At 39.7% G+C, this 288358-nt stretch overlaps 1 protein-coding gene and 2 non-coding genes across 4 annotated transcripts; all 3 read left to right on the top strand.

Moving 5' to 3' along the window:
- The first annotated feature begins 40894 nt into the window (after positions 1-40894).
- Positions 40895-41001, top strand: LOC138387908 (U6 spliceosomal RNA). The gene has a single exon (XR_011234010.1). It is a non-coding gene; the product is annotated as a U6 spliceosomal RNA (small nuclear RNA).
- A 74495-nt stretch (positions 41002-115496) lies between these two features.
- On the top strand, positions 115497-241293 carry ACVR1 (activin A receptor type 1). Of its 2 annotated transcripts, XM_069456654.1 has the most exons (11): positions 115497-115647; positions 140309-140421; positions 181857-181930; positions 200190-200453; positions 202517-202728; positions 206163-206262; positions 209783-209929; positions 213764-214039; positions 221066-221263; positions 239496-239626; positions 240399-241293. In XM_069456654.1, exons 3-11 carry the CDS (start codon positions 181864-181866, stop codon positions 240531-240533), a joined length of 1530 nt encoding a protein of 509 aa, XP_069312755.1. In that variant the 5' UTR covers positions 115497-115647; positions 140309-140421; positions 181857-181863; the 3' UTR covers positions 240534-241293. The 2 variants fall into 2 exon arrangements, with proteins under 2 accessions (XP_069312755.1, XP_069312844.1); XM_069456743.1 differs by lacking the exon at positions 140309-140421.
- LOC138388221 (U4 spliceosomal RNA) lies at positions 125577-125710 on the top strand. Its single transcript, XR_011234103.1, has one exon. It is a non-coding gene; the product is annotated as a U4 spliceosomal RNA (small nuclear RNA).
- Positions 241294-288358: the final 47065 nt, after the last annotated feature.

The following is a 288358-nucleotide window of genomic DNA, read 5'->3' on the forward strand; positions in this document are numbered from 1 at the left end:
TCATATTCATTATCTCTCAACCCGGCGTCAGCTGGGCTCAAGTTAAGGAAGACTCAGCTCACAGGCTCAACGCCCTGCTCTGTTACCTGGAGTTCTGATGAATTTCTGCCCAGATAGGAAGTTGGGGGGACCCTTTATTCTCCCAGCCTTGACCCCAGGAGCCTGCCGTTATAAACCCACACAGAAGAGAATCTATATGGTGATACAACATATACCCAGATAGAAGATGACCCCACATCCCTCCCTGGGAGAGCATCCAAAGGAAAAAGGTTTTGGCCAATTTGAATACATAAACTTTTAGGGATATGAATGAAATATTCAAGTGTCTACTCATAATATTTAATTTTTTAGTTAAATTATATATTGATATTGAAAATCATGTATTACATAAAATAATATTTAACTTAAAATTTTTTTCTACTCTCATATTTCAGAATTATTTTATTTATTCTCCAAATATATTTTCCATCTTCATTGTCTCTTTCATTACAATGGCCAATTTTTTTGATCTTTTATCAAGTTGCCCAGAGCATCTTCACTCTTCAGTTAACACACAGCACTTTTTGCAATCGTAAACTTTCATAGCGGCAGAGTTCCCGTTCATCCTACAAGATGACAATACAACCGCTTTCCTGAAGTTTGAGAGAATACCCTAAGGAATAATTGCTAAATCTGTGTCAAATTTCTATGTCTCCTTTTTAAAGCTCATCTTCATTGGCTGCTCTATATAAAAATGTAAAACTAGCAGTGATGGAATCATTTCAGGGAATATATCTTTTCTAAAGAGTGTCTTATTGTTGTTATTGGTTGTTTTTTTTTTTTTTTTTAAAAAGGACCTGGAATGACCTAGAATATGAGAAACTCCATGAGGACTTGAATAATATTGCTATTTATATCTGTATCCATTTTTATATCTATGTCTCCCTTTTGTGAAAGGTTTTTGAAGAAAAAGCTTGCCATACAGATAAGGAGGGCCCAGTTTACATGTTTTCTGGAGTAATCATTAATATTAATTGTGCCTCTTTTTAGTCTCAAAAACGTTCCCATTTGGACAATAAATTATACGGTCACTGTACTTGCAGCAAGGAGCATACTACACACTGTGATTCTGTGGCCTTGTCGAGGCATTCGCCATATTGGCTGTTCAGCAAGTTTCCTGCGAGGCCGGTATCTCCATGGCAGCCACATGGAACTCAAAGCCACAGTAGCTGGAAATCATAGCAATGCAGCTAATTACCTAAAGTGATATTATAATAAAATGTCTAAGATTCTGGAACTGTGACTACCAGTCAACATAGCATCTGCTTCAAAGGAAACATTATTTTCTTAAGCAATCATTATTTTTTAAAAAATCTAATTACAAGTAACTCAGGTAAAAAGTGCTCCTTTGATCTGAGAGCAGTGCATTTAGTTTATTGTTCATTTAAACTAAATATTTAGTTTAATATCCCTAAATATTTGGAGAGGAATTGTCTTTATTACTTACTCTATGGTTGAACCATTTAGACTTACAGTGATGTCTCGTTTAAGGTAAAATTTATTTCCTACTGAGTCTCTTGCAAGCGAGTGTGTATGTAGGAGGAGGGTGGGTGAGCGGGTATGGGCAGCTGAGAGTGCTGGGCTGTCCCAGCCCCTGGGCGAACCTTCCTCGCGCTCCTCGGGTGGCCTGACTCGTCCCCACACTCACCGCTATGCAGGGACCAACCCGGAGAGTGGACACATCCATGCACACCCACCCCCACGCTGCACCCCCACTCTGAGCACCAATGCGCCTCTGGTGGGTCAGAAACCTCATCTCCAAACATGAAACCTACCATGCAATGTAAAAATGAGCAAAAACATCCAAAAGTTGCTTCTTAAAGCTAACCCCCTCTACATTTCTCCTTTCCTGGCGCTGAGAGTTGACTGTGTGAGCATAACTCCATCAGCCCCGTCAGTGAGACACATACCCTAAAGATAAGGCATTTGTCACACTCGTTGTGGAATATGGTTTTAATTTAGAGGCTCATTAAATAGACAGCTTGCCTGCGTGTGTCCTGCTATATTTCACGTCTCACATGACCCAGCAGTCTCATGGCAGTCGGAGGGTCTGAGCTCTCTCTGTGTGTCCAGCTCTGGGCGGCCCGTCTGCCTGGAGCCACAGGTAATGCCATGAAGAAAAAAAGGGTCTGGCCAAGGGGACGACCTATGAAATATCCCTTCTCCTCAGCCATATAAGCGTCTCCTCCAACCCAGCGGCACAGAGACGGTCCCCATGGATTACGGTCCTAGAGAGACCCTTATTCTTGCCGAGGAAACATCAGTCCTGCGCTCCGCCCAAGCTCTTGTCTGATTTTCCCTGCAGTGAGCTGGCCCGAACAGAGAACAACCAAAGGGCAGCTGTCCCTCAAAACAACCAGGACCTTGAGGCCTTTGTCAAGGCCCCACGCTGTCCTACTTTCTCCTTGAGAGCTGAAGGCGTGTTTCTAGAAACAAGGGCAATGCCCCTGGAATTTACAATCCCAGATGCTGTTCTGTGAAGATAAGAGGAAAGAAGAGAAATGTCTCAGGAATCTCTCCCACACTCCCCAAATCTCTAAGAAAACAGGCCCCCTCAGCTCTCCTGTCACTCTTCTTGACAAGAGCCTTCCCCCTCCTGCCACTCCCTATCCTGACAGACAGCACGAGGAGGGGCAGAGAGGAAGGCCTCAGCTGTGGCGCTGTCGTACTTCCTTGTCACCTTCCATGTCCCGGCGGCCCCCTGCCTCCTTCAGTGATGTCCTCTTGCCTTGCAGCGTCCCTTCTTCCAGATGAAGCTGAAACGAGCGGGTAGGATGTGAGGCCAAGTTCCCAAATGCCCTTGGAAAACGGGGATGGATTTTTACCCCTCCACACCCCCTTCTACTGACCCCTGTAGGCACATTTGTCCTTGCATTCAAGCGAATCAGGGGATGCCTATAGTGTGAGGGAGGCTCTGGCCAGGGCTTGCTCCCTGCACTAAGTGTGCACAGATGCATGTACATATGGCCCCAAGCCCACTAAGTGACCAGCAACTCTGTCCCCAGCACTCTCTGCTGGTCAGAGGCTTTTGCTATATTTTGCAGCCTATCCCTATGGAATGGTGCCCTTGGCCTCACTGTAAACCCCAACCACTGGCTGCTCTGTCCTTGAGGTCACAGCCTGCAGTGACCTTGCCAATGGCTTGGTCTCCCGGAAGTTCAAGGCTGTACTGCTTGGCTTGAAGTTGCGTTGTGGTCAGTCCTCGAGGCCTGCTGCACCCTGCTCTCAGCCCACTTGGCTTCCCTCACCTGCAGGCCTGCAGGGCAATTAGGGTCACGTCTGCGCGGCACATGCATTTGCCGGGAATAAAGGCTCAGGTCTGCGCCAGCCAAGCCGCAGCTCTGCTATCGTTTTTGCTCTACAACTGCCCTGGTGTTATTACATTTATCCAGAGCTTTTTTTCCCCCCTCTCTGTTTCTTTTTCATTTTCTGATCCCGACTGTATACCAAGAAAAAGGAAATTTTACCAGATGATGATTTTTCTATTTTTTAATGCCCAAATTTACCTGCTAGTTCTCCAAAAACCCAACTTCTCAAAACAATTTTAAAACACTTTTTTTGAGTGACATTTTTCATTTTGCAAAGACTACATACGGCCTTTGCTCAAACAGATTCCTCCCCCCTCCCCACCCCGGGTCTGATGAGGAAGTCTCACTAAATTCCTCCATCTATTGCATGTCAGTATTTGATTGAAATGCGAATTTGAAGGCTGTCCTGTGAAAACTATCATCTTCTTGCATCTTTTTAAGATTAATGCTCACTTTTAAAACTAATGACGTAGTTAATATTGAAAATAAGATAAAGATGGTAACGGGCTGAGCTCTTCAAATTGATGCAGAAGGTTGCCACCTAGTGGCCACCGTGGAAACTGCCACGTAGAACTGGTTTTTCCTAGAGATTGGGACCCAACTGCTAATGAAATTAAATGATTTCCAATATTGTCTTTTCCTGTGCAGCTCATATCCCAATCCTGCTCCTCCGCAGATCAATTTGTGAAGATATCCTGGCAGGTGGAGGAAAAGGAAGCTATTCTAAGTGGTCTCAGTGCTTTAGTTCGGAGAAGACTCTGGTCCTTAAGCTAAGTTTCAGTCTGGAGAAGAAACAACCTTCCAGGGAGCCCAGGTCTTTGTCTTATTCCAACGCTGTATGTTCTAATCCCTATGTTTTAAAAATGTGGAACCAGCTGCAGTGGCTCACAGAGCTGTAATCCCAGCTACTCATGAGACTGAGATAGGAAGATCACTTGAGCCCATGAGTCCGAGACCAGCCTGGGCAACATAGCAAGACCCCCATCTCTTTAAAAATAAAAAGTAAAAACTGTTTTTAAATGCACTCCAAAGGATACCTATATCAGAATTCTTGAAGAAGATATAAAAAATGTAGATTTCTGAGGTTCCCCCCACCAAGACCTAAGAATTGGGATGTATAGGCATAGGTCCTGTGATTTGCACTTTTAACACGTTTCTCAAGTGACTTTTTTTTGGACAGGGTCTCATTCTGTCACCCAAGCTGGAATGCAGTGGTGCAATCATAGATCACTTCAGCCTCAAACTCCTGGGCTCAAGCAATCCTCCTGCCCCAACCTCCTGAGTAGCTGGAACTACAGGCATCCACTACCACATGTGGCTATTTTTAAAATTTTTGTAGAGATGGGATCTCACTATGTTGCCCAGGCTCGTCTCCAACTTCCAGCCTCAGGTGATCCTCCCACCTTAGCCTTCCAAAGTGCTGGAATTACAGGTGTGAGCCACCACACCCAGCCCCTCAGGTGATTTTTTAATGCACATTAAAGTTGTAACAATGCTGCATTTTAGGCTACAAAGGGAAGAAATTAGAGCTCTAGTACATTAGATACCTTTGACCCTCAGCAATCTCCCCCAGGCTCTGTGAAGGCAGGCATCTGGAGCTGAAGAGAGCTCAAGAGACCAATGCAGCAATTCTCAAAAGCCCTTGCCAAAGCACATGTTTGCTGCTTGAACAAGGGAGACTCCATGGAAGACCCCAGTGACCTGTCAACTTTGACCAAACCCTCCAAACAAGAAGCCTACATTTACCAACAGTGGCCTGCTTGTGCACAGCGCCTCCCTCTGACCTCCACAGCAAGCAGCAAAAGGCAATTAGAGACAGAAGGAGAGACTCCCTGGCAGGCGACCCAGTCCTCCCCGCCCTGTCCACCCCATCCCAGAAGCTCCACATCCCAGGCCACTGTGAAAGGCAGGAGAGCAGCTTCCAGGCCTGGCCCTCCCACTAGCCACACGTGCGGACTTGGGCAGGTCAGCGGCTTCAGGTGTCTTCACTGCAGAGGGAATTGGTGAGATCACTATCACTTAGCTTCTTCTCCACTCTGACATTCTGTGATATCATTTTGAGCTTTCCGAGGGAGAAGAGGCTCTTCATGAGAGGTGATTTTTTAGAGTTCTATATTCCACGTTTACGATTAAGCCTTTGCTGTTTGCAGTAAGCAATTCTTAGGGAGTGCCACAGTGAGAGGTGAGATCCTCTGTCAACATGGAAACAACAAACTTTGGCAATGTCAACTCTCTGTGTTGGGGGTGAAAGAGCACTGGGCTGAGAGTCCTCCAAATCCCCACCCTAACAACAACCCCATGACATCATCACACCCTCCCCACCCAGCCCCACTGTTCTCCAAAGACTTCAGCACACCCCGTCATCACAAACCTCTCCCCGCAACCAGACCTCTGCTCTCTGACCCACTGCTGCTGGAGCACTAATTTTGGAGGGTGCTGAGATGCCTGCAGGAGATTGTCTAGCTGGAGAATTCTCCCAGATCACCCTTTTTATCCTTTCAAAGTCACTGTCCACTGTCACCAGGTGCCACTCGTTTGCAACTCCATCACTCCTTGTGCACACCCAGATGAGTTCTTCCGTGTAACATTATAATCATCTGTTTTTATGCCTGTAGCCCTAGATGTAAGACTTGTGGCTGCCACATATTGAATATTCAATAAATGTTTCCTTGAATGAATGACTCTAGGAATGAAAAAGATGAGTGAATGAATAGATTAAGGAATTCAGGGAATGGAGGCTGACTATTGTACAGAGCCGCCACACCTCTTCTTTGCACAAGCCTGGATGAGGAAATAAGGACCTAGGCCAGTCTCTGGATGCTGGGGCATTTTGGGGAGCACCTAGAAACAGAGGCCATGTCTAGGGAGAAGAAGCATGGTGGCTGATCATGACATTGTTCACTGAAGTGCAGGTTAGTGAAATCAATTATTGGGTTGTGAATCAATTTAGTGGATTCAGACCAATATTTTTAAATGAAGTGGAACACAACTGAATACATTAGAAAACATGTCTCTTAGTAAGAGCAAGTACAGTTTCATGGAACTTTTGTCATATATAGTTGGGGTGTAAAAATAGACTTCTTTACTATCCATAGTGGTCAAAAAATTTAGAAGCCAGTCATCAGGAAAAGTCATCCCTAAACACTTCATGGACTTTATTAAAAAAAACAAACAAACAATTTACTGACCTCATGGTATGACTTCCACTTATTGGAATGTGGGGACCCATTTGTCAGTAAATGTATATAGATTCCATGACATTTTTGAGATCAATATATTTTCTAATTACTTGAAATGATGATTATCTGACTTTACCTAATTCCAGTTATGCTCAGAACAGGTAAAAACCCTTCATAGAGATGAAGAATTGAAGAAATTTTCACCGAAATAGGGACTTTCTCTCTGTTTTTTCTTCGATGTATTCCCACATAGTAACTGTCTATGTTGATAGCATAACACTAGTTCTCTCCTCTTTCCACCAAGGTGAATAGGTCATTTTCTAAAAGTTATTGGAAAAGAAGTGGCCATGCACGGTGGCTCACACCGGTAATCCTAGCACTCTGGGAGGTTGAGGTGGGAGGATGGCTTGAGTTCAGGAGTTTGAGCCTGAGCAAGAGTGAGACCTCATCTCTACTAAAAATAGAAAAATTAGCTGGGCATGGTAGTATAGTCCCAGCTATTCTGGAGGCTGAGGCAGGAGGATCGCTTAACCCCAGGATTTTGAGGTTGCAGTGAGCTACGATGAAGCCACTGAAACTCTACCCAGACAGAGTGAGATTCTGTCCCCACCCCCCCAAAAAAAAGGAAAGAAAAGAAGTGATGAAAGCAAATTAAAAATCTTAAATTCCAAAGCCAAACTGTAATAAACCTATCTAAATATCTTCATAGGAAATCATAGGGGAGGGTGGGATCCTAAAATTAAAATCCTGAAGGAAGGAAAATAATGAGTAGCCTTGTAATGAACTTGAGCCCAAGCACATAAGATACTTGTTTCTTCTCTGCCATGTTTTTGTCCTCTTCCACTGGACAAATAGCCATGATAGCCATGTGTTAGGCTTTCCCTGATTTGGCCATGACACTGTCCCTAGTCTTATGTGTTGAAACCATCTAGCATTGTCACATTTCCTTGTTTACTAAGAGTCCCCTGGTATCTTAATATGGAGTTTCAATATTAGACCAGCAGCCAAAACCAACAGATATGTGCTTAGTAAAAAAAAACTTTATGTTAACACTTAAAAATAAGGCCAGGCATGGTGGCTCATGCCTATAATCCTAGTAGTCTGGGAGGCCGAGGTGGGAGGATCACTTGAACTCTGGAGTTCCAGACCAGCCTAAGCAAGAGCGAGACCCTGTTTCTGCAAAAAATTTAAAAATTACCTGGGCATGGTGGTGCGCACCTGTAGTCCCAGCAACTCAGGATGCTGGGGCAAGAGATCGCTTGAGCCCAGGAGTTTGAGGTTGCAGTGAGCTATGATGCCATTACTGCACTATAGCAGGAGTGACAGAGTGAGACCCTGTCTCAAAAAAAAAAAAAAAAAAAAAATCAGAAAACTTCCTTTAAAAATTAGGATTTTTAGCTTTTCTTGGAAAATAAAAGTATTTAGCAGCACAAGACCCCTAATACTGCACAGAGACAACAGTTTTTAACCTAGGTCTATGGGACCCCTGTATTTTGATATAAACAGTTTCCTTTGTAATCCTATGTATTTTATTTTATTTAAAAGCATTATCTTGAGAAAAGATCCACAGGCGTCACCAGACTGCCAGAGTGGTCCACAGCCCACAGAGGTTAAGAACCCCTCGTCTGTAGCCAAGTGGCAGCTGCCCCCTCTATCCCATATTCTCATCTTTCTTTACTTTCTCTGAGGCCGAGCATCCGCTTCCATTTTCCATTGCACTTACGCTTTCCCTACGGTTGAGAAACATTTTTCTGTGATCATGTCTTTAGTAAAAATTGAAAAAAGAAAAATGGACCAAGAGGGCCTTGGAATTTTTACCTTAAGCTGCTGCACTTATTTATGCTATCTCACCGGTCTCTGGTCCACAGGGGTCGCGTTGGGCATCCTTGAGCACCGATCAGACGGTTGCCAGCTGTAAACAAACAACTCGAGTGTGGCGTGTCCACTCCAGCCCCGCGCCTGGAGGCTTTTCATCTCTGCTTCTGTAGGTTTCTCCAGCTCTCCAGTGTCATCCGTGTGGCATCGGTCCTTCGTCATGGGAAACCAGGGAGTGTGAGCAGTGGGCTATTTAGAGTGTGCTTGGGAGCATCCTGGGGAACTAACAGAAAACCAATTTCTCCTTTTCTGTTTCTCCTTTCAGCAAAGGGGCAGAGATGCCAGCTCCACCCTGACATCCAGTCTGTCATATCCCCGTATTTGGTTTGCACGGTGCAGTTTACAGAACTCTTTTCCTTGGACCTCAGCTGAGGGATCCTCATACCAGCCCTTCTGAAGAAAGAACAGGAACAAAACCCCACTTTGCAAAAGAGGACCACTGATGCTCAAAGACAGCCAGACAGCAAAGTCCTAAGGAGAGGAACACAGACCCGAATTTTAGTTCATTCAAACACTCTGAAAACACTGGCTCCTCAAGGGAAGTGACTTTTGGGGAAGTCCACAGCAAGTGTTTTAACAAGCCCTGTTTAACAACCGTGGTTTAATGCATTAATGTTTTAATAGAGCAAGTCTGGGCCATTCAAGTAAATCTACTCTCTGCTCAACAATCGCCTTAGCCTTTGTGCTGTTAATAATTAAAGAGAGAGAGAGCGAGCTTGGATCTATAAGGAAGCTGGGGTTTTTTTTGTTTGTTTGTTTTTTTGTTTTGTTTTGTGGCAGTATAATGTTTTGTTTTATTTTATTTTAAAAAATTATAATACAGTGAAATTGGCTTTTTCCTCTTAGTGTATATTTGTATGAATTGTAACACTTTACATGGATTTATGTAGCCACCTTCAGGATACAGATCCATCACTCCAAAACGCTCTTTCATGCTAGCCCTTTGAAATAGTCTTTCAAAAAATTATAGTGGTGTACACATAAATGGAAAGCTACAAGGATATTTGTAAAATAAATTATGCATTTGATTCATATGACATTAAGATAGAATTTCCGTGTATGTATGTGTGTGTGTCGGAGGATGTATTTCCTCCCACTTTGGAAGATAAAAATTGTTGAGAAATTACCAATATAGGCCCTCACTGCAGAGCCTGTTCGATAATTTTTTAAAGCAATGTGACGGCATGACTGTTCTCAGACTGTGACGGCAGGCAGCAAAGGACGGGCGTGAACAGCGGGGCGGTGCCCACTGAGAGTGGCCGTCTGAGCATTCTCGTCCCCCCCAACCGAGGGGCCTCCCGGCCTGCCCAGCCCACCCTACTCCCCAGCTCCCTCCCCCAATGCTGGAGCCTGCCGTCTCCCCAGCTTCCTCCCCTCTTCTCTCTCCTGCCTCGTTTCATATCCCACTGGCTTGTCCCCTCTTTGCCTTCTCTTTCCCTCTCTTCTCGGATCCTTCTATCTCCTTCTCCTTGGGCAAGTATGACGGGAATGGAAGGGTCTACTGGCAAAAGGGAAAGGACACCCTTTCTCCCTCCCCTGAAACTTGACCCTCCTACAGACACCTACTGGTCACCTAACATCACCTGAAGCAAAGGGTGTCCGTCCTCACTCCCCACCCGCTTTCCCAGCAGAGAAGTGGAGCAGCACCCACCCCCCAACACACGCACACAGACCCCCGGGCAGCAGCCGCACCCCTGCCCTCCGGCTGCAGCCTGCTCTTTACGCCTGTCCTGGTCCGGACTCCCCTGGGCCTCTTCCCTTAGAAACTGAGGCCGGAGGCCGAGAGAAAAGAAAGGAGGAGAAAGAGACGAGAATTGAGTACAGATAAAAAGAAAGCTCATGCTTACTCAGTGGATTCCTAGTGAGAAAAAAAGACACAAGTGCCACTTTCACTGCTCTCTGTAAATGTTGGAACCGAAAATATTAGCACAATCCAAACAGTCTTAACAAGATCTCTGAATTCTATAAACAAGTGCATTCTTACTAAATATTTTTGGAAGTGTAGCCATTTCATGGGACTTCACAGGAAACAGAACTTTTATTTAGTGACTAAAACTAGTATCCCTTGGATAGCACTTAATATGGTACCACATATGACGGGCTGCTTAATGAATGCTTTTCACTGGCTATGATACAATCTTGCTATTCTAAGTATCTTCAGGGGGAAAGTGAAGAAATCAATAGATGAATCAGTCGTTGTCTCATTTTATGAACACTATTAATTATCATTAGGTTTAAAATGAGGTTCCACATAGTGTCTTAAGCTGAAGGCCAAACTGTGTATTTATATATATAAATATGTATTTAAAACATATATACTTAATAGACTACAACTATTTTCAAAATACATAAGCCCAAAAAGAATAAATAAGAAAGGTAGAAAATAAATTGCGCTTCATTGAGAAATGTATAAGAGCTTGATATGATCAGAGAATTGTAACTCAGTGGTGAAATTTGGCAATAAATAAAAAGCACTTGAGTATCTTAATTAGTTTTTGGACTTAAATTTAGTTTCCACATGTGGGAATGAATTCATCCCACAGGCCTAAATCAGCTTACAGAGTTGGGTGTCCAAAAAGTAATAATTGCATAAACCAGGTATTGGGGATATGAACTTTTCACAATTTCAACACTCAAGTGTACAACGATTTGACTTTATGTTTCTGTAACAGCTAGATTTAGCTTTTGAATCCTTATTGCAACTTGGTAGCAGAAATTTTGTGTGCCCATTTGAGTTAAAACTCTTCTACTTCTAGAGTTAAAATCAGTTAAGTTTTGGGTAAATAGCCAATTCAAGATTCTTCCCCGTTCCTACTCCCATCCAGGAGAGAGATAAGTACCAGGAAGGCTTCTGTATTGTCCAGAGAGGTGAATTTAATAGCTTAAATATGTTATTCTTTTATTCACAAGGTACTTCTGGGTCACCTTTGCTATAAAAGTGGAGAATATTTTTTAAATAAAGTTAGGGCACACTCCATAAAAGTTTTACAACTCACTTAAAATCATAGAAGAGCTGTATATTTCAAGATAAAGATTTAAGCGCTGGTTATTTAGCGGGATCTTGGGAGGCAGGAATTGCTGTGTCAACCAATGTTGTGCTCTATATTTCATTACGGCCTTTATGTTTTTTTAAATACCTCAAGACTAAAGTTTATTTAAAATGTCACACTTTGCAAGCAGCACATTACATACATAGACTATACTAGGACCACTGCCATTACTCTTATTTATTACGGTAGATTAGTTACAGACCCTCTGCCATCATATCTGGCTTATTAACATACTGCATACTAAAAAGCATAATAGATGGCCCCATAATGAGCAGTTGCAAAGTCTAGTCACTCATTCTTCCTGGGCCCTCCTTTTTGTTCAGAGGAGAAAATTGAAGAGGATTGGGCCTGTGCCTAAAACATTCACCACCTGATTCAGCTGGTGGGGTGAGGGGAGAAGGGAGTCATCTCAACACATAATTATTGAGAAATCCTCTGTCTGTCTCCGGGATTAGAGACAAAGCTTAGCAATCGTCAAGGTTGACTGAACTAATCTCAATCAAATGCCACAGAAAGCAGGGATGGGCCAGAGTAATCAAGACCTAGACCCACAGCATTGGTTTTCCGAACTCAGTTTTTGAAAATAAAATGGCAGAAACTCACCAACAGTATTAGGCTGTGTTTCTAGTTCACAAGAATATTTTATCTATTCTATCACAAGAATATTTTTGCTAACATAAATCACCCATAAACTTCTGCACAAGGTGGACCCTTTATGAAATAACTTGAATCCTGCAAAGTACTCGATAAATACCAAAGACACTAAAAGAGAGTCTTAATGGAAAGGACTGATTAAGTAACCTTTTCTCAACTGACATCAAGGAAAAAAAGGTATTTGTTGGTTTTTTAAGACCTGTTAGTTTTTCAGAAAATAACAAATGTTAGTGAGGATGCAGAGAAATTGGAACTCCCGTGCACTGTTGGTGGGATTGTAAATGGTGCAACTGCTATAAAAAACAGAACGCTGGTTCCTTAAAAGATTAAAAATTGAATTACCATATGATCTAGCAATCTCACCTCTGGTTATATATCCAAAAGGGTTGAAAGCAGGGCCTTGAAGAGATATTTGCATGTCCATGCTCATAACAACATTCTTCACAATAGCTGAGAGATGGAATCAATCTAAATATCCATCAACAGATGAATGAGTAAACACAGTGTGGCATATACATACAGTGGAATATTATTCGGCCTTTAAAAAGGAAAGAAATCCTATCACATCCCACAACATGGATAAACATTGAGGGTATTATGTTCAGTGAAATAAGCCAGTCATAAAAAAGACAAATACTGTATGATTTCACTTATATGAGGCATCTAACGTAGTTAAATTCATGGAACCATAAAGTAGAATAGTGGTTGACAAGAGTTGGGGGAGGGGGAAATGGACAGTTGTTTAATGGGTAGGAAGTTTGAGTTCTGCAAGATAAAAAAGTTCTGGGTATCTGTTTAACTCCAATTATACACACACACACACACACAAATACATATATATCCTCCTATATGTATGAATATACTTACTATTAAACTGTACATTTAAAAATGGTTAGGGTGGTAAATTTATGTATTTTTCTTTAATTATGAATTTTTAAAAGTGTGTTAGTTTTTTTAATGACCATAATCAATATTAATTAAGTTATGCTCAGAAGACTTCTTACGGGATAGGAATGCAAGTAATTTTATTCTCCATACTGTTGCTGGATCCAGGTTTCTGCCTCCTGCACATCAGCGTGGTTGAGCACTCCAGATAATCTATCACCATACAACCTAAAGGTTCTTTGGGAATATAAGCATCATTTTCAAAGGAAATTTGTGATCCAAGAGTTACTTGGAAGCAAATTTCTCCAGGAAACTTAACGGTTTTGGTGCTGTATTGGGGCGGGGGGGGGGGGGGGGGGATGTGGTAGAAGTTGGTGTGATCTCTATTGGAGGAGCTGTTTTCGTGTTTTTTGATGGTAGATAATAATTGTATCAATTAGTAGCAAATTATAGAAGGCACATGTCTCAGGTTTCATTGCTCAGTTTTATGTTTTGTGCAGTAGCAATTTCCTAACCACAGTCTTGACGAAATATAGCTGCACAGCAAAAGGAGCATTTATTATCAGAAACACATTTCTTTTTTGACATTATGGGGGGGGAAGGGTAGAGATTAACTGTACTTTTTAATAAGAGATGCAGTGCTATTGGAAAACTATTAAGGAAACTGTGGCTTTAGCTTGGATTCTAAGAAGCCCGTAACAAAAATCGACTACTTTCCAGCTGAATACTGCAGCAGGGCCCATTCTCCAGACCCACTGTGGCTTGAATAACTCGGGAGTACGTGAGATGGGGCTGCTGTAGGCGAGGCAATCATCCACTGATGGGCTCCCCCACTTCACTCTCCTAATGGATTCCACCAGACCTCCTAGTAGACTAGCTTCCAACCCTACCCCAACCCAACTCTGGTCTGCCTCCTAACAGCAGCAAAGTCTTTGGAGACCTCTTGCCAGTTTGGAGCTGGGCCTTGGAGCTGCAGTACAGGCTTGTAAAGCAGATGCTTAGTAAATGCGGCCGCCAAGTGCACAGCACATTTTCCTGAGTGGAAATACTGTGCTGGAGACAGAACATTACTTAACAGTAGGTGGGCAGTTCAACCCTAAACAGCTCAGTTCTTCCCCATCAGAGACCCTGCAGAAGCAGGCTCTGCCGCAGCTGTGGGAGGAAGAGCATGTCTTGTAGCTATTAGGGGCAGACAGTGGCTAACAGAACACAGTCTCTTGGGAAGCCGCTGTCTGTGATTTTCCTATGTAAACAAGAGAAAACAAAACCCCTGGGCTTGTCTTTCACACAAAAAAACTGCATAAAACTTTCCTTCATACGCATGTGCTGGTGTGCTTCTTTCCTTTAGGTTTTACTGCTGCTTAAAGGTGTTTTTGCCCGGATATGTAAACGTGCCTAGCCCTTCGCCTTCTCAGGAAAGACAACTATCTACTGAGTGCCTGTCGCCACGCAAGAACTCTGCATCTACAGTATGATCTCACCTTTTCTTCCTTGAACACATCTATTCCTAGTGAGTTGCCAGATTGTACCGCTGGCTACCCAACCTGAGATTTTTGCTGCTGTTTGCATTCTACCAGAATGAGAGAAAAGAAAAAGTCACAAATGATGTAGCATCTTCTCATTTTTCTAATTGCCTTTTCCCCAGGCTTTTCCACATCTGGAATTAAATATCTGAGGCTTGTCAGCAGACCAGCCCCTATCATCAGCAGTGTCCAGGCAAGAGCACAAATGGATGCCCATGTGTCCAAATAGTTAAGTTATCCCTTTAAAAATGCCCCTGTAAACATGGGCACCTCACATCTGCATCAGATATATACACTGAGATTTATGTATAAGAGTTAATTATAATAGCATTAAGTTGGAAACCATCTAAATGTCTGACAATGGGGCACTAATGAATTATAGTGTCCCTCCATATAATAATACCATCATTTAACATTTTTAATAATATTATTAAGTTATGTTGAGAAGTATTTTAAAGTGAATAATGATTAAAGTGTCTTTGTAATTACTATGTTAAAGTATATGTATATGTAAAAAGAAAAATACTCAACAACATGGTAAGTTAATACTATCTCTGTGTAGTGACTTCATAAATTATATTTATTCTCTTCTAGTATTTTCTGCATTTTCCAAAAAATGTTATAATAATGAGGAAAAAGAAATAAATTTGTAATAAAAAATATTTGTATGCTTTAATAATCTTATTTCCAGGAATCTCATTTAAGGAAAAAATCAAAGATGTGGTTAAATATCACAAGGGAATTCATCATGATGTTATTTATAATAAAAATTATAGATAACCAAAATTGTAACACCAGGGTAATAGTTAGATAAGTTATGGGAAAACTAAAATGAAATATTGGAAAGACTCAAAAGCATATTCTCAAAATCTAAGAAAGCAAAATGCTCAAAACAAAATGTTACAGAGTTAAGCAAAAAGTGAATTTAAATTATTTTAGCACCCTAAGTTGCTTCAGTATTTAAATAAAATTAAAGCAAGGTCTTTGGGGAAAAATGTTTCTTTTGATTGTGTGTGTCTTTCAAATACCTTAATAGGGGAAACAATTCGGCAAGATTATTGAATCTTTGAAACTTCCTCCTGTTTGTTATTTTTTTAAATTATTCTCTTTATTTCCCCTCAGAGTGATTAGCAATTAAGCTCTTTTTTTAGAAAAGGCCTACATGGGCTGCTCTATGCAGGCAGAATACAGGGGAGTTCGGAGAATGGGCAGGATGGCTCAGAAGCAGAACTGAGGAGAAGATACACAAAGGATCAAGAAGGTAATTACTGAGCCACGTAGAGGAAAGGCAGCATTCTTGGTGTAAGCTCCAAGGAAGAGGGGAAAACATACTTGGCCACAGCCAGGGAAGAGAAAAAAACCAAAAGTTTAAGAAGGGAAGGAAGCTTGTGGTTTCTCCAGCTCCGGAAAATAGCAAACACAATCCCATCCCTGCCCCACTAACACTGACACCTACCCTGGGAACTTCTAGTCTGTTAGAAAATCTTTCATTTATCAACCAAGCGTTTGTCCGGTGGTGTGCCAGACAGAGGCAGGAGAAGAAAGGTGGGAGGCTGTTTGTTTCAGTTAGGGGTGTCCGCCTAGTCACCTCTTCCTTCTTTAAAGAAACTGTTCCTCATTCCCTCCTTCCAGACGAGTGTTCTGTGTGAACACTCTTGTCTTTTCCCATGGCCTTACATCCTTGTCCACAGTGACGGGTTCTCTACAGTGTGGACAACTTACCTAAGCCGAGTCAGTGTAGCGCCCTCCCTTGGCCATTGCAGTTGGTCAAAGGGCGACCACGTGGCCCAATGCAAGCCCATCAGACTTCTTCCCTGGCTGTTTCCAAAACTTTGTTGGGAAAGAGCGCTCCTTCCTTCCGCTAGAGAGCACGAGTCTAGACGTGAGCCCAGAAACCGCTAAGGGCCCGATGAGACGCAGAGGAGAAAATGAGATAACCAGCAAGAATGCTCAGAGACACAGGATGGGGAAAGGGTCCTGCTGACGTTCCAATCCCTGTTCCGGGTCTCCCTGAGTCAGCCACTTCCTCTGTCCTTCTGGCTGTTTGGTTACACGAGCCATTATCTTTCTGTTCTTCTGACTCTAGTTGCCACTGTATTTCTGCCAGGTGAAAACCAAAAAGTGCTCCCCAGTATGGGGGTTTGGCATTGCAAAGCTCTGGTTAGGGGTAGGCCTCCCGGGTACAGGGACTCATACAGGGGCGAGGTCCAGCGCTTTAGCATGGTAATGGAGGTGCCCTCACTGGACGCACCTCATTGTACCCACGTAACACCCTCTTACCTGCCTTCACTTAGCATTAATGTAAATATTTACTGAATACCTACCCTCACCAGTCTGTGGCCTTTTCGACTGAATTGATGCACATCCGTTCTTCTTTCCTGTTTAATTTCATTGAGCCTACTGCGGAAATTTTAAAAGAGAGAATTCCACTTATGCCCACAACTGTGAAAATGCAACATATTTTTAGTGGGAGATTTACAAATAACCACAAGATGGGGCTGTTATGCAAGGGAAGTAAAAGTTAATGGCGGGTAGGAAGAAGATGCAACATTTCTCAACACCCAGGATAGAACATTTAAATCTTTCCTCACTAAAAGATAAGGAAACAAAAATTCTAAGAACACATATGCTTCTAAACTTTTCAGGAAAATCAAAACACTACTTATAACAAATTCAGGGATTGCTTTTTTTTTTTTTTTTTTTTTTAACAATCTAGTGTTCCTTTTTGGGGAAACCATACATAATTCTTCTATGTTTTATATTAATTATATATTATTATTTATTGTTAATAATTCCCTCTCAGAGATTGTGCCCACATCAAGGTTGTTTATTTATCTCTTTTCCTGTTTTTTTTATCTTCATTCTTTCATCCCTTTCAATGAAAAACTATGCTATAAAACTGAAAATTATTTATTTATTTATTTATTTACAGACTTCTATGTCCTCTGTATTCAATTTCAAGAACAAATGAATAACATTTGATATTTGTGATCAATGTGCTCTTGTTTCCTGGTCTCTTCCACCACAATCTAAATTAGATCACTTTGATCTCACTATTTTTCCCTTCAGGTTTAGTTTGAAAATCTGGATAACTTTTGATTAGTAATGGTAACATAAAGTGGCCACACTCTTAGACCATCCAAGAGAGGCAAGAGGAATGTGAGCCCTAAGTATGCCTTTGCCTTCTCAGAGACCACGCTGTTAGCTGGGTCAAGGTGACCACAGAAGGCAGCCGGCTGGAGCGTGCCAGCCCACCCTTGAGCTGCACAAAGCAGGGAGTCTGCAAACAGACGCAGGGGAGGCGGCAGAGAGGAACATTCCTGCTTTTTCTAGGGAATGGTGCAGTCTGCGTTGCACTAACTCAAAACCGGGAGCGTCCTGTTGAGAAATGGAAAACCTAAAAATAGACCTGCACAAAGTACTTTGACCTTGGCTTGAAAGTCAGCCCAGTTCTATGACAAGAAAGGCCTTTTCCATGAAGATTATGTTCTTAAAAGCCATATTTCATCTGCACACAGACTCCCAGTAAAACCACACTCAGAAAATGTGCATCTTGGCTATCCTTCAACTGTAAAATCATTATGTTTGGCTCTGGTTTTTCTGGACATTAGATATCTGTGTAAGGGTTTCTTTCTGAAATTCCTTGTACAAAACGTTAGAGGTTATAAACTGGATTAATAGTGACATTTAAGCAAATCTGCTCTTGCTATATGTATCCAATACTTAACGATTTTTGGAAAGAATTCAAGGATAAAGCAGAAAAAGTATTGCACTCTAGTAATACAGAATGTACACGCTTTAGAATTACCTACAATAAGCTAATAATTTTTCTTGAAGAAATCTATCCAGAGAGCCCAGAGAATATATTTTTTAAAGTTGTAGTAATTAAATGCAAAATTAAAGGGGACTATCCTATAATTTTTTGGCATTTGTTAGAGTTATAATATTTAAAATTTTCAATATCAAAGAATTGCAGTGCACCTTCATATGTATTTTGTATATGTTTCAAGGATAACTCAAACTGTGATAAAAAGCTATTAAAGAGGAAAAAAAACCACTTTTATATACTTAGGTAACTTTCTAAGGAACAGCTGCTACCAATTAAACAACAAATACTTTTTAAAGCCTCTTGGGGGTTCAATGTTCCTTCAGTGGTCTGAAAAATCTGGAAAAATGGACTTCATTAGCAGCTACAAAATTATTGAAAGGATATTTGAAATGGCATTTAATACCTGCAAAGACAGAAACAATCTGTGGTTTAAAATTTCACCATAAAGATTGGTAAATAACACTGATTACAGGTCTTATTCAAACAGAAAATAATGAATATGTAATGAAAGGAGAATAATGATCCAAATTGCTCTTAATCTGTGAGTTGTGCCTATTGATTGGCTTGGAAATAATAGTGCTAATCTTACGGTAAGAAAGCCAAGTGCCTTAGAAAGTCATTAGCTTTGGGGGAACAGGATACCTATTTCATTGTAGTAATACAGTATTTTATTGAATAAAGCCTTCAAATAACTGTGTGTTTAGGAAAAATTCCAGGGTTAACTCAAGTCTAATAACATTCCTTTCCACTCTGCTCTGTAACTTGTAAAAGCAATTTAGGTACTCTTTATAATTCATCAAACATTTAATGTACACCTTCAGTATTCCTGGCACACAAGAGAATCAAATGCAGTAAATAATTCAGCATTCTGAAAGATAATTATTGATCTCACATTGGTTTATTTCTCTTTTTTTTTTTTTTTTTTTTTGAGACAGAGTCTCGCTCTGTTGCCCCAGGTAGAGTGCAGTGGCATCATCATAGCTCACTGCAACCTCACACTCCTAGGCTCAAGCGATCCTCCTGCCTCAGCCTCCCGAGTAGTTCACCACACCCAGCTAATTTTTTTTCTATTTTTAGTAGAGACAGGGTATCACTCTTGCTCAGGCTGGCCTCGAACTCCTGAGGTCAAGCAACCCTCCCAACTCAGCCTCCCAGAGTGCTAGGATTACAGGTATGAGCCACCTGTAAGAAAAATAAATTTCTTATTCTTATTTATTTATTTTTTTACGATACATCATGACATTTAATTTTTTATTTTTATTAATTTTTCTTTTACAGTACAACATTGGTTTATTTCTAATGAGGTGAAGAAATAATAACCTTCTCAAAATAGTAAATTTACATTTTATGTTCCTGAAACACAATGGAAAATTTTCATGAACAAACATATTTATAAGCAAGAAATACATTAAAAAGATACAAAGCCTTTTTAAAAATCATAATTTCTCATCTCGAGGAAAAGCCTCAAAGAATTTTGAATTTGAAATATCTTTACTTCCCAATAACTTTTTGAGGAATTGTGTACACAATTACAAGTTAAATTTACATTTTTTCAATCAATTTTTGAAGTCTTAAACGTATGCTTGGATCCTGAGATTGAAAATGTATTACTCTTATTTTAATTTAAATGGTGACACATAAGCATCTGACTAATGAAGATAGAGTTATGTGACAAACTCAGGCTTCTCTTAGCATACACGTGTTGCCTAAGAAGCTAGTCAGTGCTAAAGTTTGCCAGGTGGGGGCAGCAGAGAGCACTTTGCAGTGACAGGGTGCGATGAGGCCCTCAATACCAGCTGGTTGCCAGGGAACCCTCAGGGCACCTGAGAACTGGGCAAGATCAGTCTGTTGTGGGGAAGTTAGCTGAATGGGGAGGCTGGCGACAGGAAGCACAAGCCAGGAAAAACAAGAAAAGGAAGGAGAAAAGACTGAATGCAAAGTAGAAAGGACTTGGGCTTTCATGTCACAAAAATCTGACTTCTGACACTTAGCAAATGAGTCACCTCAGGCAAGGGACTTAATCTCTCAGACTTGGTGTTTCTCATGTGTAAAGTGAGTCTAATGGTATGACCACGTCGCGGCATTGTTACAGGGTCATAGGATGATGTATGTAAAGTACTTAGCACATTGCCTACCGGTACACGGAAAGGCTTAGCAAAGGTTCTGAGCTATCATCATGACACACTGCAGCTGCCCGAGAGGCTGGCGAGGTGAAGCCGAGTGCCAGCCGCAGAGAGGGAAACCAGTGGCAACCTCAGAGAAGTCAAAGGCAGGCAGGTGAAGGAAGCAAGGCAAAGGAGGCCAGGATGGGGAGGAATCTCCTCACTACACTTTGAGTTGAACTGAGGGCTTTTTTGTGCCCTAAAATCGAATGCTTCAATGTGCTCTGGGAATGGCCACCTAGCCCCACCCTGTCTTAAAGACACTTTGCTCTAAATCAGGTCATTTGTAGGAAATGCACCAGAAAGCAAATCTAGTGTCATTTCAGATCTGACAAGTGTATTTGTGTAAAAGTGGGAACGAGAAGCTCATTCTATAGAAAGGCTTCTTGGGGTCTGCATAGCAGCGCATCCTCTGGGGACTGTTTGTTAGCGTGTTTGCAAAAACAATTGATTCTTGGAAGTTTCAAAAAAATTTTTTTTTACTCACGTGAATGGCCCCTTTATTTGTTGAAACATGAAGTAAGCACCTCTCGCTTGTCCCTGGAGAGACGGGGAGGCTTCCATACAGCTGAGTGCAGAGGCTGCCGTCTGCAAGATGTTGAGTGTTCTGCTTCACAATGGGAGTTATAGACATTTTTAACTGCATTGTGCTCTTGAAGAATTCAGGAAATCTTTTGACCATAAAATGGTGTTTGTAAACTAAACTCTCCCCCACTTGCTACTCTTCAAAACTGAAGAGCCCCGATTTGGGGAAATGTCCTTTGGGGCACTTTGCTGATGGCTTTGGCTGAGCAGTGTAACGGGGGGCCATTTCCTGGGCATGAGTGGAGCGGGGGGTGATTTTTCCCATTCTCAATCATACTGAGGTGGAAGATGAGCATGCCTCAGAACAGGGAAGGAGAGAAACTGCTTTGCTCAAAAGGGACTAATGGGTTGGGCATGGGATTAAGGCTTGCAGATGCCTAGAATGCCTGTGTGTGCACTGTGAGCTGGGTCTGGCCATGCAAAGGCCTTCAGGGGCTAGGCTGAGAGGCTGAAGTTTGTTTAGGCCACCTGTAAGCCCCAAGAGTACTCTCTGGTCCCTGTGGTTTCAAGCACTCAACTTGATTCCTTTAGCTCTTAGTAGAGTTTTCATTAAACATCATGGTTTCCCCCATTTTTAGTAAGTGGCACAGCCATCTAAAGTCACCCAAATGTTCAAACTGAAAGCCTCCCTATTCCTTCAATTCTGCCTCCAAATCGATTAAAGCTCAAGCCAGTGCTCTGTGTGCCCCTCCTCTCTCCCACCCTGATCCAGCTTCCCCTGTTTGCCACCTGGACCCTCTCCTCTCCCAGCTTTTCTCTCCTGACTCTTGCAACCTGCAGATCTCTTTTAAAATATAAATAAAGTCAAGTCCTTTTCCTGCTTAAAACCTTTCAGTTTCCTAGGACTCTCGGGATAAAGACAAATAGTTAGCATGGCCTGCAAGGCCGAGTCTGGACTCAGTGAGCTTTGGAGAGCTGTGTGAGAGCCCTGGAAAACTCAAGTATAGACAGTGCAAAGTGACCATTGCAGGGTAGGGACAAGAGACTTTGACAGAGTCCTTGGGATTCCTTCTGGAAGGGAACCAGTAGGAGAGCAGACTTCCTGTTCCTACTGGCATAGGTTGCAATAGGGCAGTGAAGGAAATGTGACTCACGGTGTCGGCCCAGGTGGATAAGATCTGGGGATGTATCAGTGACACACCCAGCCCAGGGAAGGAAAAGGCTTCACTGTAAATCAAAACAACCTTCTTTATCTTAGTCTTAAAAACAAGAACCAAAAATCGTACAACTTACATATAATAATGGCTTCTATTTATCAAGCACCTGCTAAGGGGCTGGCTTCATGCCAGGCTTTTTACATAGTTGATTACAACAACCTTATAAGATAATTATTATTATTATCTCTATTTTTGATATATGGAAACCGAGGCTCAAAAGGTTACTAAAAGTCAAATGATTAATAAGGCACAAACTTTTAAAAATTACCAAATTACCTTTCTCCATAAGGGAAAGGGTCAGATCTAATGTTTAATCTGTCATTAACTGATGTAGCATATAAAGTTAGGTGCTTACTTGTTTATTACTTCTCTCTCCACTACTAGGATAAAAGAGCTCTAGGAGGGGAGAGACTGGCTCATGGCTGCCTCCCTGGCACATGGAATAGTGTCTGGTCACAGCACATCCTAAGGGGGGATTTGTTCATGGATTGAAGAAAGGAAGTTTGGCAGGTGCTTTCATTGCTCAGTCGTTTTGATTCAGAGATTTACAAAAATAGGAAAAATTAGTGCGAATATCCGTGTGTCTATAGATTTGGTTTTAGATAGTTTTTTCTTATTCTCTCCACTAAAGTACTGCTATTAAAATACAACTATGCCTTATTCAACCAGAGGTTTCCATTAGCAACAGGAATTAATTAAATTATGAGTCATCAGCAGATGACATACTAAGGCAGATTATCTCCCCACGATTATTGGGTTTTTTTTTTTTTGTTTTTCTAATTAAAAAAGTAATATAGTAAAGAACACAAGTGAGATTTATTAATTTTAAAAAGTGAGTATGTATTGTTATGAAAAGATTTCCAAGATATATATTTTTAATGGAAAACAACAACAACAAGGTGCAGAATAGTGTTCACGGTATGCTTTCTCCCAGGGGGTAGTAATAATAGTTATCGAGAGCTTACTATGTGCCAGACACTATGTTATACCTGCTGCATGAATTATCTCATTTAGGTCGGATGCGGTGGCTCACGCCTGTAATCCTAGCACTCTGGCAGGCTGAGGTGGGAGGATTGCTTGAGCTCAGGAGTTCCAGACCAGCCTGAGCAAGAGTGAGACCTTGTCTCTACTAAAAATAGAAAAATTAGCTGGGCGTGGTGGCGCATGCCTGTAGTCCCAGCTACTTGGGAGGCTGAGGCAGAGGGATCGCTTAAGCCCAGGGGTTTGAGTTTACAGTGAGCTATGATGATGCCACTGCACTCTAGCTGGGGTGACAGAGAGAGACCTGTCTCAAAAAAAGAAAAAAAAAAAGAATTATCTTATTTAATTCTTTTAACACCACCATGTTGTTAGTACTACACCTTCACTTTAAATAGCACTATTACCTCCATATTAAGTTATTTTTTCATTTTTATTTTGAAACAAACCAGAACTTAGAGAAATGTTGCAACATGTAAAATACACACACACACACACACACACACACACACACGTATATATTTTTTACATCTGTGTATACTGTTATATCTCCATATATTGAAAGCCATAAGATTGCACCAATATCTACAATTCTTTTCCTATACCACAGAATTTCAGTTTTCTCTGTTTTTATATGTGGGTTTCTGCTCTCCAATAATAAGAAGCCCAGCTCCAATTGTCCTCAATATATTAATATTTACTTAGTAAACCAATCTTTCTGTGTACAAACACTTTCCTGTTGCCTCCACTGTCCCCCTCCCTGGCAGGGTGTCTCTCCTCCCACTAGTCTCCAGGTCTCCACATCAGACCCTCTCACCCCTCCTCCCCAAGACCTCATCCCCCTGTTTGGCCTCTGACACCCCACACCACCATGGAGGCCCTCCTTCCTCTGTGCCAAGACCTCCCTACCTGCTGACACTGCACGTCCCCACCAAACCTGGCAAAGACAGCTCCCTTCCGCACTCAGAGACGGCCAGAAGAAAGTGGGTCTAGGGGCTCCAGACTTGTGAAACTGCATCAGACTTAACATGTTAGCATCTTTGGTAGCTCACTCTTAAATGGACCAGCAGTTAGACTGAAAGCGTGGATGGCCATTTAGCCAGTCGTTTGCATGAGAATGAAACAGGAGAGGTGAAAGGAAAAAGGAAAAAAAAAAAATTGTACCAGGGAGGAAGATATTTCATGAGCTGAATCCCAAGCAGCAAAGTCACCACTAATGTCACAACAGTGTTGCCGGCTAATAATGGGCTGCTTCTTAACTGTCGGGAAATGCAAACTGCACAACATTAAAAGGGTTCTATTTTTTCCATCCTTACAATAGCAACACAGCAATAAAGTGCTGATCTCTGAAAGACAAAGGCTGTGAAAATAAACATGAACTTAAGCCAGGGGGCACTTTGGTTGTGATTTTTCTTTGGAGATATTTGGTAACATATTCAAAATCCTCAAACCACCACTGGGATCATCCCTCGAGGGGCAGTCTGAAGTCACCCACCCATCTCAAATGGCTGGGCAAAGCTCCTGCCCCATGCAGGGCTGCCAGACAGCCGGCTTCCTTTGCTCCTCACTTGCCTAGGCTAAGTGGCTTCCAGGGTGTTTCAGAAAGCAAAATGTAGGGTTCAAACTAAAGAGCAAGTAACTGGGCCAGGTCTGCATTTTCCTCTATGGCAACTGGGCAGCTGCCTGGCCCCTGGTTCACTGGCCACAGCAAAGACTGCACTAAGACCTCTCTAATGGCAGGACTGCCCGTGGCTCTCAGCTGACAGTTTATCTTTAGTACCCTTCACTTTTCACTTTGTTATTACTTCCCCTGTCCCCTTGTCTTCACTTTCTATTTTCCCAGTGACCTGTTTTTTACTTCATCTCCCTCTTTTATTATTACTATTAAGTTTCACTCCCCCTGCCCTACATCCTTGGCTTCCTCCCTAAGCACTTTGAAAAACGAGGTGAATTTTATATCTGGAGAAGATGCTGAAAGGTGAGTCTTGAAAGCCTGCCCCAGCTGCCTCCTCCCACGGGGTTCCACAGCCCGTAACAGCTCTCTTTTCTTGGTGCTAATCCTCACCAAACAGTATAGCTGTCCCCTTGAAGGAACGGTTTGATCTAAGGTCCACACAAGGAACACAGCTGAAGAACAAAACCTGTAATCAGGTTGCAAAGTTCTAGGCACCTGCAACCAGCGTTTTCTTAAATACCACACTGGGGGGCTAGCAACCTTTTCCCCCTTTCCAGGTTATAGAAATTCAGGGTTCCTTACCCCAAGACCAGGGAAATCCTGAACAGATGCAGGTTCTGTGGATATGACCAGGAATAAGTTGTTTCACCCTGGGAAAAGCATCCAAACTAAGTCCAAGATCTAGGACATGCCAGATGTGTTCCATTTGTTCTTCTAGTCCACTCTATTCCCTTTGTCACCCTTCTCTGTGCCCCAAAGATGAGGCTGACCCAACAACAGGCTCCTTTACCCTACAGCTTCCTGCTGGATTCAGACCCCGGGGAGCACTGGAGATCAGAGAGAGAGGAGGGTGGTGAGGTCAGGAGGCCAGGGTATTTATTCGCTGGTCCCCTCCAACCCCCGTGGGGTCACTCAAGGCTGGCTGAACATCCTAGCTCCTGTCAGGTGCCCTCTGTCTCGTGTCCTTTGTCTCCAGCTCCAGTCACCTTTCTGTCCTTGGTCCCATCAGGCCCGTGGAATGACAGTACCCAGGTACTGCACTACCCCTTGTGATTTCCCTATAACCTGCCAACACCTTTATAAATAATCCCTTTATTAAACTCTACTCAAATTACCCAACCAGAATAGACCATCTGTTTCCTGCTGCTAATTTGATGCTTACACAAGATCTCTGCTTAGGCAAGGCAAAAACAGGTATATTTGAGAAATTGCAGTCAGGAACCCAGAAACTGAAGCCCACAGGAAGAATTCAAGCAACTCTTGGCACAGAAGGACAAAGGAGAAACTTTTTTACTAAGGATTAGTGACACAGAGAAGTGGATGAATTTACTGACAACTGGAGGTTCTAAGCTCAGATTTTCAATAATAACATAATATTTACTGTGCCCTTATTAAAGGCCAGGCACCTAATAAATACATTATCACATTTTATATACTTTTTTACCCACTTTACAGCTGAGGAAACTGGGTGTATTGATCATTGCTATTTGTCTACCCAACATTCCTCCCTCAACATCTTCCAGTAATAAAGCTGTTCTCCTGCAAGGAACTCATTTTACATGTTCTAAGTAGGGCTAAGCCTGTTCTTGCCAGTCAGAACATTCCTCCCATGCACAAGGTTTGGCTCAGGAGTGGACATGTGGCCCAAAATGGCCAATACATCTTCCTGGGGACTTGATATATGGACCTAGGGAAAGACCTAGAAGGATGATAACATCAGCTGCCACTGCTTGAGGCTACCTTTCCCTCTGCTTGGAGGAAGCCATCTTCAGTAAGAAATCATACAGCATCAAGCAAAGAGAACCCGAGACAAGAAATACATGAAGAAAGAGCAAGAGTGAGCACAAGAGAGGTGACCTCATTTGCTCCTGCACCCGCTGCCTCTCAAGTCAGTTCTGTCTCTAGGTTTCAATGTTACGAGCTAACAGATACTTTTTACTTAATCTAAGTAGGATTTCTGTCATTTATAATTTTGAAAAATCCTGCAAATATAATGAGAGTTACTCACAGAGATTCTTTAGCTGGGCAGTGATCAGCACACACAGGTGAGAAAACTACCCAAGGTTGGAAAAGGAATCGCTCAGAAGGAGCAGGTGGAACAATCTTCAGAGCTCACAGAGATCCAGAAATAGTCGGTGATCCCATCGGCTAAGAATGGAAAACTTTGTAATACACAGGACACCAGGTAGAGTACTCAGGAGAATGTTACATCCTAGGGAAAAACATCAGTCCTAGACTTTGTTAGCCTGCATAACAAAGCTTAAAAGTAAGCCTTGATGGAATCAAACTGTTTTCAAGTAAATTAACTATATCGTAGAACAAAGCCCAAGTATACGTATAACAATATAACAATATGCAACACCTAAAAATGTAAAGTTCACTATTGCTGGCACCCCTTCAAAAATTACCAAGCATACAAAAAAGTAGAAAAATAGGGCCTATAATGATGAAGAAAAATCAATTAAAACTGACCCAGAATGATACAGATAATAGAACTACAGCCATGGTTTGCTTAACGACAGAGGTACATTCTGAGAAATTCTTTGTCATGGGGCAAAATTCTTTGTCATGGGGCAAAATTCTTTGCCCCAACCTGCAACCTTGGGGCCACATGTGGCCTTCTGACTTTTGACTGAATCCAAATTTTACAGAACCGATCTTTATAATAAAGGGTTTTGTTCTGCAAAGTTTGGATTCAGTTGAGGGGCAGCACTTGGGGATCTGGAGGGCCACGTGTGGCCTTGAGGCCACAGTACCAAAGGCAATTGTAAGACAATGGTCAAGGATTTGTGTATCTAAACATATCCAAACATAGGAAAGGTACAGTAAAGATATAGTATAAAAGATTTTTTTAAAATGGTAAAGCTGTATAGGCACTTACCATGAATGGAGGTTGCAGGACCGGAAGTTGCTCTGGGTGAGTCAGTAAGTGCTGAGTGACTGTGAAGGCCTAGGACATTATCGCATGCTACCATAGACTTTATAAACACTGAACACTTACACTACACTCAATTTGTGAAAAATATTTTTCTTTCTTCAATAATAAATTAGTGGCCGGGCGCGGTGGCTCACGCCTGTAATCCTAACACTCTGGGAGGCCGAGGCAGGAAGATCCTTTAAGCTCAGGAATTTGAGACCAGCTCTGAGCAAAAGTGAGAACATGTCTCTACTAAAAATAGAAAAATTAGCCAGGCATCACGGCACTCGCCTCTACTAGGGAGGCTGAGGCAGGAGGATCACTTGAGCCCAAGAGTTTGAAGTTGCTGTGAGCTAGGCTGATGCCACGGCACTCTAGCCAGGGCAACAAGGCGAGACTCTGTCTCAAAAAATAATAATAGTAATAATAATAAATTAGCCTTAGATTACTATAATATTTTTACTTTATAAACTTTTTGATTTTTTATCTTTTTTGACTATTTTATAATAGCACTTAGCCTAAAACGCACATTGTACAGCTGTACAAAAATATTTTTTCTTTATATCCTTATTCTACGAGCTTTTTTGTATTTTTAAAATTTTTAATTTTCTTTACTTTTTAAACATTTTTGTTTAAATTAAGACATAAACATGCACATTAGCCTAGGCCTACAGAGCGTCAGGATCATCAAGATGTCACTAGGCAATAGGAATTTTTCAGCTTCATTATAATCTTATGGGATCACCATCACATACGCCGTCCATCGCTGACAAAAACATCCTTACTTGGCAAATAACTGTAGTTGTAGTCACAGTCATTACAACAGGTTTATAACTGTAATTCACATGTTTAAGAAAGTAGAGAAAACTATAAGCATGTTAGGGAAAGACAGAGATGATGATATAAAAGAGAACCAAATCAAATTTCTAGAGTTGAAAAATAAAAAATAAAATATGTGAGATGAAAAATAAACTGAGAGGGATTAAAAATAGATTAGACACTGCAAGTGAAAGCATTAGTGAATTTGAAGACCTGCCAATAGAAACTATTCAAAATGAAACACAGAGAGAAAAATGACTGAAAAAAAAATCAACAGAGCATCAGCGAACTGTGGGACAACCTCAAAGAGCTTACTCTTCATATATTAATAAATGTAGTCCCCAAGGAGAAGAGGGAGAATAGGAAACAGAAAAATGGTTGAAGAAATAACAGCTGAAATTTTTCCAAATGTGTTGAAGAACATAAACATACTAATCCATGAAACTCAATGAACCCTAACAAAAAGTGAGACGGGCCAGGTGTGGTGGCTCACACCTGTAATCTCAGCACTTTGGGAGGCTGAGGTGGGATGATGGCTTAAGGCCAGGAGTTTGAGACCAGCTTGGGCAACATAGCGAGGCCCCATGTCTACAAACAAAAAAGAGAGAGAGAGAGAGATGAAGAAACCACACCAAGGCATATCATAATTTAATCAGAGAGCCCATCTCAATGGGCAGCATCCCTCACAGTCATCCCTGACCTTCAAAGGACAGCGGTCACAGAGAATTTCAATGATGCAGCTGCACCCTTTGCTAATGTATTTCTCATTATCTTAGGGAAGGGAATGTTTTCTGGGTCTTCTGGTGGAGCATTAGGTGGGGAGATGGGCATGAGGTTGCACATGAAAAATCCAGCCCTACATTCTTGTCTCCCCAGGCTGTGGATTCTCTTCTCCACTTCATGCCAGGAAAGCTCTGGCATGTCATCTTCATTAAATGTAGGCCAAGTTTTAGTCTATCAACCAAGAAAAGATATTAAAGTCACCTCCAGCTGCAAAAGCTAACACATTAATCCAGAATCTCTATAAACTCAGACGTATCAATGAATTCAACCCAATCTAATATTATATCTTCCTAGGGAAAATACTCTTAGAATGCACACCCTTGTGTGTTCCCCATTTCTGTTGCTAGATATGATTAGCAATATCTTGAAATTCTTGTAGCATGTAAGCTATTTTCTTCCAGGTCATAGTGTGTACTTATCCACCTGGAACATGCTGAGATTTGGCCCTATGCAAGGGTCTCATGGTAAGAGGAGGTGATTGTGGTGAGTCTTAAAGAGAATGGACATCCCCTTTCAAGGCATCTTCCCCAAGTGAGGGTTTTCCCAGCAACGGGCTAAGTGCTCATGGTTTACATGTCTTATCACACACCCCACCTCTCAGAAATGGCTGGGCTATTTGAAAGCTGGAATGGCTTGCCGAAGACTCAGTTATGGTGCCAACTGGGAGACAACAGCTTGGAAGGATGGAGCTCTGTCTTATAGGGTGCATTATATGCTTTGAATCAGAGAACACTATATAGTGGCATCTTTCCCATAATTAAAATACATGCATCTGGAAATGAAGGTGGGGAAGTAAAGGAGCATTCTATCCTCAAAAGTAAATTAAAAAATTTACCTCTAGGGAAAGAAAAATTTGCTAACAATTCAAAAATAGCTATTTCCAGTCCCTAGTTCCACTTTCTCCCTATTACTTCCAGGCAACAGGGTTCTAAAAATTCATGAAATCCAATTTTAGCTGCCTAAAAATGTGGGGACCTTTACCATGTTCAATAGCATATTATAAAATGATAACCTTATAATCAAAGAAATGAGCAAAGATTCCCAATATGAGCAGCAGAGCAGCTGACAGTAAAACAAAAAACAGGAGAGCCAAACACCAAATATTATGTGGTGTCCCAGATATGCTTTCCTGATTCCTTGATAATCTCTCTAGTTTATCTTCTTATATGATCTAATAATCAGACAAGCAGTTCCCTGATGTTACAGGCAGATGAATTACCCCTGGAGTTTAGGCCACTATTCTAGAGAAATGTTATGAGAACACAATAGGAAAGATTCCTGCGTGCCCCCCTTCCTTCAGCCACAGCACTCTGCCACTGCAGTGATGTGAGGACAAACTATTGAGGTTAAGAGTGAACGGTCAAGTTGATGTTATTCTCTTTGTCCTCCTATAGCCAACTAAATAATATTAATATGGAGATGGAAGCAATTAATGAAAAGCCTTATTGTTACTTTATTAGCATGACTGAATAAATGTCTTTTCAGCATCCAGTTTATCACTCGAAAGCATCTCATCTTGTTCCAAAATTACTTGCTCAATTTCTGGCCAGAAAGGATTTTTTAAATAATAATTCCTTATTTAACTTCTCATTGAAACTTAATCAATATGCTTTATCAACATGCCTCTCCTAAAGCAAACCTAGGAGTTGGAAAAGCATCTGAGCTCCTAAGAGTAATATCTGAGCTTATTCATATGGCTGGTTTTCAGGGTGTTTCTTCTCTGTTGAATTGTAGAAAGCTCTAGAAGAAATTGTTAGCCATAGCAAATCCTCACAAAATACAACTAACACATAAAAATGACTACCAAAGGATTAGAATTAATTGGAAGAATTTTCTTTAGGATCTATTAATAATTTTTATTTACTAGTCATTTTTAAGGACTCAAAATTAGGCAACAGCATGCAATGTGACTAACACTGACTTCAGATTGGAAACAATCCATCCATTTATTTGATAAGGGATAAACAAGTTCTAGGGCAATATGTGAGAGAATAAATTAATAATATTTCTCAAAAAAAAGGAGAGCTCAGAAAATAATCAGAACCTAGTTTTTTTTTTTAAAGTATGTTTAGGCAATAATCATATCTTCTAATCAGAGTTCTGGTAAACTATGGTTTAGCCAAAGCTATAGTAAATCAAGAACAGTTCTTCTCTCCAAATGAGAGAGACTGTGCCGTCTCTACAGTCATGTGGGCACAGGGTGTGGTCTAGGGGAAGGGCACCTTCTGCTCCCTTAAGGTCTACAATATACACCCTGGTTTGATGAGCAGCTAGAAAGAAAAAATCAAATAGATTTAGATCCAAAATTTTAAAAAGAGGTTTATGCAAACAGACATTCCCAACTGAGCTGGGGCTACATATTGGTAAAATCAATCTGGAGGACAACTTAGCAATATATGTCAAGGACCTGAAAAATTTATATGTCCTTTGAATAGGATATTTTACTTCAGGTTAAGCCAATAATCAGTTTTTTTTTTTTTGTTTTGTTTTTTTACAACCATAGACTTCATAGGAAAAAAAGGAAATAATTAAAATGACCAGAGAACTATTAACGTTTTTTTCAAAACTATTGATGCTCAATATGTTAAGTAGGAAAAGAAATCCAGATTATGAAACAGTAACCACATCATTTTCTATTTGGTAACTCTGTGTGTGTGTGTGTGTGTGTGTGCATATGAAAAAAATATGTTTAAAAAGTATGGAAAGACTTAGAATAATTTTTCTAGGGACTTTCTTTTTGTATTTTCAAATTTTGTCTAAGTTTTTTTTTTTGAAGTTTTTTTCTTAAAAAGATATTTAAAATAGCCAACTACCTCAAAGAGTATTATGAATTCCTGGTTAAATAAGGAGACCGAAAATGAAGCACAAGTGCAGGGCTTTTCACACAGAATGTTCTTTTAAAATCCCCTCCTCCATCATTTGTAATAGCTACCTACCTTTCAGTGTGTCTAGCTGCAAAAATGTTGGGAAATTGTGCCAATATGTGTTCCATCATCCCTTAATTATTTGTGTCAATTGATGGAAGCTGAAATATGGAAAACATCAACAAGATAATCCTAAATGAATTTGTACTTGGACTTGGAATATGACCAGACACGTGCTTAGAAATGAATGTATTCCCCCTCCTCCCCCACTAACCCTCAGGCCTTGTCCTCACCACTTCCTGGCCTGGGTCACTTGCAGCCTGGGGCTAGCATGGTAGCGCTGAAGTCCCTAGACTCCAAAGAAAATCTGAGAAAAGATGTGTGAAGAAGATTGGGCTCTGAATTGTGCATATTTATATGTGTAAATGCGGAAACACCCATATATAATCATCCACCTATTAATATGCCACCTAGAACAATTTCCCATAGCTATTTGGTTAAAAGGGGAGTTTTATTTGTGTAGAATCTTTCAGATTTGGTAAAAGTGGTGACGGGGATGATAGTAAAAAAAGATATCTTGGCAGGATTGGCTACATAATTTAAGGGAACCAGTGCAAAACGAAAACACAGGCCCCTTGTTCTATTATAAAATGATTAAGAATTTTAAGACTGCAACAGCAGAACATTAAACCAAGAACAGGGCTCTTCTAAGTGTGGGTGGGGCTCTGTGTGACTGCCCAGGTCCTGGGCCCACGAAGCCAGTCCTGAGTCTTGGAGTCAGGTAGAGGTAGGATCATATTCTAGGTTTTTCATTTATAAGGTAGGTATCTTGAGTAAATTATTTAAACTTTCAAAACTTCAGTTCTGTCCTCAAAAATGGGAGTAATGTGAATATGGTATCATTCTCACGATTGTTGTAAAGATGAAAAGAGAGCACTGTATTAAGTGCACTGCAGAGTACCTGGGCCATAGAGACTCGGCTCATCTTCTCTATTCTGTACACTGCTGTTCAAGTTCATATTCTAAAACACAAGCTTGATGGTCTCTCCCTGACTTAAAATTATTTTTGGTGACCCGTTGTCTACAGAACAAAATGAAAATGCATATTATGACATACAAGGACCTTCAGTATTCAGATTTTATCCGCCACTCTAAAACTTGTCCCCTAACATTCTCCCATATGTATCAAGGTCCAAAGTATAATCTGTGATTATTGTCACTTTTTCTTAAGGGTCAGTCACTATAATAGGCATTGATGACATATGATAAATGCTTTTTTTCTTTTTCGTACCAGGAACTGTGCTAACCTTTCTGTTGGAAGGAATTCTCATTTCCACTCCTGGTGTTTCCTCCTATGAGAGGAAGCTGCCTGGGCTGTAACACTCCCGGATAATTCTGCCCTCTCTTAGCCTCCCCTGGGGAGGGGTGACTTATCCCATTGGTTAGTTTGGTAGAAACTGGGTATTTGTAATCCAGCCTCTTTCTCTTTCGATAGCAAATCTCACAATGTGCTATCATTGATTTTAGGTGTGCTGTAAGCTTAGTGTGGCAAAGACCCTTGCCCAGTTGGAAGACCCATGGTCTAGGACTGCCTGTTACTAGGTGGTAAGCCAGTCTATTTCTGGTCTTCAGCATCAGGAAGTCTAAGCTCTCCAATGTCAGCTTTATCAATGCTAATGGTCTCCTGTCTGCCTTACTCTATTTCTTAATTACTTCAGAATTTGGGTGGGAAGAATGGGTATTATTCTTGAGGCTACACAAGTATCTCAACACAGTCTTCATTCATTGTTTCCTTTAAACATCGTAGCTACCATATAAGATAAGCATTTTTATCATCCAATTTTTACAGATAAGGAAAGTGAGGAATAGCAATCAAGTAAGTGACGTTGTTAAGATTTGAACAGAGCTGGGCATGGTGGCTCATGCCTGTAATCCCAGCACTTTAGGAGGCCAAGGTGGGAGGACTGCTTGAGGACAGGAGTTTGAGACTAGGTTGGGCAACAACAGAACCCCATCTCTACAGAAAAATTTAAAAATTAGCCAGTCGTGGTAGCACATGCCTGTTGTCCCAGCTGCTCTGGACTGGGCAGGGGGATTGCTTGAGCCCAGGAATTTGAGGTTGCAGTGAACTATGATGATCCCCCTGCACTCTACCCTGGCTGGCAGAAGTGAGACTTGTCTAAAAAAAAAAAAAAAAAAAAAAAAAAAGATTTGAACTGGTCTACCTGATGCCAAAGATTATGCCCTTAAATCTTCCCATTTTGTTTTTGCATGAGAGTTTAATAATAAACTGATAAGAACATTCAAAATTTGGGTTGATCTTGAAAAAAAAAAAAAGCTAACACAGTATTATATCCAGTATACTTATATTCTGTTTGGCAGAAAAGTTAGCCAAGCTAAACTTAAATTCAGCACATGCTGAATTTTATTTTAGGGAGAACAAGCTGCAACCATAATAATGAACTGTATTTACAGCTAACAGCAATACCCACGTTACTCTGTAGGTTTTACACTACAATCTGAAACTACATTCCATGATTTACAGGGTCTGAGACATAAACAGTAAAAGGTACGTTTCTTGAGATTTCTCATTAACAATCACAAAGCTAGCAATTTTGTGTGGAATGGTTTTGTCCATCTTTTCTCAAAACATGTGCCAGACATCTCTTTGATGAGAATCCATTCCGGTTTGAACATCTGAATATTTCCAATATTCCGTGAACTCTTTCACACCCCACCTATCTCTGGGGAGTTTTGACCTCTCTGCCCACGTGGTGAAAAGAAGGAAATTTAGAATATTTGAAATAGCAAACTGCCTACTTATGACCCTCTAAAGAATGAGTTCTGCTTACCTCTGTTTCTTCATGTAGGTACATGAATGAGTCATCAAAAATTCACAAATACTTGATAGTTCATGCTGGTGGCAGTTGTGCTAGTAAGAAAAACAAAAGGGTGCAGTACCCAAGAAGTTCTTGATCTTGCAGATTTAATGCATCTACTTATATCCACAACTCAACCTCTTCTTCACATGATCCTAGTTATTTTTGTTATTGCCTTCCCTAAAAATTCCTACCGAGACTCCATCCCAGTACGCCCCTCCTTCTTCTGGTCACAAGAATGTCAACACTGTGCAGTATTTTTTTCTTTATCATATCTGCATCCCTCCATACTTTGCTCACCAAGATGTGTTTCTCCATCTGTCATATTTGTCTAATCCTGTTGATTTAATGCACTATATTTCTACCAAAAAAAGTACATAAAAATACTCCCAAGCATATAATTACTTTTAAATGTAGATCTTCCTACATTTCCCATATGTATTGCCTGACCTGACTTTTCTATCTTAATACAATGCTGAGCACTCCCGATTAATTGTCTCTTTAATATCTTACCCAAAATTGCAACTGAAAAACAAAGGAGACAGAGGATAAAGGAATATAATTTGTACTTTTTGAAACTTCATTATTTATCAAATATACTTTTCATATAATCATGTTTGTAGCACATCAAGACATACCTAATAGCAACTGTTAGCTCCTTTACAGGCCAGTGAATAATGAAAACATGGAGAATCCTGGCTTGGAAAGGGCAATCAATAAGGTAATGTTGACACTACTATCTATTGGAGGAATTATATTTTCTCTGAGAGAAGAAGGCTGACTAATGGCAACCACAAGAGGTTCTAGAGAACAGTTCTAGATTCAAAACATGCATTTTAGTTTACATGGGTGTAGCACACTTTTATTGCCTCACTGATATTTATACAACCTGGTGACATAGGGCCGTGGTCTGAATGTATGTGCTTCCCCAGAATTAATATATTGGAACTTAATTTCCAAGGTAATGCTATTAAGAGGTGGGGCTTTTAGGAGGTGACTAAATCATGAGGACTCTGCCCTCATGCATGCGATCAGGTGCTTTTATATAATAAGAAGGCCTGAGGGAGTGAGCATGGCTCTCTTGCTCTTCTGCCTCCTACCATGTGAGGACACGACAAGGTGCCATCTTGGAAGCAGAGAGCAGCCCTGCCTAGACACCGATGCCAGAACCTTGATCTTGGCGCTCCCAGCCTCCAGACCGGTAAGAAATCAGTTTCTCTTCTTTATAAATTACCCAGTCTAAGGTATTTTGTTATGGCAGCACAAACTAACACACACAGAGACAATTTTACCCATCTTTTTTTAATCCACAAAGAATTTGAGGCACAGAGAGGTAAACGACTGACTCAAGAACATTTAACGTGTGATCAGGTAAGTTTTGAGGTACAAATTTTGAATCCAAACTCCCCTTGGTAACCTGACAGTGAAAAGGACTTCCAGTTTTCAAATTTCCTAGACTACGCGATGTAGAGAGTTCAGGAGCTCGGCACCAACTTGCTTCGTCTCACTGCATAGAAGGATATCTGACTTGAGGTTGAGAATTCCACATCTGAATCTACAGGCCTTTTCCCCTGCCCAGTAGTCTTCGGCTGCCGACTTTCCGTCTTCTGCCAACAGCAATCCTTTCCCCCTCTGGTTTAAGCAGGCTGCTCTAAATAGTTGATGGTGGTTACCGTGGCAACAGACGCTTAGGTTTCAGCTTCAAATGCCCCTTTTAATGAGGCAATTTCAAGAATATTTGTGATAAATTACCAGACCACAGACTTAACTGCAGGGAGTTTTGCTTTGGAAAATCTAATAAAAAGAAAGCAGAAAGAATGAGCAGCAAATGCAATAGAGAAAATAGGGCCAGATTTGAAGGGGCAAATGGAAGGGATGCCAGGTCTGACTACCAAAAGCCAAATCAGAATCGATTCCAACCAGAGCTTTAAATTATAAATGGTCCCTGAAGGGCTACTCGACAGGCTGAGCCAAGATTCCTCGGGAGGAGGAATGATAAAGAGAGAAGTGGCTAGGGCAAGAGTGGAGTATGTCCTGCAGAAGGCTGCGTATTTTAAGGGGCTTCCATTTTCTATTTTGTTATTGACCGTGGTGGCTAAATGTCAGCAACAATCTCCCTTTTGTCTTTCCATTTTCCCATGCATGAAACCAAGAGACACTGTCACCTGAAGAGGACACAATTCACTGAAATGTAGAATTTGGCATAAGTGAACTTGATAGCAACCTAAGTTGTCCACATGTCCCAAGGACATAGCTGCCTTCATAATGGTCCAGGATTCTGTGGTTAGTCCCTTATCTGTTGTAGCCATTAAAAATTTCACAGAAGGATAAATGGGCTTAAATACATTGCTACACATTTACATGGAAAGAAATATATTACCCAAAGGAAGACATGTCAATCATCCTTCCTATGTTTTAATATAAAAAACATGCCTCCTCTATATGGGACAGCTTAAGTTTATACCTGGTTGAAAGCAAGAGAGGAGCCTGAAAGGGCCTTCACGTACACTTTAAGTGTCTTGCCAGGCTCTGTAGGTCCCTACAGGAAAGTCTTACTCTTGCTGCTCACGGAAAGCACCAGGGAACAGATGCATTACAGTTTGTGACAGGAGAACAGCCTGTGGATTCCGCCTACTCCCTCCAGTCCATCTGGGAGGTGGGTGAGTGAGATAGGGAGCCCACAGAGAGGGGGGCTCTCCTGGGAATCCCTCAGGGTACCGTGGCTATTGGTGTGTTATTCTCAATAGATGGCACTGTGTCTATTGAGATAAGCAAAGGGAGCATTTAGATGGAAAATCTAATCATTTCTAGAGAAAATACCCTGCATGGGAGAATGCATGGTATTTTTTGACTTAGTTGCATGATAAAGCAAATACTATTCAGTATTCATGTTATATTCTCTTTGGAGCTCAAGGCACTTTATGATTTATTATTCTGGCTCAAACTCGAGGATGTGTTGGAGCCCAGGGCTATCCTATGAGGGACATCCTTGAGATAAGAATAAATCACTCTGAATGTTCACTTACTTTTGTCACCCAACACATACATCAGCACATGTACTCCATCTGTGCCCTGGATCCCCTCCCTGTGCACTGGATCTCCCCTTTTACCCCAGACAGGAGACTCTGACATCTCAGTTCCTGCCTGGCACCCAGAAATCCTCACACCGCAAGAGTCAAGGCAGCCAGACCAGTGTCTTGCACACTGGTGTTCCCATGTAGAAGACGCTGTCAGTTGACCATCCATCTTTTTTCTTTTCTAATAGACATCCAATTATTTTTTTCTCTCTTCTGAATGTTTCCGGGAAAGTCAACTTTAGCACCAGAAAATGAATCAATTTTATTTTGAGCCAACTGTGGAGGCTTAAATGGGAGAAGAGAACCTCAAGTTTGCTTCATAGGAAATGAACTGTAAACACAGTATGGAGGATGGCGTAGGTGTGGACCAGCACTGTGCTGTGCATTTAATATAATACTCTCTCTTTTATTCCTTGCAATCATCTTGAGACAGGTACTATGCTACCCATTTTACAGATGAGAAAACAGAAGCTCAGAAAGTTTAAATAACCTGCCTAAAATCACCCTTGTTATTGACTGGGCATATGATAAGATTCCAACCATTTGAGAAGTCTGCTGTAAGACCTCTGGGAAAGGGACCTGCATAGAGAAACTTCTCATTTCTGTCCCTTGACAATATCTTCTGAATATGAACTGTAGCAGTCACCTTGAGACAATCATGGAAGCCAACCCAAGAGAACAAGATAAAATTCTGAGGACAGCAGAGCAGAATGGTAAAAAGGAACCTGGGACTTTAATGATGATATTGAGCTGCTGAGTTAATCAACCCTCAAACTTCAGATTTATGTTTTAGCTACTTTGAGATATGTCTTCTGCCACTTGTAGCCCAAATATCCTAAGTAACACCACCTAAATACCCTAGCCATAGGTGGCTAGAGAAAGGATTAGTGCCTGAGCCGTGGGTAGCCATCCCTAGGGTAACTGCCGCGGAGGTAGGATGCGAGTGTGCACCCATCAAACATCTGTATTAGATCACGTCTAATGAAGCCATTCAGATCCTTCTGGAGGAGTCTGCATAAGATAACATTTTCTCCCATCTCCTCGGGAGCCTCACTTCATCAGTTAACTCGTTACTCTTCTGTATCTGCAATGTTTTCTGCCTATATTAGCACATTCTTAAATACCTTTAAATTTTTCGTATTAAAAACTAACAAAACATCTTTTGTCAAATACTTCTTCCAATACTACTGTAAATATCTTCCCTGTTTCACAATCCACTTCTTAACCTAGGTGTCTCCAGTTTATATCTTTCAAGTCACTCTTCGACTCACGGCAATTTACACCTGCAATTCCCCAACAAGACAACTGCTCTTATAGACATTACAAAATAGTAATAAAATGGGTCGTCAATTGCTAAGTAACAAACTGCCCCAGAACTTCATCATTTAAAATAACAGCCACCATTTACAATCTGTTGTGATTCCATGACTTGACTAGGCTCAGTTGGACAATCCTTCTGCGTGCAGCTGCCATCCTCTGGAGGCTTGACTGAGCTGGAACATTCGCTGTGGCTCATTCACTTGGTAGGCAGATGGTATTAGCTCCTGTTTGGGAACTCAGCTAGAAGCCAGTCTTTCTCCTCCTGGCCTTTCTACATGTGGGCTTCCCCCAGCATGGCCACTGGGTTTTAATCTTGTGAAAATAGAAGCTGCCCAGCCTCAGACGTTAAAGAACCTCACTTCCACTACATTTTATTGGTCAATGCAAATCCAATCCAGTCCAGATTCAAGGGAGGGGAAATAGATTTCACTTCCTGATAGGGAGAGCAGCAGAGAATTTGCAGCTATTTTTAATGTACCACGGTTATTAATGACCTTCTTTATTGTTAAATCCAAGGAAAACATTATAGTCCTTATTTTATGTGGCATCTCAATTCTTAAAATACCTCTTTCTTTCACTTCCATGACAACACACTCTTCTGGTTTTCCAAGTACTTCTAGGGCTACTCTTTCTCACTTGCTTGGGAGCAATCTTCTTCTTTTCCTCAAACTCGAATATTACTACTTTTCCTCAGGATTCTATCCTTCTTCTTCTTTTATTATCACTTTATACACTCCTACTGAACGTTCTAATAAACTCTCTATGCTTCCATTACTATCTATGTACTACTCACTCAAATCTTTACTCACAGCCCCTATTGTTCATTTTAGTTCTAAACTTAGATATCCCACTCTTTGCTGAACATTTCCTATCTCCATTTGAATATCCTATAAGTACAACTAATTCGAAAGGTCTAAAATTGAGCTCATTGCATTTCTCCCCAAAGCTCTTATTTCAATGTTATCCATCTCTGTGAATAGCACTATAATTCTCTCAACTACATGATACAGAAAACTGATCATTTTTTACTTTTCTTTTTTCCTCAAACATACATCTGACGTCACTAGCTACGGTGACATCATAGCTAGTTAATATTATCTAGCTAGTTAATAATATTTCTTTAATATCTTTCAAATTTGTTAAGTTGTCTGCATCTTTTCTCCAGAACCCCACTACTGAACTCTAGTTTAGACCACTATCATCTTTTGCCTAATTTATTCCAGCATGTTCTATCTAGTCTTCTCACCTCCAGATTGGCCTCCTTTTTAACCCATTTTTCACATTGAAGCCAGAGTAGAGTAGTTTTTAATAGTAAAATGTAAAATCAGATCACATTGTGCTCAATTCAGCAACACACATCCCAAAATTAGAACAATTCAGAGAAGACTAGCATAGCCTCTGTGCAAGGATGACTTAAAAATTTGCAAAGCATTCCATATTTTTTGTGTTCATGGGCACACAGTGTATAAAGGTATAATTTTCGTGACAATAATAACACAGATGAGAGGAGGGGGCATGGGGCCATATGGGAGCAAAGTTTTTGTATGTTATTGTAATTAAGTTTGTACCAATTTGAACTAGCTTGTTATAAATTAAGATGCAATTATAATCTTCACAGCAACCTGTGATGGTTAATTGTATATGTCAATTTGACTGGCCCAAGGAATGATCAGATAGCTGATAAAGTATTATATCTGGGTATGTCTGTGAAGGTGTTTCCTGAAGAGGTTAGCATTTGAATGAGTAGACTGACCAAAGAAGATTTCACCCTCATTGATGTGGGTAGACATCATCCAATCTGTTGAGGGCATGAATAGAATAAAACATCAGAGGAAGTGTTAATTCACTCTCTTCTTGAATTAGGACATTGGTCTTCTCCTCCCCCAGATTTTGAAGCTTCTGGTTCTGGGGCCTTCAGACTCTAAGACTTATACCCCTTCCCCTACCCAAGTTCTCAGGAATGGATGTTACACCAGTGCTGCACCCCCCCAACTACTTTTTTGAAGACTGGGAGTTATTTCATCAGTTCCCCTTGTTCTCAGGCCTTCAAATTGGGACAACTGGCTTTCCTGGTTCTCCAGTTTGTAGACAACAGATCATGGAACTTCTCAGACTTCATAATTTCATGAATCAATTCCCATAATAAATCTCCTCTTATATATCTATATAAATCCTATTGGTTCTGTTTCTCTGGAAAACAGTGGCAAATATACAACCACTAAGAAAATAACTCAAAGTAAATATGGTAAAAGAAACAATGAAGAAATTAAAATAATGCTCTAGACACTATTAGTTCTAAAATAGTGTACTATTTTTAACATAAAAGTAAACAGTAATGGAAGAAGGATCAAAAAAGACATGACATATAGAAAACAAATAGAAAATGACAAGTGTAAACCCTACCTTATCAGTAATTTCATTAAATGTGAGTGAATTGAACACTTCAATTAAAAGACAGAGATTAACAGATTGAAAAAACAAGATCCAACTATATGCTGTCTATAAGAGACACAATTTAGATTTAAAAACACAAAGAAGTTGAAAGTAAAAGTATGGAAAAAGATATACCAGTCAAACAGTAACCCAAAACAGACCTAGAGTGACTATACTAGTATCAGACAAAGTAGACTTTAAGACAAAAAAATTGTTGCTAAGGGCTAAGAAGGACATTTTATAATGACAAGAATTAACCCATTAGGCCGGGTGTGGTAGCTCATGCCTGTAATCCTAGCACTCTGGGAGGCCAAGGTGGGAGGATCCGTTGAGGTCAGGAGTTTGAGAACAGCCTGAGCAAGAGCTAGACCCCGTCTCTACTAAAAATAGAAAAATTAGCTGGGTGTGGTGGCATGCTCCTGTAGTCCCAGCTACTCAGGAGGCTGAGGCAGGAGAATTGCTTGAGCCCAGGAGTTTGAGGTTGCTGTGAGCTAGGCTGATGCCACGGCACTCTAGCCCAGGCAACAGAGCAAGACTCCGTCTCAAAAAAAAAAAAAAAAAAAGTTAATCCGTCAGAAACATATAAGAATTATAAACATATGTACACTTAACAACCCAAAATTAAAAAGCAAAAACTAACAGAATTGAAAGACAAAAGAGGCAGTTCAACAATAATAGTTGGAGATTCATTACCCCATTTTCAATAATAGATAGAACAACTAGACAGAAAAGCATCAAGGAAATAGAAGATCTGAACAATGCTATAATCAAATTAGCAGATATTTAGAGAACACTCCATTCAACAACAATAGAATACACATTCTTCTCAAGTATACATGAAACATTTATCAGGATAAAACATATGTTAGGCCATAAAATAAGTCTCAATAAATTTTAAAAGATTACAATCTTGCAGTCATACAAATTATATTCTCTGACCACAGGAGAATAAAATTAGAAATTAATAACAGATGGAAATTTGGAAAATTTACAAAACATGGAAATTGAGCACAATCATAAATAATCAAAGGGTCAAAAAGGAAAGCACAATAGAAATTAGAAAATACTTTGAGATTTTTTTTTTAAATAAACAAAGATCTCAAATCAATAACCTACAAGAAAAGAAAGCTATAGACCAATATCCTTATAAGTATAGAAACAACATTCCTCAGTCAAATGCTGGCAAACTGAATAAGCAAAACATATAAAAGGATTTTATACCATGACCAAGTAAGATTTACCACAGGAGTGCAAGGTTGGCTCAACATATGAAAATCAATGTAATATACCTATTAATATTAATAGACTAAAAGGGGAAAACCCACATGATCATCTCAATAGCTGCAGAAATTGCATTTGGCAATATCTAACAATGTTTCATGATAAAAAAAAAAAAAAAAAACACTTGGCAAATGAGAATAGAAGGGAACTTCCTCATCCTGATAAAGGGCATCTACAAAACCCCAGAACTAATAGTACATAATACATTATGATGAAAGACTGAAAGTTTTTCCCCTAAGATCAGAAAAAAGACAATGACCTTCCAGTCTAATACACCTTTATGATTATATAGTTATATGTGTTGTAATTAAAAATACTTTTTAAGTGGTATGCACAGTATGATCTAATTTTTATTTTTTAAACAAGTATATGAGGGCTGTCTGGAAAGTATCCAGCCATTGTTAATATAACAAGAATGGTTACATGGCTGCATATGTTCCGGACAGCCCTCATATATGATGCACAGAAATGAGTTTGGAAGGCTATGTACCAAGGTTCTGGCAGTGGTAATCTCGAGGTGGTGGCAATGCTAGTGATATATATAGATTGTATTTGTTTTTTATAACAATTTTATTGAGATACAACTAACATGCCATATAATTTACCCATTTAAAGTATACAATTAAAGGGTTTTTATTATAGTTATGTAAGCATCACCACTATTTAATTCTAGAATATTTTTATCACTCCAAAAAGAAATCTACCCATTAGAAGCCACTTCCCACTACGTTCTCTTCTAGCCCCTGACAACCACTAACTGACTTTCTGTTTGTATGGATTTGCCTATTTTGGATGCATACCATACAAATGGTATTATTATAATATGTGGCTTTTGTGTCTGGCTTCTTTCATGTAGGGTAATGTTTCAAGGTCTATCCATATTGTAGCTTATTTCTTTTTATAGTAGTTTATTTCTTTTTATAGATAAATAATATTCCATTATCATTATATGGATATACTACATTCTGTATATGCATTCATCAGTTGATGAACATTTGGCTTGTTTCTACATCTTGGCTATTATTATTAATGCTGCTGTGAATCTTCATGTACAATCTGTAGACATAGGTTTTCATTTCTCTTGGATATATAGTGTATGTGTTTAAAATGGAAAGAAATTGATGAATAGTTTCCAAAGTGATTGTACATTGTATATTCCTATCAGCAATGTATGAACGTTCTAGTTACTCTGTAGCCTCTCAAACATTTGGTTTGATTATTTTTCCCCCACCTTGACCACCTCCCTGATTTAATTAGCTTTTTAATTTTAACCCTTCTAATGGATGTATAACAGTATCTCATTGTGGTTTTAATTTGTACTTTGCTGATGACTAATGTTGAGTATCTTTTCGTGGATTTATTGGCTATTAGTATGTCTTCTCTTTTCAAGTGTCTTTTCAAGAATTTTGTCCCTTTTTAAAAATTGGATTGTTTTTCTTTTTGATACCAATTTGTAGGAGTGTTTATATATTCTGAATACAAGTCTTTGTGAATATTTTCTACAGTCTGTGGATTGACATTTTGTTTTCCAACTTTGAGTCAAGATCTCCTATTAGACTCCACACACTTGGCAGGCCTCAAGCGTTATCTTCTGTGTCCCATCCTCACTTCTCATGAAACTATTATAAATGACATATGGAGAGCACCAGAGTGATCACATGTATTCCTAAGGCAAAGGCCTTAGTGCTTTCCTCACCTCTTAGGAGTTCCATGTTCACTTTACTTTTAGCTACTTGGAATCTTTACTTTCTTAGCAGCTCAGTAGCTCAGTAATGTGTTTGAAAGTTTCGTTTGTTTTCTTTTTCTTTTCTTTTTTTTTTTTAACATTCTATATGGCAGTATTATTGCCTTGAAGGAAACGGTTATAGCTGCCCTTGCAGCCAGCACTCACCGTGTGACACAGTTCTGGCCAATAAGATAGAAGAGGAAGTCTGCTGGCATGATCCTTTCCTCCTCCTTCTCCTTTTCTGCTTTGAACCCGAATGTGAGACCCAGAGAAGGAGCAGCCATCTCTATTTCATGAGGTGTTGAAATAACAAATTTGCTAAAACGGCAAAATGGAAAGGAAATAGGAATTATAGACATTGACAACATCATGACCTGCATAGCCTAACTCCCTGGATGGCCTAACTCCAAACTTCTTAGAGAAAAAACTTTATATACCATAATTTGTCTAAACTACTGTTAATTGGATTTCCTATTATTTACAGTCAAAAGTTAAAGTTATTTTTAGGAATTTACTACTTATATTAATACATTCATTCATTCATTCATCTATCCAATCAATAAGCATGTATTAAACACATACCAAGTGCCAGGCACTGTTTAGAGGAGAGTTTCTCAACAGGGGTGGTATTACCATTAGTTAGCACTTTAAACATTTGTGGGAAGGTTTTTTCTAATGAAAACATACTACATGGCTGGATACTTTCTGGACAGCCCTTGTCTAGCATCACAATAACTAGGGGCTACAGGCCTCTAGTGGGTTGGTACTGGGAATAGAATATTTCTTAAAATACATGGGACTGTCCCATGCAGTAAGAATTGCCCAACATCTGCATACTTTTCAATGTCTACCAAAGACATATATTTAGCTGGAAAAGGCATTTTTAATGATCTGAACTTAGAACTTAATTTCATTTTGCTAATAAATACCAAGTATTTTCTGCACATAATAGATCCAAATTTTATGGGAATATTTTGTAAGAAATTTATCATAAGCTATTCAACATTTAGGAAAATCATATCACCAGTAGCAATGCTACATATGGCTCTAGAGTTTGTAATATAATATACCTGTATCAGGCTACATTTATAGCTGTCTCATTTATACTGATTCTACATAAAGTTGTAAGCATCTGACAATGTTATTATGTCTACTGGCCACATCTAGACATTTACCTATTGAAGTATATACTACTTCATTATAAACAACTTTGTTTTTTATTACTTCTTTATATTAAAATTGAGCATTATGCTGCTTTTTTGAAATCATGTTCATTTGTAAGTTATCTATTAATATAATGTCAGAATTAAAGCAGGTCTTATAGAATATCTATTATAGAAAGGGGAATTGGGCTTTGATAGAGTTAGAAATAACTGGTTTTAATGGTAATCTCATTTAAAGAAATGAGATTTTTAGATAGTATTTAGTATTTTTTATTCAAGATTATAAGAAAATGTGCAAAGGCAAAGAAAATCCCTGGTTGTTTGGAAAGCTTGACCCTGAACAAGTAATCCTCAGATTTTGAATATCTGAATTTATACTTTTTGGCTGTTGACTCAGATCACATTTAGCTTCACTGGGTAGCAGAAGTTCCTGCCACTCATCCAGCTCTTTGCTGCCTGCTGGGAAGGGTTCTGAAGAACCTGCGTTTCCAAGAACTTGGACGTCATTCCTCTGAAAGAGAGAAAACAAGTGAGGAGGACCTACTGACTTATACATGGAGAAGGAATGGCAGAAGAAATATAACTTATCTAAGATAATGCAAAAAGCAGCAAGTGTCAAGAGCTGGAATTCCAATGCAAATTTTCTGAATCCTGGGACTAAATAAGGTTTAACCCATTAGTGTGTGTTTTCTGTTTGGAAAATAAGAAAAAAATTAAAAAATGACAATATCTGTGTGTGGTCAGAAAAGTCTCTCCCCTCTTGAAGCTTAATGACTTTAAAAAGGTGGCTCACCACAGGCAGCAAAAGCAAAAATAGACAAAAGGGATTGCATCACACTAAAAAGCTTCTGCACAACAAAGGAAACAATCAATGGAGTAAAGAGACAACCTACAGAATAAGAGAAAATATGTGCAATTCATACATCTGATATGGGGTTAATTTCCAAAATATATAAGGAACTCCTATAACTCAATAGTAAGAAAACAAATAATCCAATTTAAAAATGGGCAAAGAACCTGAATAGACATTTTTCCAAAGAAGACATACAAATGGTCAACAGGTATATGAAAAAAATGCTCAATATCACTAATAATCAGGGAAATGAAAATTCAAACCACAGTGAGTACCTCATGCCTGTTAGAATGGCTACTATCAAGAAGTCAAAAGATAACAAGTGTTGATGAAGATATGGAGAAAAGGGAACTCTTGTACACTGTTGATGGGAATGTAAATTAGTACAGTCACATGGAAAACGGTATGGAGGTTCCTCAAAAAATTAAAAATAGGCTGGGTGTGGTGGCTCACACCTGTAATCCCAGCACTCTGGGAGCCTGAGGTGGGAAGATCACTTAAGGCCAAAAGGTTGAGACCAGCCTGAGCAACATAGTGAGACCCTATCTTTACAAAAAATTTAAAAATTAGCCAGCTATGGTAGTGTGTGCCTGTAGTGACAGCTACTCAGGAGGCTGTGGAGTATATAACCAAAGGATATGAAGTCAGTATATGAAAGATATATCTGGACTCCCATGTTAATTGCAGCACTATTCACGATAGCCAAGATATGGGGCTGGGAGCAAAGGCTCATGCCTATAATCCTAGCACTCTGGGAGGCCAAGGCAGGAGGATTGCTCCAGGTCAGAAGTTTGAGACCATCCTGAGCAAGAGTGAGACCTCCATCTCTACAAAAAATAGAAAAATTAGCCAGGTGTTGGTGGTATCTGCGCCTGTAGTCCCAGCTATTAATATTTGGGAGGCTGAAGCAGGAGGATAGCTTGAGCCCAGGAGTTTGAGGTTGCAGTGAGCTATGACAACACCACTAGACAGGATGACAGGGCAAGAGTATGTCTCAAAAAAAAAAAAAAGCCAAGATATGGCGTCAACCTAAGTGCCCATCAACAGATGAATGGATAAAGAAAATGTGGTATGTACATAATGAGATACTATTCTGCCATAAAAAAGAATTAAACCCTGTCATTTATGACAACATGGATAAACTTGGAGGACATTATGTTACATGAAATAAGCCAGGCACAGAAAGACAAATATCCACATGATCTCACTTACATGTAGAATCTAAAAAAGTTGAATTCCTAGAAGCAGAGAGTAGAATGGTGATTACTGGGGGCTGGGAGAGAAGGGAGATTAGGGAGGTAGATGTTGATCAAAGGAAACAAAATGTTAATTAAACAGGAGGAATACATTCAAGAGATCTGTTGTACATTGTGGCGATTATAGTTAATAACAATATATTGTATACTGGAAAATTAAGTGTTCTCACCACTCACTAAAAAAATGATAAGTGACATAATGTGTATGTTAATTATCTTGATTTAGCCATCTCACAATATACACATATACCAAAACATAATGTTGCATATCATAAATATATATAATTTCTGTCAATTAAAAAAGAAAAGGAAATAAAGGTTGGCTCACACTTCTCCTATTGAATCTTCTTTTTCTTCTAAGTACAGTTGTCCCTCAGTATCTTCAGGGACTGATTCCAGGACACCAAAATCCGTGGGTGCTCAATCCTACACAATCCTCCCCTATGCTTTAAATCGTCTCTAGATTATTTATAATAATAAAATATAAATGTTATGTAAATCATTGCTATACTCTATTCTTTTTATTTGTATTATTTTTTCTTGTTGTATTTTTATTTTTTCTTGTTTTTTCCCCCAAATATTTTTGACTGAGGTTGATGGAATCCTTGGATACGGTATGCATGGATCCAGAAAGTGTGGATCCAGAAAACGTAGATATGGAGGACTGAGCATAATTTCACTTGCATAAATTCCTTTGAGTCTCACAACAATCCAGTTCTCCCATTTTACAAATAAAGAGGGTGAAAGAAAGAAAATTGCAAAGTTCACAGAATTATTAATTGACAAGGTGGAGGTGCAGCTTCCTGAAGTTCTAGCCAAGCTTCTTGTATATAGTAAAATATTTATAAAGGGAGTCAATGTCCACCTCTTATTATGGGTTTAAAGTGTCCTCATTACCTAATTATCTCGGTCCCCTCTGCTTTTGTCACCACTTCACACTCTTGCACTCTCATCTCTCTTCCTGGGTGACAGTTTCTCACCTCTCATACTGAGATCTTTCCATTTGACTCTACCAGACAAATTTCATTTAAGTGAATTACCAGAATCAGATGAGAAATGTCAAAGGCAATATGGCACTGGGACCAGTCTAAGACTTGGGTACATGTCTGAAACTCCCCATACCCCGGTTAATTATTGCTTCCTATCTCTATAAACACCCACCACAGGAATATAATATCCTAGATATTAAATGAGGCTGTTAAACTGCCTGCAATTTCAAGTGGAGGGAAAAGGGAAAGAGACAGATCTGATTCTACTGGGAATCCAACAGGGCTTTGGTGATGTGGACTTGTCCCTATTTTGCCTGCGGAGGTAGTCCAAAGCTAAAGTAAGAAAGCTTGTGGAGGGTGTGGAGGTGAAACGCAAGGCAAAAAGGTAGGGAATCGATAAAAGAACGATAATATTTGTATTACATATTTTGTAATTCAGAATTTAAAGGGAATTGGGCGGGTGGTGGGCACCTACAGTCCTAGCTACGCTGGAGGCTGAGGCAGGACAATCCCTTGAGCCCGGGAGTTTGAGGCCAGCCTGGGCAACATAGCAAATACACACGCACAAACACAGAATCAACAAACTCAGAATTAATAAGGAATTTAGGCAAGATTGATAGACGTAAGTCTGTACTGAAAATTGGTTGCCTTTAATCTCAATAACCAAATACAAATATTTTTTAAATGATGCCATTCATTTTTGTTTTTTCTTTCTTTTTTTTTTTTTTTGAGACAGAGTCTCACTCTGTTGCCCAGGCTAGAGTGAGTGCTGTGGCGTCAGCCTAGCTCACAGCAACCTCAAACTCCTGAGCTCAAGCGATCCTCCTGTCTCAGCCTCCTGAGTAGCTGGGACTACAGGCATGCACCACCATGCCCGGCTAATTTTTTCTATATATATTTTTAGCTGTCCATATAATTTCTTTCTATTTTTAGTAGAGATGGGGTCTCGCTCTTGCTCAGGCTGGTCTCGAACTCCTGAGCTCAAACGATCCGCCCACCTCGGCCTCCCAGAGTGCTAGGATTACAGGCGTGAGCCACCGCGCCCGGCCAATGCCATTCATTTTTGAAACAGAAAACAAAGTGTCTTAAGTTAACCAAGATACTTTGTTAACATTAACCAATTGACCAAGAGGACACAGAACATCTGTGGAGGAAATTTTAAAATATTAATTAAGGGCATAGATATTATTTTAATACATAAAAAGACTTCATGCTCTCAAACTTCATATTTTAAACATCTAATTTCTCCTCAAATTCATCAATAGATGTAATGTAATTCATTAAAATTCCAGCTGGATTTGTGAGGAAATTTATACTCTAAAATTTATATGGCAAGTAATGTTCTCAGATAACTAAGTTGACTTTAAAAAATAGAATGATACTTTGAATACTAAAACATGCTATAAACAGTAGTAATAAGGAGCAGGATGGCATTTATATGGAGGAGGAATTGAAAAGAGAAGCAGGACCTCTATTAGAGGTATAGAATAATGGATTTATCATGGTGTTAGACCTTATTCTCTTCTGGGAGCTGGAAGAAGAGTCTATACAAGCTGTTGCATCTGTATCTAGTATTGAAGTGTTTACAGGTCAGACAGACCAGCGGACAGGAAGGAAAGCTAGATATGGATGAGAGGATGGGCAAACTGGGACCAGTGAAGTCAAACTAGGTCCCACAGGACAAAGTAGAGCCAATGTGTGTCTCTCACCATTTCCAACCTCACTGCTAGGAGTGATCAGTAGAAGGTGGGACCTTTCACTGTGGACCTGCTCACACACTTGGGGCAGAATGTGGAGAAGCTGGAGGAGATTTGACAGGGGCTGAAGGAACTGAACATCTGGGTTGACCCAACAATATAAGTTGGTAGATCAGTGACATTGTGTGCAAGATACCATTGTACCTGGCACCTTCCACTGACCTTCAGAGCATTTAGAGAAATACATGCTTGTCTATGGCCAAATCACCCTGAACATAATCGATCTCATCTGATCTCGGAAGCTAAGCAGGGTCGGGCCTGGTTAGTACTTAGATGGGAGAAATTATATACATATATGCATAAATAAATAAATAAATAAATGGCTGGCCCTTCACTTTACCACATTTCAAATATCACACAAAATGTCTCCGTGGACAACACTAACTGAGAACCATCCAGAAAAGATAGGAAATATAATTCCAGCATAGCTAATCTGACACAGTTCAAAGCCACCACAATATTATATTGTTGGTTATGTTCAAGAACAATCAGAAACAAAAAGGAACAGAAGGAATGTTTACATGGGAACTTAATAGACATTAAAGGAAAACTTGCTATATGCACACAAATAAAACTGGATCTTTATATAATGCAACAACAATAGATGGACTCCAGATTTAAGAATAAACATGAAAGTTACAATTAAAAATTCATAAAATAAAATATAGAAAAACATCTTTGTGACTTAGGAGTAGGGAAAAATGACTTACACAGAACTTCAGAAATACAAGTTTAACCAAAGGGAAAAAAGTGAATTAATTTGATTATATCTAAATTGAGGCTTTCTGTTGAGCAGAGGATACTTTGGACAAGTTAGAAGATAGATGACCAAGTAGGAAGTCTGAAACTGATAAGGGATTAATATCGAGTGTAGATAAAGAACAATTATGAATCAAAATGTAAAAGTAGCAAGCTCAGTGGAAAATTGGACAATGAATATCATCATAGCGTGGCTTCCTCCAAAAGTAGAGCCTGAGGCCAAGGATTATGTGCAGCAGTACATGTGCATTATTAAGGAGTTTGAACCCACAGGCCAGGAAAGAGGTAAAGTGAACAAAGAAAAAAGTATAAGGAGAGACAAATATCTTGTTTATACATGTATAGACTCACAGCTTCCTATTTTATTCAATGGGTTATAATCTTTTAAACTAAGTATTTTCATGCTCAAGCTTTCCCTAACTTGGCCAGTGAGCACCTCTTTAAGCTGATTTCTGTGTCCTTTTGATATATCTTTTAACATTCTATGAGCACCCTTGGAAGATTATCTTCCACAGATATCTCATATTTCTGCACATCTTGCAAGCGGAAACACTAACTGCTCTTTTGTTCTGGGTCATATTTTCAAGGATATTTGTATAGCAAAGAGCTTTGCAAGATAGAGACAGTAACGCCCTCCAGAGTGAAGGTCAGGCAAGTCGCTTACTGCCTATTATAAAAGCTCAGCTTCGCTATGCTCAGGGTTCCTCGGCTGTGATGCAACCTCAACGCATGTGCAGCTTCCCTTCTGTGGCACGCCCAAGGCAGGTGGAGGGAGGTTAGGGGGACAGATACAAACACGAAGCTCCTGCTGTGTGCTGTGCCCTGACTAATAAAAGTTCTGTACATCTGTCCCAGGAGTTTCACGTCTTCTGTGTGCATCAGTGAAATCATGGCAGGCTGGCTTGTTAGCTTGTAAGTAGAGTAAACTCTCTGACCCTCCACAATTCTTAAACACTTGCTTTCTAGAACAAGATGTTTTATGAGTGTATTGTACTTTTGCTGCCCCAGTCCTGGAATCAGCCATTTTTTCCATGAGCCTTAGGTCCTTTCAGTGGAAAATGATATTTAAAAGCCTTATCTGAGTGTTAGATGTGCTCGTTACTATTGGTATGTCACTGCTCCCAGTCCCCTTCAGTGGACACAGCTAGATACACACACACACACACACACACACACACATGCACACACACACATGCTCTACAGAGTGTTACATATTTTTATTTCTATCTGTGTGTATTAAAAACCAAGAGTTCATACCAATGTCCCCAATACTAATCCAAGACCACAAGATTTATTCTGATTTTCTCCTTTGCTGTGTTTATACCGACCTGCTCCAACAGTGAGAAAACTGGCTTCCATTGTCTTTCAAATATTTACTTGTTTGATTAATTCTGTTGGTGACTCTCCCAACTCTGCTGCCACTCTCTCTTCCACAGCTGTGCTTTCCTCCCCTGATCAGCTCTCACTCTCCGTTCCACGCTGGTGCCAGCCGGAGGACACCCTCCTCACGTCCACATGGCAGGGTCGAGGCTTAGCATTGGTGTTATGGTTGGGTTCTCCAGAACAGACCCTGAGACACACTGTGATGTGAAGGACATTTTGTAGGCATCAGCACTCAAATGGAAAGAAGGGCAGGAAGTATAATTGGGCAGAAGCTCTACTACAATGCAGTCCTGGCAAAGTCTTGACTAATCCCACTGGGAGCTCTGGGATGTATATGGACAATTGTTTTGAACTGAAGGTTTGTGTCCACCCAAAATTCCTTTGTTGAAATCTAATTCCCAATGTGATGTTGTTTGGAGGGGGAGGGCCTTTGGGAGGTAATTAGGCCATTAAGGTGAATCCTTCTGCAAGGGAGTAATGCCCTTACAGGAAGAAGCCAGAGAGCTAGCTCCCTCTCTTTCCTGCCATGTGAGGATTCGATGGGAGCTCAGCTGTCTGCAACCCAAACAGGGCCCTCACCAGAACCCACCATGCTGGTACTCTGGTCTTGGACTTCCAGCCTCCATAACTATAAGAAATAAATATTGGTTATTTATAAACCACTCAGCCTATGATACTTTGTTATAGTAGCCTGAACTAACTAAGACGACAATCAAAGTTGTTCTACAATAAGCCCAATTGGCTGGGCTTTTATTTCCCCACATTACTAGTCGCTGCATACAGGCTACACGGGACAGGGTGTGTTCCTGGGCAAGGCAACTGTCTGCAGCTGAGGCCAACCCTGAAGGAGACAACAGACAGGGCAAGTCCTCCCTTGAAAGGGGAGCTGTGTAACTCATGTACATATCCATTACAGTCCACCCTTTGTGTCCCTCTTTCATGGAGTCCTGCCCACAGTCTGGATTTATCGTAATACCAGGCCACTTCTCCTTTCACACAAAGTGGATAAACAGTTTGAATCACCCCAAACTGCCCATGAGGAAGATTTTCTCTCACTACTACCTTTTAAAGCCATTTCAGAATGAGACTGCAGTTGAGGTGCTTCCATTTTTGAGTATGGCCCACATACTAAGCCATTGTAAACCAAGCCTGGAACTTTTGTTCTTCTATTAGCTGGTGAGGAGAGATCCCCAATATGTTCATAGCGAGGCTTGGGAGAGACCCTGGTGCGTGGTGGTGAAAGTCATAGGAGTCTGGGCTACATGCTTATGCTGCTAGTGTTCGCTCTCTAGCCCTTCTCATGCTCGCAGCTCATGCTTATCTTATGATAAACTGCCCCAGGCCTCAAGCAACCTTATGACTTGGGGCCTCTGTGTGAACCCAGCTGAAGATGGGCAGTTCTGGAGACATGGTCATTTTGTGTCTCACAGTCAGGCATAACAGGAGATGTTTTGTTTGTTTCTTTCTTTGTTTTTCAACTATGTAATTCTCCTTGCTCCAGAATCTCAGGGCCTGCACTGTTATTCTCCCACTGGGGCTTTCCATAGCCCCATTGCCACATTGTGTCTTTTCCTGCCATTGATATCTCTAATACCTTAGGATCTGCAGGGTCTTACAGACCAAGAGGTAGGGCTGCTTGCACTACAGCTTGGATTTGGTGCAGAACTCTTTCCTGCACTTCTCAAAGCTGGCAACATTTCTTTTTACCTGGTATACGGGCTGGAGAAGTATTCCCTGGTGTGGAATATGCCATCTCCACAACTGAGGGCAGCCTATAAAGGACACGGATTCCTTCTTTGTAGGGGGAGGTTACAAGATTTGTTACAAGATTTGTCTTTGACTTTGACAGACATGCCCTGGACACTCCTCACTACAGGACCCCTAAAATTTTACTAACATGTCAAGCCCTTGGTTCTTTACAGGGTTTATCTCATATCCTATGGAGCATGTGCATCTTACTAAGTCCTCTAGTGTGCTAGCCACTTTTTATTCATTATCCCCAATTAGCAGAATATCACTGATGTAGTAGGTCATTGTGAAGTACTATGGAATGTCCAGATGGTCCAGATCCCTTGTACTATATTATTACAGGAAGCGGGAGAATTAACATAGCTTTGGGACTAAACCATAGTGTGTATTATTACCCATTCCATGTGAATGCAAACTCTTTCTGATCTTATTTTCTGGTCAGAATATAAAAGAATATTTTTTCTAAGTCAATGGCCACATACCAAGTACACGAAATCATGTTAATCTCCTCTAACAAAGATATTATTCATACCTAGTACTGTGGCTGCAATTAGGGGATAATTTTTCAGTAAACTGCCATTTTCCAGGATCAATCTGGTTCCTTCTGGGGCCAAATCGGCAAATTAAATGGAGATATAATAAAGTCCATCATCCCTGTACTCTTTAAATCCTTAAAGGTGCCACTAGTTTCTGCCATAGCCACCACTCTGGGGTTGTATTGTTTTTGGTCCTTGGATGATGTCTTAGGCCATTTGTGCTGCACTAACAAAATACCACAGACTGAGTAATTTACAAAGAACAGAAATTTATTTTCTAACAGCTCTGTAGGCTGGGAAGTCCAAGGTCAACGCACCAGCAGGTACAGTATTTGGGGAGGGCCTAGTCTCTGCTTCCAAGAGGGCATCTTGTTGCTACATCCTCATATGGCAGAAGGTGGAAGGACAAACGGGACAAACACTGTGTCTGCACATGGCAGAAGAGATGGAAGGGAATAAATCCACTCCTTACGCCTTTTTACCCTTTTAGAAGGGCCTAATCCCATCCATCTGCCTTCATAATGTAATAACATCCCTCAAAACCACTTCTTAGTACTATACATTGACCATTAAATTTCAATAGGTGAATTTGGGGGGACAAACTTAGACCATATCAGATGGGATTGAGGGGATGGTGGAGCATTTTAGAGACCTCCACTTGGCTTTTCCCACTGTGAGAGCCCTTACTCCATAGGCCAAAGACCCAAAGTTAGGCTTGTGCCAGCTATTACATAGGGCAATCCCAACTGCACATTTGGAGACCAGGGAAAAAACTACTGGTTGGGTAAACAAATCCAATAGGTCCACTGTAAGCAGGACTTCGATCATAACTTCACAAGCCCTCATCTTAACAGGGAGACCATGATGTTACTTTGGGTCTCTGGATATCAAGGTCAACTCAGACGTTTGTGTCCCACAGTCTCCAAAATGTTTGGGACACCTAAGTAAGTGGGTATTGGGCCCTTTAGTCATGAGGTAAGGGTCCTTCCTTCTGAAAACCTGGCTCCCTCTTCAGTCAGTGGGTTCTGTCCCTGAAAACTAATTTAGATCCAGGAGCTAAGCAAGGAATCATAACCTTTAATTAGGGTAATTGCCCTCAATCTAGTTGTCACCCACTTCGATCTCTTCTGATAGTGCAAGGTGAGTTGTACCCTTGTTTTTGCCCATATATTTTGCCTCTAGGGATACTGTGTTCCATTAATCATCTCTACTATTCTCTGCAGGTCAGTCCCCCTCGTTAAACCTATACCTTTCACACTTATTAAGATAATTATGTCTGCCTGGCTTCTGGCAGTGCCATACCGCCACCCACCCTCCATTGTTTTAGATTCCTAATATCCCCATTGCTGTCATTGAGCTTAATTCTGTAATGGCCTCTCCTACTAGTAACCCTGAGGAGATCCACCACTAAACATTTTAGTGATGCTGGTACCTGTCTCACCAGTGCATTACTTTATCTTTATTTTTTATTTTTATATTTTTTAGATACAGGGTCTTACTCTGTTGCCCAGGCTGAAGTACGGTGGTGCAATCAGTGCTCAATGTAGCCCCAAACTCCAGGGCTCAAGCAATCCTCCTGCCTCAGCCTCCCTAGTAGCTGGGACTGCAGGAACCCACCACCATGCCTTGCTAATTTTTAAAATCTATTTTGTAGAGATAGGGTCTTTCGATGTCACTGGGGCTGGTCTCAAACTCCCTAGGGCTTTACTTATGGCCTTGGTAATGATGTATCCGATAGTCCTTCCTATGGTACATACTGATCTGGTGAGTCTTCCAGCATCACATAGATATCCACTTCAGCATGTCCATTTCCCTAAGCCTATCAATCCTTTCCTCTACTGGCTACCATAGCACTTCTGACGTTTCAACTTTATTTAGTATGAGCTGTTATTTTTTTTCACGCTTTTAGGACCCATCCTCGTAGTCAGTTCCTATCCCCTTGGATCCTTGATGGGATGTCAAATCTTATATTTGGGGGGAGTGCCTCAAATCAATAAACTCTCCCTTGTCTAATATGTTGTTCTTGTCTGCTTAATGGAGCACCCTCAGAATCCAGCCCCAACAGTGTTCCCCCAGCCCCTACCAACACAGTCTGTTTGGGCCTTGCAGCTCCTTTGGATAGAGCTCCTTTCCTTCCTTAGGAGGCCCAGCATGTCCACAACTGTGTCATGTTGGAACTAACCCTAGTAATAGATCTAGTGTCCAGGAAGGGAAATGGGAGAAGAACATGAGGTAGGCACAGGTGGCCCTATAGGGGAACATTGTCTTCAAGCAAGGAGGGTATGCTGGCTCTTGGAGAGGGATGGTACCTGCTGCAGACCAGGAGAATTTAGAGAAGCCTAGAGGTTCAAAATCTTAAATGACATTCACCCAAACATTCCCAGCTCAAGGGAATGTTTCCTAACCTTGGCCCTAATCTTGGCATAACAGAGTTGATTTAATTCAGCATTTAATCTTTTCCAATTATTATCATTAAGACAAAAAAGCCCATGTGTCTGTATGTGTACAAGTGCACACGCATGCATATATATACAATGACATCCACATGAATTTAAAGAAATTTCTAGGAGGAAATATCAAATTTTTAACACTGGTCAAATACATGAAGGGGAATGAAGTGGAAAGATATGGAGAGAGGAACTGGCATTATTTACTATACACTTTTCTATGTCTAAATATTTCTTACAAATATTTGTATAATATTTTAAAGTATTAGGAAAAGTAAAAAGGTTATTGCTTTAGGGGTAGAGACCTGGAGAAGGAAGAAGACTTGAGCAATGTCTTTTACTCTCTCCTAAGAGGTTTGACCTCACTTGGCCCATGCCAACGGGAGAGAAGGAATGGGGGAAGGCCATTGAGAGCCTGCGCAAAGAGCCATTCCCTGCCCCTGGAGAAGGTGAGAGTGAAGGGAAGGGGGCTTTACTACCTGCAGTCAGCCTTATTCTTTCATTCCTCCTGCAGAGGGGGCCTCAGGGTTTTGGGATTGCAGCTCTGGTCCAGGGGCAATGGAACCGCATCAGAACCATGTGACCCTGGGTGCCTGTTACAGAAGGCTCATTTAGCCAGGGGTGATCTGTGAATTACACCACAAGAGGAGGTCAATCTGTACAGAAATGACTCCTCACAGTTTTTTTGGAACATTAGCAGAGTAAGAAAGGGCCACATAATCTATATAAATAAAATTTTCTGTCTGTTAAAATTGTTAGACAGATTTTCAATATATTTGACAAAGATATTTAGAATAATGTATTTATTTCCTATAGCTGCTGTAGTAACAAATTGCCACAAACATGATGGCTTCATTCTCTTACAGTTCTGGAGGCCAGAAATCCACGATCAGTTTCACTAGGCAGAAATCAAGGTGTTGGCAGGATCATGCTTCTTCTGGAGGCTCTAGGGGGAGAATCTATTCCTTGACTCTTTCAGTTTCTGGTGGCTGCCAGTATTTCTTGACTCATGGCCATGTCACCCCAATTCTATCTCTGTCTTCACATCATCTTCTTCTCTGTGTGTGAATGAAATTTCCCTCTTTCTCCCTCCCACCTGTAAAGGCACTTGTGATTACATTTAGAGCCCACCCAGATAATGCCAGATCATCTCATCTCCAGATCCTTAATCTCATCTTCAAAAACCCTTTCTCCTTATAAGTGAACCTCTACAGGTTCCAAAGATTAGGACTTGACATACTTGGGGGCCATTATTCAGCCTACTGCAGATGGACTGATTTAAAACATGTAACACACATGAAATTAACTAAAGAGCAGTTTTGGGCTTCTAAAGAGCCCAAAATTGAGGAACAATAGGAGTTTCACTTATCTGCCAATCAGAAGAAAGCTGCCATATATATTAGGACACCATAACTAGAGAAAATAATTGGTGGTTTCAAACTTGAGCTCTGTCTCCCCACCCCAACCTATGAATCAGAATTTCTACATCTGATTCTCACCTTCACTGAGGCATAAGAGTGGACACTGATGTGTAGCCTGCAGTTTGCCATCAAGCTGCTTCTCACAAAGGCAACTCCATATGGCTGACTTCTTGGTAATCAACAGGGACGTATTCGTTTAACCGTGTAAAATTTATCAAGAAAGAAGTCAAATTGTAGTAATACTAGCTAACATTTATTGAGCATTTATTTTGTCCCCAGTAATGTGCTAATTGCCTCAAATGTATTATCTTATTTAATTCTCAAAGCATGGCTTGATTCATTAAGGCTCTCTCAAGATATCCTACACAGACACACAAAAAAGATTTATTGGAAGGTCTCTCTGGGCTGGCTCACAAATCAGAAGAGCTGCACAGACAGGGTTACGAAGGACAGAAACAACAGCAGTTCTATTCTGGGAACTCCATCACAGCTCTTGTTGCTTTTGTCAGTCTGTGCACCATCACTGGATAACTGTCTAAACAGCCTTCCACCTCTGTGGGTTTTCACTCATAGTCTGAATTCCAAGCAGAGTTAATCCAACCCTGTTGGGACGAGGGTGCTATCATTGGCTTTGTCTGAGACAAATGCCCACCCTGGGCCAGGACAGCAGGTTCAGTTACGAAAAAAAGAGTGAGAATGAGAAATGGAGGAGGTAAAAGTGATAATTGCTTCATAAATAATGTTATTATCCTCATTTTATAAGTGGGAATAATTGAGCCTCAGAGAGTTTGCAATTTAGTAGCAGGTTGCAAAGACACCAATTGAACCCAATTCTACCCAACCCAGAGCCCCTATTCTTAACTGCTATTCTATTTTCAGTGTCTGCTACAACCAAAAAGGACAAAATGTGAAGCAGTTTCCACATGAAGTTACAAGAGCCGAGGTATTCCGGAGCATGTTGAGACCCAGAAAAGTATTTGTAGAGTGAGAATCCTCTCTGTTCATTCTGAACAGGTATGAGTGCCAACACCGAGGATGCTGTGTTGAATAAGATAGACACATCTCATTGCTAAAGTGTGGTTGTGAGGAGCAGAAACTCAACTCAAATGAGCTTAAACCAAAGAGTCATTATTGACCAAGGCAATGGGCACTCTAAGGAAAGATGAGCTTCAGCAACATTGAATACAGTGTCGTCAGAAACTCTCTCTCTCTCTTGCTCACTCCCTCCTTCCCTCCTTCCCTTCCTCCCTCTCTTTATCTTTAGGTTCTATTTTTCTCTGTGTTAGCTTCATTCCCAGGAAGGCGCCCTCCATATGAAGGAAAAGGTGGCCATCTCTTTTCTCCCAGCATTCCTGGCAATTCTCTAAGAGGATTCTGAATGGCCCTTCATGGGTCCTGCACGGAGTCAACAAGACAGACCAGTCAGTGTGTCCAGGGAAAGGCTGTGCACATTCTGACCGGCTCTCCTGGCTCCTGCGTCCACGCCTGTAGTGGAGTAAGGGGGGAATAGGTCAGTACGATTGGCAGACCCATTATCATCACACTTCCCTCCAAAATAAAAAAGCAGTGCTATTCCAGAAAAAGGAGGAAAGGATAGTAAGCAGGGAAAAAATTCAGATTATATACAAATCACAGATGTCTGCTCCCGTGACCTACAGAGTTTATCTTCTCAAAGCGTTTTCTGTATCCGCCAGTCATTATCGTACGTACTAGAAGTGCCAGCTGATCTTTCCTCTAGAAGAGAAAGTGAAAAGGCACAAACACTTTGTACAGGTCAGCTTGTTAGGAAGTCTGAGGAGCTTGTCTACACAGCACTAGCATATTACAGGTGTGATCTACCAACCAGCCACATCACCACCTGAAATGCAAGATCTTGGGCCCCTCCTCACCTAGTGAATCAGAATCTGCCTGTGTGATTCTTACACATACTAACGTTTGGTCTGTACTAGAGTCTATAGAATGACAGCAATTTCAGGAAAAACACTGAGGCAAAATAAGATTATAGAGTGACAGAAATAAATCAAAGCTAGGGTGAAAAGCAGAAGGTAAAAGAATGAAATAAAGGAGAGAAAGGGACAGAAAGAAAGCAAAACACAAGCAGTAGCAGAAGCGGCATTTGGGTGGACAAGGCATGTTCTCAGGAGGGAGAGCTGGGAATCAACCTCACCCTCATCAATCTGGCGAGTTTTGTGTAGAAGACGTGATTTCCCCAGCATGATGGTGGGAACAACATGGGCTTGGGAGGCAGAAAGGCCTGGGTTTGAATTCTCATTTTGCCACTTACCAGCCTTATGAATTTAGGCAAATTACTCATCCTCTCTGGCATCAGTCTTCTGATCTGTAAATTGGGGAGAGTGATACCTCCTTCACAGTATTCTCCCGAGGCTTGAGAAAGATAATATATGGAAGGTACCCAGCAAAATACTTGTTAGTTGTGTTAGTCGCCTCCCACTTCTCTTAACATTTTCTACAGAAGACAAAGAAATGGAATGTAGGAAGACACAAGTTTGGGCTTAATATGAAGAAGAGCTTTCTAACAATTTGAGGCTCTCCATAGTCCAATGAGCTGTGACTTCCCTGCTTTGGACTGAATGTTGTGTCCCCCCAAATTTATGTGTTGAAGCCCTAACCCCCAAAGTGACCATATTTGGAGACAGGGCCTTTATGAAGGTAACTAAGGTTACATGAGATCATAGATTGGAGCTCTGGTCTAATAGGATTAGTGTCCATATAGGAAGAGGTACCAGAGAACTCTCTCTCTCCTTCTTTCCCCCTCTCTCCCCTATATGACACAGAGAAAAGCCAGCTGTCTGCAAGCCAGGAAAAGAACCTTCACCAGGAAACAAACCCTGCAGGAACATTGACCTTGGACTTTCCAGCCTTCAGAAGTGTGAGAAAATAAATTTTTGTTATTTGAGCCACTCAGTCTATTATATTTTGTTATGGTAGCCGGAGCAGACTAAGCTACTCCCCTCCCTGGAATCATTAAAACAGAAGCTGACAGCCACCACTCATAGATACAAAAGGACTTTCTGCAGGAGGAAAGTGGAGTGAGAGCCAACTATCCCTAAACCACAGCATTTCAACATTCGCTGCTCATTAGAGTCACCAGAGGAACATTTTAAAAACACTGATGCCCAAGCTCTCCCCTCCAGACCAATTAAATCAGAATCTCTGGGTGTGTGCATTTTTAAATATTGTCCCAGGTGATTTTAATGTGCAGCCAAGGCAAGGTTGAAAATCACTCCCTTAAGAGACCTGAGACCCTTTTTAGCTCTGAGTTACTGTTAATTTACTGAAACTTACATTTGGTGACATAATAAGGGAGTATGTTTCACAAACCCTGTTTTGCTAGAACGAGAATTGTGAAGTTAAGTTTCCCAAGTTACTAAACAAGCTGGTAGTGAAGCTATTACATATTTCAGTCTGTGATCTTTGGAACTCTTAAATAAGATGCAAACTACGTTTGGCTGTGTAGTAGACATCTGATGTTTTTGCTAGGCCAGTGCTATGGACTAAATTGTGTTTCTCCCCACCCTCCAAATTCACATGTTGAACCCCTAAGCCCCAGTGTGATGGTATTTGGAGATAAGGCCTTTGGGAGATAGTAGGTTTAGATGAAGTCATCAATGTGGAGCACATGCTTTCTCTCTCTCTCTCCTGCGTGAGGACATGGTGACATGATGGCTGTCTGCAAACCAAGAAGAGAGCCCTTACCAGAACCCATCCACGCTGGCACACTGATCTTGGACTTCCAACCTCCAGAATTGTGGAAAAAATCTTTTGTTTAAACCACCCAGTCTATGATATTTTGTTATGGCAGCTCAAGCCCAGTAAAACAGCCAGTATCCTTTTTCCTTATTTTAGAAATAGCTCTTTTCTTTTGGGAAACTACCCCTGCCCAATTCTATTTAGTCTTAATGGGACTGTCAATCAACAGGGTCCCCCATGTGACCCAAATTAAGCCAATCAGACTCTCCGGGAAGAATGACAAAAGAACTATGTGGGTGGAATGGGGCTATTCCCGTGGTATGACCTAAAGAAAGAAGGTATTTATATTTCTGAAAAAGATCCTGTAGCTTTCTGCTTCCCTTTTTCCCCAAGACCTGGCTCTTCAGCATTTCCTTTAATTCTGTGAGCTGTATAGTATCCTTCCAAGAAATTCCTTTTCCATCTAGGTGAGTCAGAGCTTCTTTCAATTGCTTGCGGAACAGATTCAGAAATTGGTACCTGGAAATGAGCACTGCAAACAACAGAACTTTGCTGTGGAAATAGGAGAATTAGGTAAATGCAAGTCCGTTGAGAAAGTTGAAGCCAGTTATTTTTCTTGAACTTCCCAAGTTCTACATTCACCAATAAATTTCCCTTTTTGCTCAACCTAGTCCTGATTAATATAGGCTATTTATGCAAAATGCAAGGACTTATGCTAGCAAGGTGTCTCTTTCCTTGTGGTTATTTGGTGAATTGAAGCGGGTTGACGTTGGGTACCTGCCTGGTAGCACTTTTTTTAACCCATTAGAGTAGCCTCCTTGCACATCAATACCTGGCCCCAAACCAAGCCTTTTGCTTTTACAGCCCTCAAGCCAATCAATGAGAACCGGAAATTTAGGTGCAGAGAGAAGTACCCAACCAAACTCCCCCTCTTTCTAAAATTAGCGTCCTAGAAAGAGCAGATGGAAAACAAAAAGGCAGAGCACAGCAGGTGAACACAATAGCAATGACGATGACCACCATTTGTTAAACTCTTACTATGTGTCAGACATTGAGCTATTGTCATTTAATCCTAGAAGAGCAATACTATTTTGTTTTGTTTTATTTTGTTTTTAAGGTTGAGCTACAGAGGCACAGAACTGAATTGATTCAATCAGTCACTCATTTCCGTTGCTGGCATGATATAATCATCTGTCTAGACATGACCCCAACTTTTTCTTATCGTTTTCATCCTTCATCCCCAAGTGTATCTAATGTGTGTCCTTCCAATCTACTTTCCATAGACTTACAGATCCGTAAAAATATGTAGTATAGTGTCTGCTTTTAAAATGTATATAAATGAATCATACTGTATGTCTCACTCTGCAATTTGCTTTTTTTACTCAGCATTATGTTTCTGAGATTCCTCCACGTTGATATATATAGAGAGAGCTAGTTCATCTGTTTAAACGGCTCCATTGTATACTATCATATCAATATACTATACCTTACTTATGTATTTTCTCCTGATGGATATTTACACTGTTTCTAATTCTTTCCTATTGCAAAATAAAATATTTCAATGAATACTTTTGTGCATGTCACTCAATGCATTGTGCAAAAGTCTCTCTAAGATTTACCTAGAAGTAGAATTGCCTTACGCTATCTGCATTTTCAGTTGTAGTAAATCCTGCCAAACTACTTTTCAAAGTAGCTTTGCTAGTTTACACTCCCACCAACAGTATATGAGAGTTCTTAAGATAGATACTATTACTACCTCCATTTTGCAGATGAGGAAACTGAGGAAACACATAAAATGTCCAAGGCTAAACACCGTATCTATCTGAACCATGTCCATGTAACTCCAGAACTACAGTATACAATGTCACCATGCGACATACACTAATTAACAGTTAGAAATATATTCAGCTGCGAGTGAAAGAACCACCTACCAGTAGCTTAAGCAGTTTAGGCATTTCCCATCTGACCAACAAAGACTAGAGAGAGGTAATTGCAGAGCAGGTGAGTAGGTCAGCAGCTCAGCTGTGTCAACTTGGGCACTTTGAGTTTTTCATTTCACCACTCTTAGCTCTTGAGTTTTCTCCCTTATCTCCTCTCGGTCCTAGGATGGCTCACATTGCTCTGTCATCGTGTCAGAGTTCCAAGCTGGAAAAAGGGGGACACAGTGGCACCATGAAGCTCCTCTTCTGCCCTTATCCTCATCCCAGAAAATGTCTTCTGGGCCTGGCGCAGTGGCTCACACCTGTAATCCTAGTGTTCTGGGAGGCTAAGATGAGAGGATTGCTTGAAGTCAGAAGGTCAAGACCCCCATCTCTACTAAAAAAAAGAAAAAATAACCCGGGCACAGTGGTGAGTACCTGTAGTCCCAGCTACTCAGGAGGCTGAGGCAGGAGGATCATTTGAGCACAGGAGTTTGAGGTTGCTGTGAGCTAAGCTGACACCATGGCACTCTAGCCAGGGCAACAGAGTGAGACTTTGTCTCAAAAAAAAAAAAAAAAAAAAAAGGAAAAAAGAAAAACGTCTTCTGGAATCCCCACTCATCCCAGTTTGCTTCCTTTTTTTTGTCTGATGGGTCAGAGCCCGCTGGACCAATCTTCAGGCAAAGTGGGATGAGACACTCATGTCTGGTTTAGATCAACCATGACTCAGCCACTGGGGCTACAGGAAGGATCTACTTCCCTGGAACTCAGGCTATCCCCAAGTCTAAAATCTGTTCTGTTAGCAAGAAAGAAAGGGAACGACTCCTGGATACTAAAGTGGTTTTTCTGCCAACTTGGTCTCTTCCTAGATCTCTTTGCTGACTTCTCTTCCCCACTCAGTTATTTAATTCTTGCTTGGTCCTGGGCCTCTTCTCTAAGGTACTTAAAAGAAGGCCAACAGATCACCAACAGGCCAAATTTGAGTTTTTAACCTCTGCTGTGTATTCCCTGGGCTGATAGTATCCATTTTCATAGCTTTAATTACCATCTACATATTGATGACTCCTAAATTTGTATCTCCAGCTTCCTCCTCTGTCTTGAGGCTTCAGATCCATATGTACCATTGCCTACTTGGATATTCCTAAGACACATCAACGTCAATGTGTCCAAAACTGAGCTTTTCACCTCCCACCCAAACTTACTCTTTCTTTTCTGGTGCATACTGTCTCCGTGAACGCCACCCCCTTCCACCCAGTTGCCCAAGTTAGAGCCCGGCAAGATATCTTCATACTTTCACTCACTTCCCACATAATAGCTCTCAGATTTGCTTTTCTTCATATCCAATGCAACCCTGATCTAAAAGTTAGTTACTAAAGTGTTTGTAGCAGGGACAGCAGCGTAGGCACCTGGGAGCTCATTAAAAATGCAGAATCTCAGGCCCCACCCCAGACCTACTGAGTCAGAATCTGCATTTTAACAAGACCCCCCCGGGGAATTCATTAAAATTTGAGAACCCCTCTTGACTTTTGACAAATCTCACTAAGTGGTCTCCCTGCATCAGCCTTACCCCTCAAAACTCTTCCTTTTTACGTTGCAGACCTCTTAAGTCATTTCCCCCATTAAAGCCCATAACTAGCCCCCCAGTGCTTTAGAGACAGACTACAAAGACCTCTGAGTACAAAGCCCTGCGGAAGCTCCTCTCCTGCCTCATCTCCAGCCCCATTCTGCCTTGCCCCATGGACTCCAGCCACATTAGTCTCCTTCCAATTCCTGTGCCAGGCCATATTTTTCTCAAGTCAGGGCCTTTTTGCCTGCTCCCCCACCACCCCAGACTCAGCATGATCTCAATTGCCCTGGCACTTAGAGAGCTAACTCCTACCCTTCCACTTCCTCAAAAAAGCCCCCTCTCTCACAGCCCAACTGAGATCAGCCACTCTCTTATTAAGCTCTCTTTGCACACTATGCTTCTTTAAACATTTATCACAGTTGTATTTAAATAATGAAGTGTGCGTTTCATTGCTCAATGTCAGTCTTCTCAATTGAATTGAAGCTGTAAGACAACTGCGCCAGCTCTGTGCATTGTTCCATCCTTTCAGCGCCTAGCACGGTGCTAGATCCACATTAGGCGCTCGATCAGTGTCAGTTGATTTAATAAATATGAATGAATAATCGTCCCCTAGGAGCCGTGCTCACTCAGGGTGGTCCTGCTTTCTCAGTGCAATTGGGATCAAGAATTGGAAAGAGTGCAGAGGGCCAAGGAAGTAGAACTTGCCCACCAGCAAGCTAATCAGGGATGAAAATGTCCGATTCTGATAGATGTACCCCGTGCACGTGCTAAAAGGAAAACAGAAGCAGCCCGCCTGAGGGTGATGGTAAACATTTCGTTCCCGGGCCAGTGCCCTCCTCCTCAATACACTCCCAAACTGACCTTTAGAAGGACATTTGTATAGTGGGAGGTCTCTTTTAACCTCCAGTGAATAGGGGTATGAAGTGGTGTTTGCTTTTTGCCCTTTGTTCTCTGGCTGAGAAAAGTCTGGAGGCGGCGGAGTGAGGCTGAGTAATACAATTGCCTTCCCTTTCAAATGCTAAAGAGGGTTTTTGCTCCTGGTTTAGTATAATCTGAGAGTTGTGAAGGTCTGGAAGGGATCCACTCCCCTTCATTTTTGGCATCTCATTTCCTGCAGGCTAGGGGTAACCGCAATTAATTTAAAAACTGGAGCTGTAGAAATGTAGTCAACATTGCCCTTCAAGCATCTCTGCGAGGTGAGGCAATGTAAGAGAGTTCAATGCTCAGTTTACAGGAAGGACATCCAGGTGAAACATGGGATATATAAAATCCTGTGGTCCTGAAGCTGGCCACAGGTCCTGGTGTTCCTGGGATTCTCTGCACCCAGGAGAGAGCAGAAGTCCAGAGGATGACTTACTCCAGGTGGCGTCTTGTCACAGGCTTTGACGCCTACACAGGCATGGATATCAGTTTTAAGGCATGACATTTGTGCAATTTGGAGGGCTTTCCAAATTAAGAAAGAGAGCATCATGGATAAAAATCAGGTACAGGACTTTGGAAAGATCTAGTGTAACTGAAATCCTTCCTTGGCTTCATGATACATTCACATCTTAGCCCTCCAGCCTCCCACTGAGGACACTGGAAAAGCTAAAGCTTGGGAGCCCTTGGACAAGTGACTCACTGCCTAAAGGCTTTATTGAGTAATCTGTAAAATGGGACCCTCAATTCCTTTCCACAGAGATAATGTCAAGATGCATGAGATGGCAGTAGAGAAAGTACCTAGTGTTTTAGGAGGGGCTCACTACAAATGTCCTCATGGAGACCTTCTTCCTGTGAGTTTATATAGATCCCTCTGGGCTACCTTCTTCCCTTTAGAATCTCCTTTGTCTTTACTGAAGTTTTTGCAGATACTGTTGTACTCCACCCGGAATATGTATTATTACCCGGAGACTGAAGCAAAGTTCTCCAACAAGGGCAGCTGAAGTCAACACATTTTTGTGTGTCAGGTTTTAGTCTGGAATGTCGATTCTTAGTGCGCTCATGGCTGAAGAATGACCAGACGCACCAGAGTAAGGCAAGCATGAGGTGAAGTGTATCAAGGGGGAGGAAGACAGGATTATGGAGCAAGAGCAAGGCATAGCTTTACAAAGCATGATACAAATCATGATACAGAAGATGACCAGACTCCTTGTCGCTGCAGAAAAAGAGAGAACTTGGTTATGGTCTGGGTCTTGTTTTGTGGTGTCTGGGTAGGGAACTCCCCGTGGTTCAAACATCACCATAGAACCACTTTGATTGGACAGTTGGGAGCTGCATGACCTGAGTCATACTGCGCATGTGGGTTCTAGGTCACTTCCCGGACTTTATGGTATGTATGCTGCTTGGCCCCTGGGCTAGAGAGTCCTCTGCATTCTTTTGCAGCTGGCGTACCAAGTTCTTATTGGTATTCCCTCCTCTCCCAGGTATGGAGAATTAGGGTGGGGCAGGACCAAGATGGGGGCAACAGCACCCACTTTCGTCCCTAGGAAACCCAGAATCCCTCCCTATGTACCTAACATTTAGGCATTACAAAATTTTGTAATAAATTCAATTTGCTTCAATTTTTTTCATATTTTTCTTTGCTTTACTTTTTAAATAGCCAGTCCAAGGTATGTGTGTGTGTGTGTGGTTTTTTTTTTTTTTTCCTTTGGTTTGTTTAATTTGATTTGTTGTTTAATTTTTTGCCACTGTGCAAAATGCAATTCAAAGGTCAGTCTGGGGGTGGTCTGTGTGTGTGTTTTCCGTACAGGATGAGGACCATATTGTTTACTATCCCTCACCAACTCCACATTTATAATTCTGAGGGCATCTGAGTTTATAATAAATCAAAATCAGCTAGTACACCTATAGAGGAGTGGGAAAGGAAGAAGGAACATGATGATGACGTGAAGCAATATGTAGCAAGCAGGTCAATGGTATTGGAGTTAGGTGGGGAGCCTCTGGCCTTATACCAGCTGGTTCAACTCCCAGATTTGTCACTTACCAGTAAAAACTCTTACAGTAACCTCTTGCTGTATTCATTTGGGCTTTCTGGATCTCACTTTGCTCATCTATAAAACTGGGATATTTATAGAATTTTTCTAAGAGTTTCACTGTGAGGATTAAATGAGAAAATCCTCTTGAAGTGCTAAGAACAGTCACTGAGACAGGGTAAACCCTCAATAAATGTTAGTTATCATCAAGAGCACCTCCTGCGTAGCCTGTAGTGAGCTTTATAGATGTCACCTCAAGTTCACAGCACTGGGAGTTTAAACGACCTGCCCAAGATGGGAAAATGTAAGAGTTTAGAAAAGAAGGTAGTTTTAGCCAGGCGTGGTGGCTCATGCCTATAATCCTAGCACTTTGGGAGGCCAAGGTGGGAGGATTGCTTGAGACCAGGAGTTCAAGACGAGTCTGGGCAACATAGTGAGACTCCATCTCTTTAAAAAAAAATTAGCCAGGTGTGGTGTCCCACACCTGTAGTTCCAGGTACTCAGGAGGCTGAGGCAGGAGGATTACTTGAGCCCAGAAATTTGAGGCTGCGGTGAGCTATGATCGCACCACAACACTCCAACCTGGGATTACACAGTGATACAATAAGACCCTGTCTCTAAAAAAAAAAAAAAGTTTTAATGAGTTTTCATATACTGCTTTTTACCAAATTAAAGACTCATGGATTTGTAAGATGAATGCCTATTTCCAAGTACAAAAGTATGGAAAAAACTGTGTGTCTCAGAAATGAAGGATAATGGTGCTCTTTCTACCACACCATGTCTTACATTTCTTCCCTAAATTTCTCTTCATTAGCATCTTGTCCAATAGTAGATGTGCCTTTTGCCAGCATTATTTATTAGCTGGATTATATAGAGAGACATCAGTGTGGGGACCTGCAGAGTTTTTATTATACCTCCCCTTGTCATCACTTTAAAATGTGATCCAGATATTTGGCAGATCAAGTTGAGAAGGTGACCTTTTTCCCAACTAAAGAAAGGCACTAGGCAACTGCATGGCAATGTTCAATTGTATCCTACTCCAAGTTTTCAGCTGACCCACTCTGTAGACCACCTTAGCAGAGGCTGGGGAGACCTGGTTGTGGAAATCCCCCTGTGGGAAACAAAGTAATATAGGAAATGAACTCAGCATTTGGTGTGGAGGACTTGAGTCCAGTGGCAACTTCTTCTGCACAAGTAGCTATGAGACTTTGGGCAAATGACATCCTCTATAAAATGAAACCAATAATCCCATCCTATCTACTCCTGAACATCAGAGTGAGAACTCAAGATATACAGATTGAGCATCCCTAATTCAAAAATCTGAAATTTGAAATACTACAGAATTTGAAATTTTTGAGCACTGACATGATGCCTCAAATGGAAAATTCCACACCTGATCTCATGTGACAGTTCACAGTCAAAATACAGGCACACAACACAGAGTTATTCAGGTTTCCCAAAGGAAAAAAGACCCTCCTGGCCCACTTTAGCTAAGAAATCTTTTCTGTGCACACCCAGGTTCTGCCAGGAAGGCACGCCCACAAAGGATAGAAAAATGGCAAGGTGCAGGCCAGAGGCACCAATGCCAGGCTCCCCAAATGCCCCAGTGGTGCCAAGACCCATGTGCAATGCTCACTGTGGGTTTTTGCTTGTTCTCTGCTCTGTGTTGTAAGGCTATTGTTGACAATATCAAAAGGGCCTGCATATACCCTTACAGGCAACAGTGATAAGCAAAAGGGGAAGCAGTTATGTTTATCTATAGCACAGAAAGTCAAGCTGTTGGAGAAACTGGTCAGCGGTGTAAGTGTGAAACATCTTATAGAAGAATACGGTGTTGGAATAACCACCATATATGACCTGGAGAAACAAAAGGATGAACTGTTGAAGTTCTATGCTGAAAGTGACGAACAGAAGTGAATGAAAAATAGGAAAACACCATCATAAAGCCAAAAATGAAGATTTTGATTGTGTATTGAAAGAGTGGATCTGTCAGCATTGCAGTGAACGCAGGTCACTTGATGAAACGCTGGTTATGAAACAAGCAAAGATGTATCATGATAACTGAAAATTGAAGGGAACTGTGAATATTCAACAGACTGCAAAAATTTGAGAAAAGATGTGGCATTCAATTTTTAAAGATTTGTGGAGGTAAAGTGATTGCTGGTCACAAAGCAGTGGAGAAATTCATTGATGAGTTTGACAAGGCCATTGCTGATGAAAATCTGATGCCAGAACAAACTATAATGCTGATGAAATATCACCGTTTTGTTGTTGTTGCCCTAGAAAGACACTGACTGCAGCTGATGAGATGGTCCCTATAGGAATTAAGGCTGCCAAGGACAGAATAACTGTGCTAGGATGCACTAATGCAGCAGGCACACATAAGTGTAAATTTGCTGTGAGAGGCAAAAGCTTGCATCCTTGTCCTTCTCCTCGTTATCACTGTTTTCAAGGAATGAATTTCTTACCAGTTCATCATTATATTAAAGAAAAGTCATGGATCACCAAGGACATCTTTTCTGATTGGTTTCACAAACATTTTGTACCAGTGGCTCATGCTCACTACAGGGAAGCCGGATTGGATGATGACTGCAGGATTTTGTTATTCCTTGACAACTGTTCTGCTCCAGCTGTTTCCTCCAGCTGAAATTCTCACCAAAAATAATGCTTATGCCATGTACTTTCTCCGAAATGTGACTTGCCATGTGACCAGGTTATCCTTAGATCAATGAAGAATAAATATAAAAACACTTTCTTGAACAACATGCTGGCAGCAGTGAACAGAGGGATGGGAGTGGAATGTTTGCAGAAGTGTAGCATGAAGGATGCCATATATGCTGTTGCCAATGCTTGGAACGCAGTGACTAAAGACACAGCTGTGCCACCTGACACAACCTCTGGCCTGGGATTATGTTCTGTGATGATTATGAACAAGATGGTGACTTTAAAGGATTCCATATATCAAGTGAGAAAAAATGATGTCTGATCTCCTTACATATGCAAAAAAATTGACCTTCAGAGGCTGTCCTCAGCAAGCTGGAAGAAGTGGATATTGAAGTTTTTAACATTGATAATGAGACTTCAGTTGTTCATTCATATGCCAATGGTGAAATAGCTGAGACGGTTTTGAATCAAAGTGATCGTGATAATAGTGACAATGAAGATGACATTGTTAGCACTGTAAAAAAAGTGCCCATAGGCGACATGGTGAAAACGTGTGATGGGCTTTTTGAGGAACTAGAGCAGTGTGCATTCGTAAGAGAACAAGATATCATGTCAGTTTATAAAATCAAAGAGAGACAGACTTTGAAGCCAAAACCCGTGGTTAGTGAGGCAGATGACTCTGGAGGGAACATTTAAAAAAGCCATCCAGCAGCATGCCTCCCCATCCCTAGAGGACCCACTTCCTGGTCTCTCAACTGCTTCTGATGTTTCTTCTCACCTAAAAAACAATACGGTGTGCAGCAGTAACTTTTTAATCAAAATACGGCACTGTAGGTGGAGACTGAAAGCCCAGCACTGCTTGTTGCTATTGTTGAACAGCTGATACAGGCACTCCGTTGATGCTATCGTGCTGTGTAGTTAACCTGAACACAAATTTTATCACTGTATTAATGGTATGTCAAGTACTTGAGTGTGAATAAGTGTAAGAAAGTGATTGCCTCCTGCTAGCATATAAATTCAGAGTCAGGAATGATGGTGACACCGAACTACTATGGATTGTCCACATGAGTGTCTAAGATAGGGACAGCTTTGCTTTCTGATGGTTCAATGTACACAAACTTTGTGTCATACACAAAATTATTAAACATAGTATATAAAATTACCTTCAGACTATGTGTATAAGGTATATTTTAAAACACAAATGAATTTTGTGTTTAGACTTGGGTCCCAGCCCCAAGATACCTTATTATGTACATGCAAATATTCCAAAATCTGAAAAACATCCCAAATCTGAAACATTTCTGGTCTCAAGCGTTTCAGATAAGGTATACTCAACCTATGATGCATGTGAAGTGTAATGTGTGTGGATATGCTATACACATGTAACCTTTATTAATGGCATTGTTAATTGCTATAGCTTGTTATTTTTAGGGGAAATAGGGGAAGTTGGGCAAGTCATTTTTGGAAAGATATATGCACATATAATTATGTATGTGCTCCAAAGTCTGAAAGAGTATATTCCAAATTGTATATGGTAGCGGGGCTTTTGTATTTGCTTCTGTATTTGTAAATTATTTAGGTTATTTTTACAACAAATGTTATTTTTTAAAACTTTTATTTCAATAAATTCCTGTAAAAACAACAAAGAATCCCCGTGCTAAACAGAAGTTCTTTCAGAAGCTGTGGTTTGATCAAATTGAATCCATTTTTAAACAGATCATGTGAAAAAATAACCCCTACTAACCAACTCCTCTCTAAACTCTGTGACCTAATTTTTGGTGGTGGCTGGTTTTAGTGTGTTTTTTCCTTACAGAACTTTAGTTACAAACTCTCATATAAGAAGAGGATGCCCCTTTTGAAGAAAAAACAATGAATTTGCACACCACTAATTATTAAAATTTATAATCAAAAGGAACCCAATTTGAGCAAGAAATCTGCAGTTTTCTCAAATCAGAAGCACAACATCTCAGAAATTGGAATTTTCTTATAAAAGGTTAAAGACCAAAAAAAAAAATTACCTTTTAGGAAAACTAAACATATATAATTTCACTGCAGTGAATATGGCTCCTTTGCCGGTGGGACTCCCTCCTCTCACCCGTGAGATTGACAAGATGTTTATACCTCTGCCCTCAGACCCAGCCTGCTCCCTTACATGCTCCTCTTTGGAAACAGATCTTCTTCTAGTTCCCCCACATCTGGTATCACCTCTTTACATAGAATTTTCAAATATTTTTCCCTGGCCTTAACCACCCTTTTCATTTCTGTAAAACTTTTCGATTATCAGTTAGCTCAATTTACGTTCATTGCTGATATCTCAACCCAAACATACTCAAAACCAAATTAATTTTTTTCTTTTTTTTTTTTTTTTTTGGTACACTGTAATTCTTCCAAGTGAACCAAGGCAAGCCAAGACTGTTATTTTTTTCCTTGACTTCTTCCTTCTCTGTGCCCCACAATCCTTCACTTAGATTTTTATTATTACATCCATTGCTTCTTCCTGTTATCTACTACTCCTACCTCCCTGGTTCAGGCTCTTGCTTTCAAAAAAAAAAAAAAGCAACACAAGTGAAGAGTGACAAGCAACAGGAGGTCAGACAGCACTCACAATGGGTGTAGCATGTGACCCAGAACTTGAAAGATACTCTCCTTCAGTAGAAAACGATATTCTAAAATAATAGAACAGCATCAATAGAGGCACCCCGGGCACAGATAAGCCTGGCATCATGAAAGAAAGGCAAGGAGCTGGTGGGGTTTTGTTGGTGTTGGGTAAGTATAAAGATTCTCAGGGATTAGGTTGGACAGTTATGTTCATTCCATGAAGACTTTGAATTCCATTCTCTAAGCGGTGGAAAAATACACTTATGTGGCAAGAAAATATGTTGTAAAACTGTTGTGACAGCCAAGGGGACAAATCATGGAAGCATGAATTACGGCAATAGGAATTGATACACAGCCTATTTTGCTGTTACAATCCATTGTTTTGGTGACTAGTTACTTGTGGGAGGGGGGCAGGTGGGAGATAGAGATGTCAGAGATGACTCTGAGTTTGGGAGCCTGGGTGCTTAAAAGCATGACTAACCCTGAAGAGAAATGCAAATTAAGCTTTGTGCTTCTGAATGACAGTAAAGTTCAGTCTTAGGCACGTAGAATGTGTGTGTCAGTGGGATATACAGGTGGAGAAGTCCAAAACACACTATTACCTCTGTGAGGATGATCTCCTGGGAAGTCTATTCCTAGCTCCCTGTTGGATATATGGCTTTTATTTATATGTTCCATCAACCCAAAGACAACCTGTCTGTCCCTGAATCTATCATGGTTCCTTTGCCACAAACCACCCTCACCTTCCCACTGACCCATTTTGTCCAACAATATTTTCATTTTCCAAACTCCTTGTCTAGAACTTTTGGGTTTTCAGCCTCTTCCTCCTTTAATGCTCATCTTCACGTAGGCAGCAAATCTCCTTGATTTTTCCTTCACACTGTCTCTCACTTTCACCTCTTCTGCCTCTTCTAACTGCTACTGCCTAACTCTGGCCCTTTATATTTTTATAGTCACCCCCTAATAGGACCCTTGCCTTCAGTCTGTCCCCTAACAATCTACTCTGTCCACCACAATAGTGTTGCTCTTCCTAAAATCCTAAATTGATCTTGTTACTCCCTTTCTCACAAACCTTCATTGACTTTCTGTCATCTATAAGATAAATTTCAAATTCCTTAATATTATACAATTCATAATATATATACTCTAGCATTCTCTCTGGCTGGACTAATCTATTTAGCATCCTGGGAACCTACACTTCTCTCTCAGCCTTGCTTCATTGCCTGCAGTTTTATTGGAGTATATGAAGGGTGAAAGATAATTTTATAGAAATACCTTGAAATGCAAGAAGAGAGGTGCTTGGTATCCTGGCAAAGTCTCAGGTGGAACTCCGTTGAACACAGCTGGCTAACTTGCCATGCTGGGTGGGCTACAGTCACAGATCTAAAGACTAGCTAGGGGAAAGGAAAGAGAAAAGAAGAGAAAGTAGGAAAAAGGATGGAAGAAGAGCTGAAAGAAAGAGATGCAAAGGAGTTGGTCACAAATGACACAAATATCAGCATTCTCAGGCCTGTTTTAAATAATGAGTCTTTATAAACTTAAAAGTGGTTATCTTCTTGTCTCTGAGCTGTTCAAGGGCAGAAACCAGGTCTTGGTTCTACCTGTCCCCCGGCACAAAGGGTGGCACATAGATGGGGCTCCAGAAATGATTCTTGAACAAAACAACAGCATTCGACTCACCTTCAATTAAAGGATGTCGGTCCCTTCACCTGTTCTCAGGTTACATTTTGCAACTGTAAAGATTTCCTTTGCTTTCTATGGGCCTTTTCCAAGATGTCAGAACAACATTGAGGGGGAAAAAACAGCACCCAGAAAGGATTTCAAAAATACAGTATATAACGAGTAAATTGATTTACCCCAACATACTCATATTTGTCAGTACATTTTCAGCATCAAGCTTGACTTTCTGTCTCATTTCCAGTTAGGAGCAACTTTTACCATTAACTCTTTCCAGCAGCAATAATTCGCTGTTACTCACTGCCCTTGCTATGTTGGTATAATCTGTTTTCCCTCTTAATAAGCGTATTACTCTGTGATCGGTGCTAATGAAGTTCATTCTTTTTGCCTCCACCTCTTCTCCATCTTGCCAGACCATTTGGATTCTAATCCTGTCCTGGATGCTCGCCTTCCTCACTGACGATGGGTGTCATCTGCTAACAGCATGCTCTCATCTGTCAGCTCTAGGAGCTTATTTTCTGTTCTATCCATGTAAATCATTGATGAAATATTAAAGGATCAGTCCCAGAAGGGAGTCCTGGGGGACATGATTTCTAATGTCCCCGAGTTTGACATGAGTACTATTGATAATGAACTTGTTGCAAAACTACCCACTGCGGAGCCACGTTTCTCCAGTGTGTTGATTGAATACAGTCTTGGGGAGGGGAATCAAAAGTCTTTCTGGGGCCAAAGAGCTATGGCAAACTTTAGGGAGAAGACTGACATGCTGACGGCCCACATTTCTGCTGAGTACTTTTTGCATGTTTATTTAATCCCTCTGCGACTCTATGAGGCAGTATAGTATAGTGGTTAACACCATCGATCCTTAAACTGTCTGAGGTTGAATTTATACTCCATCGCGTTCTAGCTGTATGCATTTGGCACAATATTGAAATTCTCTGTGCTTAGTTTCATCACCTGGAAAATAAAAATAATAGAATTCACCTCAGAGGATTGTTTTGAGGATTCCACTGCATGGAAAGCACTTACACAGAGCCTGACACATACTGAATCTTCTACAAATATCAGGTATCTCATTATTATCTCATATTAAAGTCGAGGAAATTAAGGTTGATATGTTGTGGAGCCAAAATCTGAGACCCAGGGGTGTCTGATTCCAATTCTCAAGCCCTCCCCATTCTATTTTGCAGACTTTTAAATTCATATTCTACGTATTTCCAAAAGTGACTTCAGATGAAAATGGCTCTAGCAATCAGAAATGCATTAAATTGTACCTAAATCTCATAATTTAAGCCACTATTTCTTTGTTGGAGAGGTATTTATATTTGGTTATAATCTTTTTAAAAAACACATTATTTTATAAGAGAAAAAACCCAAGTTTAAAATAAAAATCATAAAATATTAGGTTTGAAAAAAACTTCAGGGATATCTAGTTAAAACTAGAGCATAATGAAGTCTCTTTGGGTTTTTTTTTTCTTTTTACCTTCTTTTTTAATTACGTATGGAAGTACTAAGTGCTCAAAGTAGAAAATTTGGTTTCCCTGAAAAGTCCAGAGGAGAAAAATCACCCATAATTCAAACACCGCTGGTAATCACTATTAATTCTTTTATGTATTTATTCTTTAGTATTACCTTTCTTTGCAAAATGAAAAAAATTATTTATCTTTCTTTACAAAAACTTTCTTTACAAAATGATATCACAATATATATACTAGGTTAGGAGACTTTTTTGACTTATTAATAGATCATCAGCTTTTTCTCATGTCATTATTTTACTGATTTTTAATATTTGTAAAATCTACAAAAAATAAATCATATAAAATACCATAAATAACCTACCTAATCCCCTTTTGTTGGACATTTAGGTTGATTCTATTTTTTCCCCCTACTATTATAAATAAAACTGTCATGAAGAGCCTTGTATTATGTTGTTGCATAATTCCCTCATTATGCACAAATCCTTCTTATCCTTAACAGATGGTTAGCCAGCCTCTGTTTGATCACTTCCAGTAACAGGGAGCTCACTTCTTTGCCAGACAGCTCATTCCATTTATGGACAACTCTAATTGTTAGAAAGTTCTTTATTTTTAACCAAAATCTGTTCCCCTTAACTTACACTCATTGATTCTAGTTTTGTGGTCTGGAATTACCCAAAGCAATCTTTCTTTTTTGTACTTGGAAGTCCATCAAATACTTGAAGAAGGCCATAATGAAACTTCCTAAGTATTCTCTTCTTGAAGATAAATATCCACACTTATGAGTCTTATGACAAAAAAGGATGAGAAATTGGTAGTGGTGGGGGTTTCCTCAAGAAAGATGTAAATTTGGTGACAGATCATATTTCCCTTTTTGCTTTGGCCTCCTGGAAGCTCAGAGCCTAATGGGCTGCTCCATTTTTATAACAGTAGAACCCTGTCACCTGCATATATGTGTATTATCTTTTCCCTTGGATCTAATCATCCTATTTTTGCCTATAGTTTTCCCGGCTACAATTTTTCCTTTTAAAAGATTTACTGGTTGATCTCATGAAGATAGAGTGTAGAGTGGTAGTTACTAGAGGTCAGGAAGGGTAGGGGAAGGGGGGTGAAGAGAAGTTGATTAATGGGTTCAAATATACTATTAGATAGAAGAAGAGCTGGTGTTCAGTAGATCAGTGGAGTGATAACAGTTAACATTAATCTATTATGCATTTCAAAATAGCTAGAAGAGAATAATTCAAATGTTCCTAGCATAAAGGAAAGATAAATATTTAAGCTGATGGATATCCCAATTACCCTGATTTGATGACTTGATTATATGAATGTATCAAATTATCACATGCACCCCTGAAATATGTACATTTATACATATTTTGTACAGTAAAATACAAAATAAAAATTAAAAACTTGCTGCATTGTATCTCTATAAATTCTCATAAATCCTCTCTGTGGTGCAAGATATATTCTTATCAAATAAGTCTGTCTATTTCCTTTAGCCACTCTTTGTATGAGATTAGCCGGTCATTCTGGTTCCCTCTCACCATTTTAGTACACGTGCGTGCCTTCTACCTCCAAAAGCTATCAGAACAATAGAATAGTTTTCATGCCCTGCCCCTTTTCTCTGGTGGAGAAGCTGAATGGAATGGGAGGATAGAAAACATAATCTAAGTTTTCCTGAATCCTTAGTAGTTTCTATCAGATTTTCAGTATTTCCTCTGTCATCCAGCAACACCATTTTCTATCTTAAAGGACATTAGAGCACACAGCTCACCCACTCTCAGAGCAACCATCACCGCGTATGACCCTACAGGGTCGATGGCCTTTCCATACCACGTGGGGTGGGGGGGGGTGATCCTCTCCACGGCACCCCTGAGAGTAAAATGGTATTATCCTCATTCTACCTAAGGAAACAGAGGCTCAGAGAGAGAGACTCTAACCCAGGCCCCCTACCTCTCAATCTAAGCGCCCATCCCTGCCCCTCAAACACACAGAGCTCGGAAGAGCTCTGGGCAGACCCAGGCCAAGAGGATTTCACTAGTGTTGGACAGGAGGCAGCAGCTCTGCGTGCTCCTCCTTTCATTCGGGAATCCAGCTCTGATTATCCTCTTCCCACAGAGAGAAGCGTGGTGGCTGCCAGTTGCATATGGCTTGACGAAGATAGGAGAGGACATAAAGACACCCCCCTCCTCCCTGTGCCCCCGGATGAGAATCAAGCAGATTGTTTCCTACGTGGAAGAAGGAGACGTGAGAAACCTAAGGCAGCAGGCAAACCTCAAACGGGTAAGAATAAAAACCACTCCCCCGACCCCCTTGCAAGTTCCGTCTACAGGAGCCAGGTACGAAGCCACCAGGGCTGTCTGTGGGCCAAAGAGCTAGAACATTTCCGCCGCAGGAGCTTCCTTCCTGAGATCCCCTCCTGAAGAGAAGCCTCGCTTGCCTTCGGCCTCCCTGGAAGACCTCCGCTGCTGGCAGGCTGGCCGATGTAACAGCTCAGAGTTGAAACCCTCTTAAAAATAGCTCTGTTCCCTTCTGGGTTTAGCAACTCACACTTGAAAAGCTCTTTATTCTTTATAATGAATAGAGAGCAGGGACTTTTCATTGACAAAGAAGAGCTATAATACGAAATACAGGCAGACCGATGGTAGTTATTCTTTTTGAAGCGGTGGACAGAGAGGGCTTCAGCACTCAGCTTTCATAGATATCAACCCTTTCCTTGGGTTATTCCTGGAATAGAGGCGTGGAGAGGCTTTGAGTGGCTCTTGCTGTCAAAAGCTCATGTGTGGTGGGCAGTATTTCAGGTGACAGCATTAGCTAGAGACCAGCAGAGCAGCTTGAAGTTGAAATTTCAATCTAATTAATTGACTAAAGGAGCAAAGGACCTGAACGAAGGGCTTAACTCTTTGCTATCCAGACCTCTAAGGCTCGTGGTCACACTGAGCAAGGACTGGGCAGGCTGGAGAGTAAAAGGATGGGAGGAAAGTGGTCAGGAAGCCGCTACTTACCTTGGTGGGAGGAACCGCTGTTGGGTATGTGCTCGGGGATCCTGTGTGCCAGAGAGGCCAGAATTCCTTGATTTATGTCTTTTCCATAAAGAAAAAGGAATTCAGATGGAGAGATAAGGTGAAACTCTTTGTCTATTATAATGTCGAGTCTTGTTTCAAAGTAACTTATTTTCTTTAAATCAAATGGAATGCATCTCTCTGAGTCCCCTTGAGCCAGGGAGAAATTCAACCTCAGCTATTAGTTGGGTCTCCCCCTCTCCTTCCAAATATAAGCATCTGGGAGGCATATGTGTCGCATGGGAAAGAGGGGTAAGACGTCTAAATTAGGCAGGGTAATTGAAGCTGATCATATGCTAAAAACTCCAGATCCCATTGTCAGAAGATAAGAATTTTATTCCTTGCTCACACAAAATCCAATGTGGATATTCACAGTCAGGAAGCCACCCCAGGTAGGAGGCAGTATCTCAGGATCCAAGCCCCTTCTATCATGGGGCTCTGTCATCATCTGGGCTTTGGAATCCTTTGATTCCTGCTACTCAGACTGGAGAGGAATTGGAGGTACAGATAAGAGAGGTCATGAGGACATCTTAAGAGTCAGGCCCCAAAGTGGCATACATTACTGTAGCCCACATTCAGTCAGTCAGACTCAGTCACTTGGCTCCATGTAGATACAAGGGGCCTGGCAGAGAAGCAGAATTGAACTGTGTACCCAGTAAAGAGAAATACCTATTGGTGAAATTTAGAAATCTCTACCAAAATGTCTAATCTTCAGACTATATATTTTTTTTTTCGATAATTCTCCCTGTGTGGGTAACCACCTAGAAGCCTGATGCTGTGTTTCTCAGTGAGATTCAGTGAGCCTAGAAACCATACCTGCGGTGGTCTTGCTACTTCTCCTAGAGAGGGGCATCATGGACCCACCAAGCCCTAACCCTGTTCTGCCTGGGGAAAACCTTTTTCTCTCTCCTCTAAAGCCCACTTCTCTCTTCCTCTAAGACTCCTAGTATAACTTTTCCAACAAGTTTAGCCTTTCTGAGAAGATGAGCAGTAAGGCTACCAAAACTCCACTTCAGCTTCAACCAAGCAATGGCCCAACCATTTACTTGGAATGAAGGGAGGAGAAAAATATAGACAGCACAACACAAATCAGTACTTCAATAAATCATCATGCTACCAAAGTACATGAACCCCCTGAAGGTCCTGAAGCATTTGACTCAAGGCCACCACAAACCTCCAAATTCAGGAATATCATCTTTTTTAGACCTTTTTTTACTTTAACACAATAGGAGATAGCTTTCTTTTCAGCATCATTTTCATAAAGACAGAAAATTTATAATTACTGTAATGAGATAAAGAGTAAGACCACAAGTGGGGTGCAGTGGCTCAGGCCTGTAATCCCAGCTACTTGGGAGGCTGACGTGGGAGGATCACTTGAGGATCACTTGAGCCCAAGAGTTTGAGACCAGCCTGGGAAATATAGTGACACCCAGTCTCTAAAAATAATGAAAAAGAAATTAGCCAAGGATGATGGTGCACACCTGTAGTCCCAGCTACTCTGGAGGCAGGAAGAACACTTGACCCAAAGAGGTTGAGGCTGCAGTGAGCTATGATTGCGCCACTGTACTCTCTCCTGGGAGACAGAGTGAGACACCATCTCTTAAAAGAAACATAAAGAGTAAGAACACAAAGTACACAGTTGAGTTGGGCATGCTGGGCAGTTGGCTAGGCTCAGATGGTAGCTGGCAAGCTGATGCCAATGGGCCAGAGTCTAATGCTTCAGCAAAATAACGAATTTCTACCTACCAGGTATCTCTGAATCTCCTGTAGATAGTTGAAAACTTTGATTGACACTTGCCTAGTTTGTTTTAGTTTACCCAAAAGAGGCAAGATTTGGTAAGAGTTCACCTGGTGGTTTTTATGAATTCAAGTCTCTAGACCTTGGGAATTACACTCCATGGGGCTGAAGGAAATTCAAGCACCATTTAACCACCACAGTGGGCAATTTCAGAGGAAATGTGGCCCATGGGAGTGGTCTCAAAAGACAACAAACACAGCGGTGAGGTGGGAGGATCATGTGTTCCAGGTGGGAGCCCATGAGTTCGAGGTTGCAGTGAGCTATGATGACACCACTGCACTCTAGCCTGGGCAACAGAGTGAGACCCTGTCTCAAAAAAAAAAAAAAACCAAAAAACAACAACAACAACAACAACAAAAAACCCCACAAACAAAAGAACAGAAATGGAAAGGTAATCTGATTTTTAAAAGGAAAGAAGTGAGAATCACAGAAGCTAGAAATGTATAAGTTCAAGGCCAACTCTTTTTAATACTCATCTAGATTTTACTAGTCAATGGATAACTTTAACTTTTAAAAGAAATATAATAACCTCTTCATAGTACGATGAATTTGCTCAAAGTAAGTCATACTTTTGAGCCAAAATGAGTCAAACTCGTTTCCTTTCCTTATTTAGTTGGATTATTAAGTTGTCAGGTTAGGGGAATATGATAGACCCGCTTTATCTGGAATATGTGGAAGGCCTCAATAATAATATGTTTTGATGGATTTGAAGCTGTTGAACAATTAAATTTATGGTGTTGATTAACATTGAGGTTTGGGAATAGTCAATTAATAACAAATTGCTCTTACCTGTCTAAGTTTGAAGCGATGGATAAATAAACACAGGTGTCAACCAGATGGAGGAAAAAAAAAACAAAAAACCCTCACCCTTGTTTTTGGTAAAACTGATGGGAAATATGGCTTGTTATGTGTCCACAATCCAGTCCCTAATACTTGCTGATGTTCCATCTCGCAAACTTCCTCTCCAGTCATAGGCACAGCTGGACCACCCTCCACCTCCCCCAGGTGGCAGCTCAGTGATTGGTGCAGGAAGAGATGAATGTGTCCTGCACAGAGGCAGCTTCAAGGACAGACTTGTTCAGGCGTTTTCAGTTCCTTCTCCAAAATTCACCAACCACCTAGCACGGTTGGAGGTGGAGAGAATGAACTAGAAGTGATAGAAGTTGTGATCCTGACATTTCTGGAAGGGCAGAAGTTCTTGTTTTATAGGCCAAGTTAGGACTGCATAGGGAGGGATAGAGTGATTCCTTCTGGCAAACAAGTAGGGTAATCTACAGTCCTCTCTTCTGGCTGCTGTTACAGTCAATATTTTGCTATTTGACGCATAGGAAGGTATAGAAGGAATGTATATCTTTTTTGAAGTTGGTACAAAAATAGGAAGAATGACATGACAAATGATGGGACCACAATTAAAAATTATCTCAACTGAGTGCAACCTAGGCTGAAATTTCCTACCTGGATGCAATTCAACAGCAATAAATATGGAGGCCTTTCTTTAGATTAAAAAAACTCCATACACCATGCCATTGCTCATATACAGGGTAACGAACAAGAGCTTTGGCATCAATTTATATAAAAATGTTCTAGCAGCTTTAGGTCACCTGAACTGACTATAAGACAACTATTATGCGTCTGCTAAAAATGTTAGTGCAGTCTCCAGCTGCATTTGTTCAACAAGTGATTGTTCGGCATGTATTCCATGGCAGGCACTGCGCTGGGCCCTGGGAATTAGTGATACCGTAGTGTCTGGAATAATCTGCCCACTTAGTAGAATATTCTTTAAGAGCGGCATTAATGAATTAAATTGGAACTTTAGTGGGTAGAGACTTAGTCTTATTTCTTCAGGCTTTCATCAGGCAATACTACTAACCCAGAGGAACAATATTTCAGTACTTCATTGGTAAGAATTATTTTAGCTGGAAATGACAGAGACACTGGCATAATTAGCTCAAACAAGAGGAAAATTAGTATGTTTTATAACAACAAAAACTTTAAAGGTACAGTAAACGTGTTATAATTGGGGCCAGGGATCTATTTCTCAGCCCTTCTTTGAGCTCTTCCACCTTCTAGGAGGACGCTTTTTCCTCCGACTGGTTCTTTTTGGTGACTGCCATCAGCCCCTGGAATAACATGCCTCCTCATTAGAAAATCTTTCTTCCAACCTTTGAACAAACACCTTCAGCCTGGTTAGGCTAGTTTGTATCACATGCCCAACCCTGGTCCAACAGCAGTCTCTAGAGTAATGTCACGCACCAACTGGCTGAAGCCTAAATTCTGGAACCAACCATTTGCAAGGGGATTAGAGCTACTATGATTGGCTTGAGTTGAGGATAAGCTCAGCTTCCTGAGATATTTGGGCAGCATAAAAGAGGGAGGGCTTCTGTAAATAACATGGAGATTCTATTTGGAAGGAGGAAAACAGTGGGGATGGATGCTGAATAGCAATCCTAGGAGAAGGAAGGTCTCCTTGGATGCATGGGTTTGAGGGAAAAGGAGCTAGGCATCTTTCCTGCTTCTCTTCCAGGAAAACCTGACCTTTCCTAGTGCAGTTGCCTTCCATTATGTGGTAATAGCTGTAACTCATACCCTCAAAACCTTGCACTGTGGTGTAGATTCAGTTGTCCTGCTTCTCTGTATGACTGTGTCAGGTAAATTCAGTTAGGGTAGAGATTAGTAGGAAGGCTGGTTGTGATCAAGGTCCAAATTCTACTCTCAAATCTATGTTTACTGGAAATAAATTTGACCTTTTGACCTTCATCTTTTGGATTCCTGTGTATGTTTCTAATTAATTCATAACCAGCGGGTGCAGGGTGTGATGAACACCCCTAAAATCTTCTGGTGTGACCTCAGGAGCAAACTGGAACCTAAAGGATTCTGACAACTCTGGCCCATGGAAGAAATGCAGAATTCAGTGCTGAGACTTTCTGCTGCCATCAGACATCTAGACACGTCAGATATTCAGAAAGTCCAGAGGGCATGAGATTTCCAGGGCACAGCTATAGAGAGAAGAGGGCTCTGCGTGTAGTGGAAACCTTGTCTTTGGAAGTATTCACACACAGACTGAATGACCATCTCTCCAGGATGCTTTAAAATGGAATCCTGCACTTTTGGGGGGATGGACACAGTTATTTCTGATATAATCCAAGATGAGGGCCTCAGATGCATTCTCAGAAGCAAAAGTTTTTCTCGGCCCTTCTGTCTTCCTGCCTCTTAGTCCCATTCTCCCCTGAGGTAGCCATAGAAACCAGAATCCCTCTTCCCCAAGGCAGATCATAAAACCTGAACCCCTTTTCCTGAAAACCCACCATAAAACCTAAAATTATTCTGTGTAAAAACCGGCCATAAAGAAATTATCTGCCCCACCTTATTTGACTGTAGGTCATAAGACCCCCATTCCAGTGAGGGTCCTGCCCCACTCCAGAAGGAAGGAATGCATGCTCAGAGAGGCCAAGAAGATTCTAGACAGACAGGCCTTGCTGGGTTTCCCCACTCAGTCTGTTAGCATTAGATCATACCCTTTGTGTCCAATCATATTTCTACACGGCTGTCCATAGTTTGTTGAACCTAAGCATAAAATGGACAATTTCTCCTGTATCTTCAGGTCTTCATTCTGAAGGTTCCTGTGTATGCACATTAAATAAAGTTGCATGCCTTTTCTCCTATTAATCAATCTGCCTCATGTCAGTGATTTTTCAGTGGACCTTTAGGGGGCCAAGGGTCTTGGTCCCTACATACTCCTGTTATATTGATCGTTTGACCTGTGGTTTTCAAAGTGTGGTCCTTGGAGCAGCATCGGCACCTGCTGGGAATTTGCCAGAAATGCAGATTCTCAGGTCCCATCCAACCCCTCCTGTTACGGGTTGAATTGTATCCCCCAAAAGATATGTTGAACTCCTCACACCAACTACCTCAGAATGTGACCTTATTTGGAAATAAGGTCATTGCAGATGTAATCAGTTAAGCTAAGCTGAGGTCATACTGGAGTAGGGTGGGCCTTTAATCCAATATGCCTGGTGTCCTTATAAGAAGAGGAGACAGAGACACAGATGCACAAGAGAAGACCTCTATAAGATGATGGAGGCAGAGAGTGGAGTTATATACCCGTACATCAAGGAACATAAAGGATTGCCAGCAAACTACCAAAAGCTAAGAAGAGGCAAGGAAGGATCTTCCCCACGGGTTTCAGAGGGAGCATAGCCCTGCCGACACTTTGACTTCAAACTTTTAGCTTCCGGAAATGGGAGAGAGTAAATTTCTCTTGTTTTAAACTATCACCCACTTTGGAATAATTTGTTATGGCAGCCCTAGAAACTAATACATCTACTAAATTGGAAGCTCACATATGGGGGCCCAGCAATCTGTGTCTAATAAGTACTCTAAATCTGTGGTCCACAACCCCCCGGGCTGAGGACCGGTCCTGGTCTGTGGCCTATTAGGACCTGGGCTGCACAGCAGGAGGTGAGTGGTGTGCCGGTGACGCTTCATCTGTATTTACACCTGCTCCCCGTGCTCACCAACCTCCCTCCACGCCCTCCCCAACGCTGGTCTGAGGAAAAATTGTCTTCCGTGAAACCAATCCCTGGTGCCAAAAATGCTGGGGACTGCTGCTCTAGATGATTCTGATGCATGCTAAAATTTGAGAACCATTGATTTCTATTCTAGATCTAGAGAGCAATGCCTCTCTCACATTTATATGCATGTGACTGAAATGGGGGTTTTGCTGAAATGCAGATTCTGATTCAGTGGATCTGGAGTAGGGCCTGAGACTCTGCATGTCCAATAAGCTCTTATGTGATGGCATACTGCTGGTCCAAGGACCAGACTTTGAGGAGCAAGTGTCTAAATCAGTGATACCTGGTAGAATTTCCCATGATAATGAAAATGTTCTATACCTGTGCTGCCCAGTAAAAAAGTCACGAGCCACAGCTAGCTATTAGATGCTTGAAATGTGGCTAGTCTAAGAATTGAATTTTTAAATTTAATTTAATTTACATTAATAAATAGCCACATGTAACATATAGTGTAGGTCAACCTTTTCCTGTTTCTAATCTTAAATGTCATGTTTTGCAAAGCTTTCAAGGCTCTCAACATTTGTTCATCTGAAATATCCATAATTTAGTAGTCAGGACTGGCAGTGTACACTACACAAGACTGTGTGTGCTCAGTAGTATATTAGGAGCCACTGGAGAACGTAAAATAAATAGATTACAGGGTCTTTGCCCCTGAGGAACTTCCTGTTTATTAACTAGCTCTCATTGTGTTTCTTCCAGTTTCTGCCAAGCCTGAAAGTGTTAGTTCAATGTTAAAGGAGGGGGTGGGGGGAATTAAGCAATAATTAGGAGAGATGATGCTTGGCAGGGGCTTTTTTATCTCAAGGCTACCAGATTTTGTTCATGGAATTTGAGAACATGAGTGATTTGCATATGTTGCATAAATTTGCATCTTGTATTCAAGAGACCTGACTCCAAGTCTATGAAGTACAATTTAATTAATTAGTGGAACCTACTATAGTTGCATTCGGAACAGAATTCAGGGCACAACACACATGAAATAGCTAGCTGTTGACAACAATTCAGGAGATTTCAGACCAGGTCAGGAGACACACAAAAAAGGAGCCAAAGAGGTTGACAATGTAAGGGGAAGGAGAAGAATGGGGGCTTCAGTATTATGCTTGACCCCTGCCGTCTGTGCCCCTCAAGGCTTTGTCTGTTGGGTGGCTGATTTCCCACAAACTGCACTAGGCACAATGAAGTTCCACAAAAGTATAAAATTATGCCTTTTGTGCCCACTAGTATCTGTTTCCTTATCTTTGGCATACCCCACGCTTCTTGCCTTGCTTCTTTGCCTACAACTGAATTCTGCAGGGGATGTTAGCAGATAGTTTTAAAGAGGAAAGACAGTAAAAGAGAGGATGTCTAAAGAAGTGAAGTGTCAGGCCCTTTTTTTCTGCCCTCTCTTCTTCATTCTTTCCTCTCTCCTCTGCTAACTAACCACTTGCTCATCGTCTGTGCCAGGTCTATGGTAGGCCCTGGGATACGAAGTTAACTAACGCAGGCTCCTGTTGCAAAGGAGCTCGGCACTGCACCAGGGGAGGTGGCCACATAAGCAGAAACCACCATGCTGTGTGTACAGAGAAATGATGAAGGCATGTCCTGGGAAGGGGGCCCCAGAGGAGACAGAGATACACTCCACTCGCGTGGAGGGGTGGGAGGAAAGTTGTCACACAGGAAGAGCTTAAAGAAAGAGAAGGACTGAGGTGGGCATTCCAGGCAGAGAGAACTGCATGTGCAGAAACAGGATGATGAGTTTAGCACACTGTTAAGTATCTCTAATGTGAAGGGGAGGAGGGAGGTCGGGAGAGGAACAAAATCCAGACCAGCCTATAAATGCCTTATTAACTAACTTGCTTTCAAGAGCCAGGGGAATGTAATTCAAATAGGCTACATTAGACCACCTTTCCCAGGAATGAAAACATGGCACCAACCCCCATAGAAGGGCTAAAATATCTTCCCCCCACGAAACAAGTCCTAGCACGTTAGCTGTGGCTCTGCCCTTAACATTTCTTACTTGCACTGCTTTCTAGGAGAACCTGAGTTTTTTCATGACCCAAGTGAACTAGAGATAGGTACGTGTATAATATATATATCTATATGCTCTGTTTGCTGCCTGTAACCAAATATACCCCCACCTGCTGGGCAGGCTGTAGAGGTCAGTTAGAGCTGAAGGATCATCCCGAAATGATCCTGCTAATCACCTGAAGGACTCCCCTCGGATTCTCTTGCCTCCCCATTGTGTTGGTATTTACTCCCTTTATTTTGGGAACCTCACAACCAAATGTGGCATCTGCATGCAGCCCCGGAGGTACTGAAAATTCATCTGGTCCTCCCGGTGGCCAAATCTGGGAGCCACAGAGCTACCTCTCCCTGCAGAGCCGGCAGGATGGCACAAGGTTGGAGACTGTGTCTAGTGCCTGCCTCGCCGTGTAACTCTGCACGGTATGGGAGGACTGGCTTCCATATTTCACTGATTTACTAAATATTTTAGAAAAACAAAAAGTACAGAGTAAACAATAACTAATAGGTACTTGATCTTCAGCTTAAGAATTGTAATAAAACATTTAAAATTCAACTGAAGCTCTTTTCTTTTCTTTTCTTTTTTTTTTTTGAGACAGAGTCTCAACTCTGTTGCCCGGGCTAGAGTGCTGTGGCATCAGCCTAGCTCACAGCAACCTCAAACTCCTGGGGTCAAGCAATCCTCCTGCATCAGCCTCCTGAGTAGCTGGGACTACAGGCATGCGCCACCATGCCCGGCTAATTTTTTCTATATATGTTTTTAGATGTCCAGCTAATTTCTTTCTACTTTTTTTAGTATAGACGGGGGTCTCTCTCTTGTTCAGGCTGGTCTCAAACTCCTGAGCTCAAACGATCCGCCCACCTCAGCCTCCTAGAGTGCTAGGATTACAGGCGTGAGCCACCGCGCCTGGCCTCAAGCTCTTTTCAATCCCTCCCTAATTACATTCCTTTCCTTTCTCTCAAGAAGTAATCACTATTCTGAATGTGGTGTTTGTTATACCAAATGCTTATCTTTGTATAGATACTATAGTATATTGTGTTATTTAAAATATTTTAATATTTATAAAAATGTTATTCAGTGGTATCCTGGTAAATGTTTAACAACTGGCTCTCCAGGGAGGAGAAAAAAATTTTGATTTAATACATTGACTGCCACACAAAAATACCAGAAACTTTTGCTTGGGGACACAGTGTTTTATTAATATTACAAAAATAGAATAGAAACTTTGAGTGTAATTTAAAGGTAAAAATAAATAGAAAAATGAAATTTATTGACTTCTATTCATTTAATCCATGTTTTTAGAATTAAATTGTCAATATTAATTGTAACCAGAACATCGACAAGTAAGGTTTTATATAAGCTTCACGCATCTCCAGGGTCAAAAGTAGAGTGAGTTAAATACAACTCTCATGGCAATTAATGTGTTAAAGTGTCTGCCAATTTCCATGGTGTAAATTCCCATGATGGCCAGTTTCCCATGATGGCCAGTTTCAAGCTACCACATAATGTCAGTGAACAAAGAGTTAGGAGAGAAGACCCCAATACATGTGAGCGCACTCCAGCCCACTACTGATTTGATATGCTCTATGTCGTTCATTAACTTGATTTTTTTGCTCAACATTATTATATTTGCGATTTACTCACATTGATACGTGTATTTCTAGGTTTTTTTCACTTCTACTGATATATAGGGCTGATTGTATGAATGCACCAAAATTTATTTTTCCTTTTTCTTTTTTGATGGATATTTAGGTTGCTCCCAATTTTTGGCTTTTAAAAATAATGCTGTAAAAATAATGTTTGAATGTACTTCATAATGCACAGGGGCAAAAGACTTTCCAAACAGAGTGGAATTGATGGGTCTTGGATATACATGTTTCCACATAACTAGATTTTGCCAGATTTTTCTCCTAAGTAGCTATGGTTATTTACCCTCCCATTAGTTGTGCATGCGTTCCCATTACTTTCATTTTCTACTGTTCTTAGTTTCAACAGATGTTATAAATGGAATTACATCTGCCCCAAATTTGTATGTTAAGCCCTAACCCCCAATGTGACTGTATTTGGAGAAAGGGCCTTTATGGAGGTTAATTAAAGTTAAATAAGGTCATTAGGGTGGGGCTTTAATCCAATAGAATTGATGTCTGTATAAAAAGAGGTTGAGACAACAGAAGTTCCCCAGCATGTGCACAAAGAAAAGGGCATAGTGAGAAGGCAGCCATCTACAAGCCAGGAAGGGAGCCCTCACCAGAACCTGAATTTGCCAGTGCCTTGATCTTGGACTTCTAGCCCTCAGAATTGTGAGAAAATAAATGTCTCTTGTTTAAGCTACCCCGTCTATGAGATTTTGTCTTGGCAGCCTGAGTAGACTAATACAATAGGCTTTTTAAAATTTTGCCTTTAAACAGATGTAGTTTTCCTTTATTTATTTTTATTTTATTTTTATATTTTGGAGACAAAGTCTCTTTCTGTTGACTTGGCTAGAGTGGAGTGGCGGGCATCATGATAGCTCACTGCAACCTCAAACCTTGGGCTCAAGTGATCCTCCTGCCTCAGCTTCCTGGGTAGCTGGGACTACAAGTGTGTACCACAATGCTCAGCTAAGTTTTCTATTTTTTGTAGAGATGGGGTATTGTTCTTGCTCTGGCTGGTCTTGAACTCCTGAGCTCAAGTGATCCTCCTACCTCAGCCTCCTAGAGTGCTAGGATTACAGGTATGAGTGACCACACCTGGCCCTCCTTTATTTTATTTTTAAAAATTCTTTGTTTCCTCCTAATCAAACCTTGACTCTTACCTAGTTTGGAGAAACTCTCAAACTGGCCTCTCCCTTAATAATCCATCTAACTTATTTATTCCCAACTTACCTGTTTCAGAATTGCTCCATTCAGGCTGATTTTCTCAGATTCCCCAAATATATTATGGTCATTCTTATCCCCACATGTTCATTAAAGTAGCTCTACTTGCCCAGAAAACTCTGCCTTTTCCCCTGAGCATGTTAAAATCCCAATCACCTCTCCACTTCTGAGTTGCTGCTGTAGCTAGGGCATCTCTTGCTTAATTATCAACTATCTTGTGTTTTGTGCTAAATCATAATCTTAAAATTAGGGAATCATCCCAACTACTCAGGAGGCTGAGGCAGGAGGATCACTGGAGTCCAGAAGTTGGAGGTCAGCCTGGGCAACATAGCAAGACCCCATCTCAGAAGAAAAAATAGGGATCATATCTCCATTTACTGTGTATCTTTCACAGTCCCTAACAGAGAACTGAGCATATATCAGACAGCTAATAAATACTTACTGATTCTCAACCTGTGACCTGCAGATCTTTTAAATCCATTCCTATTGACTTCAACTGCAGTTTTAACTCAAATTACAATTTCGAAGTTATAATGAGATTCTGGAGGTAACATGGCCAAAATTGTGCATAGTGCATTGCAATTTAGAAAATACTCTTATAGTCTATGATCTTTATAAGTGGATAGAAGGCATGTGCTGTCCCTACTTTATAGTTGAGGAAACTGAGACTCAGTGTGGGTAGTCATCTTGCCCAAAGTAGACCTGCTGGTAAGTGGCAGAAATAGATTAGCCACAGTCTGACTGGGCCATGGGAGCAGTTGGCTTTCTGTCACAGCCCTAGAGAGAGCTGAGTATTAAGGGAGGTGTGGTGAGGGACTCTTCTAGCAGCACAGCTCTGCGGGCAGCCTTCAGGAAGCTCTGATCGCCGCTCCATCGTGTGAGGGCTCCGTGAATGGATCGGCCTGTGGAAACTCTACCTACATTTGGGCACCCGCTGTCTGGAGCGTGTGTTGGAAGCCCGGAACCAAAGCATCTCTGTGGCCCTGAATGTTACTGAGGAGAGATGCAGCCACATTTAAATGCCAGATGATAGAAGCAAGTGGCCAAGCAGTGTAGGCATTTTTGCCAAGTTGGAAGGGGAGCAAGTGTGACTAAGCCAATGGGACTAGAGGTGGCAAACAATTCGTGTCTGGTTGGAATCAAGCTCTGTGTTGGCGATAACACTTCCAGAACAAGCAAGGGTGACCATAAACTCGTGTTCCAAGGAGCCCTGTAAAGGAATGAGCCGCACACACTCATGCTATTTAACAGAAATCCACTAATGGGGCCCATCTTCTAACCTCAGAAAGAACAGCGACGTCGACAATGTCATTGCCAGGCTTCCCCTGCCTGCTGCTAGCCCAGCAGAAGCTTGTAAAGGCAGAACCTCGGGGCCCAGACGTCTTGTTTCTGCTGCTTTTGCCAAAGAGTTGCTCCAGAGGAGGTTTGCATTGTGTTATAATCACATGGTTTGCAAAATGATAGTTAAGAGTCTGTTAGCATTTCCACCCCAAACCTCATATTTTCAGCTGCTCACAGTGACTCAAATATAAGAATTCTCTTTAGGCTGAAATTTGGCACACAGGGTCTCAGGCCCAGCTGGGGAGCAATTTCAACCTTTTTTGGGACCGGATTTCAATAACATCCATTTGGCTGTTTTTGAATAACAGCAGAAGTACAACAGAAGAGAAGTTAGCATTTTTATAGCAAAATGTTGCCATTATGTGACTCAAGAATTGGTACGGAGGGGCGGGGGGAACCCACCCTGGCAACTCCCAGTGAACCCTGGCAGGTGATTTGAGTGGACTAAGCATGTATACTCTTTTCTTAAATATGTATTAAAAAAAAAAAAACCCAACTGCTAGTCTGTTGTTCAGAACAGAGGAGAGATTGTGTTTAATAACATATTGTGTTTTTGAAAAGCAAAGTTGACTCAGGAACAATGACACATACCAGTGGATATTGAATTTCTACTACACCCACTCCTTGGTGCAACTGGGGCAGTGGCAAATTATAGGATGCAACTGAGTTCCCAAATGTACAGGGAAAAAATTGTGAGGGGGTAGGGGATAGGGAGGGGAGGGCAGCGCTGTGACCACAAAGAAGACATGAGGAATATTCCCGATGATCTAAGATCAGGGACCTGAGATCGGGTCCTTCTTTCTGGAAGGAAGAAGACATCGGAACTCAGATCCTTTCCTGCTCTTCCCCACTCACTAATGACAGCACATCAAATTACAAACGACAGAGTCCAAAAAAGCAAAATGATTCCAAACTTGTTTTGTTTTTAATGAAATATTTCAGGGGAAAAAAGGCATAGAGAATAACAAAACACATACACAAGTATCCACCACTTGGTATATGAAATAAAACATTGCAAATACAGAGCCTTCTCTGTGTATTTATTTATCAGCCGTCTTGATGATTTCCTTATTTCTTAATGTGAAGATTTATTGTTCTCTTGATACACAATGTTACATCTCCAATTTGTATTTCATGGAAGTAATTGTCTAGGATTCTTCCTCCTCTTCCTTCTACCTTATTCAAGTTTATCTAAATTCTGTTTAAATTTATGCCTTTTCTTTCTAGAAGTTCCTACGTTCCAGCACTGAACAGTAGTCACCTGTACCAAGGTTGGCAACCTGAGATTCAAAAGCATCTCTCCTGGTTAAAGTCACATGAAGACCATTTTCCTCAACCTCTGCCAAAATGATACCCCAGCATACCTTAGGCATTTTCTGGTAGTTACACTATAGGGATTGATCCCCAGCACCTTCAAATTCCAGTCTTTGTATACATTCTGCCACATTGAACTGCCTCTTCTGCAGTCTAGGAAATGTCCCCTGATGTGGCCATCAGCCCCATCCCTTCTGTGCTGACCAACACCTTTGCAGACAGAAACCTTGGTTTACAGGCACCTTGATTCTGTGTGAGCTGCACCCAATGCTGTCCTGATTGGCTAACCATGATCTCAGAGAGAGCTTCTAACACCAGACTATAAAGAAACTCAGTCAATCATCAGATCTGGAGATACATTTAGCACATGAAGTCCCAGTGCAGCTGTCTGTGCAAATAATGGTAGTTCCCTCTTCAGAAGCCACCCCCAACCATTCCTGACTCATAGACCCCTGATTTTGTTCATGTGCCTCTGGAAGGCTGGACCCCTCTCCAGCCCCAGAGCAAAAAGCAGCACAGCATAGTGATTAAGAATCTTCCTAAACGATTCCTTCATTCAGTACTTGTGTGACCTTAGATAAATTACTAAGACTCTGTGTGTCTCAGTTTGATTCCTCTTGTCAGAGATTGTTATAGCCAATATACTAGGGTTGGCAGAGTTAAAAACAAAAAACAAAAAACCCTGGGAACTTGTTAACGCTGTTGAGTCACTGAATTAAAGCAACCATAGAATGTAAACTCCCTGAAGGCAGAGATTATTGTCTGCGTTATTCACTCATAAATCTCTGGCACCTAGAACAATGCCTGGCACATAGAAGTTGCTCAATAAATGTTAGCCTAATTGAATTGATGTGAACCTCAGATTCAACAAATTTCAGGCAAGACTGTTTGTTGTGTGAGATAATACATAACCTGTTACCTATAGCCAAAAAATCTTGATAAACAAATATCATTTGTCTAGACAGTATCTTCCTTTTCCAGCAACTGTCCCCTCCACACATACACAAACATGGTTATGATGAGAGCTGAGTTAATACGTTGTGACGCTGTGGCTGCTGTTAATTCATTCAGGGGTAGGTACTTGACCCAAACTGGACCAATCTTAGTCCTTTCCCAGGAATTTGGAATTAGACTAAGATTCACACTCAGTCTTGTGCTGCTGATTGAAATGGAGGAAACATGAACTTGTGGCCTATTGGCTGTTGTGTTTCCCAGGTGCACCAGAGCAGGTTAGCTGTCAGCAAGGAAAGAATGAAGCAGACTGACCGGCGAGACAAAGACAATAGAGAGACAGACAGACAGTGCCTGTGGTATTCGAGTGTGGTTCCAGTTGTTTTTGAAACCCACCTACATTCCAGTTCTTGGAGACTAGGAAACACATGGATTTTCTTATAATAAAGTCTCGTTTCTCCTTAGGCTATTCTGAGTTGGGCTCCTGTTAATTGCAGAGAAGAGATCCTATGAGTTATTTTGTTTTTAATTATAACTATGAATTCTGAGCAAACCACACCTCACTTCCATTATGTACACCCACGAAAAGTAAACACTTTAAATAAAATAGAAACACTGAGGGACAAATATAACCCAAAACATAACCCTAAAACTTTTGCAAACTTACATGAGGAACAAACTATAGAAGCCCAGTTCTCAAGTCTGCCTTTAAGCCGCCTTTGCGACCCTTCCCAATCTAATCCTCTTTGTCCATACGAACATGTTGACCAAGAGCTTCTCCAAGGTTTCTAATGCTGTGCTCCAGTACCAGCCCTGGTTTTTCCATGGGGAAAACTCAGTACCTGGAAAACCTTTCTCTTCCAGCTGTTCAGTACGTAATTCCGGAAGTTCTCTCTTTTTCTAATCAGCTTCAAATGACTTCATAGTTTTGCTTTTATTTTTCTTTGAGGTGTCAAGGTACAATTCCAAGTACTGGCTCTCTCTATTAACCCAAAACTTGCTGGGTTCCATGTTGATAATTTTTCACCAGACCATAGGGACAATCTGAGGCCACAACTCTGTTTGCCATTTGTGCAGCTGCCTGCACATCTGTAGATTCTGATGCATTCTTTTATTATTGTCTGCTTCCCATTGCTTGTTGTCAAAGACCTGGGGACTGCATCTGCTTGAATTTTGTCTGTAGAGCTCTGAACATAGAACAGTGTGTGGTTAAGAACACAGAAAACATTACTCTCAGCAAACTGGATTTATAAAAGAGTCATGATGAATGGAAATGATGAGATAAATTTGAGCCCAGGAATAGGGACCGAATTCCATATTTGCCTCCTACCTAAGAATGATTATTTTAAATGTTCCTATGTTGAACTACCTTATTAATGCTTTGAGCTGAGACCTGCTCACACAATGATTATTTTCTTATACATACTTGTTATTTAGTTGAGTTAGCTGTTTAAATATTAATAGTTTTTATACTGGTTTTTTAGAATTGTCATCATATATTCTTACTCTTTAATATGTATTCCCCTATCCTCTCTCTCCCCCCCCCACAACACACACACACACACACACACACACACACACTCACATGCGCGCGCACACACGTTCATTTGGAAAATCAGGCCTTAAGGCTGGGTCTATACTTGGCCAACATCTTCAAGGTCACTAATGTTACTTCTTGTGTCTCCTGTGTGGGAGCCAGAGAGTGAGTCATCAGGGTGAATAATGACTCTGTAATACTACCAGATTGTGTTTGTCTCCACTTCAAAGCTCTTAGTTTGGACAGAATAGTATTTCTCCATCCCGCCCACCCAAACAGCAGTCTAGAGGGCTGAGAGCTAACAGTTAGATGAACAGTAGTATCATTTCCATAGGGTGGACTCTCATCCCACCTACACCCCTCAAAATACTAGCAGGACCCCTTGGGGAAGTTCTCAGGTCACATTCTAGGCAGGTTTTGTTGACTAGAGATCACAGCTCATCACCTGTTTTGCTTTCCTTTCCTTTCCTCTTTCTTTTTTTTTTTCCTCATTGAGGATTATGCCTTTCCTGATCAGCGTTCAGTTACTTCTTGTCCCTTTAGCTCTTCACTTTCTTTTCCATTCTTTTCCATAAACTCACCAGTATATATGACTTTGAGTTGGGGATTAGAGGGCTGGGGAGGGAGAGAGAACTCTTCAGACCCAAGAATCTATTCCCATTTCACAGCATCCTCATGTCTCCTCTTGTAATAGCTCTTTGTTTTAAAAGTCACGTGACTTTGGTGACACTATAGCACAGAGTGGCCAAGATGGAAAGAACAATGGTGGGACTGCCATTACTGAGCATCTACCCATGGTGTCATGTGGTTCATACACACATTTCATTGACTCCCCACAACTGAAAGAAGCCTTATTATCTTTTTTACACATGAACAAAGTGAGATTTAGAGATATTGAATAACTTGCCCAAGATTATAGCCAGTAAGCAGAAATGGGGAAAATACCTAACTCTGTGTGGTGCCAAGATCCATGCTTTACTTTTTGCTCAGCTACTTGGTGAGAGAGGAGACATTAACCAGTCTAGATTTCCTAGTTTTTCCATGCCCTATTTTTCTTGATGCCAATGTATGGGATAATATGAAAGAGGATAGCTTTCTCTAATTGTTCCTACATCACTTCCCAAAGCACCTTCTTCTTGTTGCCAATGGTATTTAGGTATAGCTTCCCTACACTAGTGAATATCATATCTTAGAAATTTTACCAGTCCGTATTCATGTCCTATGTGTGCTAAGCAAATTTCCTCTAGGCCTAGGGTAATGATATACTCTATCATCTGAACAGGGACATTTTTGAGATAAAACAATGCTATTAATAATTATACAGGATATATTGGGATCTATGGCAACCCTCTTAGAACAAGCTATAGCCAACCTAGTGTCTCCAGTGGACAAGGAGGGTGTGACTAGTCCAGCCTTAACTAAACACTATGTACAACAAGAGAACAGAGGTTGTGGGGGAGAGAAGCTAGATCTACCAGATTCCAATAGCTTTGTCTTGCTAGCAATTGCTGCATTTCTGGGTCTGAGTGTGTGTGGGAAAAAAGGGAAGGTAGCTGAAATCACTCAGAATTATCAGTATCCCCACTTCTTAAGGAAGTGGTGCTTGCATGTCAGTGTGCTTAAGAATCACCAGTCATTTTTAAATAAAATGCAGATCCTTGAACTCTATACCTTAGAGATGCTGAAAATACAGTACGAGGTGGGCCCAGGAAACTGCATCTTAACATGCTCCTCTAAATATTTTGATCTAGGTAATTTGCCAACTACCCTGGGAAGAAAAGCAGTATTCTAGGATATAAAATCTCTGCATACTCACTGTACCAAGACAGGCACAATTTCAGAGGAAGTTCCTGCAGGACTCCAACACAACAGTTTACAGCATTAAGATTCGTTCAGATATCATCTGTACGGCCTGAATAACTACTGGAATCAAATAATTTAAACCACATTAACCTTATAATTACTTTCAACATAGATGCTCAGGGATTCTTAGCCAAATATATGTGTGTGTGTGTGTGTGTGTGTGTGTGTGTTTGTATTTATTTATATGCTATTATATTTATTCTTAATATCTTTATCTTGTATTCAAAGAAAAAAGAGAACATTTTCTGTGCTTTCTGATGATCACAGTAATAATATTTGCCATATATGAAATAACGTACTTGTGTCAGGCATTTGTGTGTATCACCTTGAAGACAAAGACCATCAAAGGTAAGTTATATGAACTTTGTTTTATACACGAGGGATCACAGGCTCAGAGAAGTTAGGTGACTTGCCCAAAGCCTCACAGTAGTCACTGGCAGAGTCAGAGTTGCAATTTGAAACCAGGTCGGTTGCCTCACACTTGAAATATTTAGTGAACTCACAAGCACCCTGTGAATACTGAAAAATACTTGTTGGAAGGCTACATCATGCATGTCAGCTAGTATGATCTTTCAAGAATACTAATTCCTAGACAGAGAGAAGACCTGAATGGTGACTTTGAGACATGCTAAAGCATTTTTTTAAATATAAAAAGGCTGAATAAAACTGATATTGGTTAAAATTTGGGGAACTTCGAGTCAACAGCTAATCATTTTTCAGGCTAGCCTTTGGATTTATTTCTCTTTTGTTGCCTGTGCTGCTGCTACACTCTTTATTCATATTTGCAAGGAAACACAAGTAAAGCAAATGTTTTCTAATTGCACTCCCTTCCTGCAGTCAGCCTGCTCCCTCTGAGCACCACGGGCTGGTGCCACACGCAGCTCATCGTGTGGAAGGGCTGGTGGCAGCTGCAAGTTGGTGTGTGACACATTGAGTAGTCATATTTCTCTTCTCTGTGGCCCTCCAAAGCCCTTTCCAACATAACTTTTCCCCATCTGTTCTCGTTTGCACTGCATAATAGGGGACAGGTTTTGGAACTTGGGATTCAAAAAAACATTAAGAGAAAATAAAAATGAGATGGAATTTGAGTAGAAAGAAACTCACTGGCTTCCGCCCCTCCCCCCTTCCTCAGTTGCTGAGATCACTACCAGAGTATTAAATCGATTAAGTTTTTACTCTGGTCTATTTGGTTCTCTTTATGAGGTAGTGGGGAGATGTGAGAGCATTAAAAAAATCTCTTTAAACTGTCTGCATAGCAATAAGATAGGTGGCAGGGCTGAGTCATTAGCAGGGATGGCGTTGCCCAATACCTGACTTAAAGTTTTTCCACATTTGCTTAGAATCTCTAATAAGTTTCGTTAATTGTCTCAGGCTTAAGGTTCTTCTCTATAAAATGGATACCTGATGTGAATTTGAGGATATTTAGAGACAGTGTTTTCCGAAGTGCCATAAACCCACCTCTGTACACATACTGACTGATTTTGGAAATGATACAAATTATCTTTAAATTTTAATAGTAATAAATTTCTTCTGATATGCATTGGGGGAAAAAAACTGCCAGTAGCACAGCGTACCCTTGATTTCACAATATATTTCTTTTTGCTTAGGATGTGGCTAAACTAGGCATTTCAGATTAAAAAGTGAACAAATTTAAAGATGAATATTTGGTAAATAATAAAAGTGAATATGGTAAAACAAAAACAGAGTACAAGAATGGTGGCTTAAAAAGCACCTATATCAGAGCAGTGGTTCTTTTATTTTTTCATTATGTTTTTTGAAAACCTTTATTGTATGGGCTTCAGGTTCCCAGTGTTAGATTAGTCATAATCCTTGGGTCATGCCTACTGTCATCATTGGTCCAGTAGGGGCTTATAATCCTTTTTACGTAGCACCTGTCTTTGAAAATCTGATGAAATTTATAGATTTTCCTAGAAAAAGTATATTCCCATATACAAACAAACTTATATAGGATTTCTGGATTTTCAGGACCACTTGGGGTGCATCTGTGGACTCCTGGAGGTTTCAGGTGTGTCCAAATTTGTGTCTACTTGCTTCTCCGTTTTCTTGAGTTCACAGGTCAGCAGTTGAGCCTTTATACCACACGTTGTTTTTTTTTTTTTTTTTTTTAGAGACAGCGTTTAGCTCTGTTGCCCAGGCTAGAGTGCAGTGGCATGATCATAGCTCACTGCAGCCTGAGCTCAAGAGATCCTCCTGCCTCAGCTGCCCAAGTAGCTGGGACTGTAAGCTCGCATCACTGTGCCCAGCTAATTTTTTAAAAAAATTTTTGCAGAGATGGGGTCTTGCTACGTTGCCCAAGATGGTCTTGAACTTCTGGCCTCCCAAAGTACTAGTATTACAGGCATGAGCCACTGCACCTGGCCAAGCCACACCTTCTATATTTCTGCAAGAGACACCATCTTCCCTCACTGTAAGCCCAGGGAAAAGCTACCCAGCCTGCTGCCTGTGATCATATAGATAGTACAGAAAATATCCACTCCCTTGCCTAGCTCCCCACTCACATCTTTTTTTAAACAGAAATACTACAAAAATGTCTACAGTTGGAACTTGTTGTGTTTGCCCAGCTCACCTCCTCATCCCTTGGGATCTGCTCCTTCCCACTCCAACAGCCTGTGAGAGCCGCCATCTCTGCTGGCTGGTCCAGAGACAGGCACCTGCCCCAAGCCAGACCAACCAGCATCTTTCCACATCAGAACTTGGAAAGTACATGCTATGAAAGTCGGGGGCGAGGGGGTCCTTGTTTGTTAATTATGTGGAGAAGAGTGCCAGGTGTGGACAGGGGTTCTATAAATGGCTATGATGCTATTGATTCCTTCAGCAGAGCCCTTTGGAGCTGAAAATGTTTTCGGTAATCACTTCCATAACTCCCACCATCAATCTCCACTCTGTTCTCCAAATACCCAGTTAATTATGAGAAGGATGATGATAATATTAATCGGAAGAGTCATAACCGCTGGCATCTATTGAACACATCCCAGGCACTGGACTAGCCCCACTGCATGTATATCCATGTCCTCATGAACATCCTCGGCTCCCTCAGGAGGGAGTTAGCACTATCTACTCTACTTTACAGAAAAGGACACTGAAATTATAGGGTCAGAAAGTGTTAGAACCAGTATGTAGAACCAGGACTGCCTCACTCAGGACCCAGAAAGTTTTTCTTCTTTTCAATTTTTGAATAGGTAATTTATTCAAATAGTCTTTTTTTGTTTGTTTGTTCTGTTCAAATTAGAGAAACATTTGCCCTGTCCTTTACTTCCTCCCTGTTGTTCCAAGCCCCACCCTGTCTCCGAGAATTTGTGTCCAGTTATACTAGCCAACATAGATGTATGTCCCTCCTCCTTTTCTTTAAATGGTAGTATATGGTAGCAAGTGATCCATTTTCCTGAACCTGGCAGAGTTTTTTTTCTTCACTTACCACTATATTGAGGAGCTCAGTTTATATCAATAGATCAAGACCTTCCTCGTTATTATTCTTTTTAAAAAGCTTCATAGTGTTCCATTGTAAGGATGTATCATAATTTACTGATTTAATATCCTGTTGATAGACATTTAGGTTGTTTTCAGTCTTTTGACATATATATATACATATATATATATATGGTGCTGCAATGAAAACCTTCTACATCCATCTTTTCACAATTGGGTGAGGAGATCTGTAGGAACTATTTTTAGAAGGGAATTGCAAGGCCAAAGCGTATGCACATTTATAATTTTGCAAGGGAATGCTAAATTGCCCTCCACAGACCTTGTACCAACTTTCCACTTTGACCATAATGTATGCAAGTAACTAGCATCATTCTTCATGATTTCAAGTTCTTCTACTCCCACAGTTTAAAGTTTCATCTTCTCCAAAATGTCTCAAGTTGTTTTACTAAAAAGAAAAACAACACTCTTACACTCAGTTTCTGCCCTCTACCCACCTTCCATGCACAACACATTTCATTTTTTCTGTTGTGCAGTTTCACCTAATTTGCTTAGAGCGCCCCCTGTCTTCCAAAGGAAGCTCAGAGGATAAATGGTGGGAGGGCTCAGGACACTCAGCAAGTCACTTCTGCTTAACCACTCACCCAGCTGACCGTGGATCAGGCATCCCCACCGCAAAGCCCCTGCCTCCAGCCGCCCTAATAGTTCGCCCCAATTATGAATACATCTTTGGAATCCCGCTACTTTATTTATTCTTCACATTCTTTGGAAGGTTAACGACTTTTTGAAAATCTAAAACAGTCCCTCCTCAGGAAGTGGTAAAAGTCTCTTGAAATAACAGAAACAAGTCTTGCAAGAGCCGTTTAGTTCATCTGCATTTTAGGCCAATTTAAAATCACAAAAGAAACAATGATATGCATAAAAATTCAAGATGATATAATGGGCAGTGACTAAAATCTGATAAATTTATATGGATACTGTCCTTTATGAACAATCAAAAACATCCCCCACTTTCTTTTCTTCACAAATTCATGTCCCTTCCCCCCACTTTAAGTCATTTTAGATAGCAGTTATTTAGCTAAGAAGAACCAGAAGCAGTATCCTCTTTGTAATAACAAGGCTTTGTTTTCACAGGAACTCAAGTTCAGTTCAGAAACTTTCAAACATGGTTTTAAAGGCTTTCGTGAGTCAACTGTTAGTGAATCACACAAAAGGGGCCTTTATTAATAAGCATATTCTGTTCATTATAGATAAATGAAAGCCTCAGAATAATTCACCAAATGTTTAAAGAGAAAACAAAAACAATATGGTAAACATATCAGGCCTTGATGAGCTGTCTAGGTAATTGGTTGTTTCTGCACACCTGGTTCAAAAGACAATATTTAATGTGTAATCTGTTTCATTTGCTTGGGGAAGTTAAGTGTAACTCTACCCCCTGGATCACATCTGCATTAAAATGAGGGGAGGCAGAGTCTCGTTTCAGTGAGTGGAAATTTATGCACATGAGTTGTCTTTTACATGGAGACAGCAATTATACCCCTAGAAATGCAGTCTGTGGGAGAAAATGACATATTCAACGCTGAGGAACAAAAGCCTAACGCTAAGGGGACATTAACAAGGTTGGGAACCCCCTCCCAACAATTAACATGATCATTTACAAAATCTGCAATCTATAAAATTATTTTAAAAACATGTTTCTCAAAACAATGTGGTTTTTCTTTTTCCAAAAAAAAAAAAAAAAAAAAAAGATTCAGCAGCAACCGTCTAGAATCTATTAGCTACTCCACAGTAGCAAATAATATTTTAAAATCTCTTACCATATATCTGAGTATTGAAATAAATAAACATCAGGGAGTGGTACGTGATCCCTGGTTTAACAGCCTTATAGGGAGCAGGGGGAAAGTATGGCCAAGAATTTTTCATTTTTATGTGGGGAAGTTATGGTGTTTAAAAGCAACAATTCTTAATCAGAATTCTAAAATAGAGAAGGCCTTTTAAAAAACGATTTGTTGGTTGATTTTATTAATGTCAAAAAGGCAAAGCCGGAGCCATTGAAGTGAATTTAAGTTTTTGCTTCTCCCATCTTCTTTGGTGACTTTAAGAAATGGATGAGGAAGGATATGTTCGCTGTTCTCAATGCCCCTGTGTCCTCTCCACCTTTGTACTTCCTGGACACATGGACAGGATTTATTTCTCACATTGTGCCTCATTTCATGTGCTCATTGGATGACCAACAGGAAACTATAGGCCCTGCTTAACTAAGATAGAACATAGTAAGTCAATGAAACCTGTCATTTGTTTTTGAAGTTCTCTAAGTTTTTAATGCTTAATTTTAATTTTTGGTACATGTGTATGTGCATAATTGTTGCTAGAGTAGTTTTGCTTCAAAATCTGAGTGAAAGCACTAGTACTTCTACTGATTTACTCTGAGGTTGATTTATTTATTTGGGTTTTTGGAAAATGAGTTTTTCAATTAATTCTGGTATATTTTCAGAAAGTAACATTGATAGAGTAACTTCAATGGGCAAGCTGCAAATTCTAAATGCTGACTGACTTTTGAAAAATACTAGGAATTTTAGATGTAAACAAACATGGAAGAAGGAGAGTTTTAAATGTTTCTAATATTTTCAGAACCACCATGATGGCAAAATCATAGATATTGTAAAATTATAGCACGGCAACATGATATATAGGAAAGGGCACAATAGAATAGGTTTAGAAGACCCGAATTCTACTCTGTATTGATTAACTACCTCTTTTGGAGGAATTCACACAAGCTCTTTAAGCCTGTATTTCTTCAACAGTTGGAAAAAAAGTAAAATGGAGGAGCCCATTGACCTGGTTTCACCAACAAGTCAATGTCATTGTCACCATCATCGTCATCATCAAGAACAATAGTAACAAAAACGGGTAGGGGAAACAAAAAAGAGGAGTGGAGAGGACTGATGTCAAAGTTAAAAGAAACTTACAAGGCTGAACAGTCAAATGCAATAAGTGGTCATTGTCTGGCCCCTGATTTGACAAAAGGCCTTTCTGAGAAAATTCAGGCAATTAGAATCTGAACTGGGGATTGGAGGATACCAAAAAATCATTAATTTTGTTAGGAACCATTACTTTTCTTAGATGAGAAAATGTCATTATGGTTATGTAAGAAAATGTCCATATGTTTTAGCAATGCTTATTGAAGTATGTAGGGATGGGATGACATGATGGCTGAAGTTTACTTTAAAATACTTTCCAAAAAAAAAAAAAAAGAAGAAGTGGAAAATAGATGAATCAAGTCTGGCCTGATCTTGATCATTGCTCAACCTGCCAATAGATAAATAGGATTCATTATACTATTTTTTCTCTTTTTGCTTTTGTTTCAAACTTCATTAAACACAAAGCCTAACATTATCAAATTCTCAAAAAGAAAAACTGGAGGCTGTATTAAATTAGTTCTAAATTCTCTTCAAAATTGAAAATTTTATCATTCTGTTTCAAAAGCTGAATAGTGATGACTGTAAAAATATAAATTTTTGTTTTATTTTGAAATTCAAATAATATCTAATTAAGACTGTGTTCTCATTATTAAATTTCACTGCTGCCTAATATGTAACTAAGCATCAAGTGGAAGCAGACGATTCACCGTGGAAAAACTTCTGATGAACACTTGATTTGTCAACAAATCTACATTTGCTTTGCCAACAGGGAAGCTCTGGATCTTTAGCAGTGATAGAGTAAGCTCATCTCAGCTCCATGGGACATCGTGTAGAAGGCCTTTGCTGTGCGTTAACCCAGATCAATACATTGCCCTTTCCTTTTCTCTTTTCACCACATAGATTATGTGGCTATTCTCTATCCAAAAATAATCACCGTCACCAACAATTTTTTCCTTGTTGGATGCGTATTTCTTTTCCATTCTAAGGTCCTTTCCATCATGGAGAAATTCAAATGCTTCCACATTTCACATTTCACATTTTGAAACTACAATTTCTTAGATGTGATCAGTGACATCTTTAGCTGTTAAAGAGTGGGACGTTTATTTCCTTCATTCCAAATTGGATTTCTGTGTTAGAAACTGAAGGATTTGGTAACCTTTCGTACTCTGTGCTAGAGCACTAGGAGGAACTGAGTCATAGTCAAACTTCAGACTGTTCATTGGTTTAAAAACTCATGTTTGTCAAAGAGAAAAGTAAAATGAGATTTGGTGCATTTTATATTCTAGTATACCCTAGTTTATTTGGCTCACTATTGATATTAACTTTTACAGGGATGGATGGATTTGGTTGAACACAGCATATCTGACTACATAGGAAAATCAAACCTTACATAATGCAGTTTTTATACTATTAGAAGTATCTACAATATTATTTGGGGAGCTTTAGAATGAAATTGGCAAACAACTGTTTTCTTCCCAGACCATTCCCTCCCTCATCTCTAGTGATTACTTTGGTACAACAGAAATAAAAAGAATCCCCACAAGAAAGGCAGCCAAATCCCACTGCAAAGATGTGGAAAATAATAAGTGAAAATCAGGTTAATCTTTAAAAGTTGTTTATAGATTAGCATTTTTACATGGTCAGTCCTCAGCAGGAAAGAAAAACCCCCCACTTCTTTATACTCTTATCAATAAAAATAACACTAACATTCCAATGGAACAATAGGCAAAGGGGATTAACTGAAAAGAAAATTAGAAATATACAAAAAACAGTTAATATGTTTATGGGCAAGGTGTAGACTCATTAACAAGCAAATACACGCAAATTTATTTAATTTATTTAAATGAAAACAGATAACTTTATAAATTTCCAAATTGGCAAAGATAATAGAGGGAGGGTGACAAAGATAATAAAGGGTGTGGTGAGATGGACAAGCCATTGGAAAGAGTTTGAATTACTTAGCAATTGGAAATACATGATCTGGATTCCTACTTTTAGGAATCTATCCTAAAAAAATAATGAGATTCCATCAAAAGTTGTGGTACATCCCTAGGTCAAAAAAAATCATATTCTCATAGAACATCTAATGAACTGGGAAAATGCTCATAACTAAAAAGAGTAAGAGAAAACTATGGGTACTTGTATATAATATGTGAATATGAATAGAAAAGGCCAAGAGAAATTTATCTGACATATTAAATCTATTTACATTGGACACTAAAATTAGTTTTACCTTCTTTGAAATACTTTATTTTCTCTGTATGTTTTTTATAGTGTGTGTCGTATTATTTTAACTTTATTTCTAACAAATTTGTTTATTTTTATCATAAAACTAACAACTATTGCAAAATTTTTAGGAAATACAACATAAGAATAAAAAGTGTAAGTATGGTGAGAAACTGCTAATGGGTGCAGGGTTTCTTTAGGGGGTAATGAGAATGTTTCAAAACTGATTTCAGTGACAGCTGCACACCTCTACGATACACTAAAAATCACTGCATTGTACACTGATTTAAAAAATCACTTTTAAATGGAGGAGTTGTATGGTATGTGAATTATATCTCAATAAAGTTGCTATCAAAAGTAAAAAGAAACAGTATAATGGTCACCAGCACTGCCACCATCCCAAGATTACCTTGGCGGATTACCTGTCGGGACCTTGGTGCATAGCCTTCCAAACTCATTTCCATGCATCACACATGTTTGTTTAAAGAACAAAAATTGGATCATACCATGCATACCATTTAAAAAGTATTTTTAATTACAAAATGTATAACTTCATAATCGAAAGTAAAATCAAACTGGAGGTGGTTAGAAGAACCAAGTTCTAGTTCCAGCCTTGCCTTAACTAGCTAGAGACCTTGAAGAGTCACATGGCTTTTCAGGGACAAACTTTTTCTAGTATAAAAGGCAGGCTGGGAATACATGAGATCTTTGGTCTCTTCCAAGTCTAGAGTTCTGTGCTTCCCTGAGGGGGCGGCACAATAGGATACTAAAAACTTGGATGTAACAACTTTGTTGTAATAAGGAAGACTGTTTATCAATAGGAGATTAGTAATCTGCAAGATCCACTATTACGTTAATTTAAAAAAAGCAAAGGATAGAACAGTGTACACACTCTTGTTACTCATGTTATCATCTCTGTTAAGGCAAAAGAGAATACATGTATAATTTCATATACTTAGAACATTTCTTTAAGGATATTAAAGAATTATTGAAAGGGACCTGGGTGGCTGGCAAAAAAATGGTGATTCTGGAATTTACTTTTCACCATACAATATATTTTTGTATTTGTGTATTTTGTATCTTTTAAAAAATAATAAAATAATAATTAGGAAAAAAATCTGGTTAACAACGGAATATAGATGTCTTGGGTATAGTGATAAATGGCGTATAAAGCAAACTTGTCACTCACTTCCTTGCTTAAACCCTTTTAATCACGTCCCCCGACCCCCAGTGACTTGTGAGACCTGTGTAATTGGGTCAGGCCACCCCAGTCCTCCTCCATGGCCACCTGGCCACTTCACTTCAGTGACACTGGCCTTCCGTAAGTTCCTAGAAATCTTAGGCTCTCTGTCCCCAGCAATGTCAAATGCCCATCAGAGACTTCAGATAAATTAGCTTCCTATGAATTCCAACCCAAGTTGAGGAATTTCAAAACTCAGAGACCTCTAAGGTGCAACCAACTCACTCTACACCTGAGGAAAAACTAGGTTCTGAAATCTGAAGTTACTTGCCTAAGGTCACACAGCTAGTTCTCCACTACATATATGTAATTAACCTTAGCAGCTGCTCTCTGGAGTTTCATTAAACAAAAGTAGGTTAATAAAAAGGAAGCCTTTGGATTTTAGATACTGGTAGAATGGGGCTACGTTAGGACTTAGAAAATTAATTTGATTTCTTATCCATGAAATTGTCTTCATGATGCCAACACTCAGAGGGACCAATCAGGAAAAAGAATGTTTCCTAAAAATGAAAAGCTACTATAAAGCTGGATTCTACCAAGAACCACACAATTATATTTGAAATGTATTTGTTTAATTCGAGGAAGAAATTAATTTGATCTTCCTGAGGGCATTCATCCAAGGAACTAGCTTTTAAAATCCACATGTAAACAATGTAGCTAAATTAACCATAGTTAAGTAAATTAGAAACTCAAGGAACTTCATAATGTGAGCAAGACCAATGGCAAGTCTTGATGGCCATCTATCCCTCCAGGCTGCAAGGAAGTGGGTCACAAAGAGCCCAAGATGCTGGCAAAGGTTGCAGATCAAAGCTGAGTCCTCTGGGAAGTTTTCCTCTGAAAGAAATGGACCTACCAGCAGAACACAAAAATGTAAAATTTGAATTCCATTCTCAACACCCCACTTCCCACTTCTCAAATATAAGTCCATATGCATCCCTCACTAGTAAGATTTTGTTCCGTGACTGTCAGACCCTTTAAAAATATTCTACTTATATGTTTATTATTTCTGCTTATAAAAGGTATATGTTATAGAAAAATTGGAACACAGACATGTAAAGAAGAAAGTAAAAGCCATTATCCATGATAAGTACTGAACATCCTGGAATATTTCCGTTTAGTCTTTTTTCTTTGTGTATATGTGACTATCAGGGATGAATGTGCTCATAAGGGATACAGAATTGGATTATTATTAATACCTTTGTGTTCTATTTTTTTTCAATTTGTTTAATTGTCAGTTCCAAAGTTATTAGATGATTATTTTACACAAATTTTTGTGTAACTGATGATTATTTTCATAGCATAAATTTCTGAAATGGGATTAAAGTGTCAAATGTAATAAATATTTTTAAGATGTTTGATACATATCACCTAATTATTTTCTAGAAATTGCTTTCCAGTTTACATTCTCCACGGCAACTGTGTCCTTTATAAAGTCAATCTTACCAATAGACAGTATTCGCAATTGGTGACAAATTGTGTGAGACATTTTATCTCTGTTTTGTTTGCATTACTTTTTCTTCAATTTTTACAGTGAGTATATTTTTTCTAATTCTCATATATAATAGATTTTTGCTTATCTATTCGTGATATTTGTCCAACTTTCTATAGAGGATGCACTTTGTTGATTTGTAAGACTTTTTTCATATATTAAAGATTTTAACCCTTTGAGCATATGTTGTAAATAGTTTTGCTTCTTCCTTTATTTCTTCTTTTGTCTCCTACTTGTTTGATTTTTCACTTAAAAAAATTTAGGGAAAATTTCGGGAAAATAGAGAAATTTTTTTTATAGTTAAGCCAACCAATCTTTATTTCTTCTGTAGCTTTCTTTCTTCCATGGTCCTTTTCCAATCTAAAGATAAGTATTTACCTATATTTGCTTTGAGTTAATTTATGATTTTCTAAAAAAATATATGTAACACTTTATTCCTTTTGGAAATATTTTCAGAAATGGTATGAGGGGAGGCACTAACAGAATTTTTGCCAAGTGCTTCAACATCACTTAATGAATAATTTGCACAATTTTGTGATGCCTCTTTTATCACATGGTTGGCCCACAGTCACACACTGTTTTGCATGTCACCTGCTGTGCCAGGAGTGACTGCACCAACTTCCTTAAACTGTAGGCAGCTTGAGGACTCCCTGAATAGCTCCCACAGTTCCCTGAATATGGTAGATGGCCAATAAACTCTTGTATGAAATGCACAATTAATGAGTCATTGATACATTTGGGAAAGTTTAACTTGAAGATAAACAAATGTCTGCCCTGACTGGTTTAAACGTTTACCTTTTGGGAAAAAGGGTGCCAAACCCGACAGAATCTTTAGTGAAACTTTCAGCTTTTGATCTTCTCTTCTTCTCTCCACTATTCTGATTTAGTCACTTAGATTTTTAGAATATAATATCGGTTTCTTAGGGCCTCAGGACTAGAACTAAATTTCAGATTTCAAGGCCTTTTAATTCATCATTCTCCAAGAATAGTTATGATGCATGCAGCTGGGGTAGTATTTCTCACACTTAAGTAATGTACATATCTTTAAAAAATTACCATGGAACTTCAGTGATACCTTAAGTTATTTTTATCAAAGTATCGCTCAAATAAACTGCATGTCCTTATAGGTACATAGCAAAAAAGGCAGTAGGATTGTAGTTGCATGGTAGACACTCCTATGATCCAGAATATGCACGATTTTGATTTCTTTAGTATGACACTAATTCTTTTAAAAATATTATAATTGAAGTAAAAACACAGATTTTATGGATTCATAGAGAACTTGGAGACCCCTAAGAGTATATGTCCTGGTTCTAGTCTAACAAAACAGAAATTGGAGTATCATTTTACCATAAACCACATTCAATTCTCAAACTTTGCCATTTTTCTAAGCCGTTTGGATGCCTACCCAGTTTTCAATGCTCAATTTTAAAGTGAACAATCACTGAACTAGATATAAACTAATCTGCATATGCTTGTAACCATTACACAACTATGAAACCAAAACTAAATATGAACAAAACTATAAAACCAATGCTTCAAATAACCTTAATTAATGAGACAGATGCCATTGTGTCGCTGAACAAAAATGTCTGCTTAGATCATAAACTTGGTACTATTGTCTACTCGGAAAACAGGGTTTTTTTCAGTTTTACATGCCCATTGCTTACTTAGCAAACAGGCTTATCTGAATTTGTTCATTCCTTCAAAAATTACTCTATTTTACTTCAAGAAACCTTTAGAAATTGAACGGCAGCACATCAATCCATCAGGATTTTCATCAACACCCCCAGCTCTTGAACATCCCAGCAATATTCTGAAGAATTTGCTTCTGGAAGTTGATAACTGAGCTGATTTTTGCTTTATAGGTTTTAATAAAACATATTCTTATCCCATTATGAAATGAAAACTCTCTCTGAAACCAAAAAGAAATGGCTTCAAGATGAAAGAAAATTACTCAATGTAGTTACTTAAATATTTTAAGTGAAATAATTTTTTAAAATTATGATTTATATCCTGTGTCACTTACAATCTGAGTGCAGAGAGGATGTGGTTATTGTTTGTAAGTCTAAGAGCTTAACTGTAACTGAGAAGCTGTCTGCAAAATTTCATAAAATGAATTCTCCAAATTTTATAGGAAAATATCATGCAGGTCTCTTAGGTTGCTCAAGACCCTGTTTCCTAATAGTTTTTGAAAGCTGTTGACTTTTAGAAATGAACATGTTGATCTGGGCATAAAGGAGGAGGATATGCAGAAAACAGAAGAGATGCCAATTCACAATGCAGCAGGCAATTAATTAACAAGAGTTGTGCTCCTTGAAACATACGATCGAGGAGATCTGAGAATCTCAGAATAACAGAAGATGTATTAATATTTCCTCCAAGTAACTATGGTGGTATGATTTTCCACCAGAGTTAAATCAATGGATTAGATCTTGGGGTATGGTGGTGACGGTTTCAACAGGGGGCTGATTCCCCCCCCCCCCGACATTTGGCAATGTCTGGAACATTTTTGGTTGTCACAACTGTGGGGGGAGGGTGTCCTACTGGCATCTAGTGGGTAGAGGCTGCTAAATATCTTACAGTGTATAGGATAGCACCCACAACAATTATCCAGCCATAAATGTCAATAGTGCCAAGGCTGAAAAACTCTGGATTAAGATGTCCAAGCTATACCTTTGAGTGCACGGGCTTGTGTAGAGAGCTGAATCCTAGAGTATCCTCTTGCTTTATACACACACACACACACACACACAGAGACACATACACATACAATTTATGCTGCAAGGCTGCAAGTACCACTCAGAATCCTACCAGACAGTTTCCTGGAACACAAGTGAGTTCCAGGAGGGTTGTGTTAGAGGGTTTTGCATTGAGCCAGCCACACAAGACCACCACCAAAGGAACTACTTAAAGAACAGATAACAGGAAAGGCTCAAAACATAACAGAATTCATTAGTTCATTTAATCACTTATTCAGCAAACCTTTATTAAGTAAGCACCCTCATGTACCATTCTGCTAGGATGGGTGATGCATGGTGAACACAACCAGACCTGGTCCCTGCCCTCATGGAGCTTACAGCCTAGGGGGGTGCTTCTAAGGAAGTTTACCAAGAGGCCAGTTTGGACAATGGGGACTCTGTAAATGTCCATGATTGAGCTTGACAAGCTTTCACATATGTGTAATCTCATTTGAACTGCTGCACAACCACCTCATGAGACAGTCTTTATTCCCTTCTTAGGTTAATAACGTGCCCAAGGTCAAAACAGTTTGTGAGTGGCAGGGCTGACAGCTCAGCCCAGTGACACTGAGTCCCTATTATATTGTTCCATAGAGCAGGGATACATATAGGCACTCTTACCTTGACTGGTCCGGGAATTTTCTCTCCTGATCCCCAGCAATCATATAGTTATAAAACTTATCTTTGTGAAAAAATGTCCCCACCTACTCCATCCTCTTGCTTATATAACACCTGGGGATTATTTTCTAGTTGTTTCATATACATATGCCTTGTGTTGCTAATTAAATTGTAAACTCCCAACCTGCAGGGGACAGATCTTCCATTTCCTTTGCAACCTTTTGCAGTACTGCAGTCACCCAATAATGCCCTCTGCATGAATGAACCTGTAGAGATAAAAATACTTTATGGTATTCCCATTTATTGGTTTCATGCTTTTATTTTGCTTTGTGATAGAACTGTACATTATAAGCTTCTACAGGGCAGAGAAAATGGCTTGGTGCTTTTCTTTACACTCAGCAGGCACCATGCAAAATTTGATCCTTGCATGCCTTTTTGATGCTCTGGCACACTGGGGTGTTTTTGTGTATCTAAGGACCAAGGTTGTCAGCCTCTCTGCAGCAAAGAATGTCCCTTCCCTTCCAGTGTAAGCTCCCATGGCGCCTAGGACAGGGCTAGATTACTGCGGAAGCCCCTCCGTGCTCATTTTTATTGCTAAGGGAGACGACTGCGAAAATGGCAAGCTCTTGCATAACCCAAGACCTTGCGAGGAAATGAGCAAAGTGGAAGGGAATCGGAAGGCAGGTCAGAGATGGCCTGGATGAGAATGCCGAGGCGTCTCTCTGAGAATGCAGCCCAAGTCTGGCAAGCCGCACTCGAGTTGCGCGCCGCCCGCAGTCCCGGGGCCCGGGATGCAGCCAGCCAGCCAGCCCGCCCGCCCCGCGCGCCCCCGGGAGCTGTCCAGACGGCCCCGCCCGCGCCTACCTGGGCAATCACCCGCGCCGCGCGGCCTCTCCTCCTCCCACCCAGGCCGCGGGAGCCCGGCTCGGGCCTGCCCCGCCGCCTCCCCGCCTCCGAGGAGCCCCGCGGGCCGCGCGCTCGCAGCTTCCACCCGGCCGACCGACCGGCCAGACAGCGCCAGGCGCCCGGGGGCGGCGCGGTCAGGCTCGGCGGGGTTCGGCGGGCTCGCCCTCGGCCGGGCGCCTGCAGGGGGCGCGGGGACGGCCCCGCCCCGCCGCCTTCCCTCTCCCTCCCGGATCCCTGGATCCGCGCCGGGAGGAAATGATGTGTTGCTGCCTGGTTAATCACAGCTCCAGACACTCATTGGCCGAGCGCTCCGCAGCCACTTCCTCCTCCTCCTCCTCCCGCTCCTCCCGCTCCGGCTCCTGCTCTTTGCAGCCGCCGCCGCCGCCGCAGCCTCCCCCTCGGCGCTGGGGGAACTTTTCTACTCTCTGTGACCGTCTCCCGCACCGCCCCCGGGGGCCAGCCCCCAGCCTGCCCGCCCGCCCCGCCCGGCGGCCGTCCTCCCAGCCCGAGCCTCTGCGCCTCGGGAAGTTTATTCCGCCCGCCCTCCTCCCCTTCCTCCTCCTCTTCACCCCGCCTCCCCTCCCTCCCCCGGCTCTTTCCCCCGGGTGGCTGCCGCCGCTGCCGCTGCCGCTGCCAGCCTGCTCCTCGGCCAGCCGCGCCGGCCCGAGGGCTGGGAAGCCCCTGGCTCCACGCACCGCTCCGCTGCAGTCGCCGCCGCCGCCGCTCGGGGCCGACCCTCGGCCCCCGGCCCCGGCTCCGCAGAGTTCCGGGCTCCCTCGCCGGCTGCACCGCCCCGCCCCGCCCCGCGCCGCCCCGCGCCGCGCCGACCTGCAGCGCCCGGCTGCCTAGCACTCCGCCTCCCCCGGCTCAGCCCCCGGCCGCGGCGGGACCAGAGGTGAGGGCAGGTCGCCGGTCGTGCCTGCTGGAGCCGGGAGGACCGAGGGAGGAGGGAGCCTAGCGGGAGAAGAGACAGGGGTTGGCGGTGGGAGGGTGGGCGTCTGCGGTGCCTCCCCCTCGCTTTCATTCCTTTCTCCCCCAAGCCCGATCCCCTCTCGGTGGGGGAAGCAGCCGCGGAACAAAACTGTCTTGCTCTGGCCCTGAACTGCTGGTGGGATATGGGGGAGGGCAGAGGCATGGAGCGGGGGTCGCGGGTTTGCACTGGTGTGTGTGTGTGTGTGTGTGTGTGTGTGTAGTGAACTCCTTCAGGGTGTGCACCTCTGACTTGTAAATCGATCTGGCCGCCGGGCCACGGGGCTTACCTTCCTAGCTGAGCTTGGTAGAGTAAAGAGATGGGCGAATCACCCCCACCCTCAAAATATCCGTCTCTTCCAAGAGGAATTTTCTGCTGGAGAGACAGCCAATAAACTCTGCTCAACTCCCGCCCTCCCTCCGTTCTTCCTAGCTGCAGTTTCAAAAAGCTTCAAAGCCAGGAATGTGGGATTCATCTTCCGATCCCCAGAAGGCAAATGTGGTTACAGATGTTGCACGGTACTTTGCCAAGTTTAAAACCCTTCCTTCAACACTGTAACCAAAACAGTGAGGCTAGAACCTTGGGCGCGCTGGGGAGAGATGTGGGCCTCTGGGGCCGCTGGATTCGGTAACTTCCGTCGGGTTCTAGACTGGCTCAGCTCTGTCCAGTTTGTGCCAGATATGTCTCCCACCCTCTCCTCACCTCCTCTTTCCCCTGGAGGTTTGAATGCTCCTTGCATGAGAGAGAAGCTACTTAGGGAAGAAAACATTCCACTTAGTAGTAGCAGAAAAGTCTTGGTTGAAAAGTTGTCATTAATTTGCCGTTTGGAGAGAGGTAGCAAGGTGATACAATGGATTGGTTAATTTTATTGGGCTTTTCTTTCTTGTTTGAGGGGTGTATGATAGGCGTTAGATGATGGGAAAAGGAACTGGTTCTGTACACGTATTATGTATTTTTGAAAAGAGACCCTTGAATTGAGACATAACCCAGTGGTTTTAAAGAATCCTGTCCCAGAGATGCAGATTGCTCTGACAGCCCAAGGGAAGGCGGTGGCAAAAAATAGACACCACCTCCCTTTTCCCCAAAAAAATTCTTCCTGGAAAGGTGGTGTTAAGAAATTTCAGAGATGGGCTGATCCAAGTGGCGGGCCTTAAATGGAAACACTATAGTATGTCCTGGCACTTGTCTCTGGAGGTGGGTTGCTGGCCAGGGGCCCGGGCTTGGGCAGCCAGCAGACACTAGTCTTGTGCTGACCTTAGACACTGCCTTGCCATGCGGCTTTGCTGTGTGCAGACTGCTTAAGTATGAAATAGGGGCCTCATCCATTTCACTGGTGGGGACACGGGTCAGGAGGTTTTCTTAGGCTTGGATGGGACCTGGATCACTGTCTTCTAAGATCAAATCACTTATTTTGTGATTGATTTGTTTTTGTTTTCTGTCTTGGAATGAAAAAACAGAAGTCTTTTGAAACCGAAATGTAGACCTTAAGTTGATGTAATTGGGAGTTGGATAATAATATCTCTACTGTCACCCCTCATACAGATACTCAAAGGTGGTGAATGGTGTTGAGATAAATTCTAGATAGATCACAAAGACTAAGGATTGAGTTCATTCTCTCCTTTTCCAGCTGTATTAGTGAGTTTTACTTGAGGGTAGTTTTAAATAAAACTTGATGTAGGCAGTAGTCTTGCAACTTTCGTACCTTGGAAGAGAGTGATCATTTGAGTCCAAATAGGTTTCTTGCTATCTCTGAGTAATTTAAAAGAATATTAAGGATGTGGAGTAAAGATGCCATATTCAGGATTGTAATGAATTAATTTCAGAAGTGAGGAACTTAATTTGATTAATAGCATTGTAATGATTTTTTTTTTTTCAATGTAGTGATTTACCAAATTTTCTTCATGCATCCATGAAAGAGATAACAGTGATTGAGTCAGCAAATAGAGGTTATGCCTCTGGTCTTACCCTAGATCAGACTGAACTAGTCTTGTGATGATCATGACAGGCTTCTAGGTAATTCTCAGGGCTGGACTGAGTAGTCCAGCTTTCTGAGGGAGGGAGGGGAACAGGACAGAAATGGATTTGAAAAATGATCCTGCTCTTCAAGGTCATGAGGTGAAGATGGAATCAATGCTGGGACCGGGAGCTGTCGTCGGTGGCTTGTTTGGCTGTTGGATCCCTGCATCTTGATTTATTTTTATGTGAAGAGATCTCATGCCCAACTGGTTAGGAATTCTGCAGAAGTAAACCGTTGATGGTGGCAAGACCCTTTGATATGTTTGGGTGATTTTAATGATGGGGTAATTGGGGGGTACTGGATATGTGCCAGGCACTGTGCTCAGCTCTTTACATGCCCTTTTTCATTCCATTTTCACAACCACCATATGTTTTATTATCATTTTACCTTCTACCATAAGAAATCGAGGCTTGGCAAATTTAAGTGGTGGAGTGAAGATTTGAACCAGGGGGCTTCGGGACTCCAGAACTCATGTCCTTAGCCGCTTTTGCCAGTAATTGCTCAACTGGCATTCGTTCACATATGGTCTTCGTGAGTTTACCATGGCTAAGTCTCACTTAGCCTATTAATTACTTAATATTTTTCTTTAAAGCAATGATTCACATGAAAAAAAAGACATCATCTTTTAAGAGGAAACAATATATCACTGCCACATTTGGAAAGCCAACTCACTTGTTAGGAATAGGAGGTAGTCATAAAGATGCATTCATACTTGTACTGAAACCCCCAAATTCAGGATAATGGTTATTTGGGTGTGTGTGTGTGTGTGTGTGTGTGTGCGCGCACGCGTCTGTGTATGTTGTAGGAACCCGGAATAAGGATGGAGGAGGGAGGTAGATGATACAGTATTGGTGATGTTCTGGTTTTTGGATTGGGTGATGGGTTCATGGGTGCTGATTTTATTTTTAGACTTTATAACCTACATACATGATACATACATTTTTTGTAAAACGATAAAGAAAATTAAACACATAACCATTAACAATGATTACTTGGGGAATATTTTACTGTGCTATGCTGACTATATAGACTTAGCTTGGTGCCTTGTAAAAAGTAGGTACACAAGAACTATTGGCTGATTGACAGGACCCCAGGTAATAATTTTAAAGCAAGCTTATTGTTTGTTATACTTGAGTAAGGTTGAGGTATGTCCCCCCTGCTCCTGCCCCCACTATTTTCTCCTGCTTCCACTCTGATTTCCAGTATTGTGACTAAAATAATAGCATGGGCTATGGTGAGGTTTTGCCTGACTCCAATTATGGGAGACATGGTCTGGGCTGAAGCTGGTACTTTTCAACATCACCTTGTCTTATATATCTGGTACTTGGGATGGGGCAAAGAATGCTGTGGTGAAGTGTTAAAATGCTTTCATATTTTTTTCCCAGTGGTAATGTGTGACCATTCAGAGCCGGAAGTGGTGTTTAAGTTAAAGCGGTGCCTAGGTAAAATGTTAACAACATTAAACTGGTGAGGCCGGGAAATAAAGCCATCAGAGATTTTAATTGGAATCCATAGAGTCTCTTGTTTTATTTTCCCAAGCAAGTACTGGGCACTGTGGCTTTATTCCTGGAAATGAGGATTTGGAATTGAGTTTCCTGGTACAAAATGCCCTCTTTGATCTTTTGGAGTGAAAACTTTGTGTTTCTTTCTGTGGCCAATTCCAGCTCTCAGAAGAACCAGATGGAAGATTTACCTCTTCTTTTTTAGTGGTTGGCCAGGGACGGCTCCTGCTTGCCATGCTAGTTTAAGAAACAGAAATTCCAAACCAGGATTTGTGTGTTGGAAAGGACATTCAAATGAAAGACTCCTTTTGAAAGAGCTTCATCAAGTTGGTGTGGTCAGCCTTCGTTTCAGATGGGAGGTAGTTTTGCCTGAACCAAAATTAACTAATAAGAGATCCAGGAGCTTTCTTCTCAGAGTTTAAAAAGAAAAATCCACCCCCTGCTCCCAGTATTCAAACTGACTGCATAGTTGAATAATATTCCTATGCTCTTATAGGCAAGTTTGGGAAATCTGAGCTTGTTTATATGTCCAACAACTCTTATGTGATCTGTGAGAGCTTTGTTTTTCAGAGCTGCCACTACTCACTTGTTTGATTTTTGGGTTTCACTCTCTGACCAACATTCCACTCTGCCCATTAGGGTTGCTTCATTGTTGACTCTGGGTATTTGGCCTTTGTTTCTGTGACTGGGAAGGTAACTTTAAATTTCAGTCTTTCCAAATTTTGTGGAGGTCGTTTTTTGGGGAACAGGGTGAGGTGAAGGGGCCACATTTAGCACAGGTGTCCTGGTGATGTCCAGGACGTCAGCTCTCCTTCATTCTAAGGCCAAACCTTGGCTGCTCTTGCTCTCTGCATCACCCGTTCCCCTCTCTTGTGGGCAGCCAGATCCTCCAGGGCTCAGAGTGATCTCATTGCAAGCAAGAATGCTTCCCAGATTTTGCCATTTTGCCTCCTAGCATTTTATCATCCTCACTCCTCATTTTGGGACTTGATTGATCTCTTTGAGGGCAAGGACTTAAAGTTATTCATTTCTTCATTTATTCTTTTGACACAATTCATTCCCCTTCACCAATTTAAAACCTTCCAAATTTTCTTACTGGGCTCCTTGAAGGCAGGGACTGTGTCTTTTATTCATCATTTGTGTACCTTTTGCACCTAACACAATGCCTGGCCCAGACCACACACAGTCCATGAATGTTTTTTTAATTGCTGAGAGAATGAGTGGATAATTGCATATGAGGGGAGCAAAGGGACCCAGTCCTCTAGGGAATCAGGGAAATCTCAGAGAAGATGAGGCCAGTCACTGGGGTCCTTAAGGAGGAGTTTGGGAAGCAGAGAGGAAAGACACTCTAGGTAGAAGGAACTTTTTGATACTCCTCTATGCTTGATTTTGTAACTTGTCCTAAGTCAATTCAACAAGCATTTATTGTGTTCTTTTCAGTGTATGTTCCCTTTTTTGTTTGTTTTTGTATTTAAAGGTGATCCTTCCATTTTTGGGAAGAATTATTTCAACTAATTTTTTATATTCCACAGAGCAAGGAATCCTGCATTAATGTATATATGGCTGGGACCCAAACACTCAGTGAATCGACCCCTTTACTCTGACTTCTTCCTGTTACATATGTTCCCACACAGTTGACCTGTGAAAACACAGGGTGGTAGGCAGTGCTTATGTGCGAGGTGGAAGAATGTGCATGACCTCTTTGGAAAATGGGTGGAATCCAAAGTAAACTCTTCTTTTGATAGGCTTTAAGGGCTGATTTGAGCGGACACACCACATAGAACTGTTCAGCTTGCATACTTGATGGCTGGCTGTTTTGCTCATTTGTGAAAGCCAAGATTGGCCATTGATGGTCACTATGCAGCATAGATGCCATTGAGAAATAAGATGGCTCTAGTTTTGGGGATTTTTCTTTAGCCAATTATGGAAGAATTGTTGATTGAACCTTGAGTTTGATGAGAAATATACAGAGGGGATAAGGAAGGTAGGGGTTATATTGGATAAAACTGAATGTTAGAAGTGGGATGATAATTGGAGTTTAGAGAGTGGTGCTGAGAAGAATGTGCAACAAAAAGAATTTAAGAAAAAGCATTCTGGAATAAAGGGATGAATTGAAGTGGTATTTTAAACCAAGTTCTGAATCTTCCACTGTTGCAGCTGTTGATGAGGAATGCTACACTGTGGGTGAAAATAAAATGTGTTTGACTACTCTCCTTAAGTGGTGGGTTAATGCTTGTAAGCAAACATGACCATGAAAGCTGGAGCTTTTGGACCAGTTTCTCTTGTCTTGATGTCACGGACTTACAGAAGATAGAAATATACCTAGGAACAAAAAGCGTAGGTGGTTATTCTAGAGTGACCCTTATCTTCCTTTTCAGGAGTAAGAAAAATGGTAAGGGACAAGTGTGCCGAATGATATTTTTCATATGCTTTTTTGAACTTGAAGAACCTGTACTGTTGTGAACAACAGGTGGCAAGAACAAATATCTTACGTGTATGGCCTAGTAAAAAAATGGAAAAGCTCAGTCAGTCAGCAGAGATTACTTTATATAAACAAATGTTCTATTTCAGTGTTTTAAAAACATTTTTGACTCCCAGCAATACATTTTACATCATGACCTAGTACACACACACACACACACACACACGCGCATATTTAAAAACAAAGCTGAATTACCAGTTTTACAAAACAATATTGTAAATGTTTTGTAGTTTCTATTTAATTTTTATTAAAATTCTGGTCTCTGTCTATTAAATTGATTTCACAATTTGCTGATGAGTCCTAATAAGCAGTTAGAAAAAACTGTTCTAGGTATTGTGGAAATTAGCCTTAATTTGTTTATTGACTAGTTGCTGGTCTGGATGATAATTTTCTTGGGGGGGAGGTATGGATTTCAATCATTCTATAGAAAGGCCACACTCCTATTCTATGCTCTCTTCCCCCGCCAAATTATTTTCTCTGTGTAAGGGTCTTTGCTTGTTTCTCCAAATCAGATTAAAGTGAGTAATCTGTGGTTTGGACCAGCTCCAAGAGTGCATCATCATCATCTTGATCCCCATCAGCATCAAAGGTGGGGCGGCTTCGTCTAAACTGGTGGCAGGAGCCACTTAGCTCCCTGTTTATTTAGATTCTATTTGAATAGGACGGCAACTTCCAGTAATAAGGGGAAAACAGGAGTACCTGCTGAAGTCACACGCACCCAAAGGGTGAGAGGGAAGTGGAAGAGATGACCCCATATATTGTTAGTATGGACAGCTCTTTGCAATTAAAGACATAAGAGCTTAACTGGTGGCAGCAGTCATCATTATTGTCATTGTCCTCATCATTAAAATCTCCCTGTTTTCCTGCTCCTTCATCTTGCCCCCTTTTGTTTGTCCTTCATTTATTGAGCATTTATCGAGTCTTCCTGTGCTTTGGGCTGGACATGAAAAGCTCAGTAAAGCCAAGTTGATCTTAATGGGCACTTGAGTAGGACAGTGAAGAACTACATATCCAACTATAAATGGCAGAATGCTGAGTATCTTGCTCACAAGATACAGAGGGATAAGGATCAACCAACACCTTTGAGGAAGTGGCCTTTGAAAGAGGTCCCAGTTTGATGTTATCATGTTGAGAGGTATCTATATAGCTTGTGGAATAGGCAACATTCCAAAAAGAGGGAATAGGGCAAGGAAATATGAGGTGGTGGTTTTTGCTTAGGAGCCGTGTTGTATAAAACATAATTGCACATATTTTTAATCACTAGAATCAGACTCTGTCCCAAGACCTAGCTTCTTAGGGAGGTATGTATGCAAGACCTGAGACAACCGGAAAGAACAGCAGGTTCATTGTTAAAAGTGCTTTGTGATTCGACTTGACTATACAGAGTCAGTAAGGTGAACATCATAGAAGCAAGCCTAGAAAGGGAGATTGGGAGCCACACTATGGTTTATTTTGAATGCCAGGCTGAAGGTTAAGATAATACATGTACAGCCGGCCTTGATCAGGCCCCCTTGTAGTATCTCATGTAATGCTCACACTACTTTGTGAAGTACCTACTCTTATTATCCCCATTTTACAGAAAGAGGAACTGAGACTGGGAGAGGTGACGTGACATGTTTGAGGTCACACATCTGGACTTTAACCCCTCTCTACAGCAGAGGTTGAAAACTGGTGGCCCCTGAGCTGAATACACCTCACATTTGTGCCCTGCGTGATACTGTATTTAGAACATTTTTTGTTTTGGCAATGGTCACCATCATTTAAAAGTGGGGAGATTTCATTAAAACATTTCAAATTTCCAGCTGCTCCTGCAACATTGAAAACTCTGGCAGCACCAGGATGGTGTTCCTGCAGGAACCTGCCAGAGCTTCTTGTGATTGTGTCAGTCTGAGGGGACGTGGGCACTGTGTTCACCACAGTCCCAGCTCATCCTGTTTTCTCCCAGACACTGAGGCCCAGCATTAGTTGCTATTTATTGTTTATTCTTGTGTTGGTGGGTTTCTTTCTTTTTTTTTTCTTCTTGTTTAACTCTCAGCCTGCATCATTTCTGTGTGCTAACTGCATTGCGCCTATAGGTGTATGGGTTTGAGCCCCTCTCACATGGCCTTCTGTTGGCCAAGATTGATTGGGCTAGTGGCAGAGGGTGGGATGCCCAGATGCTGGGAGGAAATGAGAATGGATGGAGCTAAGGTTTTGCCCTTGGGCTGGAGAAGCCACAGGGCTTGGCAAATAAATTACTTTTGTGATGAGAAGGAGGGTAAGGGCTGGACAAATATACTTGACTTCTGGAACCTGGATGACTGGGAGAATGGCATGGATCTTTAAAGAAAATGAGAAGTTGGCAAGAGGAGCGGGTTTGAGGTGGAATGTGGTGTTGCGGTGGAGGTTCTGGTGGAACAAGAACATAGAAGGCTTGCTGGAGTTCTGTGAGAAGCTGGGAAGTTGGTTCTGAACCCTGGGGAGAAGGGTTTGAGGCTTTGGCTTTGTATTGGTTATTGGATCTGTTTTGGCACTGGTAAGAGGATCGGAATGCTCTGGAGGAAAGCGTCCTTTTGGAAATGGGAAGAAGCTTTTTATTATTGACCAGAAATAGCCAGCTACAAACAGTTCAAAGTCTCTTATTGACTTTTTTGGGTCAAGTGCCTTATCTTGCAAATAAATCAAATGTTTATCCTAATTAAGGAGTAAAATCACAGTCTTCAACTTCTGAACATGGGAACTGATAAACATCTGCTCATAGAATCAAAGGCAGAGATGCTGTTTGATGGGTGACACCTGTAACTCATGTTTACATCTATTTTGCTAAACCTTATTTAGGTGAAGCTGATTCTAACTATGGCTTTTTCTTTTTTTTTTTGTATCACAGGTGATACAAAAGGGGAAAAAGAGGTTGCTGGAGCCCTGAGATGGGTAAAAAGTGACAGAGAAGAATGACTCTGCTAGAGATTTACCCTTGCTTTTAGCCAGTTTAGAATGGAATGTCCTTTTCAAATTCAGATGAGTTTTTTCCCCCTTGGCTTGTTTGCTTAGGATCCCCTCCAACTCATTGTTTCTTAATCAGCTAGGTCCACCTCAGCTCCTCTCCCTTCTCCCACTTGGTTCCCCTTTGATCCCTTAAAGTCATATGGTTTTAGGGCCTTCTGAGCACTGGTGGGGTGAATCAACCTCAGATGTCGGTGTTGTGCATGGAAATCTTCCTGGAGGGCATTTCTTTTGTTCTCAGAGATTTGTCTCCTTTTGGGGCCATATAATTCTGACTTTTTAAAAAAAAAATTCGAATTGGTGTTTTTATTTTAACCCCTGATAGCAATGTGGGTTCCTATACATTTTTTGTTAGAAATTACATAATTTCATTAAGATGTTTTATGTTTTGATATGTTTATGTTATGAAAGGAATACGTGTACACAATGCAAGATATGAAGTAAAGGAAAGGTGTACAGTGAGACCATTGTCAGTAATGGACTGTCTAAACATATAGAATTCAGTACTGTCTGAGTTTTCAGGCATCCACTGGGGGTCTTGGAAGGGATCCTCCCACCCACAGCTAAATCATTCTATCTGTCTATCTGTCTATCTGTCTCCTATGTATCTGGGGGTAAATACCAAGGATTGAAATTGCTGAATCTAAGGGTATTTGCATTTTAAATTTCAGTATAGGTTGTATCATGAATTTGGTTTTTGTTCTGTATTTGTGAAGCAATGTGGCACGGTGAAAAATGCGAGAACAACCCATAGACTCAAGCACCAGTCTGTTCTCTGGTGTAAATCAATTTTGTGGCCCAGGAAAGTCCTTTTCTTAACCTTTGCCTTCGTGGTGTTTTCCTTTTCTCATCTGTCAGGAAGGGCACAGACAGCTTTGCACGGCAGCAGTATCGTAGCCAACGAGGTTTGTCTGAGGCACGATTATTTGCTAATTGAAAACTTTTTCCAATACCCCACTGTGCAATATAGTCGGCATTAGCAATTTTCGATAGCCTCTTTGGAGGCACTAAGAAAAGAAGAAGGACATAGACTAAGTTATTTCTAAAGTTTAAAAATTTGTTGATTCTCGTTCAGTCTTTCTCTTTTTTGTTCCTTCCAGTAAATGGAGCTTGTTTTTTTGTTTTTTTTTCCGGTTGTAAGTTTGAGTCTGTGAAGAACTCTGGGCTTTGGAAGCCTTGCTAACCACAGCTTTACTTTGATTGTTTTAAAGCACCATGTCTGGTTTGTGCTTTATGTTAAAAGCAGAGCTTCTATGGCTGATTATCTTTATCTTTTTTTTTTTAAAATACGATGAGTGGTAAGTAGGCATTTAGTGACCAAGAAACTCATATAGTCAGCTTTTTATTATTGATCAGGAATAGTGGCAAGGATTTTTAGACTTAGGGAAAAAGTTTTATTTTTATAATAGCTTTAAAAAAGGCAATAGGCATATGACAGTCAGTCTTTAAAAAAACAGCAATATTTTATTTATGACTTTGGAATGTACCAGAGGAGACAGCTTTTGATCTTTTGAAGTATTTTGTAATGTGAAGAAGGTAAAATAGGGATTATTGAAATTTTGAGCTATGTAACCAGTATTGCTTCATCTGATGATTGGATTTCCTGGTGGTTAGCAAACTGGATGTATTTAAAAATTGAAGCCCAAGTAAATAAACTTTAATATAAAATTCATGTTTATTCCTTGTACTGCATTTTTTTCTTTAGAATTTGCTCTCCTAAAAGCAAGCAATGTATTTGGATTCCAAGTTCAAAGACTTGGAAATTTTGAGTTGTTCATGTAAATGTAATTTTTCTGGAAATTTTTGAGCCTTTCGTTACTCATTTTAAAAAATCACCTATTAAATCTCTTTTTAATTTCCTTGTTTTTTTTTTTTTTTTTGAGACAGAGTCTCACTTTGTCTCCCTGGGTAGAGTGACATCATCGCAGCTCACTGCAACCTCAAACTCCTGGGCCCAAGGGATCCTCCTGTCTCAGCCTCCAGAGTATCTGGGACTATAGGCGTAGGCCACAAAGCCTGGCTAATTTTTCTATTTTTAGTAGCAATGGGTCTCACTCTTGCTCAGGCTGGTCTAGAACTCTTGAGCTCAAGCAATTCTCCTGCCTCAGCCTTCCAGAGTGCTAGGTTTACAGGCGTGAGCCCCACTGCGCCTGGCCTAAATCTCTTTAAGTGTACAGATTTATTCATCTAGCTGTAGAGTAGCAAATAAAAAAAAAAGAAACAAATGTACTACAAGAGGTTAGGTTTATATATATATATATATATATTCATAAAATGGAAAAATGGAACCTTATGTGATCAGTAAAAAGACTACATTAGATAAATTATTAGGGACAGATCTCACTTTAAAAGTTACCTTCTCAAAGGGGCTTTTGTTGGCTATTCCATCCTTAATTCTTTTCTGTGTCTTACATATACTACCCTATATATACTCTAAGTATGTGTATGTGTGTGTGTATGTGTGTGTGTGTGTGTGTACATATATATATATATATATACTATCAATATAAATAGGATATGTCTACTTGATACAGTGTGTGTGTGTATCCTTTGCTTGGTATACTGCCCTATCCATAGTAGACATGGAGAAAGTTTTGCAATGAATTAATGATCACAGAGAGTACTCAGAGTGACATTACATAGAAAAAGCAGGACACTAAAAACATAGTATGATTCCATTCATGTAAATTATGTACAATAGAGTAGTACAGTTCCATACACATAAACATAAAACATAGTACAATTTCAGATTTGTAGTTACATACATATGGATAGAGAGGAAAAAAGAATTGGTAGAAAAGCAAAATGTTAACAGTTATCTCTGTGCTGTGGGTCACACATAATTTTGAAGAGACAATCTTGAAATACAAATGAGTGGAGTAAATATTAGAAGATTATGTCACCTCGATAATGTATTTTACCCTTTCAGCATTAAAGGTGGTCACCTTACCTAAAATGATGTATTACAATACTATGGCCTTTTCTCCTCTTGAGTAAAATGTACTGTATCTCTATAGTGTGACAGGTTTTATATCTACTTTAGGATTAAATTATGATCTGAGAGTTGCACTTTAAAGAAACTGGTTTTAATTTCACATCAGTTGAAGTTAAAGGGTAGTGAAAGTATATTAGATCTGGTACAAGTGTCTAATTATAATTATTGACACATTTTCAAATGCTCTCTTAAGTGTGATGCATTGCCCATGATTTTGACAGCTGTGACTACATTAAATCTGCTGGAGTACTCTTTTCACAAAGGTTTGTTTAAACTTAGAATTGTCAGAAGGATTCTTCATAAAGTAGAAGAACACAGATTTAGAGGTGAAATGGTAGTTCATTTTCCACTGTGCTTGTTGAGTTTTAGTCTGTTCAATGTTAAACAGAAGATTTTATGGATTTAGTTTTCATGTCAAGAAACCTGGGAATTTTATTTTCTTATATAGTTAAAAAAAAAAAAAAAAGAAATCATGGTGTTGTTCTTTTGTGGTTTGACTCTGCAATGCTAGTGTAGATTCTACTTATTTTTCCTGCTGAAGGTCTCCAACCACATAACTTCAAACTGACAGACTTGAAGTTGCATAACAGCCTTGTTTTCTAAATGTCTCCCTCAAAGTTTATGCATTATCTCCTTTTTGTGCCCATTCCTTCCTTCTATACAGATTTATTGAGTAGCTATTATGTGCCAGGCACTGAGTGTATAGATAGAAAGGCTGTCAGAGAGCTCAGCTTGGCAGAGACAGAAAAATAAATAGCCAACATACAACAGAGTGAAGTGCCAGATCTGAGCTCTAAACATGAAGTTGAGATGAGCAATTCTGTTTGAGAGGGCATCGAAGGTCATCTTCTCAAGGGAGTGATGTTCTTGAACATCCTGAAGGTTGAGTAGGCAGTTATCAGGTAGAGAAAAGGAGAAAAGGCTTTCCAGGCACAGAGGCTTACAGTAAAGGCAGCATCCTTTAAAACTGAACTTGGCCAGAACCTTACTTTTCCACGTGTGGTAGTCCTTGGGTCAGCAGTGATGGCATCACTAGAACTGCGGTCTCAGGCCAACCTGAATCCTACTGAGTCAGAGTCAGCTTTGCAACAGTATCCCCAGGTGATTTGGATGCTTCTAAAAGTTTGAGAAACATCGGACTCCAGCACAGGAAGGGATAAAACATGGGAATGCTGAGAAAATAGACCACCTGCAAAGGAGTTTCAATTTTTTTTTAAGCACAGGGTTAGATAATGGAGAAGTAACATTATCAGATCTATGTTTTCTGAAAATTGTCTGGAAGTCCATGTAGGGCAGCATTTACCAAGAATGTTTGTTGAAACCTTAATAGTACATAAGGTGCGTCACAGGGAAAAGTCCTCCGATAAGTTTGGCAGAGGCAGGACATTATATCTTTCTTTTAACGTAAAGTATCTTAGTACATTGAAAGTTCTGAGAAGTTGGCATTGAAGAAAACCATTAACTTAACCACTTATCCTGGGCTGTCCCTGGGGTGTTCCACCTTTATTCCACAGTGGATCTGTGGGTAGCCTCACAGCTGTTAATACCACAGGGATAGTGGATACATTCTGCTGAACACATTTTTCTGAAATGCTAGCACTGCTTCCCAAATTTCAGACACTGCCTTATCTGAGTGGGATGACTGTCCGGGTTTGGCTGGGACGTGAGACTTTCAGTGCTAAAGTCCTGGGCAAGCCAGGGTGGGTTGGGCACCCTTCCTATCAGTTTGCCATACATATGACTATTTACTTTCTTCAGGTACACTCAGCCTTTTCCCCTCCAATTCTTGCTTCAGGCTCATTCTAATGGACTGGTTCTCAAACTTGTCCGCATTGGAAGCACCTCCTGGGAAGTTTCTAAACCTGATGCCTGCGCCCACCACATGAGGTTGTGATTTAATTAGTCTATGCAGGGGTATATATGGCCCGTGGGGTATGGGGTGGAATTTTTCAAAGGTCCCCAGTTTGTTCATGAAAGTTTATTCAAAGCACTTATGGAAATGCAGTCTTAATGTGCTACTTAGGAGTTTATTTTAATATCTAATAGGAAAAACACTAAGCAATAGAAAGGGGAAAAAAAAAAGCCAAAGAAACACCTACCTAGCAGTACATTGGGGGACCACCAGTAGTACATGTTCCACACTTTGGGAGACGTGTAGGGGGAGTAGCAGTCTAGGTAAGAGATGAGGAGGGCCAGAGCTGCTTGTTGGCCATTGTGGCTGGAGAGGATGTTGGAGACCTCAGTGCTGCCCAGGAGGCTGAGCTGATGAGCTGTGGTGACTGATCTGATCTGAAGGGTGGGATCAGGTGGATGGTGATCACTTAACAGAATAGGGAGCAGTGTGGGGAATGCTGGAAAGTTACAGGCTCAGTTTGAGCAGACTGGTGGAGCTGTCCAGTGGGTAGTCAGAAGAAAAAGAATTAATAGCTCAGAGGATAGGCTGGACATATGAGAGCTTCTCCCTCCTGGTCCAGGGGGCAATGAAGTTCAAGGGGGAATCGGAATCTCCTGGAGGAAGGGGAGACAGTGGATCTGCCCCTTGGGTCCAAGGGATGAGGCTTGGAGGAGGACCCGGAGAGAAGAGTGTGGGAACAGCCTGGGAGGTAGGAGGACACTACAGAGGCTCCTGTTACCACAGAGGAAGGCAGGGCCCCTCCCAGGTACTCCTGGGAAGCAAATGGGAGAATAGCTCAGGAGGGCAGTTTGTGTTGGTAATTTAGTCGTCTTTAGCAATGTTTGTGTAAGTTTGGCATGAGGGAGGAAACCAGATATAGTGGGTTGAGAGGGAGGAGACAGCTAGAGCAAGTGACTTTTTCTAGAATTTTTAAATGAAGAAAAAGCCTGGCATAGAATGGGATCTTAGGGAATAAATCTGGGTTAGTCATCTGGTTACTCATGGAAGTTATTTCAACAAGGGAAAAAAATGACAAGGAATATTCAGATATTCACAGAAAAAGTGCCAGAGCCCTCTGGGGCTCCATGGAATCCCTTTACTTTCAAATCATAGCCACTCAGCTTCCCTGGTCATTCCCTGGACACAACAATCTCAGTTTCTGAATGTATATATTTATAGATATCATTAAGGATTTTTTAATGGTGATGGTAAGGCAGCATCTGGTTCAGGGGTCGACCTTTGTTGCTATGTAGCGCACGTTTGTGGAGGGCTTTGTAGTTTACCAAAGCAACACCACGTCTTACGTGATCTTCTTAACCTCACGCAGGAGGCAGGGCAGAGAATAGTGTTATTTTATTTTACAAGGGGGGAAAAAAAAACCTTTGAAGTTTAAATATATTAGGGAGAACTTGCTGATGGTTAATAATGTATTGATGGATCAGGATAGAATCCTGGCCTCCTGGTGCAATATTTCTTCCATCACATTGAGGAGGAGGATGTCTCCATTTTTTTTTTCCCAATTAGTTTATAAATTCCTTTAGGGCAGAGACGGTGTGTTCACTGTTGAGACCTAGGTTGGTAGTGGGTAGGAGGGCCCTTTGGCCCAAGCTTCCCATTCACAAGGGGCTTCACATTAATCTTGACATTACCTTTGAATGATAGAGTCCCAGAAATATGCTAACAGGATTGAAGGAAGGTGGTGTGGATCATCTAACTTTGAACTTGTGTCATACTAATGGACCATGTCATTATGTTGAGACTAGCCTAATAGTATAGCCTGGCATGTTTTTTAAGTATTTAAAACATGCACAGTGTTTGTGACCCTGTTTCATCATTTAAAAAAATATTATAATACTGGAAATCAACTTCAGTGGAAGAGGTCCAAACCTCTCTGGACTTCAGCGAGGCCCCTGTGTGTCTGTGTGTGGAAGGACATGAAGATGCATCGGCCCCTCTCACAAAGCTTTAAGTCCGGTAAAGCTGAGTGTGTTTTGTAACTGCTACACAGCACGCGGTGGGCTGCGTAGTGGTTACAACAAATACTTGTACTTTTGAATCGAGGGAGGTGTTATTTTGTGTTCTACATTCTCCATTTTATCACAGTGGACCACTGTCAATTTTTAAATTTCTAAAATTATCTTTCCCATGAGTCATTAAAGATACACTGTTAGAATTTGGGGAAGGAGAATGATGAAAGAGAATACAGAAATGGGATCAGCAAGTTTTAGGACAAGAGACGAGAGGTTTTGAGGGAGTAGCGAACAGTTGAAAGCAGGAAGGAGTCACTCGGGAAGCTGGAACTACGTGGAGGCACTCTTAAAAGAGCACACCAAAGGGATTTGAGGATGAGATAGGAGTAATTCAAATCTGATGATGTCTTAGAGGGGAGAACTGAAGGCTTTTTTTCCAACCTTAATTATAACCATAGGACAAAAACACATTATAGCACTTTTTTTCTACCTCTCCTAAGGGCTGGTTGGATATAATCTCTTTTGTAGATTCATGTCAAAGAATCTGGACTTCAGAGTATATTGAAATTTACTTTTTGGGATGTCATAGGTTGAGGAAAAGGAATAAACGTTTGACTCCTGGCTGGGCGTGGTAGCTCACGGCTAGAATCCTGGCACTCTGGGAGGGTGGCTTGAGCCTAGGAATTCAAAACCAGCCTAGGCAACATAGCGAGACCCCATCTTTATAAAAAATTAGCGAGGCGTGGTGGTGTGCACATTTAGTTCTAGCTACTATGGAGGCTGAACTAGGAGGATCACTTGAACCTGGAAGTTAGAGGTTGCAATGAGCTATGATGTTGCCCAATCCAGCCTGGGCAACAGAGCAAGACCCTGTCTCACCAAAAAAAAAAAAAAAAAAAACCCCAAAACCAAAAACCAAAAACAAAAAAAAACTGATTCCTTTTCTTATGTTTACATAAAAATTTCAAGCTGCTGGTTCATGATGAAGCAAGGAACTTTTTAGTCATTGAAGAGATTTAGGTGGATGAGTTAATGTTTGGTCATCAGAAAATGTAGCATGAGGAGCATGTTTCTCTTGGGAGGAGGAAAAAGAAAAATATGAGTCAGAAAAAACATAAAGTCATTTCCCTGTACTTGATTCAGCCACTCTTCTGCTGAAGGTCCAGCGACCCTGCAAGTATAATTCAGATAGTAATGACCACTGGCATTTGTAGCCAACTGTACGGTTTATAAAGCTCTTTCTGCCCAAACCACCCACAGTTGCTGTGACTCTAGTATATAAAGTTGGCACTTCTGATGAAGGAGGGCACAGATGAGTTGTTCTTGGGAAGGTGCTTTGATCGATTTAAAGCCTAAAAGTGCCATCTGTGGGTCTGAATGGGACAGAATTTTCCTTTGCAAGAGCCCATCAGTTGTTCATTGGCATTTGTGAAAAATACTAAGAGGTGGTAAACTAGCCTGTAATACTGGGAAAATGTAAAGTTTGTTTTATGGATAAAGACAGACACTCTTCTGTGCATTTTGGATTTGCCTGTCCTACGGCAGAGCACCATCATTCTCTCCCTCTCTCTTTACTCTTGATCTTTCAGAGATTTTTATGTTGTGTTCTCTCTTGCTGGGGATTGAGATATCATCAAATCTTTGTGCAAATCAAGGGAGATAACTAACTAGAAATATGTCTATAGGACATGGGTATGAAATGTTAGGATTAAAAAATGCTTCTATCATTTTTTTTTAAGAACTCTTTTAGAGTCTATTTGATTCATGCTTTTATCTCTTCAATTTTTCTTTTGCTTTTTTCTGACTACCAGTTATGTGTTAGCTGATGACATAGGGACCAAAGTTGCTATTCCTGGCTTCAAGAGAGTTCACGGCTTAGTAAGGGGAACACGTGAATCAGTGGTTACAGTACAGCTTGGCAGATGCAGAAGGTGCGTAGACCATGAAGCAGTGATCCAAAGGGGGAGCAGTTGACTGGCTTTGGGGGAAAGGCTGTAGGGAAGGTTCTGACTCTAGAAGGTATTAAGTGCGTACTTTAATAAGTGGAAGTTGGCTTGGCAATATAGGGGAAGGGTATTCTAGCACAGGGAACATTCAGTGTAAAGGTATTAGGCATAAGAAGAGCATGGTGTATGCTGGGAACCACAAGTTGTTTAATTGGACTGTAGCTTAGGGTACGAATGGGAGTTGATGTACAACAGGCTAGAGAGGGGGGTGAAAGCTATACCATGAAGACTACTTACTGTGTGCTGAATGATTCTGGTCTTATTCCCAAACTGTACTAGCCATGGGGAATTTTATGCAGGCAAGGGATCTGATTAGATTTGGATTTTGGAACAGTCACTGCAGCAGTTTTAAGGATGATTGTTTAAAATTATATGTATCCATCTATGCTGTGGACTGAAGTGTGTCCCGCTCCACTCATGTGTTGAAGCTCTGACCCCCAACGTGCTGGTATTTGGAGATGGGGTCTTTGGCAGGTAATTAGGTTTAGATGAGGTCATGAGGGTGGGGCCCTCCTGATGGGATTAGTGCCTTTATAGGAAGAGACACCAGAGAACTTTCTCTCTCTCTAACCTGTGAGGACACAGGGAGAAGGCTGCCCTCTCTAAGCTGGAAGAGAGCCTTCACCACAACCTGACCGTGCTGGCTCCCTGATCTCAGACTTCCAGCCTCTAGAACTGTGAGAAAGTAAATTTCTGTTGTTTGAGCTACTCAGTCTGTGGTGTTTTGTTATGGCAGCCAGAGCAGCCCGATACAATCTACTTATTATTTGGGTAATTGTGAAACTAGGGACAGAAAAGATATTATAATAATTCAAGTTAGTAGCAATCATTTGGCTATTCTGTTTTAAAGATAATTGAGCATGGAACAATTCGTTTTAACTTAAAATCTATTTTTGAGATGTTACTGTTAGAACATCACTAGCTAAGGTAAGTTTTAAGGGAGAACTTTCTCCCTCAAACATCTCAACATAGTACCTTTTATAATATTAAAGTAATCCACTAATGCCATTTACTATAGAAGCCTTGGGTCTTTTTATTGTCTTTCATTCAGCAGGTTGGTACAGCTCAATTATCAGTACCTGCTACCTAGTGCCTGAGGGTTAAATCTGTTACACAGTCCTCTGCTGCTTCTAATTTTGCTACTGTGACATTTATCCTGTTTTAAAGGAATCTTCTGTGTATGCTTTTAGGAATTCCATGGGAATTAATATCGTTCAGAGGATCAGGGAACTATGGCAGATTGTGGTGTTTGTGATAAAATTGCTACCTATCCCGTGTGTGTTTGAATAACTATTTAAAAGAGAATATTTTTAAATAGTTTTCTTTGTGCCTGTGAAGATGTGTCTTAGACATCTTATCCAGCACTTACTCTGTGCCTAATATTTTGAGATTGAGTCTGGGTTTCCTTTTCTGTTTCCAAGGTCTTGCTCTTCATTTTTAAAACTCTGTCCTTTTCCCTCAACTCTCTCTGATTTGTCCTCTTTTTTGGCTTTTTCCCTTGAACTTAGAAATAGGCTTAAGTCTTCTCTGTCATTAAAAAAATGTTTTGACCCCTATGCCTTTCATAAGCCACTTCCTTAGGAAGCATTTCAGAAAAGAGTCCACATTCATTACTGCCGCCTCTTCAGTCTCTGGTCTTCTCCAGAACATAACATTCTTTCTCTCCTAACATTCGTCTGACGTTGCTCCCATACATTAAATGTTTCTGAAGTGCCTACCAAATGCCAGAATTAGAATGAGCATGCGTGTGTGTGTGTCTTTCTGTCTCAGGGGTGTTCATGACTTACCCAGGAGACTCTCCGTAGGGTCACAAGATCAGGAGGAGGTATTTAGTCCATCCATTAAGTGCCTGCAATTGCTCTGCATTGTACCCTGTGAGTGCACCCTCATCTGTCACTGAAATTGTGCAAAGCTAGGGAATGTGACATTTACTAAGAGCCCACTCTGCCTTTGGACAACTCTGGTAAGGTCTTTTTTTGGTCTATAGTAAATGCAGCTTCTGTTTATCCTTTGCTCATAGATCTTCCCTTTTCAGCTATACAAAATAGAGTATAATAGTATTTTTATGTGATTAGAGCTGTCATGTTCACCCTTCTTATTTTTTGTAAGCAGAATATCTCCAAGTGGTCATCACCATCCTGCCTACCTTGTTGCCCACCCTTCTGTTTGATTGAAAGTCTTTAAAAATCAGTATCTAGAGCTGATTGCAATATTCCTGATTGAGTTTTCTCTTCCCTCTCTCTATTTTTTTTTTTTTTTACTTCCATGCCTGTATTACGCAGCCAACACTGCTATATTTCAGATTTCAGACAGCCGCATGGTCCTGCTTGCAGAGTTGACTGCCAACAGAAACCCCATTCTTTTTCCTAGATGCTACTGCCATGTCCTCTCTCCCTCACCCCCTGTGTCTGCTTGTGTCCCCATCTTTTATTCCCTTTACTACATGTAGAACCTTAAATTTACCTTGGTTAAATTCCATTTCCATCATTTTAGGGAAGATAGGTGTTTTTCCTAAACAGCACCCTTTGAATGTAGTAACTTAACAGATACATTTGTTTAACTTTTTTATTCATCTTGACCACAAATATTTCATAAGAGATTTTTTTTCAAATGCCTTGTTAAAATCTGGATGTGTATGTTCCCTTGAACTGTCGGAATATAGGAATTTTTTTTTTTTTTTTTTTTTTTTTTTTTTTTTAAGGGACAGGGTCTGGCTCTGTCACCAAGGCTGAAGTGATCACAGCTCACTGCAACTTTGAACTCCTGGTCTCCTGAGTAGCTGGGACTATAGGTGTGCGCCACCACACCTGGCAAATTTTTAAATTTTTTTTGTAGAGACGGGGTCTCCCTATATTGCCCAGGCTGGTCTCGAACTCCTGGGCTCAAGCCATCCTCCCACCTTGGCCTCCCAAAGTGCTGGGATTATAGGTGTTAGCCACTGCGCCCAGCCAGGAATCTTAATGAAAAAGGAAACTGGATTAATCTTATACGACTTGCTTTTACTATTGGGGTACCTAGGGATAAACACTTTCTAGGTGTCTAAAATCCATTCTCAAATTTTACCTGGGACTTTGGTCTGTGTCTGTATAGGCTGTTGGTATTTTTTCCTCATTTTAATTTTCTGAAGGATCTAGTGATCACTCGATCCTTTCTGATGTGGTTCTTTGCTGACTTCCTTTTCCTAGAATTGTGAATTTTCTGAGATTGCTTTTCCTCTCTTTTTCAATCTCTGTCTTCTGAGATTCTCTATACCTGCATTGTCCGTTAAGGTAGCCACTAGCCACAAACAGCATACAGACGTTCCTGGCTCTAAGGAATCTACTGACTTCAAGTTGAAAGCCAGAGCAGGAAACGCTGACACATGGAGTAGAAGGTTAAGGTCGACTATTCCGGGAATCAAGAGAGGAGCATGAGAGAGAAGTGGTCACAATTTAACCAGTTTGACTTGCTTGTTGCTGTTGCCAGATTATCCATGTATGCTTGAGGCCCTGTCTGCTGCTAACAATGAGTCATTCTTGCAAATAAAGTAAATATTAATAAATTTATGTGTAGAGTATTTTTTATAAAATCCTATGAGTAGTGTGCCAAGAGGTAATGAGTTTTGGAAGTAAAATAAGTCAGTAAATTGACAGTTTTGACACATGATTCTGTGTAGTGCTGCTAACCTTACTAGGTTATTCGAATACTATACAATAATGTTTGTAGACATTTTTTAGTGTTTGAATATTTTCTTTATGCTACCATTTTTGTAAATACTACTGAAATTAATATTACTAAGCAATTTTAAAAAGATATTCTTAGTAGTGAGTAAAGAGTATTGGAAGTATTTCAGTACTATGCAGGAATTCCCAGGAATTCCAATTTTTTGTTTCTAAATCATGAAGATTTGATATCTATAGAGAATTTGAAAACAATAGTCTATAGTTCTTATCCCAAGAACTATTTGTTCCTCATCTATAATATGATAGGTACAGAAATTGAGACTAAGCATTCAGAGACTATTATGGGAATTTGACATTACCAAAACTGAACAAGTGATCATGGACTGAACTCATTGAAGAAGGTGTTTTACAAAAGTATTTGTCCCTTACAGATAGTAATTTATTTGGATAAGCACTGGTTTAGGTGAAACATAGTGATTGCTTGGACCAGGCTTACAAATATGAGAAGAGGATGGGTAGAATCAGGACATACTTTGATGACAGAGCCAAAGGGATTTGCTACTGGATTAGATGTCAGATTATTCTAGATTATCTTTTCCTCTCAAGTGCTTTACTTGTAAAATGGGTATAGTTATGAGAGCCACATTCATGGTTGTTGTAGCTATGTCAAATGCTTCTTTGAGCTTGCTGGAAATCCCTCATGCACATTGCTGCTAATAAAATCTTCCTAACCCAATCATGTATTTAATAATTCCCTTTACCTTCAGCCCATCAACTGCTCACCATTTTACATAGAAGAAATTTTAAACTGCTTAGGTTGACTTTTAAGATATTAGGTGCATCTTCTTTCAGACTCTTCTCCACGGTTATCTTCTACCATGTCCTTTATATTCTTGACAGTAGCCCAGCTAGACTGCCTACTGTGCCAGTCAGTCTCCTGCTGCATAATAGACTACCCCAAACATGGTGGCACGAAACAATAGCCATTTTATTATGCTCACAATTTACTGAGTCAGGGATTTGGAACATGCACAGCCAGGACAGCTTGTCCCTGTTCCACAATGTCTGGGGCCTCAGCTGGGAATACTTGAAGGTTGGGGTCTGGAATCATCTGAAGGCTCCTTTATTCACAACGTCTGGCGGCTGATGCTGGCTGTCGGCTGGGCGCTCAGCTGGGGCTGTCAGCTGAAACACCTACATGTGGTCTCTCTGCATGGGCTATTTTGAGCTTCCTCAGAGCATGGCGGCTGAGTTCCAAGAGCCAGTGTCTCAAGAGACAGGAAGTGGAAACTAACAGTTTCTTAAGACCTGGTTCTAGAAACTGTTACAGTGTCACTTCCACTATATTCTATTGGTCAAGCTGTGACAGAGCCTGATTCAAGGGGAGAGGATATAGATCCCAACTCTTCATGGTAAGGGAGCCAAAGAATTCTGAAGCCATGTTTTAAAACTGCCACAGCCTACTATTCACCAGACTTCCTCTGCTCTCTTCTAAGTCCCTCTGTCAACTGCTTTCTTCCTCCACTCCCTGCACCCCTCCCCAGTGCAAATGCATCTCAGTCTCTCTGCAGCCTTTCTCGTATCTCATCTCCTGGCTAAAGTCAGTTTCTCCCTTTTCTGTGTTCCTGTAGCATTACTTTTTGTTATTCTTTAGTAGTTATTTTTCAGTATTTTCCCTCCTTGGCAGATTATATACTATTTGAAGGCAAGGATCATGTCTTGTTTCCCTTTGCATATCTCATAGCAGATAGGTTCCTTGAATTGAACTCTCAGTATCAAACTGAGTCTCAGATTTGGGACCCAGATGGGTTGGGACTTAACAATAGTTAAGTAAAAAATTATAATGAGAAAATTAAAAACTTTCCTTAAAAACAGATGTTGTATTTTAAAGCTCTTTTAATTGGCTCTCTGTTGTAAAGTAACACTGCTAAGCTTTTTCCCCTGTAGCCATAAAGCTAGAAGAGGAGAAGAGAGTAGCTTTTTTGATATTATCAGCATCTTTTTGCCCAGGTCAATCCCTGATACTCAAGCCTTAGTGTTTTTGCAAACTGTAGGTCTCCGTCCATTACTGGATCAATTTAGTGAGTCACACCCAAGATTAGAAATAAAATGAAATAGATGTTTTGAATAAAAACTCACAAGTTGCCAGAGTAAGAATTGTTTCATGAAAATGTTTGTTTTCATTTTATATACACATGTGTGTAATGAGTTGAAGTGTAAAATATATTTTCTATTATAATTAGGGTTAAAAAATTTTTGGAAGGTACTCTCCTAAGCAACACCTTCTAAACTGTTGATATTCTGGTTCATTTCTTTTGTTTTTATTTTCTTAGCTTATTTCTTTTGGTGTCCTTTCCAAAACAGATCCCTTCTGGGGACCATACATACATGTTCCTTAATGCTCAATCTTCACCCGTCCAGCCTCTTTTTGTAACAAACCTCAGTTTTCCAGTGCGACATATGTTGCTGTCTCTCTTCTCCTTTGGAGACTTTGAACCCACTCTCCTGCCTTCAAGAAGTGAGGAAGGGGAATCAGCTTATTCTTTTTTATGTTTTATGTTTTCATTGCGGCATAGAGCCCATACAGTAAAGAGTACAAATCCTGTGTATACAGCTCATTGAATCTTTGCATCTGTATTCATCCATATAAGCATCATTGCAGATGAAGATATAAAAACATTTGCATCACTCTGGAGGGAAGCAGTTTATTCTTAAATCCTTTCTGGAACAGGTGGGTGTGTGAGTAAATCAGTAGATTCTCTCTGACTCCTTTATGGGGCATATGCCGGTAATGATGAGTTTTGAAGGGCGCTAAGGTCTGAAGCAACTGAGTTAGGAAGTGTTAAAACAGAGGGAGATGGGCTGTTGGCAACTCGAGCTTTGAAAGAATTCAATGGGACCAGCTTGGGTGAGCTGAGGGAAAAAGCAAGGAAAAATCATTGCAGGAGGAATTCAGGGGAAGAAAGTTTTATCAGAATTCCAGAGGAGAAAACATAAAACTTAGTTTGCTGTTGCCACTGTAACAACTCACGACAAATTTAGTGTCTTGAAACAACACAAATTTATTTTGTTACAGTTTTGGAGACTCTCGGGAGAATCCACTTCCTTTGGCTTGTGTCCCTTCCTCTGTCGTCTTCAAAGCAGATTACTTCAGTCCGTTTCCATTGTCATACCACCTTCTCTCCACAGGTAAATCTCCCCCGCCTCCCTCTTAAAGGACACTTGTGATTCTATTCAGGGCCCACCCGGATAATCTAGGATAATCGACTCATCTCAAAATCCTTAATTTAATTACATCTGCAAAGTCCCTTTATCACCTATGGCAACATTCACAGGTTCTAGGGATTAGGACGTGGGCACTTGATTTTGTTTTTCAAGCATCTTTCTTCACAAAGGAAAGGTCTGCCAGATATTTGCTTCTAGTTCACTCTCCTTTTTAATACTAGATTAATTTTCCTAATACAACACGTTGTACATTTTATTTCCTTGCTCAAACATCTTTGGTGACTCCCCATTGGCTAATAAAATTAATAGGGCCTAGAATGACATTCAGGTTGCTGTTTAACCCCAAGTTACATGTTGAGCTTTTCTCCTCCTCTTTCCTCTCTGAAGCAGCGGCAGCGTCTCCTCACTGTTGCAGCCGTGACCGCTTCTCTCTGTTCCCTTGCTCTGACTCTTCCTCCTGCCTCTGGGGCCCTTGCCCGGCCTTCAAGGTCTTGCCCAGCAGCATTTTCCTCGCCATCGGTATTAGTTTCCGAGGGCCGCCATAAGAAATTGCTGCAAACCTGGTGGCTTAAAACAACAGAAATGTATTCTTTCACGATTGTGGAGACCCAAAGCCTGAAATCAAGGGGCCAACAGGGCTCTGATGACTCTAGCAGGGAATCTTCCTTGGTCCTTCCGACTCCTGGTGCCTACACGTGTTTCTTGGCTCGTAGCAGCATAACTCCAGTCTCTGCCTCCATCTTCATGTGACCTTCTCTCTGGGTTTCTTCATGTGTCTCTTATAAGGACACTTGTCATTGGATTTAAGGACCACCTGGATAATTCAGGATGGTCTCGTCTTGAGATACTTAACTTATTTAAATATGCAAAGACTGTTTTTTCCAAATAAGGTCACATTCACAGGTTTTGGCATTAGGACATGGACATGTTTTCTTGGGGGTGACTGTTTAACCCATGATATCACTTCAGCCAGCAGTCGTAGTTTATTTCTTTGACCTCTTGACATTATTGGCATGCTTATACAACTTATTTGGACCCCATCATCTCTAGCCTACTATTTTCGGACAATTCTTACCTCTTTGCCACATCATGACCCCTTATCTTAGCCCATTTAGGCTGCTATACCAAAATACTTCAGGCTAGGTAGTTTATAAACAGTAGAAATTTTTCTTTTCATTCATTCACTAATTCATTTAGAGACGGGGTCTTGCTATATTGCCCCGGCTGGAGTGCAGTGGCTAGTCACAGGCATGATTCTAGAGCTCTACAGCCTTGAACTGGGTTCAAGCAATCCTCCCGCCTCAGTCTCCAGAGTGGCTGGGACTATAGGCTCCACCTCCACCACACCCCGCTGTAAAAAATAGGAATTTATTGCTCACCATTCTGGAGGTTGAGTTCAAGATCATGGTGCTGTCAGGTTTGGTATCTGGTGAGGACTCGCTCTCTGCCTCACAGACGGTGCCTTCTTCCTGCATCCTCACATAGCGGAGGGGGCACGGGACCTCTGTCAAGCCTCTTTTATAAAGGCGTTGATCCCATTCATGAGGGTGGAGCCCTCATGACGTAATCCCTTCCTAAAGATTTCACTTCTTAATACGACTGCATTGAGTTCCAACATACGAATTTTTGGGGGGACACCAATACTCAGACCATAGCAGCCCTGAGATGATGAAGGCTTCTTTTGCTCTGTAACTTTCAGCTTCTAGCCGGTTGGTTGCTTAGTCATGTGGTGCTTAAGAAATGTTTATCAGGTGATTGACATTTTTTGTGAATAAAATGAAAGATGGCAAGTAAACATCCTGGCATGGTGATTACCGGGAGAGTACTTTGAAATATAGCAGGTGATATTTCTCACTGCCGGTTTTTTGTGTTTTTGTGAATTTTTGGTGTTCTACTTTTTGGGAGGAGTAACTAACTGCTTTTTATTTCTCCAGAACTGTAAGTGAGTCGTTGAGAGGGAGCAGAGCTGATGTTGGGACCAGCCAAGCAGAATGGGTTTGGAGGTCAGCCAGATAAAGCTTGGAGGCCTGTTGGCAGATCTGTCACTGTTACTTGGAATTTGTCTTACCTGGTCTTTTGGAAGTCTTTATCTTCCCGGGAATCCTTTGCAGTCGCTTTTACAGACTTAGAAGACACTCTTGAAGGCACCTGCACCAGCAGCAGTGGAGGGCAGTGCCCAGGGCAGCCTCCAGCCTTGCTTTCCATAAGGAGATGGTTTCTCAGTGCATCTGCATGACAAGGTCTCCTTGGCCTGCCCTGTAAACACAGCTGGTCTCAAGCTTACCAGTGAGCACAGGTCTTAGGCTGTTTTCCCAATTATTCTCTTTTCTCTATTTGGCTTAACTTCAAGGTTATCTGCTAATGTCTCCTTTTTTCTTTTTCTTTTGTCTCAGTCTTAACTTTGAATGGATGCTGGCCGGTCTAACCCTATTAAAGTTTAAGTGGCTTTTTGTACTAAGCATTTGAAGGTGACTGATTTTCAGCCTTTTTGGTATTTTTAAGCAGGTATTCAATGAGTCCCTTCATTTGGGGTTTTACAATATCCATGAATTGTAACGTCACTGCTCAAGTCTGTGAAATGTATGTAGCCATTACCGACAGCAAGAGTGTTCTATGGCAAGGTTGACCCATAAGGTGCATGTTAATCCTCCCCCATGATATCGTGGGAGAAAGGAGAAGCTGGAAAGGAATGCAGAGACTGTAGCATAATGGGTAAGAATGGCTTCTGGTGTCAGGCACGTGTAGGTTTGAATCTCATTCTGACACTTCCCAGCTTTGTGACAGTAGGGAACTTAATGCACCTCTCTGAGCTTTAGTTTTATCGAGTGTAAAATAAAGATGATAATTGCTATTGCATCATTCTGTGTGTTGAGAGGATTAAGTGTGGTAATATGCATGCAGATCTCTGTCATAATAGTGTTTGGGTCCGTGGAAGTGTTCAAAAAATTGTGACTGCTATTATTATTTATTTTTCAGAGAAAACCGAGGCACTAGTGATAATTATGAAATGTTTCCAAGTCACCCCACAGTAAGAGTCTAACTTGTGGGATTTAGAAAACAGACCCATTAATGTGTTGAGTAATGCAATATTGAATAAGTCAGTTATTAAAATCTGACTCTATGGTGTTTATTTGGTTAGTTTGGAGAAAGACAGATGACAAGAATAAAAGCACTTATTGACTTTCTTACTGATTTGAAGCATTTATCATGCTAGATGTATAAAATTACACTTCCTCTTAGTTCAAGGTCTCTACCTCCAAACTGAATGGGAGGATAGAATTTAGAGTATGGTTTAATTATTAGTGTTAAATTCATATTTTTAGGAATAATTTTGTGACTGAGAGATTTATTCTATATCACGTGGCTTTTATAATAGAGATGTGATTAAATACATTGTTCTTTGTACTAGGAAACCTTGAATTTCTACACTGTTTCTCTGGTTTTCAGATCAAAGAAAAAAGAAATCATAGTAGATGAGTCTTAGAACAGTCCCCTGCCCAGAGTTAATATTTTAGATTAAAATTACTTTACTTAAGGCTCTCTGTGTATTACATCATTTCTGAGCTTTTCAGGGGGTACAAAAAGGAGTAGGGGCATAAAGTGCTAGAAATTGAGTAAATTGCATCATTATCTAACCTCGAACATTGATATTGTGACTGGATGTTGAAGACTTTACCAGAATTCATTGGTTCATGAGTTGAAGAATTCCCTATGTAGGGGCACGTGTTCTTAAACGGGAGAAATAATCTCAGAATTGGGGTCTTACAACAGGAGATATAAGGTTAGATGCATGAAAGAACTTCCCATTTAGAGTCTTCTGCTTGAATGTAAACTCTATGAAGGTAGGAACTTGGTCGCATTTGCTGTTGTACCTCCCGTGCGTAAATCAGTGCCTGGCTCACTGTTGGTGCTCAGAACATCCTGGTCAAGGGCATGAATGATTATGGGGAGGAAAGGCAGTGAACTTGCTGGGGTTTAGGACGCCCTCTGTACTCTGTACTCTGTGCAGTTTATTTCGGACTTGGCCTTTGCTAAGGGTCAGAAAGTTGGTTGGAAGAGAGATCTATCCACATGTTGGAACACCAGCTGTATTTGAGCACTCTGCCAGGTGCAAAAGATGAGATGGTACAAAGTCCTTCTGCAGTGTATTCTTCGGTATTGAATTGTTTGGGGTTCTATCTTTTTCTTAACAGTGGTTGTAACAAGGGATATTTCCCTAGAATGACTCTTCCTAAGGTAGTAGAGTGATCTCTGGGTTCAGGGGATTAGGTGAATTTTTTTTTCAAAGGAACGGGGTCTCACTATGTTGTCCAGGCTAGCATGCAGTGGCTTCTCACAGGCATACCTAATAGCACACTATAGCCTGCAGCCTCCAGCCTTGAACTCCTTGGCTCAAGTGATCCTCCAGCTTTAGCCTCCATAGTGGCTTGTTCTACAAGCATGCACCACCATGCCTGGCTCTGGGTAGATATTTAACCATTAAGCCTAAGTTAGTCCTGACAATTTTGGTTCATTTTATTGTCCCTGAGGAGCAGCTCAGTAAATGTGGTCATTTAAATATATGATTTCCGTGTCTAAGCAGCCTTAATGGACTTTTTGTGCTTCTTTTTGCTCCCTCTCAATTTGGGAGTCCGGACAGATCCCCCTCTCCCCATCCCATCCCCTTATAACTTCAGACAAAAGAATGAAATAAGGGTTTGAAATTCTTATGATCATCTTGAAGGAGAAGGGTTGAGAGTGAGTTGGTCTTACTGTTTTCCTCCCTGCCTTCCTATTGCCATTTTGAGCCTGTGTGTTCTATAGTTTTTTTTCTCAGCACCAAATTGGGATCTTATTTCTATCTTTTTCAACTTTAACATCTCTTCTTTTTTATGTTTGGGGATGAGAAGCCACACATGGACAAGAGGTAAGTGGGAAACAAGGCTTCTTACCAGGGCATTCGGTAAGCTTTTATGTCCATTTCGTAGTTTTCACCATACCTGGTAAGTTGTGCTGAATCTTGGGGAAAAGACCTAAAGTTCTGTTCCTAGCAGGGGAACAGGAGTTGTGGTTGCTGTTGGGACCACAGCCAGGAGGATATTTATAGTCCTGAGTGAGTGGCTGTGAGCCCACCATCCTGGGTATGCCTCCTGCCTTAAAGTTCCCGGTGTTCTTGAACCGGACCCTGCCCTTGGTGGCCAGACAGTAGTTAATGATAAAGTGGATGGCTGCAGGATGTGGCGCGTGATGGCCTTGGCGGCTCACAGCCTGCAGGTGCTTGCGCTTTGGCGGACCTGAACACCCAGCCGCAGAGCAGGTGTCCCCCTCCCCCACTCTGGTCAGGGCTGCAGTGGCTTCCTGGCCTTCCCTGAGCTGGCTTCATACACATGGAGCTGACGGACCACTCACTTACGGGAGTCCACTGTCTTTATACCACACGTGCAATGTTGGGTTGAGATTTGTGACACCGAAAGAAAATGCAGGTCATGAATTTAGCTTCTTCATCTCTCTTTGAATTCAGGTCAGATATCTAGACTTGCCAAAATCAGGTGACATTTTAGCACATTTTAGCTCCCTGTAAGGTATAAAGACTGAAAGGAAAAAGTGAAAGACTAAGTTCTCACAAGAAATAACCAAAAATACAAAATTTTTTTCTTGGTTATATAGTAAAGTATGATATGCACATTTGTGTTGACCCTTGGGTCCTTTGGTGGTGGAGTGATAGTTTGTGTGTTCATTTGCATTTGCAAGTGACAGAAAACTCAACCTAGACTGGCCTTGGTAAGATGAGTGTGCCATTCTGGGGAGTCCAGGGTAAGGGCAGGTTTCAGATCTGTTGTGACCCAGGGCTCAAGCAGTGTCCCTGGGACCCTGTTACGTTCCCCTCTAATAATTCTTCTTTTGTAGGCTCCATTTTCAGGCAAGTTCTCCCTTCATGGTAGCAAAATGACTATGGCATATTCTCTAACATTCAAGTATAATGAGAAAATCAAACTGTCATTTCTGGTAGTTCCTATAAAATCCCAAGAGTCATTCTGATTGGACTAGCTTAGGTTCTGTCCCACCCCAGAATCAAATGTGGTATGCTGATTGGTGTGGCCCTTCTCTCACCTCTGCGCAGTCTCAGACTAGGAGGGGATATATACCAGGCCAAATCCAGGGCATGTTGCTGGAAAGGGGTGGGGGAGAAGCTGGGGAAGCAAGCAGTTCTTGCAAAATGATTCCATGAAGTACATATTGGGGACTTTCATTATCATGAAAGAGCACTGTTCTTGGGCTTCTCAGACTGTTGGCTTGGTTTTCAAAAAGTAGTAAGTTCTTGGTGTGGTTTCTGAGTAACTCTGGCATCCCCCAGAAACAAGGAGCCAGTGATTTTTGCTGATGCCCCTGGGGTGCTCACTGCAGGGTATCAAATTACAGTAGGTTGTAATGGATGCCAGGCTAGGTAGCGCTATGGTGTGACATTAGACCAATTAGCTTTCCCTCTATGCCATTACATCGAGGACTGTAGCTGGACAGCTATTCTCAACATATGTTTCGTTTGTCTCCAAAAACACGTGTTCCATTTCTCTCTGGCCATTGAGAATCATTTTGGGTGACTGTCTTGTCAGCTTGGGCTTGGGGAGAGAGGAGGACAGGCTTCATGTTGGCAGTGCTTCAAGCCTGGAGCAGCATCCTGCAGCCAGCACCATAAGCTGTCTAATTTGTCCATGGAGGCCTATGCATTATAGAAATGAAAATTCCTTCTCTGACAGCATTCATTGCTTAGCACGCAGCAATTTGGTCGTCAGAAACAGCTGGCCCTGCAGGGTGGGACAATAGAAAGGCGAGACCCGAGAGGCCGTGCTTACTCCAGTCTCCCACTGTGAGCGGATCAGGTTACTGAGACTGTCATTGACAACAGGCTGCTAGGGGCTCTGGGCACAGCTTCCAGTGAGCAGGAGCCCATGGCTCCGACAGTTAGTGATTTCCCCCTTTTTTAGTGAATGTAACAAAAATAAATAAATTAAGAGTAAACTACTAACCTTTGCTGACACTCGCATGTTCAGTTCTGATTGTGTCTTCTACTGGGTGATGTGCATCTCTGGGGAGGTAAATCCCTTCTAACCTAAGTCAAGTTGTCATCAGCATATTCAAGAAAACTCAGAAAGGAGTGGGGGTGTGGGGTGTGGGGCAGGGTGGATCACTTGACACCGCATGTTGGAGGGCTGTGTTCTGTTAGGTCCTACTTACCTTAGAAGCACTGTTGAAAGGAGCAACGCTGGCGACCTGAGGAGGCATGTTGAAGCATGAATGGAAACCAAGGTGTGCGTCTTCCCCAGATGCATGTACTGGGAAGAGTCATGCAGCCAGGGGGAGGTGGGGGACAGAGGAGCTGTGTGGCTTAAACCTCCTGTGTGAATCTGCAGTGGGGCTGGCTCTGTGCTTCCTGTATCGATTCTGTGACTCACCGAGCATGAGCTAAGCAGAAAGCAACACTTAACTACAGAGGAGACAGCTGTCTGTTACAGGAGGACATATTTTCTGGTTTCATGGCGCCACGTTTTTTCTATTAGTTTGTACACTAGAGATGGATTCACTAGAGATGTAATGTCTCATAAAGGGTCTTTTTTTTTTTTTTTTTCCTTTTTGGAAAAAAATAAGCACTCCTTTAAAAAATCACCTTCTAAATATTATTCTTGGCTTTTATTTCCCAACCGAACTTCCCATCTAGGAAAACAGTACAAAAATTTTGTTTTCCTTTTTGTAAAAAAAAAAAGCTACCTATCAAAATGGGATTATTTTTCTCATGATAGCAAGGTCTAGCAGAGGTTTAAAAGCACTGCAGTGGGAAGTACCTGGCCTTTTTGTAGTGAAAGGCATTTCAGAGATATTGGGCAGCTCAAGGTTAGTTTGCCTGTTGGAATTTGGTGGTGGTTCAATGTGGCTGGAACGGTACCTCCCCCCCCTCCCCCCTCCCTCTAAATCTGTTTCCCTTTTACATGATAGAGGCTGAAGTTCCCAGATGTTGTTTAGATTAAAGAGTGTGTGTGGGGAGGGGGAAAAAAAAGCTTTCTTAATGATAATAACAGAGTCAGACTGGCTGGTTCTGTACTGACAGGAAAATGGAGAGATAAAAACTCCATTAATGGTGTGTGCACTGCCTAAGTAGCCAATAAAACAATGCTGTCCTCACTGGAAGCCGGTCCCAGACTGGCAGCGCTTCGTGCCAACTGCGGGAGACAACAGCTGCAAAGAGGGGCAGAGGTATTCCAGTCAAGAGTCCATGTTAAATGACTGGCTTGGGGGGCGGTTCTTTTGTTCTCTTCCTCCTCCTCCTCCTCCTCCTCCTCTGCCCATTTTCCTTGATGAGCCCCTCTTAATGCTCACTGTTCCAGAAATTGAACCACATCTGATTAAAACTTAATGGTTATTCACAGAATGAAGTTGGCTGGTAGTTTCCAAGCCTGTTTGTCTGGGTTAGTTTGAGTTTGTGACAATAGAAATTGTTAATTTGTATAAAAATGTATCCAAGCATTACAGTCCTTAAAGTTTGATAGAATAGTCACTTACCATAGATGTAATGCTGTATTTTCTCCCCAAATACCTTTGAATTTCCTTGCTCAAAATTAATGGTAAAAAAACAATTTTTTAAAAAAGCATCTTTTTTTTTTTTTTTTTTTGGAAGAAAACAGAACGGCAAAAGGCTTGGTTTAGTCAGCTTTCATTCTGTGTGTGCTTCCTGAGCCCCTGTTCTGAGTGAAGCCCTCTGCTTGGACTCTGAGCCAGGTAAGGCTTGCGCAGAGGAGACCTGACTTCGGGAATTTATTATTTCATGGTCAGGTACGCCCTTAGATCACCTAAGAAGAGAAGGAAAGAAATGCTGTTTAAGTGATGTAGGAAAGCATCCTTGTAAATTCAAAAGCGAGGTGATCCAGTTACCTAGCTCTGTCTGTGTTACTTGTGAGTTTAAAATCTAAGTTACTTTGACTTTTATTCATAGTATACAAGGGGGAGGGAACAGATATTTGAGTGTTTATTTTCGTGCCTTGTCCTGTGCCACAGACTTTACATATGTTTGGAAGTTGGTATCCGTTGCCTCTTTTGACAGGTAAAAGAAATATACATCTTAAGGAACTAACTTACTCAAGGCTGCAGAGTCTGTCTGTTCCTCCTCCTGTTCATGGGTGCAGCTGTGAGGATATGAACCAACAGTCTGGTATTTATTGCACATGATTACAGTGGACATCTAAAGAGGAGGTGGGGTGTTCTTTATCTAGACTCTTCAGAGTGCTGGTGGCGTGGGGTAGAGGCACACACTGCCTTTAAATCCTGGAAGACTTCATGGAGAAGTAGAGACATCCACTTATTTTTCAGCACATTCCCTTGAGTGCACACCCTGTGTCAGGTACCCTGCCAGGGACTGAGGACTCAGAGCTGAAGACGACAGAGGCCATCAGCTGTGAGAAGGTGGTGAGCATTTCCTGGTGGGCAAAGCCATGGGAGAGGAGAGCAAGGGTGGGTTATCCAAGCACCCTGCGGCAAGTGAATCTTGAAAATGGTACTTGGTGATGAGTTTAGCCGGGGCTTATCCAGGTTACCCTTCTGAAATGGACTTTGAGTGCAGAGTGAAGATAGTGGATAAAATGTGTAGGGAGTAGCAATAAGTAATGCTTTTAGGTGTCACCTGTGTTTCCTTTTTGGAAACTACATGTGGATTGTGAGATGTCTCAAGGTTTTTGGCTGTAGACTTCTCATTCTCAGGCCACTCCCAGGCCACACCAAGTGACTAGTGGCCATAATATTTCCAGCGTGGTTTCTTCTCTCTTGGGACTAAAGATGGCAAAGTAGGTCATGGGAAAACTATTTAATATGTTCTTTTAGATAAAGCCTTTATGTTAGGCATTTTTAAAAACAGTATTTGGCCTTTCCTAGTATAGTTTTAATTTACATGGCAAACTAGAGAGACTGTTCTGAGAAAATATGACTCGTCAGTGATTAATATTAGATATAGAACAGCCTTTAACATGTCATGCTTGTACTACTGTGCTAGCTTGTCTTTTTCTAAATGTCAGGCCATCACTGTTAATTGTGTATGTTTAAAGGACTTGGGTGAATTCCAGGTATGACACTTTGGTTTTCATTTTCACATTTGATAGTAGTTTCAATGGCCCCATAGTGTTCTTGACAGATGCTTGTCTATGTCCGTATTGATGAAGAGTAGTGTATATATTAAATTAAAGGCGTTGTTAGCTGATTGGTTGGTGGTGACTTGCTTTTCATTTTCTGTTCACTCGATGATGCTTGGAGGATGGAATCTGCATACTGGTTATCAATCTGACGGTTTCCCTTTATTCTATCAAAAAACTCTACTGGTTGAGGGATCCCTACTTTTACCATTGGTTCTTAGCCCCACAGATCTAGACTGTAGTTCGTTGTGAGTATTGCTAAGTAATTTATTATGTATTATTGAGGTAAAGATGTTTTGATACGCGTTAGAGCTGACTGAGGACCATGCCCTCCCATGCATTCTTTCAGAGTGAGAAAAGGAATTAAAAGTAACTATATTTTTTAGTTGGTAAAAGGTAAAAACTATTAAGAAAAGGAAGGAGATAAGTATCACAAAAGTCAGGATTATGGTTATAAGAGCATCAATGATAGCAATAACTTGCCCTTTAATAGTGCTTATATCAGGTTCTGTTCTGAGTGCTTTACATATATTAACTCATCTAATTCTTGAAATAATTCTGTAAGGTAGGTGCAAATTTTTACCTGAATTTAGCAGATGAAGGAAATGAGGCACATTAAGTTAGTGCTCAAGGCCTTAAAGGTAGCAAATGGCAGGGCAGGAATTCTAACTCAGCCCGTCTGACTCAGTTTTGGGTTTTAACCAGTACAGGGGAGGACACCTGGAGTGCGGTGAGGCATGGAGTGCTAGCAATTTCCTAAAAAAGAAACATTAGGGTGCCTGCTAAAGGTTTTAGTTACAGTTTTAGTATCTATGGTTTTCTTAATCCCTTTGAGCCGCTGTAACAAAATACCAAAGGCTGGGTAGCTTTTAAACAATAGAAATTTATTGCACTTCTGGAGGCTGGGAAGTTCAAGATCAAGGCACTAGCAGATTTGGTGTCTGGTGAGGGCTTCTTGGCTCGTAGGTGGTGTCTTCTTGCTACGTCCTCCCATGGTGGAAAGGACATGGTAGCTCACTGGGGTGTTTTTATAAGGGTACTAATTCCACAAGGGCACTAATCCCATAAGGCTCTGCCCTCATAATATAAATCACCTCCCAAAGGCCCACCTCCTAATATCACATTGGTGATTAGGTTTAAATGAATTTTGGTGGTGGGGGGACACACACATTCAGACTATAGCATGGATTGAATATTTATATTCATATAATATGTATTACTATGTATGCATATATGATATATATTAATATTTTTCCATGGCTTTATACCATATGTGAGAAATCCCAGTAGATGTGTATGTGAGGTATGTAGTTCCCTTACCATTCTTGCTGTTTGATGTACAATAAACCTCACAGTTGGGAACCACTCATCTACCTCTGGAGAGAGAACATATTCACATATGGAAGCTATGGAAGTTTTTCCCAACCCTGGCATGCCCCTACTTCTGTGGAATATTCACATTTATTTGCCTTTTTTAAAAAAACTTACCTTACACATTGGATCTTGTCTTTGCCAAAGGCATTAGGAGTTGACTATACCTCAGAAGTAGTAGTTAAAGCATTTTTGTGTGTGTACCTATGCTAGGAAAGTTCATCTACAATTATATTTAAAATAAGATATCTTGTATGTGGCCTGCTTTTTTTTTTTGTTTTACCCATTCTGATTTATTTCTCAGAAAAAAAAAGTTTCCTTCTAAATAAAGAATCAAAACTTGCCCTGATTTCGACCTAGTTGTTCATACCTTAGTAAAGTATGTAGACAGATGACCTGCTCTTCATATGTGCAAAGTAAAAAACAATAGAAGGACACCTCATGGTTGTGTTAAACCAGACTAAATTTGGTTTGAAGTTCTAAGAGACTCAGTTGAATTTATGCTAATATGTATTGTCTTAAAATAAGCCTGACTGAACAGCACTGCTGGCTGAACCAACAAAAATGCTGCACATGAAACAACTAAAAAAATTTTTTTAAAGCTATTATCTAAGAGTCTCCCCCCACCCCATACTTAATGCATTTAAAATTAAAACTAACAGAAGCTAGCCTTATCCTTCCTGACAATTTTAGAAAATAAGCCATTCTAAAACTTTTAGAAGATTATCATTTCCCTCCTGGATTCAAAAAGTAAAGAAGCAGAATCAGGGAGACAAATGTTTATGAAATGGACTAGGGTTCAGTGACCTGAAACTCAGCTGAATTTTTCTCAGAATTGTTGACAGTGTGAATGGTAAACACAGGCAATTGCCAATGTTTTTATTTCCTTTTTATATGCGTGTTGTACTTTCATGTCCCATCTTTTTATTGAAGCGACACTGAAGGTATTAACTGTTTCTTACCGTGTCTCTCTCAGTGATACTCAACTCTTCTGTTGCCCCTTTGAGTCACCTGGAGAGGTGGGACAATGCAATCTCCAGGCACTTTTAATGTTCGGCTGAGGGTTTTGGGTCATCCTTCCGTGCCCTGCCTCGTCAGCCCGCTGAGCTTACATATGTGCTGGACATCCGGGATGCGAGGATACAGGAAGCCAACCTCTGCAACACGGACACTAGTTTATTAACCTGTTGCTCTCTGGGGGAACTTTTAGTGAGACTTTAGCTGGCTGTAATGTCGCCTCTACCTGAGGGAGGATAGAGCTGACAATTTGCTAATCTCTAGCTCTTCTCGAATTGCTATTTTAAAGGCAGAAACGTGTGTGGCGTAAATTATGTATATATATATATATATATGTACATAAATATAAAGATTTTTCCCCTTTAATTGTTGCTTGGACAAATAGAGCACATTTTAAATGAGAATGATATTAAGACCACTCTGAAGAATTAATTTCACATTAGCAATTCTGGCCCAGTTGGTAATTTGGGTTATTGATGGTAAATATAGATTGTTCGTATTAATTGTGAGGTAAGTTGCTTCTTAAGAGTGGCGATATCACAAATGATCAAAAAGCTGATGTTTCAACTTGTGCTGATGTAAATTAATCACAGGTGTGGAATCTTGAGGCTTGCGATGAAAAGACTGCTAACACAATCAACTTCAGGCATGTTTAATTTTATAGAATGAATCTATAAAAGATGAATCCTGGTGCAAAACTATGTGTTCTAATTAATAGTAACCAAAACCAAGAGGCTGTAATTCCATTAGTGGATTGAATGCTTAATGACACTTGAGCAGATTAAAGTATAGAAAATATCTCTGTTTTGTGGTTACTCATATAAAATTACTTGAGTTAAGGAATCCAGAGATTTAAGTATCATAGATAATGTAGTCTTGATAATAGCACATAATTCTGGGAGTAGGCCTGTAGCCACCTTCCCACCCGACATTATGCCCACCCCAAAGTATCACTGGAACCCCAAAGAAGATTCCAGGTAAGTTGGCCTGACTCTACTTGCCATAAGCCTTCCTACTTTTTTTTGTCTTTCCTTTTATTTTCTTCCAATATCTCACATGTCCTTTCTTAGAGCATGTTTCATTTTAATTATCCGAGTATTTGTCTGAAGTTGGTGGTGATTTACAGGTTCTCAGTGGTCCTCATCAGATAGGTAGGTGGTGTCTGCCTGTTTATTGATAGATGGGGACACAGGTTCAGAGTATTGTGGTCGAGGTTCCAGTGCCTGGGAAGTAACAGGCCTAGGTTCAGTTTCTAAGCTGTGTGATTGCAAAGCTTTGGCTCATTCCACAAAAATTAACTGGGAGACGAAGTATGTTCAGGTATTAACAGGTACAGCACAGCATACACTCAAGGTCTAAGTTGTACAGAAAAGGTTTTAAGAGCTTTCAGACTGATTTTTTAAAGTAACAATTTTGTTGAGCTAGTTCATATTCTAAAACGTTCACCCTTTTATAGTGTACAATTGACCGGTTTTGGTGTATCCACAGAGTTGTACAGCCGACACTACTACCTAGTGTTAGAAGATATTCACCACCCTTAAAAAGAAACCATTAGCATATAAGACTGATTTTAAAGCTAAAATCGTTGGAATAGAAGCCAAGGATCGGCCTCTCAATCATCCTGTGAACCGAGAGAGGGTAAAACAGTTCCTGGGCCAAACCTGTCATAGGCACAGAGTAGACACCAGTGTGGACTCTCACAGAATCCTCCAGAACAGTGAATTCTCAAATTTATTTAAAAAACCCATTCCCAATTTTGATGAAATCAAGAATCTCACATTACTTTGCCCATTTGTATTAGAAAAACAACAGGGCTTACAATTTTTTTCTGGGTGCACATTTATGTTTTTTGATTTTTCCAAAATGTATCTGCCACCCCCATTATTTTGATTGGAGAATCATCTGCATCTCAAGACTTCTAGGTCATTTTCATTTCAGGTTTGCTTGAACACATGAAATGATTCAATACAGTCATGATTGGAAATGACTCACGCATTAAGCGATTTCATGTGTAAACTTAAAGTGATCCCGGCCAGTGAATGCTAATAACAGGCAAGCTTATTCCTTGGATCTTCCTACTCTTTTATTTAACATTCCACTTGGGCTGTGGCCTCCTTTCTGTTACTTTTTTCACACTTACTAAGGTAGGTTACATAACATTATGTAGCAATTTATGTTATTTGTTCTTTTCTTCCCATTGTGCGTTATAAACAGGTTGGGGCTGGGAAAATGGGTGGTGGGGTGTGGAAAAACCATTAGGAAGACAGCGTCGTCATGGTGAGAGGAAGAACACATCTCTTTCCTACCTCAGCCTCTTCAGTCACCTGGATTGACAGTATTTGGAAGGAGGCCAGCCAGTGAGAAGCTTGGCTGCGGGAACTGTATGGGAGCATGGTTCCAAGTGACCATCTCGGGAATAATTTTCAGGACAAAAAGTAACATTTTTCTTGTAAGATGAAGCATCTCCCTTATATTTTACTGACAACATCTTAGTTTCCAGTAATATTACATTGTGACCATGGTATTTAAGTGTTGCTTTCAAGTTATTTTGTGTGTTTGTGTGTGTGTGTGTGTGTATGTGTGTATGAGCATATAAATTTAGGAAAAAGATTATGTTCTAAAGTGTCGGAGGGGGAATACCTCTTTGTTTTCAAATGTAAGTCAGTAGGAAGCTAAATTAGTTTACATGTTGTCTTTTTGCATGAAATAAGATATACTTGTTGTTTTCTCTTAGTCTTTACAACTTAGGGTTTAGAGGAGTTGGGTATTTTTTGTTTGTTTGTTTTTTGCTTTGAATGAAAAGCCATGACAACACTAAAAGTAGGTTCTGGTAGAACTACTTTTTTGCCATTAGCACAATTATTTCTCTTTCATTTTTTTAATTGTTAATATTTCTCTTGGAGGGTCCCTTTTATGCTTTGATGCTATTATCAGGGTACACCATTCATTCATCAACATTTATTAAGGGCCTATTATTTATATGACTGTCCTTGATGTTTCAGAGGTGAAAAATACAACTTAACTTGAAGAAGTCCATGTACATAGTAAAATTAAAACATTGGAATGAACTTGTAGGGGCCATGATAGTTACATTTGGGAATGCCACAAGAGGGGGCATATAGCTCAGACAGGATGTGGACTTGGGGGCTTCTGGAGGTGGTGCTGGAGCTGATCCTGAAGCATAGGGTTTGCCAGGATTTGCCAGATGGAAGAAGACATTTCAGGCAGACAAGTGCAAAGGCAGAAGGTGAACGAGAACATGGCATCCTCAGGGAGCGGGAAGGTGCAATTGGGGTGAGGGTACCTATGGGGTGATGACTCGATGAGGCTGGAGATGTCTCGGGCCAGATCATGAAAATCAGGAATCTACAGGTGCTAGGGAGAGCCATTGATGGCTTTAAGAAGAGGAGAGGCACCAGTTTTTCCTACTGCTTTGCATTAAAGCCTAGGGTAGACACTTAGCCATTTAGTGATAGAGAAGTTTTCTTATTAAGTTTATGAACTTGAACTTGGTAATGCTTTTGGTTTTTCTATAACTGTAGACTTCATTCTCTCCACCATTATTTAAATGAGTTTGGTACGATGGTGGACCAGGCATTGGAGATACCACAGCACATTGGCTACACAGAGTCTCTACACAGTGAGGCTTGCTCAATGGATGATTGACTGCACCATTGGGACACTGAGGAGACGACAGAGGAGTTGGCTGGAGTACTGCTGGTGGGACAGGTCAAGGACTGGAATGAGGCAGTGGTGGGGTTTGTAAGGTGGACTCGGTTTCTGGCTTGGTCAGCAAGGTTCATCTGTGGATCCATTGCAGAAGATGGCACATAAAGGAAGATGAGCAGGGTTGGGGCGGTGGATGAGATGGACATGACTTTCGTACTGGGAACCTGCATGTATTCTTACACCCCTTGACAGACTGTTCTTGATAGACCCCCATGTTGTTCTACTTCTCTTTGTGCATTTGTTTTTACTCAGTTATCCTCCAATTGGCAAGCAAATTATTGGTAAGCAAATTAAATTAAAAGCAAACCTGTGAGTTAAGAACTAAACTACTAAATTAAATGAAAAATGTTGTTTTTACTTTTTTACTTTAACAAGTGTGTTGGGTGCCATCTCAGTACTGGAGTAGATTGGAAAACCATCTCTAATTAAAGAGTATCCCTTCCTGTTAGCATAATTCCTGAGGAATCCCGTAAGTAATTGTAAAAGAAATGTCTAAACGGGTATCTTTGAGCTAGAAGGAAACTTAGCAACTTGGGCCACCACCCTGGGCTTATAATTAGGAGTAAATGGTGACCAGAGAAGGGTGAGTGACTTCCCAGTGTCACACAGCAGTGGTGCAGGGGCACAGCTAGCCCACTGGGTCAGTGTTTTCTCTGTTGGACCTTGAGGACTCCCTGCGTAATTCCATAGAGATGATGGAACAGAGTTGGAAGAACTCTGATGCACAAGATCATTCAGTCAGTGGTAGACCCAGAGTTACCTACATTCTTGACTTTAATCTTATTTTAAATTAATGCACTGTTCATGGGTCAACAAGTATTTGTTGACTATCTATCATGGAAGGAATACTACCCAAATTATTATACAACTAAAAGATAAATAAAAGGCTATTTCTCTCTTTAAGAATCTTGCAAGATAGTTTTTCAGATAACTCATTTATAGGACTGGCAACTACTTCTTATAAAACACACAGCTTGTCTGACAATAATTTGGGGTATGTAGTATATATACACACATACAATAAGAAAATAAGGGCACACCAAACAGTGTCCCTGCCCTCTCCCCCCTCCCTTAACTTTACTGGATCTTTTTTTGCTTGTTACCTTGTTCTTTCTGCACAAGGGGCAAGCAGTTTCTTGATTAGCCTTGGAAATGCCTATATGCCTGCGGGCAAATAATAAATTAAACCAAACAATTAGAAAAAGAATGTTGGTTGTCTTTTATTCAGTTTATTTTTGTTGAGCCTTAATTAGGTTGTGTGATCTGGTGAAAATTTTATTTGGGTTGGTAACTGACATAAATATTTGCAAGAGGGCATAAGGGTATTTGTTACATTTTGTTGCTGCTTTGCATTTAAGTCTAACGTAGACAGTTAGCCATGTAGTGATAGAGAAGTTTTCTTATTAAGTTCATGAACTTGAACTTGGTAATGCTTTTGGTTTTTCTATAATTTTAGACTTCATTCATTCCACAAATATTTAAGTCCATTTGGCACGATGGTGGACCAGGCATTGGAGATACCGCAGCACATTAGATACACAGAATGTCTACTTCCAAGAGGTTCCTCAATGAAGCTTTGCTAAATATCTGTCTAGTGAAGGTAAATAGACATAGGAACCCCAGAGGAAAGCTTAGGAGAAACAATATGCCAGACACCCCATTAGAAAACCAGAAAATCTGGTCCTGGCCCCGTGGGTGGCAGCCCTGTGAACTCTTGTAAAAGTGCTTTGAGATCCTGAGTTGATGAAAGCCTGTATAGTCTTATGTGTGAGGATAATCATCAAGGATTGCCACATTGCTGTGAGAGGGCAGCTAAAACATGGCTGTCTCTTGGTCGTGGGGAGTGCTGGAGTGCTGCTGGAATGGGATGTGCACACAGGAGAGGCGATCTCTACTAGCGAAGTCTGCTTCTGTTTAGGGAGTAGTGGGTTGGGAGAACGGAAGAAATGACCAGTTCCTCCTTTCTTCCCTCTGCCTGTTCTTAATCCCTGTCTACCATAGGTGCTCTAATTCCTCTCTCAGAACCTTTCTAAGATGTCGATACAGCTGCAATAGAGCTACTTGGGTTTAGTCTTGGGGAGAGGTCATGAAACTCAACTTCTCATGCAGGAAATTGACCTGACTCCAAGGATCAACGACAGATCTGTTAATTGGGTAAGAGCTGATGGGATTTGAAAAAAATGAAGGACAGAGAAAAATAAGGGGGAGAGTGTGATGGATCCATTGGATTTCTTTATTGAGCTACCACTGCTCTAAAAGGCCTATAGAAAGACCTGCTATGTAATTGGTAACATTGTGTAGACCAGACACATTGTGTCTATTTCCTTTCCCAAATTAGTTAACAGAAGACTCCAGTGAGCCTTGTATAGGGAAAGAAATAAGGAGAGGAAAAAGGAGAAAGCAAGAATGGGGAAGAAAGAGAGAGAAAGGAGTAGTGATATGGGCTGCTTATGAGTGAGAAGAGTGTGTGTGTGTGTGTGTGTGTGTGTGTGTCTTTCTGTCTTTTGTGGAATCTGTTTTTCTCTGAAGTCACACCTCAGTATCTAGTGAGGAGTTGACTAAGGGGGTATTCTATTTTAGTCAGTAGCCTTCCTATTTGGTGTCTGGATTTCTTCTAAGTCACCACCAACAGAGGAATGAGTGTGGGGCTATTAGTCTTTCATGTTCCCCCTTTTCAGGCATTCTTGCAAAACCTTTTATAATATTTATTTAAAAATTGCTATTTTGGCTCACGCCTGTAATCCTAGCACACTGGAAGGCCAAGGTGGAAGGATCACTTGAGGTAGATACCAGCCTGAACAAGAGTGAGACCTGTCTCTACTAAAAATAGAAAAATTAGCTGGGTGTCGTGGTGCATGCCTATAGTCCCAGCTACTTGGGAGGCCGAGGCAGAAGGATTGCTTGAGCCCAGGAGTTTGAGGTTGCAGTGAGCTATAATCATGCTGAGTCAAAATGGTCAAATTTCAGCAGTTTTGTAGGATTCAATCTAATTTAACCCTAGTCACTGTCACTCTCTTCTTACAGCCACTCCTTAAATATTAAGTTTATAATAATAGCTACCGTTTATTAGCACCCACTCTATGCCATGTGCTTCACATGTGGCAATTCTGCAAGGAAGTCATGATGCTTGTTTTGCTGGTGGGAGACAACATCTAGGGCAGTTGGCTCAAGATTACATGGTGAGTGATTGGCAGGGCTGGGATTTAGTTCAGGACTTAATGGTTCAAGCCCAGAACCCTCTTTGTGCTACTGTAGCCCACTGCCTTTGTTCCCTCAAGATTTATCCTTGATCCTCTTACTTTATATTTCTGGCACAAATAAATGAGTCTTTGGCTGGACAGATGAAAGAGATTTTGATGGACCACCAAACCACTTCAGTTGAGGATTTTGAGGTTATGCAGTATAAATAGATTGTCTTCAGAGGTGTAGTCTGTTACTTAATTAAGTTAGTAATTAAGTAATCTACAATGGGCCCCTCTTGACTCGGCTAAATTATACTTTAAATTCTGGAGGAGAAAGGTGCTCTCCTATTTGGGCCTTACATCCATCACTGGGGCCAAGATGTTAGGAAAGCCCATCTTCCTGGTATCTCCACTTCGGCCTGTCTTCTCTCCAGGCTGTGAGACAGACCTTAATCTTTTCCTCAAAACATTCTGGAGATTTTGTTCTTCCTCATGCCCTGCCTTCCCTCCCCTTTTTTTGCCTTCATTCTTTAAAAGTCTGGTGAGTTTGAGCCCTACTCAGTATCCAGATATACCTCTAGAGAGAATAGTCTTTCCATGGCAGAATTCCTCCCCCAGATTTCCTGGTAAATTTTTGTGTTTTTCCAGATCTAGAGTAAAATCAGTTATGAGGTAAATGGGAAAAAGTCTTACAGTTCTCTTGTGAAAATTAAAACAGTCAACGTGGGGACATGAGTAGATAGAAGGAATCCACTGATGTCAGGTTGAAAGCAGGAACAGGAAAAGCTGACCTGTGGTGTTGAAGGGTAAGATTGACTTTTCTTGGAGCCAGATCAGGATAGGAGCATGTGGGAGAGAATTGGTCATGATTGCCTGTAGCTGTTGCTATGTTATAAGTGTGTGTTTGGGGCCCAGTCTACTAGCAGTGCATCATCCTTGCAAATAAAACAAGTTTATATGCATAGCATACTGTATACAGATCCTACATGTGGTATTCCAAGAAATAAGTTTCAGAAGCAAAATAAGTCTTTAAATTGTCAATTTTGACATGTGATTCTGTATAGTACTGTTAACTTGTGTGTAGATCTGAATGTGGGTCATTGCACGGGTCAACAGACTTTCTCTTTAAAGGGCCGGGTAGGAAATATTTTAGACTTTGCAAGCCATACTGACTTTGTCACAACTATCAACTCTGCCATTTCAGGGTGAAAGCAGCCATAGACTGTGTAAAATGAACAAAGTATGCCTGTTCCAATAAAACTTTTATTTGCAAAAACAGACTGTGGGCTATGTTTTGCCCACTATTAGAATACCATCCAATAATATTTGCTGGCATTTTCCAGGATTTTAATATTTGCTATAGTCTGCAATTCTTTGTAAACAGTAAGTGTGATTGTTCCTATTTAATAATCTTTTTAGATATCCATAATAATGAGTAAAGAATGTTTGGAAATATTTTAAGAATAATATATTTTTGGGAATTCTGGAGAAATTCCTGGAAATTCTCATTTCTCATGCTTATTCTCTTATGTATAAAATAGGAATAGTACTGTCTCTCAATTTTGTTATTATCAGGATTAAGTCAGACAGTTCAAGTAATGTCAAGTAATTCCACAGCAAGATCCACCATGGTTTATTTGGGTTATGGGTCTGGGTGGACAACAGGGAAGCTATGAGTGATTCTGGAAAGGGCAGGATTTGCAATATTTGGAAGCCACAATTTCTAGAAGCCAGGGATATAGTTATAACTGAAAAGTTGAGAAAACTTGTCCTGATTTTTTTCCCTGTTGCTTAGCTGCTGTGTTGACTGCCAAGAGCTTGTTTGATTCTAAGTACTTTTTACGCTTGACTGTTATTCAGGTCTCATCATATTACAATGACTTTTCAGAAACTTTGCAAGTTCCTTTAACCAAGATTAAAGAAAAATGTACTACCATGTCAAACGCCCAAAATTGGAGTTAGAAAATTTGCCTGAGTGTCCCTTCTCCCCTTCCTCATAGTTACCCTCCAACCTCCTTTATAGGAATGTACCCTTGACCTTTATGGGCCAGGTTTTTGCACAGGTTGATTGGCTGCCAATGATTAAAACTCCATAGCCAAACAAATAAGTTGACTAAAGTTTTAAGAAAAAACTCAGCTCAATGAAAGTTTGGTGACAAGTGTTTGTTATATAGATATTTATTTTATAGCACTGAGTTTAATTAGTGTGTATGTCATTTTTTTGAAGTTTTTTTTTTATTTTTTTAAATCACCGTTGAGGTTTTGAACACAACTGCTTTCCACTACCTTTCAGGTCTGCCAAGCTTGCATAGTGACATGAGGATATTTGTGGGGAGCTGGATCCTAAGTAGAACATTTGTAGAGTTAAATATCCAGAATTTGTTCAACACTTGAGCTGCTGTTTTACCAACCTGTTCTTCCGTGTAGTACACCACAGTTTTTACTTCAATCTGTGGGTTATTTGAGTGCCCAGTGAATTTTAAAACAAATGCTAAAATATATTTAATTTGGAGATTTGATGTTTATGCAATAACTTTTGAGCACTAACTGTATGCTAAGTGCTGTGAAGGAGGGTTGGGATAGAAGAATAACATGTGATCTTTACTTAGTTGTAAATTGGTTTGGAGACAAACCCAGTTCACGGCAGAGAATTAAGTGCCAAGTTGAGTCATATAGAATACAAATACCAGAGGAATTAGATGGGGAAAGATCTGGAAAATATAAGAATCTTTAGAAAAGGCTGAGCAGGGGCAGGAGAACCCAAACACTGTCTTGAAGGATGGGAAGGAATTCCACGCAGTGAAGATGAGAGGGCTGGGATGTTGGAAGGGAAGTGAGAAGTACTTTTGTAATCTAAAAATAAGAAAAGCTGATCTCTGATTCTTAAAAAGAGAATTAGAAAAATATACACCAGTATTTCCTTATTTTCTTGCTTATCTAAGGCTCTCACCTATACGGCATCTATAACTAAAGGACACGGTTGACCCAAGTCCAGACAGGTTAGCACTGGCCTCCTCCTCAAATGCAGCTGGTCTTTGGCAGAGGGGAAAGCAACTTTAGTGTGAACCTGCCAAGTTTCCCTGGCCCCGGCGTCTCGGAAAATACCAGTATTTCAGTAGTTTGTTCTGAAACTCAAGGGTTTGTGGGTGCTGCTCAGCTGATGAGTTTGTTTTCAAGGGTACCCACTTTAGGAATGGAATTTTACTCTTACACTTTTGCTAAACCATTGCTGAAAACGGCATGTATCTGGTTGACCTCTCTATGGGGGGGATATTTTTATGTGTCTTATTTTCAGCGTGCCTTTTACATGTCTAGATTTTCTTTTCAATTAGATTGTGAGCCCCAATTTAAGCTGAAGTGAGGAACGGTTTGATCGTATCTGTAAGACATTTCCCTTGATTTGCTAGTTGGATAGGAAGATTTTCTTTTCCACATTATTATTTAGGAATGTGGTATTTGGGGCTTGTTTTCTGCTTAGTTGTGTTTACATGAAAGTTTTCTTGGCACAATGTTCTTTGAGGTTAAAAAAAAAAGGTACTGTTTTCCAAAAGAAGTAAGTTCTTCAGTGTTTTGTGTTATTTAATGATTTGAATGGGAAAGTTTGGTTCTAATAAAAATTTCCTTTTCCTCTGGCAAATGTTGATGTTTTTCAAGTCTTCCTAAAGGAAAAGGGAGCTTGGGTGGCTTTTTGTTTTTTGTTAGTTATCTCAAACTCCCCTTCCCTTCCTTTAGGCTTGGTGTTCCTTCTCCACTATTGTTTTATGAGTCTTTGAACTTGATCTATCTACCCCTGAAAATGTTACTTAAAAATGGACCTAAACCAGATATTTCTAGTGAATACATAAGGAATTGGTTACTCTGGCATACTGGATATCTTTCAGAGGGGCCAGAGGTCTGGGAAGGGAGGAAGACTTTCCTTTCTATACTTTGTACTGTTCGGAGTTTGTTTTTAACCAAGTATTAATAGATATAACAATTACTATGTACAAAGTCATTGTTTTTTGTTTGTTTTTGCAGGGAAGGGGGATGGTCTAGCTAGAGTGCATGGTTATATGGGCTTGAAAGGTACTTGATCTTGAAATGTACCAAATACAGATCTTAACTGGGTTTTGTGTTGTTGAGAAAAATAATTTAAAGACCAGTGGAGATCCATGACCTCCACACACTGCCTATCAGTGTTTTCAAACTTTCCCATACTTGCTGCACTTATAAATAAATCGGCTTTGTTTTATGGTCCCAATTGAAAGGCGTGTCCAGTGTGCACTTCCTTTAGCCAGCATATTCACAACTGCAGAATTTTCTTCTGCTTAGCTGGTTTCTTTTCTTCTTTCCCTCTGTAGCCCTGAGCACTGAACGTACATTGGGTCGCATTGCTATGGTGAGGGCTGCTGGAGAACTCTAATTCCAGAAGCACCTCTCCCACTCCCGAGTCCCCCAGTGCACACAGAGAGAAGCTCTGAATGAAGGCACACTGCTGGAAGGACTGTGGGCAGATGTGACTGGGAACCAGCTTTAAGGGAGCTGAGTCAGCTTTACCCAGGAGCTCTCAGTGGTGGTGCCAGAGCTGATAGTGCAGCCATTTCAACAAATCACCTCTTTTAATGCTCTTTGTCAGAGATCAAATCTACAGGGTAAATTCTTTGCCACAAATGATTATGTTGTTGCTTTATATTAATCTATTATAGGAAAGTTAGGAGCAGGCTAATAGTTCTTAGTTCTTGCATTGCCTTCGTGGTATACTTTGTTGGGTGCATCTGAACAGCTATTCTTTAACTTTAGCCAAATTGTTCAAATACTACCAACATTTCCCTACATATAAAATGCTTCTGCCATATTTTTCACCTTACAGGGCTACTACATTCATTTTTTTTCTTTTAAATAGACCTTAATTTTCAGAGCAGTTTTAGGTTGAGCAAATTGAGCAGAAAGTACAGAGAATTCCCATATGTTCCCCACTACCTCTTCTACTATCAATATCCCACATTGGAGGAGTACATTTATTACAATCAATTGACCTACATTGGCACATCCTTATCACCCAAAGCCCATAGCTTACATTGGGGTTGACTCTTAGTGCTGTACGTTCTGTGGGTTTAGACAAGTGTATAATGACATGCATCTACCATTATAATATCATACAGAGTAGTTTCAGTGCCTTAAAAATCCTCTGTGCTCTGCCTGTTCATCTTCCTTTCCCCACTAGCGCCTGGCAACCACTGGGCTTTTTACTGTGTTCATACTTTTACCTCTTTCAGAACTACGTTTTAATAATAAGTTTCCTGTGGAGTACTTCGAAATCTGTATAAAGAAGTCTTGCTATTCAGGATGAAATGCTATTAAGGTTGTGATAAGTTATGGGGATAATATGAATACCTACTTGGAATAGAGTCAGTAAGATGTTTCTGTAAGGGGAGACCAGAAGTACAAAATGTTGATGTATGTGTCTATCTGAATTTAATGTTTGCCTTGCTCAGATGTGTTTTGAATCTTGTATTTGGAGACAGAAGCAGGAACTCAGGATTAAAACCTACCAGGGTTGGTCTATATAGCCTCCTTGGATTTAACATTTAAAAAAAAAATTCTGTTTTTTAATTTTTTTAGGGGCAGGGTCTGGCCATGTTGCCCAGGCTGGTCTCGAGCTCCTGGCCTCCAGCCATCCTCCCGTCACAACTTACCGAGTCACAGATTTAACACTTTTGAGGCTGTAAGGTGCTTTATTTTTTTTAAAGGAAAGCTTAATTTATTATTTTTTAAAAAACTTTGTAAAAATTTACTTTTGATAATTTAATTTCAAGTAGTACAAAACAGACTACAAAACAGTATAAAATAAAAATATATAAAAAGATAAACGTTCTTCCCTTCGTTTTTTTTTTTTTTTTACCTTTGCCTGATAGCTTGGAACACACACTTTCCCACATACACACCTTTTCACGTACAGACATTTTTGTATACAGAAAAAATATGCATATAAATTATGTTTAAAAATTGGTGGAACATGACCACATATCTTATTTTACAACTTGCTTTTTCCCTGCACTTGATATATTGTGGACTTTTTCCCTTTTAAGCAGAAATTTAATCTCAGTCTAAGTAATGCCTGCTTAGTGTTCCTCGTATGGCTGTAATGTAATAATAACCAGTCCTCAAGTGAGAGGACTCCAATGAGAGGTTAGCTTATAATTTAAGGGAGGATGGGGCGGGAGGATACCTTTCACATTAGGGACAAAACTAAGTCCATGATTGTTGACACTGGACTTGTAGTCATTAAGGATTTGAGTTTCTAATTTCCAAGGCAGATGATCCACTGTTTCAGGCTGTTGCCAAGGCATCAGTTTTGTCAGATTTTTATTTTCTGGAGGCTGTGTTAATGTATTAGCATAGTTGTTTGTTCTGGCTACTGTCCTTTGAGTATTTTGAGATACTTTCATGTCCTTTAAGGTGATGTGAGGATGAATTAGTTTTGAGAGGAAGTAATGGATAACAGGGATAGCATTAATAGTCTAACTTTATTTTGTGTATATATTTGAGGGAGGAGAAGGAGATGATGGCTGTAGTTAATCGCTAACCCTGTGATTCTTAATTATGAAACAGGGTTAAAATTGTTCAGCTGGGTAGTTTTCCTAATGTGGTCAACAGTGAGAATCATCAGAGAAGTTTTCAGATAATCTGGTGTTGGGAATGAATATTTGCATTTTTGTTATTATATAAAGCATTTGTTTTTAGAAAGTTAACATAATCTATGTATGCAAGATTAAAAAGACACAAAAGAGTGTAGCGTGAAGACTAAGTCTCCCTCTTCCCCCTGTCCCCCAAGTACCCAGTTACCATCACTGCTACCGATTTCTTGTGTATTCTTTCAGAGATTTCAGATCATATATAATATACAAGCATATAACCATATAGATTATTACATATTTTCCTTTATTTTACACACATGGTAACAATACAGAAAATGTTGTACCTTTTTTCATCAAAATAATATTTCTTGGAAGTTCTTCCATCTTGGCGCTGCATTTGTTTTTAGTGGATGCCTGCTATCCCACTGTAGAGATGTGCTGTAATTTATTTAACCAGTACTGTATTGATGGGTGTATAGATCATTTCCAGTTTTTATTATCATGAACAAGGCTATAGGGAATAATCTTGTACATACATCATTTCAAACTCATGTGAACGTATCTGTACAATCCATTTTTAGTAGAATTGCTGGGTCAAAGGCTACACACATTTTAATTTCTGTAGAAATTTATTGCCAAGTTGCTCTGTTCATAGACCTTGAGAAGTTTTAGATGACAGCAGCTATGGGTGAGAACACTGCTTCCTCATACCCTTGCCAATCACAGGATGATCGCCAAACTGATTGGTTTTTTTTTCTTTGCCAAATCAGTGGTTGATAAGTGGCAGTTTAGTGTGACTTTAATTTGCATTTTTAAATTTTGATTGACATTGAGCATCTTTTCGTAAGTTTAAAAGCCATTTTCATTTCCAGTTCTGTTGCCTCTGTGCTTGTGTCCTTTGTCTAGTCTCCTATTGGGCTATCGACTTTTATGATTAAAATATTGACTTCTTATCAAAATATTGATTTTTATTATCAGTTCGTAGCCCCCTCTTTTTTCTCCTTTCCTTGTGATATGTGCTGTTTATATTTTTCCTCAGTCATCTGTTTGTTTACAAATAATAATTATTTTGTGGTACAGATTATTAGCAATTTTGTATAGTTAAGCTTACCAATTTATTCACTCAACAAATATTTATTGAATGCCTCTTATGTATTAGGAACTTGTTCTAGGCATCAAGCTATACAGTAGTGAAGAAAATAGACCCTAATTCTTACTCTATGGAACTTACATTCTTACTTATATTGGAAGAGATAGTCAATAAAAGATGACCAAATGGATTTATTGAAATAAATAAATAATCTTTTTGTGGCTTCAGGGTTTTGTATCATAGTTAAAAGACCTTTTCCAGTTCTAGATTTAAAAACCTACCTCCTGGTTCTCTTTAGTGTCATGTGGGCTTTTCAAGATTTAAATCTTTGATCCATCTGGATTGTTAGGTATGAATTCAACTTAATTTTTCTCTAAATACTTTATTAATTAGAGAAGGCTGAATTGTTGTAACCAAGGGACTGAAATATGCTATAGTTCAAAGAACACAGATTATTTTTTCTTCATTTAACAGTCCCAGTGTGAGTAAAACAGGTCAGCAGAACATCCCATATCCACTGATCATTCAGAGGCTCGGGTTCCCCCTGTCCTATTGCTCCAGTAATTGTCACTGTGATTATCTGCATGGTCAAAGCTGAGTTGCTGCCATATCAGGGTCCCCTTAGTGGGGAAGGCAAAGGAGAAAGTCCAGGGCAAGTGGTCAGAAGTAGCAGACATCACTACAACTTGCATTGGTGAGAACTTAGTCATATCTAGCTGCAAGTTAGGCTTGGAAATGAAATCTCTGCTGGCTACCTTGGACCTGAGAAGAAGAGCAAAAGGAATTTTAGAAGAAATTTAGAAGATGGAAACTTAGCAGTCTCTGCCACATTGACTAGTCATTTCAATTTTACTGAATAGTTCCAACTTTTCTCCTTTGATTTCTTTTGTAATATAAATTCCCATATACGTGTTGGTCTATTTCTGGGATGTCCATTTCGTTTCATTGATCTGTCTGCCTATGCATGTACCAGAATCACATTGTTTTAACTTTTGAAGCTTAGTGTGTTTTTTCTTTTCTTTTTGGTAGGGATAGTCTCCTTCTTTTAAGTCTTATTTTATAGAATTTTCATAAAAAGTATGAATTTTAAAATAATTATGATCTAGTCACCACCCCCTCCCTCCAAGAAGAAAACCTGTTAATATTATTATTGGGATTTTGTTAAATGTGTAGATAACTTTGTGAGAGAGGGTTCATATCTTTATAATGTTAATTTTTTTTTATTTGACTGCATAGTGTTATACAGTTCCTTTGGGAAACATTGATATGGACTGTAGTCTTTCTATATCCTTTGACCCATCAAACTTAGTTAATTGAAGTAAGTGAGAGGAAGGACCAACTGATACAATGTTGTCATAATTTTATTTTCATACATGATTTCTGATTATGACCGGGAAACTGATTGTTATTTCTCTATTCTAAAAATAAACTTGGAACTTGTAAAAACAAGTTTCCTCAGTTTGAAGATAAGGAAGGGTTGATATTTCAGAAGTTTATTGCATAAACTTATTTGTAACGTACAAACCTGGGCTAATTTTTGCATATATACAATACACAGTACTTATTACTTCCTCAGTGTGTGTGTGTATATGTGTGTTGTGTGTAACAATACATATTCAGCTTTTGTCTTTTCCTTTTTACCTTTTTAAGTATAAAGTAAAACAGATTTACACACGAAGTGTAAATAGCTTAGTTAATTATTGAAAGGTCAGTATGTTTTGTGATCACCACACTGGCCAAGAAATAGTATATTATGTAGTATACACGCTGTAGTAATTGCTCCCTTGCCTTTCTTTATGGTCTGTCACCCAAGTGTTCATACCTAGGACTACAAGTTAGTTTTGCTCATCTTTTTAAGTCTTGAAAGTCTTTTAAACCTTACATTTCACCTCCAGCCCTTTCTTTCCCTTATAGTTAGTTTCTATGTTGAAGAACCCAGGTCATTTGACTTCTAGTTCCTTACTGACTGGATTTTGGTGATGGCATCCTTGTGGTTCAATTTAACTTTTTTTTTTTTTTCTCTTGGTAGCAAATGCTATGTTAACACCACAATCTGGGCACCAGGCATAGTCATTGCTACAGGGTGGGCTATTTTTTGTAGGCCTTTTTAGTGGACAGAGCCAGGAATTAAATATATAAAAAAATACTTCATGAGTTCATTCCGATATTTCCAATTCGAATTCAGTTTATGAGGTTTTTCCTTAACCTTTTGTATATTACATCTATATCTCCTTTATTCCACACAGAGAATTCTGATTCTCAGAAATAGCAGGAGAGGACAGAATAAAGCATATAGTTAACTCATTTGCTGTTTTCAGTATTATACACACATTATTCTCAATACTGCCACAATATTAACATGGCACCACTGGTTATGATAACTGAAAACTGATAAAAATTTATTTTTTGCATGCTCTCCCCATTCTCCTCTTGATTTTTTTTTGGGGGGGTATTTATAGTTGTTGAAAATTGGGCAGATTTAAAACACTGATTAGCTCTTAGATGACATTTGCAGGAGGAGTAATTTTAACTTTGTTAGGTAAATGTTGGATTTGTAGTTATGTTTAGAAAAAGTCCTTATCTGTTAGAGAATTTGTGGGTGATATGATATGACATCTGTGATTCTCATTAAAATATCCCAGGAAGAAAATGTGAATAGAGGAAATGAGATTGCTTATTTTTGAAACTGGGGGTAGGATGTTGCTTATTTTTGAAACATGAAGGTTTCAAAAGAAGGTATATTATACTTTCTGATTCTATGTAACTTGAAATATTTGTAATAGAAAATTTAAATACTAATTTCATAAACAGTGAAAAGACAAGAACATATGGGGAAGAAGGTAATAAGGAAGAGGGGAAATGACTATAGAATAAGTGAGCCCATTCTCAACCTGGTGGTCCAGCCTGGTGGTCTGCAATGGTCCCTGAATCTAAGAAAATGGATGATAATTAGAGTAAAAAGAAGAGAAGGCTGAGATGTGGGTCCTTGAAGAAACCAAGATATAAGGGACGAGTGGCAGAAGAGGAATCCCCCCTTCAAGGAAACTGAGAAGGACCAAAGTGTAAAAGTAAAGACACTGGAGAACAGAGCCTATGAACCTCAGCTAGGGAAGAACCGAAGGGAAGAAGGGGTTCATTGACACCACCATCCTACAGAATAGATGAGACCCCCCCATCATTCTGAGCATCTCCCAAATTGCCTGGGGGTGGGGGCGGATTCCTAGACCTCATCACAGATCAAAATCACTAGGGGTGAGTCTTGGGAGTCCATGTCTTGAGAAAGCTGTCTGTGAATCTGAAGGATCAGGTGTGGACTAGGACGAAGTAGAAACTTAGCACGGGTGTTTCAGCGAATCAGCTGGTGCAGAACACTGTGGATTGAGGACTGGATAGAGGACATGGAGGGCGCCTGCCTGGATTGCTCTTCTAGAAAGTTCTCTGTGAAAGGATGAAGAGGGTAGACATGGAGGCCCTGGGGCTGATGGAGGTGGTAATGGTTGAAGGAGTTGTTGGTTATGATGATACAGGAGAGATTGCCTATAAATGGGGAGAATGCAAATGGTTCTCAGTGCAGGGTGACTGAGTAGTCAGGCTATGCCCATCCCTGAGGAGGAAGGAAGGGAGTCTGAAGTGCTGGATATAGGTAGCGCCATGCCCCGCCATGTTCTCATAGTTCTCGTCGTTTCCTTGCCTCTTGTTAAATGGCAGTCGTGTATGTGTAGAACCTCCAAAAGGGCTTGTCTGGTACGCAGCGGTGTTTTTCAGTTATTTACTTCGGGAGTATTGGAGGGATTCCCGCATTTCCACGATGATTTCATAATCATAGCGTTGGAAGGCTGTGGGCGAGGACGGAGGTGAGAATCCTCTTCCTCCTGTTTTCCTCTGCCTTGGGGGTCTTTGTTTTGTTTTATTTTTAAAAACAGAGCTGATTTACCATTTTCTAGCCTATAGGCTTTCTTACCTCTGTGTACTTGGGAGCATCATCTATTTTTAAAATTTTGTTTCTTTTCCCCCACTTCACATAGTGCATTTATTTTTACTTTTAACATTGTTTTCCTTTTTAGGGCAGTGAGTGTTTTTGGTTGGGTGGGTGGTTTTTTGGTTACATCCGCTTTCTGGTCTCTGTCCGTTCCATATCCACCCAGAACCTCTCCCTGTCTCATCGCCCGTCTCCTCCTTGTTTTCTGTTGTGGTTACTTGGATGCTAACCCGTTCAGCTTGTGCACTGACCCTGGTACATGGCTCGTTTTCTTTCTCATGATCATATTTATACTTTTGATGGATATATTTAAATGAACAGCTGTGCATTTGTTGAGTCATACCACAATTATCTGATTCTGCTTTAGCTGCTCGACTGGCAAAAGCATATTTCAAGCTAAATTGTGAGAGAATTCCATTAATCACATTCTATTCGGAGGAGGGCAGAGGAGAAAGACCACTAAGAAAAGTTTTTTTTTTTAAAGATTAATGTTAATTGGTGATTCCATTATTTAGAGTAGGTTGATGTGGTTGCTATTTGATGTGTCACTTAGAGAAACTTTACAAAGGTGTAAATAACTATAAACGGTTTCATGATATCGGCCTTGTAGGCAAAATTCCCTGGAATAATTGATGTACATACAAAGTTAGTTGCTAGTGCTAACTGTAAAGACCAGGGCTCTTGACTCACATTCCTTGAATTCATTGACTAAGTATTTTGTTTTAAACCTCCTAAAAAGATAGCATCTAATACAGATGATGTTACAACTGTTTTTTTTTTTTCAAATATACTAATTGCTAACTGTAACCTCTGGTTGAGTCTTTGGCTTCCATCAGCTGGATCTGTTTTTCTCTTCACACTTCCTCGGGGTTCTTTCTGAAGGTTATTAATAGGCATGGAAGCCTGACTTTCCGAATAGTGTCAATAAATGTTAGAAGACTTCAGGGGAGATAATATGTCAATTTCTGACTTGTAGGAGATGTATTTTCAAGTTACAGAAGCTGTCTCAGAGGTCACTAGGGATGGCTCTGGGCATATCAGCTGGTGCCTGCAATTGGAGACTCAAGCAGTCCTTTCCAAATGAGATATTGTCTACCAGGGAGTTGTCTGGTGTACCAGAGCCTGCCAGCCGCCTTTTTGTTTGGCTGCTTCTCTTGGATGACACCCTTGAAAACTGGAATCCAAGTTACAAATGATATCTTTTAATTTATCTCAAATACCCAGTTGCTACTATATTAGATTGAAGACATGGAACAGCTTCCCCCCCCCCCCGCCCCCCAGTCATTTCCTTGTCAGGTGGTATAAAACTTAAACTACACCTTCTTCTCCCCTCCGAAACCAAAGTGTAGCCTAGATTAAGGAGTTAAAGGGAATGTGTTTTACTTTATACTGAGTGCCCAGTAGGTGCCAGGCATGGGATGTAGCCACGAGCCAGGCAGAGTTCTTACTCCCATGCTGCTTACGTCTGGGTATGTGGAGACTGGTCGGAGAGGGGAAAACACAATAAAAATAAATTAACAAGTGAGTGACAAATTTCACCCAGTGTTAAGTGATATGAGGAAGATATGGCAGGGTAACATAGAGCATGGGGTGGGTGAGAAGGTCTGGGGCAGGAATGGGCTTGGAGCCTGGGGATGGAGGGAAGGCTGTGGTCAGGCCAGTGTTTAAAGGTGGTTATTTTCACCTCCACAGAAATGGGCTCCAGTGTCTCCCATTAGAGGGGGGAGGGGATATACTTCCCTGGCCCTGACATCTCTTTTATCTTATACCCACCCCCCCCCGCCCCGTTCAAATTATCAGAGGGTTATCATGTTAGCCTTAGAACTGGGATAGCTTTGTCAGATGATAGGTTCTTCCAACAGCATTTGCCCAGTAACGGGAGGGATAGAAAGGTCTACTTTATTAAGTTAAAGAGGAATCTTGAGGTCAGGCATGGTTAGAGGGCCGAGACAATGTGTACCTGAGGACTTTCGGGAAGAAGTGGGATTTTTAAATGGATTCCAAAGTTACATACCTAAAAGAGTTTTATGGGAGGAATAATGGGGCCCCCCTAACTGTAGGTAAAAAATTGGTTCCGGTCACATTTTGCAAAATGGTGGCAGAGGGAGTGGGCTGTGAGCTGCATTGGAAAATATCACAAAATAGTTGGGATGGCCGGGCGCGGTGGCTCACGCCTGTAATCCTAGCACTCTGGGAGGCCGAGGCGGGTGGATTGCTCAAGGTCAGGAGTTCGAGACCAGCCTGAGCAAGACCCCGTCTCTACTAAAAATAGAAAGACATTATATGGACAACTAAAAATCTATATAGAAAAAATTAGCCGGGCATAGTGGCGCATGCCTGTAGTCCCAGCTACTCGGGAGGCTGAGGCAGTAGGATCGCTTAAGCCGAGGAGTCTGAGGTTGCTGTGAGCTAAGCTGACGCCACGGCACTCACTCTAGCCTGGGCAACAAAGTGAGACTCTGTCTCAACAAAAAAAAAAAAAAAAAAAAAAAAAATAGTTGGGAGATGAATCAGTTGAAACAGAGCAGGAGAACCATGGCTATTTGATACAGAGGGAATGAAGTGGAAAATGAGGGACAGTCTCCAGGAAGTCAATGTGCTGAAATAAAACCTAGTTTTGAGGTATCAGTAAAGCATGCAACGGATGATCAAAACATGGCAATCTCAGAAGCTTAGCGTAGTTATTATTTGTATATCTGGTAGGGGAGTAGCAAAGTCTATTTCATTCCATGTACAATTACAGTCAATTTACTGATGATTCTTTGATTCTTACATAGTAGCCTAAGCTAAACCCTTCACTTATTTTCATTCAGTAAGCCTTATCTTTTCTTTTTCTCGTCATTTTACAGATCATATTGTTTGCTTTCCTTCCTTCCCAAACCATATCTTGGGTCCATCTGTCACAGCTGGAATGTTTGTAGTGCAACTCAGTCAAACCCTTTCTTCCCTGAAATAATCTGTAATTATTTCCTCTAACTACAGGATAAACCGATCCAGGGCCTGGTTTTCAGTTCTATAGGACTTGTCCAAGAAGCTATTTGTATTCATCTATCATGAAAGATCAAATTACATGCTAATATTCTGAAAGTAACACCCCACCAGAAACCCTCCAGCAGCAGTGAAGTCTATATAAAACCAAGCCCTGGCAATGTGCACATCGCCAGTTCAGACGGAGTGGGGTGTTAAAAATATTTAACAGGTCATTTTTGAACTGGAGAAAAGACCCTGACTTAACTTACATGGTATGATGGTTTCTGCTTAGCCTTTCTTTGCAGCTTTTACTGACAGCCCATGTCTCTTTTCACCCCTCCCAAAGGCCCAGGTATTTTGGAGCAAGCTGCCCTTGGGTTAGCTCATTGCCTATGGAGCAAAGAAGAGATATAAATGTTCTCACATTATCTAATCAGTTGCACAGATTTTTTCCCCCACTTAGTGGTGGTTGATATAGGTCTATCTTCCTTCAAAGTTTCATGTCTAGAATTTGTCTTACTGGCTCTACCTTGGCCCCCACATGTGCCTTACATTAATTTCTCTTTTTATTTTGAGGTGTGAGTTATAAGAGAACTGAAGAGCACAGAGGGGGGTGGGAGGTAGAAACCACTGATACACTCTTCAGGAGGCTTATTTTTTCTTTGACATCAATGTCTTTTTTTCTGGGGGATGGAGGAGGGAGGAGGTAACTGGAGATTACAGAGTGTATGCAATTAATTTTGAGGCTAGAGAAATAGAAAGAGGGCATGAATACAAGGTGGCCCAAATAATGAGGAGAAAAGATTTTCTCTGGGAGGAAAACAAGATTATTGAAGTTTAGAATGATTTGAGACTTGGATAAAATGTTAAGGATGACAAAACACGATTGCTAAACTATGGCTGGCCAGTTAAGGAAAAGTTGTATAGAGTAGGGGTTGATTAAGACCTGAACTCTGGTTGGGTGGTCTTGGGTTTGACCTTGTGTCCTTGGGCAAGTTACTTCTACCCATCCATTTTCTTATCTATAAAATGGAATTAATATGAGTATTTATCTTCGAGTATTTTGGGGAGAGATTGGATGACATAATGCATTTTGTTCTCCATGCATAGTGCCTGGCTCATTAGTAAGTGCCACTACCGTTAATGTGATAATGATATAATGTTGACAGATGACTAAGAGAAAGCTGGATCACTCTAATTCTTTTTTCTACTTTGCCTCTGCCTTTTATATTAAAGAGAATGATTTTTTTTTCCTTGTGGAAGGCATAGCACAGACTGCATAAAGAGATATAAAGAAAAAAAACCATTATGGGATAGTAGTGTAAGCCCTTCCCAAAGGTGAGCAAGCGTAGGTTGGAGAGTGACTTCACGTGGACAATGTAAAAGTCGTTCAAAATAGAGATGGGTTAGATTGTGTGACCTGTCTTTCCAGATTCTTTCTATTAATAAAATCTAGTTGAGATGAGTATCAAGAAAGTCCCTATTGAGTGACTTAGGTACTCAATAAATTATGTATTGAACAAATGGCCAAACCAAATGAGTTTAGGCCACCAAGCCAGACAAATAGACATTTTGTTGTATTTTCTGATGGGAAAGAACCTTAGGTTTCATCTTACAACTTTCCCCTCACTCTCAATATCATGGATACCAAATCGAATGCTGCTCATAAGTCTAGGTTTTAGAAATATCCTTTATTGCCATATTGTAGGTTGTCACCTAGACTGCCTAATATGGAGTCTAAAAGTTGAACATAGAAGTGTATTCTACTCAGTTATTCTGTGACCAGTATCAAAATGTTTTTCTGGGGTAGTGTATTGCAGTGTATCTCTGGCTTTATCCAGCTGTAACATTGTGATGAGTGAAAGAAGTGCCGAACTTGGTCTCTTGCCCACACATGTTAGAAATTGAGCTAAACGCTAGCTAACTGGATATCAGTCTGATCTATAAATGGAGTTTGAAAAGTACCATGGGATTTGGAAGGTGGTTCTGTCTACCCTCGTGATGTATCTGTTTTTAGTAGAGTATCATGGGAATGTTCTGTCTCCCAAGAGGGAAGGCCTGAGAACATTGTAAGAGATGCTACTGCTTTAAAGAGGTTACCTTAGTTAAGGCTGGAAGTTTCTAACCATTTTCTGAATAGCAATTTGTCTTGTGTCTGAAGTGTTAAGATCAGTTACCAGGGATGGAGAGTCTTATCCGTGAACAGAAGGAAGATGTGTATACACTAGAGGCAAAAATGCATACTCTGAATGCTCCAGATAGTATTTTACAATCCTCAGTAACCTATGTTTTTTCAGTTAGGGATTTTGGCATTAGGACATTGCATAAGGATTTAGTTGAACCTAAATGAAATGAGCAGTTGTGAGTATATTCTTGTTACAAGTTTATATCTCATTTTAAAAATATTTGTGTATATAAATTATTCCTACATGAAAAAATATCTAATACTTTCTTCCTTGACTGTTAGACTTGTTGAATTCCTTGATGTTAGAGCTTAATGAAATTTCTAAAACTGTAGAACAGTAGCATTTTTGTCAGGGATTAGGTAAGTTTTCAGGCTAAACTGTCTGGTACCATTTAGTTATCTGGTATATTAGAAGGACTGAGCATTTAAGGAGCAAGGCAGTGGTTCTCAAAGTGTGGTCCAAGAACCCCTGGGGTCCCCAAAATTTTCTCAGGGTTTCTGCAAGGTCCTCTGTCTTCCAGTGACATGTACAAGGCTGGATTTTCTATATATATACTTCAACCAATACAATATGTCATAACAGATTGAATGTAGAATCATATATGATCATATATGAGAATCCAGCTATCTTCTACTAAGCCAGAGAGATTTACAAAAATGCAAAACAATGCAACTTTTTCAGTATGTTTTTTTAAAAAATATATAGTTTTTAAAAAAATTTTTTAAAATAGGGTAGTATTTTTATTATTTTAATACAAATACAATATTTAAAAAATTCTCAGTTTTCATTTCTAACACAGTAAACAGCAATAGACAAGCTCCTCAGAAGCTCCTCCCAAGAAATTTCCAAGAGATCCTGATACCAAAAAGTTGGAAAACCGCTGGAGTAAGACATCTCTGAACTGTTGAATTATTGCCCCTCCCATTTGCCCCTACCAGGTTCTCTTTCTTGCCAACTAACATCTGAAAACTCCTTAGCTGAAAATACTTGACAGCAGAGGAGTTGAAAATTTACTTTTAAAGCCCATTTTTTTTGAGTATATTTTAAAATTATAAATAGATCCTTGGGGCTTCAGGTTGAGACTTCAGCATACTGATGTTTCTTATGATTAAAATGTGGTTGAGAAATTCCAGAACATTCTCCTTTCTACATTCTTTTTTTTTTTTTCCCCCTTTCCTTTTGGGAGTGCTATTTTTAATAGCTGAATTAACTGGTCAGGAGAGGCACTCCAGACCCTGAACAAAATGGCAAGCAGTAAGTGATAGTGACTTTTTTCCCAAAGTTTTTTGGCAGATTTTGAGCTATCTTTAAGCAGTAGGTTAGTTTTGGGGACTGAATTCGTAATTCTTTTTCTGTCTTCTATTTATGAGCCTCAATTAGTGTTTTAATTTTGCTTGCGCAATGATAATCTATTGTTCATAGGTATTTGGGGCATGGGTTTTCCTGGTTTTGAGACATGGAAAATATGCCAATGGTGATTGCTTCTTAGATTTTCTTTTTTTAAATAGTGAAAGGATTCTATATTTTGAGGCTTGTTGACTAATAACTTTTACTATTACCTGAACTAAACTACAGATTAAAGTTACGGAGATGATTAATCTTTTAATCTTGCCATTCCTTTGCAGGTGCGTGTGGTGGGGAGATGGGGGGGGTACTGCTAATTCTTTAGAATTTAAACTTAAATTGAGCTGATTAATTCAGGGGAAATTCTAATTAAATAGGTATTAAATGTGCACCTACTTGGCTCTGGCAGTGACGAACAGGATAGACTATAGATTTTCCTACCATAGAGTTTACAGTCTAGTGAGAGAGACGGATGTTCAAAAGCACACACAGGTATGAATATATAATTATTAATTGTGATGATTGCTATGAGTGAAAATTAACAAAGTGGGATATGAGAGTGAGAAGAGAGTATTTAAGGGTTTAGTCAAGCTTCTGGAAGGAAGTGACATTTGAGTTGAGATTTGAAGGATGAGTAGGAATTTGTCAGGTGGGGCCCTGGAAAAGGGCCCATCACAGGGAGCATCACGTGCGAAGGTCCACAGTAGGCAGGAAGCAGGCTGGCTCAAGGGACTGGAAGGATGGATGGAGGAGACTAAGGGAACGAAGGGGTAGTGGTGAGAACCAAGGGGGCTTCATGGCAATGAAGATAGAGAGGTGAGTAGAGGGCTTAGGGTGCCCTACCTCAGTTCTGACCCTGCATCCCTCTCCAGCCTTCTTGGATGTTCTCCAACTTCTTACAACTCTTCCAGGCTCTCTGTGTCCTGGCCACTGTGGTGTATTTTCAGTTCTGAGGTATGCCTTTAGTCCTTAGGACACGCCCTGTTTGCCCTGGCCACAGAGCCTCTAAAGAAGCTGAGAAACTGCCTTTTTCCTGAAATGTTAACCTGTCCTTGTCCCGTGTCCCGAGCTGCCCTTTGTCTAGTATCTGCTACTCATCTTTCTGATTCCTGGTTCCTATTCAGATTTTACCTCCCCATGGAACCTCCCTCAACCTCCAGAAAAATCTCAAGTTGTTTTGTTAACAGCATTATTTTAACTATGCTCCTTCCCAACACTTAATTCGGTTTTTAATTATATAAGTTTTTGGATGGTTATTTGATTGGCGCCATAGATCTGGTGAGCTCCATGATAGCAAGGACCACGTTTGTATGTCTTTATCATTTTAGGTTTCTAATGTGTAATACATACTAGGCTTTCAGTAGTTTTTGAGTGGATGAATACATTAATGAATGAAGGACTGGGAATTCAAAGGTAAGACTGGGATAAGAAATGGTTTAGTCCAGTGGTTTTTCAATGGCTTTTTTGGACATATCCTATCAGTTAAAAAGTTTTTTTGGTGTATCCTCAATATGTAAGTTGGTTATGTGTTCTATATGAGATAAAAAGTACATTTTATAAAACATACAAAAAATAGAAATTAAAAAAATTAAAGATGAAATATTTAAGGTATTGCTAATGGTAATACCTTAGCATCATATTACCATTAATGAAAAATCTCAAGGCACTCAGGGTGATGTTTATTATATGTGACAGTGGATGCAAATCCACTTTTCAAATATTTTTAAATTTTGAGTTTGAGGAGACTGCTTCATGTCATATTGAACTGAATATTATTACTTTTTCTCTAGGAAAGTGGTTAAGAAAGAACCACTAGGAATAGGCAATGTCAGGCCCATCATTTTCTTATTCTCTGGTGCTTGCATTAATAACATACTCAATCTCTAGTTTCTTTAATGGTTTTAGAACATTTGTCATTTGGGGAGGGCTCATTTCATTATGACTAGCCATTATAATTCTGCTTAAATGGACCCTCAAAACTATTGTGCATGGCTGTGCTCCATAAGCAAGTCATGTCCACCCTTTTGCATTATGTAGCTCCTACTCTTTCTGTCAGATACCTCTTCTAAACTGTCATAGGCAGCTGAGATAGAGAAGGCTCAAGTTATTTACCACTTTATTAGATTGTAACATTTTTATAAAAAAGAAATTTTGTTACTTTCATTTCATAGCTCAGTGAATGACCCTTGGATGTGCCTACCTGTTTTGGAGATGAGTGGGCCAGTACTTGAGACTACCGTGGACAAATGATTATGATTCAGAGTGGTGTGGACCGGTGCTGGGGGGCTGAAATTACTGCCGATGGAGAGGTGTTTCACCACGTGCTTGCCTTTGAGCTAGATCCTGTATGGCAGGAGTAGGGGATTGTAGCAGAGGGGTGGAGGAGGAGGTTCAGGGCAGTTGAAGCAGAGAGGAACAAAGAGCATATCTGTGCTAAACAGCCCAGAGATGTGTTGGAGGAGGCAGCGTCTGGTAGTGAGGGCCCACGATGAGGGGCTTGTATGTCCCCAAAAGGGTCCACTATAGAAAAAAATCTATGTGGACGTGGAAATAGTAATATTAACAACAACAGTAAAAGGGGCTTGCTCAAGTTTCATATACTTTTAAAGATACAAAAGGAAGGTATATAAAAATCTCCCTACTTCATTCCCCACCTTGCTGTTACAGGAGGGATAGACTGAAATATAATTGTGGAAAAAAGGAGAAATAAGTTGAAATGAGAGATAGTAAGATGTAATGGGGAGGTGGGGAGTAAAGAGCCAGACTACCAACCAAAGATTTTGATTTTAACAAGAAAGGTCAGAAGATCAACACCCCAAACAAGTTAGATAGCAACAGGCTTTTGCTCTTTGTTTTAAAGCTATAAGAGAAAGATAACACACAAACTTATTCATTAAAGGACTTTACCCCTTTATTTTACTATCTCGAAAATTGCAACTAACCAAACTTCCATCATATTCTTGATATTTTGTGGGAATTATTCAAATGGAAGGGTTCTTCATTGTAGTCCTTTAACCCCCAAAATTGAGTTTCTGCCAATGTGATTTTGTAGGCCAATATAGGCTTGAAATTTATATCAAGTATCTTCTTTTATCTAGGTGATAGTTTGATATATTATAGATTTACATGATTTCTTATTTTAAAAGTTTTCCTGTCTTGGTTGTGTCTATCCACTGTTAAATTTGAGGTTAATGTAGAAATGCATGGTTTTGCCATAGATGAGGTATAAGGTTTTTTGTATTATTTTTTTCTTTTCTTTTTTTGTTTTGGGGCTATATGAGGATGTAGGTTCTTCCACTTCCAGCCCTTTTAAAGAAGAAGCAAGGCTCAAACATAGTAATTTGGCTTGAATTATTCAGTCACTTGATCTTTAACGTTATGTTAGAATAGTCTATTCATGCTTCTCAGGGTTTTTAATTTAATGCGAATTTTGTATTCAATAGGGTAAAATAAAATTCAAACCCAAAATCTTTTGGGAATCCCTAGACTTATAACTGAAAGTTTTTCATTTCCTTATTGATTTCTTCCTAAGAGTAGACTCTGAGAAAGTAGCTTTAGAGTGGCTACCCGTTGGAGGTAATATGTTTAGATTTATGTAAAGGATACATGTTACATGCGGTAAGTAAGACATAAGGCAATATATAGGTAGGGGAGGATTTGTATGAAGGGCCATGAGTGGCAGTTTGAAGGTGGTGTGCTTACTTTAATTTGTCATCCTGCAGGTAGATTTTTTGTTCTGCTTACATCTCTTCTTTTTCCTCCACAGTTATACAATGGTAGATGGAGTAATGATTCTTCCTGTGCTAGTGATGATTGCTTTCCCTTCCCCGAGTATGGAAGGTAAGTGACTCACAGATGTTTGGGTTAGGATAATTACACTGGATTGTTCGGCTTACTGTAAACTAGTTCTTAAACCTATCAGGTTGAACACATACTTTTCATAATAAATATTGGGTAATGCCCTTTGACTATTTTAAAATGAAATTTTTCTATATACTTTATCTTAATTTTTACATATACATAATTTTAGAAAATTCAATATAATTTCCTACCTGAAATAAATATAAAGGAGAAATAAAGATAAAATTCTATAATTAACAATAAAACAGTATGTATAAACAAATGTGGTACATTCTAGTATAGTCAGGCAGGAGTACACTAAAAGATGTAATGAAGTAGTACATGTTTGCACCTGTATAGGTAATACTCTGACATCTTCAAAAACAGATTGGTACTGGTGGCTTAATTGTCACCAATGGTCTTACCTTCAGTGATTGAATTTTCTGAATTGGTGAACAAATTTTAGTAGAATCCCAAGAAAACAGAACTGTTGGCCCTTGATTTATATAGTTGTATTTTTGGAAAATTTAGTATACATTAAGACAGTATATGACGTACCCTGTGTTTTTATGTATGACAGAACTAGATACTAGGTTCAGTTAATATTTATTCATATAAATGGATGCTCAGTGGGACAGTCAAAACTTTTGGGGGCACAGGCTATGTCTTAGCCTATTTGGGCTGCTGTAACAAAAATACCATAAACTAGGTGGCTCATAAACAAAAAACATTCATTTCTCACAGTTCTGGAGGCTGGGAAGTCCAAGTTCAAGGTGCTGGTAGATTTAGTGTCTCCTGAGGGCATATTCCTCATAGACGACACCTTCTCTGTGTTCTTTAAAGGTGGAAGGGGATAGCTGGCTCTCTGGGGTCTGTTTCATAAGGACACTAATCCCAATCATGAGGGTTTTTCCTTCATGACCTAATCACTTCCCAAAGGCCATACCTCCTAATACCATCACCTTGGATGTTAGGATATCAACATGAATTTTGGCGGTGACACAAACATCAGACCATGGCAGGCTAATTCTTGGTTGTGTGGTACCACCTGGCATTTTAGGGCCTTTGGCATCTCTGGCCCTTGCTTACTCACTTTCGCTACCCACCCAACCCCCACACCCCCCATTTCTAAAAATTTGCTTATGGATGGTACTGCCACTGTTGAAAACCACGAAACAGAAAATCAAGGGGGAAGGTAATAAAAGTTACTCATAATTCCCTGAACTTACTTGTAGGGAAAGTGCCTTTAACATGTTGGTATATATTTTTCTAGATATATAAAACATAAACAAAACCTATCCTATCATGCAGTGAGCAGTGCAGACTATTTTACAAGGGTTCCTCCATGAAGAGCAATGCTTATAGTGTGAAGCTCAGCCTTGCTGTGATCAGATGTAACAGTAAGACTAATGCCCCTATGATGGGCTCTTAGGGGTATAGTGGTTCACTTTGTATAACTGATGTTTCCAAGGAGGCATATAATCTGACAAGTTAGTATAGCCAACACTACGGAAAAATCAGTGCTTAAAATACTAGAAATCTATTTAGTTATCTATAAGGTTTATAATATTTGATCTCTTCCCACCTCCTTTCCATATTTATTGACAAATATTGTTATACATCTCCATTTTCCTATATGGTGGCCACTAGTCACATATAGCACTTGAAATGTGGCTAATATGAGTTGAAATATTCTGTAAGTGTAAAGTAAAATTGGGTTTTGAAGACAATTTTGGGAAAATGTTAATTTTACCTCTTTCTCTTTACTACTATGAAAAAATTTAGCATTAGGTGGCACACATTTTGTTTTTATTGGACAGTGCTGTTATAGACCAATTTAGATATCTAGAGTCTAGATTCTGCTCTAAGCAATGTTGTTAAAGATATTCCAATAATATGGCAATTGTGTCAATTAGTGCCAAGAAGGTGTGGAAAAAAGATCCTGAGTGGCAATGTTGAAGGAATTAATAAGAGGAAATAGGCTTATATTAAAGCTGGAAGATTTGATGAGTTAACAGTGGTTTTCAATTGGGGCTGATTTAACCTCTCAGGGGACACTTGTTAATTTCGGGAGCCATTTATAACAGGCAAGTTTCTAGGATTTTTCTCCTCTTTTAAATTGCTAAGCGATATGATTAAAAATCTAAAGAATGTTGAGGGCTAAAGTCCAAATTTGTACACTTCCCTACGTACCATTTAAGTTCTGTGTGGTATTAAGCAGTTCCCTTGGGTTTCTGTTGATATCGTGGGTGGACCTGTGGTGTAGGCAAGATAGAAAAAAAAAAGAATGGAAGAGAAATAGAGGTAGAAATGTAGTGTGAAGAGAAAAGGAGAGGTGGAGAAAGAATGGGGAGAAGAGAGAGGGCAAAAAGGCATTTATGGAACAATGGCAACAAACATGCCATTGGTTATTTTCTTCTCCTTTCAGCTCTTAATCTGTCCAAGAATCCAGCAAATGATCTCTTAATGCTGCAGTGAAAACATGTCATGAAACCAGTTAGTTTGGGGTAAAATGGAAGTGAATTGCCACTAAAGTTTTGCTATTTGATATATCACCACACTAGGGTGTTCACAAGTATGGAAGAGAGCACATCATCCTTTAGTTGCAATTGCTATTTTAAAAAAATAGAATATCCAGTGAGTGCTACAACCTGTAGTGCTCCAATCATAATAGCAGTTACCCTAGGGCTGTCTTCTCTCCATGACTCAACTCCCTGTTTATATATGTATATGTATATATATTTACATATTGTATATGTGTATTGTATACATATGTATATGTGTGTGTGTGTGTGTGTGTGTGTGTGTATACACATTCTATGGAAGCCATCTGGTTTTTATATATTTACTAGGAATTTAAAAAAAATACTGAGAAACTTTGTTTCTAATATTTTCAACATTAGACACTCTAATATATTCAACATTAGTTATAAAGCAAATGTTAGGTACCAATACTTAACCAAAACAGGGGAATAGTGGGTCAGATAATGAAAATTTTTGTAATAGCACCAAATTTTAAAAGAAATAGACCCATATTTGATGTTTACAGAGCAGCTAGGGCATCTTATTAGTCGTGCGTCAGTGAAGGTAGATCACATTCTTAGGGCATAAATGAGAGTCTTAGAGATTTTGTTCTAATATATTTTGTTTGGTACTGTACTCTTCTTAGTTCATTACAAAAACAGACAACTTTTACCCTTTTGTCTCCAAAATGTCTCTTAAAGATTTATTAGAAATAGTGATAACACTTCAAATAATAGGTTCAAAACTGTGATTTGGGTAGAGTTTGAGTGTACTTCAGAACACTTCTCAAGTTCTGTGGATCCCTAAATGCCCTTGGCAAAAAAAAGATTTTTTTTGCCAAATAAGTTTGGAAAATACTGCCTACTATAACTACCTCTTTGATGATTATAGGTAATATTTAATGGGTGCGTATATGTGCCAGGTGTCTGGCTAACTGCTTTTATGCATTATTTCACACAATCTTCACAATTACCCTAATGAGACTACTTTTGGATTGGTTAAAGCTCTTGCTTAAGGTTACTCAGCAAACAAAAGGCATGATATAGTGTTTAAGAGCTTCAGTCATTATCAATCCTTTTCAAAATTTTTCATTTTTTTTTTTTTGGTGCCCTAAATTAGCTATATCCACATTCATGTAATGTCTGATGCATGCTAGAATCTAGCTCAATCCGGTCTATTTGAGAGGATGAGAAGAGAGCTTGTAATAGCAAATGATGAGGCCCCTTCATTTGGGTTTATGTTTCTTAACTTCTCTTGTCTCTCCTACCAGTAATAATTTTTCATGTTCATTATATATACAGCTCTAGCTGCAGGAAGAGTTTTATTTGCTCTCACAGAGAAGAGCACTTAAGTCCTAATTACCTGTATATCCTTCCCTTTCCTTCCCATTAATAAGACTAATCATGCTCTAATACCACTATTATGCCACCGGGGTGAAGTCAGAACCTCCATGTTTGGTTTTTCTTTTGTGACTGTACACATTTGCAGGTGAAGACTGTGACACAAATGCTTAAAGTGGAATATCGCTTCTTTGGAGATACTTCAAAGACAAGACAACCCACGTTTTATTAAATTTGCAAGCTACAGTTAGCTTTTGTTATACTGAGGAAGGCTGGACTTAATGCAGAGTTTTGTTGCAAGAGATTTTGGCCTGGTCTGGAGAAGATTGGTAGGCACTAAATTATTTTCTGACTTGACTTGATTTTAGTATTTCCAAAGCCATCACCACTCAGACTTTCCAGCCCAATTACCCAGTGAGGGAAGGAAGGGGTAACTTCAATGGACTTTTTGTTAGGGTCCACAAAGGTGCCCCTCTTTGCCACTGGGGGTAGGAATAGAATAAGCCTTTCTTTGAATTTCTCATTATTAATGATTCAGGAAGTTCTTCAAGGGGTGAATGAATGTAATGGAAATGTCTTAGTATTAAATTTGTTGTTCTCATTTCTTGTTACTGTAACTTACCCCTTTTGTTCAGAATAAAATCTTTTTCTTTGACATATCATCAAATGAGAGACTTTTTCAGGGAGAGAGATGAGAGATACTGAGCTATTTGCCACTGCTAGGACCTAGAATGTAAATATCTGATGAAACTGCAGACTTTTAAGATATTGCTTCTTTTTTTTTTTTTTTGAGACAGAGTCTCACTCTGTTGCCCAGGCTAGAGTGAGTGCCGTGGCGTCAGCCTAGCTCACAGCAACCTCAAACTCCTGAGCTCAAGCGATCCTCCTGTCTCAGCCTCCCGAGTAGCTGGGACTACAGGCATGCGCCACCATGCCCGGCTAATTTTTTCTATATATATATTTTTAGCTGTCCATATAATTTCTTTCTATTTTTAGTAGAGGTGGGGTCTCGCTCTTGCTCAGGCTGGTCTCGAACTCCTGAGCTCAAACGATCCGCCCACCTCGGCCTCCCAGAGTGCTAGGATTACAGGCGTGAGCCACCGCGCCCGGCCAAGATATTGCTTCTTTATTGTCAAATTTTCTTATGTAACAAAATGATCGTATATTAGTTGATGCAAGGTGAGCTATGGCAAAGGTTCGTATTAGCCTTTCCTTCCTGGGCAATGTTTGTTTCAGCCGTGGGTAGTTAAACTGGAGCCACACACATTTTTTTTTTTTTTTTTTTTTTTAAGTGGATGGTATAAGAGTGGTGTGGGTAGCAGTAGGGTGTGGGAGGACTCTAAAAATTCAATCAAATAAAGTCAAATATTGAACAGATGGAAAAACAAGTTCAATAGCCAAGCTCATGAAATGATTTCCTTGTGGTCAACAGTGAGTGTGCAGTGCAAAAGCTTCTAAGCTTTCTCTTTTGTAGAGACAGGTCTCGAGAAGGAAAGACTGGATGCCTTCTCCTCTTTATGGAAAAATGAGTAAAAGAAGAGTTTCGTAGGAATGTCTTATATGCAACTTTCACTCTCGAAAAAGAAAATGCAAGGGAAAATAAAACACACTTACAAACTAATTTGCAACACTCAAAACAGTGCAAACTGTCCTTAGGAACTTCCCTCTGCAGCCCAGGATGACCTCAGGCAAACTTCACAGATAATGATTATTCCTAATAGCCATAGTGACTCAGAACTCATGTCATTTGAAGAGAGTGTAAGACACGGGTGGGGTGGCTTTTAAACTTTTGACTGTGACTCATATAAGAAACATTTTAGAGTAGGACCCAGTGTGTACATAGGGCCCACACACAACTGAAACGAAAATTTCATGAAACAATAATTACTCTATGTTTGATATGCTCCTATTTCTTCTCTTTTTTATTCTATTCAGTTTTATTTCGCTTGGAAAGACAGAAAGAAACCTTGTCTTAAACCACTGAATTGATTTCACTACCCACTAACCCATAGTTTAAAAAAAGACAGCACCCGTCTGCTCCCAAGAGTTCATTGCCCAGAAGTTCCTGCTGTCCTCAGGTGAAAGCTCTGACAACGGACCTTAGGTCATCTGGTGTCTTCTCCAACAAAGCTGGCCTAGAACCTTTTATTTTTTCACCACTTCACGTAGCCTGACCATCCTCTTTCTCCAAGCTGGTGATTTGGCAGAAGAGGGAAGTTTGCATTTGCACCTTCTGAGCCTTGGTCCTAACACTGGAACAGCTGCTGCCTGACGCTCATCAGCTGAGTCTAACCCCTGCAAACGGGTGTTTTCTCAAGCAATGGCTAATGCAGCATCTAATTCTTTGTTATGGGTTAGAACAGAACACGGACTTTCCTGAGGATGTGTGTATTTGGGAGATGTGGGAAGGAGAGAGGAAATAAGAGGAAGAAGGAGAAATTCCTCTTGGGGAGCTGCTGGTGACATTCACTTTAAAAAAAAATCCTCTGCCTGTATTTTGTATTCATGTGATGATTTTGGGGGCATGGGGATGGTTTCTTTTATTTTTTTTTTTACTGCATTTGTTTTGCCTTCTGAATTCTGGTACCTACACCAAGACAGTTTCAATTGAAAAAAAAAGGAAAAAAAACCACACCCAGAAAATCAGAGAGATTCATTCAGGAAAGTTATGAAGAATAGATAGAAAAAATATACACAATCCAGTTCAGGATTTGACTCCTGTGATATATATATATATATATATATGTCAATGCATACATATGTATAAAAAGTACTGCAGAATGCCCCATAGAGTTCCAGTCATGACTTCTGTTTATCTTTAACTTCATGTTCTACTTCATATGCTTCGCAATTTTAGTTTTGCAAAGGGTTAGGATAGTTTTTGACAGTCAAATGGTGTTGGTTAAAGTCAAAGAATATCTTCTGAAGGGAAGGCTTATGGCCATGCATTGGAATTAAGCCATTCTCGGGAAAGAGACAAAGCCAAACACCATTGTTATCCATCTTTTCTACTGCGTCTCTGTATGTATGTTACTTCACCTCTCTGTGCTTGTTGCTATGGGGTATGATAGAGACAGTAAAATACATAGCTTGCATGGGTGCTGTGGGACTCCAGGCAGTGGGTTGGGAACATAGTGAGCACTAGAGCGTGAGAGGCCAGAACTTGGTAGTGTTCGTTGTATTATCCCTAGTGTTCAAGACACTGCCTAGTATGCAGTCAGTCTCAATAAATATTTGACAAATGAATAAATAATGTTAGCTACAATAACAATTATTATAACATAAAAAAGACAATATTACAAGAGATAGAGGGACTGATCTGGGCTGAGGAGGTAATAAGAGAGCATATACATCCTTGCAAAGAATTTATTCTGAGTTTGGGAAAAGAGAATCGGTTGTAAAGTGATCTGATATTTTCTCAATGGATAAATTACCATGTGCACCTGTTGGCAGCACTGGTGGGCACCGGTGATGTAAACACCAGTAAGAAGTGGTTCCTGCGGTTCGGGAGTCACAGTCCAGTTGAGTAAAGCAAAGGTTTGTCATAGAGTGTGAGGGGAGTGGACAGGAAATGCCTTCATCCCATACGGGGCTGGGATTGGAGATGGCGGTCAGGGAAGTAGAGCTTTGAAGGATGAACAGGCATTAGACCAGCCAAGGAAGGGTGGAGCCCAGAGAAATGAGACCACAGGGACATCAAGTCATGAGAGGAGATTAGGGTGGAAAGCAGAGTCCTACAAGCATGGCAGAAGCAGAGCCTAGCGACTAGGGTGTTTGTCTTAGATCCCGAAGGCAATTCGTGTGTTTTGAAAGGGTAGTGTGGTGAAGTGGGCCATAGAGTGTTGCAAGTAAACAGATGCGACAAACTAGTCCTCCTGCAGTTTGGGGGCAGGCAAACCCACCTGCTGCGTCGTCAAAGGCACCCCAACTGCAGCAACTAAATGGTGACAAACAAAACAAAACCTTAGTTCGAAAAGTAGAACTTTATTACAGGTAGCTCACAAATAATAACAACAGTCCAGACAACAACAATCTAATAATAATTCCACTGCTGGTTTTATTATGAAAACAGAAGCCTGAGCTGCTGACTTTTCTAGCAACTTTTGCAAGACATTTAAATCCCTCTAGCTGGCCCTTTGTTCCTGTGTTGCCATGGAGTGTCAATAAGCCCAGCTCAGAATAACCCGGGCAGTGAAATGAGAGGGACAGCTCGCTCACTGGCATGCTGGCTGGCCAGGTTACACTGTTTTCATTGCTCCCGTCTTGGGAGGAGCACCGGGCAGCTGGTGGCTCTGGCAGTTGTGAAAGGTGTATGTCTCTTGGCTGCCTAGAGTTTGAAATGGAACCAAAACTTGCCTGGCTACAGAGCATGTGCAGCTCCTGATTGAGCTGATAGCAGCTGAAAATAGCCCACTAAGCACCTGTCCCTTGTACACCAGCCCTTGGCCAACTGCCACGTTAGGACAATGTGGGCTCACTTGGTGGACAGGTGAGGTGCTGAGCAGATTTTAATGGTTCTTAGGAAGATCTTGGGAACTTTGGCCCTACTTAAAAGGAAGAAAAAAAGCAGCAGGCTTCTGAGGCGTTCCTCTTGGCACTTGTGTGGTTAGTGGGTGGCCACATTGGCTATGTATGTACAGTATGTGCCTGAAGACTCCATATAGTTCTCCTTGTTCAGCCAAACAGTGGTCCAATGGACTAAGTGGCATAAGTTTTCTCTTGGAGAGAAAGGCTTTCCTAAAAAACTCCTGGATGGTAGCCACCCACAGTTTATGCTGCCTCAGCTTTAGAAAGGGGAGGCATTGAGTCAAACTGTTTTGTTTCATTTTGTACCTACTCTTTAGTCCCCAGCGATTGTCGGTAGATCACTTTTACAAGGTGTCTCTTTGCTAAGTTATTTCTCAGTAGTCCAAGTGTAAGCACATGTAGAATCGCAGAATAGAATCACAGCATGTTAGGAGCTGTCTGTTTCCCTTTGAGACTCTTTCCATTTCCTTCTGGGCTTTCGTCTCTGCAGCGGGCTTGCCATTGTGAGACAGGCTTGGCGCGCCAGTGTGGATGGGAGCAGGCTCTGGAAGGAAATACTTCTGAAATGACTGGTGGTATTAAAGCTACTATTTAAAAGTGACCCTTCGTAGATACTTGGGTTATCTTTAGGCCGGCAGTGATCTGCGGCTACAGGAGCCAAAGGGAATCTGCAGAAACTCTTGCCTGTTGCTCTCGCCTGGGTTTGTGTTTAGATATTCTTGCTCCCCAGCCAGTGGCCTCGTGACACATCTCAGATTTATCTGGCTTTCTTCTGCCAAGGTCCAAGATTATTGTGGACGCTGGGAATGGTTTGCCATGGCACCGAGATTGAGGGGAAGGGATTGTGTGTTTGAAAAGCCAGTTCTGGTTCACAGCACTCAAAAGAGATGCTTTCTGTTTCTACCTGGAGTGTAGGCACCTGGAGCTTTTCTGTGAGCTCAGGGGTAAAAAAAAAACCAGAACAAAAACAAGAACGGTAAGCTCAGAATGACCCAACACAACCATCTTATGGTGACTGCAGGATCTTTATTCTATAACTAATAAGCCGGTCTTCTTCAATGTGCTGAATTTGGGAATTAGTGAGGTCTTTTGGACCATTTAATTAGACTAATGGGAGAAAGAAGATACGCAAAGCCAAGATCAAGTTATAAAGGCTGGCATACAGATGCACCAGGCGTGGATGCATGGGAGTGAAGACATGGTATTCCTTTCTTCATTGACCTGTTGTGGAATTCCGGGCCTGGTAGGGCCTCAGGAAATGAATTGGGAAACTGGGGAATAGGGAAGTTGCAATATCCGGAGGCTTAGACTCTGGCCCAATTTTTTACCCTTTTATTTTTAAATCTCTTTGGCTTCACCTTGGATGGAAAGAAAGTACAGTAGTCCCCCTTATCTGCAGGGGATGTGTTCCAGGACCCACAGTGGATGGCTGAAACCTCAGATGGTACAGAACCCTGTATATAATACGTTTTTTCCTATACATACGTATCTATGATAAAATTTAATTTATAAATTAGGCACAGTAAGAGATTCACAACAATGGCTAATAATAAAATGGAACAATTATAACACTATTCTGGCATCACTACTCATGTGCTTTGGGGCCATAATTAAGTAAACTGAAGGTGACTTGAACACAAGCACTGCAATACAGTCAATCTGCTAACCGAACCGGCTACTCAGTGACTAATCGGCCGGTAGCCTCTGCAGTGAGCAAATGCTGGACAGAGGGATGATTCATGTCCTGGGCTGGACGGAGCTGGATGATGTGAGATTTCATCACATTACTCAGAACAACGCACAATTTAAAACTTACGAATTGTTTATTTCTAGAATTTTTCATTTAATATTTTTGGACTGTGGTTGAACGAGAGTAACTGAAACCTTGGAAAGTGAAACCAGGGATGGGGGTGGGGGATGGCTGCTGTAGTCTAGAATCCCCACTGTGTTTTTCTCTAGGGTAGGATAGGGTGTGAAGCTAGGGAAGGGGAAGTTAACTAATTCAGGACATTTTCACCTTCAGCTTTGGGTGCCACAATGCCTAGAGGCCGCATTCCAAGACTGTTGTTAAACAAATTGGAGTCCTGCCCAATTTTTGAAGTGTTTGTCTGTGTGGTTTGAAATCTTCCATAAAGGGTGTAGGGGTGTGGTGGAGGCTTGCTGACTGCAGCCAGAGCCAAGACTGGCAGCCACAGAGGAGGCCTGGTCCCTGACTCCTGGAGAGAGCAGTAGAGGAGGGTGCAGGAAGAGAACTCAAGGTGGAAAGCCAGGCACTGAAGCCACCTGCTGGTTTCTTCTCCACTATTCTAGCCCATCTATTGCCCATTGTCTAAGGTTTTCTGTAAAACCAAAATTGCCAAATAGAGCCCAGGTAGAAACCCTGGAATGCTGTGCACTCCCTGGTTAGCCTAAGGAGGTGGGGAAAACAAGCAAAAGTGAGTCAGCAAAATCAACACTTCTCCCTGTACTGGGAACAGAGCTTCCAGCCTGAGATGTTCAGTAGATGGAACCATGTTCCTGGCTCTCTTCTAAGGCTAAACAAGGAATAACTTCTGAAATGTTTACAGTTCACTAGGATGAGCTTTTTTCCCTCTTCCTTCAGGCTCTGGTACTCTCTGTTACTCTTCCTGTAATTGGAGCTTCGCTTAGACATGGGCATTGGCACATATGGGGAGGAGAATATTTTCTGGTTTCTAAAAGTATTCCGCAATGGGTAATTCCCGTGTAATTGTTTGTTTGTCTGAGGCAGAAATTCAAGAAGTTTGAAGACAAAATGAAGAAAGGGGTCATTATTTCCTCCCATATTAAGGAGTCGCTTTACAGACATGTTGTATTTGTTAAAGCCAAGTCTTTGCTACCTTCAGAGAATCATAAAAAGCATGGAAAAGACAAACCAATACTGTCTTAGGTCATTACCACACAATCTTCTTTAATTTGTTAGTCACTTGAACACAGGCTGAGTTTTTGGCTTTGAAATAGAAGGTGTGGCTGCTGCAATAGGCTTAATTTACAGGGATTATTTCAGAGACAAGGAGTCAGCCCAGACACAAAATAAACAGATGGCACTTTTTTTTTTTTTTTCTCAGCTTCAGCAGTTCAAATGCAGGATGACTTAGGAATCCTTATCACCTTCAGCAAAGCAAGAAGGGGAAAATGATGTAATTTACTCTTCCCCGCTCCCTGCTGAAAGTGCCATTATTTCACTGGTGGGGAAAAATGGCAGCAAAGATCAGGGGTAGCTTTTACTCTGCTAAGCAGCCAAGTCCGGCACGAACCCCTCTGAACTGACTAGAGTGGAAGGCACTTGGTGTGTTTTGCTGATCCTGATCCCCATAGCATCCTAGTAGCCCCCGGTCCTCAAATTAGCCATCCATAGAAGGACCACCCACAGGAGCCCAGCTGTTCTATTAGTGTATTAAATAGTCCCTTATTTAGGGAGTCTTGTATTTTACCTGTTTCTTCTAACAAACCAACAAGCAAACAGAAAATCGACCACACCACAAAAAGTACTAATTTTCTCCATTTGGGAGCCCGAGTAGGTGAACAGATGTGATGATATAGTGAGCTCCTCTAGGAAGAAATGGTTTGCACAGACATGCCGGCTTGGTGACTAAGCCTTGCCTTAAGATCTATGCTGACATTTAAAGACTTTATGGGCTCAGTCTGCTCTAAAAACCAGCATCAGGTCTCTTCCCACCTTTAAATCCTTTCTGTGAAGAGAAAATTCATTCTGTAGCAATATTTATCAGGCTTGGACTTCTGCCAAGTACTGAGGCAGTTGCAGAGTATATAATGAATGATGAATAAAAGTAGATACAGTTCTCACCCTCAGGGTGCTTACAGTCTATTAGGAAAGGGTTGGGGATTCAGCAGCCATACAGACACAAGTACGGGAGTATCCAAAGGTAGTTCCTACTCTAAATTTGGGTGTGTGAACAAAGGCTTCTCTGAGGAAGTAACATATAAAGTGAGATCTACATGGTAGAGCAGCCCTAACTGGGTGAATGGGGTGTTGGTGAGGAGGGAGATAAGTATTCAATCTGGAGAGAATTCTTCACTTAATTGACCTGAGATCCCAAAGCAGGAAGAAAAGACCTTCCAAGAACTTTCAAGAACTAAAGAGAAGGCTGAAAAGCATGCAGGGATCAGATCAACCAGGATTTGTGGGCCAGGTTAACAACTGTGGTCTCTATTTTTGAGAGTAATGGAAGCCCAAGAGAATCGGGTTTGTGCACCGGAATGAATGGTGATGCCATTTGCTGAGTCAGGGAACACTGGAGGAGGAACAGATCTGGTGTTAAACTCTTAGAAATTTTTGTTGCTTTTGTTATCTTAATATATATATGCAATCTCATCTGAATGCCTCTATTCCCTCTTATAACTCCTGGAATACACTTTCTTCTTGGCTTTACAACCTTACTAAGTATCAATCCTTCTGATAAGAAAAAATAAATAAAAATATGATTTGTGCTCCCTAAATGAGTGTTTTATAATGAGAGAGCATTTGGGCACTTGATGTATTTTATCCCCGAGTGTATAAGCCTGCCTTCTTGCCAGAGGATCAAATGCCCTTCACTAGGCATTCCGGATGGACCTTTGTGTTTCTGTCTTAGGAGCAGGCTTGCTGGCAATGATACCTAGTATTGCAAAATCCTTCCTTAAGCCTTTGTTTAATGCCAGAGATCTCAAATGCTTTCAGATTCTGGAGAGGTGCCAAACTGTGCTCGCGGATTAGGAGCCGACGGAAGGATTCCCATAATCTATAAACCTAATATAAGCTGCCATTTCAAATGAATGAATCGTTCAGACTGTTGGAAGGAGTCCAGGGATGTTTGAGTTCCTTTTTTAGCCTATACAAATTCTGAGCTATTGAACTTTTATAATTATAGTCTAATTACTGTCTTATCGTTTGTGCTACTTTGAGGTGAACCTGTAAAAAATTCAGTCTGTTCCTTTTGCTGACCCCTAGGGTGGATCTACAGACTGGTTTACTTGTAGCCTTTTCTTATTTGTCTTTTGTGTTAAAAACCTTAGTAGGAAATGTGGGGTTTTGTGCACCATTTGGAATGATACTCAGTTTAAATGCCTTCAAGCATGATAGGGTGCATGACTGGGCAGGTGGGGATAGAGAAGTCTGTCGTGTTGCGCCTCGCTAGATTACTACATTCCCACTTCAACGTAAATGTGAATACTTTTACTATGAAGTACAAGATTATCCCAAACTTTGGACAATTTAAAAAAGTCCACGATGCTCTTTGCTCTGCCTCTTTCTCTGCCAGCCTTGCGTTAGACTCGGAGTAGGTGTGTCCAGATGGTGAGCTGAGTATTGCCCAGAAGAAGAAAGATCTTTTTAAAGATTTGGCCGTGGTGAACTCCTGGGATTCCCAGCCTGTGCCTCTGGTGTGCGGAGCCAGCCCCGGATCCTCCCTGGCGGCGTCGGTCTCTTCCAGGCTGTCTCCATTTGTGGTCAGAACTCCCTGCTGTTCCCAGCCAGCCTCGGCTGCAAGTGTTTTCACACGGCCCTGGTTCTGGTGATACAAAGGGCACACAGTGCCAGCCATAACACTGAGTAATGCCAGGAGGTGCCTTCTAGAACAAACAATGTGGGTGAGCTCCGCAGAGAGGGAATACCTCTGGCTTGACATTTAAATTACTGAATTATTCAAATGAATGTCAATTAGGTGGAGTAGACTTGCTGCCTTCTGCCAGGGTACTTCCTGGTTATTTGCACAGGCAAGTATAAAATACTTCACATCAGACGTGGTGCTTCCTGTCTGTACAGTTGAAAATTAGTCACAGAACGTGATTATTTGTTCCTTGGTGTTTCTTGATGTGTACTGTATTTCTATCACAGTCTGAGCGATTAGGGGTCCACACACCCTTACCTGTGACCCTTAAAGGGGTTTTGTGATCATTCTGGAATCCTACCTCCCACTCCACACCTATCCCAAATTAAATATCACAGGCCTACACAGGTTATGCTTATTCCTAAATATGACAAGACTAAAAAAGTGAGTCATGGGCATTTTGAAGCCTGCTGTGGTTTTTAGAATTGTGGATATTAAGATCTGAGAATGCTACTACCTTGCTTTTAACCTTTTCTGTTAACTTAGTAATCCTGGCTTGGAAAATCCTTTTGATATCTCTTCAAATTCCTCTATTCTGTCCGATGAAATGGGATTTAACTAATAGGTGTGTATGTGCATGTGTGTGCACGTGAAGTCATTCTCACATTCTTATGAATTTAGGGTCTTCATTTATTAACACATTTGAGTGTATATGAAAAATAAATACACGAAGGGCTCTGCTAATTAGTTATATGGGACTCTATAAGTTAAGAAGACTAAATGTTAGGTGAGGAGCAAAATAAGAAAAAGAAGTTGGTGAAGGTTTTGTACTTTCCCATTAGCTAATTGTTGGACTCAGCGCAGGGTTCCTCCATATCAGATGTTGAGTTAATTATTATGTATCATTAACAACTGTCTTTCTTTGCCTTTTTTCTTTTTCCTGATTAGGGGGTGGGTAGGATATGAAAACCCTGGTTTTAGACAACTTACTGAAAAGAAGCAACAACTTAAAAGAGTTACCCCTGGTTGTTTATATGCCACTATAGGAAATATATAAGGGATTCAAGGAGCATATTTAATAAACAAATGAATTCCTTACACTTAGTTCATGACCCCACAGGATTAAGGTCTGATTAAGATCTACACCACTTTACATGTGTTCACTGTAGAGTTGGGTAGAGCGAATTGAATTTTACTAAAGATGGTATTTACTTGAGACTGCTCACTTCTGGCAAAATTCTTTAGGTTTTAGTCCAAACATCCGTCGGACTGCGCACATTCTGTCAAAAACTGGAGACCTTGGAAAGGCAGTGTCCCTTCTTGCATCTGTGGACTTAGCATTTAGTTTGGGCTGGAAATTTAAAAACAGAGTTCATTTCGAGAGCACATTAGAGAAATTTTTTTGTTGTTGTTATTTTAGCTTTAAAATACTTGACATTTTTCATTAGAACCAGAAAGTGTCATGGATTCTTTGGGTCCCCGGACTGTCTGTTTCTATAGGATCAACAATGAGTGAGCCCTGTCTAGTCCGGAGTTACCTGTTGCTGTTGTTCCTAGTGGACCATAGGTGCAGCGAGTTGAGTAAATCATACTCCTCAGTCCTTTATCAGTCCGTGAACAGCTACTCTCCTATTTTATTTTCATTTTGCCCCTTTATCCCAACACTGACCCCTCATCCCCAACACAAGGTCAATAGGCCCATACTTTTCACCATGTTAGGTATATATCCTTGGATATCTACACTCTTTTAAAAATATTCAGGGCTTTAAAATATATGTTTATGTTTAAAATTTGCATGTATCGCATTATTTTATAGTGTTGAACATGCGTCTTTTCAATTCTCTGCTGTATGTCACAAATCAGTCTGACACCAGTAACTCTCCCCCTCACCCCACCCATCTATTTCCCTCCGAAGAATCATCACCTGTTGGCAGCATAGTTGGCAGCCTCAGCCCCGCGTTGTGCCATTCGAGAGTGGCAAGCATGTCTAGACTCCCTAGAAATATTATCTTTCAACTCTCTTTTGGCAAGTGTAAACTTTTTGCTGGATTATGTCAACAGATATATATGTTTCTCATCCTCATAGCAAATAGATGGGTGTTGGAATTTCTTTTGGATTTCTCTAGGCAGGGAAAATAAAGGCTATCTCTTCACTCATTACAATTTTTGCTCATTAAAGATGTCTGAGGGCGCTTGATTCCCAGGGGTGAGACTGGTGACATACATAGACTGTCAGCGGCTATTTTGGATTTTCTGCTTTCAGGCATGTCTTTGCTCTTGGATGAGCCCCTTGTGGTTTTCAAAAGAACTAGCAAGTCAATTATAAATAGAAGGCTTGTGTCTGTGTGTCTGCGTGCACTTACTCTGTGGGACGAGGCACCCACATTACAGTGGGCAGTGAACTATTTTTCCACTTCTTTGAAGAGGGAAGAAGAAAGATGAAGAACGCATTTCTCTTTTTGAGATAACCTACATCTCTACGCACACCCACACAAATCTGTGTAAATGAGCTTGACATTTTCAAAGACCTTACCTTAAGGTCTTTCTCTGGAAAGCACAGCCACCCGACCTGTTATTTTAAGAAAGAGGCAGTTATCTCACAGACCCACTACCGAGGGTTCAAGGATTAGGAGGCAGCCTCGATGTGCCTTTCGGAGGGAGCTCTGAGAGCTGGATTTCCTTACGTGAGCAGTGCTTCCGTGAAAACGGCCTTGGCTAACTCATCAGTGGCCTCCAGCACCTGGCTGTTTACATTCTATCTTCACTTTCCTCACCCACTAGAGGAAACTGTTGGGACCAGCAAGTCTGAACTATTCATTCCAACAAGGGAGGGAAAAAGACTGGTATGAAAAATGAAACTGTAAATAAGTGTTTTCAGAAAGAGACAATTAGGAGGTGTGATTAGGTGTGCTTCCCTGATGATATGTTTCTCTCTCTTTCCATCACATCTTGGACGCGCCAGGTGTGCTCTTCCTTTGGTGCTACCTGTTAACTTATTCTGCAAACCTTGTTCTCTTCCCTTTGTCTCCTTTGCGCTCATCTCAATATTTAGTGCCAATTTTTTTTCTGCTAGTTGAAAATTCTTAAGTAGCTATTAATTCCCATTATAATCCATGTAAAAACTTCAATGTTGCTACTATTGAAAAGTTAGTCTAGGCATCGAGCTGTAAATATTGATAATATGGATTTGTAATTGTAGGCTATGCATCCTTGCTTATTCTTATTATATACGACAAGTTGAGCATCTGAAATCAATGCTCCAAAATCCAAAACTTTTTGAGAGCTGACATCACGCTCAAAGGAGATGCTCATTGGAGTATTTTCGGATTTCAGATTTTTGGATTTGAGATGCTCAACTTATATAAATGCAAATATTCCAAAATACCCCCTCAAAAAAAAAATTCCAAAATCTGAAACATTTCTGTTACCAAGTATTTCAGATAAGGGATACTCAGCTTGTAGTATATTTCCTAAACAGTCGTGTAACTGCATGTATGTCAGCGTTCCTTGTTTTACTGGTTGGTGGAGATTTGTATGAAGCTAGCAGGAACTAGTATTCATAGCTACCAGATATTTAGGAGCCAATTTGTGTGTAAAATAAAGGTGTTGAATATTACGTTCCAGTAAAACATTTTATTTTGATGCAAGAATTGGGATATGAGTGGGTGTGGTGGCTCATGTCTGTAATCCCAGCACTTTGGGAGGCTGAGGCAGGGAGATTGCCTGAGGCCAGGAGTTTGAGACCAGCCTGGGCAACATAGCAAGATACCATCTCTACAAAAAAATAAAAAATACTAGCTGGACATGGTGGCATGCACCTATAGTCCCAGCTACTCTGGAGGCTGAGTTGGGAGGATTGCTTGAGTCCCAAAGTTTGAGGTTATGGCAATCTGTGATCATGCCACTGCATTCTAGTCTGGGTGACAGAGCGTGACCTTGTGTCCAAATAAATAACTTAAAAAAAGAATTGGGATATGAGTGTGAGCCCATTTCGCTGAAGGTAACATGAAAACCGTAGTGCGAGAAGCTCATTTCAGAAGTCTGTGGACAGACGATAACCAGTCTTTGGTCTAGTATGATCAAAAAGAGTGCATAGCTTATAAAAATGCATTCTTATGTTGAGAGGTGATTATTATTATTTGGTGGTTGGTCAAGTGACAAGGTCACAGAATGTGGACATCATGGCCAATGGTGATGCTTAGCTTGACTTTCTGTTCGGTGAAGGTATTTGCAATGGTCGTTCTCCCAGTGGGGGCAAAACCTGTACAGTGATATTTTTTTTCCTTCCTCTCTCCTTTGCAGATGAGAAGCCCAAGGTCAACCCCAAACTTTACATGTGTGTGTGCGAAGGCCTCTCCTGCGGTAGCGAGGAACACTGTGAAGGCCAGCAGTGCTTCTCCTCGCTGAGCATCAACGACGGCATCCAGGTCTACCAGAAAGGCTGCTTCCAGGTCTATGAACAGGGGAAGATGACCTGTAAGACCCCGCCATCCCCTGGCCAAGCCGTGGAGTGCTGCCAAGGGGACTGGTGTAACAAGAACATCACAGCCCAGCTGCCCACTAAAGGTTCCCATGGACTTTTCTATTTCTAGATCAAGGAGTTTTGTTAGTATGGTCCTGAGTTTGCATATTGTACTGAGGTTAAAGATCTAAGTAGCCATAAGGCTTTCCTCTTATTCTTTGAACCAGAGGCGATGAGCAACCAGAAAGGTAGCTCTAGGTGAGGAAGAGAGAGGCATGGCCTTTGGGCATCTAAAAGGAGGATGGGCATTTTGGGGGATATGGGCAAGGTGACATCTACCTTGGGAATGCATTGGCCGATCAATTCTCTTTTGGTCACTGCAAACAGGTAAACCGCTCTCCGGTACCCTGCTTTATGAGGAAGGAGACGGGAAGGCTTACTAACCTCTTCTCCCACATCTGACGCCCAGTGACCCATCATTGAAACTTGATGCAGGATGAGGCTTCCCATGAACCCTGTAGTTTATGTGGAACCTTCTCTGTACCGTATTCAATATGGATTCCATATCCTATGGAAATCAGTCTTCCTCTGAAACTGTTTCCCTATAAAATGAAATCTCAAAAGTCCCTGCAAATATTGATGTAGACTCACCCCAAGCCAAATTTATTTTCTTTATGTAGTACATTTTTAATAGGTATAATCATTTAATTTTGTACTCACAAAAGAAGAAACAACCCTCCAAAATGGAGTAGGAAAGTCTACTAGGAGGATGCACTCGCAGAAATGTCAGCCAGCAAGGGGGGAGACAGAAAAATGGAAACAGCTGATACAAGATCAGGTTGTAGCAATTTTGAAGTTACAGAGATGACCTTAAGGCGTATTGAAAAGGTTAAATTCTGATAAGCAAATAGGTCGAATAATAAAAGAAAGCTCTAAAAAGAGAGATCCAGTATTTAAATAGTTAAAACTAAAGGAGTCTTTAGTGGAATAAATTTTACTCTTGAACTTGGTGCGAGTTGAATTCTTATTAATCGAGTGGATGGACATGAATAAATGTCTGCATTCATACAAAAATTACGATCTACATCAACAGTATGAAGTTTCTAGTCTGCAAAACTCTGCCGGACTCTGAGTGTTCATAGAAGATTTATTTTCTCTATTTAAGGAATTTCTAATTTAATTAGGGAGGTCACAATATTTGTAATTTAATGTTGTATTTCATTTAGTTTTACACTTTATTGTACAAAAGACGTGCACCATGGAGTATCGTGTGTGCCAAGTCATTAATTATTTGGGCTTGGAAAGTTAAAGAAAATGTAAAGGAAATTAGGCTTGAGATTGGATTGCTGAAGGGACTAGGAACATGGGAACGAGTCAGGCATATGAAGGGAAGAACAGGGCCTAGTGACAATGTCATGGCAGGGTCTAGAATCCAAAGATGATGATTGTTTTGGAATCCTTTAATTATGGACCTTCACTGTCCAACTAAGAAATTCGGATTTAACTCACTTGGCAAGTAGAAAACCTTTGTGAATATTTGATCACGTGATAATGTGAAGTGTTTTGAGCGAATGCACCAACGTTAGAATGGGTAATGTAATAATACCTGAACAAGGGAGTGAATCAGGGAATGAATGCTTGAGTAAACGAGTACATGAACAGATGAATGAATAGTTTTTCCTAGGCAGAAATCGTAATATCAAAAGATCAATGAGAATTCAGCAATAGACATCCAAGATATATGGAAGAGAGAGACCACAGATTATATAATTTGGTTTTAATTCAGCACTTTCTCATAGGGATATTGCAGCATAGTGTCTGTCTGTAAAGGCTTGATGATAAAACAAAACAAATCCAAGTTAGTAAGAGTAATATCAAGGATTTGTACAGTACTTTGTATGTTAAAACTACTTCCACATACATGCATTAATATAGTTGATTCTCAGTGGAATGTTTTTCAACTTCCAGTTGTGTCTAATTGAATGATGGTTAGAATGCCCGGGCCATTGGCCAGGTATTAGGAAGTATTTTAGTTTTAATTCTTTGTGACATGCAAGACTGTGTGGTCAGGATCCAGGAGCTGCTTATTAGTATATTATTGGTTATGCTGAGTTATAAGCAAACAGTGATGCTTATAGCCAATTCCCCCTTTCTCCCCCATCTCCAGGGAAATCCTTCCCTGGAACCCAGAATTTCCACTTGGAGGTCGGCCTCATTATTCTCTCTGTAGTGTTTGCAGTATGCCTTCTAGCCTGTCTACTGGGAGTTGCTCTCCGAAAATTTAAAAGGCGCAACCAGGAACGCCTCAATCCGCGAGACGTGGAGTACGGCACCATCGAAGGGCTCATCACCACCAATGTTGGAGACAGCACTTTAGCAGTGAGTTCGGGACCCCACAGGCAATCCCAAGCATAACGAAGCTGACTCAAGATACTTTCTTATTTTGAGCATGAAACGCTAACTAGTATGGGGTGATTGGATAGGGTACCTGCATGCTATTGGTCATGTATGTCCTAAGCAAACATATGCGGGCACCTCTTTAGTCCACCCCACATTAGAACATCAACTCTAGACAGACATAGAAATAAGGGAGGGGATTTATTTTAGGAGATTCTTGGTATAAGGGCAAAGAATGGAGAAGAATGTAATTTTTTGGAGGGCTTGGAGTTTGTAGTCTTCAGTTAACTCTAAGTAATAAAAGTGGTTTTTTTTAAACGACATTTTGCTTAATATTAAAAATCAATTTCCCTTCTAGATTATTTTAACACCTTGTGATTTAAGACTTTAAAACTTGACATCCAAAAAAGTGGCTATTAAATTTTTTTGTGCTCCTGTGCTGCCCCCTTGTGGAGCGCAGTCGCGTGGTGCAAGCAGTGCTGTCCAATAGAAATAGGGGCACCACGTATGTAATTTTAAATTTCAAGTAGCCACCTTAAAGAAAGTAACCGTAAAACCAAAAACAAGGAAAGTTAAAAAAAAGATGAAATAAATTTTTAACAATATATTTTGTCCAACATATACAATTTTTATCATTTCAACATGTAATCAATACAAAGTTTTTCGTGAGATAGTTTACATTCTTTTTTAAATTAAGTTTTCAAAATCTTTTGTGTAGTTTACACTCACAGCAGTTCAGACTAGCCACAGTTTACTTGCTAAGAGGCAACACCTGCCTAAGACTATCTTACTGAACAGCACAGGGTTAGAAACCATTGTATTTATACATTTTAAAATGACTCTTTTGTATATTTTGAAATGATGAAATCACATTACAAAGCGACTGTCTTATTTACTTTTTAAGGTTGTTTGTCAAGCATTAATTTCAAAGAACCTTTAAACTTTAAGTGGGAAAAGGATATCACTTGCCATAAATAGAAGTTACCATAAGATGCAAAAGAAAAAAGCAGTAACATTCCACACGGGTGCTATGCTGGGTCTAATGCCTGCTCTGAAAGAAATTTGACATTTGTGGGTGTTAGAGAGATGTGAGAGACATGCCAATACCAAATCGAGATTCTCTCCTTGTCGCAATCCAATGAATTGAAAGATAATCGAGGTAATAACTTTCTAATGTGATTCAATATTATTTAATGCCATGCCTATGTATCATCCCCAGTCATCTTGGAACAAGTTGTGTTCTGCTAGATGACAAGCTTAAAAGTGCCTGGTAGTTCTGCAGTTACACTTGCCCCACGGCTTCCTTTTTGCTGGAGAAGACTTCCCCTCTCCAGTGGCCACCGTGGGAGTGCAGGTGCTACTCCTGGACAACTGCAGGACCCACCCTTGGCCAGTTGTCAAAATACTGGGGTGGTGGCTGGCACGGGCTGGAAAACATCCCATCCTGCTGCCTGCCCCATCACTGGGCCACCAGCCCAGGGTACTTGTAGCTTGTGTAGCTGCCTTTTCCCTACTTTTAAAATGGAGGTACTGTGGCACTGGAGAAAGAGGATACATACAGTACGGTCTAAGGACATTCCATTTTGAAAAGTAGAGAAATACAATTTTTTTCTTTAGAAATATACTTAGAAGTCTATTTCAAGCTTTAAGGAAAATTAAATTAGTTTATTGAGTTAGTAGCAAGAAGATGTGAGGATGAATCCTGACAAAGCTTCAGCAAAGCAAGATTCTAAAATAGACTAGTTAGAACTTCGTTCCTCGGAGCTGCTAACATAGCTAATTACCCAGGGCAATAATGGGAATATCTAGTGTAAATTACCATTTATATAGCTTTTAGAATGTTGAAAGAGACTGGAGTGTATGCCAAAACAGTCTTCTAATCTCAACTATGTCAGATGACGGTATATCACAATATAATAACAGCAGAGAACGCTATTGAAAACAAGTTGTCATTACTGGTCTACTTGCTTGCTTATTTAAGTGGTACGCACATTTACATGATTCAACAAAGCATACCCTTACTAAACCACTGGCCTGTGTTGAAAAAGAAGCCTTGGGATCTGGGAGGTGAGGTCGATGTTTATTAGTCTTTGGTTCATTTTTTTACCCCCTTGAATCCATGAACTGGGTTGAGAAGCAGGATCATACACTATAAAAAAAAAAAAAACAGCACATTAGTTTAATTGTCAGAATTATTCTACCAAAAAAAAATTGAACGAATAAAGAGAAAAAAGAACTGCAAGAGAGAAAATGGTTAGGAGATGTGAAACTCTACTTCATCTGCAGTCATTTTCTTGTTGATTATCCTTTTGGTGGTTTGTAAGGGTTCTAAATTTCTTCCGTTGGATGTTCAGCTTTTGGTAATTTTGTCGATCAACAGTACTTCACAGTAGTGCTCAGAGGAAGTGTAAGAAGATGAAATTCACAAAAATCAATGTTTTGCTTTAATAGACCAGCTAAAATGTTTGGGAAAGGATGAGATTTGGGGAATATTAACTCAACATTACTGCAGTCCTACCTCTGTCATCAGGGTCCCAACATTGTTTATTATAGATAACCCAGACCTGACACCAAAAGACTTCTGCTTTTTGGCTTACGCTGAGAGTAAGAAGGAAAACGTTATGAATGAGCTAACTGGGAATCTTTTTGCCAACATATTCATTTGTAGAAGTTGACTTGGGGCGCTGGTTTGATATTTTTAATGGAAGTTTTATTTGTTTTCTTCTCTGATTTATGAGTGATTCATATCAAGAAATAACAAGTAGGTGTTAATTTAGTGACCCTTTTGATCCTCACCCACCGAAAAGGAAACCTGCGTCCAGGGAGCCCATCCCTGTCCGAGTGTACCAATTTAATGTCCACCTGGTTATTGGAGTCTTTGCATTACTAGCAACATTAGAGTTGTTTGTTCCTTATTCCTAATTTGTTTGTTCCTAATTAGAGTTCCTTAGTTGGTATGGCAACTAAAGTGAATCATTTGATAGATATTCAGTGAGCAGAGCAGAATATGGTAAATTATACCCAGCATTGGAGCTGAAAGGATCCTCCCTCCCCTTTACGTTCCACCTGCTCTTCCTTCTACTGCTTCCCTTGTGCTCAGCCATGCTTCTTGGACTTTCTAATTTGCATCTTAAACTTTGCTCTGTCTGCTCAGCTTGTTTCATTATGTATTTTATTCTAAAACTCTGGGTACAAGAGAAGTAATCTTATCCCTCAGGAAAGCCTGTCCTATATTAGGGAAAGGGCTAGCTTCTAGTTTTTCTAAGAAATAAAACCAGTCTTTTTTCCATGCACACTAACAGGCCACGTGTCCAGGATTGCTACCCTCCATGTGAGTTACAATAGCATGCATGCTAACACCCCAAACTGGGAGCTATTGCTCAATCGTTTCTTTTTCTCCTTTTCTTAAACCACAGGATTTATTGGATCATTCGTGTACATCAGGAAGTGGCTCTGGTCTTCCTTTTCTGGTGCAAAGAACAGTGGCTCGCCAGATTACACTCTTGGAGTGTGTTGGTAATTCTTCTTCCCCTTCCTTTGTGGATAGTATACAATGTTAGTTGTGGTCTTAGAAGGAGGATGGAACTTGGAAAATCTCCTTTTTGTTGTTGATTGCTTTTTTTTTTTTTTTAACTTATAAGATGTGAGGTAGCCATGTGGTCTCTACTCTCTGTGACTCATATTTGAGCACCTGAACTTGTCGAAGCTCTCGTCTAAGGAGTCTATCACTAATTAGTACAGAGAGGGACTAGTCAAAAGCTTTCAGTTGTAAGTGTACCCTTTGGGATGATGGGAATGCCTGAAAAATGAATTGATAGGATTGCTCCTTATTATAGCTGTTAATGACCTAAGGTAAGTAGGCTTTGGGACAATGAAGTTGTTTATTGAAATTCTCAAATCCTTCTCACTCTTCCCTTCCCTTCCTTTTAAAAATAACTAATGAAGCCAACTTTCGTAAAGGTACCTTTATAACTCCTTTATTTAAACAAGAGCTACATACATTTCTCTGTGGCCTCTCATATTTTCCCCATATATGAACATATTTATATGTAGATGTAATTATGGTATGTATATAATTTGTGTCCCTTTTCAGTTTTAAGCTTACATACATCTTATGCACACATTGCAAGTATTTTAAAAGATTATGTATTGTAATAGTCCATTGAATGATAGTTTCACTATAACTATTGCATACATTGCTTCTTTCTTTTGAGTTCTCAGAATAAATTCCCAAGAATTAGGAGTTCCTGGGTCAAAATTTGTGAATTTTCAATGGTTTGTTTGATATACTGCTGAATGGCTCTCTAGGAAGATGATATAAAGTGTATTTTTGAAAGTCCTGATCTTTATTAGTTTTACTTTTATGTGACAACTATTTGCAGGTCCCATGATAGCTTTTGCAAATTTCTCCTTCAGATGGCACACAGGGATGGGTGCAGTAGCCGTAATGCGTTGTTGGTATCTTCCACTCTCTCCTCCTCCTGGTGCTCGTGGATTTTTTGGGCTGAGCTTTACATCCCATCTTTTGCTTTTGGGAGGTGACAAGCCATCATAAGCTAATTCTACCTCTTGGCTATTATCCTTCTAATTTTCTTATTGTTTTCATGGAAAGAGGGGCACCCCCAAACTCAGTAGTAGAAAAAGGGACGGGCAGAGGTGGGAAGAGCAGCTGGCCGAAGGCACACACAGGCAACCAGCAGGGGCTTGTGGCCTTTTCTCTAGGTCTGCCGCTACTGCCACCGTGACTGTTTCCCTCCTTCTTGCTTCTCCACAGCAGATTGTGAATAGAGAAAATAAAGATGGAAAAGCCTCAAATGTGCTTGTTATGTACAACCAGAGTTATCCTACTGTACCAACTATAATAGTATCCTATTTGATTATGAACGAGGGTCTCTGGGTAGTGGCAGGCAGGCCGAGAGGGGCACATCTCCCATCCTGCTTCCCCTCCCCTCCCCTTTTCTCCCCTCCCCTCCCACGCCACTCGCCATTCACAGAGCAGTGCGTTATTGTAAGATCAGTCCTATAGATTTCCTTCGGCACTTTTTGGAATAACGTAACTACAGTTATTACATTTTGTTGAGTTGGCACTAAGGACTTTAATAAAATCAGTGCCTTTTCAGGTGCTTATGGTTAGTGTGTTTATGTGGTATAGCTTTGAATAAAAATCTATGTGATCAGCTGCATGGATAGCATGTTATCATTTTGGGTTCAGAAACACAGGGAGTTGGACTAGGTGAGTGATATCCAGATGATGTTCAGTGAAAACACAAATTTCAGGTGGTTTAGGGATCTCCTTTGTGGGGCTCCATGGCCAGGGCTTTTGGGCAGCTCTTTTGTTTTAGGGGCTTTTGCATAACATTGCATTTGCAAAAAGCATTTGACAACATAAAGCATTTGAAAACCATTGGAAAAGATTTCTATTGTAATTCTGTCTTATCTGTCTACCTTGCCATCCATCTTCTGCTTTCTTTTTTTTTTTTTTTTTTTAAGGAAAAAAAAAGGATTTGCGGTAACTTTATGTCCACAGTTCCCTGGCATATTTTTTTCTCTTTCATAATGAGAAAATGAGGACAAAGGGAAAATAAAGATACAAAATGGAACCAAAGGCAGGAAAAGATTACCATATTATTTTCTAGTGGTTGGCTTTGGAGTATCTTATCACTAGCCCCGATCTTGAGCTAGAAATGCTGGACAACTGCTATGATTATTAAAAAGAATCCTGCACTAAGTGGTATTTGTGTGACCTGGCAGCCGGCCCACGATGAGCACTTATTGGCCACATTCAACATCCTTTTGGATTAGTCATTGGTATTTAATGGGGACGTTGTTTCTTGTCAGGGAGTCTAGATTTAGTGGTTTTGATTATGTTTCCGGTGTATCGCCTGTGCAGACAGACCCGCTTCCCTCTCCGTGTTTGGATTTGCTGTGGCTCAGTGTTCCAGCAAAGAGCTGTGTTCCTGTGTGTGCAGGTGGTGCCGCAGCTGCTTGTTAGGAGCCACGTGATCCCAGCAGCCACTTGCCTGGGTAGAAGGCCCCACTGCCCTGCAAGTTGTCTCTCCTGCTGCACTGTTATCTCCCCTGATTATACCCCTTCTTGATGCCCTTAGTCTCATGGTAATTACCTCCTCCTCCCAGCCTCCCTGATCATCCCTACCTATAATTAAAGAGAAGAATGGAAGAGGGAGGATGCAGTTGACAAGCTGACAAGTGTGTTGACGCTGCTCAAGGAGGCTGTGCGCCAAACAGATCAGATCACAACTAAAGGCACCACGTTTCTCAAAACCTGGTGGACTTTTCCGTGTAGCCCACTTGTGGCATCACAGGGGCTGTCTAGCAGAGACCCATGACCAGTGTCAGAAATCACAACTGCTCTGGGATTATGTGTCTAAGACTTCGCAAATCCTCTTTTGAACTATGTCTTCTGCCAAGAAATCCTTTAGCGATGGTGGTGGCTGCGTGTCCATCTCCTACACCGCGTTGTGTTTTATTTTTGTTTTTTAATCCTCAGAACACACATCTTAAACTTAATCATCTCCTTTGTGAAAAAAAATACATATGTAAATTCACAAATGTGGACAGCTTAGGAAATGCCTATGTTGATCTTGTACAAAGGAAAGGGAGACAGTGACGCCATTCAATTGAATGACATACTTTTTTTGGCTGTCAGCACAAAATTGACATCTGATCAGTACCATTTTTGAAATTTCACTTTCGTGTGTTTTTAAAAGTCCTATACACTTTATGCCTTTCAATGGAGGAATTTAAATGTAAACGGAATAATTAGCAGCTAATTATACAATGCAGATACAGAAGGTGGTTTGATTGGTTATCACAATAGGTGGGATAAGAGGGGCAGTTTCCACCTTATTTTTGTGTATCTTTACAGGCAAAAGGTTGTGATATTTATATCTCCGAACTGAGTTTCTCCAGTAAGCGATGGGAGGGATTAAGAGTTGCAGGCGCTAAGTTTATTGGTGGCCGGCTGCCTCTTATACACGCCTGCTGTTCAGTGTCACCTGTGCTTTGCTCTCCACAGGGAAAGGCAGGTATGGTGAGGTGTGGAGAGGCAGTTGGCAAGGAGAAAATGTTGCCGTGAAGATCTTCTCCTCCCGGGATGAGAAGTCGTGGTTCAGGGAAACAGAATTGTACAACACTGTGATGCTGAGGCATGAAAATATCTTAGGTAAGTACAAGGATAATCCCCTGGTTAATTGTATCTAGATAGAAATACTTGACTGCCTTTGCCCTCTCTGTTTTGGTGACTGTGAATTTGAGAATCCTTCCCGAAAAGCAATATAGGGATCCTCAGCATTTATATACAGTTTAATTTTCTTTTAACACCAATTTCTTGTTTAAATCTGCAAATAAGCTCTAAGATTCTCTGGATGCTGAAAAGGAAATCCGTCATTGCTAATTCTTCTCCCTACATCTGCAGATCGTTATTTAAACAACAAAAATTTGCCCCATATTGTTCACTTCAAGGCTTCATTGGTTGTTCTACTTACCCCACCCTTTTTGAATATTTATTACTTGAATCAAACTAAGAAAGATCTTTGGACTATTTCCTAGAGATTCACAGCTCCCAGGGATATCGTAATTAAATGCACATTCCCTCAAACTAGGCATCATTTTTAAAGCCCAGATTTACAGAGGGATTCAGCATACATTTTAATTTGGAAGCTGAAGCTTAGCAACATTTGTGAAATATGCAAAGTGCCCGTTGCAGTACTGCTACGGCAGTATAAAGGGTGAGCGTACTCCGTGGGCCTATTGACTTCTATATTTTTGAAAAGTTTTTCTAAATGTGTTTATATTAATACATGTATGGGGAAGGCTGCCTAGAGTGCTTCTTTAATAGTGGATATAAGGTTTATACAGAATTTAACTCCGTATAAGACAGTGTTGGCCACTTTTTGGCTATTGGATTAGGGCTGGCTTATAGGAAAGCCATTGCTAGAATTTATTTCTAGTCCAGTGCTGCCAATTTAGTATTTAAATCTGAGTCGAGTTATCTGCAAATAATGGTTTGACAGCTGTCCAAAGCTTTGCTTCAACGGTACAGTGGTAATGTTCCATCTCAGAATTGTTTCAGTTTCTGCTGTTGGCTTCTCACTGTCCTTTACTCCGTGGGCCCTAACCATCGCTTAACCCTCCTCACCTCAGCTGTCAGCTCCCCCTTCCAACCCACCTCTCCACACCCAGTTGTCTTCTGCTGGGGACTAGAGATAATTCTGCTCAAAGTGTCTTTGAGGGCTCCCAAATTGCCTACAACATTTGTGACTGGCGTTCAGGACTCCCTATTTTGGACTCCAAGGAGTCTCTTAATCTCTACCTACAGACATGCCCACATTCAGCTACTACCAGTGTTTGACACTCCTTGGGATCACCACAAACATTTAGGCCTCTGTGCCCGTGTTCATGTAACTCTCACACTGTCCCTATTCCCTTCCCACCCTGTCACCACCCCTTCCTCCATCACAACGTCTCAGTCCCATTCCATTTCCCCCCAGTGGGACTGACTGTGCTTCTCTGCACTCCCTCACTTCGCACCACTACTGTAGCTCTTGTCACACACTGCCTTGGTTGCAGCTTGATGTCTGTGTGTGAGAACAGTAATGACAGCGATAACAACAGCAAGATGATAATGGACAGTCCTAGGCAGTAACCACTCTTTCCACCATGACCCTAAGAGGGTAGGTATCCTTATTTTCCCAGTTTTAACTGATGAAGTAACTGACACTCAGAGAGGTTAAATAGTGAAGGTGGGAATTAACCAGGCAGTCTGACCCTTAGCCACAGTTCTGCACTCAAAACACAAACATACCATAATAATGCTCTTGCCTTACGAAGCAAGTGTAGTTACATTAATTCACACTTGAGAGAGAAATAGTTAAAACAAATCCTGCTTATTGAAAAGTCATTTTTTCATAGAGGTCTAGAGCATAATTAATGGGACAAAGATCCTTCTCTGAGACTTAGGGGGCTTAGGAAAGGCGAGAAAACAAAAATTTATTTGTTTATTATGTATTTATTTAATTGGAAGCTTCACTTCCTTTGGGGGAGAAACTATACAAATATACAACAGTGATTTAATTTATCTTGAGTGGTGCTTTTATAGTTTGGAGTATTTATTTTTGAAAAAATCATTGAAGATTCATATTTGGTTTAAATTGTTAAAGCAGGAATGTTTTCTTATTAAGAATAACTAACATCCAAGTACACATTTGGCTTCCTGTTATGGCCAGTTAAGGGCTCCAGGAGAAGCAGCTGTTGGGGATCAAAGACAGACTGGAGACCAGCGAAGGTGTGAGGGACTCAGGACTGGCCACAGGAACTGGCTGAGAGGAATAGAAAGAGGTGGGGGGAATAGGTGCTGAAGTGTTATTCAGTTCGCTTTTTAGATGTTGCGTAGGTGCAGATGTCAAATTAGTTTTCTCCGAGTAGAAGTCACCTTGTTTGGGGTACTGTGGTAGCTGGTGAGAGGCTGGGTTCCAGAGCCAGACCTGCAGGGACCGTAGACCGTAACTGACCTAATGTCAACCATGTGATCTACCTACTTCGTGTGGTGGTTGGAGGATTGCATATAAAGTGTCAGGCACATAGTGGGTACTCAGTAATTATTAGCTGCTTTTGTCGTTGTGGTTGTCGATGATGATGATAAAACAGGACCTTTTTTGGCTCACAGAGCATTCCTGTGCAAGGTCTCAGAACAGCTGGCACTAAATTTGGAGTTGCTAGCAACTTAATAGCTGTGTGATCCTTGGCATCTCCCAGGAGCAACTTTATTATCTGTAAAATGAGTATAATGATGTCTTATCTTACTGTCTTGTTGAGAAAAATCTCTTGAGAAAATGTGAAAGTGACATAAATTTTATATAAAGCACTATGCAAGTGTGAGGCATTTTTATGTATTTTCTTTTACATTTTCACAAGTCATTTAATTCTTCCTCAAGCCATATCTGTCCTTTTTTTAAAAAAAAGCTTCCTTCACTTTGTAAGTCCCAAACTTCACTGTCCATCACATGGTTCACATATGTAGGACCAGGGCTAGCAGGCACCTGGGTAGCAGCAAAGGGAAGCACACAGAATTTATCTCATAGCACAGGGAGTGCCTCTGACTGCTAGAGCTCCTTCATTCTGCTCAAAAGTTCTCTCCAAATGTCTAGAAAAATCACTTCCTACCTCTTTATCCACATTTGTCAATGTTTTAACTTCTCCTCAGGACCAGTTTAGTTGTCACTTCCTGATGGAAGCCTATTATAACATCTAGTCTGAATTATGATGATTCCCTACTCTGGGCCCATGTTGCTCTTTGCAGATATATATTATAGTACTTTTCACATTTTATTGTAATTCTTGCCTTTTTCCATCTGTCTTCTTTTCTAGCCAACAAACACTATCATCTTGGTTTTTCTGAGTGACTGACAAAGAGCATCATGAATGCTCATTATATTTGATTGGTTCCTTTTTTTATTTGATGAATTAGTCAATCATTTACTATAAACTCATCCATTTTATTTGACATCTGAGCACACATAGGCCAGAGAGCCTAATTGAGTTGACCAAATAAGACACAGTAACTCACAGGCAGTCAGGAGGAGAATCCAGATATCCAGGTTTTAGGTTTGGTGTTCTTTTAGGATGATTGATGAATGATCTGTGCTTGAAATATCAACAGGATGAAAAATTTGGCCCTTTTATTATGAGTGAGCACAAAGATATTGCTATCTGAATCTTAATGCAATGTAAAATATTTTTTAAAAGGATTACTTAACAATGGAAATGAATATGAAATTTTTCTATTTATTAGCAGTGCCCTTTTAAGAAATGAATACTACTGTTCTTCTCAGTTGATGCTTCTGTAAACCTCCTCTTATGACAGTTAACTAACTACTATAAATGTTCAATTATTTTTTGTTATAGGTGATGTTTACTATGTAGGTCATTATTTCTAAATACTAAAAGTTATAGTATAGAATTCTTACATGTATATTAATTTTGTTCTTGTTCTCTCCAGGTTTCATTGCTTCAGACATGACATCAAGACACTCCAGTACCCAGTTGTGGTTAATTACACACTATCATGAAATGGGATCGTTGTACGACTATCTTCAGCTTACTACTCTGGATACAGTTAGCTGCCTTCGAATAGTGCTGTCCATAGCTAGTGGTCTTGCACATTTGCACATAGAGATATTTGGGACCCAAGGGAAACCAGCCATTGCCCATCGAGATTTAAAGAGCAAAAATATCCTGGTTAAGAAGAATGGACAGTGCTGCATAGCAGATTTGGGTAAGTTTTGAAAAAAAATACTTTTTGCGTTACCAATTTTACTTTTGTTGTCCTCCAGTGTTTAGCTGAGTTGCATCTCTTTTTCCCTCCTAACATATTGCTAGGAAAAATTTCAAACATGCAGACAAGTTGAAAGAAGTTTGCAATGAATAAAACTACATACCCACCAACTCAATTCTTCCATTAACATTGTACTAGTGTAGCATTTTATGTTTATTGTTTATCCATTTATTCATCCCCCATCCATTCAGTCCACCTTAATCTTTGATACACTTCAAAGTCAACTGCACACAGAAGAACCCTTCCCTCGAACAGTTTCAGCATGCACACTACTATATCATTAACTAGAGTGCATTATTTATTTATTTGTTTTTCTTTTTCGGTAAAATTTACATACTGTGAAAAGCACAAATCTTAAGCACATTCTCAGAGTTTTGACAAATGCTGTAAAACCCAAATCCCTATCAAGGTACAGACTTTCCCATTACTCTAGAAAGTCACCTGAGCCCCATTCAGTATGTCCCTGCCACACCACACCTCCGAGGTAATCAGTATTGTTGCATTTTGATTTCACAAGCCTTCACAGGAAGTAGGTGCACAGCTAGATAGTCTATGGAATGAGTTTGTCTAAAAAGTGGTTTCTAAAATCATTCTGCTATAACCAAGATAAACTTCTCAAATTGAGAAAGAGGAAAATAATTCCCAAACCAATTCACCCTTTGCCATACTGGGATCTCTCATTTTTATGATGGTAGGGTAATGCTCAGTGTAGCTTTAATTGCATTATAAATAAGATTATTTTTATTTATACTGGTTTTTTACATAAAACCATCTTCATCCTAGACTCCTAGAATATTGGCTAATTGTGCCAGTGAGAACTGGATTGCAATAACCATATTCGTTCCAATGGACTATTGAGAGCCCTTACACTACTTCACCAAAAAATGGTTTATGTTATATCATCGCAGTTATTGTCAGAATGATAAAGGTATAGATAAAAATAGCTTTAATTGTGTAAATAATAAAGTTTATTTATTTTTGTTTGTTTTTAAACACAAGAGACTTGACATGTTAGGAAAATTTACTTCCTTCGAATCCCTTTAAAGTCTGCTTTTAGGTTGAGAAATTATTTTACAATGTTTCCTAAGTATGAGAAGAAAAAATATTTAGGGTAAACATTGAAAGAGCCTGGCCTTACAGTTTTTTGCAGGCAGTTTTAATTATGGTATAAAACTGTGGTGCCCCACCCCTGGGCCACGGACTGGTACCAGTCCCTGGCCTGTTAGGAACCGGGGCGCACAGCTGGAGGTGAGCAGCAGGCAAGAGAGGGAAGCTTCATCTGTATTTGCAGCTGCTCCCCATCGCTGGCATCACTGCCTGAGCTCCGCCTCCTGTCTGATCAGTGGTGGCATTAGATTCTCATAGGATTGTAGACTGTGCATGTGAGGGATCTAGGTTGCAGCTCCTTATGAGAATCTAATTTCTGATGATCTGAGGTGGAGCTGAGGCGGTGATGCTAGTGCTGGGGAGTGGCTGCAAATACAGATTATTATTATCAGAGAGGTTTGACTGCACAGAGACCACAATAAGTCAGTTGTTGCAGACTCACATCAAAATCCTATCAGTGAGTGGCAAGTGACAGTTAAGCTGCATCTGGTGGCAGCTTTAAGTCAGAATCTGACACTTACTTTAGTCTGCATGTGGCCCGCCCGTTAGTTTATTTACCACGTCCGTCCGCGGTGCTTTGCTGCACTGTGCACTTGTCTCAGTCACAGTTTTGGGAAGCCCACGAGCTAACCCTAGCAAAAATGAGTAAAAAAACACACGTTGCTGGAGAGCTTCTTTGAAAAGGGGGAAAGACCTAAAGAAAGCAGAAGACTCTAAGACTGTCAACAAAATGAAAGCTGCATTTAAAAGAAAATACCAAGAGTCCTGGTTAAGTTACAGGTTCATTGCAACAGGTGACTCACAATCTCCAAGCCTGCTTTGTATAATATGTGGCAACCAGCTATCCAGTGAAACCATGAAATCTTCAAAACTGCTTTACCACATGGAGACCAAGCACCCTGCATTAAAAGACAAGCCTTTGGAATTTCAAAAGAAACAAATGTGAACACAAAGAACAGAAGAAATTATTGAAGGCCACTGCTTAAAGAAATGTGTTTGCAAGGAGAGCGTCATTCTTAGTGCCCAACCGCATTGCTAAAGCTAAGAAGTCCTTTGCTATTGGTGAAGAGTTGATCCTGCCTGCTGCTAAGGATATTTGCTGTGAACTTTTAGGAGGGGCTGAAGTTCAAAAGGTGGCATGTGTTCCTCTTTCGGGTAGCACCATAACTAGACGAATTGATGAAATAGAGGATATTGAGGCACAACTGTTAGAGAGGATTAATGAGTCACTATGGTACGCAATCCAGGTTGACAAGTCTACTGATGTTGACAACTAGGCAACAGTTCTTGTTTTTGTGCAATGTATTTTTCAGGATGATGTGCAAGAGGATATGTTATGTGCACTTTTGTTGCCAACCAACATCACAGCTGCAGATCTATTCAAATCTTTGAATGATTACATATTAGGAAAACTGAATGGGTCATTTTGTGTTGATATATGCATGGATAGAGTGGCTGCCATGACTCAATAGCTTTCTGGTTTCGCTACTCAGGTCAAGGAGGTCACTTTTGAATGTGAGTCTATGCACTGTGTCATCCATAGAGAAATGCTGGCTGGCCAAAAAATGTTACCTGAACTAAACAGCATTTTATAGGATGTGATTAAAATTATCAACCACATTAGAGTACATGCCCTTAATTCACATCTGTTCTTGCAGAGCACAATACCTCTTCTCTTTATACACAGAAATGAGATGGCCTTCTAAAGGTAGATCACTGGCCAGTGTTTTCTGAGTTACCAGAGCTGCTACTGAAATTTCTTTTAGAAAAACAGTCACCACTGGCAGCACATTTCAGTGACACAGAATGGGTCACAAAACTTGCTTACTTGTGTGACATATTCAACATGCTCAGCAAACTCAATCTGTCACTTCAGGGGAGAACGACAACTGTGTTCAAGTCGGCAGATAAAGTGGCTGCATTCAAAGCCAAACTGGAATTATGGGGGCGATGAGTGAACATTGGGATTTTTGACGTGTTTCAAGCATTAGCAGAGAGTTTGAAAGAGACTGAGCCCGGGTCTACTTTCTCCCAGCTGGTGCATGATCACCTATCTCAGCTCTCAAAAGAGTTTGAGCATTACTTCCCAACCACAAAAGACCCCTGAACTGGGGAGGAATGGATCCGTGACCCGTTTGAAAATAAACCAGGTGAATCAACTTTGTTCATGCTAGAAGAGGATCAACTGCTTGAGATCGCAAGTGACGGTGGCCTTAAAAGTATGTTTGAGACAACTTCGAATCTCCATACATTCTGGATTCAAGTCAAGGCAGAATATCCTGAGATTGCCACAGAAGCACTGAAAAGCCTGCTTCTGTTTCCAACATCCTATCTTTGTGAAGCAGGGTTTTTTTACAGCGACAGCAATCAAAATGAGATTACAGAGTAGACTGGACATAAGCAACACACTTCGGGTGTCACTGTCTCCCATCACCCGCAGATGGGACTATCTAGTTGCAGGAAAACAAGCTCAGGGCTCCCACTGATTCTGCATCATGGTGAATTGTATAATTATTTCATTATATATTGTAATGTAATAATAATAATAGAAATAAAGTGCACAATACATGTAATGTGCTAGAATCATCCAGAAACCATGCATGTGCACCTCCCCACCCCCCCATCCTGGTCCTTGGAAAAATTGTCTTCCATCAAACCAGTCCCTGGTGCCAAAAGGGTTGGGAACCACTGGTGTAGATGACTTTTATGGCTTATTCCATGGCTTTTAGAGCCAGGGTGATTTGGGATTGAATTCTGGCTTTCCCAGTTATTCACCCTGTATTTTTGTGCAAGTCTATTTACCTGTTCACATATCTATTTACCTGGCCCAAGTGCTAACACTGCTTACGCTCAGTGAGAGGGATGGGGGGGCCTTAGTCAAGAGAGACTCCAGTGTTTGACGTCGAACACTGTATTTTTGCATTGTTGAAACTTTCATAACAGTGTGATCATGTATTACTCATGTAACTAAAAAACAGTAAGGCCACCTCACAAGACTCTGATAAAATTAAGAAATTATTCTAAATGCCTAGAAGATAATGAGGATTCAAATGGTAATTGCTGTTATAATCCAGTGGTCTGGGAAGGACGGACAAGTTGAGACAGCTCTTGGGTTTGGCTTTTGGTACTTGGTGGGGAGGGCGTGTGGGAGTTTTGCAGGAAGTCCAGCTAATTAATTCTTCAACTACATTGTGGCTTACAGCCTTCCAATTAGGTACATAGGTTGGTGTAAAAATCTGTATTCAGGGTATGATAGATACCATACTATAGAAAATAGCTCCTATAAGACCTTAATTTGTATATAATTTTTCACTTTATACCTAGTAATGAAGCATCTATCATTAGAAACAGTGTTCTATTATAAATACTGCAAAAAGACCAGTATACTATTTATTTTTCTACTTTTTATTATTAACAATTCAAACATAATTGAAAGACCATTATAATGATCACTTAAATACTCAACACCTCGATTCAAAAACAATTGAAACTTTGCCATATTTGCTTCATCTATATGTGGTTGTGTGTGTATTTTTGCCAGCACATTTGAAGATAAAGTGTTACAGACATCACATTTTATTCCTCAATACTTAAAAATTTATGCCCTAAAAATACTTCAAAATGTATCTCCTGCATAATTTCAGTTTATCACACCTAAAGATTATTGATAATTCTCTAGTATCATTTAATATTCATTTTCAGGTGTTTCCAGTTTTTTCAAACAAGAATTCAGTCAAGGCTCACATACTGCATTTGGTTGTTTTGTCTCTTCAGTGTCATAATTATTTATTACTAGGAAACAAATTACTTGTCAAATTTAACACCTTAAAACAATGCACATATATTATCTCATATAGTCCCTTGAGAGTCAGGAATCTTGGAATGACTTTGCAGTGTGGTTCTGGTTCAGGGTCTCAGGGAAGGTGCGGTCAAGCTGCTGGTCAGGGCTGCAGTCATCTGAAGGCTTGACTGGGGCCGGAGGACACAGTGCCACGAAGGCACACTCACATGGCTGTTGGCAGCTGGCCTCAGTTCCTCACCATGTGGACCTCTGCACGGGGCCACTTGAGTGTCTTCATAACATGGCAAGTGAGCCGAGAGAGAACAAACAGCAAGCCTTTCATAATTTTATAATGCCTTTTATGTCCTAATTGTGAAGACACACACTGCCACTTCTGCCGTATTCTATTCGATAGTCCAGCATACACTGAAAGGATAAGGAATTATGCTTCATTCACCTCTTGAAGGGAGAAACGTCAAAGAACTTTGGACGTATTTTAAAGCTACCAGAGAAGTATCTCTATGTTCTGTTTAAACTGTACCTTTTTGATATTCTGATATTTTGACTCCTTGGTTCTGGAAATGGTGGAGGGGCGTACAGTAGTCTCCCCTTATTCACAGGGGATACATTCCAATACTCCCAGCAGATGCTTGAAACCACAGATAATACTAGATTCTACATATATTACTATATTTTTTCCTCTACAAATTGACCAAGGGGTTGAAATATATATATATACATATATATATATACTCACACTATATTTTTCCCTGTACATACATACCTATGATAAAGTTTAATTTATAAAGTAGGCACAGTAAGAGATTAGCAGCAATAACACATAATAAAACAGAACCTTATAACAATAATATGCTGCAGTAAAAGTTACGTGAACGTGCTTGTGTGCATGCATGCTCTCCTCTCTCTCTTTTTCTCTCTCCCTCCCTCAAAATATCTCATTATACTGTACTTACCTATTTTCAGACTGCAGTTGACACAGGTAACTGAAGCCATGGATAATGGGAAACTACTGTACATGATTTGGGAAACATTCACAGTGTCCATAAAATTGAATCTTGGGATTGATGATAAAAATAGGGAGAGGAAGAACCTGGCTGCCTTAGCCGAATGCAGTTGCCAGTATTGTGCTAATTGTTAAAGATGAGATGATGCGTGCTAGCTCCCTGACATCATATGGAGTCATCACCCCACACAGTCAAAGCAGAAGCATTCTCTGTAGATGGCTTGAGAGATCCCCAAGGGATCTTAGGATTGCTGAGGTTTACAGGACCTGCTTGCTCCAATTTGGCACTTTTCATTATATTGAGTGTTACAGTAGTCATTTTCAGATGGTCTGCCTATGCATCAATAAATAATTTCATCCCCAGATAAAGCATGCATGTATTTGTCTATTCCCACTGGCCAGTGAGGAAGGCGAGGTCTCCCTAATGGGCTAAGGGATTCTGAAATGAGGCACAGTTTAAGAAAGTGTTTCAAAGCCATTTAACTTGAGAGTTGTGCTTTCAGTTGAGGTCCAGTTTAATGCTCTCTGTTCTCATGATCCTAGAGAAAGGCCTGTGGGTTTGGTCAGTGTTATTGCTCAAATAAGCAGCTCTTCCTTTAGGGATAAAAGAGTGCTTATAGCAGTCTGCCCTTTATGTAGTGGTAAATTACTTCAAATGCTTTGTCTCACACTGTTCAAAATTTGTATTTGGAGACTAGTGGGAACAGTGGTGGAGCTTGAGAGATTAATTTGCTTCTTGTTAAGCCACTTTGAGGCTCACAGTTAACATGTGAGCCTGTTTTCCTATGGACTTCAAACACTGGCCTCATATTGGTTTAGTACATTCGTCTGCCATCTACCCAAAACTTTTTATCTCTTAGAGATTCGTATATTAACCTAATAGCCTCAGAATGTTTCTGGCATTGGTCCTTTTTCCTGTTCCATGGGTTATTATTGAACAGTGACCATGGGTACCACAAGAGGGCGCTTTCGATTGGGCTTGGTTTAAAAGCCTTCAGCAGCCCCTTATGAGAAAGGAAGTGAGCTGATTACACTGTTATCTTCTTCCTTTTAGGCCTGGCAGTCATGCATTCCCAGAGCACCAATCAACTTGACGTGGGGAACAACCCCCGTGTGGGCACCAAGCGCTACATGGCCCCTGAAGTTCTAGATGAAACTATCCAGGTGGATTGTTTTGATTCTTACAAGAGGGTCGATATTTGGGCCTTTGGACTTGTTTTGTGGGAAGTGGCCAGGCGGATGGTGAGCAATGGTAGGTATCTGATCTAATATAATACTGTCTTCGTCCCGCGTTCTCTTGATCCTGATACTTTTAAAAGGGCAAAGGAGAATATTGAAGCCCACATTGTTCCTTGAATCATACTTGTCAAGTTATAGACATTTATATTTGACTTACGGCTGGTAGGTGGAATATCATGGCTTTTATGTTTGAATACACAATAGCAAATGATGGTTGAAAAATAATATTTCTGGAAGAGAATGGCCATTCCTTGGTTTTTTTGAGGATTGGTCCATATTTCTTTTTTAATAATTTTTTATTGATGTGTAATAATTGTACATATTTATGGGATTCATGTGATATTTTGACACATGTATACAATGTATAGTGATCAATTCAGGGCATTTAGGATATCCATCACCTCAAACATTTATCATTTCTTTGTGTTGGGAACATTTCAAATCTTCTAGCTATTTTGAATTGTATCATATATTGTTAACTATATTCACCCTACTGTGCTGTTGAACACTAGAGCTTATTCCTTCTATCTAACTGTATGTTTGTACCAATTAACCAATCTGTCTTCATCCCCTTCCCAGCTTCTGGTACCTATCATTCTGCTCTCTACCTCCGTAAGATCAACTATTTTAGCTCCCACATATGAGTGAGAACAGGTGATATTTGTCTTTCTGTGCCTGGCTTATTTCCCTTAACATAATGACCTCCAGTTCCATCCACATTGCTACACGTGATAGGATTTCATTTTTCCTTATGGCTGAATAATATTCCATTGTGTATATAAACCACATTTTGTTTATCCATTCATCCGTAGATGGTCACTTAGGTTGATTCTGTATCTCAGTTACTGTGAATAGGGCTACGACACCACAGGGGTGCAGATATCCCTTTGATATACTGATTTCCTTTCCTTTGGATAAATACCCAGTAGTGGGATTGCTGGGTGGTAAGATAGTTCTGTTTTTAGTTTTTTGAGAAACCGCCATGCTGTTTTCCAGTATGGCTATACCAATTTACATTCCCACCAATAATGTATAAGAGTTCCCTTTTCTTCACATCCTTGCCAACATTTATTATTTTTTGTCTTTTTGATAATAGTCATTCTAATTGGGATAAGATGATATCTCATTGTGGTTTTGGTTTGTATTTCCCTGATGATCAGTGATGTTGATGATTTTTTTCATGTATCTGTTCACCATTTGTATGTCTTTGAGAAATATCTATTCAGATTCTTTGCCTACTTTTTTAAAATTACAATGTGGTATTAATAAATCTATTATTGCTCCAGCATGCTCATTTCCCCTTCTAATATAAATATTTTTATATTCCTACCCAATGATAAGACTTTCAGTGCCTCTCATGGGAGAAGCATATTACCCTGTCCCATTGACATTGAGCTTGTTCATGTGTTCTGTTTTGACCAATGGAATATGAGTACATGTGTCACAGCATTTTCTGAAGAAATCTTTCAGAATTATTGCATGGTTCTGCCATCATCTGTCATAAGAACAACATGTCCTAGATAGTTACTGCTCCTCAGTCTGGATTCTGGAATAAGGATTTCTTTGAGCAATGCTGGCATCTATCCACAACCATGAATATCTATCATGAATGGGAAGTAAGTGGTTGTTGTTTTAAGCCACTGAGATTCTGAGTTGCTTGTTACCATAAATAGCAGAAAAAAATATGTAAACATTCATTGCATGGGTGAGGCATGAGTAATTTCATATATCAGTAAAACTTTTTTTTGGGAAAAAACTTTATGCATCTTTTTTGATCTTTGCCCATTTTTTATTGAGACTATTTGAGGTTTTTTGCTGTCGAGTTGTTTGAGTTCCTTATATGTTCCGGATATTAGTCTCTTGTCAGATGAATAGTTTGCAAATATTTTCTTGATTCTAAAGGTTATCTCGTCAATGTTTATTGTTTCCTTTGCTATATAGAATTTTTTTCTCCAGAATATTATGGGGGTACAAATGTTTAGGTTACTTATATTGCCTTTGCACCACCAGAGTCAGAGCTACAAGTGTGTCCATCCCCCAGACAGTGTGTACCACACCCATTAGGTGTGAATATACCCCATGCCTCCTCCCCCCAGAAGTTTTTAGTTTAATCTAGTCCCATTTGTCTATTTTTGTTTTTGTTGTTTGTGCTTTAGAGGTCTTAGCCGTAAAATCTTTGCCTAGATCAATGTTCTGGAGTATTCACTCTCTGTTTTCTTCTAGTAGTGATACAGTTTCAGCTTTTATGTTTAAGTCTGTAATACATTTTGAGTTGATATTTATACGTGGTAAGAGATAGGGTTCTAGTTTCATTCTTCTGCATATGGATATCTGATTTTCCCAGCATCATTTATTGAAGAGAATGTCCCTTCCCCAATTTATGTTCCTGGTGCCTATATTGAAAATCACTTGGCTGTGACTACATGGATTTATTTCTTGGGTTCTCTATTGTGTTCCATTCGTGTATGTGTCTGTTTTTATACCCATACCATGCTGCTTTGGTTGATATAGCTTTGTAATATGTTTTGAAGTCAGGTAGTGTAGTACCTCTAGCTTTGTTCTTTTTGCTCAGTATTGCTATGACTATTGGAGTCTTTTATGGTTTCAAACAAATTTTAGGATTGTTTTCTCTCTTTTTCTGAAGAATGTTATTGGTATTTTGATAGGGATTGCATTGAATCTGTAGATTGCTCTGAGTAGTGTGGTCATTTTAAGAGTATTAATTCTTGCAATCCGTGAGCGTGAGTTGTCTTTCCATTTATTTGTATTCTCTTCAATTTCTTTCATCAGTGTTTTGTAGTTTTACTTACAGAGGTCTTTTAGTCTTTTACCTCCTTGGTTAAATTTATTCCTAGGTATATCATTATTATTATTTTGTTAGCTATTGTAAATGGGACTGCTTTCTTGATTTCTTTTTCAGCTAGTTTCTTATTGGTGTATAGAAACGCTACAGATTTTTGTATGTTGTTTTTTATAGCCTGCAACTCTATTGAATTTTTTTTAAAATCAGTTCTTAGAGTTTTTTGATGGAGTCTTTGGGATTTTCTAGATACAAGATTATGTCATCTGCAAAGAGGGACAATTTGGCTTCCTGTTTCCTAATTTGGATGCCTTTTATTTCTTTCTCTTGCCAGATTGCTCTGGATAGGAAAATGGGAATCCTTGTCCTGTTCCAATTCTTAGAGGAAAGGGTTTCAGCTTTTTCCCATTCAGGGTAATGTTTACTGTGGGTTTGTTATGTATGGTTTTCATTATGTTGAAGTATGTTCCTTATATGCCTGATTTGTTGAGAGTTTTTATCATGAAGGGATTTGAAAATCATTTATCAAATGATTTTCTGTATCTGTTGAGATGATTATGTTTTTTGTCTTTCATTCGGTTGATGGATATATCACACTTACTGATTTCCATATGTTGAACCATCTTTGCATCCCACCTGATCATGGTGTATTATCTTTTTCATGTGTTGTTGGATTTGATTTGCTAGTATTTTGTTGAGAATTTTGGCATCTATGTTCATCAGGGATATTGGCCTATAGTTTTCTTCTTTTGTCATATCCTTGTCTGGTTTTGGTATCATGGTAATGCTGTAGAATGAGTTAGGAAGAATTCCCTTCTCTTCAATTTTTTGTAATGGTTTGAGAAGAATTGGTGTTAATTCTTCTTTATTAGGTACAATTCAGCAGTAAAGCCATCTATCCTGGGCTTTTCTTTGTTGGAAGACTTTTTATTAGTGATTCAATCTCATTACTTATTATTTGTCTTTGCAAGTTGTGTTTTGTTTCTTTCTGGTCCAGTGTGGCCAGGAATTCATCTATTTCCTCTAGGTTTTCCAGTTTGTTAGAAGATAATTGTTCATAATAGTCTCTGACAATCCTTTGTATTTCTGTGGTATCAGTTGTAATATCTTCTTTTCTGTTTATGATTTTATTTGCTTGGGTCTTTCTCTTTTTGTCTTGGTTAGTGTAGCTAGTGGTTTGTTGATTTTTGTTTATCTTTTTAAAAAAACAACTTTTTGCTATTGATTTTTTTTTTTTTGTCTCTATTTCATTTAGTTGTGCTCTGATCTTTCCTATTTCTTTTCTTTTCTTTCTTTTTTTTTTTTTTTTTGAGACAGAGTCTCGCTTTGTTGCCCGGGCTAGAGTGAGTGCCGTGGCGTCAGCCTAGCTCACAGCAACTTCAAACTCCTGGGCTTAAGCGATCCTACTGCCTCAGCCTCCCGAGTAGCTGGGACTACAGGCATGCGCCACCATGTCCAGCTAATTTTTTCTATATATATTTTAGTTGTCCATATAATTTCTTTCTATTTTTAGTAGAGACGGGGTCTCGCTCTTGCTCAGGCTGGTCTCGAACTCCTGACCTTGAGCGATCCACCCACCTTGGCCTCCCAAAGTGCTAGGATTACAGGCGTGAGCCACCGTGCCCGGCCCCTGATCTTTCCTATTTCTTTCCTTCTACTAATTTTATGTTTGGTTTGTTCTTGCTTTTCTAGTTCCTTGAGGTGCATCATTAGATTGTATATTTGAAATCTTTCTTCTTTTTTGATATAGGCATTTATTGCTATAAACTTCCACGTTTATCATTGCTTTTGCAAATCCCATAGATTTTGGTATGTTGTGTTTCCATTTTCATTTGTTTCAAAAATTTTTTATTTCCCTCTCAATTTCTTGATTGACTCAATGGTTGTTAAGGAACATCTTGTTTAATTTCCATGTATTTGCACAATTTCCAGAGTTCTTCTTGTCATTGATTCCTAGTTTTATTCCATTGTGATCTGAGAAGATACTTGATTAGATTTTAATTTTTTTTCAGTTTGTTGAGACTTGTTTTGTGGCCTAAACATATGGCCTGTCCTGGAGAATGTTCCATGTGCTACGGAGAAAAATGTGTATTCTGAAGCTGTTGGACAAAATGTTCTGTAAATGTTTGTTTGGTCCATTTGGTCTAAAGTGCAGTTTAAATCCAGTGTTTATTGATTTTCTTTCTAGATGATCTGTCCAATGCTGAGAATGGGGTGTTGAAATCCCCAACCATTATTGTACTGGATTCTGTCTCTCCCTTCAGATCCATATTTACTTTATATATCTGGGTGTTCCAGTATTGGGTGCATATATATTTAGAATCATCATATCCTTTTGCTGACCTGATACCTTTATCATTTTACAGTTGACCCTTGAGCAACATAGGTTTGATCTATGTGGGTCCATTTATGAATGGATATTTTTCAACCAAACATGGACTGAAAATATAATATTCATGGGATGTGAAACCTATGTATATGGAATGCCAACTTTTCATATATGGGTATATCTACCATCATGGAAACATGTCAGTTCATATACGGGTTCCACAGGGATGACTGAGGGACTTGAGCATGCTTGTATTTTGGTATACACAGTGGGTAATGGAACCAATCCCTGTATATACTGAGGAACCTCTATATAATGATTTTCTTTGTCTCTTTTTATAGTTTTTAAAGTCTGTTTTATCTGATATCAGTATAGCTACTCCTGCTCCCTTTTGGTTTCCATTTGCATGGAATGTCTTTTTTCATTCTTTCACTTTCAGTCTATATGCATCTTTGCAGGTGAAGTCAGTTTCTTGTAGGTAGCATATAGTTGGATCTTGTTCTATTATCCATTCATCCAGTCTATCTCTTTTAAGTGAGAATGTAATCCATTTACTTTCAAAGTTGTTATTAACAGATGAGGACCTATTCCTGTCTTTTTGCTCATTATTTTCTGGTTGTTTTGTGTATTCTTTATTCCTTCTTCTCTTATTGTTTGTATTTGTGGTATAGTAGTTTTCTGTAGTGGTATCATCTGAATCCTTTCTCTTTCTTATTTGTGTGTCTGCTCTAGCAGTGAGTTTTGTACTGACATGTGTTTCCATGATGGTAGATATTATCATTTTGCTTCCAGATATAGGACTCCCTTAAGCATTTTTTTGTAGGGCCAATCTAGTGATGAATCCCTCAGTTTTTGCTTGTTGGGAAAAGATTTTATTTCTCCTTCAGTCATGAAGAATAGCTTTCCTGGGTATAGTATTTTTGGCTGGCAGGTTTTTTTTCCCCCTTCAGCACTTTGAATATATTCTCCTATTCTCTCTTGGCCTATAAGATTTCCTCTGAAAAATTCACTGTTAGTCTAATGGAGATTACCTTATATGTGACTTGATGATTTTCTCTTGCTGTTTTTAGAATTCTCTCTTTGTCTTTGACTTTTAACAGTTTGACTATAATGTGCCTTAGAGAAGACCAGTTTGGGATGAATCTATTTGGGGATCTTTAAGCTTCCTGTATTTGGATTTCTATATCTCTTGCAAGACTTGGGAAGTTTTCAGCTTTTATTTTGTTAAATAACTTTTCTATGCCTTTGCCCATCTCTTCTCCTTCTGGAAAACCCAAAATTCGAATATTTGGTTGCTTTATGGTGTCCCATATGTCACACAGGCTTTCTTCTTTCTTTTTTATTCTTTTTTCTTTTTTTATCTGTCTGGGTTATTTCAAAAGACCTGTTTTCAAATTCAGAAATTCTTTCTTCTGCTTATCTATTCTGTTGTTGGATGAAGCTCTCAATTGTATTTTTTATTTCATTAATTGAATTCTTCTATTGCAGAATTTCTGTTTGGTTCTTTATTGTGATATGTCTCTTTGTTGAATTTCTCATTTAAATCTTGAATTGTTTTTCTGATTTCTTTGTATTTTTTAATCTGTGTTCTGGTATATCTCACAGAGCTTCTTTAATATCATTATTTTGAATTCTTCTTCAGGCATTTCATAGATTTCTTTTTTGTTGGAATCTGTTGCTGGAGAATTATTGTGTTTCTTTGGAGGTGTCATGTTTCCTTGTTTTTTCATGTTTCTTCTGTCTCTACATTGATATCTACATATCTGATGTAATAATCACTTCTTCCAAGTTTATGGGTTGGCTTTTTAGGGAAAGACTTTTTCATATAGGTCTATCTATAGTGTTGGGTGGGTATAGTGCTTTGGCCTTGATTCTGGGTGGGCTCAGTAGTATAGTCTATGTATGTAATCAGCATCGGTGGTGTCTATGAGGTATTGTATGGCTTAGGCTGCAGTTGTTAGTTTAGGCTGTGGTGAGGTTTTGCTGGGGAGAGGAATGCCAGGTATGCTTGTCCTTGGGCACCAGTGGTGGTAGCAGCAGGTAGTCCCGCCAGTCCTTGGCCCTCCAGGTGGCATACACAGGCACTGGTGCTTATGGGTCTGGGCAGGAGGATCCTTGGGCCCTTGGGTGGCAGGCATGGCAGTGGTGTTGGCAGGCCAACCTCTGGGCTCCCAAGTGACATGCATTGGGTGGGCCGACCCCTAGGCTCCCAGGAGGTATGTGCTGATGGCTGCCAGCAATGGTTGTGGCATCAGGCTAGGCAGGACCATCCTCAGATTTCTGGGAGGCATGCACAGACTCTGGTAAGGGTGCATGGGGTAGGTCAATCCCTAGGCTGCTGGATGATGTGTGTGGGTGCCAACAGGCTGAGCAGGCCCCTAGATCGTGTTGATAGGTAGCAGTTATAGCAGGCTGGGGAGGTCGATCCTCAGGCCCCGTATGATGCACATTGGCACTGACAGGGGTGGTACTGGGCGGAGCAGGGCAGACCTTGTCTTCAGGCTCCTGATGGCACACACAGTGGGTGGCGCAGGCCTGTTGACAGGCTCCCCTTTGATGCCTGCAGGTGCCAGCAGTGGCAGGCGGGCTGGTCCATATTTCTTTCCATTCTTCCTCCATCTTCCTATTTTGCCTTTCTTCCCACCCTCCTTCCTTCTTTGCTCTTCTCACGGGGTCGGTTTAACTTTAGGAGAAAGCTCAAATAAATTTAAAGGTGATTTCTAGTATTTCAGGTTATTTTTATTTCTTAAATTTGTATTATTGAGAAAAGGCTCAGTTTTTACACTCAGAAGTCACTTCTTTGTAATAAGCAGGGTGTACCTTCTGAACGAGGCAAATTTAAATTCAGGAAGCCCTGACTAGGTGACTTGTGTTGACCTTTTGATAAGTAGTTTTATGAAATGGAGATGCCTTAGCAGTTAAGGCAGCATTTGTCAATCACTTTTAACCTGTGCCCCCTAAAATGCACTCTCACTCTTGTCTTTGCTGTACCCAAATCAGCCACAAATACATTGTTGAACTTTACTTTAAGTACATTATATTCTGAAAGCACTAAGTATACTCTTTCAAATTGGGTATGCCCCAACTACCCACAAAGTGGTTTTTTTAGCAGAATCCTTTGACTCAACTAGATGAACCTCTTCATATCTTCACAACTGAAAATCTTATTTCACAGAGCATGTGTCTGAAATTGTTCCAGGAAAACAGAAGAAAGTGCCATATATTTAGATTATTGTTCATTTCCAAAAGATGCTTTTCATTTTACCCTCCTGTGACCCTTTGGAATCCTGGATTTGAAGTATTAAAGAGATATAACGCATGAAGTTTCTAACATCTGTGCTCTATGCCACCTTCCAAATCCGAAGGATTTGAGGGGCAATCATAATTTTCGTGAATAACACAGCCAGGGATTAGGAGGTTTTGTGAGGGAGGTAGAATTGGGGTAATTTAATATAGTTTTAGTGGACAATAATTAAAATTGCTGTGCTTTTATGGTAGCTTTTTCCCTAACTGCAGAGCATGTCTGCCCTGAATAAATCCTTCGAGGGTATCAAAGCAAGCGTTTCAGATTGAGCATGCATGGATTGTAACTTGACAGTTCTTTTAAAGGTTTTTTTTTTTTTTTTTTTAAATGGAATCATGAACATTTTCTTGGTAATTGTTTCTCAATCATTGGGAGCTACTGCCTTGCAGTTTGTATCCTTGAAGCCCCTTGAGAATTGTTTGCAACAGAGATTGTTTTGCTGATTTATAAAGTTCTGAACTTTGCCTCAAATTACACAGTGACTTCATTTCCTCATCCCCTCCCCAATCATTCTTGAGCACCTTCAAACTGAAAAGAAATATATATATAATTCTGATTAGTTTATCTTAACAGACAAGGTAGAGAAGGATTGGTGTCCGAATAAACTGTGATGGGGGGCCTGCCCCAGATGAAGAGGAAGTTGGCATTCCACAGCCAGGACGGTAGCATTTCCAGCTGTGGGTGGGCCGGAGCAGAGACAAGCAGGCCTGGGGAGCAGAAACTTGGGATTTGGGCTTTGTAAAAGAACTCATGTTGCAAACCCGCTCCCTGTGTTGCAGGCATATACCCAAGTGGCTTTTAAAGATCAGCTGTGATTAATAGTAGTCAGTTTGAAGTTAGAGTCATCAATTTAAAATTTAGCTCAACAAATGGTAGCTTGCTTGCTTGTTCCTGTATTTAACATTATTTTTGAAAACAAGAAATCACGGAGGGCAGAGGAAGGGAGGATGTCTTGGTTGTTTTTTTGATTTATTGATCTCTCCCTTGCATCATCATTCAGAGTGTTAGCTAGTTCCTAAAATTTTGTGGGTCGAGCTTCTTGTTCTGTGATGTGGTTTGATTTTTTAGTAGGGAGATAAAGGTACCTCATGTCTCATTTTAAATGCGCTACTGTCCTTTGGCAATGACTAATTTGATATTTTCCCCTTCTCTTTCCCTAGTCCTTCTTCTCCTGTGAACACTCATGTGCACACCCTCCCACCCACAAATCAGTTTATCTAAACTTGAAAGTGTTCAATGCTGCTTGCAAACCTATTTTACTAATACTAATATTTAATTATTAGTCTCCCAAAACAGAAAAAAAATTAATAGAAAGAAAAATAAGAGAAATTTTGTCCTCAAATTCCCACATTCATTTTTCTTTTTACTCCTCTTTGCATCCATTTTTAAAATTTTGTTGTATTCATAATATAGATATAATTCTGTATCATCTTTTTCACTTTTGTATGTGTTTTTTAATGTTGTTTAATAGTCTATCTTTTTATTTTAAATGGTCACATGATATGTTAGTAACTCAACCATTTCCATATTTTTAGACATCCTGTATTCTCCATTTGTGGCCTATAGTAAGATTTTTGTGCACATAACAATTTCATTTGGGGAATTGATTTTTAATCTGAAAAGATGTAGATTTAATAGGTCAAAGAGTATGGGCGTTTTTATGGCTTGACACATATTGCCAAGTTGCTTTCCATAAGAGTTGTACTAATTTACAGCATCTCCTTCACCCCAGGGTGTGATGTACCTATTTCACTTTCCTACCAGCTTTAGGAACTGTCATTAAAAGAATACATATGTTTGAAATTATTGCATATAAAATGTACCTCATTTAAATATATGAATATCTTATATTAAGAAGGTCATTATAATTATGTATCCTTTGAGTTTCTGAGTCCATTATAAAAATTGATGACCACATAGTTCTTTTGGAGCAATATGATTCTCAAGTGAACCATAAGCGTAAAAATATGTTACATTTTATATTTTCATTGGAATTTTACATTTATTTGCCTCTAATAATAAACCTCATGCTGTTTCTGTACAGGAAATGAGAGTTAAGTCCATTTTCACATCTGAAAATTTCTCAGTAGTACCTTTTGGAATTTACTTTTGGCGTTTAATTTGACACTGAATTTGGAATTGGTAGGAAAGAAAATGGTTTTCTCACGTTTCTTGTGTGAATTTTCTGTATGAACTTAAGGCAGGGGTTTGTGTGGATCAATAGTTCCAAACCAGAACATGCACCAGAATCACCTAGGGTACTTGTTGAGACATTGCGTGCTGGACCCCAGCCCCTGAATTTCTGACTCAGTAGTTCTGTGGTTAGAACATGTGATGCTAGGGTTCCCATTCAAACATACACTAGGATTTTGGAAAAGACAGTGTACCCAGATTCTATAGGCAAACACCTGTAGAAGACACCTTACTGTGATGTGCTTCTGCCTTCCCTTGCCATGGTTCTCCCAGGACCATTGCACTGCACACAGAAGAAGCCTGTGTGAATAGTGCCCTCCAGGGATGTGTGGTGCTTCTGGGGCCATGGAGGCAGTGAGATGGAATTGGTAACATTCCAGGCTCTGATGTCATACTCTGACTTGCTCACTTACATCAGTGTCATCATTGAAAAAAATATTGATAATAGTATCCATTTTAAAGGGTTATGATAATCAAATGAGATCATGTATGTAGAGCATCTAGTGTGCATCTGGCATATAGTAAGTGCTTTGGTATTGTTGCCTTCCACTGGGAATGGGTGGGGAAGGCCACCAGGCACTGGCAGATCTCGGTTGTCATGTCCTGCCTTTTGTTGTGCTACCACTTCATCCTTATACCACATTTGTTTCCCCTTTTCACTGACCACAGAAAGCCTCCATGGACACACTCTTATTTCATTGTTACTGGCTCTGAATATTTTGTGATGGCATCTAATGTGAAAATGTGTTAAAAGCCATCTCATAGAAAAATCCTTGCTGGCCAGCATGCACCTCTTATGGGGTAAGGACTAGGAAATACTTGTTAGAAGAAGCTTATGTTTGGCCCACGTACTTTGGAAAAACTTCTTGAAATTAATCCTTGAACCAGCCAGGGAACTGTGTATGCTCCTGTTCCTGAGCACAATGGGCTTGTGTATGGAAACCATGACAACTCTTATTTTCTTCAGCAACTTAATATCCAACATGTCTCATGATTTTAATTCACTGCTTTAGTGTATATTAAGGTTTGAAGAAAAGGATGAATCATGTTAGGGAAAATTTTTCATATTCATTAAAGTAATTTTAATTGGTTTGTTTGTTTTAGCCTTTAGATAAGTGACTGGGGGGGGGCAGGAATATGGAGGTGGGGTAGGAGGGAAGAATTTTTCCACCCTGATTTCCTGGAATTTCATGTTCCTGGTTTAGCGATCCAGAACAGAGGAGGGTAGTCAACTGACCTCATGACAAAATAACCTGAAACCCACAGAACTTTATTAGCTGCTGTTTACTGATGGGTAGTCTCTTTTCCTTGACACACCTGTAAGAGCAGTCCTCCACCAAGACAAGGATCAGTGTCTTAAGCCTTATAATGACCCAGCAATCACTGAATGGAACCACCTTCTCAAGAGGCTTCCTTCATAGCTACCATGTTTGGGACTCTTGTGCTTCTCCCTTTCTAGGATTTGGTGGTATGCAAGCTCTAAGACATGTTGTAGTTTAACTCAGAGAATGGCCATGCATCTCTCCTGGGCTTCTTGCCCTCTCCTCTGAAAACTTACGGTGATATTGACAAATATTTTTAGTAGGATCCAACTACACAGGAATCTATAAACCATTTACTTTTGCTATGTTACATCGATGAGAATCCCAGTGATAGAACATAATTTTATAATTTTAGCATAGATTTCCGAGAATATAGTTAGTTTTGACTTTGAGTAATGTGCATGGTTCCATATGCCCATGCATGGCAACAGAGGGGGAGGGGTGAGGACACAGCTGTCACAGCATGTTCTTTACCTAGTAGGAGACAGGGCTGTCCTTCCAACTCCTGCTTTCAGAAAGGAGTACCTGCCGTGGATGATGGGTATGCCTGAGGTAGTGACTCTCTTAACCCTCTGGCAGGGAGGCAGGGCCAGGGAGCCAGAACTCTCTGGGCTGTCATCTTCTCTACCATGAGCAGCCTCATTTATATATAAGTCATTTTTTTTGTGTGCCATGGCATGAAAAATACTCTGAAGTCTTCTTGTGAGGTACGTTAGGTGAATTAACACAAATATTAGATATATCTTTTTGAATCCTGTCTTACCAGGGAGAATGCCTTTCTGTAAACTCAGTGTTTCTCAAGATTCATTCAAAGGCATGATACCTTCATGATTTTTTCCATAGCCAAATGCTACCCATACCATTATTTGCATACTCTTTTCCTTCAAACTGGCTGATTCTTTTCAAACTTAATTTTGTTTTGAAAGGGAATTAATATCACTGCTGGAAATGGAAAACTAGCATCACATGGCATAAAATGGAAGGTAACCATGAAAATAAATGTGCAATTAAGATGAAAAAATTTTGTCCATGAACCGCATCACATTTTCTCACATGCCGCCCCTGAAGGAAACACTGTATTAACTTATAGTCCTCTCGGAAGCCAAATATGAACCATTCTATTTTTTTCCTCTCTAAAGTGGCTTTACTTCCAATGTTCTAGTCTCCGAAGGATTTCAGTGTTTCTGTAGGAGTTAACTGTTAACAGTAGCTCTCTGTAGGCATATAGATGCCGGGGACTTTGTCCTTACCCTGGATATCAGATGTAACTATGGAAGTTGGAGGATAGTGAAGAGAGACAATGTGACAAGAAGTGAGCTTGCGGTGGCACGAGATTCATGTGGAGAGGGCACATTTCATTATCCCATGGTTGGCTTGTTGGGGAGAATGCTAGAATATAAACAGGAAATTGGATTCTAGTTTAACTTTGTCATTAATTAGCTGTGAACTTGAACAGGTACTTTTTCCATTGTGGTCCTCACTTTCTTCTGAAGGAAAAGAGAGTTGTGATCCACATAGCTGTCACATCCCATCAGTGCCCCGTCACCTCACCTTTAGGTTATTCCAAAGTATAGCCGGGCCCACCATTCCTTATCTGCAGCTGAGAAGTCCCCAAAGCTTTGAAACGCAAAAGCTTTTTCATTACTTATTTGGCAGAACTCCTGACCTGATCTCATGTGATAGTCAAATCTGATCTGAATGAACGTGGATCTGTTTATAGCCCTTATTCATTCCATTTGGTATGACTATTCATGTACTTTGCTGAAGAAATGTATTCAGTCATGGGGCGCTCCTCAAACTCTGCTGGGGATGTCATGTAAAATACAGGATATGCCTCCTATTACCTTTATAAAAATGTAAAAATTCCAATTTCTGCAAACACATCTAGTTTCAACAATTTTGGATAAAGGATTGTGAATATATATGTGTGTATATATATTTGTATATGTGTGTGTATATACATATAAAATCAACACTCACTTGACTAATATGTATTTTGTGTCTGTAATATTCTAGGTATTGTGTTAGGCTGGGGAAGAAGTTGAGAAAAAAAAATCCCCCAAATCCAATTTAAAGGTGTTCACATTTTCACTGAAGGATCAAGTCATTATAAATCAGGAGATCAAGCTACTGTGGCTGAGGTCCACAGGGAGGTAACTGGTATAGGGTGGGCCCTGAGCTCTGTGTGGGCCCTGGTGCTGTGGTAGCGTGGTGGGGGGTGTTCTCGGTGGACAGGAAGCATGAACTGAATCATAGGCAAGTTGAATAAGAGCTCGGTTGGACGAGGTTGGGGGGATGTGAGGTACAACCAGACAGTGATGATGGTTGCTCTGCCAGGCAGAAGGCAGAGCTGAGGGAGGTCACAAAGGTACCCTATTAACAAGTAAGTAACTGAGGTAATACGGGCCATGCCCAGGTAATGTAAGGACAGCAGTGGGGAGGGAGCTCTGTGGACAGCACTGATGGAACGCACGCAGAGGAGGGGCACATGAGCTGTTCCCTCAGTTTTCTACTAAAGATCAAGCAGTGGGATGTGGTGGAGGGTTGGCAGGGGAGGACTGAAGCAGAGGGACCTGTAGGTCCCGCATGTACCTGTCAAAGGGTGAAAAGGTGAGGGTCTGGTCCAAGGCCTCTGTGGGCCAGCCCTGCAGGAAGGACTTATTTCTGGACGTTTGCATTGTATAGAGACATGCTTTTCGAAGCACTTTCCAGGGCGTTCTTGTTTACCTGCATGTTAGCTTTGTGATGTGTGCTTTAAAGGTGGTGGAAAACCAAGGTCTGGCAGCTGAGGGGTTTGCTCAGAGCCATATTGCAAATTAATAGCAGATATTGGTTGGTAAAGATAGCCTTGCCCCAAAGAAGAGAAAACTTTCAATTAGACATATGCCCAGAAAAAAACAATTGTACAAATCAGATACACATGCCAAAAAGTTGCGGGGGAGTAGGCTATGAATAATGTTTCTGATTCCTTTCCTGTGGTCCCTTTGAGTCACACCAGCCGCCTTATATAGGAAGGCAAGGCCTGGCTCAGTCTGTTCCTTCCTTGACCACTATTTAAGAGCTTCTCTTCCCCTGCATTCCTGTATCATTTGTTGTTTGTACCACTCATTTGGCACTTGAAGTACTTTGTATTTTTAGTTGCTTTCCCGAATTCACGCTGTCCTCTGTGCAGGCTCACGATTTGGCAGCTAGCTGCTCATTGGGTGCTGCCTTTAAAGGACTCAGAGTTCACTTTTTTTGCCTGGCTACCCTGATTGTTTGTCACTTTCTGGCAGAAATGAGGCACAGTTGTAAGTCAGTCACTTCCTACCTTGACAGCACATGTCACTTGACAGGCCACCCTCCCCTCCCACCGGCCCCTGCTTCTCCTCCCACTCTCCTGCTACCGTGTGTACCCTGTGTAGTCAGCCACGAGGATCTTCCCTCCATCTCTCCACCGTCTGATTGTTTGTAAGTTCTTGTCTTTGTTTCATACCCTCCCTCTGCCTGGACTGCACCGTCTCCTTGGTATTTTCTCTTCTTGTCCTCTTTTCTGCCTTGTAAACTCCTTGTCTTTCTGTGTCTGCCTAGGCCCCAGTTCCTTCCTGGAAAGCTTCTTTGTGCTTCCATGGCACCATTTATCCGTGGTGCTCAGTAAGCCACACAGGTGATCCTCCTTGAGCCCTGCTAAGTACCACTGTCCCGTTCATCCTCTCCTGGCTCCTACCTCTAATGCTAGTCTGTAATATTTCTTTCCATTATTCCGCTCCTCGTTACCAGCACCGCACCTTTTTCATTTTTGGATCCCTTCCACCAAGCACTGTCTCAGGCACACACAGTTGAAGGAATCAAAATTGTTATGGAGTCAACTTAGGAGCTAACAAGTGACAGCGGAATGGGGATTTCTAATCTACTTTTGCCTTTCAAAATATACATGGTGGGGTGAAAAAAATTTGAGGTTCTTGTTGCCAAGATTTCCGTTATCTAAGGAAAAAAGAGAGGGACTTGTTCTGATCTTCCACTAGATTTTGATTTCCTTGAAAAACAAGAGCATGTCTTATACTTTTATCACCCTTGACATTTAATGTGCACTTTATACATAGTAGGTACATAACGTACATTCGACTGATTGAAATAATGCTTTCCTTGTTCAGAGGATCAAAGGTGATCCAAATGACTGCTAAAGTTTAGTCCCAGCTTTATTTTAGTTTGGAGAAGCATGGCCAGTATCAGATGGAAATAATCAGTACTTGGCCAATAGTTGAAGAAAACAAGACTTGGCTAAGTCCCAGGCATAATCAGTTAAATGGTCTTTTTAAAAAAAAAAAAAATACTTGACTCCTTCTGTTAAAACATGGGGGTATTTAATAAGATTAAAATACAGGAAATAGAAACAAGGGAAAACTTCAACTTACGTAGTGCAATTCATTGTTGGGTGTCACCAGACCCATGTTTTAAAAATTCAGCCATGCTTTATTTTCTTTTGCAAGCATAGAAAAATCCAACTTTGTATTACTGTTCAAATTCACGTAACCTTTCTCAAACTGAAACAGGCAAATTACCCCAAACAGCTGGCTGTTAGGCTAGATTAGAGTTTTTTAAACAATTAAGCCATGCTATTAAATGTGTTCTCTCTCAGAAAAATTAAGAGATAGCGAAGGGCACATTTCTTACTGTCTTCTATAAATTCATTTGGCCCTCAAAAAGGTGTTAAGTCGCCCTCTCTACATCCATGTTCAGTTGTGTTTTAGGTGTTGTCTGTTAGTACTGAGAAGAACTAAAGTATTTTTGTTTGAATGCTTTCTGGGGTCCTTACAAGAGAAGTAGATAGGGCCTCTGTGATGAGGGTTTCCAAGTCTTCTGAAAGCAGCCGTTTATGCCCAATATGAGCTGTTGATGATTTGCCAGGAAAGGTTTTAATCCATTGACTGATACACATTACAAATGCAGTTAGACAATGTAGATAAGTTATTTAGAATTAAGAAAGAATGTTAACTAGAGTTTTCAAAAATATAGACCACTTTCCATTTTTAAAATAAACTCTTATTTAGTTTAATTTGTGAAGTTTTAAAAAAAATCTGTAGTATTCCTTGAACAGATGCACCTTATCATATTTAATCTTTGCAGAAATGGTTTGTATTTATATGGAATTTGGGAGAATGGATTTCCACTGTTAAGTAATTTCTATGACAAAAGTAAAGAAGAGGATTGAAGCTTTTCAGGTGGCTTGTAGGAACTAGAAAAACTTAAATGATAATTTTTCTCACATCCTCTGTCTCCTCTACCAACCTCTTGGGTATTTAGGAATAGAAGAAAGTTACATGGAGGAAGGAAAGAGGGTGATAAACCAAGTTATCTATCTACTGGCCACATTGGTAAAGACTTTGAAGAGGGAAAGGAAATCATCGATATCTTGGTTTTATCTCTGTAAGGGGAAGAATCAGTTTTATAATTCCAAATGATGATGTTTTAAATTTTTTTTTATTTAAAATAAGGAATTGATGTAATTTTGCAGAAAAAACAAAAAAGGCTTCTAAGCCATTGGAAATTATGCAGGGATAGAAGCTGAAATTAGCTACTTTTATATTTGCTTTGAGGTAAGGGAAGAGTTTCTCCATCTTTAGTCTCCTATGCCTTCCCAAGTGGCTGTCCCCTCTACATTTTATTTTGTGCCAACAATCTGAGAGTAAACAGTGGAGCCATCAAACAGACAGCTGTGTCTGACAGAGGGCACCCAGTACACATAGAATGAAGGATGAGGAAATCATTTTACATTATTTGCATCCCTATAGAAAGGATTATTTTTATAACAATGATTTTTTTGACAAAATAATTTTTTAACAAAATGGGGTATTTTGTGATAGTCTTGATTCATTTATTTGCTTCTGCTCTAGTTTGTGGATAACTTTTTATTTCTATTTATAGTTTGAAACCACTAATTCATATTCTTTCTTTAGAAGTCTTGTATCTTTTTTAATCACCAAAGGAATTTTTATCCTAGGTCTCCAATGCCCCTGTTGGACAATATAGAGCTATTAATACACACCATTGGAGTATTTTATTAATAATTGTGATTACCTGAGAAGTTTTCACATTTTTTCTTCTAACAGTTACTCTTCCTCCAATTCCCAACAGGGTATATTTCTATTGCCTTGTTCTCCACTTATTTTAGGACCCAACTGTAGCTTACAGAAGTGCCATGCTGTGTGAGGAAGGTGATTAGTACTTTTTTCTGTCACATTATAATCTGTGACACTCATCAATAAAACCTTGGGAGAACCTCCACTCTCTTGCTAACCCAACACAATTTGTGTGCAGGTATAGTGGAGGATTACAAGCCACCATTCTACGATGTGGTTCCCAATGACCCAAGTTTTGAAGATATGAGGAAAGTAGTCTGTGTGGATCAACAGAGGCCAAACATACCCAACAGATGGTTCTCAGACCCGGTAAGAGCGCTGGTTTCTTAGTTTTAGAGCAATCCCCAGTTGTTTGCTACTTGCTTGCCCTTGAGTTTGACCTGGTATAGTATCTGAGTGATCTGCCCTGCGTATGTGTTTTCTCTTCCTATTTTATGTAGAAGGTTCTTAGACCCAGTTGAGTAGGTTCAGAAAAATTCTTGCAGAAGCCATATCTGGTAGGTCTTGCTAACGAATGACAACATTCACAAGAATTTCTATGATCCACCAGCTCCAGGAATCCAGAGACTCACTACTACTGCTACTAGCCCTAGAACTGCAGTGTCATGTTTAAACCAGGAGACTGAGCGATGCTTTTAATCTCCTTTCCACCTCTGTGTATCTGAAATCCCAAACACAAGCTCCTCAAAGCTGAAGATCCTGTATTGCTACTCATAAGTAGTAGCAGATCTAAGACATTGAGAAATGACCCTGTTTGGAAATTTCAGTATTATCTCGAGGTCAGTATTATTGCTTTTAGCACCCATAAAATCATCAAGGGGTTCAACCTGGCGTATGTCATTTATGTGATAAAGTAAGTTGGTAATATCAGGAGTCCAAAGGACAGAGTTCATAAAACTCTAACAGTGGCTTCTTTATCAGTGGTTAAGGCTTCGATTATTTAGAGAAGATGACAATAACATCACTTTAACCACAAAAGACCTGCAGAGTTCCTCAAAACAGTTGACATGTCATCAGCCTAGCTGCCAGGGCCACTAAAAAGCCAGTTTGTCCTTATGTCATTTGTTCTTTCTCTCTTCAGACATTAACCTCTCTGGCCAAGCTGATGAAAGAATGCTGGTATCAGAATCCATCTGCAAGACTCACAGCTCTGCGTATCAAAAAGACTTTGACCAAAATTGATAATTCCCTAGACAAATTGAAAACTGACTGTTGACATTTTCACGGTGTCAAGAAGGAAGATTTGATGTTGTTGTTGTCCAGCTGGGACCTAATGCTGGCCTGGTTGTCAGAACAGAATCCATCTGTCTCCCTCCCCAAGTGGCTGCTTCACTACGGCAGACATCTTACCCAGCCATGTGTTGGGGAGACACCAAAACCACCCTAACCTCGCTCAATGACTGTGAACCGGGCATTTCACGAACTGTTCACACTGCAGAGACTAATGTTGGACAGACACTGTTGCAAAGGTAGGGAACTGGAGGAACACAGAGAAATCCTAAAAGAGATCTGGGCATTAAGACAGTGGCTTTGCATATCTTTCACAAGTCTCCTAGACACTCCCCACGGGAAACTCAAGGAGGTGGCGAATTTTTAATCAGCAATATTGCCTGTGCTTCTCTTCTTTATTGCACTAGGAATTCTTTGCATTCCTTACTTGCACTGTTACTCTTAATTTTAAAGACCCAACTTGCCAAAATGTTGGCTGCGTACTCCACTGGTCTGTCTTTGAATAATAGGAATTCAATTTGGCAAAACAAAATGTAATGTCAGACTTTGCTGCATTTTACACATGTGCTGATGTTTACAATGATGCCGAACATTAGGAATTGTTTATACACAACTTTGCAAATTATTTATTACTTGTGCACTTAGCAGTTTTTACAAAACCGCTTTGTGCATATGTTAAAGCTTATTTTTATGTGGTCTTATGATTTTATTACTGAAATGTTTTTAACACTATACTCTGAAATGGACATTTTCTTTTATTATCAGTTAAATTCACATTTTAAGTGCTTCACATTTGTATGTGTGTAGACTGTAACTTTTTTTCAGTTCATATGCAGAACGTATTTAGCCATTACCCATGTGACACCACCGAATATATTACTGATTTAGAAGCAAAGATTTCAGTAGAATTTTAGTCCTGAACGCTGTGGGGAAAATGCATTTTCTTCAGAATTATCCATTATGTGCATTTAAACTCTGCCAGAAAAAAATAACTATTTTGTTTTAATCTACTTTTTGTATTTAGTAGTTATTTGTATAAATTAAATAAACTGTTTTCAAGTCAAACAGTGAAATTGTTTTTCAGTGTATAAAAAAGACCTGTATAATATTAAGCATTTTCTTATGGGAGCAATAGAAGCACAAAACTAATTTGTAAATTGAATTTGCTTTTAAAATCTAGTAATGAACTTGAGGGTACTTGAAGGATGTCTTACAGCTTGAATTTGTCATCAGGAAACTTGAGCTTTATTTGTGTCTTCTTTTGGCTGTGAGTTTTTTCTCAGTTTCCTCAACTTTAAAGTGAGGGTAACAGATCTCTCTGACCGCTTTTCCCGCAAGGGTCTGGGAGTATAAATGGGATGAAGGGTGTCACGGCATCGTTTGGTATAAGGAATTATGTGAGCGTAAAGCATCGCACCTTGCTGCTTGGGAAAGTCCATTCCTGACATTTTTCACTTCTTGTGCACAACAGAATTAAAAAGGTAGGGATCATAGTAGCCCAATAAGTGAAGAGGAGTGAAAATTCTGGAATATCCTCCAGAGGTAAGTTAATAACTTCATTAGGATGCATTTACTTGGAGGTTATATATTAGAGTCACATTCAACTTTTTTGAAATTAAAAATTAAATTTTTAATTTTTGTTACATGTAACATAAAATTTGCTATCTTAATTTTTACATGTACAGTTCAGTACTATTAAGTACACTGACATTCTTGTGCTACCATCACCATCATCCATCCACAGAACTCTTTTCATCTTGTAAAACTGAAACTCTGTATCTATTAACTATCCATTGCCCGCTCCCTGTAGACCCTAACAACCCCCATTCTACTCTCTGTCTTTGTGAGATTGACGAAGTACCTAATATAAGTGGAATCACACAGAATTTGTCCTTTTTTGAGACTGGCGTATTTCATGTGGCATAATGTCTTCAAGGTTCATCCATATTGTAGCATGTGTCTGAATTTCCTTCCTTTTTCAGGATGAATGATATGCCATGTATATGTATAAACAAAACACAGCCTTTTGTTTATCCATTCATCCACTGATGCACACTCGAGTTGCTTCCACCTTTTAGCTTTTGTGAATAACGCTGCCACGAACATGAGTGTACAAATGTCTCTTTGAGTTCTTGCTTTCATTTCTTTTTGGGTATATACCCAGAAGTGGAATGGAGTCACATTTAACTTTTATTAAAGTATAACGTACTTATATAAAAGTATACATATATAAAAGCATGCAGCCTGATGAATTTCAATAATTTTTTTATAACTTGGTTACACCTATGGAAACAGCACCCAGATCAAGATGTGGAACATGCTAGAAGCTTCCCTCTTGCTCCCACCTCACTCTCAACCCCCAAAGTAACTACTCTCCTGACTGCTAACCTCACAGGTTTTACTCACTGAACTGTTGAACACCTTATAAATGGACTCATACAGGATGTGTGCACACATGGGCAGAATCTCTGGGTGACAGGGTATGGTGTATGCTCAGCTTTAGTGGATATTACCAAACCATTTTCCAAAACGAGTTGTCCAGTGTACGTTCCCATCAGCCGTGTATGAGAGTTCCAGTTGTTCTGCGTCTACATCAATACTCTGTATTTTATTCTTTTTCATTTTAGTCATTCTGGTGGGTGTTGTGCTCATTTCAGCAAGACAAAAACAAAAGGGAGAGAGTAAATGACACTGTTGCCATTCTCCTCCGTGAGTACTTTTGAAGAGCCTTGCTCCTGCCGGCCTGCTTGCGGTTCTGTCAGCCTCACCCCGGCCTCCCTTCCTAACCCTAGAACGGGCGGTTCCTTGCGGGAGCCCCAGACGACTCCAGTTTCAGTTGTTCTGATCTTTGCAGAAGCAGCTTTACTGTGCCTCCATGTCAGAGGCACTAGCATCAGCTGGCCAGGGTCACTGCACAGGGGGCCAGGTCCCACCACACGGGGCCCTGTCTCTAAGCTCAGAGACGCCACCAGCCCGATGGCATTCCCTCCTCCAAGTGTCAGCTGTGGGGGTGCTCGCCTTTAAAGCCTCCAAGTGCTAATCATCCCACCCTCTTCCCTTTGTTCCGCCAGCATTAGGGGTGTAGCTGCAGTAGTTTCCTTCGTGCTTTCATGTTGTGTTTTTGACCTTTTCTTGACTCGGTTAATAACTTGTGACTCCTAGTCAACTATTCTCTCTACAAAAAAATAACAAAAGCCTGATGGGGTCTCTGTTTCCTGACCTATTCAAGCATTATCCTGTTATCTCTTTCCTGATGCTTTTTGAGGTAGGTAGAACAGATGTCACATCCCCAATTTACAGATCCAAAAACTGAGGCAGCAGTCAAGTGTGACTGTTCAGCTAATTAGTAACAGAACTGAAATCGGATCCTTAACGTTTTTAGTCAGAGCTCTCGCAGTTCCCTGACTCCTTGAATCCTCTTTCGACTCCCAGATTCTCTCTCTAGGAGGATTAAGGAAAGAAAGGTCATTTGGCCTGGCATTTGTTGTTTTATTTCTTAACGTGTTTATATTCCACAGGAAGATCAAGTGACACATGTCCTAGACGTGTTTTTTCTAGAATGTTAGCTCCCTCACAGACGGGCTGATCTTCCTGTCTCCTCTCACCCCATCCCTAAATAAAGAATAGTTTCCCCGCTGGAACTGGAATGCCCCGAAGGACCCTCTCAATCATTAGAGGTCTGTGTCATGTCTGGGAGTGAACACTTCTGTGGCCCCCACGCTTTCCTTCCGGAGCTTCCTGCCCGGCATTCTTTCTCTTTCAGGGACCCCCGACACAGTACAGTCGTCCCCTGGTATAAGGGAGGATTGGTTTTAGGACCCCTGCATATGCCCCGGTCTGCTCATCCTCAAGGCCCTGTGGGGCCCACATATAGGAAAAGTTAGCCCTCCCTAAACGTGAGTTTTGCTTACCAGGAATACTGTGTTTTCGATCACTTTTGCCACATGGAAGTGGACCCAAGCTGTTCAAACCTGTTTAAGGGACAACTGTATTTCAAAACTTAATTAATTCACGTATTTCAGAAAGTTTCCAACCACAGATCTCTACAGAGTTCTCTGCTGCACTCTCATTTTGACAGTTTCCACCCTAAATAACTGTTAACTCTTCTCATATATCCCTTTCTTAATCAATCTAAAAGTCTGATGAGGTCACTAACGTTGCTCCAAAATTCCTCAGCTTTGACAGACATCAAAGTGCATCCATGATTCACTTCATTAAATAGATACTGAGTGCCAAGTGCCAGAGAGGAGAGGCTTCCATCCTGTCCCTCCTGTCACACTGCTGACCCTTTGTGTTTGGCTTTGTTAGAGTCCTTTCTTCATCTTGCCTGATCCTAAGTTTCACCCACTAGATGATTACGAATCATAATAATTACAATTGCTAATAGTTAATGTTTACTGAGTATTCACTGCGTTTCGGGTCCTTTGCTTACTGTTGAACAGGTACTCCTCATAGGAACACTGTTTCACGGTTAGAGAACCTGGGGCTTGTTGAGGCCATGACCATGTCTATCCTACAACTGGGCAGCAGTAGAGCTGGGATTTGAAGCCAGGTAGATTGATTCCAGCACCAGGACTCTAATATACTATATGCTGCTGCTTATTCCAAAAAATTATACATTTTTTTCTGCTTTTTTGCATGAAAATGATGTCATTGACTTCTTTTCAGTAGAATATGCATACTGAATTGCTGTGTTATGAGAAGTGAGAGGTTGGCTTCCGCCCCCCCAACAAATGATCTTTTTCTCTTCCTTAGTTTCAGTGTTTTTAGAAATGAATTCAGGATACAAATTTACATGGCCAGTATGAGCTCAGTTATTGAAAAAATGACTGGGAAAAAATTACCCAGTTATAGCAAAATATTTAACATAATTATCTTTGAGTGATGCTGCCCTAGGTTATTTTTTCCTATATTTTCCATCTTTCTAAAATAAGAATGTGTTTTAGAATATTGAAGGAATGACAGTTTTGTGCTGGTTTGTGAGGTCACATCAGTCTGCTAATTACCAAGTGACTTAGGTGGCTAATAATTATTTTAGTGGATTTGTAATTTTCATCTTTTTCTAAATTATACATGTCAGTGTTTAAAAAGAGAAAGAGTTCTGCAAGGTTTATAACAAAAAGCAGCAACCCTCTACTATTTCCCACTTCTGTTTTCCCACTCCCCAGTGGCAAAAATTTTTTATTTTTTATACTGATCTCTTTTGGTCTTTGTTTTTTAAAAATAGCATAATTACCCTTCTATTTCTTGTTTTAAGTTGTAGACATTATCTATTGACTTTTACTGTGGAAGATAAGGATGTAGCTCTTTTACCAGCATTTCCTCACCTTCATCTTACTTAAATATATACATCTTCCCTCTTTCCTCCTTATGTTCATTCTTAGACTGAACAAATATTTATTGAGCACCTACTACATGTCAGACACAGCTCTGATTGCCAAGAAAAAAGCAGCAAACGGAACAGGCAAAAACCTCTTCCTCCATAGAGCTTTATAGAGTATAATTTTGGATTAAGTCAATGTCCACTGTTTATTGTCACCAGGTAAATATTAAATCATCAATGATTATATTTCATTTCCTATACACCTTTTTGTTTTCCCTGAAGTCAGTGATTTTCTTCCCTTCGCATTTGGTAAGTTTACAGTGCACTGTCATTAATTCCTGACCAAACACTCTGTCAAAGTATTAATCTCCACTCAGTCCATTCACATAAGATAACCTCCTGATACCTCTCATGAAGTATTCCTCCTGGCATCCTCTGTCCTCTAAACCTGCTACTACTGTCCTCCTGGGACCTCCCTTCACAATTGTCTTATGAATTCCCCTAGCTCATTCCTGTGTAGGAACCCTGGTTTCTAGCATCTACCTTACCATTTACTCTCTTATTTTGTTGAATTGCATCTTCTAGTAAGTTCCTCTGTGAGATCTCAAATCTGAAAATGTCTTAATTCTACCTTCACATCTAATTAAGAATTTGGTGGGACATAGAATTCTAGGTTGGATTTTTAGAATTCTGAAGGTATTGCTACATCATCTGGCTTTCTGTGTTGTTGGTGACAAGTCTCAGGTATTCCGAATGTCAGGTCCTTGTACGTGACATTTTTTTCTCAGCAGAACTTTTTGGATTTTTTCTTTGTCTCTACAGTTCTCTCTATCTGGAACTCCTGTTATTTGGATATTGGACTTCCTGGGTTGATCTTCTAATTTCTGAAAAATGCTTTTCTCCTATTTTTCAGATCTTTATCTTTGCAGTATAGCATAAACATGAAGAACAGTGACTCTAGGAACAGATGGCATAATGATAATCCCAGTCCTGCTGCTACTTAGTAGCCATCTAACTTTGGGCAAGTCACTTTACTTCTTTATTTCAGTTTCTTTACTTGTAAAGTAGGGGATAATATAATAATAGTGCCCATCGCATAGATTGATTGTGAGGATTAGATGAGTTAATACCTATAAACTGTTTAGAACATTGCCTGGCACATAGTAAATTCTCAAGAAATATTAGCTATTAATATTTCTTTGGTTTTACTATCTACCATTTATACTGTTTTCCTTTCTCAAAATTATACATTTAATAATAGATATTATTTCATATTATTTTAATTCTCAACATTTTAATTTCCAAAAATTGTGAAAAGACCTTTTTAAAGACTCTTATTCTTGTTGTAGGATGCTATATCTTCTCATATCTCTCCTAGAATGTTAAAGATTTTTTTAAAGTTTTCTTTTTTTCCTTTTTATTTTACTCATCATTCTCTTTATTTTTTATTTTGTTTTACTTTTTTATTTCAGGATATTACGGGAATACAAATGCTTCGGTTATATATATTGTCTTTGCACCACCTGAATCTAAAGTTTTCTTTAACTCCTTTGTTCTGCTTTTTCAGGGTTCTTCCCCCCCCGCCCCCCGTTGTTTGTTTGTTTTAGTTTCTGTGTTTCTCATTAGAAGAATTCCTTAAATGTATGAAGATCCTTGTCTGTCTGTTCATATTTAAGACACTGGAAAGCTAATTGGAAGAAAGAATTCATTATTAACAATAGTATATATCCATTCATATTTAAAAGTCTTCTGGATAATTTTTTCCCCCTTTTGGCTAACTTGTTTAATTTAATCTTATTTGGTAATCATGCTTTTACCTGATAATGTGGCTGATGTATAGCTCATTCTAAGAATAAGAAAAGTATCGGCTCTGCCATGTTCTTGTTCATTTGCTGGCATTACTAGTATTGCATTTAACCTGCAGTTTCCTTGTATGAATCAATTGTCAATTTGTGAGAATTAATTTGGCAAGAAATAGATAATAATTCACAAATCCACTTTACCGAATAAACCTCAAGGGCAACTTGTTTCAATACATTGGAAGCAAACACATCTGGGGAGGAATGCTCCTCTGTCTGGTATACGGCACAGAAAGCCTACCAGTGCTCACCCTGGATTAATATTAGCAATGCTTACAATCTTTTTCTAGATGTAAATTAAATATATATACATAGAAATTTCTTCTCACACCTCAATGGATCATCGTGTACACCTCTATGTTGTATGGACTCCCAGCTTGCACTTTGGAGACTCCCTTTCTCATCATCACTGGGTCAACTAACTCAGATCTCAGACATCTGGGAAGCAGTAGTCAGAAACCTAGGTGCATGGCAGCATTCTTTGGTGCTAATGAACTAAAAATATGGATTCTCTGATGATAGCGCCATTTATGTCATTCTAACTAGAGCCTATAAGATTGTAATTTTTGACATCATCTTAGTGATTTAGAGAAAGTGGTTGCCATCTACATTAATTTTGGCACCATTGATAGGGAAAGAATACTAGATGGAATAAGGAAGTGTAAGTTCAGGTACATCCCTGCCAGGTTACTTACCTGGGTAAGGCACTTTACTTCTTTCCTGTCTCTATTCAGTAAAGTGAAAAATTTGGATGAGAGATGATCTTCTAGTTCAAGGTCTTTCTCAGTGCTAACATTCCATTAATCACCCACATGATAGAAGGTAGTTTTTCTTTTTCCCTCAATGGGTTGGAAATTTTTTAATGGAATTAGCATTAACATTTCTATTGCCCAAGATGTTTGTAACAGAAGGTGATCTCTAACCATACAAAAACTTAAAAATTGCAATTCAGAGAAAATAATCCCTGAGTTAACCAGTTGTGTCAATCCATAGTCAGAAACTGAACCTCAGTTGAATTTAGTGACATAAACCTTTCGTCACCCAATGTAGATTTTTAAAAATTTCAATCAACAGACGATTCATTTATGCCAATACAATGATATAAAATATGACAGTAATTGGTCAAGATAGTGACCAATTACTTTTGGGCAGGGCCCCGTGTGAGCCACCTATATGGAAAGAATTCTAGACAGAAGGAAGAGAGACCCTCAGGCTTGTTAGAGGAACAGAAAATGTAAGGGTGACTACCATGAGGTTGAAATGCAGATGAGTAGAGTTAGGAAGAGCCCAGATAGCAATGGCAGGGAGTTTATGCTTAGTGACTGGAAATAAGCTAGAAAACTACAGAAAGAAATTATATACCCAGCTGGGTATTGATACAGTATCTCTGAAGTTCGGTTTGGGGCCTGATAAACTCCACAGAAACTAATTGAAGCTTCATCTGCAGGAAGGGGGCTATAAAATATAGAAATATGACATATTACCAATCTTTGAGTCTAAGTGACCCTTAACTGCCCTGCCTCCAATGGTAGACTTGTACATCAAACAGTCAAGAAGCCAGATATAACATAATCTCTGCAACCATTCCATTTATTCTGATTACTGTGATTGATAAAAAGCATGTGAAGACGTTGTACTCTTTGATGACCATGGTGATTCAAAGAATTTTGTTCTCTCTTTCTGTTTGTATCTTATATTTTTTACAGTATAGCATTTGTATGAGTTTTTCAATTGGTTCTCAGAAGAACTATGACTGAACCTCAACCATGAAAGACTCAATGAAGAACCATGGAGGACTTCATCCCACTGGGGTTGGATGGCCAGGGTCATGAAATACTCACAGGATCTCTGTACAGGCAGCTGCCTGCAGGAAAGCAGCTGCCTTCTTGGGGTTTGATGATGGATTTTGATTACTTTCTTTAGTTTTTCTCTAGATTCAAATTCCAGCTGGTGCAGACACAAGAGACAAATGTCTATTTGATCAGGAAGAAAGGAGTAAACTTCATTCTCTCTCACATTCTTGCTCCAACATCAATGGAAAGTATGTGTATCTCAAAGCCTTCATTAGCAAAGTATCTTCTTTTGAATAAATCTGTTCTTTTCCTGCCATTGGATCTATCTCTATAAAGACTCCAGCAAAAACTTCTATAGGTACAAGCTAATGATATGCAAAGGTAAGCACATCTTAAGAAAAAGGCCTAAATTTATTTTTAGGCTATTTGGCAGAGAAAAGGGAAATTATGTTAGGTACAATTTATTATTAGGTACAATTTATTATTGCCCTTCCTGCGGAAGGGCAAAATTGATGTAGGGGCTAAGAAGGTAATAAAAATTTTAAATGTGACCCCTGTGTATAGAACAACATGGGAAATTAAAAGGATAAGAAGAATCAGTAGATATAAAACATATAACACATAAATGTTCTCTATTATAAACATCCTTTTGGTTAGAAAATGGAAAATTTTCATATCATATGCTTTTTCCCCTTTTGTAGTAAAATATACACAACAAAATTTACCATTTTAGCCCTTTTTAAGTGGCATTAAGTACATTCACAATGTTATACAACCACCTCTATTATTTCCAGAACTTTTTCCATCCCAAAGAGAAACTGTACCCATTAAACAATAATTCCCCATTCCCTCCTCCTCTTAGCCCCTGGTAACCACTATTCTACTTTGTCTCTATGAATTTGACTACTCTAAGTACCTCATATAAGTGGAATCATTCAGTGTCTTTTTGTGACTGGCTTATTTGCATTAGCATAGTGTACTCAAGGTTCGTCCATGCTATAGCGTATGTCAGAATTTCCTTCCTTTTTATGGCTGAACAATATTCCATTGTATGAGTATACCACATTTTGTTTATGCATTCTTCTGTGGATGGACATTTGGGTTGTTTTCTCATTTTGGATAGTGTGAATAATGCTGACCTTAGGCTTTGTGTAGAGTACATTATATACATGTACAGTTTGGCTCACACCACTTTCAACATTTTGTGTCTGAAGTTGTCTCTTGAATGGGGTATATTATCAATGATATAAAAGGATGTAAGTTCTGACTGGTCACATGTACTTAAGTATAGCCTTGTTTAGGCTCAAAGGAGAGAAAGATACACTTAAGTTGGGAGGTTGATCATTGGGTAGGAAAATGGTTATAGAGGCCATTTATTGAGTACTCAGCATGTGGCAGGAACTGTGAGTGCACTTTATGCTTTCTAATTTGTTCTTCATGAAACTCCACAAGGGGACTTTTATCCTCTTTTACACATGAGGGAACACATTCAGAGAGGTTAAGAACTTGCTGAAGATGATACTGCCAGTAAATGGTTGAGTTGAGATTTGACTACCTGGGTCAATTTTAGTCCAAATTCTGTGTGTGTAAAAATTGCACTTTTCTGCCTATCAAAGGATGACTTATTTGTCATTTTGTAATTTTTAGACCTCTAGGCAAGTCTGAAAGGAGCTATGAACAATCAGGGATTAAACTGAAGAAATTTCCTGCAGAAAAAAAGAATTATTTTTATTTATGATGAGTAGTTAATGTGATTCTGGCTATTTCTGGGAGTTGGGGAGACCCAAAGAAACCCTCAGACAAATCCCCATGAATGGATTTGTCTTTTGTTTGTTTTCCCATGAAAAAACTGTGCATTTAAGAATTCCAGATTTTCTATAGTTTGTTGCTTGACCAGAGGTTAAAACAATTTTTGTTCATAAAAATAGATTTAGGTGTGGACAATGGAGACATAATCTTTTTAGAATATGAATGACCAAGTATGATTTGATAATAAGCCTAAGATAAGCAGCTGAAGAGGAAAAAATAATTTCTCAACAAGAGTAACAAGGCATACCTGAAACCCTCCAGAAAAGTGGGCAGCTCCTTATAAGTCAATTTAAGTGTAAAAGCTGACTACATAGTGACAGCTATATCTCATTAAACATAGCTCTTGTGATGAAGTTAATTGAGACTGTTGACATTTTTCCTATTTCATTTCAAAGACAAGGGCATGCTGGCTTTATGCTACCTATGAGTCTTTTCCAGGCCCTTTTTTTTTTTATCCTTTATTTATTTATTTTTTTTTCCTGGGTTTGTGTGAGAAATTGAGGGAAAAGAGCTCATCTAGATAATTCCTAGTTACTCAGGGAGGCCTGGAAGGGAAGTTTTAAAAGTTTAAATAATTTAAAAGTCATATATACTTACCCATGTAGTTACCATTTCCAGTGCTCATTTTTCCATTGTGTAGATCCATGCTTTCGTCTGGTGCCATTTTCCTTCTGCATTTAGCATTTCTAGTAGTGTGAATCTGCTGGTAATGAATTCTTTCAGTTTTCCTATGTCTGAAAGGTCTTTATTTCAGTTTAAGTTTTGAAAAATGTTTTCACTGACTATAGAATTCTTAGTTGACAGTTTTTCTTTGCAACATTGTATATGTTGTATATGGATATGTTGTTCGACTATTTTTTCATTTGCATTGTTTTCTATGAGAAATCTGTTAGCATTCTTATCTTTGTTCCTGTATATTTCTTTTTTCCCCACTTCTGACTGCTTAGGAGTGTGTTTTTTCACAGTTTTTGAGCATTTGATTGTGTTATGCCCTGGTGTAGTTTTTTCTTTTTTCATTTTACTTACACATAGAATTTGTTGAGCTTTTTGAATCTGTGAGTATATAGTTTCCACCAAATTTGGAAAATTTTCATTATTTCTTCAAACTTTTTTTAGTTCCCCATCTTCTCCTTTCTTTTGGGAACTTTGATTACACACATATTAATATTAGGCTGCTTGAAGTTTTCCTATAGTTCACTGATGCTTTGGCCATATTTTTTCCTTTTTTTCTCTCTGTGTTGTATTTTGGATGGTTTCTATTGCTCTGCCTTCAAGTTCACTAATGTTTTCTTCTGCAATGTCCAATCGGCCATTACTCTCACCTAGCATATTTTTTTTATCTCACATATTATAGTTTTTTACTTCTAGAAGTTCAATGTGAGTGTTTTGAAAAATATCTTCCATGCCTCTAATTAAAATTTTGCCCATATGGAATATAGCTATAGTAACTTTTAATGACTTCATTATAGGTCGTATTTTCTTGCTTCTTTATGATCTTGGTAATTTTTTATTGAATGCTAGACATTGTGAATTTTACCTTATTGGGTGCCAGGTATTTTTGTATTCCTATAATATTCCTAAACTTTGTTTTAGGATGCAGTGGTTCTTGCTTTTAAGCAGTGCTCAGCCTAGGGGTAGTTATTGCTCACTACTGAGTCAAGACCATTGTATGTAATTTACTCAATGCTCCATGAATCATGAGTTTTTGTGCCTCAGCTAGTAGAAACAAGCATTATTCCTGGTCCTGTGTGAAGTCCAAGGGAAGTTGCCTTTAATCCTTTCAAGTTGTTTTTTCTCCAGCTTTGGATAGTTTTTTCATACATGCACTGATTAGTACTCAGCTGAATGCTATTGATACAATTATAGGCCTTTGCATCCAGAAGATCCCATTTGAGATCCTTACACTTTTAAATGGCATGCATTTTTTTACTCTGGTGCTAAGTGATTAATTTTTCAGATTTCGAGTTGGTACCTTAGGGCAGTGGTTCTGAAAGTATGGTCCCAACTCAATGGTATCAGTATCACCTGAGAACTTATAACAGATGCAAATTATTAGGTCACAATTCAGACCTGCAGAGTTGGAAACTCTGGGTGGTGAGGCATTAAAGGCATTATGTGGGGCCAATGTTAATAAGTGGCATAAAAGGGGAGTCACACTCAATTGAGGTTTATTAAGGCAAGATTTTGAGGACATGCCTGGGAAAAACATAGCCCACAAGTATCTGTTGTGAGCTGTGCTCCTTGTAGAAGAGGTTGAGAACTTCACATTTAAAGGAAAAGGGGGTACACAGGAAAAAGGGAGAGGAGGAGGAGAGCAGTGAGGCAATTGATGGTATCTTGTGAAGTTCTATTTGGTGCTCAGTAAATCCACATAAGATGAACATTTGAAAAAGGGGGTAGTGGAAATACTCAATGTTATGATCTTCACAAGGTGGGTAGAAGAGTGATCCTATCTCTTCCTTGGTTTACATCTGTACAGAGAAATTTGTAATCAAAATTTAAGAGTTTATTCAGGCTACAGTCCTAAGGTCATAATTGACATGCAATCATTTTATAGGGGCTGTATATCTTGAAGTTTTTTGTTTTTAGGCTGAAGGAAATAAATATTTTACCCCAAAGTACACTTCTTTGAATATTTTGAGATGGTTGTGGGCAAACAGAAATAATGCTGTAAGGTTGTCTAGGTGAGGAGGCTGGGGAAGAGATTTGCGTTTATAGAGAATCTCTTATTATTTCAAAATATTAAGGGGGTACAAATGTTTTTGGTTACATGTATCAATTTTGTTATGCTTGAGTCAGGGTTATAAATGTGTCTATCACCCAGATAGTGTTCATTGTACCTGTTAGGTAGGTTTTTGCCCATCCCCTACTCTCCCCTCCCCCCACATGATTTCCACTGAGTTTTACTTCCCTCTATGCACATGGGTAGTTCCAATTTAATAGTGATTATATGTGGTGTTTGTTTTTCTATTCTTGAGATACTTTGCTTAGGACAATGGTCTCTGATTGCTTCCAAATTGCTGCAAAAGGCATTAATTCATCCTGTTTTTTAACAGCTGAGTAGTACTCCATGGTATACATAAAGCACATTTTGTTAATCCACTCATGAATTGATGGGCACATGGGTTGATTTTAGATCTTTGCAATTGTGAATTGTGCTGTAATAAACATTCAAGTGGAGGTGTCGTTTTGATAAAATGACTTCTTTTCCTTTGGGTAAATACCCTGTAGTGAGATTGCTTTTACTAAAAAGTTCAAAAACAGATGCTGGTGCAGATGCAGAGAAAGAGGAACGCTTCTACACTGTTGGTGGGACTGCAAATTATTAATAGTACAACCCCTATGGAAAACAGTATGGAGATTTCTAAAAGAACTAAAAGTAGACCTTCCATTTGATCCAGCAATCCCATTACTGGGTATCTACCCAAGGGAGAATTTCTATTAAATGCAGACAGACCCTGCCTGTTTGATCTGGGACTGATTTGCTGAGAGATTGACATGGTTAAAGGTCTGAACAAAATAATTTCCCTGAGAGCTGTTGTCATGAGGCTTATCTGCCTAACAAGACCACCTTGCCAGCCAGGCTTCCTTTCTCTCTCCCATACCCTGCCTGCCAAAAAAGCTCTGTTTAGTTATTTTTTAAGCTCCTTCATTTCTTAAAAGAGGATCCCTGTACCTCATTATAGAGAGGATGGCAGTGCTCATGTAACTTGGTTCTCAGGATTAGTTTTCCTTTTGGCATAATGAATTTAGGGGGCTTCTGAGATTTTTATTTTCCTTTACAGCAGCATTCTGTATTAACAAGCCTTCCAGATAGGTGCTCAAATTTGAGAACCATTGCCTGAGAATCAGCAGTTTGAGTAGTGGGGGAAAGAGTCTTAGGAGACATTTTAAATGCTCTTGAATTGGGCCACTGCCAATCCCACCTGCACACAGGTTGGCCCTAATCAGGCAGAGAATTGAAGAAGACAGGGGTTACTCAAACAGAACAGAATATAGGGAGTAGAAAATGTATTTCTTCTTGGAAAGTTTCTTGGTTAGAAAAATTATTTCCAAATCCCCTCTTTCCTCATAGAAGGGAGAGTTAGGGAGGTGAGAGAAAGTTTGGCACCGACAGTTACTAGTGCTATTGTGCATGTTAGGCTTTCAAGGCAAACGAGCTAAGGGACTGTGCCCAGGGACCATGTCCCCAGTTTTTGGGATTTCTTGGTCCCTGATGCCATGTCTGGTAAACAGGGTATTGGCTCCACAGGGGGAAGTTGGCAGCATCGATAAAGGGGAGAGGGGTTCATGCCATAGGGCAGTGTGCATTGGACCAGAGTTGCAAAAATGTTGGGCAAAAGCATTTTTCTTAAGAAAAATGGCCATTTAACAGCAGTGGGCCAGGTTCCCGGACAGGCAGATTTGTCCAAAAGGACTCACTCTGGCCTCTAGATCTGTCTCTCTTGGCCACATGATGGCCCCGCCTCTCTTCTCTGCCATTGGAGGATGAGACAAGAGGAACAGGGAAGAGGAGACAGAAGTTGCTGCTCTGCTTGTTTCCCTAAGTGGTTTGTTTCTTTCTTGCCACAGGGTAAAATCATTCATCATTACATAATCAGGCACTTCCTGAACAGACCCTATCTGGGAAAGAAAGATCGGTAGCCTGAGGAACACCTTGCATAGTACAAAAAAGTGATCTAATATATATAAAAAGAAAAAGAAGCTGATTTTGCTAATGGCTGCATGGTATACACAATTGATACAATTGCCCCAAAGCTGTGAGTACTCAGGAGTTGTTTAAATAGGTCCCATATATTCTATGGAGCTGTTTACTCCCCCAGCTGGGGCCCATGTACCCTCTCCTCTAGGCTCAGACCTGCCGTTCCCATGCCTCTGGGTTCAATCCTGTTTCAAGTGTCCTCTTTTGTTCATATACTTCTTTTTTTAAAAAATAACCCTTTATGATAATCTACTAAGACCCAAGCTTGTAGAAGGTGCTGAGAAACACCAAACAAGAAGTATCCTCCCTGTTTTCAAAAAGACAGCCATGCCAAAACACACAGGATACTCTCAGAATACCAGGAGTCCTGGGCCAGGACTTCTTTATTGCTCCTGCAAAGTCCGTATAGTCTCTTGTCTGGATGCACCACCGAGCTCTGCACGTGTTCCCTGTAACCGAGGCAGGCTTGGTCTCCGTCCCCACGTTACCTCTCACCACCACCACTACTATAATCAAGTTCTCACCCTACAGCCTGTCTACAAGTTATTATAAGTTATTAAATCATAATAATAACTAGGATTAATAAGCTATTTTATATGTGCCAATAGTCTCTAAAGGCTTAAAAGTAACTCATCTAATATATCAACTCATTTAATTCTCACAGCAGCCTAATGAGAGGCTTTTATTATCCCCATTTGCACATGAAGAAATTAAGGTATGAAGAATCCTCATGCCTGCCTTGCAGTGCCAGTGTCCTCTAGTTTTTGAAGTTTTGTCCTGAGTGCAGATTCCGATGTCCCAGTTTATACTTCCTGCTGCTAGAAGAACTCTGCCAGTGCCTGCCCAGAAGAATGCAAGTTGTAGACACAAAGCTGTTCCTTATCTGGGTCCTGGTGTGCATCTTACAGTACTTGGTCTGTTTGTTTTTTGGATTTCCCTCCTTCTAGATAGAATGTGAGCTACTTAATAGTAGGGATCATTTGGCACATACTTGATACCTGATTAATATTCTTTTTTTATTCCCTTCATAGTAGGGATTGGTACGGAATGGAAGTATCATAAATGCTGCGGGATCAGCCTTTCCTAGCAGCTTTGTCTGGTCCAGGGCTCTGAAATTTAAAGGAATCAGGTAGGCTGAGGGAATGGTGGGGACTGGTGGGGACTGGGACATACTGGAGAGAGCAAGTCTGATTGATGGAAGTAACTGCTACACATGTTCAGCCCTTTTCTCTCACACAAGAATGATGACCCCATGTTGTCAAATTTTCTGGTTTTCAAGATAAGTCAGGAATATGGATTATTAAGTAACATTTTCCAATTTTAAAAAACACTGTGCCAACTCCAGAAAATCTGAGCTCCAAATTTTCTACATGTTTTACTTTTGTAAGAGAAGTAGTTTTGTTTTCGTTTTGTTTTTTAGATGGTTTAGCACACAGAGACACACAAACAAATGAGCACTCAAAAAATGTTAGTTTATGATGATATCCAGTAACCGACCAGATCAGGTGAAGCAATCATAAAGCCAGTGGATGGGGTACCTTCAGACAAGTCAACTTACAGGCAAGGATTTCAAAAGAAGAGAGCACACAAGTGGAGGAAGTTAGAGACCAATGATAACAGCTCTGGGATAATGGAAAAAGTCTAGAAAATCTCAACACTGCCCAAACAGGGCTTTTATTAAATCTATCCTTCATGCACTAAAATGGCTAGTCATAGGATATGGCTAAGGGGTTGTGATGCTTTGTCATTGCGGTGTCAAAATGACAGGGTGGCAACTTCATCTGTGTTGGAGTTAGAGAGAATGTCTTTGCTGGGTTGCTTGTTGGGGAATCTGCTACTTTGTGGGAGTGTTTTCTAGAAACTCCTTTGGCCTACAGTCACACTCATAATTATTATTCATGTTTGCTATGAGCGCATAAAATCACACAGGTTCTGGAAGAATAATTTTTCACGAAAGGATGATTTTGAAAATATACATTCATATGAAATATATAAGAATTTTCTGGGGGATGGCACCATCTTCAGGAGAGTGAGAGGCGTTTGCTGATTTTATGAATGTTTTCTCAATACCTGTTATACACCAGGTGTGGTCATAAGCAACTTCTACTGCAGAATGATGGATTAGAAGAAATAAAAGCTGTCATATCTATCTTTTCAGAAACATACAACTGGCTTGGGAAGAATGCAGAGTCAGTCACAGGGGAACTTGTTCAAAGAAGTTGCAAAATGAGAAGGAGGAGATGAGAGAAATCAGAGAAGGGAGCAAGCATTCTGACTTTTGACTGAGAATCTCTGCCAATTTCTCCTCACATATGAAGACTTATTTACTTGGCACACTATTGCAATCTGTAATATTGCAAAACATAAAGTCAGATTCCATCCCCCCTTGTTTTAATACTCAACAAGGTCGCAGCCTTATTAGCTTTTAACAACTGTTAAGAAAACTTAATATGGCCTCTGAGTAGCATTATTCTCAGACCATATCTCCAGCTGTGAATGTTGTACCTAAAGTCAAGAGATTAGATGTCACATACATGGAAAATAAGAATTATAACTAAAGAAAAACCAGAAAGATCCCACATCTTAGAAAAGGAAATGTCCATGCATATGAGCACATGACTTTATGGTAAAATCTGCAGCTACTATACAGGAGATGAACGGCAACGACTCTCTCTGTCTATCTATGTGTTTACTACAACTTGTTAATATGTATTAAGAAAAATAAGTGATCAATATTAAAATCTGTAAATGAGAATTTTTCATTTATTTTCACATCTATGTTCTAGTTCACAAACTATAAATGAAAATTAATTTTATGCTTTTGAAAGTTTATTGCCAATGGCATTTTTAAGACAGTAAACAGCAGGGTTTTAAGGTTGCATGAGGAGTTACTTTTTTTAGATTTAAGTTTTAAACCAAATCCAGGTTCAAAATCAGAGGATGTTATGGTGTATTATTTATTTGCCCTTTGTGGTGAGCAGACTAAGAGCCCCTCAAAGACGTCCTCATTCTAATTCTCAGAACTATGACTATGTTAGGTTACAAAGCAAAGGGGGATTAAGGGTGCATATGGATTAAGACTACTAATCAGCTGAATTTAATTTAAAATAGGGAGATTATCCTAGATTATTCAGGTGGGCCCTATGTGATCACAAAGGTCCTTAAAATTGGAAGAGGGAGGCAGAGGAGAGTCAGAGGGAGATGTGACTATGAAAGAAAGGCATAAGAGATGCAATGTTCCTGGCTTTGGAGATGCAGGGAACGGGGTCTTTTAGAGGCTTTAAAATGCAAGGAAACAGATCCTCTTCTAGAGCCTCCAGCAAGGACTGCAATGCTGCCAATACCTTGCTTTTTGCCTAACCTGTGTTGGATTTCTGACCTGCAGGACTGTAAGATAATTTGCATTGTTTTAAGCCAATAAATTTGTGGTAATTTATTACAGTAGTGAGTAGAAAATTACTGCATCTTAAAATTAGTCAATATTGTCAAATTAAACTTTTTTCTAAATGTTAATAAAATTCACCTAAAACACAGCAGACTTTTGCTTCTGACCATGAGAAAGTAACAAAGTTAAAATTACCCTTTGGCCATAAATAGAAAACTGGAAGAAATATATGAAAGAACAGTTTTAACTGACAATAGGCATCACAGGACTGTGACACTCAAGAGAAGGAAAACAAATGAAGTAAACCCTATAATCATACCCACTTCCTGCTGTGGAAAGCAAAACACCAAATGAGATAAGCCTTACAAATCAGGTAAGCTCACATACACTGGATTTCTATAATGTAGGGATGAAAAACCACAAAGCATTCTCATAATATTGCTGAGTGGAGATTGGACAAACCAATGCAGCTAGAATTTGTGGGGCAGAGTAACGGAGAGGGAGGAGTTATGCAGAGAAAGAAGACCAAAAATATTTATAGGGATGTACTTGAAACTTTGGCTTAATAACAATTTGCACATGTTTAGGCTAAAATCACATAAAGCTAGACAAAAAAACTTCTAAGAATAAATGATTATAGGGAAGCTATAAGCCAAATAATTCCCCAAGCTCATGCAGGGATAGAAATTGTTTGTGACAGAGTGAAGAATCCTCACTGAATACATGGAACATTCTGTAGAGACTCCAGAAGGGTTGCATCTTAGTAGTGGATTTTGGAATAAAAGCTCTCATAGGCCTACTTTAGAAAAGAATAAAAACGAGCATTCTAATTATCAAACTGATTCACAAATAACTTAAACATTCTCCATATCAAAGTCTGAGACTCTTTAAAGGAATATAACAAAATCCTACACTCAATAATGTAAAACTGACAATGTCTAACATAAAATAAAAAATTATTACACATACAAGGAAACAGAAAAATGTGATCCATTGCCAAGAGAAAAATACAAATCTCTATAGACCCAGAAATGGTAGAGATGATGGAATTATGAGGCAAGGATGCTAAATCAGCTATTCTAAATATGTCTGATATGTTCATGAATTTAAAAGAAAATACGAACATAATGAGGAGAGGAAGGAAAGATATAAAAAGAACCAAATGGAACATCTGAAGATGAAAACTACAATATAAGAAATGAAAATTCACAGGCTAGGATAGCAGCAGATTAGACAGTAAAAATCAAAAGTTCAGTTATTTTGAAGACACAATAAAATGACACAAAATGAAGTCCAGAAAGGAAAAAAAAATCTAAAAGAAATGAAGAGAGGTTCAGTGATTTTGGAACATATTAAGTGTCCTAACATATATGTAATTGAAGTCCTAGAAAGCAAGGAGGAGAAAGAAAAGTATTTGAAGGAATAATTGACCAAAGCAAAATAACAGCAATGCATAGTTGAGTTTATAACATATATAGAGATAAAATGTATGACACAACAGGAGAAGAGAAGTGGAAGTAAATTGTTATAAGTGTACATATGCATTCAGGAATTAGTATTATTTGAGAGTAGTCTATCATAAATTAAAAATGCACACAGTAAACTCTAGAATAAACCACTAAATTAGACCCCACCAACTCCCCTCCCTACAAACCCAGAAGCATAGCTTAAAAGCCTATGGTAGAGCTAAAATGAAATTCCAAAAAATAATCCAAAAGAAAGCAAGGAAAGAGAAAAAAAAAAAAAAGAAAAAAGTAGAAAAAAATAGTAAAATGATATATTTAAATCAATAGTTACATTAAACATTCCCATTAAGAGCCAAGACTCAACTCTATGCTGCCTATAAGAAACTCACTTTAAATATAAAGAAACAGATCAGGTAAAAGTAAAAGCACGGAAAAAGGTATATCATCCAGATTCTAATTAGAAGAATCTTGGTATTGTTTTATTGATATCAGATAAAGTGGATGTTAGGACAAGGAGTATATCCAGAGATAAAGAAGGATTTTTTGGCCAGGCGCGGTGGCTCATACCTGTAATCCTAGCACTTGGGAGGCCGAGGCTGGTGGATTGTTTGAGCTCAGGAGTTCGAGACCAGCCTGAGCAAGAGCGAGACCCCGTCTCTACTAAAAATAAAAAGAAATTATCTGGCCAACTAAAAATATATAGAAAAAGTTAGCCGGGCATAGTGGCACATGCTTGTAGTCCCAGCTACTCGGGAGGCTGAGGCAGTAGGATTGCTTGAGCCCAGGAGTTTGAGGTTGCTGTGAGCTAGGAGGATGCCACGGCACTCTAGCCAGGGCAACAGAGCAAGACTCTGTCTAAAAAAAAAAAGAAGGACTTTTCACAAGGGGTCAATTCATTAAGAAGACATAAATATATCATAAATGTATGTGGACCTAAAAACAGAGGTTGAAAAAATTGAAAGGAGAAATGACAAATCTATAGTTTATTGTTTGAGATTTCAATAGTCTCTCAGTAATTGTGAGAACAAATAGAGATTTATATGATTTAAACAATTTTATCAACAAAGTTGACCCAATTGACATTATAGAACTCTTTAATCATTAATTACAGAACACACATTCTTTTTAAGTATACGTGGAACATTCAGCAAAAGGAATTGTATCCAGGGCCATAAAAGAAGTCTCAATAGATTAAAAATAATTGAAGTGATATAGATTATGTTCTTTGACTGCCCACAGAGTTAAACAAAAAGAAAATGAGAATACTACCCAAATTTGGAATCAAACAACTAAGCAACCAATAGGTCAAAGAAGAAATCACAAGGGAGAGTAGAAAATGTGAACAGAATGAAAATTTTGTGGGATACAGCTAAATCAGTGCGTAAAAGGGGAAGTTACAACATCAAAAGCTTATTTAGAAAAGAAACAATGGTTCAAATAAATGATCTAAAATTCGTCTTTAAGAAGTTAGAAAATAAAAGCAAATTAATTCCAAAATAAAAAAAGGAGGTAAATGTAAGAGCAGAAATCAATAAAATATAAAATGAACAAACAAAATGAAAATATCTGCTTCTTTGAAAAGCTCAATAATTGTACAAAACTGACTGTTCAAGACTGATCAAGAAAAAAAGAGGACACAAATCATCAGTGTTAGGAATGCAAGATGGATTATCACTAGAGATCCCACAGACATTTAATAAAGAAATATGAACAAATTTATACCAATAAATTTGACAACCAAGGTGAAATGAGCAAATTCCTTAAAAGACACAAATTATGAAAACTAATTCAAGAAGAAATATAAAACCTAAACAACCTTATATCATTTAAGTAAGTTAAATGTACATTTAAAAACCTTGTTGTGAAGAAAATTCAGGACAAGGTATAATCACTGGTGAATTTATCAAATATTTAAGGAAGACACAATACCAATCCTAAGCAAACTCTCAAAAATAGAGAAGAAAGAAACCCTGTCCATCTATTTTATGAGGCCAGCGTGATCCTGATACCATAACCAAAGATCTTACACATAAACTATAAACAAAAGTTCTCATAAATAAATTCTTAAGAAGATAATAGAAACTGAATCCAGCAATATACACTTTGCATCTAGCCATATATAAAAAGCGGAGTGCATTCTAGGAATGCAAATTTGGTTTTTCATTCAAAAGTCAATATATTTCAATATTGATAGTACAAAAGAAAAATACCATATGACAATTTCAGAAGATATGGAAGACATATTTGATGAAACTTAATACCCATGCATGATAAAAAAGAAATAAAACAAAACAAAAAAAACACTAGGTAAACTAGGAATAGAAAGGAATTTCCTCAACCTGATAAAAGGCATTTATAAAGAACCCTCAGCTAACATTAGTATTTTACTTAATGGTAAAATAGTAACTTGCTTATCCCCTAAGATTGGAAACAAGATAAGAACACACCCTTTCACCCCTCCTATCTGACATTGCATTAAAAGATCTGAGCTGGGCAATAAGGCAAGAAAAAGATATAGAAAGCACAGCGATTGGAAGGGAAGTAATAAAACTATATTTACTTCTAGGCAACGTGGGGTTCTAAGGATTGTATGAAAAAGCCCATAGTACTAATAAATGAGTTTAGCAAGATCAGTTTACAAAAATCAATTATACTTCTACCTACTAACAGCAAAGAGTTGGAAATAGAAATGAAAAAACAATGCCATTAGCCATAGCATCAAATACCATCAAATTTGAATATTGCTAATGGGAATGTGACAACCCACAAATTTCACTTTTAGGTATTTGCCCAAAAGAAATAGAAATATATATCCATATGCAAGTAGCATAAAAGACTTTTACACTAATATTTGTAGTAGAACATTAAAAATAAAACTTAAAGCATATAGAAGTACATAAAATAGTGAAAATATTATCCCTCTCCCCAATCCCAATCGCTAGATATATCCATTGTTAATAGTTTGTCATATATCATTCTGGACTTTTCAACGCACAAATAAACATATATATAAAACTATAAAAACTGTTATGCAACCTGATTCCTCAAAGCACTATGTAGCATGGACATTATCCCTGTTACTATCTTATCTTTTATAATAGCTTACGATGGTACTATAATTTACTTAATGAATTACCTATTAATAAAGTAGGCAATTAGTGCTGTAAATCATTCTTTAAAATTAATTCTTAGAAATTAAATTTTAAATTCTAATAGCTACTGGCAAATTGTTCTCCTTAAATATTTTGCCAATGTACACCTCTATCTACAGCATTATTAAAAAGTTCCTTTAAAATTGGATAATACATAAGCAAATAAGTTCGGTTTTTTCTTCATTGCTGAACTTACTTTGAGAAAGCTTCCCCTTTTGTTTGCAGCTGAATTAGGGAAATATGGGGAATAACATCTGCTTCTTTGTAGCTTCAAGTTTAGGGTCTGAGTTTTGAACACTAACCATCATTTGCAGGGATTATTTTTTGAACATTTCTTGTTCCAAATTTTTAGAAACAACTGGGAGATCATTTTTTTAAATGGTGAAATTAATCCAAGCGAGACTAGTAGCAGAATTCATTTTCTAGATTTTTACTTCATCCTTACTCTTTCTTTTAAGAAATGTTCTCTCTTATCTACTTACTAACTTAACTTCATACTAGTGTAATTTTTCCTTTATATACTTAATTCATTAAGAATTGGAGTCTCTTTTCGATATTTAACCATTGCTAAGAGCTAAAGCAGTATCTAAAACACCCTGGCTGGAAGAATAAGATTTTCAACCAGGTGGGATTGGTAAAAACAAAGTATAATTAACTTTTATGTTAATGGATGTTAATGGGCACTTGCAACGATAAGATATTGGTTAAAATCATTCTCCATCATTTAGTGAAACCCTACTGTGTGTAGAACACAGATAGGCAGACATTAAAGAGACTTTACCACTCCATTAAGCATTTGTTAAATGAGTTCCAAATCATTAGTAAACTGAAGCCCTGAGAAACCACTTACATGAGCTTTTTACCTTGAAAGAAGGTAACTACTTAAAACTATGGCTCAGCTGGTGGGCACTGCAAGGGTCCTGTCTATCCTCCTATGAGTGTTCAAGACCTTTATGACCAAAACCAGAAGGCCTCTTGAAATGTAGGTTGGGATACTTAAGCACGGTTTTTATTGTATGATCTAAACCCTTTGAGCCCATAATCATGCATCTATGAGATTATAATATTAAGGAATGGAAATACACACGTTGTGGATGTAATGTCTTTGGGATTTGTCATCTCTTTCCTTTCTCCTCTGACAAATTCAAAGCCCAGGAGGACCTGACGCCCAGCTCCATCAAGGAAGGGGGCTGAAGAACTTTTAATTTTAAGACAAACAAAAGGTCACTCAAACTTAGCTGATTTTGACCAGGGACAAGTTGGAGCTCCCGGATAGAATGAGGCTTGAGGGAAGATGACTTTCTGAGTGCCTGACCTGACACAGTTAATTCAGAATCGGTGTCCCCACATTAGAATTTCCTGGCAATGTCTCCAGGCTTCATATATCAGGCTCTGGACCACTTAATAAGTCTCTGAAATTAAAGGCTCCAGCTAGTAGTGAGTAGGTATGTGTTTAACAACTGGCTGTCTGAAGAGAAAAGAAAAGAAAAGAGCCTGATTTGTAGGATTTGCTCACTTCCATGGTGTAAATACTCCTACCAAAGCAGATTTCAAAATACCAAAGTGAGATGACTGAATGCAAAATTGGGAAGAGCTGCATACGATTGACTCTAGCACAGCACTGGCTCTGAGTAACAACCCTAGAAGGAAATGTTGATTGAAGGACTTTAACCAATTTGGGGAGTCATTAACAGCTCCCTAACAGAAAGATGACAACTACAGTTAAATGTGGGCAGTAGCTCAATGTGGAAGATTCTAAATTGGGGTTAGCGAATGAAATCTAAAAATGATACTGTGTACTATAAGGACACCAGAAAGTTCAGCTTTTCTTAAAATTGTTTTTGTACCTCATAATTCTTTATGAGTTAGAAGCTTGGAAATCACGAAAGCAATTTTTTTCTTTTCTTTTGTACATGCAATGACTATTTTTTAATCTGGCAAATATTTTTCATTGAATAAATAATTGCTAGGTCCCTGCTCTAGGCCAGGCTCTGAAGTAAGTGCTGAAATATAAAATAGATGTGGTCTCTGCTGCCATAGAGCTTAGAATCTAAGGAGAGGAGAAAGGACTTTTTGTGTTTATGATTGGAGGCAAGTGCTGCAAAAGAAAGAAATCCAATCTATAAAGCAAAAAAGCATTAGCTTCTCTTAGGAAGAGATGTTTGGGGACTTCGAAAGAAAGAAATAGGTATTAACCCAATACAGGAGAAGCTGGAAGAGGAGGTGGGCAAAAGAGCTCTTGTTATGGTGAGTTTAAACTGAAAAATGGCCGTGATAGCTGGGAGTGAGTGCTGGAGGCAAGACTAGACCAGTGAGTGTGGGTCTGGCCATGTAGGCCCTGTAGCATGTTAAGTGTTTTGTTTATTTTAAGACTAATGGATACCCACTAAAGGGTTTTAGGCAGTGAAACAATGAGATCAGGTGCAGCTGCAGTGTAGGAGAATGGATTGCTATCTCATTCACTCATTCCTTCTTCAACCTTTGCTAAGAAGCCACTGGCTAAACACCAGAGTCAATCAAAACATGGAGAATATACTCCTTTGAAATGTCCACAGTCTAACTGGGGAGAAAGGCGGGTATATCAGTGTCCTGTTGCTGCTGTAACAAATCACCATGAATTTAGTGGCTTAAAACAAAACACATTTGTTGTCTTACAATTCTGGAGGTCAGAAGTCTGAAATGGGTTCCACTGCCTAAAATCAAGGTGTTGGCATGATTGCATTCCTTCTGCAGGCTCTAGGGGAAAATCAGTTTTTAAGTTTATGTTTTTATTCCAGCTTTTAGAGGCTTCCCATATCCCTTGGCTTGTGTTCTTGGATCACTTCAACCTCTGCCTCTATGGGCACATCTCTGACCCTCCTGCCTTCCTCTTTCTCTTTTAAAAACCTTGAGATTCCACTGGGCACACCTGGATAATGCAGGGTAATCTTCCCATCTCAAGACCCTTAACTTAATCATATCTGTAAATTCTCTTTTGTCATATAAGGTTACATATTCACAGGCTTAGGGGGTTAGAGGCACTATTCTTTTTATCACAGCATGTAATCAAATGATGAACATAAGGTTGTTGCAGAGGAAGGTTGGAACCAAGACTAGAACATTTCTCTAATTTGCTTTATCTCTTGGTAGTTACCTAAGAGTACACTGCCATAATTCTGCAAAGGACAGTTGGCTTTCAAGTTTCAAATCAGACTATTTCTGAAATATTTTTAAGCCTTAAGTGAAAAAAATTCATATAGAATTTTAAAAATTGTGACCAAAAAGGGACAAGACTGATGATTATTTGTTTTTGTGGTATGGGAAATAGCAAATTTCATCAGGGTTTTTTTCTAGCTCCTAAGTGTAAATTGAATAGAGCCTAGAGCAACCCTTTTCAAAAGTTAATGCACATTTTCATTCATTAGATCAAGGGTGCAACCTGAAATTCCACTTTTATGAAATGCTCTCAGTAGATGTTGTGCTCCTTCTCTTAGGACCACACTTTGAGTAGCAAAAACCTAAATTGCTAATTGCCAAAAATCCTTCTACTATGTACAAAAGGACATAAAGAGTGCATAACTTGAGGGAGAAAAAACAATCATTAATCCATGAAGAGTATAGTAAGATGTGTGTGTAGACATGAAATACTTTATTAACTAGTCATGCTATTTCATTCAGAAGATGAGCTTAATATCTACCCATTTGCTTGGGATCAAGGATCAAGATACATAGAAAATGCTCTGACTGTGAACTTATTTGGTCTGGGTTAGAAAATTTGAGGGCTTTCATTCCTCTAGGGACTATTAGAGGTAAATCGTTTTATATTATCTAAACTTCCCAATAGTTAAAGCCAATGACTGATGGAGCCAGTGATGTACCAGACCTGACAGGAACAAGTGACTGTGAAATATTCAGCAATTTTGTGAGCTAATTGTTGTTGAACCATTGGTAGCTTGATTTTGTCCATGTATTTCCATGAGAGTATTTACACCATGGAAATTGATCAACACTACAAATCAGAGCCTTCCTTCTTTCCTTCCTTCCTCCTTCCTTCTCTTCCTTTTCTTTCTTTCTTTCTTTCTTTCCCCCAGGGAATTGTTTTACTAGCACATCACTGTCATGAACCCATTATTTCTTTTAATATGTTCATTTCGGTTGTTGGTAAATGAGTCCAGACTCAGCCTTTCTCCCTGGCCACACCTGCCTTTGCAAGCTGTCCACGGTTTCCACTCTGTAAATGCAACTCTATGTGTGAAAGTGGCTTCACATTGGCATCCTCTAAGCCCATGTTTCTCCTGGTTTGCTAAAGCTGAGTTACTGTGTTTAGTCATAAATAAGTTTCTTGGAAGTAATCTAATGTACTCTACAAAGAATCATACACTCCACTTGAATTATTATATTTTTCTTGTGAGATGCTCCAAGGGCATCTTGGAATAAGCCTTTTATCAACAAATCACTCCATTTAGAAAGAAAGTTGGCCAGTCAGGATATTTATTCTGCCATTAGTGGTTTAATCTGAAGAGGAACAGCTGAAAGAGAGCATGCAAAAACCAAGCCTAATGGGTGGAAAAAGACGGTCCTAGGATATAGCGGGAGCAGGTAAGAATATAGTGCTAGGGAGGTGGTACCTGCATGTGTGTGTATACGTGTGTGTGCGCGTGTGTGTGTGTGTGTAGGAGGAAGTGTGAACAGAGATTAAGAGGTGGAGAATTGGGCAGAGGGATAGAAGAAAGGAAAACAAAGGTGATAGTTTGCCAGGAGGCCAATATTTGTTGGTTAAGCCTCAATGGTTTGTGTACTAATTAAACAATTATGTCAGCACTGGACAGTCTGCAAAGTGATTTTATATAAATTATCTAATTTTATCCTTAATACAACCTTATCATATACTCATATTTACTGATGAAGACAGTGAAGTTCAGAAAGTTTGAGTTTCTTCCCCCAAGATCACAGAACTGGTCTTAGACCAAGAACAAGCTTAGACCAACGGTAGACAAACTTCAGTTTGCAGACCAAATAAAACCCACTGTTTTTATAAATCCAGTTTTGTTGGGACACAGCCGTGCCCAATCGTGCACCATTTTCTGTGGCTGCTTTTACCCTTCAATAGCAGAGTTAATTAGTCATGGCAGGGAAGTCTCAACAGAGACTGCATGGCCCACATAGCCAAAAATTCTCAGCAATCTGGCCCCTCACAGAAAAATATCTGCTGACACCACCTGTAGATTCCAGATCCCGCTGTGCAAATTGAGTCAGTCCGATGCTGGTAGAGCATATGAGCACAAACTCGTCACGACATTACCAGAGTGTTATATACCTCTGGGGTAAAAATTACACCAAAAGAGAGCCACAGTAATGGCTTAACATTCCTATCATTAATTGCTACTGGAGGTTAAGGCATGGAAGGTCTTATTTAAGATATTATCTAAAGAAAAATGGTAAGTCATTATCAGTTTGTAACATTCTACCAAATAAGCCTAATTGATTTATTTATTAACCAAAGGGCAGTATGTCCTAAATGGATGGACCGTGAGGTAGAAAGTTTTGGTAGGAGAGTAGATGTCATCTGCAGCAACATGGTATAAAGGAAAGACTTCGACAATCCTGTATTCAGTCCCATTTTTTGATAATTACTAACCTGTGGCCTCAAGAAAGTTTATTAACTTAATTGAGCCATATGCAGAATGGTAAAATAGTACGTATCTTCTAGGATTGCTGTGAACATTAGAAATTATTCATGTAATGTCCTTCACACAAAATATACAATATGATGGTAACAGTCGTTATGGGAGCAGTAGTCCTTACAGTGATTACTGCCAGTAATAGTAACAGGAGTAGTAGTAGAAGCAGTAGTGAAGTGTTAGTAAGGGAGCACCTGAGTAACAGAACTCTGGGACTTTCTGGGGGCTCACTTAGGGAAAAGGCAATACTGGAACTGAGTATCAAGGCAGCAGAACACAAACTCTACCTGTTTGTCAGTGATGCCAAAGATGTGATTGATCGATAGCTCCTTAAAGACAGGAGTGTGATTTTTGTCCCATTTGTATCTCCACCTTCGTCACAGTGCCAGGTATACAGTATATGCTTTTTTTTTTTTTTTTTTTTTTGAGATAGAGTCTTGCTCTGTCACCTGGGCTAGAATGCCCTGGCATTAGCCTAGCTCACAGCAACCTCAAACTTCTGTGCTCAAGTGATTCTTCTGCCTCCGCCTCCCAAGTAGCTGGGATTACAGGCTCATGCCATGACGCCTGGCTACTTTTTCTCTTTTTAGTAGCGATGGGAGTCTCACTCTTGCTCAAGCTCGTCTCAAACTCCTGACCTCAAGCGATCCTGCCACCTCAGCCTCCCAGAGTGCTAGGATTACAGGCGTGAGCCACCATGCCCGGCCTACAGTAAATGTCTGATAAATTTGCCTGTTAAATTTGATCAAACTAGATTTGCCCTTGGCAAATCATGATTTGACTTCTACACTAGCATTTCTAGAAATGGAGCCTTGGTAGGGCTGCTCAAATATCTTAGACTTTCTGACATAGACTTCTTTCCTGCAGTTCAGGGAAGGTTGATAACCGGCAAGCACTGGCTGGTAGCTCACAGGTATTTTGTTTGGCTGTCAGAGCATTAAAAAAAAAAAGAAAATGAATTGGTAGCTAACATTTAAAAATTGAAATATTTTACATAAAAATATAAATTTCCAGCTTTGCTTGAAAAATTGGAAAACCTGTTGTCATTGATCCATTACATGGTTACATATGTTGGCAAAAACAGCAGCTGCCTTGCTGTAAGGTATACTGATGTTCCTCACCATAGGGCTGTAGGCTCATGGTCAGGGGCTTGCAAGCTCAGGTGCTCAACAGAGCCAGGCAGGTACAGAAACGTGTGAAGTGAGTCTAAAGAAGCCCAGCGACTGGTGTACTGAATGGGGATTGCCCCACCCAAACTGGGACAATCTAAATGCAGACCGGATTAATGCCATCTGAGAAGGGCCCAGAGTTTCAGTACCCTGTTTTTCATGAGAAATTTAAAATCTAAAGTTTATATTGACCTCTTTAGGTTTTTAAACTACGATGATCACTTTTTTTGACCAAAATGCTGTATGAGCAAAAGAAAACATACGTGAGAGCCAATTCTATCTTGCTGCAAACTCTGCATGGACCTATCAATAATTACCACCTAGTGTGCAATAGGCAGGAGACATTTTGAGGTAGCTATTTTGACAACGTGGCCATTTTGATGTGTTCACATCTACTCATTTTGTAGCCCCTCAAAACAAAACATTAAACTTTTAGCTTTTAAAAAATTATCAAGTAACACACTCCACAGCCCATCCTATCCCATCCCTAAGTCTTATACCACTTCAGCTCCATTCCATTGAGGACTGTTCTATCCCTTCTTTTCTTCCACTCCAGCCCCCAATTCTTCCTTAAAGGCTGATGCACAGGCATTAGATGCAGCTGTGGTAGATCTTTCTCCAAATTCAACTTCAGTAAGTGAATGTATTTTATTAAAAAATTTTCTTGTTGATATTTCGCAAATGAGGTATTCTATAAAGTAGAAAAATTTCAAAATTCTGCATAACATGTTAAATCCCATTATAACTATGGAGTAATATTGCTCATTGTTTTTCTTTCATTTCTATTTTTCACCTTGATAAACAAACTAAACAAAATAAAATATGTGAATTTACCTGTAGTAGACAAATAGATTAGTGAGTACATTTCACAACCTGTGGGTGGTTTCATATACTCTGGTGGGCTCTAACTCTATTAACAAATGGGAAAAGGACCTGAATAGACATTTCTCAAAAGAAGAGATACAGATGGACAAGAGATATATGAAAAAATGCTCAACATCTCTAATCATCAGAGAAATGTAAATTAAAACCATAAAGAGATATTATCTCACACCTGTTATAGAGGCTATTATGAAAAAGAGGAAAGATGACAAATGTTGGCTCGGATGGGAAGAAAAGGGAACCCTGGTACACTGTTGGTAGTAAATTAGTACAGCTGCCTTAGAAAATATTAGGGAGGTTCCTCAAAAAACTGAAAAACTGGAACTTCCATAAGAGCCAGCCATCCCACTGCTAAGCATACGGGCATGCTTCATTTGATTGTGCTTTGCTTTATTGTACTTTGCAGATATTGCATTTTTACAAATTGAAGGTTCGTGGCAACACCATGTTCAGCAAGTCTATTGGTGCCATTTTTCCAACAGCATATGCTCACTTCATCTCTCTGGGTCACATTTTGCTAATTCTTGCAATATTTCAAACTGTTTCATTATTATTATATCTGTTATGGTGATCTGTGACCAGTGATCTTTGATGTTGCTATTACAATTGTTTTGGGGCACCATGAACCATGTCCATATAAGAAGGTGAACTTAATCAACAAGTATTGGTGTGTCTTGACTGCTCCACTGACCATTCCCTTATCTCTCTTCCTCTCCTCAGGCCTCCCTATTCCCTAAGACACAACAGTGTTACAATTAGGTCAATTAATAATCCTACAGTGGCCTTCTAAGTTTAAAGTGAAAGGAAGAATAACATGTTTCTCACTTTAAATAAAAACCTAGAAATGTTTAAGCTTATTGAGGAAAGCATGATGAAAGCAGAGAGAGGCCAAGAGTCAGGCCTCTTGCACCAAACAGTTAACCAAGTTGTGAATGCAAAGGCAAATTTCTTGAATTAAATGTGCTACTTCAGTGAACACATGAATGATAAGAAAGCAAAACAGCCAAATTGCTGTTATGGAAAAAGTTTGAGTGTTCTTGATAGAAGAGCAAACCAGCCACAACTTTCCCTTAAAGCCAAAGCCTAAACCAGAGCAAGACCCTAACTCTCTTTGATTCTAGGAAGACAGAGAGGTGAGAAAGCTGCAGAAGAAAATTTTGGATCTAGCAGAGATTGGTTCATGAAATCTAAAGAAAGAAGCCATCTCTATAACATAAAAGTGCAAAGTGAAGCAGCAAGTGCTGATGTAGAAGCTGCAGAAAGTCGTCCAGAAGATCCAGGTAAGATCATTGATGAAGGGGGCTACACTAAGCAACAGATTTTCAAGGTACACAAAACAGCCTTCTATTGGAAGAAGATGCCATTGAGGACTTTCCTAGCTAGAGAGAAAAAGTCAATGCCTGGCTTCAAAGGACAGGCTGACTCTCTTGTTAGTGGCTAACGCCCCTGATGACTTTAAGTTGAAGCTAATGCTCATTTACATTCTGAAAATTCTAGGGCCTTAAGAATTATGCTAAATCTACTTTGCCTGTGCTTTCTAAATGGAGCAACAAAGTCTGGATGATAGCACATCTGTTTGCAGCATGATTTACTAAATATTTTAAGCTCACTGTCGAGATCTACTTCTCAGAATAAAAAAGATTCCTTTCAAAATATTACTGCTCCTTGACAATGTACCTTGTCTCCTAAGAGCTCTGATGAAGATGTACAGGAAATTAAAGTTTTCATGCCTGCTAATGCAACATCCATTCTACAGCCCATGGATCGAGAAGTAATTTTGACTTTCAAGTTTTATTATTTAAGAAATGCATTTTGTAAGGCTACAACTGCCATAGATAGTGCTTCCTCTGATAGATCTGTACAAAATAAGTAAAAAACCTTCTAGAAAGAATTAAGCATTCTAGATGCCATTAAGAACATTCATGATTCATGGAGATCAAAATATCAACATTAACAGGACTGAATTGCTGCAGTCTCATGATTAAACTTGAATGGATGAGGAGTTGCTTCTTATGAAGGAGGAAAGAAAATGGTTTCTTGAGATGGAATCTACTCCTGGTGAAGATGCTGTGAACATTGTTGAAATGACAAGAAATGATTTAGAATATTTCATAAACTTAGTTGATAGAGCAGCAGCAGCAGGGTTTATAAGGATTGACTCCAATTTTGAAAGAAGTTCTACTGTGAGTATGATGCTATTAAACAGCAGCACATGCTACAGAGAAATCTTTCATGAAAGGAAGAATCAATCAATGTGGCCAACTTCACTATCCCTCCCCAGTCTCCTCTCTTGCTGTTCTGCATTCTCACAGAATTGTGTGCCTTACTTGTCACTTGTCACAGCTATAATTCTATAGTTATTTATGAGATTATTTGATTGTCCACCCACAAAGCTTTGTAGGATGGTATTTTTCTATCAAGGTGCTCAATAAATATTTTTCCAGTGGATAAATGAATACAGACCCAGGTTCTAGCAATAGACCAGCAGCCAATTTCTGTGTAGCTCTGGACAAGTCAGTTTTTCTCTCTGGCTAGCAATTTCCCTCACAGTAAAGTGCGAAAAGCTGGTTTATACTATACAAGGCCCATTTCAGCTATCCCTTTGATCTCTCCAATTTTCTCTTGAAGTGAAGGTAGCCATACTCCATACTGCCTTCTGGTTTAGGAAAAGAAAATCTAGTAAACTCAAAATGCATCCTATAACTCAGTGAAGCAAACTCTGTTTTCTTGAGTTCAGTTCATTTTATAGGCAAAATTTACTTTCCGAGTTCTTTATCTCTTTTTTCTTCTTATTCTCTGATCCTTTCTCCTGGGAGGACACTGTCATCACGAAGGCTGCTTAACAAAGATGAGTAATGGCAGAGCTACGCTAGAGTTCTCTCCTAACCTCGGCTCTTCCCACAAATCGTGCTGCCTCTGACAATGGGTTAATCCCTTTGTGGCTTGTCTGTTCCCTCACTCATCTCAGCACAGGAGTGTTGAGGACACTGTTTGCTTTAGGAGGCTTACTATGGGATGGAAGAAGAAAATGTGCTCCTGCATTAATGAAGCAGGCCCTAGAAAAATATTTTAAGGAAGGAGAGTTTTCCAACTAACGTCTTTTAGCTCCTATACTTGTCATCTTTAAGTTTCCTGACTGATTTCTGAGAATTGTGGAATTAGCTGGAAGGGACCTTATTCAATCCAAGCCCTAAAGTCTATGGGTGAAGAAACCGAAAGCCTGAGAAACTGGGTGAATTATCTAAGATGACAGAACTAGTTAAATGCAGAGCTAGGAATAAAATCCTGGTCTGATTCCTAGTCTAGTGTGTTCCTAAGCACACTTAGGTTCCTAGGAAACTCTAGGGACCTAACATCAGTTATCTAAGTTGATGAGGTGGGCATGACTAAGTTAATGCAAATCAGCCCTCCCACCACTGAATTCAGTACTGAATTTCAAGGCCCCACATCACAGCGTGGGGTGTTCAATTATCTCTATTTTTAAGTATTCAAGAGTCAGATTGTGTTACAGACCAATCTGGGCTTGGTGGAGGCAGGGTATCAGCACCCGAAAACCCTTCATTTCGAATTCAAAGTAAATTCACTCTGTTTTCCCTCCAGGTGGCTCTCTGCTTTAGTTAGAGCCTTTCTTTCACAGCTTAAAGCCACTGTAGGAGGCTCCTGTATGCAAAGCTGTTGGTTCAAGGCCAAGTGGGTCAAAACAGATTGCCTGAAGGAAAAAAAAAAAAAACTGTGTTTAATCAGAAGTTTCTTATTTCAAATGGAAGAGCAACCTGAGGACTTTGGTGGGCGGCTCCTCTTTCAGAAGGAGCTGTGGGACTGCAGGTGGTACTCAATCAAGTACATCGAGGGTATGTCACTAAGAAAGACTAGATGACTTTTCAGAAGGCAGCTATGCTCACCGCTATACCACCAACGCTACTAAGCTGTCTTTGATGCCGGGAGAGCCATAGTGTGGGGTTAAGAAGGTAGGTCCTCCTGGAGACAGACTGCAGGATCTTATCCTGGTATCTCCAGTTACTAGCTATGTGGCCTTAGGCTAGAAGCTAAATCTCTTTCTGCCTCAGTTTCACGAAGTCAAGTGGAGATTTAAAAATGGCATCTACCTTGGAGGGTTTTTGTGAGTTTGAAATGAGTTAAAACATATATGGTGCTTTGGACCTGGCACATAAAATATATTAGCAACTGTTTTTGTCATTATAGTTATTGATATGATTCCTTCTCCTTCCTTTCTTGTCTTGGAATCACTTCAGTGAAAGGTGGGTGGTCTCTGGGTGAGGATCCCGCCTCCAGACCTGCAGGACAGCAGATGCCACAGTCTACTGAGAGGTAGGGGGAGGAAAGGTTGCCAATGCATCTCCTAGACCATTTTCTGCTGAGAAAAGCTGACTATTTCCCTTCTTATGCCTTTTTTCTCTCTTTGATGCTGTGGTAGACACAGAGATGGGCCATCCAGATCCTTCTTCAAAGAAGGACTTGTCACCCTAGCTGTAAGAAGATGGCTTCTGGCTGTCAGCTTTCAGCTGCAAGGGGCCATCTCACCAAAGGTTATGCTCTTCCTTGGGAACTTCGTATTTAATTACTGATGAAAGACCTAGTAGTTAGAAGTGACTATTCTGCCCCAACATGGGACTCTCTGAGGGTCCATAATACTTCTCTGTGACCCCCTTGGCATTGGCAGAGGCTTTGCTGGCCTGCTTCACAGTGTGACTATCACCTCTGCCCAATTCAGCTTCTTCCACCTCCATCTCACAGAGGTTGATCCCTGATATACACTCTGTGGACAACTCCATCTCGGCACCCACAGCTGGAGAACCCACCTGTGAAAACTGACTCCCAAATGATGTTACTAACATGCAAAAAGAGTTCAGGAGCCAAACTCTTGACAAAATATGAAAATTTGGAAAATTATTGGAGCTCTCAAAGTCTCAGTTTCCATATCAATGAAATGGTGGAAATTATCTTTAATTTGCAAGGTTGTTGTGAGAATTAGAGGTAACCATTGATCTGCTTTCTATCACCATAGATGGAATTTGTTGTTTTAGAGTTCCATATGAATTTAATCCTACAGTGTGTACTCTTTTCTGTCTGGCTTTTTCTTGTCTCAACATAATGTTTCTGAGATCATCCAGGTTGTTGTGTACACTGGCAGTTTGTTCCTTTTTATTGCTGCACAGTATTCTATTGTATGAATGTATTACAGTTTGTTTGTCCATTCACCAGGTGTTGGACCTTTGGTTGTTTCCCATTTGCGGTTATTATGAATAAATCTTCAATGAACATTTATGTACAAGTTTTTGTATGAATATATGTCTTCGTTTCTTCTGGGTAAATATGTAGGAGTAGAATGACTGAATCACATGTTAAGTTATGTTAAGCTTTATAAGAAAATGTCAATATCATGTTACATCCCACCAAAAAGAATGCATGTTTCAGTTGCTCCACATCCTTTCCAACAGTTGGCATTGTCAATCTTTTTTTATTTTAACTGTTCTAATAGGTGGGAAGTGGAAAGTTTCTTACTGTGATTTTAATTTTCATTTACCTGATGACTAATGATATTAAGAATCACTTCATGCTTTAATGACCTTTTGTATATCATTTGTGAAGTTTTTGTTAAAATATTTTGCTCATTTTAATTGGGTTGTTTGTGTTCTTGTAATTGAGTTGTGTATGTTTGGTATATATTTTAGATACAGGTTCTTTCTTAGGTACATGTGTTGAGAGTTTTTTCTCCTGATTTGTGTCTTGCCTTATTTTGTTTAGGTAATTTTTCAAAGAGAAGTTGTAAATTTGATGAAGACCAACGTACTATTTTTTTCTTTCATCATTCACGCTGTTTGTGTCCTGAGAATCTTTGCCAACTTCAAGGTTGCAAATACTTCTTCATATTATTTTTTCTGAAAGTGTTTATAGTTTTAAGTGTCACATTTTGGCCTATAATCCATTTTGAGTTAATTTTTTCAGAGAATGTGAGGTGCAAGTCTCATTTTTGTTATAAAGATACCCACTTCCAGTGCCATCTGTTAAAAAGTTTTTCTTTTGCCCCATTGAATTACTTTGGCACTTTTGTCAAGGTCATCTGATCTTATTTATGTGGTCTGTTTCCTGTTCCATTATCTGTATGTCTCTCCTTATGCCAATAACAAACTCTCTTGATTATTGTGGTTTTATAGTAAGTCTTAAAATCAGGTGGGTAAGCCCTCAAACTTTGTTTTTCCTTTTCTATTATAGTGCTTTGGCTACTCTAGGTCCATTGTATTTCCACTTGAGTTTTAGGATCTGCTTGTCAATTTCTACAAATATGCCTGCTGTGATTTTGATTTCATTGAGTCTATTTGGGGAGAATTGGTATTTTAAAAATATTGAGTCTTCTTATCCCTGAGCATGGTATTTCTCTTTATTTATTTGTCTAATTTTTCTTAGTGATGTAATTTAGTCTTTAGTATAGATATCTTGCATATCTCTTGACAAATTTACTCCTAAATGTTTTATGTTATTTAAATTTTTTTTTTTTTAATTTCACATCCCTTGGGGCTGGGCACAGTGGCTCACTCCTGTAATCCTAGCACTCTGGGAGGCCGAGGCAGGTGGATCGTTTGAGCTCAGAAGTTTGAGACCAGCCTGAGCAAGAGCGAGACCCCGTCTCTACTAAAAAAAAAAAAAAAAAAAAATAGAAAGAAATTAGCTGGACAACTAAAAAATATGGCTATATTATAATTTCTATAAAAAATATATAGAAAAAATTAGTCGGCCATGGTGGCACATGCCTATAGTCCCAGCTACTCGGGAGACTGAGGCAGAATGATTGCTGGAGCTCAGGAGTTTGAGGTTGCTGTGAGCTAGGCTGACGCCATGGCACTCTAGTCTGGGCAACAGAGTGAGATTCTGTCTCAAAAAAAAAAAAAAAAGAAAGAAAGAAAGAAAGAAATTCACATCCCAGTTGTTTATTTCTAGTATGTAGAAACACAATTGATTTTGGTGTATTAATATTGCTTCCTGAAACCTTGCTACACTCACTTATTACTTTCAGAAGCTTTTACATAGTTTTTTTAGTATGCATATGTAGACAATTATAACAACTGTAAATAAAGACAGTTTTACTTTTTGTTTTCTAATATGTGTACTTTCATTTCATTTCTTTCTTTTTTTCCTTATTTCATTGGCTAGGACTTCTAGTACAACAATTGAAGAAAACTGGTAGGAGTGGATATCCTTTCATATTTCTGATCTTAGACAGAAAGCGTTCAGTTTCTCACCATTAAGTTAGCCGTAGGTTTTTTGAAAATGCTTTTTATTAGGCTGAGGAAGTTTCTCTCTATTTCTAGTCTGCTGAGTTTTTATCCTGAATGGCTACTGAGATTTGCCAAATGTTTTTTTCTACAACTATTTATATGATCACATAATTTTTCACTTAATTCCCTTAATATAATGATTTATTAATAAATCAATTGATAATTAAAATGTTAAACTAAACTTGCATTTCTGAAATAATGCCACTTGATCATGGTACATTTTCCCATTTATATATTGCTGGATTCAATTTCATAATATTTTAGTAAGGAACTTTTCATTTATGTTCATTAACAATTTTTTCATGGGACTAGTTTTGGTATCAGGGTAATACTAGCTTCATAAAATTAGTTGGGAAGTTTTCCGTCATTATTTTCTGAAAAAGTGTGGGTAGGATTGATATTTTTTCTTCCTTAACTATTTGATAGAATTTAATGGTGAAACTCTTTAGTCTTGAAGTTTTCTATTTGGGAAATTTTTAATTAGGAATTCAATTGCTTTAAATGATACAGGGCTGTTTTAAGGGTTTTTTGTTGTCGTTGTTTGATTTTCTTCTTGAGTTCATTTTGGTAATTTGTGCCTTTCAAGGAATTCTTCTGTTTCATCTAAATTGTCAAATCTATTGGCATATATTTATTTATGTTATCTTATGATTTTTTTAATGTCTATAGGGTCGATAGTAAAATCCCCTTTTATTTCTGGTATTGGTAAGTTGCGTCTTCTCTCATTTTGTTTGTTCAGTTTACCTAGAAGTTTATCACTTGTATTGAAAATTTAAAAGTACAAGCTTTTGATTTCATTGAGTTTTATTTGTTGTTTCTGTGTTTATTTCATTGATTTCCACTCATCTTCATTATTTCCTTCCTTCTACTTACTTTGATTTTAATTTGTTCTTCTTTTTTCTAGCTTCTTTAAGGGGTAAATTTATATAACGAATTTTGGACATTTTTCCCCTAAAATCATCATTTAATGATTGATCATTTCTTCTAAGACAGTGCTGATTAGTAGACTTTTTTGTGATGGTGTACTGTTCAATGAGGTGTTCACTAGCCTCTTATGGCTATGGACAGCACATCTCTAAGTACCACTGCATCACACAAATTTTTATGTGTGTTTTCATTTTCATTTGTTTCAAAGTATTTTCTAATTTCCCTTGTGGTTTCCCCTTAACTCATGGGTCACTTATAAATGTGTTGTGTAATTTCCAAATATTTGAACATTTTAATTATTGATTTCTAATTTAATACTATTTTGTTCACAGAAAATACTCTATGATTTCAGTCCTTTTAAATTTATTGAGAATTATCTTATTGCCAAGCTTAGTATCTACTTTGGTGAATTTACCATGTATACTTAAGAAGGTGTATTCTTTAGTTTTTGTTTAAATGTTCTATTCATGTCAATCATTCAATTTGCTTCATGGTGTTGTTAAAGTATCTTATTTTCCTAGTAATTTTCAATCTATGTGCTCTATCAATTACTGAGAGGTATTTTTAAATATCTAATTGTAATTGTGGGTTTTTCTATGTCTCCTTTTAGTTCTTTCAGTTTTTGCTTCATATACTTTGAAGCTGTTATCATGTGTATACACATTTAGAATTACTATATTTTATTAAAGAATTGAGCCCTTTATTATTTTAAAATGAACCTCTTTATCCATTATAATAATTCTAATCTTGGACTCTACGTAGCCTGGTTTTAATTTAGACACTCCGCCTTTCTTCCAATTGTTATTTGCAATATATATCTTTGCCATGCTTTTACTTTTAATGTATTGGTGTCTTCATATTTAAGGTGAGTTTTTTGAAGACAGCTTATAGTTGAATCTTGCTTTTTATCCAGTCCAGTAATATTTTAATTATAGAGTTTTAATTGTAGAGTTAAATTGCATTTTAGTTGTAGAGTTTAGAGTTTATATACTTAGTGTATTTATTTATAGGTTTGAGTTAAAATCTATTAATTTGCAATTTGTTTTGTCTTTTCCATCTGTTCCTTGTTTATTTCTTCTTTTCCTTCTGTTAGATCAATTCATTACTTATATTCTTACATTTTATTTCCACTATTGGCTTATTACTATACTTCTGTGTTTCATTTTTTAAAGTGTTTGCTCTAAGATCTACAATATGCATTTTAAACTTAACACAGCCTATCTTCAAAAATTGAAAAACATCACATATGGAAGACATTTACAACATAATTTATTTCCTCTCTCCCATCTCTTGTGGCTTCATTGCCATGTATTAATATTTTACTTCTATAAGATTATAAACCTCCAAATACATTGTTTTTATTATTGCTTTAAATATTAACTATCTTTTAAAAAATTTAAAAATGAGAAATATATCTATTTACCCAATTATAATTACTGAGTCCTGATTTCTATGGGCAAATTTAAGCTGTCATCTGATATATTAATATATTTTTTCTTGTTCAGCTAGCAATGCATTCACTCAGCTTTTGCTTGTATAAAAGTGCGTTCATTTTTGAAAGATATTTTCTTTGGGTCTAGAAGTCTAGATTGAAATTTTTCCTCCAGTACTTAAGTATATTGTTACATTGTCTTTTGGCTTTCGTAGTTTTTGTTGGGAAACTTGCTGTAACTTTTAATCTTTGTTCCACATTATATAATGGCATTTTACTTCCTCTGGCTGGCTTAGTATTTTTCTCTTTATCACTGGTTTTAAACAATTTAATTATTATGTGCTGTGGTTTTCCTTATGCTTGACCTGTTTGGGGATTATCATGCTTCTTGAACTTGATTTATAGTCTTCTTCAAGTCTGGAAAACTTTTGGCACCTATACTTTGACATAGTTTTTCTTCCCTTCCCCCACTTCTCTTTTCCTGGGATTCTAATAACATGCATATTTTGTTAGACACTTTGATGTTGTTCTTCATGTTACTGAAGGTCATCATCTCCTCCTCTTTCTCCTCCTCCTCCTCCTCCTCCTTTTTCTTCTTCTTCAAGTCTCCTTCCTCTCTATGATTCATTTTGGAGAGTTTATATTGCATTGTATTCAAGTCCAATTTTTTTGCAGTTTCTAATCTATTGTTAATTCTATTCAGTTAAATTTTTATTTCAAATGCTTTATTTTTTGTCTATAGAAATTCTTTTTTTATAATTTCCATTTCCCTGTTCTTTGCATTTATTTTTCCTTAATTCTAAAGCATTCATAGCTGTTTTAAAATTCCTGTCTACCAATTTCACATCTCTGTAATTTCTAGATTTGTTGCTATAGGCTGACACTCCTCCTGTTTATTTGTTGTACTTTCTTTTTTTTTATACACGTATAGTAATTTTTTTTACTGGATTCTGAACATTGTAAATTTTATGTTGAGCGTTGGATTTTGTTGTGTTTCTTTAAAAAGCTGTTTCTTCTTTGTTTTGGCAGTCATTTAGGTTAGTGGCAGATCAATTTGATTAATCTTTCAAAGTTTATTTTTTCAAGCCTTTATTAGGGAAAGTCTATAGTAGGCTTTAGCTTTATGACTAGTTAAGTACCACTATTAAGAGCTGACCCTTCTGTGGTCTATACTGAATGCCCTCTCTATTGAACAAGGACTTCTCACTTTGGCTCATGTGAACTAAAAATATTCCCAATCATGTATGAACTCTGGGACTGTTTTTTTTTACAGCTATCTGGCAAGTGTTTTCCCTTCAGAAGTTTTTTGTTGTTGTTTTTGTTTTTTTGCACAGATTTGTAGAATTTCACCCAATGTAAGTGCAGGTTGGTATTTGGCCAAGTTCTAAAAGGGACCTCTATATTTCTGAATTGCTTTCTCTTTCTCTTCTCCATTACTCTTCCTTGCACACTCCATGTGTGAACTCTGAACTCTGTCTCTTCAACTGAGTAAGACTGTTAGAGTCTTTTTGGGCTCCCTCTTTCTGTACTGCGTTTTGTAAATTACCTCCAGGAAGAACTTGTAGGCACTCATAGGGCTCACCTATTATAGTCTTTTTCGTATTTCCCAGGCATCACAGTCCTCTGCTGCCTATTGGTCTGTTTAATAACTATTGTTTCATATATTTTGTCCAGTTTTCTAGTTGAATATGGCCTGACAGTAAGTCCAAACTTTATTTCTTCCTAATAGCCAGGAGCAGAAGTCCTAATTTTAATTTTTATCCAAGGTTATACATGCATATAATTTAAAGAGTCAAATAGTTTGACAAAACCATTATAAAAACAAAACAATCAATGCAATGACATTCTTTCATCCTTGACCCTATTGCTCAAAGTCAATCACTTTTAAATCTTTCCATTGTTTTCTCATTTTCCTTCATTTTGTTTATGTTGCTATTTCTTGAGTCTTTAGCTTTTGAACATCAACTTCCCACCAGGGAATATAGCGTTGACTGTCATGTTCTCCAAACTTACCCAATACATATACCTTTTCCATCCTTCCACCCTCCCAATATTATTATATCTCATTTTGGTTGGATAAATATTCAGTATATCCATTCTTATGGTATGTGAATATTTTTCATAGCTAGGTTTTATGGTATGCTATGATTATTTTTATTTATTGAATGCATTTTTTAGTTTCACTGTAGTTAACTATCTTGTGTTTTTCATTTGCTTAATTTTCTAGGTCTAGAATAGTTCCTCTCCAAATCTCCTCTAGTTGTTTATTGCTCCTTTTATTATGTGCAAACACTTCAAATAGTCTATCTCTATTATCTTATTGAAGACATTTTTAGAGCCTTTTGACCCACTCTAATCTGGTCATATCATGAGGGCAGCGTTTTTTGTGGCATCTCCCTTGACTGTCATCCTAGGGATTACTTCCGCCTGTCTCTTGGGTTAGAGTCCCTGTCTGTTATGTCTCGTGTTTCCTTTCTTCTCGGTTTACCACTTCATTTTTGGTGGAGTAAATCCTTTGGTAACTACCTGAAAAAGGATACATGAGAATCCATTTTCTTTTGTTTTGTTTTTGTCATTTGTTTGCTTTTTGTGAAGTTGTATCCCTTTATTTTACTTGCATATTTCATTAATATTTAATAGTTTGGTTGGTTATATTTTTATAAATACTTTTTATTTGGTTAAAGATATTTCCTCTCTTTCCCTGTTGTCTAAGTGTCTTTTCATAAATGAGTGTTAGATTTTATCAGATGCCTTTTCTGCCTCTGGTTATAGCTACAAAGGTTGGAATTTTTTTTTCCCTTCAGAACATGAAAAGCTTTTCTTCATTTTCTTCTAGCTTTCCAGTGTTGCTATTATAATACTTGACTCTCTGTATATGACCTATTTGTTTTTCCTTCCAGAGGCTTTTAAGATTTTTTTCTTTATCTCTGGTGTTCTAAAATTTCATGATGATATATTTTGATATGTTTTAACACTAGTTTCCCAGAAATTAAACTTGAGGCAAAGTCTTATTTGCTATCACTGTATTGGGAGTGCAAATACAGAAATCAAGAGTAAGAAACAATGGCAGTGAAGCAGAAAGGAAATAGAGCCAATATGGGGACAAATTAGTCAGGGCCTGATACCATGGAACCACCCTCCAGGATAGAATGCATCTGAGAATCATCCATCTGAGATGAAAAAAAAGGAGGGGAGAAAGAAGTTTATCCGTCAGCTCCCATTTCCCAGCTCCCAGGTCAAGAGTGTGCCCTGAACTTCAGGGTGGGCACATCTGTGGGTGTCACACAGAGTTCTGGGGCATCCCACTCCCCAGCGCCAGCAGAAAAGCCTCAAGGCGAGAGTGAGGAGGCGCACAGCGCTGCTGTGAGGCGAGACGTGTGCGAAGTCTGGCAGAGCCTGGCAGGTCCGGTTGCCATCGTGGTGATTGAAATAAGAGACAAGGGAGACCAGGAGGAGCTGATGTGATACATAAGAGGTGTCTGATTCAGTAATGGATCTTTTTTGCTTCTAGCATGCTGAGCTTTTGATGAGCCTTTTCAGTCTGGAAAATTATGTTGTTCAGTTTTGGAAAATTTTCTTGAATTATTTCTTTGATGATTCCCTCCCCTCATTTTCTCTGTTTTCTCTTTCAGGAACACCTGTTAATCAGATTTTAGACCATCTGGACTCTTTCTGAAATCTCCTTATGTTTTCTCCCTTATTTTCATACTATGTCATATTGCCCTACTTTTTGGGGAGATTTTCTCAACTCTACCTTCTGATTCTTTGGGTTTTTAAAAATTTCTACTACCATTTAAATTTCCAAAGGATTTTTTAATATTGTTGTTTCTGAATATATATGTACATGTATATGTACACACACGTTGCTATTCTTGTTCAATGGTTGTAATATTTGTCTTTGAATTCCCTGGGTATTAATTATAGCTCATGTGATTTTTCAAATTTTCCTTATGATAATAAGTTCTTTGTTTCCTCTCTGATTTTTTCTTATTAGTTTTGACTTCTGTCTTCATATTAGAGTTGCTCTCCAGATGTTTGTTGGTTATACACAAGAATGGGGCCCTGAAAAGCTGATTAAAATCTCTCTGTGCATGGGGGAAATATTTCATTAATGAGCTTCCAACATCATTATCTTGAGAAAATTCTGACCACCTTTAACCTGGAGGGTATATTCCGATGCTGCCAATATTAAGGAATCCAAGTAGGGCAAAGGCTGTGGGGGTCACAACATTTACTATGCAAACTTTTACACATCTTTTTTTTCTGGTTAGAACACCCATTGTCAATTGTGTCTGGGGTCTCCCAGCCAGAGACACCCTACTTCACTTTCTCCAGAGAATGAACTCCAGCATTCTCTCAAGAAGGGGAGGGAATCTTGGAGGCCAACTGTTTCTTCAACAGACCTGGAGCCAACCAACCTGATTTTAACCCTACCTTCAGCCTCTAGAGGCAATTCTGGAGTCTTTGGGGGTTCTGCAGTGTAAAATAAGCTGCTTCTCAGCTCCCCTCACTGCCAGTTTGGGATTTAGCTTCTTGGGTCTGCTAAGTCATCCATCTGCTTTCCAGCTTCCAAAAATCTGTGGCTGGGATCTCTTCTGTTCTCTTTGTGGTATCTTCTTCCAAATCTATTTTTCATGGAATGTAAACATATACTTGAAGGTCTGCTCTTTCTCCCACTCTAACGAATATAGATGTTGACCAAATTAAGTCTAGTGGAAATTCCACTACTTCTTGTGTCTTGGAAAATTTAGGTCCCCTCAATGTGTGGGTACCATAATAGCATTTGTGTTTCTTAATGTGTCAATTCTGGCTTACTGGGGGTTACAAAAGACTATACAGTTAGTATAGCATATAAAAGAAAACTTCATTCATGGATTTTTACTCCATCCGAACACAAAATAGTAGAACTGCAAATCTTTCAACTGGCTTCATTTTTATCCCCACTGCACTCAGTTTCTAGGTGAGAAGAACAAGTTCAACGTTAACAACCTGTCAATAATTTAGTTAAAATAAAAAATAAATATCCCTGTATGTATCCTGGAGCTGAGGAGATATGGGGCCACGTTCTATACTTTCCATATCTAAATGACAAAAAGAATTACTATTCCAAATGGTAACCTTAAGACACAGAATATATTGTATTGAATAAATGTTCTACCTAAAGTGGAACCATAGACATTTCAGAAAACGTTTAATGAGAGTGGAACATGAAGGTATTTCAGGTTAGCTGTAAGCCATTTACCTGAATGCTCCAATCCCCAAAGTTATTCTAGCTTTATGGCACAAAAGTAAATAAATAAAGAATTGTCCAGAATATTTAACCAGGGAGTGTGCTTAGTTGGAAGAAGCTGAGTCTACAGAATTGTAGGCTTGAGCCCACATTCAACACAGAAAACTATTTTAGTAATTGCTTTGCAGTTGGTGCCTCTAATGAAACTCCAGAACCACAATGAATCATTGAAGCAATCTGGTATGGAAAACTAATACTTCACATGACAACTCAAAAAATCCCGATTAAACACTCCTGTGACAGGTTTTCCACTCTGAGCTCTGGAGGGCCCAAACAAGTATGAAACTGTCTTTTTCCTCGAGGATTTTATAATTTAGTCAGGGAGAAAGACATTAAAGTAGTCTCTTCTTATCCACGATTTCACTTTCTGCAGTTTCAGTTACCTGTGTTCAACTGCAGTCTGAAAATATTACATGGAAAATTCCAGAAATAAGCAATTCATAAGTTTTAAATTGCATGCCTTCCTGGGTAGCATGATGAAATCTCGCACGGTCCTGCTCTGTCCCACCCGGGACATGAGTCCTTCCTTTGTTCAATGTAACCACGCTCCCTTCACGTTAGTCATTGAGACTGTCATTGAGATTGTCCTGACATCCAACCACTGACATTGTCAGGGCTCCATGTTCCAAGATCACCTGAAGCAAATGATCCTCCTTCTAATGTCTCATCAGAAGGTCAATAATAGCCTAAATGCTGCCTACATCACAATGCTTGTATCTTTCACCTCACTTCATCTCATCATGTGGGCATTTTATCATCTCACACACCATCACAAGAAGGGTGAGTACAGTACAATAAGATATTTTGAGAGAGAGAGAGAGAGAGAGACAGAGAGGGACTATATTCACATAATTTTTGTTACAGTATATTGTTATAGTTGTTCTATTTTATTATTTTGTTATTGTTAATCTCTTACTCAGTATGATTTATAAATTAAACTTTATCATAGGTATGTATGTACAGGAAAAAACACAGTACATATAGGGTTTGTTACTATCCATGATTTTAGGCATCCACTGGGGTTCTTGGGACGTATCCCCTGAAGTAGAAGGGTACATGCTATGTTAGTGGTAGGGAAGTTAATGGCTTTAGAAGTAATATAGAGGAGGTAGGAAGAGCCACCTACCTACCTCAAGAGGAAAGCAGAGACACCAAACTGGAGGAGGAATTAATTAAAGTCATTTTGCTTTTGCTTCTCTTACTTAGGTGGTAAGAACTCAAGGGAGTAGTTTAGATGCAGCAAGTTGAAATATCGTGGCAGCTCCACTGACTATATTTTAATATACAGTTCGAATTTCCCAAATATATTTGAAAAATATGTATATATTAATCAAGTTTCTTCTGTTGGCAGAAACCTATCTTAAAATAAGCAAAATGACACAAAAAAATGTATTGATCTATGTGATTGGTAGGGTCAGTGGTAGAATGGGTCAGATACTAATGGATCTAGTTGCTCAGATAATGTCAGCAGAAATTTCTTTATATATTGGCTCTGCTTTCCTGTATGTTAACTAGAATTTTAGGCAGGCTTTCTCCAAGTGGTGGGAATTATGGTCAACTAGAGTCTTATGTGGCCCATACAGCTTTCTGTCTAGAAGATTAGAGAACCTTCAGTCTTAGCATCCATGTATAAGAAGTATCTGGGAGGTACTCTGACTGCCTACCTT

This window comes from Eulemur rufifrons, chromosome 1, assembly GCF_041146395.1.
Source record: "Eulemur rufifrons isolate Redbay chromosome 1, OSU_ERuf_1, whole genome shotgun sequence".
Classification (NCBI taxonomy): domain Eukaryota; kingdom Metazoa; phylum Chordata; class Mammalia; order Primates; family Lemuridae; genus Eulemur; species Eulemur rufifrons.

What these genes read in the sequence shown, in the direction of transcription:
- ACVR1 (XM_069456654.1), top strand. Translation starts at nt 181,864, where the DNA reads ATGGTAGATGGAGTAATGATTCTTCCTGTGCTAGTGATGATTGCTTTC. An exon ending in CAGGCGGATGGTGAGCAATG is followed by an intron (nt 221,264 to 239,495) that starts GTAGGTATCTGA and finishes ATTTGTGTGCAG; the next exon opens with GTATAGTGGAGGATTACAAG. An exon ending in ACAGATGGTTCTCAGACCCG is followed by an intron (nt 239,627 to 240,398) that starts GTAAGAGCGCTG and finishes TTCTCTCTTCAG; the next exon opens with ACATTAACCTCTCTGGCCAA.